The sequence below is a fragment of the Gasterosteus aculeatus genome, chromosome 10, assembly GCF_964276395.1.
Source record: "Gasterosteus aculeatus chromosome 10, fGasAcu3.hap1.1, whole genome shotgun sequence".
Taxonomy (NCBI): Eukaryota; Metazoa; Chordata; class Actinopteri; order Perciformes; family Gasterosteidae; genus Gasterosteus; species Gasterosteus aculeatus.
Genome location: NC_135697.1, coordinates 11,919,072 through 12,199,153, shown reverse-complemented (window position 1 = coordinate 12,199,153; position 280,082 = coordinate 11,919,072). Strand labels below are relative to the sequence as shown.

General features: G+C 45.9%; 20 protein-coding genes and 3 long non-coding RNA genes across 41 annotated transcripts; 9 read left to right on the top strand and 14 right to left on the bottom strand.

Annotated features, from left to right (window-relative positions):
* Positions 1-26,028: 26,028 nt before the first annotated feature.
* On the bottom strand, positions 26,029-30,057 carry snx10a (sorting nexin 10a). 5 transcript variants are annotated; one of them, XM_078081814.1, is made up of 8 exons: positions 29,018-29,077; positions 28,775-28,926; positions 27,709-27,762; positions 27,434-27,520; positions 27,239-27,339; positions 27,025-27,123; positions 26,629-26,820; positions 26,029-26,536 (listed from the first exon to the last, which is right to left on the bottom strand). In XM_078081814.1, the coding sequence occupies exons 2-8, from the start codon at positions 28,799-28,801 to the stop codon at positions 26,461-26,463; spliced, it is 636 nt and encodes a 211-aa protein (XP_077937940.1). In that variant the 5' UTR covers positions 28,802-28,926; positions 29,018-29,077; the 3' UTR covers positions 26,029-26,460. The 5 variants fall into 5 exon arrangements, with proteins under 5 accessions (XP_077937940.1, XP_040045710.2, XP_040045708.2 ...); XM_040189776.2 differs by lacking the exons at positions 28,775-28,926; positions 29,018-29,077 and adding an exon at positions 29,854-30,057; XM_040189774.2 differs by having other exon boundaries at positions 28,775-29,143.
* Positions 30,058-31,144: 1,087 nt separating this feature from the next.
* On the bottom strand, positions 31,145-33,726 carry cbx3a (chromobox homolog 3a (HP1 gamma homolog, Drosophila)). 2 transcript variants are annotated; one of them, XM_040188495.2, is made up of 6 exons: positions 33,358-33,726; positions 33,217-33,282; positions 32,416-32,569; positions 32,075-32,231; positions 31,869-31,963; positions 31,145-31,733 (listed from the first exon to the last, which is right to left on the bottom strand). In XM_040188495.2, coding segments are annotated over exons 2-6 (534 nt in total). In that variant the 5' UTR covers positions 33,218-33,282; positions 33,358-33,726; the 3' UTR covers positions 31,145-31,606. The 2 variants fall into 2 exon arrangements, with proteins under 2 accessions (XP_040044429.1, XP_040044430.1); XM_040188496.2 differs by lacking the exon at positions 33,217-33,282 and having other exon boundaries at positions 33,358-33,595.
* A 1,308-nt stretch (positions 33,727-35,034) lies between these two features.
* Positions 35,035-39,845, bottom strand: nfe2l3 (nfe2 like bZIP transcription factor 3). The gene is made up of 5 exons (XM_040188493.2): positions 38,912-39,845; positions 37,259-37,339; positions 36,678-36,791; positions 36,051-36,495; positions 35,035-35,948 (listed from the first exon to the last, which is right to left on the bottom strand). The coding sequence occupies exons 1-5, from the start codon at positions 39,425-39,427 to the stop codon at positions 35,179-35,181; spliced, it is 1,926 nt and encodes a 641-aa protein (XP_040044427.1). The 5' UTR covers positions 39,428-39,845; the 3' UTR covers positions 35,035-35,178.
* An 18,085-nt stretch (positions 39,846-57,930) lies between these two features.
* On the bottom strand, positions 57,931-62,636 carry LOC144383598 (uncharacterized). Of its 2 annotated transcripts, XR_013451033.1 has the most exons (3): positions 60,978-62,636; positions 60,568-60,664; positions 57,931-59,637 (listed from the first exon to the last, which is right to left on the bottom strand). It is a non-coding gene; the product is annotated as an uncharacterized LOC144383598 (long non-coding RNA). The 2 variants fall into 2 exon arrangements; XR_013451032.1 differs by having other exon boundaries at positions 57,931-60,664.
* Positions 62,637-80,598: 17,962 nt separating this feature from the next.
* On the top strand, positions 80,599-82,437 carry npvf (neuropeptide VF precursor). Its single transcript, XM_040188869.2, has 3 exons — positions 80,599-80,898; positions 81,798-82,168; positions 82,263-82,437. Exons 1-3 carry the CDS (start codon positions 80,737-80,739, stop codon positions 82,330-82,332), a joined length of 603 nt encoding a protein of 200 aa, XP_040044803.2. The 5' UTR covers positions 80,599-80,736; the 3' UTR covers positions 82,333-82,437.
* On the bottom strand, positions 82,141-83,415 carry LOC144383597 (uncharacterized). Its single transcript, XR_013451031.1, has 2 exons — positions 83,312-83,415; positions 82,141-82,319 (listed from the first exon to the last, which is right to left on the bottom strand). It is a non-coding gene; the product is annotated as an uncharacterized LOC144383597 (long non-coding RNA).
* On the top strand, positions 83,348-84,759 carry LOC120826506 (cytochrome c-a). The gene is made up of 3 exons (XM_040188870.2): positions 83,348-83,562; positions 83,897-84,068; positions 84,200-84,759. The coding sequence occupies exons 2-3, from the start codon at positions 83,900-83,902 to the stop codon at positions 84,343-84,345; spliced, it is 315 nt and encodes a 104-aa protein (XP_040044804.1). The 5' UTR covers positions 83,348-83,562; positions 83,897-83,899; the 3' UTR covers positions 84,346-84,759.
* An 869-nt stretch (positions 84,760-85,628) lies between these two features.
* On the top strand, positions 85,629-92,517 carry LOC120826503 (uncharacterized). The gene is made up of 18 exons (XM_040188865.2): positions 85,629-86,061; positions 86,628-86,736; positions 86,817-86,926; positions 87,037-87,156; positions 87,393-87,437; positions 87,560-87,586; positions 88,442-88,513; positions 88,598-88,660; positions 88,747-88,773; positions 88,871-88,915; positions 89,143-89,178; positions 89,251-89,331; positions 89,417-89,513; positions 89,641-89,780; positions 89,906-90,025; positions 90,198-90,327; positions 90,838-90,940; positions 91,625-92,517. The coding sequence occupies exons 2-18, from the start codon at positions 86,637-86,639 to the stop codon at positions 91,692-91,694; spliced, it is 1,386 nt and encodes a 461-aa protein (XP_040044799.2). The 5' UTR covers positions 85,629-86,061; positions 86,628-86,636; the 3' UTR covers positions 91,695-92,517.
* On the top strand, positions 92,511-95,948 carry LOC120826504 (peptidyl-prolyl cis-trans isomerase FKBP14). The gene is made up of 4 exons (XM_040188867.2): positions 92,511-92,915; positions 93,577-93,728; positions 94,222-94,349; positions 94,624-95,948. Exons 1-4 carry the CDS (start codon positions 92,722-92,724, stop codon positions 94,780-94,782), a joined length of 633 nt encoding a protein of 210 aa, XP_040044801.1. The 5' UTR covers positions 92,511-92,721; the 3' UTR covers positions 94,783-95,948.
* On the bottom strand, positions 95,710-101,531 carry wipf3 (WAS/WASL interacting protein family member 3). 7 transcript variants are annotated; one of them, XM_078081807.1, is made up of 7 exons: positions 99,863-100,500; positions 99,110-99,223; positions 98,294-98,455; positions 97,451-98,167; positions 96,911-97,048; positions 96,347-96,451; positions 95,710-96,275 (listed from the first exon to the last, which is right to left on the bottom strand). In XM_078081807.1, exons 1-7 carry the CDS (start codon positions 100,371-100,373, stop codon positions 96,235-96,237), a joined length of 1,788 nt encoding a protein of 595 aa, XP_077937933.1. In that variant the 5' UTR covers positions 100,374-100,500; the 3' UTR covers positions 95,710-96,234. The 7 variants fall into 7 exon arrangements, with proteins under 7 accessions (XP_077937933.1, XP_077937934.1, XP_077937936.1 ...); XM_078081808.1 differs by having other exon boundaries at positions 96,347-96,448; XM_078081810.1 differs by adding an exon at positions 101,291-101,531 and having other exon boundaries at positions 96,155-96,451; positions 99,079-99,223; positions 99,863-99,972.
* Positions 101,532-102,171: 640 nt separating this feature from the next.
* On the bottom strand, positions 102,172-105,189 carry LOC120826318 (uncharacterized). The gene is made up of 3 exons (XM_078081804.1): positions 104,071-105,189; positions 103,904-104,037; positions 102,172-103,459 (listed from the first exon to the last, which is right to left on the bottom strand). The coding sequence occupies exon 3, from the start codon at positions 103,437-103,439 to the stop codon at positions 103,071-103,073; it is 369 nt and encodes a 122-aa protein (XP_077937930.1). The 5' UTR covers positions 103,440-103,459; positions 103,904-104,037; positions 104,071-105,189; the 3' UTR covers positions 102,172-103,070.
* A 2,924-nt stretch (positions 105,190-108,113) lies between these two features.
* On the top strand, positions 108,114-114,337 carry oxnad1 (oxidoreductase NAD-binding domain containing 1). The gene is made up of 8 exons (XM_040188488.2): positions 108,114-108,327; positions 108,854-108,966; positions 109,246-109,312; positions 109,414-109,517; positions 111,175-111,316; positions 112,434-112,679; positions 112,816-112,924; positions 113,091-114,337. Exons 2-8 carry the CDS (start codon positions 108,860-108,862, stop codon positions 113,246-113,248), a joined length of 933 nt encoding a protein of 310 aa, XP_040044422.2. The 5' UTR covers positions 108,114-108,327; positions 108,854-108,859; the 3' UTR covers positions 113,249-114,337.
* rftn1a (raftlin, lipid raft linker 1a) lies at positions 114,326-134,096 on the bottom strand. 2 transcript variants are annotated; one of them, XM_078081803.1, is made up of 11 exons: positions 133,973-134,096; positions 133,539-133,883; positions 128,414-128,565; positions 122,473-122,656; positions 119,682-119,790; positions 117,551-118,142; positions 117,256-117,459; positions 116,734-116,843; positions 116,428-116,531; positions 115,919-115,994; positions 114,326-115,620 (listed from the first exon to the last, which is right to left on the bottom strand). In XM_078081803.1, exons 3-11 carry the CDS (start codon positions 128,559-128,561, stop codon positions 115,228-115,230), a joined length of 1,920 nt encoding a protein of 639 aa, XP_077937929.1. In that variant the 5' UTR covers positions 128,562-128,565; positions 133,539-133,883; positions 133,973-134,096; the 3' UTR covers positions 114,326-115,227. The 2 variants fall into 2 exon arrangements, with proteins under 2 accessions (XP_077937929.1, XP_077937928.1); XM_078081802.1 differs by lacking the exon at positions 133,973-134,096 and having other exon boundaries at positions 128,408-128,565; positions 133,539-133,789.
* A 349-nt stretch (positions 134,097-134,445) lies between these two features.
* On the bottom strand, positions 134,446-139,712 carry dazl (deleted in azoospermia-like). The gene is made up of 9 exons (XM_040189523.2): positions 139,180-139,712; positions 138,460-138,582; positions 138,113-138,204; positions 137,785-137,836; positions 137,634-137,700; positions 137,372-137,511; positions 136,917-136,997; positions 136,183-136,270; positions 134,446-135,828 (listed from the first exon to the last, which is right to left on the bottom strand). Exons 1-8 carry the CDS (start codon positions 139,180-139,182, stop codon positions 136,202-136,204), a joined length of 627 nt encoding a protein of 208 aa, XP_040045457.1. The 5' UTR covers positions 139,183-139,712; the 3' UTR covers positions 134,446-135,828; positions 136,183-136,201.
* Positions 139,713-141,078: 1,366 nt separating this feature from the next.
* On the top strand, positions 141,079-146,876 carry LOC120826922 (dynein axonemal heavy chain 3-like). The gene is made up of 18 exons (XM_040189521.2): positions 141,079-141,331; positions 141,653-141,848; positions 142,149-142,274; positions 142,734-142,929; positions 143,031-143,210; positions 143,315-143,445; positions 143,537-143,642; positions 143,725-143,903; positions 144,017-144,201; positions 144,307-144,430; positions 144,529-144,682; positions 144,763-144,907; positions 144,997-145,208; positions 145,320-145,411; positions 145,770-145,884; positions 146,032-146,148; positions 146,253-146,432; positions 146,512-146,876. The coding sequence occupies exons 1-18, from the start codon at positions 141,205-141,207 to the stop codon at positions 146,638-146,640; spliced, it is 2,694 nt and encodes an 897-aa protein (XP_040045455.2). The 5' UTR covers positions 141,079-141,204; the 3' UTR covers positions 146,641-146,876.
* Positions 146,877-149,924: 3,048 nt separating this feature from the next.
* On the top strand, positions 149,925-167,775 carry LOC120826107 (inactive phospholipase C-like protein 2). 2 transcript variants are annotated; one of them, XM_078081800.1, is made up of 13 exons: positions 149,925-150,068; positions 150,394-150,647; positions 156,918-157,019; positions 157,410-157,559; positions 157,922-158,082; positions 158,617-159,085; positions 159,180-160,403; positions 160,500-160,749; positions 160,854-161,140; positions 161,858-162,061; positions 163,728-163,803; positions 166,506-166,615; positions 166,747-167,775. In XM_078081800.1, the coding sequence occupies exons 2-13, from the start codon at positions 150,402-150,404 to the stop codon at positions 166,894-166,896; spliced, it is 3,429 nt and encodes a 1,142-aa protein (XP_077937926.1). In that variant the 5' UTR covers positions 149,925-150,068; positions 150,394-150,401; the 3' UTR covers positions 166,897-167,775. The 2 variants fall into 2 exon arrangements, with proteins under 2 accessions (XP_077937926.1, XP_040044008.2); XM_040188074.2 differs by lacking the exon at positions 149,925-150,068 and having other exon boundaries at positions 150,194-150,647.
* Positions 167,776-168,022: 247 nt separating this feature from the next.
* Positions 168,023-184,454, bottom strand: tbc1d5 (TBC1 domain family, member 5). The gene is made up of 22 exons (XM_040188076.2): positions 184,198-184,454; positions 179,900-179,946; positions 179,660-179,778; positions 178,906-178,963; positions 178,609-178,717; positions 178,354-178,443; positions 178,040-178,111; positions 177,360-177,427; positions 177,169-177,271; positions 176,666-176,754; positions 176,506-176,556; positions 176,266-176,335; positions 175,299-175,471; positions 175,059-175,201; positions 174,467-174,573; positions 172,536-172,621; positions 171,608-171,927; positions 170,595-170,803; positions 170,398-170,497; positions 170,131-170,210; positions 169,717-170,031; positions 168,023-169,126 (listed from the first exon to the last, which is right to left on the bottom strand). Exons 3-22 carry the CDS (start codon positions 179,757-179,759, stop codon positions 168,878-168,880), a joined length of 2,592 nt encoding a protein of 863 aa, XP_040044010.2. The 5' UTR covers positions 179,760-179,778; positions 179,900-179,946; positions 184,198-184,454; the 3' UTR covers positions 168,023-168,877.
* Positions 184,455-185,910: 1,456 nt separating this feature from the next.
* satb1a (SATB homeobox 1a) lies at positions 185,911-198,283 on the bottom strand. Of its 2 annotated transcripts, none has more exons than XM_040188075.2 (11): positions 197,818-198,283; positions 196,994-197,223; positions 196,731-196,907; positions 196,525-196,651; positions 195,281-195,404; positions 194,015-194,126; positions 193,144-193,685; positions 191,576-191,773; positions 190,282-190,437; positions 188,532-188,735; positions 185,911-187,862 (listed from the first exon to the last, which is right to left on the bottom strand). In XM_040188075.2, the coding sequence occupies exons 2-11, from the start codon at positions 197,208-197,210 to the stop codon at positions 186,999-187,001; spliced, it is 2,721 nt and encodes a 906-aa protein (XP_040044009.2). In that variant the 5' UTR covers positions 197,211-197,223; positions 197,818-198,283; the 3' UTR covers positions 185,911-186,998. The 2 variants fall into 2 exon arrangements, with proteins under 2 accessions (XP_040044009.2, XP_077937925.1); XM_078081799.1 differs by having other exon boundaries at positions 196,994-197,210; positions 197,818-198,222.
* A 5,326-nt stretch (positions 198,284-203,609) lies between these two features.
* Positions 203,610-237,995, top strand: kcnh8 (potassium voltage-gated channel, subfamily H (eag-related), member 8). Its single transcript, XM_040189518.2, has 16 exons — positions 203,610-203,947; positions 213,016-213,249; positions 215,782-215,913; positions 217,930-218,057; positions 218,373-218,610; positions 218,750-218,907; positions 221,155-221,359; positions 223,240-223,449; positions 225,255-225,454; positions 226,600-226,849; positions 229,449-229,663; positions 230,467-230,505; positions 231,228-231,505; positions 231,833-231,948; positions 232,050-232,129; positions 235,118-237,995. The coding sequence occupies exons 1-16, from the start codon at positions 203,872-203,874 to the stop codon at positions 235,706-235,708; spliced, it is 3,150 nt and encodes a 1,049-aa protein (XP_040045452.2). The 5' UTR covers positions 203,610-203,871; the 3' UTR covers positions 235,709-237,995.
* On the bottom strand, positions 232,360-235,264 carry LOC120826921 (uncharacterized). The gene is made up of 2 exons (XR_005713315.2): positions 234,131-235,264; positions 232,360-234,030 (listed from the first exon to the last, which is right to left on the bottom strand). It is a non-coding gene; the product is annotated as an uncharacterized LOC120826921 (long non-coding RNA).
* Positions 237,996-242,633: 4,638 nt separating the features above from the next.
* LOC120826937 (polypeptide N-acetylgalactosaminyltransferase 15) lies at positions 242,634-247,952 on the bottom strand. The gene is made up of 10 exons (XM_040189552.2): positions 247,111-247,952; positions 246,829-246,995; positions 246,538-246,742; positions 245,046-245,207; positions 244,522-244,639; positions 243,879-244,073; positions 243,656-243,787; positions 243,463-243,564; positions 243,237-243,380; positions 242,634-243,135 (listed from the first exon to the last, which is right to left on the bottom strand). The coding sequence occupies exons 1-10, from the start codon at positions 247,845-247,847 to the stop codon at positions 242,944-242,946; spliced, it is 2,154 nt and encodes a 717-aa protein (XP_040045486.2). The 5' UTR covers positions 247,848-247,952; the 3' UTR covers positions 242,634-242,943.
* Positions 247,953-252,511: 4,559 nt separating this feature from the next.
* On the top strand, positions 252,512-258,583 carry gpnmb (glycoprotein (transmembrane) nmb). Of its 2 annotated transcripts, none has more exons than XM_040188821.2 (12): positions 252,512-252,811; positions 253,742-253,891; positions 253,976-254,116; positions 254,602-254,775; positions 254,864-255,025; positions 255,132-255,455; positions 256,225-256,287; positions 256,441-256,653; positions 257,054-257,159; positions 257,538-257,758; positions 257,896-257,983; positions 258,075-258,583. In XM_040188821.2, the coding sequence occupies exons 1-12, from the start codon at positions 252,742-252,744 to the stop codon at positions 258,226-258,228; spliced, it is 1,866 nt and encodes a 621-aa protein (XP_040044755.2). In that variant the 5' UTR covers positions 252,512-252,741; the 3' UTR covers positions 258,229-258,583. The 2 variants fall into 2 exon arrangements, with proteins under 2 accessions (XP_040044755.2, XP_040044754.2); XM_040188820.2 differs by having other exon boundaries at positions 253,976-254,137.
* Positions 258,584-260,663: 2,080 nt separating this feature from the next.
* Positions 260,664-277,546, bottom strand: igf2bp3 (insulin-like growth factor 2 mRNA binding protein 3). Of its 3 annotated transcripts, XM_040188825.2 has the most exons (16): positions 276,419-277,475; positions 275,393-275,453; positions 270,337-270,385; positions 267,004-267,055; positions 266,697-266,760; positions 265,999-266,277; positions 264,903-265,037; positions 264,443-264,565; positions 264,147-264,282; positions 263,641-263,772; positions 263,367-263,435; positions 262,484-262,603; positions 262,255-262,332; positions 261,959-262,090; positions 261,746-261,859; positions 260,664-261,650 (listed from the first exon to the last, which is right to left on the bottom strand). In XM_040188825.2, the coding sequence occupies exons 1-16, from the start codon at positions 276,591-276,593 to the stop codon at positions 261,549-261,551; spliced, it is 1,821 nt and encodes a 606-aa protein (XP_040044759.1). In that variant the 5' UTR covers positions 276,594-277,475; the 3' UTR covers positions 260,664-261,548. The 3 variants fall into 3 exon arrangements, with proteins under 3 accessions (XP_040044759.1, XP_040044758.1, XP_077937907.1); XM_040188824.2 differs by lacking the exon at positions 263,367-263,435 and having other exon boundaries at positions 276,419-277,546; XM_078081781.1 differs by lacking the exons at positions 270,337-270,385; positions 275,393-275,453; positions 276,419-277,475 and adding an exon at positions 267,538-267,559.
* Between the last annotated feature and the right edge of the window lie 2,536 nt (positions 277,547-280,082).

Here is a 280,082-nt window from a genome sequence, read left to right as displayed (position 1 = left end):
CAGAGTGCTGAACAGAACAGACACATTGTCATCACTAAAACGTCCATTTAAAAATCACCACTATGTATTTTCTGTCGCGAGATCAGCAATTCCAAGAGTGTATTTATGTCCATCAGAAACAGATGATGTAGACATATGCTTTTGCAGATAGCTGTGTGTACAACGTTGTGCACCGTAGTGCGAGTGTGTTGTCACTCAATCACCTTGTGTCGCCAATTACTGCCGTTTGTCCACGGCGAGACAACATGAAGGCGTTTGGCCTCTCTAGCTGACAACCACCATGAAAGAACAGATAAAACACACCTCCTTTACACAAGACTGGCACCATCTCCCTCCTTCCATCTTCATCACTTCCTCTCTCACGCACTCTGTTACACTCCTTCACTCTGCCTCTCCATCGCCTTTCGACGCCTTTCCAAAGCTGTCGCTGGCTGCTTACAGAATCTCTATCGCAACCTTTCTTCCAGTCTTTCACTCGCATTTCCGCTTCTGTGGCCTCCAAAGTCTAAATGAAAGCTGTGATCAGTTTACCATATTTGCAGAACAGTTTACTGGGTCTTTTCATTTTTGGCATCAAACTATACACACACACACAGCAACAGCAAATACACACACCCTGTTAATTAGAGCCCGAGGCCCTTATTTCCTGATGAACCTGAGGGTAATTAAAGAGCCCCTGGACTCGTGTGTGTGTGTGTGTGCGTGCGTCTGCAAGCTGCTTCTAATTAAGCCCCAGCGAGCTGATTTAACTAATTAGCTCAGGGCTCGATGTCGGACACCAAAGCATTCCTGCCCCCGCGGAACACAGGAAGTTACAGTGTTTCCACGTCGTCCCTGGCAACACTTTCATTTCCTGGGGCATTAATCACCACAGTTGCAACTGTCGCCACAGTGACTGCCATACGGAATGGGGAAGGGCGGGGAGGAGGGGGGGGTGCAACCCCGAGGGTGAGAGGTGTGGACAATTTTTGTTTAAGCTCTGGGACAACAGGACCAGTGAACTGCTGAGTTCCTTCCCAGCAGGTAAGAGTGGGAGGGCTGTTTGAATTACCCGTCCGTCATCAGTTTGTCACTGTGCAGCAAACTCATCATCAACTCAGCAGTCATATCACCTGCTGGAGGATTTGGTATTATGTAAGTGGTTTGTAAGTCCAGCCGGAAATCACATGAACTTCTAGGAGTGGATACATCACGCAGTAGATTGTCATCTCGTTTCATCCGCCTCCTCCTGTCCAAAGTTTGAGTCACCGATAACTCAGCGTCCAACTTCATAGCCGGAGCGCATCGGATCCCCATTCATTTCGGGGGATTGCGGGGAGCTGGCGTTGGCCACTATGGCCCTGATCAATCATGATCTAGCACGACAGCTTGTGTTAGAGACGGAGGGATGGAGGGATGGAGAGATACAGGGGAAGAGAGAGAGAGGGGAATATAATATATTCAGACATGGATATTTCTCTTTCAGAGATGCGCGTGATCTGCAGACACGACCTGATGTGATCAGAAGACGGTCAAAGCAACAAGAGCGGGAAGGAGGGTGGACAAAAAAAACAAAAAACGTTCCCCAGCCCTGTTGGTTATTAAGAGATTAAATCCCATCTCTGACAGACTTGTCAGTGCGGGGAGACAGAATCGAGCACAGCCGGTAATTTGACTAGTTCCCCATCTCATCGCCGCTCCGTTTGCTGATGACAGCCAGGCGACAGAGCGTTGAATATGCAAGACGTCCCTTCTCTTATCCCTCCCAAAGTCTACCGTCTACCTCAGGGAGACACACATTCACGCAAACGCACACACGGCCCCGTGAAATGGTACGTTTCCAACCATTCACATCCCCACCAAGACGGTTTGACCTTCGAGAATATTGACAGACGAAAGCGCGCAGGTTCAGGCCCTCAGATGTGTGATAGCGATACGAATTTTAACTTTTAAGATGGCGCATAGGCTTTAGCCCCTCTCTCGGTGATTGTGTGCACTTCTCCACTGACACCTCTGGTTAGCCTGCTGTGCAGATCCTTCCAGCACACCCAGTCAGGCCAGGTGTTATTTTAACACTCACTTTCACAAGATGAACGAGGGGCGATTTCCTCCTCCTCTTCCCATCTCGCATATTCTCATCCCCTTGTCCCTCCCCTTCAGTCCCATACCCCCATTCGGAAAAGCCTGACCCAGTATTACGATGACATTATGGGGCCACTTACCGCCCTGCTAAAATAAACCCCATTGAAGGAGGCGGGTGACAGAACGGGGTTATAGCATGCCGTCGCGCAAATTAATCAAACAAATAAACGAGGAATTTAGACTTAAACGGGGAAGATCCCCCCCCCCCCCTCCTCCTATTCTGTTGTCTGTTCTCTTGTCTACCCGCTGCCCCTGTTTGTTCTCGTCTGCACGCTGTGACGCACAGCGGCTCCAGGTCGAAACACACAATCACCACAAAATAAAAATTGTTTAAAATGCCCACAAAACCATTGGACAGGATTGGAATAAGAATTGTGACCTTATTTGACTCCGCTAAAACTGAAAACCTAACGATTGGTTGAGACATCCAAGCTGGTAAAAGAAGGGTCTTCTTTGATAACGATATACCTTTTTTTATGTCTATAATATTATACGAATAATTAGCTTTACATTTTTCAAACTTCAAGGAAAAACTTTCATTTTGATAACTGGATAACAAACCAGCACCTCCTAGTTCACTTTCACTGTCATCTCTCACACTTTCAGATTGCTCCCAGTGTAACATGCTGGTTACCATGGCAACGGCTCCGAGGCCCATTCCGTATGCAGGCAACATCTTGATTAATCTTGACGATGACAGTGTGGCTCTTGATGGGGACGGCTCCACATTGATCCGTAATGAAGCCATTGAGCCGCATGACGAATGGAGGGGAAGAAAATGTGTGAACACATGATTAATTAAATAATTAATTTGGTAATTGGCTTGACTTAATTATTTATCTTGCAATCTTTGAAGCCAGAGAAAAGTTTGATTGCACATTCAAATTAGGGGTTGCTGTGAGGTGAGCTGTGTTCTGCTTTTTATTCCCAGTCACTGTTGCTCAAGTTTACAGATCAAAGGCATCAAGAATGTTTCGTTCATGTCAGCCAAAAAAACAAATCTTTCGTGGACCTTTCTTGGATATTTTCCACTGAGGAAAGCAGATTCCTTCACATGACAGAGTGAAAGTGGCTTCCAAGTTTTGAGATGATTTGTTATTAAGATCATCAGATTAATGAACATCTGGGCAGCCAGTCGCATGACCTCTCCAGTTTGAGCCTAAAAGAAAATTGTTTCAGTTTTTTTATATTGTTAATAATATAGTGGATTAACTAATGACGACTTAAGTCGGTGATCCAATTCCCAGATGTGACTCCCAACACGTCCGGGAATAGATTTTGTGATTCCATGTTGCCATTTCCATCTGCTGCCTGCTGTTACAGTGTGTAATGTGCAATGTGGGAGGTTTCCTGGACCTGCTGCAAGAACTGTAAGCTTTTCCAGAGAAAACTTGCAACAATTTTGGATCTTCTTTTAAAAATCTGGCGTGGTCTCCCCCCATGAGTTTCTACATATGTCATACCTGGCAGCAAAGCTAACGCATGTGGAAAGCCTGTTCAAATTTTCAATAACTCACATTGTAAATAGACGTATATAGTGGTTGTTCAGGCCAGTTTGGTAGCCAGCAAGAATTTATTGGACACCATGGCAACACATTCTTCTAACGATGCGCAGCGCCTGACTGCATGTCTGCAAATCCCAATCCATGCAGCGTATTTTCATCACCTCCCTGTCTTTACTGAAACATTTGCAACTGTAATAATAAAAGACAGAAACACATATTTCATTTTTTTCCCCACAACTTTGCTTTCATCCTGCAAGGACTTTGCTGAGTACGCATGGAGCTGTTCCTTTGCCTCGCAGCTCCAACGTTAGACATACGCACTCCTGGGAGCTGCCCAGTGCTGCCACAGTATTCCACCACCGGCCTCAATCGCTAGCAGAAAAAAATAAAACTATCTGAATGCTATTTCTTGACTTTCTCTGTACGGCACGCTGGAGTCAGAATAATTGTCCCTGCGAGGCTGTTGGGGAAAATCCAGTTCACAGCTGTCTGTCTCGGTAGCTAATATTTAGACCTTTTCAACGTGAAACTTACTCTTCAAACCGCGCTGGATCCAGGAAGGGACGCCGCGGTACAGTGACGTATAGTAACCCCTACTGTCAAACAAGAACACCGCCTCTGCCGGATCATTTTTAACGTCCAAAGCCAACATCAACACATCCACACTAAAGGGCACACTGCATGTTTGTGGTATTGTTGTACGGTTGCACATTCAAGTTTCCTGTGTGACTAAGAGGAGGTCTAACCCACAAGGACACAGAGTGATGACTTACTCCCTTTAAACCAACCATCCGGCTCCCAAAGCGCACAAGATGTAGAAATGTAAACAGAATGAACAAAGAACATAGAGGTCAACCAAAAAGGAGTGCATGTGTAGGTTGAGATTGAATGGTTACATTGCATATTTTAATGCTTGTGTGTAACTGCGAGAGCATGGATCTTTATGTCTCTACGCCTGTGCATGTGTTAGGATATGTGCTTGTGTGTGCATGTGTTTACATGCAGAGTGTGCAGGTCTCAGTCGTATTGGAGATTATTATGCATCCATCAGTATGCCGTTAACTGGTGGCCGGTGCGGATATGAAACGTCTCTCACATTGGGGCTATCGCTGATCAATGCTCATAAACATTTAATGTCATAATCAGCCATCAAGCGGCACAATAACACATCAGCACTAACAACTCTGGGGCGCGGACAGCCGGGCAGCAACGCGCTCGCAATAGCAGACACACGCGCTCGCATACGCACATGCACGCATCTCTGGTACATTGACTATATGTATATTTTACACGGAGGTGGAAAAAAAGACCTCAGCTCTGCACCGCACACAATCACTGGCACAGACACATTAGAAGTCTTGCCTCACACCATTAAACAAACACACGCCATCAATTGAGGCACTCAAATAATGTGGGTGCATGATGTTGTGCTGTGGTCTGTTTGAGAGATGAAAGGGAGAGAGACAGGGAGGAGTGGTAGGGTGAGGAGGAGCGAGGGTATTATCGGGGGAGGGCTTTACAAAGTAAGCCAATTTATACAAGGTATCCCGCCTCGAATTAGCGGCTAATGACTCTATTAGCTTTCATTTTTGCAGCGAGGAGATTTGCCCGCATAAATTAAGGCCCGATCATTGGCAAAGTGTCACGGCCAAAGGACAGTTTATAAATACAACAGTCAGCCGCGCCGGGCACTGATATAGACGTCTCTGCAGACTTTGTCGTTGAGCACAACGGACTTGTGCCAGTCACACGGTGACAGGGGACCGTGGGGGTCCCGAGGGGAGCTCTCACGCCGGCGTCCCTGAAAAGGTCAACTTGACGCGGGCACAGCCCATCGACCTGCCCCGCTGTCGGCCCCGCTGATAAAAATCAGATAAACTTAAGACCACTTATCGACCCTGGCCGCGGAGCTTTAGGCAAATGTTGGCTAAGCCCTCCTCTTCCTCGTGCTCTTCCTCGTCCTCTTCTCCTGTGCATATGATTACACGCAAGCGAATTAGGATGGAGGGAGGGCGGAGGGTGGTATTATAGAGAATAGATGAGAGAGGAAGGCTGGAACTCGTGTTTCTTTGAGCAGAGGGGGAGATGTTATTAAGAGGTGAGGGGATGAGAAGTGGGGAAAAGGGACAGAAAGATTAATCGCAGGAATTTGAGCCGAGACAGGGAAATTTCATTAACCATGAGGGCACTTGTTAGAGCTAAATGGTCAGAGAGAGGCGGGAGGATGAGGAGCTGGGGTGAGAAAGAGGCAGAAAGAAGTGGAAAAAAAGAAAAGCGTATGTGTATATTTGGACAAAACATGCACGTACAAACACAGCCCTCTCCACTCCCACTAAAAAAACGGTTTAAATGATCTATCCACAGATGTCTTGCTTTAACAGTAAATTCCGTGATTTTTCAAAAAAAAAATGAGGATGAGGACACGACAGATGAGCGAGAGCGGCTGTAGGAAAGGACGGAGGCAGAAGGGGCTCTCCGGCAGGAAGGATGCAGAGCCGAACAAAAGGCCATGGAGTCGAAGTTAGTGAGTAAAGACCCAGTACAGACAGACAGACAGAATGAGAGCAGGACGACTGAGGGAGAGATGCAGGGGTGCAAGCACATCTGGCCGGCAACTGAGTCGCCTCACTAATCAGACCACACATCCTCTCCGGTTTCACTCGCCGTCGTCTCTCACAACGTCTCTGTTGCCGGGCTGGGGTGTCTGTCTGCTGCCCTCTGCACCCGGAGCCCCCTTTCCACACATCCTCCCTCCGTCACATACACACACCCACCCCTTTCTCCAAAAGTCACAGTGTATGCACACGCACACTGTCTGTCTCTGTTTCTCTCTCTCAGGAGGATGAGCCATACGGCTCAGGGCAGGGAGGTGCTGATAAGGGGACAGGAGTGTGACGCGAGCAGAGGGTGATGACCACAGATAGTACACTGACTAGTGTGTGTGTGTGTGTGTGTGTGTGTGTGTGTGTGTGTGTGTGTGTGGGTGTGGGTGTGTGTGAGATCCATAGTAGTCAGGTTGTAAGTGGGAATGAAGAGGGCAACGCCGCTATCAGTTCTGTCTATGTCAGCACCTCAATCCGGCGTCAGCTCCATTGTGTTTGTGTGTGTGTGTGTGTGTGTGTGTGTGTGTGGAAGTGTAAGTGTGTGTGCTTGCAAGTGTATCACTACAGGGCAACAGTTGTCTGGCGAGCAGGAAGTGCAGTCTGGGTCGGACTGGTGACAAATTCATCGCAGCCTGTAGTGTCTGTCCCGTTCTCTAGTTTGTGTGTGTTCGTGTGTGTGTGTGTGTGTGTGTGTGTGTGTGTGTGTGTGTGTGTGTGTGTGTGTGTGTGTGTGTGTGTGTGCGTGTGGGGGTGTGTGTGGGGGGGGGGGGGGGGGGTGCATCTGCCTAACTGGTGCAAAATAATTTTTTGATTTTCTTTACTTTGGTCGTCAATGCTTTTCAGTCTTATTCATCCAATAACTACATTCAACATCCTATAGCTTCCTCTTATGTTTATATCTTAACACCGCCACATGACAAGAACTTCTCAGTATGATGTGTGGTACATTCTCTTCAATAACTTGGTTGCATTAACAAAACGTGCATGTAAAACGTGCCAAAAGAGATGGAGAAGATGGAAGCTAGATGTGAACAGGAGGAGGTGAGCGTGAGTGATGGTCAACAGCTTTAGTCTTCTGCTGCCAACTACTGGTGGGAATCTGGATGAGCAGAAAGTCACACTGTATTTGAAGATCCTTCTCCTTCCTGTGTCACTTTACTCCATGTTATGCCTCAAATACTGTAATCATAAAATAAGCATATGAGGCTGAAGCCATCTATAGATATGCCAATGGAGGATTTACAGATTTTTATATATATATATATATATATGAAAGGAATCCTTTGTTTTTACTTGGTCAACTTCTTGTAGAAATCTAAAAGCATGCAAACATGTTTGAGTTTATCATGTAAAGTCATTCTCTGCAAAAACATGCATAATATTTTGGTTGTAATTTGATAAACAAACTATGATCACTTCTTGTTTGAAGCAATGTTGCGTGTTTGCACTGCGCACCAATAACAAAACACCTCTGATGCAACACAAAGACTGGACGTTGTATTTTAAAAGCCTTTGTGATGCAGAAACATGATTTATATGAAAAATAATCCTGGTATAACTCACTGGAGATGGGTCATTAGGATAACACAGAGAGCTGCTGGCCATTATCATTCAAGTGCATCTTTGCATTGAAGGACAAAGCGAACCCTGTTTGGCTCCAACACTATTGTACAATTTGTGACTTTCTGCGTGTGTGTGTGTGTGTGTGTGTGTGTGTGTGTGTGTGTGTGTGTGTGTGTGTGTGTGTGTGTGTGTGTGTGTGTACACAGCTCCTTTACCAGAAACAGGGAACAGGTGAAGCATTGCAGAGTTTTTAAGCAGTCTGATCAACAGTATATTAGTAGTGAAATGACGCAGTGCGTCTCCACGCGTGTGTGTGTTTGTCTCAAACCTATTTCATGATAAGTTGCAGCGGACAGTAAAAGATGCAAATTGGTTCAATAAAATATCTGTTATTTTTTTTAAATCTAATATCGATGATTCAGTATATTGCCTCTCAATAAAACGTTGCAGTAAATGGCGGGTGGATTTATCTACAACCATAACCTGACCATAAGGTTAAGTGTTCCTAATAGTTATAAATGAGAGGCTGCCCATTACTTTTGTTTATTGCCGTGCTTTCTTTAGGTCCCCTCTCTGGATTCCGGTCATATAACATGTCGCTCTCACCGCGTGGAGCGCGCATCACCCGCCGACGAGGCCGCACCGTGAACTCTTCACCCGGGCGAGGCCGCGGGGACGAGTCGAAGAACGGCGGCGGAATATCTTCAGCAGGAGCACGGCGAGGGGAAGGGAGGGGAGGGGAGGGGAGGGGAGGGGGCGAGGAGGGGAGGGGAGGGGGTCCTGGGGGAGTCAGCGGCGCGCTCCTCTACTCCTGCAAGAATTATTTATTCAAGTCTGCCATCTACCGACGGAAAAAGCGCAACGGCACCGTAAGACGGGAGTGAGGGTCTGTTTTAGTAGACCGACTCTAAGAACGCTGTAATGATCATAAAGCATAGCAGATAGATAGATAGATATATAGATATATACGCATAGACAGACATGCGTAAAGAAGAGAAAGGGCTGCAGGATCTGTAGAACCAGAAGGCTGTTTTAGTGGACTGGTTTTATTGCTTTCACTCAGGACTCAAATCCTGACTTTAAAACAGCTGAAGGGGAAAGGATTGCATGTGTTTGGTGTGTGTGTGTGTGTGTGTGTGTGTGTGTGTGTGTGTGTGTGTGTGTGTGTGTGTGTGTGTGTGTGTGTGTGAGCATGCGTGTGGACAGCTCAAAGAGACATTTCAAATTGCGACTGGATAGTTGAACAGTAATGTCGGCCAAAAAATGTGCTGACATATATATATATATATATATATATATATATGACTGGAAGGGAAGTTACAGTGTATTTGTAGTCGCATCCAACTCTTTGTTAATATTGAAAATAAAATCCACTCTTAATGCTGCGTGAAGCAGGTTGAAACTTTAAATGAGAAGACTCAACATTTCAAAGTAACCGAAGAACAAAGAAGGCTGCCAACCCCATCTCAGTCTACTCAGAAAGATGTTTGACATGAGCTTTCCCACCACTTTCAACAGCCACAATATTTACGGATCCTGTTAATAGGGTGAGGAATGGTGTTCCCCAGATGGCCTGCGATACGTCTTTGTGCTGGATCATTTTACAGTCCGTTTATAACGCCAGCAAACAAAAGTATCTTCCCCGTAATTCAATCCATTTGAGAATGAACACAATCATTTGGAAGATAGAGTGACACATAATCATTGCATTGTTTCCCCAGTGATATCACTGTGCAGGAATGAAGGTTATGTAAGCAGGGAATGGTGCGGAGTCCCTTTGGGGAGTGTTGAGTAAACATGCGCTACAGTTTAATGCTCTTTAATGGCCATTTGTTATCATTTACATTCTGTTTTAATGGATTTCAAACTCTATATGACTTTATGAAATGGAGTGTAAGTAAACCCCAGCCTCTATTTTTTATGAATAATGATGCTTCCACAAGGTCAAATTGCTGAACGGCAGAAAGATTCAGTTTGGAGTATTCTTCACATATTGCTATATTGGCAGATACAGACCGACCGGGCTCGTTCATGCAGGCTTATTCTCCTCGGTGCAAAACAAGGACACTTTTTATGAGTAACCTTTGCTGTGTTAAAACCCTCGGCTGCAGTTACATTAATATCAACACACTGCAGGGAGCTTTCGGTTTTGGCGGGTAAATTCAGAGAAGCTAAAATCGAAATACTTGCATGCGTGCATTTATCTCAATCAACTCCCCCTCAGATGCTTACTGACTGAATGAAAGGTCACATACACACATCAGCGTAGGCCATGGATTTTCATCACACATCGACCTGCAAAACAGGGACATGCGTTCAGGGGAGGCAGGTGGGGTAACAGGCAAAGCCTCCAAACAATGATTAGATAAAATAGAAATACTGAACTGTGCTATAAATGTAATTGATAAGCTTTTTAATAATAAAAACTGCTGAGTTTGCACTTTGCAGAGAGGAGACATGCGAGGTGTTATCCATGCGCATACACGCCCAATAAAGCTGATTCGGATTCAGGCACAACCATTGTCAGATGAGTTTAGGCTCCGTCATTCAGTCCTCGATGCTTATACCGACAAACTGAAATAAAATCAAGTAACGCATTAAATCAATTTATAAAATGGATGCGAAGGCAACAGCGAATGCGATGCTGATACCTCATCGTACGACCCGGTGGATGGAGATTCACACGAAGGTGGGAGGAAGCCCCGCGGTTCGACCTGTAGATGGCGGTATGAGACAACCAGCGGCGGACCGGATGGTGGCGTGTTGTGATCATGTTGCCCATTCATGCGAATGGGCCCCCATGTCAGAATTTGGGTTGTCTGAGATACAAAACCCCCCCAAAATCTCAGTTCGAACGGTTCAAAACAAAATTAAAATGAGTGTTTTGAAAGCCGGGATCCAACTTGGATTGGTTCTGTTTTTTATCAGGGAGGCCTTTAGATTATCATCACACGGATAATACTCACAAAAGTGCCCTCGGCAAGCAAAGCAAATTTCTAAAGTGCCAATAAGTTTTTATTTGAAGGAAATGGACTTATTTGCTTGATTATAAAATTACTCAGCCTGCTTGTACATCAATTCATCTCTCACTCCCTCTGTGTTTCAAATTGATTCCATCTAATTCTATTACAAGCTGCTTAACCTGCATCCGTGATCATCAACACATAAAAACTGTAATTGACAATCTTCTTGGCTGTCGTCATACTAAATGCAACGTGGAGGCGAGCTTCGGGCAGCCGATAATTAATATGAACTGTTTACGCCGCCGACGGGGCCACGTTGGTTAATGGTGTTGTTTATTGTGTTCCAGGAGCCCCACGTTTCCGGTGCATCAATCCTCATGTCAGTGCCCGGGCCCCGGTGTCGCCGAGGAGTGATGGCCGTGCGGTGATTATAACAGAATAAAAGGATGTAATGAAGTGCTTTCCGCCCCGTTATTCTCGTGTGCCCGGCCTCTGTCTGCCACCTCCACGCTGCCTTGATGCTCCAGTCCTCCCCCTCTCCGTCTCTTCATGGAGATGGAGAGACGAAGCCGCAGCCGGCTGCTTGTTTTCTCATCTCAACCATCATCAGGTTGATATGTAGTTTAATCATTTAAATGCTAATACTTCGAAAGGGACACAGCTGTATGTGCTTTGTGTGTTTGTTTCTGTTAATGTTAACATGTATTTGCCACATTTCTATATATAGATGTGTGTGTGTGTGTGTGTGTGTGTGTGTGTGTGTGTGTGTGCCCATGAGAGAAAGAGAGAGAGAGAGAGAGAGAAAAAGAGAGCGACTAATGGAACAGGTTGGTGCTGATTAATTGAAGAAATAGAGAGTTGATTGTAGTAATTAAACAAAACAAGGTAAAGCAAACGACTGGGACGCCATCTGGCCCCGCAGGCTTAGAGCACATGCATTTCCCACTGCCGAGCACACCATTTATTTACCCATATAAAGATGCTAGGGGACCGGCTGTGGCTTGCTGCGCTTGTTTGTGTATGTGTGTCAGTGCACGAGTGTGTGTGAGCATTTTTGTCAGCGAGAAAAATAATTTGATTTGTCACACGGCAATATGTGCACGTGCACGTGCAAACTAATGTTTTGTTTTCAAAGCCAGAACGACTACTTTGGTCCCTCAAATGGCATCGCTGGATATCTGTGTGTGTGTGTGTTGTTGGTTTATATTATATATGCATCTGTAATGGAGGAGACATTCATCCGGTGTCACTCTGCTCGTCATCTGCGCTGCTTTGGTGGGTAAACATCCCAATCAAGTGATGCCGCGATGGAGAGTGACTGAGCAGTGGTGCATAACACAGATGTGGATTGCGGCAGATTAGTTAAGAAACACGCAAATGCAATTACGCGCACAAACACAGACAGAGCTGTATGGACTCAAATGTTAATGCTTATACAAACACACACACACACACACAGCCAAGCAGACATTCACCCACACGCACTCACAGACTGTGTGTTGTTTGTGAAATCAGTAGACCATCAGCTAAATCTGGTCTCTTCATTTCGCCGGGCGCTTCAGTGAGAAAGCTGTGAGAGCCGGTGCGCCCGTATGAAATTGCTTACATTATATACTGCAATGTTTTTCCAATGGGCTGGAACATATTAAGCTGAAAATGAATAGCAGGTCTTCTCGACACCATGTTGAGCGGTGGATAAGCCTTCACTTCCCCTTCTCAGAGTGCTCCATCATAACGACAGCTGTCACTTTTATAGCGTGTGTGTGCTCTGCCTGTGTGCATATACTGTGTTTGTAGCATATGTTTGAATTTATGCACGCATGTGTGCGTTTATGTGAGTGTGTGTATTCGCTACTGTCTAGCTGTGTGCAGTGGCCCTCTATGGTAGGTCATGTGTTCAGACAAAGGATCACATCTGCCTGACTCCCGTATGCCCGTCTATTTAATTTAGCGCCGCTTGTACAAAGCAGGAAGATGCTCAAATGATGCGCATGCAGATGATTATCATAAACATGACATTATTGATGTACCTAGCAAGAACAGAGAGCATGCATCGGAGCATATGCATGAGTTTGGGTGTTTGGGTACCCTTTGTGATTAAGGTGCGTTCACACATATGCATATATGCATGCTTTTGTATCTGTGTGTGTGTGTGTGTGTCAGACGGTAGCTCATTGGTATGCTGAGTGTCTCCAGTTCCCCTGTGGTGCTGGGTGGGATAGGAAGCATCTGTCACCTCTGCAGAGATCCAGCATGCTGCCGATTTAACCATTAAAGCACTGCATCACCTGAGGGCTGCTATTTGGGAGAGAGTCAGAGACACAAAGAGAGGGTGAGGAAGAGAGAGAGACAGAGAGAGAGAGAGATTCTTAATGGTAGAGCCCCCCTGATGGGTGGGTCTCTTGTCAGAGTTTGTCCTTGATTGAAAAATTCAAGGGAGGAGCAAATACAGACAGACACGGCCTAAGCTGATAGGAGGAGGGGCCTGGTTGCCACAGCAACCCAACACCTTGACATCCTACTGGAGGAACAGAAATTGCTGACATATTGCTCTTTCTCATCATCCTGTATCACTGTTTCCCTTACTTAGTTTCCCTTTCTGCCGCTCTCCCCCAAATACAAACACCGGGGTCCGATGTGTCCTGCGTGTGTGTGTGTGTGTGTGTGTGTGTGTGCGGCAGAAGGTTGAGACAAAATCACAGCCATTACACAGAGGTCACACTATCGGGCCAACAGGCTGTTTCTGTATCGTGAGCCAGTTACAAAAGACAGTTTTGGATGCTGACATCGTTAACTCCATGGAGCAAAGGAAACATTTTGCATCCTCCCAAAGTATTTGTCTTTATAAGCTTGATGACATCGCACTAGTTTGTGAACTATTAAAGCTAACAAGCTAACAAGGTCAACTCTTCCAGGTCTCTACTGCATCTGTCTCACTTGGACATGAGTAGACAATTATGCCCGAAACACCTCAGGATTCATCCCACTGCCTTTGTCTGCAGTCACATCATCAATAAAAACGAGGAAAACAGTTCCTTTGAGAATCATACACGCCCACGGCATAACACTACCTCCACCATGCTTCGGATCACGAGCATTCACCTCTCCATACTCTTCTCTTTCCATCATCCAGGTTGCTCTTTGTCATCCACAGATGTTTCCGCTTTTTCAGATGTGATAATTTGGTATTACTGTTTTTGAGGCTCACCAACGGTTTACATCTTGTGGGGAAGCCTTGTCTTTTGGTGTCGCCAAGCTCCCCAGTGCTTTATTTATGTCTAAGAAAGTACCAAACAGTTAAATAGGCCACATTTTTTGCTATCTCTCTGATGATGAGGCTTGCTTCACTGTAAGCAACACCTCTTTTGAGCTTGATGTAGAGATTCCAAATGGGAATCCCACACTTTAAATGAACTCTAGACCTTTTATCGGCTCCATGCTAATGAAGTAATGAGGGAATAACACACCATGGCCCTGGCACAGCCGATCAGCCAATTGTTAAATTACTTTCAGTTCCTTCAAAAGTGGGGACCATGTATATCGTTTTTGCTGTAATTGCTGCAGTGTACTTAATTTAGATATTAATACCTTCCAATGAAAAAAATCTAAAATTAAAGCTGAAATTCAGCACTCAAAGCCCATCATGGTTGTCAAATGTCATAAATATAGTGGCTGTGTAAGAGGCCGAAAATGTATGTCCAAATATTTGCGGACCTGATGTATCCCTTTGTGCATCTTCCCTTCCTCGTCAATGTGTGTGTTTGCGTGTATTCATGCGTGTGTGCATGTGTGTGACCGTGTCCTCCGGGTGTCATTGAGCTCCTGTATAAATCAGCTGGGTGTGCCGCGTCGAGCTGCAGTAAATTAGCCAGGTTTTAATTGTGTCTGTAATAGATGACTATAATTAGTCAAGGCTCTCCCCTCAGCCTCGACTGCCCTGACATAATCTTCTTCCAACCAAACTACGCATCCCTCCGTCTCTCCATCCTTCATCTCGCTGTAGCCGGCAGGGACAAGAGGGGATCTTCTCCTCCTTCTCGGATCCCCTCGTGTGACATCTTCTCACAGGAACCCACCCGAGAGAGGCCCCGCTTCTTTTGTCTATTTAAAGACTTCTCTCACTTGGTTATCCCAGACATGTACCTTTTCTCACATTGCGACCTCTGCATTCAAACAGCACACATCGCACCTTCAGCAGCGTGACTCTCCGAAGCGACAAGCATCTGTTTCAAACGATTGTTACTTCCTCGCACCTGATTTCAGATCAGCAGAGACGGTCAAAGCATTTGTTTAAAGCCGTTGCGACCTGTGAGGCAACATGCGCGTCTCTCATTCGTTCATGTCGTATTTTGTGTTCATCCCACCTTCAGTGTATTTCTGACAGCTTCATCGTGGTCCTCTGTTCTGTCGTCCAGGTCCAAGACCTTCGTGACAGACCATCCCCTCTCCCGGCTGATCTAAAAAGAACCTCCCCCTTGAACCTTGACCTGAGCTTCGGGTCGAGGAAGAGGCTCATAGACACTGCATGTTGTGCGGCTGAACTTTGTCGTCCACTGCAGAAATCACACATCACCTGTTTGTTAATCTGTAATGCACCTAATCCCCAGCGAGTGCAAGTGACAGAGCGGTCGGACCGATGGGATTTGACAAAGCTGACGGCCTGCACCTGATAAGGCAGGACAAAACTGAAAAATGTAGCTGCAGGGGGATCCATGCGCTGATTAGGCTTGTGTTCGATTCCTCCGAGTGCCGATTCATCAGTGTCCTCCGTTTACCCGGTTTTCGGGTGTCAGTGCGGTCACATCGCTGCCGGAACCTCGCCAATCTCTGTCGCTCGTAATCAGCGTCCAAAAGGGCGGGAGCTCAACCCTGCCCCATTCAAACACACACACACACACACACACACACCCACACACACACACACAGCAGCGCCCCTGTTCCCTAATCACAGCAACAAACATGATAAACTGTGTACACTAACACTACAGACCACACACACAACTTCAGCTGACACTGACCACACACACACACACACATATTAGTCCACTCTGAGATGTGACCCCCCTCCCCGAAGTGCCTTGGTCACCAATCAGGACCACTTTGTCAAGGCACAGGTAACCGTGACGACTCTAATCCCTCGGCAATCGGCCGGTCATTCATCACCGCAGAGGGAAGGAGAGCGAGAGAGAGTGAGAGAGAGAGAGAGGGAGAAAAAAGGGGGGGAGGAGGGGGCGTGTGTCACAGACAGGGGCAACGGTGCAGACAAATGGCCCCAAAAATTCAGTATTAATCAGCAACTGATTTGCTGCCCCTTTAAAGCCAATACCACTTAACGACTTGAGAGAGGGAGCGAGGCAGCGAGGGAGGGAAGGTGTCGAGGGAGGGAGGCAGCATGAGCGTGAGAAGGGAAATGGAGATGAAACAAGAGAGGAAAAGAAAATGAAGGAATAAAGGAGAAGAAAGCGCGAGGAAGCCACCTTATTTGAGTCTACTGTTGCATTGGGTGTTTGGTTTGTGACTTAGTGAAATGCTGAGTAAGGTGCTCCCCTCAACCCCCCCACACACACACACACACACACACACACACACACACACACACACACACACCAGTAAGCCCCTCTGTTGATTTGCCACTGGACTTGATCAATAGCTGTGATGGAAACAGAATCAGCTCAGATGGATTAAACGTCCCAGTGGCGCTGACGTTATTTTCCCATTAGGAAAAGGCTAATCATTGCACACAGGTACACACATGCACACACACACACACACACACACACACACACACACACACACACACACACTCTGAAGCATATAAATATGCAGAAGTCCAACTGAACTGCCTGGATGGAGTTTAATATCAATTCAAGCAGTTAGCGACATTAACAGGACATTATACAGGTCTATAAAGAAACACAAACACGCAAACACAAGCACACACACACACACACACACACACATACACACACACACACACACACACACACATATGAATGCAGATACATTGGAGGTTAAAGAAGCTGTGACTAAAGTGCAAACAGTGTGACCGTACCAATCAAATCTTGATCCCCCCCAACAACACAAACGTTGGTCTTTAAACGTCTTATTGTCACTTCAATTGATGGGCAATATTTTACAAATGTTTCACTTGTTATTACAAATGTAAGTTATAAATGTAAACTTGAAATTATCTCAACATCTGAACTTTCAAGCAAGAGTCATTCAGAGTTGAATTACATTTTCTATATTTTACTTTTATATTCTCCTAAAACTGCAGGCAACTGTTTACTCAAACATGTAAATCGCACATTTCTTATGCCCTATTTTCGGCTTCGGATCAATACAAATGTGTGAGCATTCACAGTAGTTTTAGAACTGCTTTTAGATACATGGGCCAGAGAAATAAGATCAGGCTTTGTCTACACAGGTTTAGGATAAATTCACTGCTGGATTTGATATTTTTATGCGATTTTTTGACAATAATTAGAAATGTAAAATGTCACCAGTTTTATCCTTTCAAAATAATAATACCACACCAGTGACCGAAATCAGGTTAACCCTACTAAAACGCACATATCAAAACCCTGCCAACAGAAGGTATGCCTTAATTAAGTAGACAATGCATAAGGTAAATATACGATCAAGGACGCTGGCTTGAGGTGATACATTATCCAACTTTTGATGCAGGAGTGAATGTGAGGTGCAGAGAGAGAGAGAGAGAGAGAGAGAGAGAGAGAGAGAGAGAGTGAGAGAGTGATGGCTCTGCAGGGAGCGAGCAGGAGACCATCTGCTCCTGGCTACCTGCTGTCCCCCCCCCCCCCCTCTCTCTCTCCGTGTCTACGCCCCCCCCCCCCATTTCCCTCTCCCCATTTCACTGCAGTCCATGAAGGTACTCAGTCAGTCAGTGTCAGAGAGCCAGCATACCGGGGACTCCACACACACACACACACACACACACACACACACACGTGTGCCCACAAATAAACTGTAAAGCCTTCGGTTACTTTGTGGCTTTGCTTTTCCGTCTGCTGCTTGTTGTTACAGATACTCTTTACCTCTCATGCCCCCTCCCCCTCATCCTCCCCCTCCTCCTCCATCCCCCGCCCTGTCTCTGTCACTGATAAAAACATGCATGCATGACACCCACACATATATACAGACACACAAAGCAAAAGCCACGCGCACACTCAATGAGAAGGTCTCTAATAGATTCTGAAGATTCCAATTTCCCCTCTGCCACCAAAGACAGAAAACCCTCTGAGCTCAATTACCTCTGTCTCACGCAGGCCGGACCACAAAACACACACACACACACACGTTGACGCGTCTTCACATGCAATCATGGACACGTACACACATCCATGCACACCTTAAGCCACTGTGACATGTCGGGAATTGCACAATCAGAGTCGTATGATATGAGGATGAGAGAGGGAAGGAAGGAAACATTGAGGGGTTGCTGAGAGGTGAGGTGTGGGGGAGAGGTCAGGATACACAAAACGTAAGGATGGTATAGATAGAAGATGGGAGGAAGAGAGAAATATGAGCAACCTAACAGACCTCCGGAGGTAAAGGAAGATGTGGAGGAGATGTAAGAGCAGAGTTGAGAGGAGGTGCACGGCTTTCACAGAGCCCACTCTACCAGAAACCTTATTAAATTCTGCAATTAGCCGAACGTCTCGGGCTATAAATAGGCTAACTTTTCCCATTCCGTGATGTCAGTCACCGCGCCGGGCTGCGACTGTGGGGGAAACAAAACAATTTAAATTATAGCGAGGCTCTCTCTTTGTCTGGCCACCCTTTTAACGGGATAATTACTAGTCTATTCATACGCGTTCGGCCAGGGCGATACATCACCTCACGGCGCAGCGGCCCCGCTTTCAGTGATAAACGTCCTTTACTGGGGAGGGGGGGAGGATGGGGGACGGATGGGGGGGGAGGGCTGAGGGGCTAAAGTGCGCCCCGTTGATATCAGCTCACTGTCTGCCGCTGGCTTTCACCGAAAGCCTCTCGTTGGCTAGATTGAATAGCCTCCTGCCAAAATCCGCAGAGCACCAGGAGCTCAGCACCTTGGTTTCCGGAGTGACACCGACAGGCTCCCGTGGGGGCCCGGCGATGAGGAAACGAGCAAAAGAGGGAATAAGGAGGAAAGAGAGGGAGCGAAAAGGCATCTATTATTCAGCACGGCCCCGACCCCTGCATGCGCACGCCATTAAAAATAGGAAATCCATAGCGGAGACAAATGGCTTCTAAATGAAGCGCTACAGGAGGAGAGCGGAGATAGGGACCCCTGTCACATGCGCTTTAATTGTCTCCCGAGGCGATAAGGGGATTTATCAAATTCATCGCGCTAGTAAGGGCTGTTCGGCCCTGCGCCGAAGAGGGGCTGGAGAAGCAACGAAGCACGTGTTTGTTCGGTCGAAGATGGGCGCCGTGAGACGGCGTTGGCAAAGCAATTAGAGCGGTCGTAAATTGTGCGAAGCGAAAACAACTCCAGAGCCAGCTGATTGTTATGGTTAAATAAAGCCCAATGCATCAGCTGGTCCGTTGCAAGTAAAATAACAAAGGCCTTAACGAGCGGGGATTAAAACGCATGCACTCAGCAGGTATAGCTGTTGGGCGCCGGTGCCGCCATGCCCACGCCATGCCAACGCCACGCCCCCAGCAGGAAGAAGATTGCCTTGTCATCAGCCAAGTTGACTTCACCTAAAACACTCTAACGTTATGGTTACGGTTATGGCATTAAAATGAACCCTAACATTATGCAGCTTCATTTTTATGCAAGACAGCATTTAGTCAGCTCATGTCAGTTGTTGGTAAAAGGCACAAACGCAAAACCATGATTACAGTACGTGCCTTGATGATGGCAATGGTGCCAATTGAAAACAAAGACTATTTTTTTAACAAACAAACTCCCGCTGCCACCCTTGTCTCTGATTTCAATTTACATCAAACCAAGTGACGTGAGCCCTGTCGCTGCATTTCAGGAAAAACATCAGTTATCCAAGACCGAGGTTCTAATTTGGTGTCATGCTGTTTCTATTTGGGCTCGTGGAGACGTACATACATCTGTATTTACTTTCTCAAAACACACATACATGCAGCTTGCAGGATTCTGTTGCTGAGACGTTATTAATGACCCCATTAAAATTAATGACAAAAGTAATTACGATTTAATTAGAAAATTAGCACTTTTATGATTGTTGCTATTAACCCCAACTGATGGTACAGCTGACCCTGGTTGCAGAGCGGATTATGCCAACGGGCCTCTGTACTGTTGATAGCAGAGCATTTCTCTTTCTAGATCACACAGGGTATATTGAAACAGACAGATATGAGTCCTCCGTCTCAATTTTGAAGTCTCTGGGCGAAATAAACCACGGATTAATTGGGTAATAAAACAGAGGCATTTCAGCAGCCCCTGTTCTCATTTAAAGGCGAGTTTCGGGGGCAATTCTTTCTCCAAAATACTGTGACAGTTATGGTCATGACTAGAGACGTAAACAGAGTTGGAGAGAAAAACGTATCGACAGAAACCAAAGAAATGCTTTTACCAAAGTTGAAATTGAGATGAAATCCAAAAAGGTGTGTCTAGCTTTGTATCAGGGGAGAATGTGTGTGTGTGTGTGTGTGTGTGTGTGTGTGTGTGTGTGTGTGTGTGTGTGTGTGTGTTGTCCTTTGTGATGGATGAATGACAGTCGGCATGGCAGCTCATCTCCTCTCAGGCGGCTGGGTGACAGAGAGAGATGTTACAGCAAAGAGACAGCGCAACTGCCACACAGGCTGGCAGGTGTCAGACACACAAGCGCACACATACACACCCACAGACACACACACACACACACACACAGGTGTATCCAGAACATGCGGCTGAATGCAAGATCGCAGTCTTTCCTTTCACCAGCCTCCCATTTCCCAACCCTGCAACCTCTGTCTACTCATCTCCTGCACCCGCCTCCACCCCCTCCATGTTCCCTGTAAGTGAGCTGTCTCTTTGTGGGCGGCGGCCTCCTCGTCTTCCTCACAGCCTGAGCTCTGAGCCCGTCAACCCCCCCCCCCCCGCCCCCCCCCCCCCACACCCAACCCGCCCATACCTCCCATCCCAATCAAGGGGAGCGCCATGAAGATTTCACACACCTCAGGCAGCAGCACGAAGCGAGCAGGGAGAGGAGGAGGAGTGTCCCAGTCGCCTGAGGTGGGGGGAGAAATAGAGGAAAAGGGGGGGGGGATGGAGGGGTTGGGGAAGTGGGGGGTGATTTAGGCTGTCAGGGCGCCAGTTTGGTGGAGAGATGGGGCTTCTCTTCCTGAGTCAGACAGGGCCAATAACTCATTAGAGAGATGTAGAGGTGAAGACGTGGGAGAGAGGAAGCGAGGGGAAGGAGATGAGGGGAGAGAGCTCCTGGACACAAAATCAAGGAGATTTTTAGTTTCCTTTCTCTCCTTTCGCCTTTCTCAACCACTCACTTCTTTCTCTCCTCTTTCTCCTCTGACACTCCTCCTCATCTCTCCTTTTTTCTTCATTATCACCGCCCCCAAACCCAACCGCGCACACACACACACACTATTCCCTCCTTTCCATCGGCAACTCCATGGTAACCCCTCTCCTCCCCTCTCCTCCCCCCACCTCCTCCTCTCCTTCCATCTGTCTTTCTTGCTGCAGTGCCCATGCTGCCAGGCAGTATAAATCACATCTCTGGGCTTGGCTGCAATGGGCCTGAAAATAAAAAGGCATAAAAGTGTCGGGATGAGCTACGGGCTGGGGGGGAGAATTCCTTTATGATGGGTCTAAATCCTCCCCCGCCTTGCGTTCTCCCCGACACACACACACAGACACAGACACGCACACACGCAACCCCCCCCCACACACACACACAGATTGCTCATATACACCTGGACGATATACGCCACTACTACTTTGAAATTATCCCCCCAAACTGTGGCAGTTTGTGTGTCTCTCTCTCATAGAAACCTGTGCATTCCTCCAAACGACCACAAAAAACATCCTGTCACACATTATATGAAGCTCTTTTGGTGCCTATGTTATGTTTACTTTGTCCTGTTTTTAAAGGGACAGTTCAGCTAAAATAGTGTTTGTTGACATAAGCGTGTCACTGACATTTACCCCCTGGACACGTTTCTGTCAGTGCTTTCTTTTTTTTTTAAGGAAGATAAAGGTCGGCAGGAACGCCATCATCAAGTTGCAGGAGGAAAGAGTCACTGTACCATTCACAAAATGATGCGGAACCAGAAGTCACAGGTGCTAAACGGATAACGCTTCAGACGGGGGGAGAACACTTTTGGGCATATCAAAAATGATATAGAGGGGCCTCCGCTAAGGTTTATTCTACTATTAATGAGGGGTAAATGCGGTGGATGGGAGAGTTAATGTGCACAAAGTACCTGAAGCCGTTCTTTACTGTCTGAAATGGATTTTACAAACGGTGTTCACTCTGCATTACAGAACAAAGGAGACTCACTTCATTGTATATGGTGGTAATTGTGGACAATTTATGATCCCTCTGGTCTCCATCTATGTATCGTTCTGAGTAAATAAACCAATAAAAAATGACTGAGGAGGCCTATAACATATTGAAATGAAACTGCTGGCAGAGATGCATTGTAAAGGTTGTCTAAATGATCATGGGAATGAAGATGGAGTTGAGCGAAAGCACGGTGGATGGGCAACTCCATCACCTGCTAAAATCAACCTATAGCTCAGAGTTCTCCTTTAATCTACGTCCCGATGTGCACTTTGTCAACTCTATTAGATCACGCTGTGATCACACACACACACACACACACACAGCGATGATGATGACGGTGCGAACCTCCCTAGGTGCAGCCTATTCAGTCACAGTTGGAGCCATCTCAGACCTAATTATGCTTGGTTTTGCGTTTTAACTGTATTGATCAAAACGCTAAACAAACGAGAAATGCTTATCAAGCTGAAAAAAGACGAGCCCTCTGGAGTTTTGTGTGTGTGCGCGTGAGTGTGTGCGTATGTGTGTCTACTCCACAGGGGTGAGCGTGAGTGATGGCGCAGGTCTAAGAGCTTGTGAGATATTGGTGGGTATAAAAATTGCAATTCTGAGCTTATGAGTTATAATTGCAGCCTCCCCCCCTTCACCCCTTTTACCACACACACAACCAGATATTTCTTCACATAAATGGTCACATATGCAGGCCTCGGGACATGCACAAGCACGCACACACACACACGCACATACACATCAAGGATTTTGCACACGCTTGCACGCGCAAATTAGCTGGACCGTAGCAGCACTAAGTGTACAATACCCTGCTCTGATGAGCAAGCTCCCGTCGACCTTGGAACTCTCTCTGGAAAGACAATGCAAGGGGGGCCGTGCCGCTAAAGGGAGGAGCTGGTGGGAGTGAAGATAAGGTAGAGGGGAGGGATGGATGCAAAGAGTGAGACAATAGATGAGAAAAAGAGGGAGAGATGGAGAGAGAGAGAGAGAGAGAGAGAAGGGTAAGTGATGCTGCTCAGTGTAGGGCAGGAGGGCAGTGCTCTCCCTCCCTCCTCTCCATCTCAGCTCATCTTGGATGCAAATGTGGTTTCTATACGGTTCCTTTGTGCCGCTCCTAACTGCTCCAGAGAGAAGCAATTACAACTGCTCCATTCACTCAGAGAGAGAAAGACACGCATGGACAGAGAAGGGTAATTAATAGAAAGAGATGGGAGGAACGAGGGGGAGAGGAGTTGAACACATACCTGTGGAGGAGCTTCAGGTATTGATTGTAGTAGCGGTTTGCTGTTGACACACGCGCGTCATATTTTCCTGAACGACTAATCTGTGTGAGGTCAAAGGTGAGAGGTCCCTAGCAGAAGTGCTATGTAGAGTGCTTCAGATACTGCATTACCCCCGGCCAATATGCCCCATCTGTCTCGGAGTCGTTATTCCCCCAATCATTGCTTCAAAGACCTGAACCCCCACAGAATTTATTGAATCAGAGGATCTCCATCCAGATATGACATCACCCTCCATTCCTCTCCGTCCCTCCGCAGACGGATAGTTGCATCGCCAGTGGCGTATCCTGTTGCAGTCACAGTGGCGGTTCAACGCTGCAAGGTACGGTGGGAGTTTTTATGGCTGTCATTTGAGCCGCTAATATGTCACCTCCATTAGCCGACTTTTAACACTCGCAGATAGATGGCCCTGTGACATTTATCTGCGCACGAGTCGTATTTTAGCCGTTAAATGGCTGCCGATGTGCGTAGTGCGTGCAGAATGAGTGTGTGTTTTAGCTTGTGCAGCAGTGGCTTGGGGAGGGAGATGCATTGACTTTTAATGAAGCTCTATGTAATAGCACTTTAGAGGTAATAATCACAAATACAATGCAAGTCGTCACCTTTGACCCCTGCCGTCGCCCGGCGCTAAAGAGAGTAGATGGGAAAGGGAGGCTGCTGCAAGGTTGAGACCCGGGACTCCAACAGTTAGACAGCCCAGGTAGAGTCCTGCGGCGTCAGCAAAAAATAATACTAAAGAGAACACGTAATTAACTTTGTCTTCAGAGAGATGATGAGGGTGAGGGAGAGAAAGGGAATTAAAGTGTGGAGAGGACGATTGGAAAGACACTACGGGAGCAAAAAATAAGTGCAGGGGTAGGGCGAGAGTCACAGAAAATAATTGCTCGTATAGATTTTGCCATTGTTGACTTTTGTAGGGTCAAGGAGGTGAAGCCATTCCCTGTGGTGGCTTCGGCTGGGAGTCTAAACGAGCTAATAATTTAGACTCATAAACGAAGACCAATATTGACAGCCGCCGCACATATTGAAAAACATTAGGATTCCAACCACTATTAAAGAGTTGTAAATATGATATACAGTCTTGTAATTGAACTTCTTTTTTACGGCGGAACCATTTCCAACTGCTCATAAAAATAACTTCCGCTTCGCTGCATTGAAAAACTGAGATGTTGTGTCACCAATGTGTTGCCGGCGAGCTTGGTCACCTGTCCAGAGGCATTGAAGTTGACTAATGTGACAGAAAATTAACAATTAAAAATATCATACGGGCCCAGAGCCACCACAACGTGAGCCGTTCACAACTCAGTGGACACCCTAATTGCTTTGAAATACATTTGGGTTTGGGCTTTGTTTGGTGTTTTGGAGGTATGAGGCGCATCAATGCACACTGGAAATTGAGTTATAAATTAGCTCTGGAATAGACATGTTCTGTGAATACTCAAATCCAAATGCTTGACTTTTTCTGCTCCAAAAAAGGCTGATGTGTCCATGTACACACACACACCACTTGGCTCTGAAGCAAACAGATAATGCGTGATGCTGTATGGTTGTCACGGGTTACGTTGATAAGGTCAAACATAAACAAACGTTGATGGAAAGCTTCATCCACAAAACCAGTGGGACTCGAGAGAAAATGTTCATTCAGCCACAGGCTTTCCCGCCAGCGTAAACAGAACAGGTTTGTGTGTATTTGTGCTCATGGCTGTCCGTGTTTACAGACACGACCGTGTGTGCATGTGCGCGCACACACGCGCACACACAAACACACACGTGAGGGTGTTGGGCAGATGAATGCAGCTCAGCGGCGTCGTCACTGACAGCTTCATTAAGGCCTGTGCACACAGGGAGACAGAACCATCCAGGGGAAGGAGAGCAGAGGACAGAGACGGGGGACAGGCCAGGTTTCGCTGTTGGGCCGGCCCACGTCAGTCCAGCAGTTGCGTGGAGGGAGAGAGGTGGGCGAGGACAGCTGCCGTCTCCTTTAATGAGCTTTCACTTCTTTCATCAGCTTTCAATTTACACGGCTGTCCTGCACTCTTTCACTCCCCGAATCCCTGTTAAGTCTAGTTTCTTGCGGGTCATTCCCAAGAGGCCGTCAGTTAAAATGAATTTGCCGTCCTCCTTTAATTAGACCAGCTCATCTGGGAGAGGAGTGACACGGATGAAATGTGAACAGCGGCGGGCCTTTTTCCTAAATTTCAACCAAGGTTCATGAAGGTTGTACCATTTGCTTTTGTCAAAAGTAAAAGGTGTTTTAAAGATACAAAATGATCAATGCGCACACAATAAACTAGGTGTGTAAATCAAGCATTCGTGAGTTACATCCCCGTACCGCATCCACCCGATGGTTAGAAGTCCTGTGATGTTTACGCTCCCTCTACTGGGCTCTTACAAAAACACAGCACTGCTGCATTGAATGGTTAAATGTCAAGGTGCAGCTATACAAGAAAGGTAAGTGCTATGCAAATTAAATAGTACGTACAACAAAAGAAAAAACATTGATATAACATTTCAAAAAAAGACAATTTATTTATCCATGTGCAACTCATAAAATAAAATATTTTTCTAAAAATCAAGTCAATAATTCAAGACTCATCCCTTGCTAACCTCAATAGTTTCAGTGGAAATAAAAATATACATAGTAAATACTTAAGAAATCACCATTTGAAATTTAAATGTTTACTACACATTTTCTTAAAACATTTCTTTCAGGCAAGCTAATTTAAATCCTCATGATATTGCCTTGAGAAATTATTAAAACAAATATCCAAAAGGGGGTTAACACAACAAAAAAAAAAACATTAAACATTTTTTACTCTTTGGAAGATGACTAGGGAAAGCAATAGCTCCATGTTGCGGTTGAGGGGGACAAAGGGCTGCGTGTCAGGGCACAACGACGGGAGGAAGGAGTTCTGAAGAACAGCTGTGGGTCTCTGTCAGCACTCTAAGAAGGGGACGGGGCTTCCTCGCGTCTGAGTGTCCACACTGTGTCCCAAACCCGACGAAGAAGAGCTGCGATGGGAGGAATGGCAGCAGATTTGAGGAGTAAATTCAGCATCAGAAGTTGGGGAACTATCGTATGATATTTTCGCCAAAGCCGGTACCTTTCACAGTCGGAGTCACAGGTGGACTTCTCCGATCTGCTGGTGAAACCGCTGCTGGAGCGCTGTATGGCTTCAGCCACCGTGTACTTTGTCTTACCGAGAGCACACCTCGACATCCTGGTGATGCTGAGGTCCGACTGGAGGAACAGATGGAGTCGACTGTCCGACAACAAAAAAGTCGTATGAAGAACACTGGAGAAGGAAGTTGGCACAATTGATCAGTGAAAGTCAGCATTTGAAAATATTTTAAATAGTGTAGCACAGGGTCTCCTTCGGGTTTAAACAGATTAATTGTGTATGGCCTTTTGAAAAGGGGGGTTGGGGGGGGTGTAAAGGGCACTGTTCAATGGCGAGGCGTTAGATTGCCGCCTTTGCTTTTACTGCACAGCAACCCACCTTTCTAAAAACTCCTGGAAGCCCTTCATCCTCTGCACGACCTGCTCCGTGTTCTTCAGGCTGAAAAAGGGATTCCGGGGCGGCAACTTCGGCAGCTCCCTGGTAGAGACGCAGAGAGAAAATGACTTCCACGCTAATCAGAGTCACAACTCAAAAGTAAGCCAATGTGTAAATAAACTATTTGAATCTGGGAGGTACAAACTTGTGAACCTACATGACCAGAGCATTCTGTTCCAGACAATGACGCAGCCAAACAAATTCACTGTAACGCCGCCTTACACAGGAGGTCTTCTTTCGAAAGCACATGCTGTTGGTCTGCAAGGAGACCGAAATTAAATAAACTTAGCACAGGAAATGAAACTGACCGTCCAAAAAAAAAGTCCAAATAAAACTTCCGAGTGACACTCACTTGTAAACAAATCTCGTAGTCGACGTGCGAGTGCCAGAGGTCATCTTTACAGAGCCTTGGATTCCGAACACAAATGCTGATCGTCTCCTGCAGATTTTCAAAGCAAACGATCACATCAACTGACACGGCGCGGGCAAGATGTAGGGCTTTACAATTTAAACCAAAAGGAGCCTCAGCACCCAGTTTCTACATTGCTTGTTAATTTTCAGACAAGAATGTAAACTGTGTTGCGGCTGCATAAGTGTAGACGAGAGAGAAGGAGCTTGTCCACTTACTTTTTGACAGACGGACAGATTATGCAGCACACTGTCCATTGTTGGTATAAAGACCTGCCAGAGATAGAGGGGGGACAAAAGTCTATTGAAAATGACTATTTACTTATGGTCTGTCATGAGCCATGTTAGAACAGGGTACATTTAAAAAAAAAAAAAGTTCCAGGATAACATTGTTAACAGTCAAACATTGAACGCTGTGTATTGAGGTCAATAATCCCTCGTTTCTAATGAGATCTGCTGTGGCCTGCAATTAATACTTTAAGCACTCAAAGTGCAAACATTTCAAGCAAATAGGTTAAATGGGAACAAGGAGCAAGGAGGGTTTAGCTTGACCCCCAAACCCCTTAATATGGAAACAGCAAGAGTTAAACAAAAATATTTTTTCGGTGTCACAATAAGCAGAAGGGAGTAGTCACCCAATAACTGCAGCACTTATGCAAAGACAGTTAAGTGACTGCATGGAACACGACAAGCCGCTTTTCTTTTGGATTCCATCACAGTGACCCCTCACATGACAGCAGGCTGGTCTAAAGGCTCAGATCATCTCTCCCCCCCGGACACCTCGATGAGACGCAGGCCTCTCAGAAGTACCAAGTCCAAGCAGCGCAAATCAATACAGCCTCCAAAAGCCTCCAAAGACCTGAGGTGACCTCAAAGAGTTCCTTTGCCTGCAAACTCCATTATAGTCAAACAAATTGGACCCGCTTGTAACAAGAGACGCTGCATTTTCATGTCGACAATTGTCTCTGCTGTGAAATGAGTCTCCAGATGCGGGACTTGGAAAAAATAAATAAGATGCGGCAGCAATGGCCTCTTCCCTCTTACTGCCATATTTTGTGATCTCACCTGTTGTGTTAACAGGTAAGTTGTGTTACTCGGTTGCTTGGCTGTCCACAAACCAAAAGGATAACAAGGCTGTTACATTAAATACAAACTAAAAAGTGAGCGAACGTTAATATAGATTTATAAAAAAAGTTAACTAAATAGTTAACGTTTTAATTTCCTTCACAATAGCAGCTTTTGCAAAACTACAACAAACAGCACAGACATTCTGAGTGCATCCTACCTCTCCCGTGTTTGCCTGCACGTGCATTAATCCGGTGTTTTAGAGCGGCACCCTGAGGGGTATTTACTGAGGCTCAGCACGGCCTCGAAAAGAACCACCGAACCTGCTCACTGCCGACACGACGCGCGTCCTCACCGACGAGTTTTAGAAAACTGACACCAAATAAAACGGTATTAAAACAAACAAAACGGAGGCCGAATTAAGCTACTAATGAAACGTGTTGCCTGCGGCCTCTCTGCGCACCTGTCCCTGATCCGTCGGTGATCGATCCTCAGCGGATCACCTGGTCGGAGGAGGGGCCCTTATGACGTAGTCGTGAGTAGCACGAGCTTAAAACGTCAGATAACTGCAATTAAAAAAAATCCCAATCATATTGATGAACCATAACGGATTCACAAAAATAAGCCTTGAACTCTGTCCGTTTCTTATTTATTGTATTTATTAAGTGTAGAAGAAAACGTTTTTTCCCCGTTTCTCTGTTGCTTTTTGTCTGTGAAATAAGGAGTTATAGCAAGCGTTTTAACAGCACATCTGCCACCACGTTGTGTTCTTTAACACGCATGAGAGAAGGAACCACACATCCCCCAATACCGGCCCAGCCCCCCTCCCCGGGTCCCAAGTCCTCACCAGTAAAGCTTCCCAGCATGAACATAAACATAAAGTATTTTTTTAACAAATACCACACTAAATATACATTCATACTGTACACACTGTACGATTCCAGTACAGTTCTTGGACTATATTGGCTACGTTTATGGGCAGTAGGTACAAATCTAGCGGAGTAAGGAAAATATGACAAATTCAAGAACCTAAATAAGAATTTATTTCTGGTTTCTAAGAGTCAGAAGAATCCCTCGTTACATTTAATATCGCCATATCGTTTGATATTTCAAGAAGAATCCAAAAGGGGGATTTTATAACTTAAACAATATACAACCCAACAACAACTGGTACAAACAACAACAAAGACTGTAGCTCCAGTCGTCCGCTTTAAGACAGCCATGTGGATTCAGTCTGACTTTTACAATACAATACAGACAATACAGGTTAGATTCAACAACATCATAAAAAGGTCTTACCAAAGTCTCCAGCGTCCTTTTCCAAATTCCGATGCAGCCCAAGAATGAAGCTAAACACAACTTTTGAGAAGTGGCCTGGACTTCTTCCACCTCTGGTAATAGTTTAAAAAAAAGGAAAGTAAGTGTGTGTGTGTGTGTGTGTGTGTGTGTGTGTGTGAGGGGTGGGGGGTTACTGAGTGAGTGAACTGCTTTGTAATCCGGACTATAGACAACCATCATGTGCTGAACACACAAAGCTCACAGATAAGATCCTGGTAATCCAGTCAGGGCCGTAAACACAAAGTCCCTTTCTTCACTCATTATGAGATAAATACGTTGACATTTTACATAACACAGACATCCAGTAGCGTAACTATTCAGTTGACGGTCAATAAATAACACACAGCAACATGAAGCACCAACAGCTTTCACAATTAGAAGTGCTTGATGATGACTGGAGACGTCATGTGTGCAGTTGTGTGATCATCTGAGAATTAGCATGTAAGTAGCTGAGCTGAACCGATAACTCAATCAAGGTTTTGCATTTAAAATGTCACCATTTTTTTTAAGCTTGTTTTCAAAATATTGTACAAAACTTGCGGTTTGCTACTTCCAATCCGCTTTAATGTGGGGGATTAACAATTGTTTCCTAAAAGGATTTGTTTATGGAGGGGTCAGTATTGCAGGACAAAAGGTATTCGCAAACCCTTAATCAACAGTTTGGGATGATGTCTGTTTCCTTTTGTCTTGTTCAAGGAAGTGTCATGAGAGATTTTCACAGAAACTTCATCCGCCCTAAAGCACAACGGTCCAAAGTCCATCTCCCATGTCCTAATGCCAATCATGGGACTGGCGTCCACGCTGCTGCAGAGGTGGTTCAGGCCACCTGGCGAATTGGCACTCAGCTCCATGGAGGAACTGCTGAGCGTTCGTGATTCCAGCGTCGCCACGGATTGGCAGGAGTTGAAATCAACTCAGTTAACGGGAGCAATGCCCCAGTAAAAAGATATTCTGAAAGAAAATCCTATAATTCGGATTTACTTTGCAAGCAAGGTTGCATTCAGTAGAATAACTGGATGTTTGTAAAATCAAAACGTGTCACCATGCTGAGGTACCTTAGGGGCAGATGTGCCCTTAAATCCAGGAGAGTTAAAGGACATACCAAAGGTCGTCTGTCCACATGGGCCGTATGAACCGTCAGAAGCGGTAAGAGAACGGGATGGTTTGAAATTCTGTCCTGATTGGGTTTATGCCAACTGTACATTTGCATTTACAAAATATTTCACTGGCAGCATAAAAAGACGACGAGGAATTTGGTCACAAAACCTTTATTATAACTTCAAATTATATTTACAGACAGACGGAGTATACAAAATGACCTTTAGGAACAAAAACATTAGAACTAGTGTAGAAAACAAAACAAAACTTACAGATTGATACACAGGAGGTGGCTGATGAAGTTCCATTTAGAATTTACAGAATTTTAAACCAGGTTTGAATACGGTTGGTTCATTCAAAGAATATGCTTTCTAAACTGGAATTACATCAATCATTATATGATACCGGAAGACTTTATCATACACCAACTGCTGCACCCTAACAAATCAGTTCAGCTAATATGTACAACGTGGCCCTCCTTAAAAAGAAAAACAATACAAGGGCTGAAACATCTTCAAAAATAACTAGGACGGCTAAAGCTAAAAGGCAAGCCAGAGGAGAAAACTCAGTCCTGAGGAAAAGGGTGTGATGGGACTGCTAGGACCAAAGGACAGTTCTACTGAGCCTCGTCCTCTGGACAGGAATGCCATGTCAGTCTCTCCTCGTAGAAGGAAATTACCACCTGAGGGCAGCGAGTGTTGGCCTCACGCGCGGGGACCAGATCGGCTTCATCTGAGTCTTTCCTAAAGAAGAGGACAACAGGGGAGGACATTCCTTTAAAACAGTGAATAGCCAAATGTATATTGAGAGAATGTAACGTCAAGAGTACATCCCTAGTGACAACAATTACTTTCAGGAGAGATTTCTTTACTACTCACCATTTCATCAAGAACATCAACTCCCCGCTGCTGTCCGTCGCTCCGATAATCCGTTCTGGGTCGAGATTCCTAGCGAAGCCACGTGGTTTCTCAGCCTTCAAGGGATGACAACAGGTACTATGAGAATCTTTGTGTGGTCTAACTCAAGTTAATGTAAAGCCGTAGTCCCAAGCAAACACTCGTGTGAAAAACATTAGTGAACCCACCACATCTTTCTTCTTGGCTTCCGTCTCTGGCTCGTCTGTGGATGCCTTCCGCTTCACGGGAGCGGGCTTCTCCTTTACGTTTTTCTGTGCTTCTAAAAACGCTGAGATAAGCTCTGGACAGTCCAGGTTGTCTTCTGGCTCCCAGGTGTTGTCAGCCCTAAATAAAGCAGGGGGGGGGGGGTTACCAATTGCACCTCTTTCACATAAGACTCCATTCAGATGCCACTAAAAGGCTTCGAATCAGCACGGCAGAAAATAGAAGCGTAACTATGGACAGGAGGCATAGAACGACCCCGTACTGGTGAGATCATTTACAGCTCAGTTGGGGGGAGGGAACTTACTCTGTGAAGCCTTTCCACTTCAGGAAGAATTCGACTTTTCCATTTACAATACGTTGGTCGAGAACTTTCTCGACAACAAATTCCTCCGGCTCCTCCGGAGTGTCGTGAGCATCCTTCTTTCCTTTTGTATTCGGCTTCTTGCCCATGTTGTGCACTAAAACCAAGAAGTAGGAGAACAAGTTGTTTAAAACTGATGCCATTCAAACGCTTCGCACGGACATGCATTAAGTTGAAAGGAAGAATGTAGACGAGCACCAAATCATCCATAGTTCAAGGATCGTAAACCATATAATAGTTGTAAAAACTTTGGATATAACTGAGAAGCATCTAGAAACGTATATGAAAATAAAGTACGAATGAATATTAGCAATGCAGAGTTACAAAGTCCTCCGCGCGTTGTTCAAAACAATATGCTAAGCTAGCAATAGCACAACATAGCGGTATGTAGGTTAGCCTAATTGCTAACGGTAACGTTAGCTTGTTATTTTACCTGGGTAGATTTTTTTTAACTTTCATTTGTCAGGTGCAAATCAAACGTCGATAACAAAGCTTGTTCAAAATAGAGTTAACACTTTCAAAAGAGCAAATCACGATAGCAGCCAAGCTCGACGGGATAATAAAAAAATGCTAAAGGCCCTTGACTCCAGCGTAGCCCTGAAACACAAATGTCTACTTTCCGCTAGCTTAGCGGTTAGCTAATATTACCGTAACTTAGCCATAACATTGCAGTGCACTTGCAATGCACTCGTGTAGCCAATCTAAATAGTATAGTTTTTAAGGTAACGTAATATTATGGCTTACTTTCTGCTCAAACTGCGTTTCCTGCCACAAGGTCCAAGTTGCAAAAGAAAGCTATCGTTTGCTTGCCTGAATCAAACAATTAAAAATTACGCCACATGTTGTATTATCATTGAATGAAATGAATTATCACTGCATACGCACCTTTAAAACCCCAATAAGCTGCCTCGGAGATGTCTTCTAACCACGAGGTGGGCTTTCCCTTTATCTCGAATGCAGTGGTGAAGCAGGCGGCAAAAGTTAACGCAGGCGTAGGTCTCCTACGGAAGCCTACGAGGGGAAACGCGCTTCATACGTTTGCGACTGGTCGCTAGTGTTACTGTCATTTTAGCCTTTCAAAGTTTGCGTGTCTACAAGTAACAGAATCAAAACTACAACGTCTGAGGTTACTGATGTTGTATCTGCATGGTCCTACAAACACTTGTGGGCTTCTGTGCGTTCTCTTTTTTTAATAGAAGGCGAATATGCCATCAAAAAGTTTGTGGATACCCTGCCAACAATTTCCTTTTGAAAGGGACTCAAGGGGGAAAAAAGTGACAAAGAATGAGATGGCCCGTTTTTTTCTTTTTACATTTTTTTTTAAATCAGAAAGAACAATGTCTGCAAGAGCATTTCAAATTCTCTAAGCAAAATCATACTATCAACAGTCAACAATCACCATGCAATCAAAAACATTTGCCCCCAAAACACTCAAATTGCAAACAAACAGAAAAGTAAACTCTTGGTCAAACCACAAAATGAAAAACAAGTTTGTGAGGGACGATAAAAAATATTTCCATGAGTTACACCATTACTTTATGCTCCGTTTCCAAATTAACTAATCCGACTGTAAAATTAGGCCAATGACTAACATGGCAAACTATCCTACAACCTTATTTCAGCAGTCAGATAATCTCAAGTATACAAAAGGCAACGGCCAAACACCAATCTCATTGAATAGAGTTTGATTGTATTTTTTACTTTTTTTTTCCTTCAGAAATGGGACTGTTTATTAATTCTGAAAATTAGTCAGAGTGCATTAAAGTTCCCAGAAAAAAGGGATTTTTTTTTGTTGGCCAAAATCCACAACACAAACCAAGATGTGAGGTAGAAAATAAGCTTATCTAAACTAATAAAAATGAAAGGGTTAAGAAAAATTGTGCTTGAAACAAATGAATCAATAGCAATGCAAAACATGACATGGTAACCTTTTTGTTATGCTAATGAGCATCCACAACCAAAACACCTATCTGATGCAACTTAAGGCCTTGTCAATTTAATCATTGGTATATTGTATGTCATGAAGACATAAGGAAAACATTTCAGTACAAATTTCTACTGAACAGTACAGGCCCTGAAATATCTGAAACAAAGCCGTAAACTTTAGATAATCTCCCAATAGTCTCACCACTTTCAGACAAACTTACTATTTTGAAAATCAGTTACTGCCATTGACAGTCTCATAATGCATTTCAGGAACCTCAGAAACTTTAATAAATACAATCTTAAACCTCGTTATAATGAATAGGGATACATTGAGAGGCAAGACGACATGGAGACAAACGAACAAACGAAAAGGTTCCAACCCTCTGAGATCCCGATCCAGTGAGCGTTACACTGCTGGCCGCGTCGACTTCAGGCATGTCTGGTTATCTCAAGCCTCAGCGACTTGAACGTTAACAGGCACAACACTGGTAGCATCGCCGGCAGCTCGGCCGATCCCTTAAACTGCTCAGGTGTCCGTCTTCAATAAGCCTCAACATGTCCAGTGTGTAAGCTACATTTTCCCCCATTAGAACATTTATTTACAGATATTTTTGTATTATTTATGTTCTGAGTGTCTTTTCTTTTTGCAGATTCAGGCTCCCAACAGCGTTGAATCCAAAAACACACAAGGCAAAAGAGGAGAGACCGAAACCAGAGTCGGGCCAGTCCCAAAAAATATCCACAAACCTAAAAGCTCAAGTCTCAGGTGGCAATACTACATCACGGCTTTTTGTCCTTCTTTCTCTTGTCCGTTTTGTTGCCCGTTGATGTGGAGACAGCAGGCCGTCTTACGGGCTGAACAACAACCCTCCCATTAGCCCCGCACTGCAGGGTGAATCTTTCTGGGTTCAGGGGCCGCCCTGAACTATCTCTCAGCCGGGCCAGGACGTCTCTGGTCAGCTGCTTTATCTGCTGTCCCACAGCACCCATTGTCTTGGCTGTGAGCTGTTTCTCCTTCAGCAGCCTGCCTCTCTGGGCCTGCAACCTTTCCACCTCCTCCTGCAGCCCCGTGATGGCATCTAGTTTGCGCTTCCGGCAGTTCTGCGCTGCCAGTTTGTTCTTCCCCCGTCTGCGGATATCCCTCAGGAGGGTCACCTGATCAGTGGAGAAGCCATGGCCTTCAAGAACCTCCAGGAACTCCTCCACGGGCATGTTGACGATCTGCATGACAGAGAAGGGGATGCACATGGCGCGGGCGCGCAGCTCGTCGCGACTCAGGTCCCGGTCTTCAAGCGTTTGCCCGTCGTCGTCGCTGAGAGGCTCCTCTTTGATACCTTTGTGAGGCAGTGCTACTGATGGCTGGTGAAATAAAGCCGGAGAGGAGTAGCTGTGGTCATGCCACACACACTCACTCAGATCAATGGGAGACCACGTTGTGTTGTAGTCCATGATTCCCTTTGAGGGGACTGAATCCACCTCACTGCTGTAGCCCGTAGCTCCACACTCGTCCTCACAGAACGAACTGGATGAGGACGACATCTCAGAGGAGCCTGGACAAGCGAGGAGTTAATTCATGCATTAGTATTTTAGGAGAAACGGTTTGTTGACGTAACAAGCCGTGGCAATAAAGAAACGTCATGACTGGAACCCACCTGGGGAGACCGGACCTCCAGAGCTGCTCTCCAGGGAGAGACCCGAGTCGGAGTCCAAGTCCTCGAGGACCTGTGGGTTTATACCCTCGAGAGAACTCATCAGCTGGGTGTCCAGGCCTTCCAGACCTAGTTGATTGATCTGGTCAAACACTGCCTCATCCAGACAGCCACTCAGCGCACTATGCGATGACACATTTCCAGTTAAATTACATACTGAGGCAAACGGGAGCGCAGCGAGGCCCACTGCCATGTCCGGCGACGGGTCTGAGTGGGAGGAGCCTGTGGATTCTAGTCGAAAGAGGCTCCTCTGCTGCTGGGCGGCTGGCCGGGACTCAACTCTTTCAGACGCCACACCGAACGCTCTGGTTACCATGGCGTCGTGCAAACTGACATCCTGGCTTATGGCACTGGGGATGTCTGTGTCGGTAACGAGGGAGTCCAAGTCCTGCACACGGGACACACATTTTAGCGGATTTTCAAGTCTTTGCCATTTTGAAGGGGAAAAAAACAAACCACAACATAAATCATTACAAGATACACACATAGATGTTTTTATCAATCTGAATTACTGTTTGTAAACCAATATTGGGGTCAAGTAAAATACATTTTCAAGGTGCCAAATCTTACGTCAAGGTCAGTAACAGACAGAAAGAGTAAATTGCTCCAGTGCTGGTCAATATCAATTGTAGGAGGCTGGTGGCGAGATGGATCAGACAGTGCAGTGATGCCTTCAAGGAGACTCTGACGTATGCAAAAAGAAAATACACAAAATAAAGCACTGACACAGTAAGTGGGATGGTTATGCCACGTCTCCAATGAGAAATAAAGTAGCTCTGCCAAAGTTGAAAATCATTCCACAGTATTACTTAACCCAGTTTAGATTATTAGGATTGTGAACATCCTCTGGGACATTCAGTAATTAAGAGTGTTATAAATCTTGAGACAGTGTATAAGACAGTGTAACCACAACAGCAATGTTATCAGAAAAGTGATATTTGAATCATGTGAGGACATGAAATTATGGTTAAAAATGGATTTCTTTTTCAACACGGTCACCTGACTGCAAGTCTTATGCAAGTGTGACGTGCGTATTGTCACGGACTGACAAACATTATAGAGTACACTATGACAAAAACAATAGAGCTAGGATTCAATGAACTCAAGCTTTAAAATGAAATGAAGGAAACTGCGACAAACCGGCGTCATACCTCTTGTTCCAGGGTGGAACTGTGAGCCAGCTGAGTGAGTGGGGCAGGTTCTTCCTCAGCTTTAACTTTAACATCATCCTCCTGGTGTGGAAGAGAAAGACGGGGGGAGAGAAAGGGAGGACATAATTGGGGTCCAGGAGAGTCAAAATGCAAGAGAAAAAGAGGATTTATTAACTTGAATCACAAGAGCTGGCAGAATAAGCTGGTTTTCAACGACGACTGCATTTAACACAACACAAATGTTGCCTTCCTGCCAACTGATGTCAGACCCTTTAACTGATAGAAATGCATTAGCAGGTGTACTTGTGTATTGAAGTGGGGTTTAGGATTATTTTTATTTAACTACTCTCAGAGATGACGCGACCCTGTTACTTGTTTAATGCCGGGCAGCAGCTGTCAGCCGCAGACACAACATGCCAGATAAATCAGACAAACATTATTTTTTAGGTGGCTATGTGAGAAGAGGAGATAGATTCTCACCTCTTCTGCTCAATGCTAGGGGCAAAATTTGACAAGACTAAACATTATACCAGATGAGTGGAGTGGCCTTTTCTGCTGTAAATGGAATACTGAATGTAGATAGGTATTGATATCATCCCTGCTGCAAACTTGTCCTTCGAAGTGTATTTCCCAGGAGAAAAACCTTATCCTAGAAGCAGTTGAGCAATTACTTCTTCCACGAATGATCGGATAAGGAATAACGTGTTAACATCATCCAAGTAGACGAGAACCCTGCGAGGGGGCAGTGTTCAAGTATGGACCCCTTGCTTTGGTGTAAGCAAACAGGGAGTGGGTCTAAGCCTCACCACTAGACCTACACCTCTCAGGGCGCACAGCTGGTGGTGGAGTCTGAGGGAAAGGGGATATAGTTACACAACTAGCGACATCAACTGCTTTCAGGACATAACATTCACCCAGCAGATGGTTCTTCCCTGAGCTCACTGGGAGGAATTTCGAAGGAAGTCACAGATCACAGTTGGCAGTTGACAATGCACAAAGTGAAACCACACGTTTTAAAGTTGGTGACTTTTTTGTGGGTGAATATTTTGGCAAATAGTTGTACTGGTCTTATGAGGGTCTCATCTTTGGGGGTTAATTCTACTGCCTTCATGTAACAGGTGCAGTAGACTCTTTTGCAAATACTGCAACACTGTCTGAATGACGTTTTAATGGGTTATACGTTACTTGCTTAACCGGATCAGTTACTTGAATACCACGACTTAAATCGAAATAGGATAGAGCAAAATTACTGAATTGCAATGTGTGGCCCAGGACAGGTGGAGACATCCAAAAGTGAAAAATGGGTGCACATTTCATTGCCAACAGGTCATTTCCACGTATGTCTCATTTCCTGGTGCTGCATAGAATGTCACATAACAGCACGTTGCTGGTTGAACGCACAGCCACCGTGCGGATTGTTGGTCGGCGGCTAGCATTAGCCTGCCAGCTAACCACCGGTGAAGTTTTAACGCCAGTCCAACCACCTTTTGTCTACACACCCGCCGCGCTTCGGCCTCGGTTCCTACCCCGCTATCTTAGATAACAGCGACGCCAGTTTCACTTTCCGTTACACAAACACAAATACACGCAAACAGACACACACACACACACACACACACACACACACACACACACACACACACACACACTTGCCTCTTTAAGAAACCCGCAGGCTCCGGTGCTACAAGGCCTTCGTCCAAGCTCAGCGGTTGTTTGGCACCCGTCTTGGCCATTGTGAGGCGGGCGTTCGCTGTCATCCCCGGCTTCTACCGCGGGGCTTTCTACGCCCGGCTCGGCGTCGGTGTCGTTGCTGGTCGAAGGGCCGCACTCCGCCTTGTCAGTGGCGGACACTTGGTGCACCAGCCACGCGTTCAACTGTGTGGGGAAGCGCCGCGAGCCGAGCGTCCTCACCTCGTCCAGTAGCCGGCGGCTCGCGAAGAAGTAGTCCAACTCGGGACATTTTGGGTGGACGCTGTATCCGTCGAGGGTCTCTCTCAAGTTGTGGAAGGGTGTCTGGGTGTAGGCTGAGCTAGGACCCAAGCTAATCTCTATCAGAGGCGTGTAATAGCCGCTTAAGTAGCTGTCGATATCCACACGGACTCCAATCAAACTGAGTAAGATCGTCAACTGAATCAGGCCTTCTGAGAAGTACTTTTTCGCGATTTGCATTTTCTAAAAGGCTTTTAGGCTTGTGGATAACTTTGAAATGCAAACCCGACAGTTCCTCTTTCCCGGATGGACAAAGGGAAAAGCCTAACAAAAGAGCACGCCTTCCCCTGTCAGACAAAGAGGTCCGCCCGTACCGGCGAAATCGTTGGACGGTGGTGCTAGTTAGCTGTTAGCAGTTAGCCATCAGCTTCGATCACCGGTTAATCGGAGCCCGTTGGCGCAAACATAGCGAAAACGTGGCTCGTCGGCAATTCGTCGGCGAAACCCAGCAATCAAATCATCCAAGGCGCTGCTAATTAAATATAAGACTAAACATGAGAAAAGCAAACCGCTGTCACTGTCGCGTGCTGCTACTGGGGAAATTTCGTTTAAGGATTTGCATAGTTGCTGTACATTGGACCACAGCGGCCTTCACAACACATTGTGATTGGACAACAAACATGTCAGTTGTAATTTAGACCAATGAGCGTAGGAGATGTTCACCTCCGCCATCCCCCACCCTACATACAACAACACACATTATTACGGAGATATTAGTGTAAACAAGCTGGTTTTCTTTCAAAACTAAATCTCATATTGCCCTAAGTTGTAGTCATTTCATATTTCCGACAGGTAATTGATCCCGGAGGAGTAATATTTGATAAATATTTGTTAGTTCTAGTTCCGGGACGTTTGTCCCACTGACCTGCATTTGTTATATGTTCAGCCTACTGGTGAGGGGCTGAAACACAATTTGAACTTGTTCAACTCTGGTGAACATAACTGCCCCCCAAACAAGGGGGAAGGCCAGCTGTAGGGTTTTTTTTAATTACGAAATAACACTTTACCCTCTGGACTTAATAAAACAAATCAGTTCATACAGATCAGGTAGAAAATATGAAGCTAGTTAAGGAAGTGTTACTTTCCAGATTACATTTTCACAAACAATATTTTATTAATGGAAAACAATACATTTTTATGGATTAAGATACCCAACACTATATACAATAGTTAAATAGCTCCAGCTTTACTAATTTTAACATTAAACTACTCCTGACACTGCATAATTACATACTTTCAGTCCATTTAGTGTCGCTGCTTGTAGGTTAAATATGGGATACTGGATTTTATTTTATATTATGTTGTTGCTTTTTTATTAGATAGAAGCGCAAATACTTCAATAACTCCAGTACTATTATTTTTAAATCAATTGTTACATAAGGGAGATAAATGGAATTTTGACCCTCAAATGATAAATTGTACACTCTTAACGTGGTTCTAAAAGATAACACCAAGATAACACAAAAATGCACGTTATTTATCAACATGGTACTGTGTTGATGAATTACATGTTTTTTTCAGAATGATGATGTTGTTAGTAATGTAATCTTATCTATGAACTTCTATCAACAAATTCAATACTTCAGGGTCTGTTAGTGGTTTTAGGATGTTGTCTATTCAATCTGAATCATATATTCTCTAATAAGAACTTTGATTTGAAATCTGCCTATGCTTGTTCATTTGTAATAACTCCTCATTGTTCACATTGCACACTGTCTATACTAATTTTTCCATGTTCTTAAAATGGTGAGTTAGTCCACTCTAGTAAATTTAGCCTATATGTAATGGAAAATGTACAACTGTAACTCATACAAGAACCTGCATGCCCAAAATACATGATAATGATTATTTAACATCATTGTGTTGGAGGAGCTCAGTCTGTCCTCTGAGATTAGATATACTATTTGCCCTTTTCAAGGTAATATCAAAACAAACTCAAAAAATTGTAGTCTGTCCATCCAGAAAACATCCATCCACTCATTACTGACAAATAGTTATCTATGCCCTAAAGCTTAGGTGATGAGATTGAGACAATTCTGTGTTAAATCCAAAAAACGGGAACAGAAGAGGGACATAATTAACATCAAACACTGAAATGAATATTACAAAACATTTATTGTGAAATTAACGCAGGTTACATCGGGAGAATATGCATACAATTCCTATTTTTTTACATAAAACTACAACATTAAAAGTCTTGCACCAATGTTTTAGTCATGCATAAAAATAATCTTAGATAAAACGAGTAGAAATACTCAGAATTCCAAAAACTTTCCACACACACTTCCTGGTTGACACCCTGGACCCGGACCCCCACACATTCTCTGCTTCACACTGACTTACATAATACAATAACACCAGCAGGCCTTCTATTTATAGTTCAAAATACAATTGAGTGTGTGTACTTCTGTACTTACATCTAACCTACAGTGTATTCAGGCTGTTTGTAGTGTATAAATGCTGGCTAACTATTAGAAATACTTGTACCTTAAACCTGTACTGTACATTTTACCTTCTGTGCCTGCTCTACATCTCCATACTTTATATATCTCAACATATTCATGTATCCTATTGTCTCGTGTTTGGTGTGAGTTTTATTTGACCAAATCTAATAATAGTTTAAAATCTAAAAGTAATACAAAGGTGAAGCGTATTTCTACATACCTTCCTTGACACTGTAAAGTTTGCTTTGAGCTGAGATTAAAAATAATTCATTTTCAACTTTCGTTTTCCGTGTTTTCATGGTCGTCTAAATGTTGAAATACATTGTCAGTGGAAAGAGGCCTGATCTTCAGCCTCCAAATCACTTGGCTGGATTTTGCAGTGCGTGTCAATGGACCTTTTGCGACCCCTGCTGTCGAAGAGTGGTAACATCCACGAAAATCAGATATGTTTAGGTCACTTATTTCAAAAACGATGCAATGATTACCCAATGGAAACTTGTATTGTGTGTGTGTCTGCATGTTTGTTAGTGAGGCTAGTGGTTTGGTTACTATTAATCACCGGATGACTTCATTGATTACATAACTATACTATGACTAAGACTGGCTGCGTTTAGCAGAATAACGTTTGAATTTACGTCCTTTTATTGACCCGTCCTTTATTATTACTGTAATTATTTCACACAGTACACGCAATGAAAAGGCTGTTGAAGTTGAAGTGACGCACTTCCTCCAGGTCGCTACTGCAGTGATCTAGTTACCTCAGACTGGCTGCTGTAGTTTTCCTGAGCAACGAAAATCCGCAATAATCCTTTTGGAAATAGCCTGCGCAGACTTTTACGTGCCATGACATCATCAGAGAAGCATCGAAAGTCGTATTAAATTACGAGAGCAATGATGACGCGTCTAGTTTAACACAACAAGTTCAACAAACACTGTCTATGTCGCCCCCGGAGTTCCGAGGCAGCACCAGTCCAGCGCAGAAAAGGCAATCGTGCTTTAGAGCTCTGCTACTATTTAGGATGCAGCATGTGCAATGTGCAACAACAAACAACAACAAACTGCAGCGCGATGACGCTCTTTGAAACACCCTCGTCCATCGCTGACAGACATGTTGGCTATTAGCATCATAAAGATATTCATGTGCTGCAGCGGAGTTTTGCAAAGCTGTCGAAAACCTCGTTGAAAAAAAAAAATTACAAGTGACATTTGAGGACCACCTGGTGTGAGCTACAGAATTGACTTGGTGGCACGTTAAATCCGTAGTGTAAACGCTCCAAATCGCGTCGATTTAAAAACGTTTTGAAGACGAATCTACTCCAATTGATCTGAGCCAACGCGCAGTCATCGATTCATAACGATAACTTTGTGAAGTTCTGACAGATTTATTAGGGGAGAGCTCTTAAATCACCCACTACGCACTCCTCCGAGGACAAAGCGGATTGGTGGAATTATTTGTGACGTGGATGGATAGCGCGCATGCGCACGTGTTTTGGGTCCCGCAAAGACTCATGGGAAACTTGCGCGAAATCGAGGGGCTTCCATGGGACTATTTTGTCGACAGTATTATCATGTCTACCCTCGGAAGGACAATTTAAACTTGCATTGACAGTTGTCTTAATACACTCGTCTTGAGTCAGATTTAAGGCCACGATGAATGCAAACTTAAATGTTTATATTTTCTCTACATATATATATATTTTTTTTTATAAAATATTGCTGAAACAGTACATGCTTGCAAGCATGACTATATAGATTACTAAACTACTATATTTAATATTCTACAGATGTATTGGTTGCAGGTTAGATGATTAAACTAGCAAAGAAAAATATAAGTGTCACATGCAGTGCTGCATATGCATTGATTGTGCGGGACTGATTGAAATAATGTTCAGGATTATTAGAAATGTATACTTACATATTTTTTATATTTCTTTAAAAATGAATAAGCCATAGAAAAACGTTCATCTAATTTTTCGTCAATAGTTTATAACTGGTTTTAATTTAATAATTTATCAGGCTGACCTTGAAAGCACATTTGAAATCACATTTGATTTTCTAATTTCCTACCCCAATTACTACAACAAACATTCCTAATATAATCATTTTAAATAGTAGAATGTTTTTTCTTCCAATTGTGTGCTTAATAATGGAGCTTTTTGTAAGTAGGATCCATATATAATAAAATGGTTTGTGTCAAATTTTATTTATATCTAAATATATACTATATTTTGAGAAAAAAAATCTGATTATATTTTCTTAATAAATTTGATTAAGTTGTAAATGTACCAGTGAGTGAGTATATATGATAAGCAGTGTGTAATTATGTGTGTGTGTGTAAGTGTGTGTGTGTCTGGCCGGCTCGACCGGCGGAGCTCCGTCCTCCAGAGAGCAAAACAACGGACTAGCCGCTCTCCGGCTTCAGACCCCTCGGCTGCTTGATTGACATCCTCGTTCAGCCAATGAGAGGAACCGTTGAAAACTCTTTCTTTCTATTGGTTCAACGCTCCAGCTCCAGCGCGCTGCATCAGCCAATTACAGTGCGCGAAACGCCGTAAAACACATGACAGCCGCTCTGGCAGACCCTGTGGCGCCCCGCAGCGGAGGCATATGGAAATCATTTCATATCGCGCTGGCTCGCCACAAATTGGGTTATAATAATGAAAATACATTGCTATTTTCATGTTTTTTTATTCTTTTTACTTTTCAATGTGGTTTTTGTTTTGACGCTGATGGACTGGGCAGACAAACCTCTTCTACGTTAAGTGTCCCCCTGGTCTTCAAGAAACGGACCGCTTGGTGTTATTGTAGTTAGCAGGGTTTCCTCTTTATTCCTGCAGCAGTAATACATCTCATTCTGACACTGATATGTGAAAGCTGCTCTTATTGCCACACTGACCCATTTAAGACGCAAAAAAATCCCAACTTTTCCAGTATCTTGTGTGATAATATTTAGCAACGCAATTGTTTCGCACCTTAAAGTGGCCACTAGGGGGCGTCATCCCCATAGCTTTGTGCCTGTGGGGGCTTCACTCGGACGTAGCTCGAGCCTTAAAAGTGGACCTGTTCACTAATTGAAATGTAGCAGCTCCACAATGCCCTTTTGTGTTCCACGGAATAGACACAGAATAATGATCAGTAATATATCACTCAAAATAAGACGCTGAAAAAGATGAATAAAGAAAATCAAAGCCGCTTCAACCACGCATATATTCACTGAGCTCTTCCCCACTTTCTCCAGCCTGCTTCCCTTTCTCCAACCGTCTCTCAAGACTCCAGAGGCCGAGGGGCCGGCAGCAGGGTAAAGCGCTGACAGATTTTCTTTTCAAACCTTTTTTTTTCCAGCATGTGAAAAGAAGCAGTCGTGGACTTCATGTCAGACTGAGATGGACGCCGTGATAAAGGTCGTCTGGCTCGCAGCGATTGGCAGCCTTCTACTTGGAAAAGAAAACAGAACGGCCCAACGTAAATAGAGGAAAACGGCTCTGGCCGAGCAGAAAAACATATCCTGTGTAAGGTGACTTGGTAGCTTTGGAACGATATCAGCTCCGATGTGCAGTGCTGCATATGAGTTAAAAACGGTCCAGCTTTGAGAATAAAAGTGGAATGTTTAAGTATAATATGCTTGTGAGGCACACAGGATGGGCTTGTTCTCGGGCCTTTCAAGCCTTTTCCTCCACGCTCCGTTTCTGCATCTATTGTGTCTGCTTCACTTATGGACTCCTCTCACCCTATCTCCTTCTCCTCCGTCCCGCTTCCCCTCCTTTTTCCTCCCATATCATATCCATGTATTCCCCCGGGGGCTGATTAAAAGGCTTTCTAGCAGGGTGGGGGGAGCAGAGGAGGCGTAGGCGGAGGGGTGGGGTGGGGGGGGGGTAGAGAAGAGTGGTCCTTATTACCCCATATGTCTGGACAGGAGAGGGTGGAGGGTAGGTCCTCTTCCAGTTAATCAATAGAGATACCGTCGCTCTTCATGTCTCTCTGTCTCTCTGTCTCTCTTTCCAATGGCTCCTCTTCCCTCCACCGTCCGACTCCCCCATTAGAGATAATGTGTCTGGTATTGACACTGCACGGCCCAGGTACTATGGCAGAAGTACGGTTTCGCTCGCTGAGGCCGAGTCACACGTCAAAACTCTGTGGTCAACGAAACAACCTCATCGACTGTTTTGTTAACCAGGACAATTTTGTGTTACGTCCTCGTTGCTGTTGGCTTTTCACTGTGAGATTTACAACTAAATCGGTGGAATTGATTTCAAAAGCAATTCTCCTTCTTGGTGTTTTTTCTTGGTGTCAATTTCTGTAGACTAAATCTACAGAGATTGTCCACAAAGGCCGTACGTTTAGAATTGATTATTTCACTTTCTCAGCAAGGTAATCATAATGTTCCGTTATCTTCCAGGAAACGGATGTGTGAGTAAACTGTTTTATCCCATGAGCAATAGATTTTCATGGCCAAAAGCCCACTTTTCCCATATTTATACGGTTAAAACATGGTTGGTTGAGAAAGTTTGGATTCTTTTGTCGGAAAGTAAAACTTTGTTCTCGTTAAATTCAAATCATTTATTGATTTACTAAACACAATGCATGTGAGCGAGTAAGAACACATATTTTCAAGCAAGAATCGTAAAACAAAAACTAATGCCAGTAGCATTGAAGTAGGGATTTTCTTTTGGGTAACCAAGTGCCAGAATACTGCGAGTTAAGTAGTAACGTAATTACCAAATGCAAAACTGTCTATGAAAATGATATTTCGGGGTATCATTTGGACCAGACCATTGTGGACTAGAACAGGGGGATCCCTGTCTGCCCTGGATCAGCGAAGGTCGTGCAGGGCCGCGGGCTTTCAGATGCACAGACTTCTGAGAGATGCCTGGGGTAGGAGTGGGGAGAACGACCTCTGACCTTACTGACTCGGTAACCCCCCCGGGGTCACAAAGGGAGGGGCCCGGCACCGCGGGGGATGGGCTGTAATTGCTGTGGGGAGGGAGGCCTGCGGGGGGCCCGCTGGAAGTGGCGACGGCGGGCGAGAGGGATGCCGGGGAAACGTGAGGCCCCAGAGAGAGGCAGGAGGTGGGGAGCTGATGGGGGCTCTGGTCTGTGTCCAGGGGTCTGCGGTGCTGGTGTGGATCACGTGAGATGCAGAGCGGGTGAAGTGACGGACGATCAGAGCCTCGACCGTCCAAACCGCAGACAAAACGTATTAGTCGAGGTGACTGGTTGGCTAAACAGGGAAGAAAATCTTTCATTATTTAAAAACATAGTCGGGTTTCTTAAATAAAACATCTTGGATTCCCTTGCTGCGATACACGATTAAAAGTTATTAACCGGTGTATTGTTTCAGATGAATATATCCCTTACGTTTAACTTGGATTATTTAAGTACCAGAACATTTTAAAGACTAAACAGCTCGAGGGGTTTCCACTTTGCCACATTCCCTGGTAATCACTAACGTGCAGCTGTACTCTCTGAAGTCCTCTTTCCTGGACTGTGAACCCTGAGCCAAACAAGTATTCTCTGTTATGATAAGACTGATTTACCATGATCAGACACAGTTAAATCTCCCTCCCCTCTCGAGGTAGTTGTCAAAAGATTGAACTCTTTGCTAGTTTTTGGCAGAAAATCACAGTTGCTCTTTCTTTAGTCGAAGGTCAAAGGGCACGCTGAATTCCCGGGGTCTGGGGAGGAGGGGAGGCAATGGCTGACAGATGTTTACAGAGGCCTGACTGCACTTCTGTGACCGTACGACGGTTGAAGGATGTCTGGTGTGTGCTCGTGTACTCGCGCTACACGTTACCACCAACAATATCGCCAAAGACCCCGGCCCACTCTATCGCCGCCGTGATGGTGAATGCTCACCTTTTCCGTGGTGAAAACACTGGGCTCCCCTGTTGGCCGCTACCCTTTTCCAGTCCCGCTGGGTCCTGTGTAGGCCCCCTATACCCTCCATCCCATCGATTTCTGCCCGCCTCAGTGTGGATCGGTCCTTTGACTGCCCCTCTTTCACAGCAACAGGATTCCTGAGCGCCCCGCGTTCGACCAGGCTGCTCTCGAGTTACCGGCGACCGGGTGCAGGTCGTGTGAAAGTTGTTGTTTTAAAGCAGCGGGTGAGTGGAGGGAAAACGAGTGCGATGTTTGTGAGGGAGAGAGAGAGAGTCAAGAGTTTCCCGTCGGTCACGCCGCTCTTGAGGAGTCGCGGCGTCAAACGTAAACGTGTCCTGCCGAAGCCGTGAACACAAGGTCGAAAACAGTATTTTGTGGTGTCTTTAGATGCCGCTCATCAGAAATTGTGAGGGAATTCAAACGTTCCCCCACGGCTCTGGGAATTCAGATCTTAAAAGTCTTATTTGGGCCTACTTTTAACTTTCAATCCACCCTTATTCACTTTTGACACTTATTCAAGAAGGAAGGTCGAAACGCAGCAAGTTTGAATTTAAGTGTTGATAAATCCACATAACCTAACGACTGGGTTTTACAGGTTGTGGAGCGGGATTTAGCAAACGCGCATATTAATGATGATAATTCTGAGTTGCCATGGTTGACTAGGACAAAACAGATGTTGTTTGGAGGGGAAAATCATTTGGCTTGCAGAGCATGTTTCCTGCTCCGAGACCACTGGTTCACTGAGACACTATAGTTTGCACGCAGCCAATCGCCATGTTTCAGGGTGGAAAAATACCCCAAAAACACAAACAAACAAAACCTCCTCGGAAAATATAACCAGTCAGCCAACTCTATCAGCTTGGTACAGGGCAATCATTGTGCATTTACAAAATTGATATAATTTCTTCGACCAAAGACGGTAAAAGTATCCCGCAGAATGTGTAATAAAATGAAATAAAGTGGAAAGAACGCAGCCCTCCAAAAGTGGAAAGTGCTGCGATGAAAATCAAACTAAACGACAATAAATAACTGGAAATGATTTAAACGCATATAAATAGTAATGGTGTTTTCCCACGCAGGCAAGTGTCTGTCCTGTTTGTGATGCTTCCTTTTGCTTTTTACAAACAGATTATAATGGGAAATACGTCTAATAAATAGAGACACAACTTCAAAGGTATTCATCTGCAGTTGTTAAACGATAGGCTGTAAAAGCCTCCCTCCCCCTTCCTTTCTTGTTTAAATCAACTGATCCCCATAGCTAACACCCATGATGGAGCGCTCCCCGTGTCTCTTCGCCCTCCAAGAGTGACAGCATTGTCGAAGTGAGGGGAGGCGTGTGTGTGTGTGTGTGTGTGTGTGTGTGTGTGTGCAGCGGACACGGTGCTGGTTTCACGGGACTGTGACTGGTAGGGTGTAACGCCGATGAAGACTTCATCCAATCTGCTGTGTTCATGAGGGGAGAGCGGAGAGTGACCCCTATCCTCCCCCAAATTCTCTGACCCCACAGCGCTATCACTTTCCTACCATGTTCTTCATCTCTTTCACTTCCCTCCCCGCCTTCGCTGCCGTCCGCTCTCACAACTGCAAGTCGATTTTATTTAGCCCCATATGACAAATCCGAAATGTGCCCAGCTCCAAAGAAAATTGATGAAGCAACCGCTCTGTGAAAAGGTTTTCCCTCTGCTGAGGCTCACCCCGACATGAAAACACTATATTGCATATAGACTATTGCACACAAAGGAAAACATCCACACGAGCAAACACACGGTGCTGTCTATTCCCTCAAGACCATACATGCTTAACACCATTTAGGCCGGCGCGTAAGCCTGAGCCTCCACGCCGTGTATTTCAGCCCGCCTTTGTTTGTCAATGGTAATGGAGGCTCCTAAAGGGAGGGGGAATAAGTGGAGGATTTTCAGCTTGTTAAACGGGGCATTAGAAGGCTTGTGACTTGGAGTTGTAGGCTATAAAACCCAACAGTTCGGCCGCACTCATGTTTTAGTGTATTGGCTCACGGGCTGACAGCTTAGCTGTTAGGGTGTCGTTTTGGGGCACGCTTTGGGGCATGCTTTACGCTGCTCATTTAGCCGAGGGGCACCTTCGGGACCCACCAGAGGCCGGTTTAGGGAGGGTCCGGCCCCTAAAAGGGCCGGCTCCCATACCTGAGTGATACAGAACAGCGAGCATCCAGGAGGAATCTTTGACTCTTGCTCTTCTTTTAGCCTTACAGGCTTACAGGCTGCGCGTGCCAGGTTGCCTTGCGTTTTTCTTTTCTTCCTTTCTTTTATTTCTGCGTTGTCGCAGGTTTTTCGGCCTCTAAGCCAGATGTAAAGCTAATTGGGTTAGTGCTAGATATGATTTGCTATCAAGGTTTCTGAGAAACCGGCAGACATGTGTTTGAAATCTGCACATCAGAGTTTCGTACTAATGCAGAGGCATACAATTTAGGCTTTCATGCTTGCACCCGCACACACTTATCCTTTTTCTCTATGAGGCAGGGAGGTAATTTCAGGGCCCCTTGAATGACACAGGCTGCCATAATGCTATCCGCATGCTGACGTATTTTCATTTTTTTTAATAAAGTATTCCTCTTGTCTGTCCTGTAGGCAGCGAGACATCTGGAATAACAACATTGCTTTAAGCTGCAGAACCCGGGATGAGAAACAGATGAGGGAAAGAGAAGAAGCGACAAGAAGAAAGGAACAGAGAAAGCTGCAGAAAAGGCTTGCTGCTCTCTGCGTGAATCGTTGACGGAACGTCCCCACTCCGCAGTTACTACAAGAAATCGCCGGTTTTGTTCATGCTGTAGATCATTTTTATTACTCCAAAAGGTCAGTGCCATAAGAGTACAGATTTACAGCCACGTGTTTGATGTCATTCAGCTGATACATCAAGACACACTATTCAGAGATAACATGACGACGACGCAACCTCAAATGAGAAGCACGGTGTTTGCACGATTTTGAGAGGAGCAACTCCACGTGATCCGAATGAGATTTAACCGTTAGCAGCAGCGTCCTGGCAACCATGTCTGAACCCCTCGGAGCGTCCATGCGAGGCATTCCAAGAATCTGTGGACTGTCATGCTTTCTGAACAGCCTCCTGGTTGCTTTTGCCAAAGCACAAAACTGTCAGCAGGCAACACATCACAGACAAGAGGCGAGAGCATTGAGCAGAGCGGCCCGCTCACTACAAAGGATGTCTGCATGCCTGTGTTTGACTGGGGTAAACTGGAGACTAATGGGGTTGTGCAAAGACAATAAACATTTCTCCTCTGTAATTACCAGCGTGAATAAATTTGATAAAATATGTGTAAAGAGATATGTCTTAAGGAAAGGAAGAGAAACGTCACTTTTACAACAGTGGAAGTAACAGAAAAAATGTTTTCTCTAATCAAATTGAGAGAAAAAAAGTGACTTAAAAGACAGATAAACCGAGCGCACATCCTGCTGGCAATTTCCCAGACAATCTATTTTCATCTTTGTTGCTTAACGTGTGTTCCTAATGTTTTTTTTCTCCCTTCTGCAACCTTTGAAATGTTGCCTTTTGACCCCAATACAGAAAAGCAGAGACAGGCTGGGGAGTAATCGGACCTCAGAAGAAGAAGTGAGGAGAGAGAGACAGGGATTTCCTCTCTTAGATGATACAGTCATCTGTCATAATAGCTGTCAAAGTGATATGGTTCAATAGTTCCCATTTCCCCCATCTGCTGTGGATGTTTGTGTGTTTAGTGTTTGTCTGCAGGGAGACACATGTGAGACTGTCTGCATGTACAGGTCCGATCTCACGGCACAACGCAGTAATAACAGAACTGTTACCTTTATCGAGCGGCGGAGAATGTCCATTATTGTCCTCCTTTGCAGAAGGGAAATAACCAATACATCAATATGAAATACTCCACTGTAAGTACGCCACAAAAAATTACCATGAAGATTTATTATCAGTAAATGTGTGTATAGAATCAACAGCTAAAATGGTCGAATTCAAAATGTTATTGTCTATGATATATGTCTATATATATGAAGTGTGTACATTATAAGATAAATTCTACCACTGTTTCTGAAAAATGAACTCATTTGACTGAACAACCCACCAGTGCTTAATCAATATAATCAATAGGTGAGAGTTGGATGTCATTAGTACTAATACAATAAATAGCAATAGCATCTCATAAAAAGACATGACAAGTAAAATCACAAAACAAATCTAACATATCCAGAGTCATAGTGCTCATTATGCAGCATGGTCCCAGTCAGTGCTATATTGTTATTTACCACTGTTATTAATCCAATTATGATTTAATGTAAGTAGAATACATTTTTTATTAGGTAGTTGGTTGAGGTCTGTCTCGTTTTAAAGGCAATTTTGGAAAGGTCTACATAACAAATGCAAGGTATAAATCTCATAAAGTATATTTCATGATAATAGTTAGCTTTGACAGTTCATTACTTGAAAAATGTTTCGGTCAAAACCTTGACTGAAACAACTTTTAATATGACACCATTCGTATCGTCAACTTGTTGACAGTAAACCTAACTACACATTTGTTGTGCCACTTCTCAGGCAACCGCTGATTCTTCCTCCCGGCGCAGTGAAAGTGAACAGCAGGAGCTTTCAGACTTAAACGCAAAGACGTCTCAACCAAAACGCTGCATTGTGCTGCTCGGACCAATGAGCAGTCAATCCAACACAACCAGAAGTGTTTTTCAGTTGACAGTCACTTCATCATTATTCACAGGAAGGGCCTTTGTCCTCTTTGTTTTAGTGACCATGTTAAATTAGCTCAAAACAGATGGGTGCTGTCTCTAGCTTTTGCTCGTGTGTGTGTGTGTTTGTGTGTGTAGGAAAAGCGAGACAGGGTTTATCCCTCACAACGTTTGTGTGTGTTGCTAACTTCAACTACGACGTACGCAGAAATCTGCCTTTCCTCCGAGGCCGTCGAACTGTCCAGCTGTCGCATGAGCAGATTTGCGTGTTTTTTTTTGTTTTTTATTTTGCACGTGATCGTGCGCGTGGTCTGCAGATGTCGCGGCGTTGTTGTCCTGCCAGTAACAAGGGCCTTTTTGCAAAGAGGATGACAGGCAGGGGGGCTGGCGAGGCCGTGACGTGCACTCCGCAGGGGGTCGAGCTGAAACACCTTGATGTACACGCGCGTGTTGGCGGCCTGCTAAGAGTGTACACGGTTCCCTCATTCCCATACTTCAACATGCACGTTCTTTTGTCACACACACACACACACACACACAGTTTGTGTACGTATACTCCAAACCTGAGCTCGGATGATGTCACGAAGCAGCTGCTGCCGGGCTGACGGACAGTTTCCGCACCACAACACGGGGGCCCTATGGTCGGCCTGTCAGGCCGATTGACAGGTGAAAGACACCAATGAGAGCCAGCCGTCCCTCCCCTCAGGAGCCAGGCGCTGAGTGACAGCCAGTAAGCAGCCAGAAAGCGCCGCTCTGAACCTGAAAGTAATCGCTTTAACTCTCTCTTTCTTTCTCTTTCTCGGCACCGCTTCTGGCTCTCGCCCTTCATCTTTCTCGCTTTGGCTTTCCTCGCATCTTCTCAGTCCACTTTCAAAAAAGGTTTCTCTTTCTTTCTCTTATGGGGTATTTCCACTAAAGGCCTCCGTCTTTTTTCCGCTGCCCTCTTTTCCCGGCTTTCACTCGGTCTGTCACGGCTCTGTGCTGTTTTCTATCACTCTGTCACTGAGTCTCAAGCAGCAGCTTCACTGCCTCCCACTTCTCTGGAAAGCGCTTTACATTTGGGTCAGAATAGGCACGGAGTTGAAGGGCTTCATTTTGTAGGTCTGAAGGTGTGTGTGTGTGTGTGTTTAAGAGGAGAGAGTCAGACAGTTTGGTGGTGATGTTCCTCACGTCGATCAAAGGAAACCTCCTGGGCGAGTTTCTCCAGCCTTACCCTTTGGGCCTTCACTCTCCACTGAGTGGCCCGCTCAGGCACCGGGCCCACAGTAAGCCCACCCAAGCTCTTTTCAGCCTGGCACTCTGCCCACACACCCATGTGACCCCGCAGCCACAGGCCCATTGCACCGGCCCCCATCGACCCCTCACCTCTTGACCCACTGTCCCACGCTCCCTCTGGCTTCTTTGGCCACCTCAGCCAAGAATCACAACCCGCACCGACCCTCCGGCCCTGAGAAGCACAGAAGAAGCTTGGAAACATTTGCTTTGTGGGTCTAAGTGTTTTGTAGTCCCTATGTATTAAAGTGTGTGCGTGTGTGTTAGTGGAAGGGTTTCCAGCCGTGTTTAGTGAGGTTGAAAATGCAAGAAAATCTGCGTCCTCTCTCTCTCTCTCTCTCTCTTCAGCTTTTTCTCAACTTCAATTCTTTCTCCCAAGTTTTTCATCTCAATATGTTTCTGTCTCATTTGTCCATCGAGTACTTTCAATCCATCTTCGTCAGCGCAGCATCTCACTCGCTCAGTCAGTCAATATCTGCGCCTCGCGAGCGTCGACGTGTCTCCCGTTGAGCCTCTCGTTGTCTGTTTCTGTCGTCTTCTTTGTTGTTTTGCTCTGTGTGCCTCCTCTTTGCCATGTGAGAAACTCTTAAGGGCCTTTGTGACGAGCTTGAGTCACTTCCATGGTGACCGGCATTGACTGACAGCTCTTACAGAGATCTCTTCATGGCAGGGCCCGGGGAGGGCATGAAGGAATGTGTGTGTAAAATGAAAAGAGAGTGTGTGTGTGTGTGTGTGTGTTTTGTGGCGCATTTTTACATCCCAGCATGTACACACATACATGTGTGCTTTCTGCTCACCAGTGTGACCATTCATCCTCTGGCAAGTTCATTTTTCCTTGTCGGAGGGTTGCTGTGATGTTTATCTCGGTGACATAGACAAATAAACCAAGGCAGAGTCAATCTAAACCGGGCGGTCACTGCAGAGCCTTCTACGGTTCTGCGAGTCTGCTTGTTTATCCTCCGTGTTTCCTTTGAACTCCGGTCCCCAAACACACGTTGATATACTTACATAACACAAAGGAGGGACGAGTAGAGAAGGTCTGATCAGTCGAAAAACTAAAAAGATACCCGAAACAGCTGCAATTTTTTCTGATGGACAATTTGGAGGCTTATCAAAAGTCGGGTCTTCGATTAGCTATGTGGCTAAAGTGGCTCAGACCCGCTGAGCTCCCATGCAAGGAGAAAAGCCTGCAGGCGATATCTCGGAAATCTGACAAAATGAAACAGAAGGAAGCTTTTACGTGAGTATTTTGTAGTAATTATTTCTATCTTCAAAATGCTCAAAACAGCAAAAGACTACGCTTTGCACTTTATCTTGGCTCAAATTTTTACTGGAACAGTCTTCATTATTCTCTGTCAGCCATTAGAGCCAAATATCTGAGGAGTGATTTTAATCAAAATGATAACATCAATTGCTCTGTGCAATGGAAAACAGAATTGTTGAAATGAAAGGGTGTGCTGTAACTACCTTAAGTGGGCCGAACGATAACAAGGAGCGGGACAGGACGTGGTCAGAGGTTGACCTTTTGACTGACAAGAGCCCCGCGGTTTGATTGACCAAATCAAGAATGTCAGCTTGACTTCAGGCTGCAGATCTGTTTCATTTTCCGCATTTCTTCATGTCTGTGCAACGTCTGAGAGTTGGAAATTTGTATCCGTGTATCTTGCATCAATCCAAGTCAAACATCAACACCCTGGCAGTCCGAAACTCAAAGCCATAAAACAACACGTTCCGTGGCAGCCATTGAGAAAGCTTGAAGTACTGTGAAAACATTGAACATGTAGGGGAACTACAGCGGTATTTTCGAGTATGAAACGGTCTGGAAGCGGGAATAAAGCAGGTCTTTTCCCCCTCTCACGTGAAGCTTGCTAACCACATTTACAAAAAATAACCAACTGTCGAAAGAGAGGATTGTTTTGTGGTAAATGGCTGACAATCAAAGTGGTCGAACATCTGAAAAGCAGCGAGAAAAAACCATCTTGAACTGGCAGCACTAAAGGCGCGCGGCAGACTGTTGGTCATTCGTTTCTGCGTTCTTCAGAATTCCCAATTTACAGCCCAAGATGGGCGAACGTGTCAGAATGAGACGCAGTCCTGTTCATTCGTAGATTAGTTTCTTGATTGTGGCATCTTTTTGAAGTTGACGGGCATTCATTGGAAACCTCCACCCCTTCTCCTCGGACAGAGACGGAGTGAAAAGCCCAAGCAAAATGAAGGTAGAGAAAGACGATGGCTGTCACGGTTTCATGGAAGTGACAGCCTGCTGCCCCATCTCTGTGAGCTATCAATCTCCGGGGCATCCTAATTACCCATAATTGGTCATAATTGGATTTAATTGGCTTTGATTGGCTGTAATTGGGCCGACGGGCTAATCTGATTGGAGATGAGAGGACTAGAGGTCCTGTGTGGTTTGTGAGTGAGTATTCCCTCGCCCCTCCGCTGACCCAAGATGTGCACATCAAAGGCCTGTTTGTAACACAGCTGATTGCGTCCGGTCATCGGCGCGTTATTTGGGATTTTTTGGGGGGGAGTTTTTATGTCACTGGCTACAACTTCCCGGACGATACTGAATAAAATCCAAATGGCAAACTGAATCCCTGTGTAAATAAATGTCTGCTGGGTTTGTGAGTGCACCCTACATGTAAGTGCATTCATGCGTGCGAACGCGCACACGTGCACGGTCAGAAGGACCTCAAAGACTGAGAGGGTGTTAGATGGCAGGAGAGATCATAAGTAAACAGTAATGTAATACAGCACTAATTTGAATCACATTTTCTTGCCCAGAGCCGCTGAATTCCTAATTGTGCATGAAGCTGTCCAGAAGTCATGCTGAATTATAATATCCCGGAGAGAAAAAGTAAAGTGACTCGCAGCATTTTGATTTGGTCCGAAGAGAGACTTTGAGCGGAGGAGAACCCCCCTAGTCCCCCCCTCCCTCCCCACATGTGTTTGTATTGGAGAGAAAACTCCTTCTTTCTGTCTTTCTGTCTTTTGTTCTACTACTCGGTGGCTTGACAGGCAGATGGAAGCTATTATACTGTAATAATAAACCATGGGAGGAAAACCACGGGAGAGACGAGATGACAGAGATGGAGAAGGGGAAATCTTCGGAGGGATCACGGGCCAGCACACGTGTCGATCGGGCCCGCGGATCAGCGCCTGTGCTCATTTCCATCACCTTGACGGCTGAGACCTACATCGCACCACCGGGGACGAAATGCAGAACGTGGCCTCCTCTCCAAAATGTATGCAATCCCTTTTCCCAGAGATGTGGGATCTTTGATTCTTTGATTCGTCGTGCAGATGTTTCACGCCTCCAGGCCCGATGTTGAAGGATGAACACATCATCTTTAACACAACAAAATCTCTTCTCCCACTATTTCGCTCCCCGATGGCGTGTGCAATTTTGTTTTGGTTCTTCTCGGTTCAGCGCTGCGGTCAGGCTCTGACAGTAGCCCCGTCCCTCGCCCCGTGTGCCCTCAGTCACAGTGTGTTTAACATCTGCCCCGTGGGCCTGTACCTCTCACGGCCTTTCAGCACCCGTCGCTGCTCGCTCAAAGTCCCAGCGCCGCGGTGCTCTGCAGTCGCGCCTAAAAACCGCCCTTATTAGCCGCGGCTCGAGCGCCGTCATCGTCGGTGTCACGATCAAACAGAGGCCAGTGCCTCGACGCTGGAATCTGTCAACGATCAAGGGGAGCGACGGACGAAATGTCACACTGTGGCTGCGGGACATATCTCGAAAAGACATCCAGCACCTGCAGGAAAGAAAAGAGGTGAATAATGCAGGCATCAAAAGGGGAAAAAGTGTTTGTTCGAAACAGAGAGAAGTGATTGGAGCTTAGGGTGGGGGGGCGGGGGGGGGCAGAGGTTGAGTGGGTTAATGTGTAGGGTGTGCTTCTGCATGAATGTCAGCATATGTGTGCGTGTGCGTGTTAGGGGCAGCTGGTCCTCGGAAAGAGGAGTGAGCCATCATCCGGAGGCAAGCCCCTCCCTCGCAGCACCGCACCCTCCCCCTCGCCTCTCACCTCTAACCTCTCACCCCTCACCCTCAACAGCAGCATGATACGGCTTTGAGAGCATTGGGGTGAGCTAGGCCGCGTTCTGCTTGCATCAGCATCCTCTGTGTCCTCCAAATTGCCTTCGAAAGCACTTAGTTCAATAGGAGGGGATGGGGGGGGGCGGCTAAGGACTGTTTCTGTCGTGTTTGCCATGTTTGCAGCATTTGCATGGCATCGGCACCGACACTGAGGGACAACAGGAATTGTAGAAGTTGATGTAAATGCGCAGCTCGCACTGAGGTCCTCGGGGTTGGGTGAACAGAAGGGCTGTTTTTGGGGTTCACACAGTATCGAAGGGGAAACTGAATTGACTCAAAGAGACACAATTTGTTGAAGATGGCCACAAACTAAATCCTTTTTATTCCATTTTATTTTATGCACTACACAATATCAATATATGGAGACAAGTGAACGATGGAAAGGTGGCAAGGAAAAAGGCATCAGAGAGGTCAGTCAGAGAGAGACTCCCCGCATACACAAGTTTGTTGTTAGCTAGTTTAAGTTAATCTTACAATCAGGACATTCGCTGTGACGGGAAAATAAACAACACAAGTAATAGGTGGCTAAATTCATGCAGAAATTGTCACACCTGTATGTCAAGTTGGATTTTTCCTGTTTTATTTTGGAAATGAACTCTCCTCTCATTTCAGGTTCCTTGCCCTTCCTCATGTGTCACCAGTCTGATTGTCTTCCCAGATTCCTGGTTGTGTCCACCTATTCCCACACTTCCCTCGTGTGTACTTATAGTCTGCGTCTCCCCTTGTCCTGCGCCAGTGGGTCATGTCCTTTCGTCTTGGCACACATCATTTTGTATTGCCCAGCTCTATTAGTTTAGCCAGAGCATTTCCCCGTCCATCCCTCTCCGGAGGGGTTTTTGGTTTCCCGGGATTTCCCTGTGTATTTTTGTTGGGAAATAAAATCTTGTCAGCTGAACCTCTACTCTGTGTACGAGTCCTCCTCAAGAGCTCCCTTCGTGACAAAAATATTTCACTTTTTCGTTCCGAGCAAACTTCAGCCACCTTTTCAACGATTCAGCAATGATCTTCAAGGGTCACTAAAGGCCAGGTAACGCTCCGAGGTAGTTGGTTTGTATGATGTGTTGGCTGTAAGAGGTCAGACAACACATCATACAAACTAATACGGCTGTTGTGTACATTCAACCTCAAAAGCGTCAAACATTTGTTTAATTTTGCGGTGTTGCACTACAAACAAATACTGTTGGTCAGAATCTGAAGGGTTTTTCTTACTCAGAAGGGAACACGACAGTTCGTCAAAATGCATCACAATCAAATGCATCAGAACTGGCAGTCATTTAACTGACATTTGCATTTCACCGTGCCCCCCCTGTCTGCTTTGTGTCCCGCTGGATCCCGCTGCAGTCATCACAGTAAAACAACCATGATTTCACCCAATATTCCTGTCATGTTTCAGAAGGCTGTTTATTAAAACCCCTCAGCCTGCCAGCAGCCACACTCTACGCTCTCAGCCAATGCGCTCTCCTTCACATCACAACCGTCGCCTCCAATCTCTGTCTGTTCCCCTCGCTTCAAGCTACAGCCCTTTATTTTCCTTCCCGCTGTCCCAAGGGTGGTTTCCTAAGCGTGACATCATCACTCAGCGCCTGAGTGAGGGCTTGATGACCCTTGGTGCACCTCAGATGCAACTCAAGTTTGACTTTTGTGAAAGGAAAAAAAAAAAAAAGAACATTCCTCAGAAGATGTTATGCAGGGGTGTTGAGTCATGGACTGTAACCGGTGTGTATTTTTGTGACACCCATCAACAAGGTGCCAATCAGCTCAAAACCACACCTCCTATTCAGAGCAGAATTCGGCAATAAGTGGATTTTGGGGAAAAAGGTTAAGACGGGAACAGCGGGTTTTCCTCTTCCTCAGATGAATAGATGTCTGATTGGCAGCAAGGGCACAGCAAAGGCCAGCTGCACAGCGTCCGGCAGGCATTTCCTGGAACAAGGTTTCCTTCCGGCTACGACGGGGGCCTCAGCTCTGATTAAAGAACAGGAGGACGCGGGACACCTGAAAGAAACCGCATGCTAATCAGACAGGAGACACGCATGTCCATACGTGCTTACAACAACACAAGGAAAGAAACTTGTCATCAGCCGAAGCATGTATTACACAAGCCTGCAGCCTTTAATCAAGACCGGTTCTTCTCTTGCCAAATGTTTGTCAAATAACAGCCTGTGTGTTGCACTGCTCAGCTGAACTTGATTTCCCAACGCTAGCTGCTCCGGATACAACAGAAACACCCCGCTGGCTCCATTGTCCGCCCCCTAAGGAATTCCCACCCTCTCCCATTGCTTGATTAGCACCGATTGCGTGATCCTCGCTCCACTGTCGGACTTTCCCCGTGGCAAGAAAAACACAAGATCTGAATTACAGATCCCTTGAATCACACATCCTCCCATATTCCCTCTGAGGTGAGCAGATGTGGATGGGAAAATGGAAGAACACGTAGAGGTGTGTTTGAACGCACAGCTGTTTTGCCTTTCAAGTGACGCATGAACAGATGCTCTGGACGCCAGGCATTGACACTGCGTCGGTTTAGGAATCTGCCATTTATTGATTTCCTACCCGGATTGTTTTTTTGGGACACTGCTGGATTAAGACGAAAAAAGTTCAGCCACGGACCGTCCGTGCTGCGCTCTGCAATTCCTCCACATCTCGCCTGTTTCCGAAGGCTTTTCTCTGTCTTTCCTCGTAGCGATTTACACCTCTTTCCTTCAACTTTCGGTCGTTTCATCCCACCATATGGTGCCCCTTTCCCACTGAGCGGAGTTTGCTGCTAACAACCCACAGCTGGGCTCACACACATCCATTTATTCCAAAGTTAATAGAAATAGCCGGCAGCAAGTGATCCCCAAGTCTATCTCTCAAATGCCTAGCTTAGCAGACAGCGTGACCCGAGGGTCGCGGTGGCGCTGGGTAATGTTGTCCCAGTGTTACTTAGGGCTTGTCGGAGGCTGATCGCTGGCAGATGCTGTTTGTGTAATGGCAGAAGGTCACAGCAGGGTAAACCAGCGGCGACAGGAGAGCTGCAGATCTGCAGAAAATAGAACAGACGTCGTTGTTGCCATGTCCGAGATGAATGGAGTACATAGAGCAGATCACGCCGGGTCCGGACCTGAGATCCAAACCCGGGTTCCTTCTCCTGTCGGGACCGTGGGCCTGGACACTGTCAGCCACCGGAGGCAAACACACACACACATGTTTTAGCTGACTGAGTCCTTGTTGAAGCCCACATTTTAGAGCTGTTTTCCCAGATCCAAATCCAACATGTCATGAGTCCAGAGGATTAATTGTTAATCTTAACAGCCGTCATTATCTGGGATAATTCTAAATTCCGCCATTCTCACCTTGCCAGCACATGTGGCCTGTCCGTTTGAGTGCTGAGGAGGTCCAGAACCCTTTTTTCCCTTTTTTTTAAATTCACCCTTTTTCTTTCATTCTCATTTCTTTCCCTTCTTTTCTCTCCCTTTAGGACTACGTCTCCCTCCTGCTGCTTCCTGGAGCTAATTTTCAGAATGATTTCATGGCCGCAGAATGTCCTAATTGCGGAGAGCTAGTCTCCTTCGCTGCGGGGCTACTTTCAAGGCCTGCAATTTCACTGTGTGTGTGTATGTGTGTGTTTAAAAAAAAGGGGGGGGGCAAGGGGGTGAACAGGTCTTCGGGTGGGTGGGGGAATTTTAAGGCCGGGGATACCTGTCATTTTGATGGACGTCTGAGGGACCTGACCGCCCTTGCGCCCCTGACCTCCTTCTCCAGCCCTCCACTGCGCCAACATCTCACTCTGTCAGACAGTTAAACCCAGGTGGGGGAACAAGATGTGTGTGTGTGTGTGTGTGCCAAAGAGGGGCACTGAACACCGACCTCTACACAAAGAGACCCCAAATAGATGGAATAACACAATTAAACTGGGCTCATAACGTCTCAGGCAGTGGCAAGAAGAAACACAGGGGGTCTGCGTGTTGTGCACAATATTCAGAATCCTCTCTTGAAAAAGTCAAAGAACAAGAAATTCCATTATCATATATTGTGTGTAATTATGTCATTTGAAGTCGAGTCTTTGGAGGCATTGGCTCACTTTTTCCCATCGCTCACTTTGACGGTAATGAGTTTGGTCTCATGGCTTATGCAACAATGTGCGTTCATACGCATTTCCTCACGTGTGTGTTTGTCTGCGTTACACGCCATTATTTACACACGCTCTTTCTAATTTCACACTTCACACGCTTTCTGTCATCGGCTGGAAATAGAAAAATGGAAAAAAGGCGGCAGCGGTTGATGAAAGTGAAATTGAAAAATGAAAAGTAGTCGCTGGGAAGGAGGGAGTGCTGTCGATGGTTTGGCCCTGGGACGGGTGATGGGAACCAATCGCCGTGGAAACAGCACGAATCAGCAGACCGCATTGTAACCCTCGCAAACACACCCACACACAGTAGATGCACACGCCTGGAAGAGCAGACACACACACACATGCAGGAACGATAACCTCAGTATTTCATTTTTCCCGAAACCTGTGCTGTTACATCAACACGACGGGTTTCCCCAGCCGCTCAGAGGTACCATTAAACACACAAAGTCAATCTCATACACAAGCACGCACTAACACAAACCGATAAACCGCTGCAACCACTCAACTCTACATATTCCTTCCATGTATCTCAGTGTGCAATATTCTTTGGCTGCTTTTTCTCTTTCTCGGCCTCAAATCTGCTTGAATTATTGTCTCATTTTGGCCTTCCTCCCTCTCTCCGTCCCTCCCCTCCTCCTTCCTGCCCAACGTCTCTGTCAGAGACTCACGGCCTAGTGGTGGGGGTCCTGTGGTGAAGGGAAAGCCGGAGTGGGGGGGTGCTGGGGGCCTGTCCATGTCTGTGCCTGACAGGAGTGGGACTGCCTTTACACTGTCCAAACGGGCCGAGCCGTCACTCCTGATTAGCCCTTGTGATGCACAGAGCCGGCGAGTCGGGCTCTCTGGAAGCCATTACTCAGGCAGTGAGTGAGTACCCTGTCCCCTCCTCTCGCCCTTCCAACCTTCCCGCCACCCGCCCCTCTGGCTCAACTTAATCACTCACAGCTGAGGAGAGCTGGAGGAGAAGGAGGAGAGCCGGGGAGGCAGAAGCGGGCGGGGAGCAAAGGGGGCGGAGCCTCATCGCAATCAGCAACAAGTGCGATTGATTCCTTTCGGAAGACGTGACTTTTCATTCCAATCAATAGCAGCTGAAGGTGCCTGAGCAAGTGGGGCCATTATTCAACTAGAGATGGGGAAGCCTTAAAAAAGAAAAAAGTCCCTTGCCGTAAGCAGCGTCAATGACAATTGTATTATTTTCAGCAACAGAATGTAATGAAAAGATCCCACGTTTTTAGACTCCCTTTGATGCAGCATTGTTTGGCTGTAGATTAGTCCGTCTAACGTCTCACAAATGTAAGGGACGTTTAGCTTATACAAAATATATTTAAATAATTTAAATTAAGCTGATTTGCAAGTCAACGTTAGTCAACATCGCCGGGCAGCGCGTCGGCCCAGCGATCCGACCGGGATCGGTCTGTGAAGAGGGGAAGTTCGCAGAGAAGATAAATAAAAGTAACATGGATATATTTTGCATTGTGGCGTTTATTATTTTGGTAGTGGAGGGATTGGCTGGTGTAGAAATGGAGCAAAACCTGCGGATCCCCTGCCAGTTATACATCTTTCCGACTTCACTCCCAACGAAACATAACCAGGCGGCCATGAGAGCACACACACATTGACACACACTCACAACAGGCCCATTTGCCCCCCCGCCCCCCGACGGTGAGCTGCCATGTTCTGTGAGAGGAAAGTCTGCCTCACAGGAACAGGAAATGAAGAAGTAGACACATACACAGGCTGCCTTGTGTCACCACGGGTAACAGCCGACACACACACACACACACACACACACACACACACACAACCACAGTGGCCTGTGTCCACCCTCAGCTGGAGCTTGTTAAAATCGAGACCGCTGGGCCGGCTTGTCTTTGTCAGAACTCTGATGCCACATGCAAGCTGATGGCTGGGACACTTTCATATGTGTGTGTGTGTGTGTGTGTGTGTGTGTTCACACTGGAAACAATGGCAAAGGATGCTGAGCGATGGTGACACGTCAGCCACAGGCCTCCGTGTTTTCCCACAATCCCTCTCTTCCGTTAGCAGCTGTATTCCCATGACGGCCACTGGGTGGGCACCAGTCAGCGCAAGAAACCCGAACCTTCATCAAACGCCCGCTAATCAGCCACATGGGCACAAACAAATCCACCGTCAGTTTGGATCAACGCAGAGATCAAACGCCCAACAGCGGTCTGCAGGCCGATATTCAGACAACGTTTGAGCTTCTTTTACTTTTCCCCTGTTATCAACTGTGAAAGTACACAGTAGTCTTAAGAAAATTGACAGGATCGGTTGCCCAAGTGTCAGAGCGCTTTGGCAGACGTAGTAATTATGGCTATTCGTAGTGTCTGCAGGAGAACGCTCAGGGTGGATGAATGGGACGGCAACACATTGAAGTAAAACATGGCTGTTCCTTCTCCGTTTCCCTTCCGCGCTTAACGTTGGTTTCTATTAACTGTCCTTTCCTAACTTCGGCCAAGTAGTTGTTATCATGACAGCAAAAGGTCTGCTAGACATAGAAAACGATGTCTAGCAGACCAAGAACTTTCCCTGAACCAAGCCAAGCTGCTCTTGAACCCTAACCAAACTTTAACCACTGTGATTTTTCCAACAGCAATTTAACAAATACTACTTGTTGGTCATTTGTAGGACTTGTAGGGTAAAAAGCTGGACCGGGCCTCGCATATGCTTTGATTCAGGAATGTGAGGCTCGGGATTTGAAAAGGAAGACACTTCTGATGATGGATGACATTTCCCGCTCGCCTCCACCTCTCGTCTTCTGCGGCCCCGTCCCTTTCAACTTTAAAGTGCTGCGTCCAGGTGTAGAGGAGAGGATGCGTTTAACTGTGTGTGTGAGGGAGAGGCAGAGGGGTGAGTGAATACATTCCTCACCTGTCGGTGGAGGAGCACGGTTCAGCTGACAGCTTATAAAGTGTGACCGCAGTTCAGTTCGTTGGTCTTTGGTTCAGCAGTCAAAGAACTGAGAGCCATAAACCCCCGAAAGGAAGGCACGGGGGGGGGGGGGGGGGGGGGATTAAAAGAGGAGGGATGGAAGAGATAGAAGCGCAAAGTAAGGAAGATTGTTTATCTTACAATTCCGATTCCGTTGAAAAAAAAAAAACCACAGTCGCATCATCCACTTTTATATTATCTTAATATCTGCACACAGTCCATCTAAATATCTCCATGAAAACACACACTAACACACAGCACCGTGAACGTGGGATGCAGGTGAGGCCCTGAGTCACTTATACGCTCAAACCACAATAAATAGAAGTCTACTGCTGCTTCCACAGCGAAGTTTCAGCCCGTGCAGAAAATCTACTTAAAGGTTATATATTGTTACAAATTTAAAATAATTCAACTCCTTTCCTCTGGTCTTTCTCTGGGGGTTACCGGGCAGACAGCGTCCCCGGCTCGCCAGCCAATTAGTGCAGAATTTGAGCATTGTAACGAGCCTGGAGGGAATAAGGGGAGTTTGATTACAACACCTAAACCTTCCTGTTGCCCCCCAGCCGTCACCCCGAATGTCTCACTGACAGCCGAGTCACAGCTGGAGACAGCGGCGAAAAAAAACCTTTAGCTCACACTGCCCTTTTTGTTCAGCACAATTTGTGAATGAGCGGCCAGTGCTATGGAAACAGGGGTTGGAGTTTTTCAATCATTGTTTTCATTTATTACATGTATATTAAATCAAAGAATTTATCTTTCAGAACAAGGACTTATTGAGGGAGCTGCAGACAGGGAGTGGAAAAGGAATATACAAAGCATAAGTGCCTGGTTTTTCCGACATGCCTGTTCGTGCTCGGGGCTTCATTTGGAATGCATGGCGTAAAAAGCATAATAAACGCAAGGATTGAATCATTCAGCAGCACTGATTTGCTCGGCCAAACACAGTCTTGCGGGTTTATTTGCCTCTGTTGCAGAGAATCAGAGGCTCGCAGAGGACTGGATTCACTTACCAATGTTCGAAAAATGAATCGAACGCACGGTTCTCACGATTTGGGGAATTTGTAAAGAACATTGCAAGAATCGAGTGGATTGGCACTTGATCTGTTTGAGTGACATGTTTCATGAGGTCTGGATTTGTTCCAGCACAAATCATTGATCAGACCAGAGAGAAACAATAGAAAGGAATAAACGTCTTGTTAAATGTAGTTCTGGGCTGAAAGTAGACTGTCCCAGCTTCTCAAAGTTGATCCATTAATAGCTCTCCTGAACCGCGTGCTTTTGTCCCCTGGACTCGGGCCCAAACTCCAGGAAAAGATCTGTCAGATCATCTGGGAACGCCGTGCCCTCGAAACGACTCAACCCGGCCACCTCGGATGTCATCGTGTTCCACCGTAACCCCCCGATGTGATACCGGCACCAAAGGATTCTGTTGATGCCAATATTATCCTCAATGTCAGCTCGGATCTGCCGTCAGCCTTTTCCTAATGCACAGTGACAGGGGCCCCGCTGTGAGGACCGCGCTCTGTCTTCAGATCGGGTCGGCCAGATGGACAGCTCAGCAGCAGGAGGGGACCTGATATCAGTGTCAGCAATCAGATCTCAGCCTCTGAGAGCTTTTCTGTCTGCGTGTGTGTCTGTGTGTGTGTCTGTGTGTGTGTGTGTGTGTGTGTGTGTGTGTGTGTGTGTGTGTGTGTGGGAGTGTGGGAGAAAGAGAGAGTGCACAGCGCCATGTGATTGTTGGGAGCATATGTGCTGACGGCGGCCAGAGTGTGTTGAAATGAAGATTAATGAATGAGGGACCTGAATGCGCGTGGACGAGACTGAAGGGTCAGCGGACGCACGTCAGGGAGTGCACAAACTCGAGCTAGTGTTTACCTACAGTGTGCATGTGTGTGTGTGTGTGTGTGTGTGTGTATGTGCCTGTGTGTGTGTGCGGCAAATTATACTGTATCTTTAACTTTTCAACACATGCTTGTTCCACAGCTGTGAGGTGCAGAGTGACATGAGAGAAACTCACAAAGCTTCGCTATCAACGCGCAATTCAACAAGTCCAAAGCCAATACTGTGTGTGTGTTTGTCTGTTTTGTGTGTGAAAAGAAAAGAAAAAGGAGGATGATGATGATTCGCATGTGTACATTTGTAACAATTTCAACAAACTTGTCAACAACATCAAAATGATTGGCTGTGAAAAGTCCTTTCTGAGCCACTTCCATCAACGGGCAGAGAAATCACAGATAGAAAAATGTAACTTTAACAGTGATGCACACTTTGCAAAGAATGAACCAGTCTCTGCATCAAGATGAAATTATTTTGGCAGATGTAAATGTTTAATGATGCTGCAAAACCCTGAATGAAGAAAATTGATCACTCAAAAGTTTTTTTGGCCTTAAAAACAAACTTACGATATTATTATATTATTGAATTTTGAAAACCTGCCGGTTTTGGTGGTGTCCTGGCAACCTCGCGGCCACGATGACGTAGTCTCCGATCTGGTATTTTTTGTTACCTTTGGACAGAGCCGGACAGACTCTTGGCAAGAAAAAGAACAAGCTTATGTCCTAATGTGTGAAACTACCTACTCCCTGAAAGAAAAATACAGCCTCGAGATTATTACATGTCCAATTTCACGGTGTTCTACATCAGCTGTTGCTGCTGCAGCTTCGCGTGCAGGCTTCAACCTGCTCCCTGTAAATCCCAGTGGACCTAAGGTAAGCTACGCTAAAAGTCATGATGTCAGTCCACAAAGAACATGTAGCACGTCAAGATCAATGACCTTTGTCTTCTTTGTTGTTAAATCCTATCTTTGAAAAACTGCTTACACAGGGAAGGACTTGCACTGGAAGATTCCACTCACACTGAATGTGTTTTCATTACATCAATCAGTAGAAGAGTTGACAGTTACAAGCCCTAAATACCTAATGCCCGTGTTGTGCGCTGGATCCACGATAAATATGCCATACGACTGATTAATATCACAGCCACTACGAGACAATTTGTCTCGAATGACAAAAGACGGTAAACCGAGACAACGGCAAAAACAAATGGGCGACGCCGGGGACATAAATAGCAAGACGTCGGCACTCCCAGCAAGACACTGACAGAAGCCTTATGAGGGTTGGAGGCATGCAACATAATTATAAAGTACAGATGTATTAGTCAAACCTTCCCACCTTTCAACCCGTGTGTTTGTCTGCGTGTGCGTGCGTTTGATGGGAAGTGTGCATGTGTTTCTCCTGACAGCTCTCCGTTTGCTCTCCCCTCCCGCCTTCCACCCAAAGCGTTGATGGATGTGACGGAGCGAGGCAGGGAGTGAGAGGATTTACCCTTTTCAGTATCAGATGGCTCTATTGAGAAGAAGCAGGGGAATGTCAGCCCCCCCCCCACCCTCGTCACTACATCCTTTCTGCTCCGCCAGCCAAGCGGACGAAATCGGAAGTCCGTCCTCTCCAACGGAGTTTAGAGGCCGGTCCTCACTTCGGGCCTCATGTTTGGCCCCGTCAAACGGGTACGAACACATATGGCAGCAGGAGTCCGATTCGGTGGTCCTCCTCTTCATCGCTGGCTGGCTAAACAGAGCGCCTCGTCCCTGCTGTTGCCTGCGAGCTCCATCTATATCGGCCGCGCTCATCTTTTCTGTCTTCCTGTCTGCGTCTCTATTCATCTGCCTGCCCTTCCATCCGTCTGTCAATCCGTCCATTCATCCGGCGGCATCTGTCATTTCTGTTGTCACTTAAATCATCCATCCGTCAGGCCGCCCGTCTTTCAAGCTACCCACTCATGTGCTTTTCAGGGCGCCCCTCATTCATTCATCCGCCCACCCTGCCCATTGTCCCCGTTGGGTCGCCTCGGCCGCCGCTGTGATCTCGACTTCTTTCTGTCAAGTTGTGGTGAGGGATTCGAAAGTAGAAAATGGCTCCGCCCGCCACGTGCTCCTACGCAGATAAGGCCGAGCGCACCTTTGCGCCTCAACCACGAGCAAACGCACACAGGAACCGCGATGCCTCCCGTGTTTTTTAAGAAGGGCGAGCTGCTCCTCACAAACTAGAACTAACTTACTACCCATGACGTGAATCGGGCGCCGGGTGAGCGAAACGAATAGGGAGGATGAATTTGCTGTGTGTGTGTGTGTGGGAGAAGGGTGGTGTGCGGGGGAGGGGGTGGACGGAGTTGGGGGTCGTTTGCGTGCGGGTGTATACGCGGGGTTGACAGGGGGGTTAGAAGCCAGGGGGCCCTCTGTAGGTCTCTCTCTTTAGCGAGCGAGTGAAATACAGGCCTGGTTGTCAAGGTGACTGGCCCTGACAGCACACTCCAACTAAACCGTCAACAGCCTTTCACCAAGGAAATGCACACACACACACACACACACACACACACACACACATCCCTCTCTAGGTCTTTTTGTCCTCCTTTCCTGCTGTTCTCGACCCTTCTGTTCCATGTATACTTTCTTCTGACTGCAAGTTCGTACTCGCCAGCGGCGAGGCCGCCTCCCTGCGCGCCCGGGCAGGTTCGCACCACTCAGAGCACTTCATGTGTATTTAGATTTGTCTGTGCCGTGTGAATAAGCGCCGCCGCTGCCGCTGCTGTTTTGCAATCTGCCCAAGCGATGGCCGGGCGTTGACAGATGGGAGAGCAAAGTAGGACATCACACAGCAAAGGGAGGTAAAAAAAAAGTGGATGGAGGAGAAAAGGAAAACGGGGAGTGACTCTGGGTTTATTATTTATAATCATAACGTTTCTTCCTTTCAGTCATTTGCATGTGCCCATCTCGGTCTGCTCGGCTACGTCAGTCACTCTCTCCATAGTGATGCTCTTTATCTCGTGTTTCTTTGGTGTGTCTGTTTGTTTGACAGCTGAGAGGTCTCCCACCATGAGGTACCCGTCAAAGCCTGTTCTGCCCCCCGGGTACTCACACACACAAGCATGCAACTACCTCTATACTAGTAACGTTGGAAAGTTTCTCCTCAAATGCTTCCATGTAAACCAGCCTTCACCTTCACAAGCAGGAATGAAATTCCAGACCCTTTGGCAATAATGACGTTCAATGTAAATCACCTGGACATGATTTGGAACACAGATGTTGAGTTTTCCGACGGGACAAGACTTCAGATCAGATAACCACAGAGTAAATTAGCAACATATTTGGCTCAACTGACAACAAACCTGTCAGTTGCCACTAATTAATTTGGCTACTGAAGCGGTTGTAGATCACTTGCTGAAACCATGAGAGGTTCCCGGGCACAAAGTCATAAATTAGCGAACGGAATATCAGGCTGATGGGTCCAGCAGTCTTCAAGATCAGCCGTGGAGAGACAGGCGGTCAAATATACACACACCAGAGAACACACACACACAAGGCGTTACGAGTCCATTTAGCTTTAAATACTCTTTCTTTTCCCTTAATCATTCACATGCAGACATTTGTTTCCACAGCATAGCCGCATCCATCGTTTCTAGACTCCAAGTCCATTCGTAGAACAATAACTGGCACATGGAAGAAGGAGCATTGTGCTTAATTGGCAATAGTCCTGAGAGTGCTTGCTGGTGAACTAAGAAATTCAGTCTATCATCTGACATCAACCATCAGACCCTTAATCATTGTCATTGTAATGTAAGTAGTATTGTACTTCACTTTCATTTATCGAAACAGGCCAGTTCACACAGATGTGAGGCCTGGAGTGAACCAGATCAATGCTGAAACTTTTGTATTCAAATACATTTATTGGATTCGTTTTCATCTACCCCTCTAACTGCTCAAAGGTCACCTGAGCCCCGGGGGTGAGCTGTGTCGGCCTTTAAGAATCGGCTGACTGAGAGACTCCTTCATTAATCTGAGCCCTCCGACAACTGTCTGTCAGCAGCTGAGGGGGAATCCCACACTTTCTGCGTGTGGTTTTGTCTGAGAACAAAACCGTTCGTTAGTGCGAGGCAGCGCTTGGACGGGGGATCTCTCATCGGTTTGCTGGCTCGGCATCGAGCATCTGTGAGCTAATTCAGGTGCTTTCCTCTTTTTTTAGCTGCACGCTCGTAAGTTGAAGGCGGAGGACACAGTTGCAGGCGTTCACACTTGCACAGAAACGCTCTTTTAAATGTAGGCCTAAAAAAATAGCTCAATTGCCCAAACCGCTCAGTGACGGTGATATCGGTTGCATGCAAGAGTTGATATATAAAAGGGTTAGGTTAATGATGTTGACTTTTGGTCACCTGATGAGTGTAAGTTCGAAATTCCCGCCGTTTTTTTGCTTTGTTTTGGTCTCTACCATCTCCCAAGAGAAACATCTGGCTCTTAAGCTGCTAAATGCTCCACGATGTTCACCAGCCCGTTCCTGACCTGTTCCCCCTGTTTGATGTCGAACCCAGCTGCTTAGTGCTGCTGAGAGGACGATGATGATTAAAGTGGCCGGACTGAACTAATAAACATCAAGTAAAGGTATAAAACTAAACTAAAGTACAGGCTTAAAGACCCCAAAGAAGCGCTGTTCAGTTGAGAGGAACAGCATCAGGTAAGCATCAGGACTGACCCCTGTCACAATACCTATCATAATTGTATCCATTGCAAATACAGAGAACATTAATAGAGCCATTTTAATTATAGAAAACAACAGCAAGGTATGAAATATTCTTCTTCCGGCTGGTCGCCTCTGCACAGAGAAAGACGAGACCCTTCAGCCACTCAGCCCTTCACCACCAATTACCAACAGCAATTCACCAAATTACAGTTTTAGAAGACACTTTGTGAGAAACACATCTACAAAGAAATGATGCCATGTCTGGTGGTTGTGTGCAACACATAAGAGAGCGGCCCAATGAGAGTGATCGATTGGATGGCGATGATAGAAACATGGACAATGCTTTCTCTTAAAAACTAGCCGCACACAAGTTCAATATCTGTGTTCAAAATGATAGAAAACTCAGAGGCTCAATGAGTAATAAGTGGGAAATGTGATATGTAAATGGCAAATTCCCAGGTTTGATGCTAGGAGATGGGTGGTGCGTGTGTTCATGGATTGCATTGTTGCATGTGTGTAATGTGCCCGTGTGGCACGTGGTCTAAATATATAACCACTTGCGTGTGCAATGGGGGTTTTGCTTGCTTCCACGTTTGTTCAATGCCACATTTGCAAGTCCCAAAATTCTTGAGATGCTCCCTCCCTCATGCTGCTTGCCGGTCTTGTTATGGCGTGACACGACTCTGTGGCATGAGGGCCAAAATACAGACCGGAGAGAGATCGGTACCTCCTTCCTGAGCTTAACCAGCAATGCAAATTAGGTTTTTCTGAGCAGGTGAAACCAAAGCCGAAGGCTTCGGTCCTCCGTATCTTTCTTTCTTTCTTTTCTTTCCATTTTCCACCGTTTGATGAATAGCCGCCGCCACGCTACACCGTCTGCACATCTGTTCTTAAACGGTGCATGTATAGATGTTAGCATGCATGCGCTCTCCCTTACGAACCGTTGTCTCCCCCCGCTGTCGCGACAGTTGCTCTCTCCTAACAACCATTGTGGGTGAGAAAACCCCGACACGTGTTCTCATTCCCAGTGTCGCCTCATCGTCTTCATTCATATTTTCATTCCCTGATTCTAATATTATGCTGATTCCCGTCTAGCGTCCCGCTGTATTCCAGGACGCTGTGGGGGTCCTGGAGGTACAGGGAGGGGGTTGGGGGGGGGGGCGCCCTCTCCCACTCACTCTCACCAGGAGCAGATGGCCCTGGCTGGGCTAGGCAGCGTGACCGAGCCCCTATTGTCTCTGGATGTAGCGTAGCCTCCTAGCCCAGATGGCATTTGTACCTTTTGTGTCCGTGCCGACTTTCTGCATGGTGAGACAGTGAATGCTGTCTGCTGCAGTGGGTGGTGGCCCTCCGCCCGCTTTCATTAGCCTCCCTCTGTCTCCCCGTCTCTTTGTCTCTCACTCTCTTGTTTCTCTACGTGTCAATTCAGTTTCACTTCTAAAGGACTTTATTGGCACAAAGATTTAGAAACATATAACTGTTGACTTAGGAGTCCAGTTTTTACTTATATTGACCAAGACTATGTGCACATTAAAAGTATAAATGAGGACGGGGCCTTGGTAGCCTTCCACAACATGTTGGAGGCTGGTTGGAGAGATTTGTTGCATTTCAGCCTCGAGAACGTTAGTGAGGTCTAATTTACGGCATGGCTCCGTGCAGGCAGTATCTTAGGTTTAAGAAAACAACCACATCTACCTTTATTATACCGTTATCTGCTATGATTTCTAATATTTGTTTTGATTTTTAAAGTTAAAGTTTAGTGTTTAAAATCTAGGCTCATCTTTTGTTTTTTGACAAGCTTGAACTCTAATAACCCCAAACTAAGATTGTTATAGTTTTTATATTGAAATACATCATTAAACTCCATCAAAGCGCACACTTCAAAAAGGCCCACTGATTAAGGCCATGATTGAAAGCTCACGGAAATCCGTTAAGTGCACTTTGAGTTGAGGTTGTTTGGCAAAATAATTACATAGTTTGCGGCAAGAGGGAAAAACATTCAATGTTGGCAAATCAAAACCTGTAGTTAATGATCATCATGGCACAGAGACACATTGTTACGTGACTTCATTATTCCACGGGTTATGTTGCTGCTCTCCTTTGTCTGGAGGGTTGAGTTCAGTCTGCTCATGTTATTTATTAGTTACTTTAATAAGAGACTTACAACTAATCCTCCTTCTGTGTGTGAGTTTGTGCATTTGTCTCCGTAGCGCCCAAAAACATGTTGTTTAGTTTAAGTGGTTGTGTGGAATTTGGTATTTGTGGTGTCGGTTGGTTATTTTTCTGTTTAAAGCTGCACTTTTTCCCATGCTCAGGCTAAATGTCTCAAACCACACACACGGACACACACACGCACACGCATGTCTGTATGTCTCCTTATTGCTGGTTTGGCTGTTATTTCACATATTCTGAGAGCGGTAGAGGATTTAGGTGGTGAAGGCACTGGGAGTGTGGTTGTGTGTGGTTCTGTGTGTGTGTGTGTGTGTGTGTGTATACCCCTTGTATCATCTTCACCGAAGCGCAAAAAGTCACATCAGTGCTCCACCTCGCTGCTCCACCCGTTTCCATGTAACAGCTAATTTACTGCTCAGATCAAGTCAGACGTCTAATGAACATACACATCTTTGCTAACACAGAACCCGGATGACCCCTCTTACACTCTCTCTCTCTCTCTCTCTCACACGCACAAATCACGGTTATCATTTGTGCCTTTAAAGCACAAAGCCAGGCTTTCGGAGCGTTGGCTAAATCCCCATCAGAGACAGTCGGCCGGGCGGCCTGGTCGACTGTCACTTCAGCAGACTGTATTTACGGAAACCTCTGGAAGAAACGGATCCGATTACCCCGAAGAGTATATACAAGGCATCAATCAGCAGGGAGAGAGACAGAAGGAGAGAGGGAGGGAGTGGAGAAAGGTCCAACGCTGTGGGTTTATTGGTGCTCGTAAACCTACACACACACACACACACACACACACACACACACACACACAGACAGGGTTTTCCTGGCGAAGGATTTGGGTCCAGAGAGCGGTGCAGTGTTTTGGTTTCAATCTTCCCCTCAGCCCAGATCAAGTACACCAGCCGGCAAAACTAAAGATGATGTCACTATCCCACAGCTGTGCCCGTCGCTCAGTGCCGCAGCACATTGCGTCCGTGTGTGTTTGGGGGGGTCGGGGGACGGGGGGGGGGGGGGTTACATGTGAAAAGCTCTGCCGAGGTCAAATAGGACTCTCTCCCCGTCTCCCTGTCTTTAATTCCGTCTCCTTTCATAACGCTGGGGAACTACAGGCTGTGCTGAAAGCTCTGGTCCAGATCAAGTTTCCTGTGTGTGTGTGTGTGTGTGTGTGTGTGTGTGTGTGTGTGTGTGTGTGTGTCAGTATCAGACAGACACACACACACTTTGTACACTCCATTTCTGGCTGCCGGGAATGGCACAGGGCGAGTGGGAAAGGGAGGGGGAACGAGGGGAACGTAGGGATGCTTTTAAAGGAGAACTATCACAAACCATCAGAGCAACACATAAAGGGCCTCACACACACCGAGCGCTCACACAGCGCGTGCTTATTATAGCAGTATTTTATCTTTAAAAGGGACTGAAGTGGCTGAATGGCTTTCAATATTATCGTAGCGATGAATTCAGTAAATAAAATAATTCATAAATTGATCACAATTCAAACTAAAAAACAATGGAACTTTTCTAGCTTCTGAATACCATACAAAAAAACAACTGTAATGGAGAAGTCAAAAAAAGTTGTATTGCTGTTTTAGACTCATAAATAAGAAGGTGAGTATTCATACAGTTTACAAACACCTAAATGAAGAATCAGTAAATCTGAACCTATTATTGAACGTAATATGTAATATATTGAATGTAAATAGGCTCTATTGAATATGTTATTTCTATGAGCCAAGGTTTTGAGTGGTGCACAACAGAACTGATGAGCTTTTGTCATGCAGACACTTTTTGAATTTGAAATTTCAAAATTTACAAACATCCAAAACCATTTATAAAAGTACTTTCTAATATGGAGATTACATATGAACACACACTAACAGCACAGCAAAACAGCACACTTAAGGAAGTAGAACTACTTTTCAATGTTATTTTGTGTTATTTAATGCATCGGAGGTCGAAAGCTTTCTGGAAATGAAACACGAGTGTTTGTACTGTAACTGAAAGCATCTAAGTGCAGGCACTTCAATACTTCAGGCCGTTTTTTGAATGGAACACTTTTAGCGGGCTGTTATATTATATCTGATTTAATTAAGGGTTTTGTGTGACTTTCCCAGCACTACAACATGGAAATAACTAGTTTAACGTAATTATAATGTCTAGTATAAAGTCTACACACATTGTGCATTACTTAACATCTCAATTTTCCAGCTTAGTCTGCGAACTAACGAAGCTTATTCTGTTCAAATTAAGTGAACTAAGTTTATATAGATTTCCCTTCACCTTATTTATGCAATAACACAATTTTACTATAATAAAATCAATCAATGGCTGTGATTAGGCCATTGAAAAATGTTTCCCTGCGCTCTATGAAGTTCTTTATATTTATTTAAAACCGAGCGCTTTTTAATTTGGTCTGCCACGTCTGACTCCAAATCAGTGTTTCGCCAGATAAACACATTCAGAAATGATCAAAACAGCAATGATTGATCAAAGTCTGGTATATTTTCCTCTCCCCATGTAGCATGCAATAGAAAGTGAGCAGCGCATGCTTCCTGTTTGTTACTCAGTGTATGAAAGTCTCATGTTATCAATTAGCGATAATGTCGAACAGTCCCACCTCAATCATCGTGGTTACAGCGGACAAAAACCTTTTTGAATTCTTCAGTCCTACATTTAAATGACTCAGATTTATTCCATGTGTCGAATTTTGTGACTTGAGACAAAATATGTTTTTAGGGAATCAGATAGAGGCGCATTTTTCCTCCATTTCTCTTCCTCCCTGCACAGGGTTCAGCTGCCCGGTGGAGAGAGGTCAGAGGTCAGAGTGTAGCTCTCCGTGTGGGTGTCTAAGATGACTTCTGACCTCCAAACTGCCAACTGGGAGCAGAGAGCAGGCCCGAAGGTCAGGAGCAACACTTTCTTTAATCACGACGCCATTTTCTGCTTCTTTTTCTCTTCCTGCCTTCACTGATATGTGTGCTTTCATCTACACAACCTAAGCTTTTGCTTATTTCTCACATTGTCATTGTGATTCATGGATCAGTGTTTTAAGATGATTTTTAAAGCCCATGGACCATGAAACTCACTCATCAGATATATTGCTGAGTAAACATTCAAATGAGGTAACAGAAAGGAAAACAGCAAAATGACAGAGACCGAAACAACAGAAATGTGGTATATTCAGAAAACACGGCTCTTTTTCCCCGAATCTAAAGAGGTTTGATTAGACTTTGTACACATCTTGCATCTATATTTCTCTAATAACAGTATTTTGCAGCTTCAGTTGAATCGCTCATTATCTGTCTGCACGTTTTCTTATCTCTTTACACTTGAACGGACCGTGAGCATTTATAGTTTTGGGAAAAGGAATATATCTTATAAGAAAAATATAAGAAAAACATGTGCTGTGGCAGATTTTTCAACTTAGCGTCTCTCGCACACACACACACACACACACACGCACACACACACACACACACACACACACACACACACACACACACACACACACACACACACACACACACTCCTCTCGCAGGGCCCCTTTTCCTCCCCTCATCCATCCCATCCTCCACCTCCCCCCTCTCATCAAGGGTCATTTTACTCGTTTCCTGCCTGCCTCTCCCTCTCAATCTGATTGGTGAATTTCAACAAGGATCTGATTGGCCGCTGCTTTAAAGGCCTCCTCTTCTCAACAGCGCCTCCCCTTTTTAAAGGGACACTCCTTCTTCCATTAGTTCAGCCTCCTCCTCTGAGTCCATACCTCCTTTTCTCGGGTGCTCCTCCTCCTCGTCAGAAGGAAAAAAGGGTGTTAGAGCGCCTCCTTGTGGACGACACGTCTCACAGAGAACACCATTCGGCACTAAACACAACAAATACTAATTTCCTTGACAAAAGACCTAAAACTGATAGAAAAATAAAAGGTTGAAGAAATAAAATAGAAAAGCGGCTCTTACAAACAAATCTATGAATTCTCAAAACCGAATTTGATCATCCAGACCGATAGCGCCATCTAGTGTATGTGTAAAATTGAAAAGAACACAGAGGTAAAACCTTTTTAGCAAACTATGGGCAAAAAGGAGGCAAAACAAAAAGCTTCTAAACTATTTCATGTTGAACAAAAGTAGCACAAATAAAGAAACTAGAGAAATAAATGAGAATTAGTATTGTCTCAGATCCACTTGACTTACAGGACTGCTGAAAGCTCCCTTTCTTCATTACAAAACACTTTTTTTCAAGCCAAAACGGTCTTTCCAAATCCAGATCCAGTTTGGCTTGCAAACATATTTAAATAAATAGAAAACATTCAACAGAAGAACAGACCGTAATTACTTTTGATTTGACTCAGCACCTGAATGCAACATGTGTCTGATACTGATTCGCTGAATGAAGCCATAATTGATAACCAATTAAATCATGTGAAAACATATTGAGCTAGGCAAGGGTCTGGGATTATTTGCACATTTAAATTGTCTGCACACAAAGAGCATTGTGCCATGTAGGGGGCACCCCCACCCCCTCCCCGTTCCCCCACAAATTACAGATGACAATGTATAAAATAACTTCAAGAACGTAGAGAAATGTCTGTGTTTTAGTCTGATTATTATTCAAGACATTTGGAGAGGGGTTAGTAAAAATGGCCTAGTGTGAAGCCTATCATTGATTTATTTTATGATCTTATGATTAACTTATGATCTATCATTTTTTCCTAGTCAATCATATGAAGAGCCATCAGAAACCAATCAGTTCCCAGCTGTTTAATCCAATTATTCGGCCTTTTGGGTTCATGAATTCAGAACTAACCAACCAAGTCGAGCTCAGAGCCCCTAACAGAGAGGGTGGAAACCGCTCTTTTCTTGGGACTTGTTGACAATAACAAAAATGGAGAACATTGCCAGCCTTGTCTTTGCAGTAATATTAGGTCTTTTCAGGTCTTGCACAGTTTTACAAGCTTTCTGAAAATGAAAATTACAGTTCAGGGTCTTTTCCTGAGACGCTTTCATCGAGGGGCTCAGGCCTCGGCAGCTGTGGCAGGTTACAGACTGGAACATAAAACTGCCCAACATTCAAAGGAAAGAAAGCTGCTCTAGTTCCTGCCTTTCTCCATTTCCGTGACAGACACAAATCCATGACCCCCCCCCCACTCCATAGCCACACAACACACAATTACAGCGGCCACACAATCGGCGGTTTGCGGCTGTGTGTCTGTCTGACCGCTGTCCCATACATCACAAAGCAGTGATCCCGCAGAAATGGATTTGATCATTGATGAAACTATAACCCGTCACATGGGCTTGATGAATGCGTCTCCTTGCTGAGTGTTCGGGCATGTAAAGTGTTGTGATGATGACCCTGCTGATGTCTAAGTGAGCGGGTAGATAACACCACATAAATCAGCTCAACAGGGGGATAACGGCACATTCCCACAAATCATCCCGGGGATATCCGGACAGGAATGCCGGCAAAGCTGCCAGATTTAAAAAAAACGGAGAGGCAGACAGGTAAGGATCAATTGTGTCACTGTGGCCGCTTTCAATCTGCTTCCTGGTTCTGTCTCTTCTTCCGTCTGCTTTTATTCTGTTTCTCTATCAGTCTTTCTCTTCCTTTTGATCGGGCATCCAAGACTTCACGAAGGAAAACTGATAAGACCGACGTTCCACGAAATTCTTCTTCTTGCACAAACAAGCCGAACCGTGGGTGCACCACGAGTCAAAAGTCAAAAGCACGTTGCACTGTAAGAGGGAGGTTCAGCGTGTATTAAATCCGGCCTGCGAGGCAGTAATTCTCCCGACGAAGCTGCGTCTGTTTTCAAGCCCGACAGCTATGCAGGAGCAGAGAAGAGGGGAGGGAGAGGAGGCCCCGAGCGCAAGAAAATGGAAAGATGAAAAGGCCGCCGGGGTGGCGAGGGATGCACATTATGAACATTAAACAGAGAGAATTACAGTGGCGGAGAACGGGGTCTTTGAGGGAGTGCCCGGGGAGCTCGGGGAAAGAACAAAGGGAGAGCTTGAGGTATAAGAAGCCCTGCGCGGATAAGACTCTGGAGAAGTGACAGCATCGTAAATCCAGAACCCCTTGGTCTGCAAGCTGGGGCCTGGGTCAAGGGATGGAGGGGGACGGGGGGGTAAAGACAAGGGCTGGGGGTAGGAGGGAGGTAAATGATAATACTGAAAGAGGTACTGAAACCCTGGCCCTAAAAAACATCTTGCGGTTGATATTGAATCAGTGAAACCAGATGCTTCTCCCCGCGACGAGTAGCGGAGGCGCTCCAAACCACGGCGTCGAGGGCGGGACTCGACGTGGCAACATGGCAAATGGAAACAATGTCAGCGTCGTGACGCAGGGGTCAAATTAAAGTTCCGTGCCGGTTGTCATTCTAAGCCTTTTCGTCTCGCGCCGGAAATACCTCAAATACTGTGTGAGTCATTTGTGGTTCTCTGCAACGAGTTGGGAAACAGGAATGGTGAGTGACGTCGTCCCCGCTCCCGTGTCGCTAAAAAAAAATGCCTGTCGGAGCCCAACGGTTGCTAGATGCAGTGTTTTCAGTCGATGAATCACAGCTATGGCAAAGAAAGCAAATATCTCCTGGTTGTTAGGTTTCTCTCAGTGTCGCTTCGAAATAGGACCAACGGCGCAAAACCACAACGCAGTGATACGAGCCAATTTAGAAACCTTGTGAAGAAACCTTAATGGCTTGGCCTTCAAATATGCAATAGAAAGAACCCAAGTCTACGGAGTTCGCGGCCAGTATGTGCTCGTCTTCCCGTTCTCCTCTTCATCCACCGGGTCCAAAACAAGCAGTGACGTCAACCATGGGGATAACGTACCAATTCATACATTTCAAATGACATTTTGGATACACAACAACAGCATTATACACATTTGAAGGCCTCAAACAATAGAAGTGAGTAAGAAAAAGAAAGAAAGCTGTAAAAATCAACAACCAAATGGCATCAGCGTGTCAACTCAAACTGATCTTTCAAAGCTTCCCAGATGTAATACACGGTGGATACACTTGTCAAAAGGCAGCCTTTATGTAATTGAACAATACTAGTTATAGCACATGAGCTCGGTGCTCCCATTCAGTATTTCCCGGCTCCAAAAAATACCAACTGGCTCATTAATCACCCCAATTAGGGAATACGTGCCTTTTCAAATGCATCCCTCAGAGCTTGATATTGAGACGGGAATGTGTTGAATTGGTGTTTGGAGGTACACGTGCATGCGTCATTTTGTGCACTTAAATGTGGGAGTTTGGATCACATGCGACAGGTGACGTATGTGTTCAGGGGTCTTTAATAACAGTGGTCCACGCGTCCCGATGGAACGTGTCTCCGGGCTAACATGTCGACCACAACGTTTCTGTCGGCGCTCCTGATGCTGGGGGGGCTGGGAGGAGAAGCGGCGTCCGACTCGCAGGTCTATCGGAAATCTATGAACAGTGACCGGACTTTGCTGAGCAGCAATGGTGGAGGACACACTGTGAGGAAGCAGCCACACCAGCAGGTAAGAACGATCCAACTGGAGAAGGGAAGCGGGACTTGCCGTGTTCAGGTTTCCATCACCGATGAAAAGTTGGTCAACTAATTGATTTCATCAAATGATAATTGGATTTTTTTCAAGCAAAAATGCTAAAATTGCTGTGTGAGCTTTATTGAAGTGAGGATTTCATACTTGTCTTTGTCATTCCTGATCTCGAATTGAGTATTTCGTGAGTTGGGTCTTCTGGATAGAAAGAGAAAGAGCAAATTAAGGACAGAATTTGTAACGATTTGTTGACATTTTATCGGCAAATCCAGTTGGCTTCAGCACTACTTCCCTTGTGTTGTGCATCTGTCAACGTCATATACAACCAATAATAACAAATGAGCCCATTTATCATAATGCCATAGATCTTTTAGAAGTATATACAGAAAATGACCAGTTATCTTTACATACAGCATAGTTGTTTTTATTTCATCATTGGCAAATCAAATTATAATAAAATAAATATAAATATAATATATAAATAAATGGTCATTAAATATAAATTAAAAAACTAGGATAGTGTGTCAAATTATTTCTACATTCATCTTTTGAAAATTCTGTGAATTGTTTTTTAGGTTTTTAGGACAATGTAAAAAAAAAAAAAGATATCTAAGCTGAGCCGTATAAGACCAAAAAAAACAAGATTTTAAAAAAGCTAAAACTTTACTGTCACATATGACAAAAGAAAAAAACTCCAAGTCCTCATGTTTGAGAAGATGGAGCCTGCAATCAATTGGCATTTTGTTGCTGAAAGAACTGACAAACGAAAGGTGAACTGATTCTGTTGACTAATTGACTGATGGATTAATAAGTAAAGAACGCACCAAAATATTATTTTGTCGTTCAGACCCGTAACTTCAACATATTTCTGTTTCCAGACAACGAGTGAAATCCGCAGGAGTGTGGACCTCGAGAGCTTCCGCATACTCTCGACCCCCAGAACCTACAAAATCAGCCTCCCAAACGTCATCAAGCTGTACCCGCCCACCGCCACGCCGATCCACCTGCACGCCAACATGCCCATGCGCTTCGGCCGGGAGAGCGATCCCGCCGACGACACCAGTTCGACCCACAACATGCCCCAGAGGTTCGGCCGGTCCTGGGGGGGGATTCAAAGGTGCGCCGAGGGCCCTAAAATCAGAGAAGCACCGGGCCCAGTGCTGCCTCAGAGATTTGGGAGAAGCAGTCCATACAGGAGTCTTCTGAGGACTCTGGTCAATAAAAAGTTGTTCAACACTGGCTTGTACTGGTAGGCGACTCTTCACCGTTCATTTCCAGTTCAATTTAACATCCGTGAGCTCTGCTTTGGTATGAACATCAACGACTGTGTTCTCTTCCCACAGGGATGAAGACTTTGACTTCACAGCCAGCTCAGATGAGGTGGAGACAGACGATAAGTCCTTGAGAGGATGAAAGATCAGAAAGGAAACACAGACGTCCATCGCGTGTAAATATCAGTGTTTTTACTGTGAAGACAAAGCATTACAATGTGCAATAAAACACGTTCAAATATTTAAATGTATGCGTCTCTTTTAATAAATTATTATTATTATTTAGACAGTAGTTGGGCTTTTACTTGTTGCTTTTACCACTTGTTATGCTTTGCTTGATACGCAAATGAAGACACAATTAAGACCATTCACAAGCACATAACTGCAAGATGCGAGAAGTGCACGTACGACGGTAGCGTTCAAACGTAACACATCCCCACAACCAAGAGAGGGGGACAAACACCAACTCAAAACCTCCACAGTGAACTCGCACACAGGTCACAGGCTCTTTATAGAAAAAATGTCAAAATATTGCAAAAGTGGGATTGATGAAGGTAACGACTCCACTGTCCTGAGCAGTGACGCTGGTATGTGTCATGTGTCGAACTACAACATGACACATTTTCAATTCCTGCTCTTTGATAAAAAATAACAGAATTTGCTCCCCTCCTTCTTTGCGGCAGAGCAAAGCACATATAATCATTCACAGTGGCTGTATTGACGTGTGTTCATTCGAGGCCCTGGCGTCATGCTGGCTCTCCGATAATGCTCACTAAAACACTAAAATACCTAAATGGAACAGAGGCTTTGAAACTTAACACTAAAATCATTAAATATGGGCCACTTTTTTCATTTCATTTTTTTCTGTTGCCATATTTCTTAATTAATACAGTAAATGACAGGAAGTAGACCTTGTGAAGAAGAAGCACTTTCAGAGCTCTTACGGCGTAATAAAGCTGTATTCAAGACACACTCTTATTTTGTTTGAATTGCCAACAATTTATAAGCATAAAATATTCAAACAGGACAATTTAAATGTAAGTTATGTAGGCTAATTCCCTATTAAGTAAAAGTGAACCATTCTAACTCTACTTTGCTACTACTTGAGTAAATGTACTCACCTGCGTTGTTAACATGCCTCACCTGCCTGCGGGGCCGATGTGGGTGTGACGAGCATTCTGGAGCTGTGGCGTCTTCACTGAGTTGCTCTGTTTATTGAACCGCTCCCCTAAATCTGACAGTTTGAGCTTCCCGTTCAGTCGTGCTTTTGAAACCGCAAACCTTTTTTACCTTCACCGGAAGATCTGAGGCTTTGGGACGTGGAGGAGGGTTTTTTTTTTTTTTTATCTGGAGGATCTACACACCCTGTCGGGTAAATTGGACCACAGTAATATTTTTTATCTAACTTAAGTTTTGTAACTTACCGTCAATGTCAGTGAAACGTTGGTTCAGTTTTCTGATTCGGGCCAACGTTACGTAACCTCACACAAGTCAATCTGTAGCTTCATAATAACAAAGCGTCCCATGACTTCTTCAACGCGGAAGTGCGGTGTTACTTAACCACTCATCTCACCTCTGGAATCCTGTCAAACCCTTTTCGATTATTTCCCTCTCCCGTTCTCCCCTTGTTCCTGCTGATTAAACAGCAGGGGACCGTGGCTGTGAGCATCCTCTCACTGCCATCGTTTCTCTCCTCGCTGCCGCAGGTCATGGCGGACATCAACAAAGGCAAGAAGGTGTTTACCCAGAAATGTTCCCAGTGCCACACCGTGACGCAGGAGGGACGCCACAAGGTGGGACCCAACCTGTGGGGTCTGTTTGGAAGGAAGACGGGACAGGCGCCTGGCTTCTCCTACACACAGGCCAACATCAATAAAGGTACGGATCCCTGTAAGAGCTGCTCTCTGACATGATACAATACAAGCGAAACAGCTCATCAGAGGAGTGAGGATGCATGTTGGTCATCTCTTTACAGTAAAACATACGTGTCTTTAATGTGTGTCTTTCAGGCATCACGTGGGATGAGGAAACGCTGGATGTCTACCTTCAAAATCCTAAGAAGTACATTCCTGGTACCAAGATGGTCTTCAACGGCCTCAAAAAGAAAAAGGAAAGACTGGATATTATAGCTTATTTAAAGGACGCCACCTCCTAATGTACTGAAAACACAAAACACTCAAAGGTATTGCACTGTACATTCAGGGGGAAAACAATGTGTTCTTTGATTTCATTTTGCATTCACAACAGTTATAAAATAGGCTACTAGATTGCTGCCACACTGTTTCTGTGTGTAGGAGAATGTTTTTAATTATCTTCAAGGGTTTTACAGATATGTCTCAGCTGAGTCTTCTTAAAGAGGCAGCTCTCGATTTACAGTTTATTTCACCGATTCTACAGAAACTATTTTATTATGTTATCCACTTCTGATGTGTAGTGTTACAGTCTGTAGTGGTGCTGGACTGTCCATTGAATGGTCTCAAGCAGGTGGGGGGAAATGCGTTTAGTTGCACTTTAAATTGAGTTTTAAAATTATGATTTCTCCACATGAATAAATAATAACAATGTCAAACCTTTTTGTATTTTCTTAAAAACCAGGGGTGTTGTTTTGGGGTGAAGTAGAGCATACTAACACATAGTTTACCTTGGTCTAATAATGCTTTTGGGCCCATGCTTTTTGAATAAGTGCTTATTTACATGATGCTCTAGTTACTGTTTTATACTTTGAGTAAATAGATAAACCTTTCTTCTCCATCCACCCATCCATTGTCAAACCGCTTATCCTGCACACAGGGTCGCGGGGGGGCTGGAGTCCATCCCAGCCAACTTCGGGCGATAGACAGGGTACATCCTGGATTGGTCGCCAGCCAATCGCAGGGCCACACAGAGACACACAACCATTCACACTCACATTCACACATCTACGGGCAATTTAAAGTCCCCAATTAACCTGATCCCCAGAGCATGTCTTTGGACTGTGGGAGGAAGCCGGAGAACCCGGAGAGAACCCACGCAGACACGGGGAGAACATGCAGACTCCACACAGAAAGGCCACTGGGCGGAATCGAACCCAGGACCTTCTTGCTGTGAGGCAACAGTGCTGACCACCACGCCACCGTGCCGCCCCTAAACATTTCTTCTGCTTCAGAAAATTATTTCAGTGGCTCATTTGTTTCCACATCCATTGATTCATTCCACATTGAAAGGGACTTATATTTGTATTCATTTCAGTTACTCGTTGTGTGTATCTTATTGCCACACAATTGTACGACAATTAGTTACACCACACCTCACTATATATTTGCAGCAGATGTCTTTGACCCTAGTGGTCGCCCGACATAAACATGTCAAACCGGGATGGGGATCGGAGTTATGTAAGAATAGTGCAAACAGATTTTGTCTGATTCCTGCGATGACGTAAAAGTTCCAGCAGGTGGCGTTGTTTCACTGCCGAGAAGACATCACACGTGCCAAGCGAGCGTTGCATGCCGACTGTTGCATGACTTACACTGTCAGTGCCATCGGCCCTTCAGCCATCTGCACTGAAGTCGATCCAGGAGACACAACCTTCAATGCGCATCTGATCCAAACCCGCCGGGACTCGAGCCGCTGCCGCTCCGATCGCCTCGTCTGCAGTGGCCTCTGCTGGCCGTTTGGCGAGAAAGAAAAAAGAAAAGAGCTCCTCTCTCCTCAACTGTGTGCTGTGATTGAGCAGTGACGGGAAAGAAGCGGGTCGATAAGTGGATCAGATTTATTAGCGGTCCAGATTGGCCACGGCGCGGCGGGTCCTCGGGTCCGCGCGCCGCGCGTTTCATTTAGCGCAGTGGATCGACAGACGGCGCGTCCACAAGTGCGGCACAATTTCAAGTGAAAGGTAAGGTGGGTCTTGTGTTTCAAAAGCCGTGGGCGCAGATCGGCATCGCTTCCGTTTAACGCCCGTTGGCCGTCGGGGCTTTGAGGCGTTGAGTCCGTTTGATAAGAAAAGAAAAAGAAGGATCAGCTGCCGTACTTTCATCGATGTGGCTGAAAACATGATGATTTCGTAGGGCTTTCTACCTGCATCCAACACAGAAGAAATACGAGCCTATAGTAAATGTTTGTGTGCATGAACCTGTTCTAGCAGCTTGTAACACCTTCTCTCATAAAGTGCATGGCAGAGGTCATAATAATCCTACAGACATCCATCCCCTCCATGCAGGTTTAATTCTGGCACAAGGCTGCAGGGTGTTGGTGCACGGCTGGTGGCTGCATCTGCTGCAGTGTGGAGCTTTCAACAAGTGTATTATAATGCTCTGAGGAGAGAGGGAGACAGAGAGATGGGGGTCTGAAGTTAAGGGGTTGATCAAATACTGGCGCAGAGGTATAAGGAAAACTGACAGCTGGGAACTGCATTAAGCTCAGCAAAAAAAAAAGCGTGTGTGTGTTTTTATGTGCTTCCAGCAAACCGCCATGATGGACTTTGTCCCACTTGCCGCGTCTTTCCACATTCTTCTGTGTGCCGCGTGGGCCCGTCACTCCTACATGGACAGCATCCCCCCGGCCCGCTCAGGTAAGGCGCGTGAGTGAACCGTAACAACGGCCGCGTTGCCTTTCGACAAGTTGTCACGGCAGACATGTCTTCCCCCTCAGCTCTCAGGTTTCTGGCCGAGCCGTTGACATTTGACCCCTGCTGCCTCGCGTCTCCGCCTCCGCCGCCGTTCTTCCCTCCACCACCTCAGCTGTGGAAGCGCGGCAGCCCCGTAGGCATTCTCAAACACGCTTACACACAAACACACACACACACGCATGCTTGCATGGATAGACCTTTTCTTACACACGTCTCTTGGACTTTGTGTATCTTTGATTGAAGGACGGTATTGGCGTGCTAGAGCCGAGTGTTTTTGGAGGAGGGGTGCAGGAAAAACTGAAACCTGTGATGCCTGGATGTTCACCCGGACCTCCAGGACAACCAGGACCCCGAGGTCCAGAGGTGAGGGACTTTTATCAAAGTACTAAACGGTGCTTGAAACCTCACAGGAGATGCACCACTCCATTAGTCGGATTACATCATAGCCATCCATCACGCCGTGTAATCGGCCGTATTGTTAAAGGCAAACGTAACAAAATGAACTTTATTGCATTGATTATTCTACATTATTATGTATATTATGTATTGTGCTCTTTCATAATCTGTGAGCTGGATGTCAATTTGGTGTCATCTTACAGGGTCGGGGTGGATTCCCGGGCATAAGAGGACCAAAAGGGGAGAAGGTGTGTTTTTGTGTGCCTTTATCTTGACATATATCCCTAATGTTCTTTTGCTATAAGCGTATTTGTGCCTCGTGCTCCAACGAGCTCCGCATCTCCTCTCCCCTCAATTGTCCTTCCTCCAGGGAGAAATTGGACGTCCGGGGTCAAAGGTGAGCCGCTCCACCTCTCCGGCATGTCTCGTTCTCTCGCTCATCCCTCTCTGGGCCATCTCTCATGTCCTTGGAATAATGTGATCTCGATTACACTCTCTCTCTCTCTTTCTCTATCTCGTCCCCCTCCGTGATGCGATTTTATCTATTGATGCGCTCAGAATATCCTCTGCAGCCGCTAAATGCGTCGTGCCGCATTAGTCAGTCTCCGCTGGAACCGCACAGCAAAGCTTCGCCCACATCCCTGGATGTCACCGGTCGTCCTCCCGGCTCCTCACCCCTCCGTCACCCCCCTCTTCGTTCCTTCGCCTCTGCTTCTCTCTCTCTTCTCCTTCCCTTGGCCTGACTCCATTACCCCATGCGCTGGACTCCAGTCCTGCTGATCCAGGCTCTCCAGCACTCCACTCCTGCACTTTAATCTCCCAAAGTGCTTTTGCTCTCTTGTGATAAATCACTCGGCACAGTGGCAGGTACTCGGTGTCCCTACAGGCTGCAGCTTTAATGACGGGCAGCTAGACGAGAGCATGCGGCTAGCGCGGCAGCTTGCTCTGGGATGCTCCTTCGGGTGTCACCGAGATGCAGGGCTAAAAAACATTTGGTTCTCCTGCTTGAAGGTAACTGGCTAGATTAGCTTTTGGCCAACGTTTAATCTCACGGTTGAATAAATCATTTCAGTATTAAATATAAAATTCAAATGAGAGTTTACTTAAGATGATCAAGGTTAAAATGTCCTGCTTTCAACACTCAAAAGGAAATTGAGTCCTCCATGGAGTATAAAGGAAGAGACTCCTTCAGTTTAAACTTCACCAATATCTTCACTAAGTGCCGGGATTGATTGCGGTTGTGTTGCGTCAGGGCCGTACGGGGGCTCCAGGCCTCCCAGGGAAACCAGGACTACCCGGATGGTCTGGACCAGAGGGACCCGAGGTGAGTCCCGCCGCTCCAGCGGACACCGTCCTGAGGCCTCACACGATGTGAACGCTCGTGTATGCGTGGCTTTTTTTTTGTTAGGGTGAGAAAGGGGATCCAGGTCTGATGGGATTACCAGGACTGAGGGGTCCACCAGGGACAAAGGTTAGTCACATCTTAACAACATCATTCACACAATTTATGTATGTGTTTGGAAAGTATATATGTTATATTCCTGTGTATCATTTCAGGGTTTGCCCGGTTACAAAGGAGAGAAGGTTAGTTCTAAATTCTTTGTCATGATGCACCCATTTGTCAAAGCAAAAATACCGAACCCTTTCATCACTTATTTTTAACTGTGTACTTTTGTAAAAGGGCGGTTACGGTGATGCTGGAGCAGCAGGACCGAAAGGCGATAAGGTTGGTGGAGAAGTCTTTAAAATAATATATTTTGTTGTAGAATTGTTAAGAATCTACTCGTGCGCAGCCTCGATTCTGAGCGCTTCACATCGTGTTGATTTATGAGTAAAACGGTTTGCTGAATTATCGGTTGGAAGTGATGATAATTGCTTTTCTCAGAGGCGGATTGAGATCAAACAATCCATGAGTGCTCTTTCTGCCGAGATTTTCATTTCATCTCTCTTTAGGGATCCGTTGGTTTGCCTGGGATGCTTGGACAGAAGGTAAGAATAAATCCGTAGCCATGAAATTAAAGAATCTGATTCAGACGGTCAATCCCTCAACTCCTTTCCCAGGGGGAACAGGGGCCGAAGGGAGAGCCGGGACTCACAGGAAAGAGAGGACCGACTGGACGGCCGGGGAAGAGAGGCAAACAGGTGAGGAAAGACCACGGAGAATGATGTGCACGCTGACAGGGACACCGTTGTTTTATAGCATTGGGATGTTACCTGGTTTGCACAGGGCACAAAGGGCCACGGTGGAGGCCCCGGAGTCATGGGCCCCCAAGGACCCCCAGGCCCAAACGGCCATCCGGGGCCACCAGGTCCACCTGCTCCGGGTACAGTAACTCACACACTCCTGCACATTCAGTCTCAAACACGGTGTGCAGCAAAATAACTAAAAGGGTGGTGAAAGAGTGTCAAGGAAGCGTAGTCAGATGTGTGTTTTTTTGTTTTTTTTTGCAGGCCTCTATCTAGTTGGGGAAAAGGGGGAGAAGGGTCCCGTTGGTCCACCGGGTCGCTGTGACTGTGATTCCACTCTGGGAGCAAATAATGCTCCTTTTGGAAGCTACACGCAGCGAGGTGGCCTCGATAAAGTCCCGGCGGTAAGACGGCGCTGACGGAAAACAGCTTACTTTCCAGTGTTTCCATCCCAACTGAATCCATGTCCTTTCCACAGATTTGATAATTACCGATCAGCATTGGCTTTCTTCTGTATGCATCTGTGCAGATATTTGTGGTGAACAGTGAGGAGGAGATGGAGCGTCTACGTCTGGACAACGCAATCGCTTTCAGGAAGGATCAGAGGGTGCTCTACTTCAAAGATAAAGATGGATGGAGGCCCATACAGGTAGTGACTACTGGTGTCGTCTGGTTGCTATGCTGAGCTGTAAAACACTTTTAACAAATGACCAGTGCTGTGATTTTTTTTTTTTAAAGCTAAATGGCTCCATGATCTCAAACTCACATCTATGCATCTGGTGCTTAGCTGTCGACGCTAAACGTCAAGTTTGCTCTTCCAGCCCTTCCAGCCGTTCCAGTCCACAGAGAAAGTCCCGGACAGAGTTGGTGTGTGTGGCGACGGAACGGTGCAGGCCCAACACGGAGAGGAGTGTGATGACGGAAACCAGATCGTCACTGACACTTGTCTCGGTGAGTCACAAGCAACTCTTGCTGGGCTGAATTCATAACTTTACAGGCACCAATTCTAATCCCTCTTCTTGTAGGCTACAATAATTGAGATTTCTCTATTACTATTAAAGTCCCCGATGAAACAGAAATCGTTATATATACAGTATATTCCTCAAATAGGTTACGGTTAGGTGCTCAAAAGCCACCATGCTGTCCGTGGGCCTGAGATCCACCACAGGCTCTAAACAAACTTGACAAGAGGAGAAAAGCAGCAAGGCGCTGTGAAACCTTCCCTTTGTCTTTCATTCATCTTGCCGACTCTTTTCCTGCCGTCATGCAAAACCTCTCACTTCTCTTCCTCTTCTTCTCCTCTGTTCAATTAAATTAGCAGCAAAATGCTGTATTGGCACCGCTGAAACACACAGGAGTGCCAAAACAATCAGCAAAACGTCTCCTCCCGGCTTTCCCTGGCTTGCCCTCACCTTCTTTCCCCCAGCGTGTTCTAACCTCCTCTCCCTCTCTCCACCTCAGACTGCAAGTGGGCCTACTGTGGAGACGGCTACCGACACGATGGCATTGAGGAGTGTGATGGAAAGGACTTTGGTTATCAGACGTGCAGGTCCTATCTCCCCGGGTAAATGCGGCGTTCTGCCCGCGCGCACAAAACACACACGCCGAGCGGCCATTTCCTCGAGGGCGCGTTGCCAAGACCGTACAATGCGGTTCCTTTTTCATCAGCGGCTGCTTTGAATTGCACCCATCCAAGGATTGTAGAGGTCATTTGAATCAACTACTGTACATTTACCGCGGTGCGCCTGAAGGCATCCAGAGATGATGGAGCGTGATCTTGGCACCACTTGCTGAACATCGCTTTAATTAATCACACAGCTCTGCGTGCTTTATACTTGCAGGATTAGCTAAATATATTGGGACAAAGTACACACTTGCTGTCTTGCTGGGAAGATTGATACCACCGTTAGCTTAGCTACCTGGTAGTAACCAGAGGTTTAAAAGGCCTACTTATATGTATTTCTCCTGTGACTCCTGCTTCAATTCAATGCTCCCTGCCAGGGAAATGTTTATGAATGCAACTCATTGTATAACCACAGCTCATTTAAAATTGTTTTGTGTTCAAATTAATCAAACTAAGCACGTCGATTAGTGAGCTTGACAGGTGTGTTCTAAGCCAGACGAGCAACTTCCTGTTAATGCTAAATGATTATTTGTTCCTTTATTAGGGACAATTAAAGAAACTTGGAGTGGATACACTTGGCATAATCATTTACCTGTTAAATTAATTGTCCGTGTCTTTCTGCAGGTCCTTTGGGCAGCTCAGATGCACCGACTCTTGCCTCATCGATTCCACTGGTTGCAAGTATTTCACCTGAACTGGAAAAATGAAGAAAAAAAAAAAAGATTCCGTCAGATTGCAACTTTGCAAATTCTCTCTCTGATCCTGGGTGTATACTTTGGATCTGTACTGAAGTCTCAACTCTTAAAAAATAACTAAAAAGAGCAGAGGCAGCGCTTTTGTACCCGCTCTGAGCCATGTGGAGTCATGGGAGCGGTCCTTGAATTATTTTACTGGCCTCGCTGAGCGGCTCCCCGTTGATGTCACTCCATCCACGGCAGCACTGTTATGGACACTGGAGTTGGTGGGGAACGTTTGAATGATTGCATCATAGGAAATAGTTGCAATGTGTATGACTTACTGACTGTTAATGCAGAAACACGGTGTATTCCGTACCTCTTGTAGTGAGAGAGACAAAAAAACAACCCATTGCAAAAGAGGGCAAATATATAATTGTTACTATATTTATGTACATATATATATATATATATACTGTAGTATGTAAATCAGGGATGTATTTATGTTTTTGATCCTGTGTATGTAGTATACAGTATGTATTTATAAGGTGCCATGCTGTGATATCGCATGTAAACGTGTACTCGTGCACAGTGAACTGCTTTAACCAGTATTGTAGAAGTGTGCCACCTCTGGGGTGAATGTTCAAATACCCGACAGTCACACAGCAAAAACAGCAAGAACAATACCTCCGAGAGTCGCCGCAGCATGAAGACAAAAACTGCTCGGATGCACCAGAATGACGTCACAGCGGATTCAGTAGAGCGATTCGTGTACAATCTGCCTGCATGACTGTAAAGTTCATAAATCCCTGAGCGCTAATAAAGATTGGGCCGTTCAAAGTGGATCTGTGAGCGCGGCTTTTTTTTAAAGGGGAATAAAGGGAACCAACCAGAAAATCTGACTTCCTGCAACAAACTGCACGATGAAACGTCACTGCCACGTAGAGGACCGACCGCCGCCGCCGCTGCTGCCGCTGCTGCTTCCCCAGAACTTGCAGAAGCCTTTTCAGTGCGGGTTGATCCGGCCGTTTCTTGGCGTTCGGCGCGATGCTGCTGACCGTGCTGAGCTGCATGTGCGCCTCTCTGCTGGTGTCCGTCGGCGGGGGGAAAGTGCCCGAAGCTGAGGTGCAAATAGAAGTCCTGCACAGACCTTTTCTCTGTCACCGAAAGTCCAAGTACGGAGACATCCTGCTGGTGCATCACGACGGGTACTTTGAGAACGGGACCATGTTTCACTCCAGGTATGACTTTTAAAATCACTTATGTGAGAAAAAACTCCTAATGATCCACTTTCTTTCCTCAGACTGAGATTTATCTTTGTAATGATTATAATTCTCACATTCAACCAGAATAGAATAGAAGTACTTTATTGATCTTTGTGATTTAAAACACACATTAAGAGTTCAGGCTGGGGGTGGAGAGAGAGGGGGAGGGGGGGTTGTGCAAAGGGCCAACATAGCCAGTAAACATGGCTCACTAGAAAACTGAGTTTTTCTAGTGAAGTACCTTTGGTTGGCGGGTTGTGTTGTTGTACAGTTGTATGGCTCTGGGGATGAATGATTTATACAGTCTATCAGTCCTACATGGCAGCGAGCGCCGTCTCCTGCTGATCACACTCTTCTGTCGACTGACAGTGCTGTGGAGGGGATGGTTTTCATTGTCCATGATGGTGAGCGGTTTGGTGAGGGTCCTTTTGTCGGCGACTGAAGTGATGCACTCCAGGTCAGCACCAACCACAGAGCCAGCCTTCTTCAACCAGGAAATAACGAATAAAATTATAATTAAAATCCACTTTCCCTTATTGTTCCCTGGTATCTGCTCTGAGGGGGTCAGCCAGACCTTCACACTCTTCCTGCCCTTTGCAGCCCTTTAACTCCCCCCTCCCCTGTGTTTGCCCACCAGTCGAGCTGAAGGAGACAAGCAGGCGATGTGGTTCACCCTGGGCATCAGAGAAGCGATCAAAGGCTGGGATAAAGGCCTGCAGGACATGTGCTCCGGAGAGAAGAGGAAACTCGTTGTACCTCCCGCTTTGGCCTATGGGAAGGAAGGCAGAGGTACTGTGGCTCGGTTCATATTCATGCAAACGCCCCTGCATGCCGCCGTATAGCTACACAGCACTGCATGTGTAAGAAACATGCTTGACTGCTTAGAATAAAGTTTCCTGTGTATCATGCATGCGTGCATATCTCTTGTCTGTCTTCTTTTATGTCTCTAGGACTCAGCACACTGAATGGTTTCATTCAGCGATATTAGTCCACTTGTTCCCAACATGGAGCATGTGAACCATGCTATGCTTTGACCTGGTGAGCATACGTTACCCTAACAATTACATCCATCTCTTCTCTGCCCATGACAACGACTAAAATGGCAACCTAAGTTTGCGTCACATTAACATTTTCGACTTAACCTCAGAATGTGGTGCTGGATTTGCTCACGAGGGATGTAACTTCTGCAGTTCTTCTTCTCTCCTAAGTACTCTCGCGGAAGTCTCAGGTGAAAGCCAGTCTCAGTGTCAGCTGACCTCTTGTCCCGTGTCTGCTCGGTCAGGTAAAATCCCACCTGAGAGCACGCTGACCTTCGTCGTCGAGGTGCTTGAGATCAGAAATGGGCCGAGGTCACACGAGTCCTTCCAGGAGATGGACCTCAACGATGACTGGAGGCTCTCCAGGGACGAGGTACACACACACCGATGGGTTCAGAAAAACCCAATTTATTTCATGAGCCTGTAGAACTACACAGTCCCAGGAGCAGCTCCCATATCATAGCATTTTGGTATTTTTCATCTGTAAAATATTAAGACTCATTACCTACCGAACCCTGAGAATGTTAACTGTTACAAACAAACTTGGCACAAGTTGAATGTATTTAACAGACTCCTTTTTTTTTTTTTTCCATCTCAACCTGTCTCGATTGTGGTCAATCGGCCGTCTCTCGCTCTCGACCCACCAGGTGAAAGTGTATCTGAGGAAAGAGTTTGAGCGTCACGGCTACCCTCCAAACGACACCCTGCATGACAACATGGTGAAGGACATCTTCGACAAAGAGGATGACAACAAAGACGGCTTTATATCCTCCAGAGAGTTTACTTACAAGCACGATGAACTTTAAATCCCCATCGTCTTCCATGGACGACTCCCTCGCCCGGCGTCTTCCACTTTGGCAGAGTATCATTCTCTGCTAAACAGTCCACTTTTATCGAGGCGGCGTTTAGATCTGCTGTGTGACGTGTAAAAAAAAGCTTTGAACCTAAAAGTCAGTTTCAGGGATGTTTTACTTTGTATTTTTCTGTGGTTACTTCTACAAGAGCACATTATTGTCTTTCATACAATCATTTCGGTTAAAGTACTTTTAAATGGAGTTAGTTACTGAATACAAATCATATTACAATTTATGTTATTAGTAGCGTAAACCTCTGGATTACATCAAAGTCCAGCAATGGAAATATTGCATTTCGCACAACCAAAGGTGACTAATTTGTATTTTAGGTCTCTTATGTACCTCTACTTGTTTCTATCAAGCTGTTGAATGGGTATTTTTCATAAGGCCGCAGTGACTTGTCGAAGCAAGTGAAACCCATCTTACACAGTACTCGGGCCCGGCGCCGGTGAACCTAAATGCAATGCTGCCAATGTCATTATTGTTATTAGCAAGCTGTGAGACACTGCAGTGTCAAAGCTGAACGCTTATATTGTTCAGCCCTGCTGGTAAGCAACAAACATCCTCGCATTCCGTCACACATTTACGCTGCGCACACTAGAATCTACAGCGATCAGTTCCTATGGCGCAACAGTTTTTTAATACAAACACATTTCGGTGTAGCTGGATCATTTTATGTATTTTACGACCAATGTGATCAACAAAAATACTGTGGTTTATTTTGTCACACCTTGTAATACTGTACACTTTAAACCAGCAGGGGGCGCCGTCTTCACCGGTGTTAGTACAGAGGGAACGGAAACCTTCATTCATTATTTGAAACACCTCCGTGTAACTTAAAACTCATGCATACTCCCAAGTGTCAGTATTCTCTCTCAACACTTTTAAAAATTGATTTATTTCTCATAAAAGTAATTACACAAACACAGGGCAGCACCACTGTACGAACACTTTGAAGTATTCACATAAGGATCGGCTCTGTTGCTGCTGGACCACAATCTTTACAATCTGTGGGTTCTACAATGTTTCTGAGTTACATGCAGACTTTGACTATGAAAGTGCTAAAACATAAAGGGAAATATCATAAAATCAAATAAAAAAATGTTCTTTGAAATGCTTATCAACTGTGTCAAGAGCCGTGTTAAATATAACCGTGTGTGACTGAGAATGGAGCGCCCTCCTCCTCACACATTCAAAACATTCCACACTGGAAAAGGTCAGAGGTCACACTGTCAGTATGAGGCGGGACTTTGTTTGACGCTCAAATACACAAACACCCACTGAACACAAACAGCGCACGCGCACACACACACACACACACACATACACACAGAGACTGCCACCAAAAAGCACGTGACAGTGATGTTGTTGTCGGAGGAAGAGGAGGGTTGAGTCTAACTTGACTCATCTGAGGTGTGTCCTATTCCCAGCTGGTTGGAGGTTCCCTGTAGGAGAGGAGGACCAGCTCAGTAGATGGTGAAGAAGGGGTGTGGCGAGCGTGCTGTGGTGCTGCTACCTCTGTTTTCCTTGCTGGGGTAGATCCGAGGAAAAGGCTTGAACTCATCAGGGGGGGGGAAGTCCTCTACAGGGTGGAACTGGAACTTGGATTCAAAATTGTCTGCTGAATACAGAGCAGATTTAGAATCAAATACTGCCAATCCGGCCTCATCTTCAAAGCTCTACCTCCCCTATCTGCCTCTTCAAGAATGAACTCCTACATTTTTCTGGTCTCCTCCCATCCACAGTACTTTGACCCTGAGAGTTTCACTTGGCATAAAAACAACAAGATATAAATCCCATAAAAAAATAGATTAAAGAACATTACTGCGTCTCATAAATTGTTATGAGACACTAAAACAATAGTGCAAAGACTTTATTTCATATTTATTCTAAGTCAGTTGCACTTTCTACTGTTTGTTGCATGTGGGAATTTGATTAAATATATATATATATATTTAATTGAATATATATATTTAATTGAATGAACTAAACAAATTATAACAGCATTGTAATCTGGGGAAGAACATCCACTAAAAGGCCTCTAACATGTAAGATACATTCTGCCAGATTAATATCCCACCTAGGCTGTGGAGGTGTCCATTCCTGAGACTTAACGGAAGCAGCGGCGGTGGGGGTGGAGGGGGGGGAGTGCGGCAGGACAGCTCCGTAGAGGGCGAACGTGCAGGGGGAGCTGGAGGAGGAGGCAGCCGACCCACACCTGTTGCCATGGGCGACGACATCACAGGAGTCAGAGGGGTGTCAGACATCAACGAAATGCAACACATGAAAAACCAATGTGGTCTTTAATGATAAATGAGACAGAAATACCAGGTTCACACGTCGTCCCTCTGAATTTGAAAATGCTTCTAAGACAGCAGAAACCCTGATGGCTTCAATAACTGCTGCTGCCGTTTACAAACTATACATTATGTATTATATTATTATTATATATTACAAAGTCTACATCTGTTCTGCAAACTGGAATTCCAGATTTAAACCCTTTCAATCTTGTATTATTACTATTTTATAGTGCGAACCCTATAAAACAGTTATGTCTATGTCTTCTGTTCTCATCCGCCTTTCACCGGCTCTCCATTCATTCAGGGGTGAGGTGACATACCTGCGCTTCTGGGCACAGCAGGCGGACGTCGGGTCGGGGCGTTACAGGGGTACGAGGGAGGCAGGGAGCGCATGGCTGGGGAGGGAACTGCTGCCAACTTGGGCGGGGGAGGCGGGAGGGTGGACGGACAGCTGGGGCCGAAAGAGGCTGGTAGAGGTGGAGCGGGAGGTGGGGGAGGAGGTCCCAGGGGGCTGTCTCGCAGGATGGAGAACCTGGAAGGTTCGGAGTGGACCGGGGAGGGGGGCAGAGGGTAGAAACAGCCGGATTTGCGGTCGCCTGCCTCGGCCTTGGGGGGCTGGAAAGGTGGCGGAGGCGGAGGAGGGGGTGTAGAGGGCTGGGAGATGATGGTGTGGTAGGAGTGCTGGATGGGGAGCCAGGTGGGCTTGGTGACCTGGTACGGGGGCGGGGGAGGAGGGCAGGAGGGGAGAGGCGGGGGCCTGCCGGCCGCTCGTTCCTGGAAGGCCTGGGGTGGGGGAGGCGGGGGAGGAGCGGAGGGGGGCGCGGGCGGAGGCGGTGGGGGAGAGTAAGCGGGGAAAGGGGGCGGGTCCCTGCCGCCGTGGGAGGGGGAGGCCGGTGCAGACGAGGAGGGAGGCAGCGGGCGGTGCACAGAGCCTCGGAGCTCCGCCGCCCTGAGAGGCTCAGAGGGGCTGCTGGTGTCTGCAGGTGTGGGGGGGTTCCACAGAGGCCTCACGGAGGCCGAGGAGCTCGATCGGGACACTTCGCACACACGCACACACACACACACACACACACACACACACACACACACACACACACACACACACACAGAGATCAGGATTCAGTGGACAATATAGTATAAACGTTCTAACCTTTCGCACCCACCTGTGGTCTTGCCTGCTAGGTCCCTTTGTCCTGTGGGCCTGAGTGTAGGGAACCCTGCGGCAAACAGCCCCCCCAGGGAGGGTCCCATGGGTGCCGGCCCTCCTGATGAGCCCTGAGAAGCAGCGCCGCTGCTGGGTACGTCTCCAGTGTTAGCCTTTACCGCTGGAGAACAACGCACAGTACACACAAATTACTAATGACTATTGACAAGAAGTGTCCTTTGTGGAGTCTTACATAATTACTGCATTATAATGTAACTTTACGTGATCTGCAGGTTCTAGCAGTAGTAGCAGTAGCATCAGGGGAAACTACACTTCTTTCACAAAAAAGTCTGTTTCCACCGGCCAGGTTCCATGTAACTGACAATCTACAGGAGGCTACTGTTTAAATGTGAATACAACTAATGCAACCGAACAAATTAAAATATTCTGCGTTACACCAGAATTTGCATTTGAATGCACACAGAATTGAAAATACTGAAGGTATCCAAATTTCTGCTAACATCGTTATCTGCAGTGAGACATTCTTTATGCAAGAGTCCACTTGGTGTGTGTGTCTATTCTTAAATGTACGTATAGGTCAAAGAGAAACTACAAACTCCCAACAAACTACACCACTCTGGTTCTCCCTTCACCCGGATACACTATATCCTTCCACGGCGTCTCACGACAACACATCAAATTCCCTCCTCTGAGCTCCACATTAATAATTACTAGAAGTCGGTGACACCGGCTGCATGTGAGTATCGTTTGGGGTTCTACCCGCGTGCACCATGTCGCTCTTACTATTGACGGAGGGGGCACTACGGTCGTTGACCTGTGTGACTTTCTTCAGCCTGGCTCCTTTCTGGATGTCGGCCAACAGGGCATTCCTTCCTCCTCCTCCTCCTCCTCCTCCTCCAGACTTGAGCTTGAGAGGCTCTGACGGACACTGTCAGGAAACAAAAAAATGATATCTTTTATTCAACAGGGATCAAAAATGTGTGTTGTGTCGTACTGTGAGGGTCCACTTCAGGATACGGATTGCAGTATTTGGATAATAAATTAATAGTATATGGCAAATATGGAGAATGCAAACACGTGTAGGCTCCATGTGTGGCTTTACAATCATATATAATGTGTGTAATTAGGATATTTTAGACATGTGACAAAACAAAAATATTTGAAAACTCTGTATTTTTAAGATTTCCAAGTTGTATTTTAGTAATTTTTACAAGAAGAAGAGGGGGAGAACAACTGTACGACATCAACACCGTCCTCTAACAAAGCGAAAGAAGGCGCGGCGAAGGCTTCGGGTGCATCCATGAGTTCTGCAGCGGGGCCTTGTTTGGTGTCGGCGGTGACTCATTTAACATGCGGACACTGAGTGCCTGCTGTGGAAACATTACACCCTTGTGCCAAGGACAGTCTCCTGTCTGCCCTACTGTGTGTGTGTCTGTGTGTGTGTCTGTGTGTATTACCTTAATCAATAATGTAAATAACCAACAGGTGACGGTTGAAGGTCGGTGAGAAGCACACGAGTGACTGTTTTCAGTCCCACGAGAAGTTACTTCGAGAGCGACGGTCTTACCGGTGGCAGGGCGGCGCTGGGCGGCAGAGGAGGAGGAGGGCCCAGGGGAGGCGGAGGGAGAGGTGGAGGTGGAGGTGGAGGTGGGGCTGGCATGCTCTGGCTTCAGGTACCTGCAGGACACAATGTGCACCGTATGACCGGGAACGAGACGGCATCCTGTACGGCAGCGCCGTTTGTTCCTCTGGGTGACCTCCTGCTCCCGAACAGGAAGAGCTTCCACCAGCGGAGAGCGCAAAACAGGAAACAGCGAACGCTCCATCCTCTCTGGAGAAATCGGACACCCCCCCTCCCGCACGCCCCCCTGCCCTGTTCTTTCCACAATGCCCTGTGGTAGGACTTGCGAGAGGAACAATGGAGAGTTTTGTGTGAAAAGTAATGGACCCCCAGCCTTCGGTCGCTCTGCAGCCAAAGGCCTTCCCTGCACTGAAGTGAATGTAATAAACACATCAAGGGGACTGCAGAGGAAAAGGGCGCGCACATGCATCATACCCAAAGCTTTTTTACTGCTCATGCAACAGGGTGTCTGGTCGTTAATGTCATCAAGAGCAAACTGGCGCAGTTATCAGCGGGAAGCTCTGGTGTCCAAACAGCAGCTATCCGGGATGAGCTTATGCTCACCATCCACATGTTGTTTGCCATTCGGCCTGTAAATGATCCACGGCGACTGTCCCTGGGAGCTGCACACTTTCCTGACATCATACATTCTTGCGTTGCTGCGAGAGAGACTGAAAACACAGCGAGGTTTGTGCTCAATTGGTTCTCTGTGGAATACGCGCGTGCTTTTTGTTAACCGTCTGTCCCGCTCGCCTTCTGCTGTGTGTGCTCGCATGGGCCTGTGCAACTGGCAGACTGTCCCCCCCGTTGCTATTTCTATCTCCATATCTGTGTCAAGCAGCCTCAGTGACTCTAATAGCGTTGGTCTTTGAGTGGGGGGTGGGCAAGCTGGACACTGGTCCGCTGAGCCCCACATGCAACCGGGGAAAATCTTCCTCTCCTCCTTCAAGACGTCTTGTTCCGCCTGCTGTCTTCCTGGAAACAAGAGGATGATGGCACACACACAAGCATCTGGAGGTGGCAACAAGAAACCTGTGTGCTTCTTCATGTGAAGGACATGTAAAGGAGGTTGAGACCATGGACCACCGGCTATGGACGTGCTGACCGACTTTAGGATGACACAGTTTTGAAACTTTATGTAGGAATGAATGTAGATGTAAGTCTGTGATTGATGGATTGTCTCTTTTTTAAGGCTGCATTAACCAAATTGGAAGTAAATAAATTATATTTCCATTGGAGACAGTAAAAAACTTTGCACTTGAGACCCATTATTTTCCTTTACAATTTTTACAACTCTTCCAACTTTACAGAAATAGTAGTTGCCAGCTGTCACAGGAAAAAGTACACTACAAACAAACAGCAGCAAAGTCTTACCTTAATGAAATATATCTCAAATCCACCTGTCGGGGCTTCAGCCCACTGACCTCATCGCGCGCTCTCCACGTTATTCCACGCGTTATTCACAGTGGACAACACGCATCCACAGTGAGGGCCAAAGGTCCACCAAACTTTGGTAATTTGGTGGGGGGGAAAAAAGAAGAAAGAAAGGCACGTGACGAAGCCGTCTCTATCTAGATGCGGCTGCTTATTCCCTGTTGAGCGCGCGCAGGAGAGCAGCGCCCCGCCCCGCGCTCCACACAGGACCAATGAGAGACGAGGGGGGCGGTCCAGGAGGATCCGTGTGTTCCCGTCCACTCATGCTTGAATAAAGCCGGTGCGGAAAAGAATGAACATAATGAAATAACTCTTTTGCACTGAGAGGTGAGGAGTTCTGCAACCATGACTTTTCTGCACTCTGCACAAGAATATTTGAGTTTTACTCAACTCCATTCTTTCACTATTGCAAATGTCTGCCCCCTTGTGTTGAACGCGTGACAATACACGTCATCGAAATTTTAAAGGTGTGAATTTGACTGTTCAGCTGAGAATCAGACCGAGGATTTGCATCTGACAATCGAATCAATTCATTTTAAATGACTCAGCAGTCTTCTTCTCTTCTCTACTCTTCTACATAAACACACACACACACACACACACCCAAAACAGTGACCAAGGAATGCAGGGATACAGGCATGCTCTTCCATTTAAGTGGCCTTTTCTTCTGCGCTCACACAACTCTCTTGTGATGTAACCGCAAAATGTAAAAAAAAGTGTTTATTTTAAGACAGTGAGGGAGTGTCTCAATGGGGAAACCTGGCACTGTCCAACGCCATCGGATTGTGATTGACTACGACAATAAAGCACATAGACACGTATTCACGCAGTTATCAGATTTATTTCTTATATTTTCCCTTCATTTAAGTATTCACAGGCAGTCCATAGTCATACATCTGGACCATACTTCTTTGGCTGCTTGACCAAATGTCATTCAGCTGGATATCACAACGTAAGAGCTTCTTAAGCTGGACCGTCACAAAACAGGCCGGATTCCATCCTTCATTTAAAATATTTGATGTATTGCGAAGTGCATCTGAGTAAAAGTTGCTAACAAGCATCATTTAATTTCGTCCACTAAGTAATTTCTTTTCAAACACAATTATAAAATAATTTTACGCCTTCATAAAAAACATCCTTCTAACCCTTTACAATCAACTTGTTTTTAGTATAAGCAGCCTTATACTTTATCCTTCATTATCCAACATATAACATTCTTATCATAGAAATAATGTAAACAACTTATGGACGATATTTTCGAGGAGCATATTATACAGAACATTGGATTTAAGCTTTGCGTTTTCTTAAAAAGTTGTGGATAATTTTAGAAGTTGTCCATTGACAACTGATATTTGGCTATTTGTTTACCACAACAATTGTGCATTTCTTCTTTTTGATTACCGCACATTGTCGGCAAAATGGTTCGGTAACCACCCTGAAGAACAAATATAACCAACTTCATGTCATTCAGCATTGTTTTTGTGGTCAAGTCCATCAACAAAAAAGTCAAAATGTCCAACATGTCAAGCACCACAAAACACCATTCCTGCAGTATTGGGCTAAAAGTTGAAAGCTCCTCATCTTCAACATCACAACCCCAACCAACAAACAGCAGACCTTTTCGGCATGCCTCAAGAGCACGAAGGCTCTTCACGTTCTAAAACCCCTCAAAGCAGCTTTTGAGACAAAGCAGTCTTTGAACATCTACTCCCGCTCACCGTCAGCGCATGTCCTCACTCCCCGGTGCCAAGTTCTCAGACTCATTGTCCTCTATAGGGAGGCTCGAGCGCACCCTCCGCTTCTCCTTGAACCGACCCGAGCGGGACACCTTCATGTTCCTGCGACACGTCTGCTCGTTGAAGACGGACTCCAGGCGGGAGTCGTCGTAGGTGTCATCGCTGACGATGCTGGAGCTCTTGTTGGACTCTTGTTGAGACAGGCCCTGGTCGCCGCTGGCCTTGGAGGCCGCAGACTTTGAGCCAAAAGGGTCGAAGTCCGCGTCGAAGGCGTTGGACGAAGTGGTGTCTTTGGAGCCTCCGCTCTTCTTCTTTGGCAGGAAAGCCTTCCACCACGGGGCCCTCTCTGTCATCTTGGACTGGAAGTAGGGCACTGAAACAGGAAACACAAAACATCAGGAATCTACAAGAGATCTTATCATCTGGATCATTATTATTTCCAGTCATATCATCTGTGAGGTCTCCGTGTTCTGAATCCTCTCATTTCCACAACATGTTATTGTCCCTTTAAAAATGGTGTCTCTGATTGAATGATATATTGCGCTGACAGTGTTGTTGACTTTTGAAATGCTCCCCGTCTTTATCTTCATCACAAATGTTATGCTTTCTGTTTTAATACCAGGATGTCATTTCATTTCTCCTCTAGTGGCAACTTTCCACTGGTGAGACAAGACAAGTTTTTACCAGCTACTACTGAGAATAACCCGTGCTACTTTCTCTGTAAAACTGGTTTAATGAGTCGTGCGAACAGAGGAAAAACCCCGTGCACAGATTCGCAGGTGAACAATGCGCAAAACAAAGCTTTTTTTCCGCTTACCTGAGGGCAGCGTGCGGTTATGCAAAACACAGCCAAGTGTAAATGTTACACTTTTTGATTGTTCTGAGATGTCAATCCAAAGAGCGGGGCCGGGTCTTCTTCTTCGGCGGTGGAGCAGTGGTGGGACAGCAGTCCTTTAACAGACCTTTTACAGTCCTTTAACAGACCTTTTACAGTCCTTTAACAGACCTTGGCAGCGGTATTCACATTACGCACGCGCCGTGTGTCGGGCTTCGTCGCGTCTCAAAACTCATCAAATTGTTCTCCGGCGGCTCTCGTCGAATGTCTCAACTCCGCTTATTGCAATTCATATGAATTTGACGGATGGATTGTCGCTGTTATAAGGAGCGGCTTTCTCCCACAGAACCCGCAGGTTTCCGCCTCCGAAACTGTCCTCGCTGAACACCTGTTGTCACTCCCGATTGGATGAACTCTCAGGGTACGTCGCCTACCTTTGAGTGGTAGGGCGGGACTTGTGGTTGCGTGGCAACCAGCCACAGGGAAGCTTGCGCCTCTTCAGTGGCAGATGAAAAAAAGGGCCCTTTGTGTCACTAGAACCCAACCCATGCAATGGAGCCAAATTTCGTTCCAATTTTAGACGCCCAATTATTTAGGCCCACAATAAGATTTACGTTGTTATGCAAAGGAATGCAGTGTAGTAGTTGACTCAATCACATGGTATTAATAGCCACAGAACAAAGCAGGCCGCAGGCTATAACTCACCAACCTGTTCGGGCCACACGGTTGAATTGAGGCAAGGACATTACATGTGGCAACACTTGAAATACATTTGCTGCACTGAACATGCAATTGTTGCTGCTGTAAATTCACATTAAGTGAGGGGAAGCAGTTTGGTGACTTTATACCGGATATGGTTCTGGCTTTCAAGTGCAAACATCCGCTGCATCCTTTTTTTTGTCTGTCTGGTCCGTCTGAAAGGCACATTACCTGGACATTGTTCAGGTATCATGACTTCAACACGCGCTGCATCGTGTATGCTAACATCCACTCAGACATACCGTACTGATATAAAAGACAACTCTCGGTTGTGGGTGGATGTAACTTTTGAGACACCAGGTTGAGAAAAAACACATTTAATTACCTTTTTTAGGAAAAATGTTGTATAGGACACACACACAGGACGCTCAAGTCTCTCACTTTCTATTACGTTGATAATTGGTCATAATCCATAATAATGGAGGTGGTTGACAGCGCTATTAAGCTCCAGCTGGAGCAGCTGTAAGAATAAAGCACCATGTTCACATAAATGCATCAATATCAATAATAGAGTTCCATAAAGGATTCGGATACATTGTGCATCCATCCATTGTCAAACCGCTTATCCTGCACACAGGGTCGCGGGGGGGGCTGGAGTCCATCCCAGCCAACTTGTGGGGCATGGTGGCGTGGTGGTTAGCACTGTCGCCTCACAGCAAGAAGGTCCTGGGTTCGATTCCGCCCAGTGGCCTTTCTGTGTCTGCGTGGGTTCTCTCCGGGTTCTCCGGCTTCCTCCCACAGTCCAAAGACATGCTCTGGGGATCAGGTTAATTGGGGACTTTAAATTGCCCGTAGATGTGTGAATGTGAGTGTGAATGGTTGTATGTCTCTGTGTAGCCCTGCGATTGGCTGGCGACCAATCCAGGGTGTACCCTGTCTATCGCCCGAAGTTGGCTGGGATACATTGTGCATTATTCTAATTAGGTTTCAAATGCATCACAAATTAATCTCAACGTAATGTTGTGTAAAAGCCACAGGTCAGCTGTTTTGTCTTTTGGTGTGCCTTTGGATTATCAAATGATTTCTGTGAAACCACGGCCTCAGTCTGAAAGCGAAACAGAAAAAGACAGAAGAGAGGGGGGAGAATCGCCCCTTCATGCACACCTGGGGGACTCCCTCTCCTCACGCCTCCCATCCCGGTCAAAACTCTGAGGAGTCATTCCCTCTCACACATCGAATGCTGTCCTTCATTGTGCCTTATAGGCCAGCGTGCCTGCATTGGATGTGTGAGCGCATACACGCTGTAGATGATGCAGATCAGGTGAACCTTCATTCTACTGCTGCGACTAATGTTTATTCTTATTGTGACGGAATCGGCTGTCCTCCTCACCCACACATGGAGATAACGTCCTCTGATCTAAACTACATCATAATCACAGGACTTTATCTTTTCATTCCGCCTCTCAATTTCACTCTGTCCTAAATCTGCAATCTACTTTCCTCCCTACAAACCAGAGATAGTCTCTCTGAAGGTTTCGACCACGCCAGCCGAGGAAAACCCTCGTACTGAGACATACTTACATTGAACATGGAGGGATTTCCTCATGGTGAAATCTGAACATTTGCCCATTGATACCGAGAGGCATGTGCAGAATGTGTGCAGAAAGCGACACCCGGGAAGAGTCTCCACCTTGTTTCAGTGATGATTTTCTTTACTCCAAACTTTAAATAACAATAAATGCTTGGAGTCAATAACAAAGGCCTTTGTGCTCCCGATTCTAAACATAATTATTTTTCTATTCATTTCAGTGACTCACACAACCTTGCATTACTTATGTACGTTGACATCAAATCAAACACGTCAAACTACGTGCGCCCATCCGGGCATGCGTTTTTGTGTATGTATGTGTGTGATGACGGTAGCGTGCTGGCATCACGCATGTAGCCCGTACCAATGACGCCGGCAAGTCATTGGGACGCGACAAACCTGAAAATGTCCGTCACTGTGCAGCACTGAACAACAGGTTGAGCCGTGGCGCGCTGACCGTGGGAAGAAGGCAGCCAGTCGGACTGGTAGAGTCGGCTCACCGACGGCCCATCAAATGAAGTGAGCAGCTACTGTATCTAACGAAAGCAACAAGCAGTTTCGACGCGTTTCATTGTGCGCCCGATCTGAGGGTTGCATCGCTTGGCCTGTTTTTCCCGCAGTGCCTTTTGGGGTTCATTACATTACATTACAGGTCATTTAGCAGACGCTTTTATCCAAAGCGACTTGCATTACACTTTAAACCCATGGCTTTTACATTTTTGAGCAATTAGGGGTTAGGTGTCTTGCTCAGGGACACTTCGACTTGAGACATGGGGCAGCCAGAACTCGAACCACCAACCTAGCGGTTCCCAGCGCACCTCTCTACCCCCCGCCACGACGACCCCCTTCAAACAGCGAGTGGGTTCAAACAGCGAGTAGACCATAGGATACTCACCTGAGCTTCACCCCTGACACTGAAAATGAAACTGGCTGAATGATAAAGGAATCTTACTTACTTACTTTTTTTTGTCTCTCATAAGTACAGTTTTTAACAATCAGCTATGCACACACATGTATTTGGGTAAATAACGCTCTGTCAAGGACACTGATAACAAAACCAATAACTTTTCTTGTTGCTTCCCTTCGATGTGTGACTGCAGGTTGTGAGTGCTGTTGTTAAGCAGCCATAGTCACTTATGTTCCAAGAATTAGAGACTCACAACATTTCCCCCTAACACAAAGCTGCTCCTCACAAAACAATCTCTGGTATTTGACCACCAGCAGGCTCCAAACTAGAATATTGACCATCTGTTTTGAAATTGGTGTCATCACACTGACTTATTGACTTGACTTATTGACCGTTCATGCCAGTGCTGCCAGTGGCACAGACCGCTTTTTTGGCGTTTTTAATGCTTTAGTCTAAAGTTTACTTTGACCAAGAGCTGAGAGTTGAGTGAGCTTGAAATTGCTTCAAGTGATTACATAGATAATCATATCATATTTGGGTGTAATTGGTGTACGAGCTAGCTTTAAAGAGAGCATTGAGTGTGAACCAAAGAGTCAACCCTTAGGCTGTAAAACTAAACAACTAATGGTAATGGCTAATGGTAATCACCGGAATGACCCAATTATTAATAATATTGTATATATTATTCTTTATGTTGATTTGTACACATATAAATATCGTAACATAATTCGAAGGCCTATTTAGAATTCTGAAACTGGATCTCCTATTTCTGCTCCATTTTTTGATTACCTGTTCAATTAAACCATGCATGAGTTGTTGTGCATACCACATTATGTAACGCTTTTACAACTGTATAATGTAAAGATTCTTACAACAATGTTGTTTGTGATTTTCATCTCTAATTATTTTCCTGTTAAACTGATCCAAATCCAAGCAGCAGTCTCCACGTTTCTCAAAGTCTCCACGTGTGTGTGTGTGTGCGTGCATGTAACAGCCCACCAGAGGAGGGCGCTGCTTCGATACATTGAATACAAACCGCCCCACTTCGTAGAAGAAGACGTTAGCCGCAGGACAGAGCCAAGAAGACGACGAAGAAGAAAACAGCATCCGTCGAGTTATGTCACGTCAAACATGATGACCGAGGTTACTCCGAAGACCCCTGGCAGACATACGAATATCAGCTGACAAAAACACACGTTCATTTTTATCTCGGTAAGAAAAGGAGCTCGCCGTAAGCGTTAAATAACGAACTAAGCGGTGATTAGCCGTTAGCTTTAGCTAACGCTACTTGATGTTACCTAACAACCGCCATGGTGACAAAGGAGGTCACGCCGAACTCCCTTTAAAACGACCACGCTATTAACTCCACCGTGCCGCTTTACTAACTGGATATACCTCCTCCCTTTCCCGGTCAATCTCGTCCATAGGATGATACAATGCGAGCGTTACTAAAAACGGACGTCTTGAGTCACGTTGATGACGTAAACGTTGTATACCCTACGTCATTGTACTTTGGCATGTGACCTATAACCGATTTGGACGATGCTCACCTCCCCAGGAGGGGTCACGTTTCAGCCCAACGCGCATTGTTGTTGAGGGGCCCAGCTGTTGATTCGTCAGCTGTGGCGCGATCGATCAATCGTCAAGCAAAATACCGCCCCCCCCTGTGAGGGGTCTCCGTGACACGTGACAGTTGTCTTTCTTAACGTCTCTGCTCTCCTGTCTCATGTTGGCCCAGGTCGCGATGAGCGTCCGCTGTCTCTTCTCCCCCGCTGCCCGGAGCGTCGTCCAGCTGAGCCCCGCCGCGGGCCTCCTCTGCGGGCGGCTTCCGGCTCGCAGCTCCGCGACGAGGTGGGTTTCTAATCTGATCCGTGGAGCCCGACAGCACGGGGCACTGTGGTTTGACATCGTCCCACGTCTGTGTAGATGTTTAGATGTGTGTGTACTTGTGTTGTTCTCCATGGCTGGACCGACGTACTTCTGTTTTTTTTTACGTGAACGGGCCCTTTAAGGTCGTGTTGATGCTTGCTGACAATGAGAGCAAAGTCCACTCGTAGTTTTTGAATATTTTCAGCACTGTAGTGTTCAACACACAAAGCACCTCACAGAAACCACCTCCTTGTATTTCAGCAGAAGCATGTCCTCCGTAAGGCAAATGGACCATCTAGAGAGAACATTGAGCAACTTCCGACAAAATGTAAGTGGGTGATCTCTAGTTCAACATCGTTGATCTCGTCTGAATAATATGGAAACGTCCTTAACCTGGCTATGTTCTTGTGTGTGTGTTGCCTAACACAGGCTCTGTATCCGGCTCAAGTTTGCGGCATTGTGGATGAGTCCGAGACGGTGAAGCGTTTGAGGATTGCCGTCCACCCAGATTTCAGCTTCAAAGCAGGACAGTGGTGGGTATTTAACTTTTCACCAACTCGTGAAACACACTTTTTATGTATCTGTTTATTAAGGGACACTGCCTTGTTATGTTTTCGATAAAACCTGTTGTTGAGGGGCTCAGCGGTTGAACAGATTATTTATCAATCCCAAAGAAATGGCAGATCTATTTACTTCCAATATTCCCATGTCTGTTCTCTGCTCCTGTGTGATATGCGCCCAGATCACAATGGCTAATGATCCTTAATCTAGTCTCTCACCAGTTGGGCTCAAAGCAGACGTTACCATGGTAGCACTGTAATCACGAAACCGAAATAAGCCCGACCGGACAAACAAGGTCTAGACTACTGTCTGAGTGTTTATGAAACAGCCCTCTGGTGGCCTCTGCATTGCCGTAATACTAATAGTAACCACATGGCGGTGCTATCGAGTCGTCTCTCTGCGCCCAATGGCTTGTTCGCTTTTTTTATTTTTTCATCAGAAAAATAAGTTACAAATCCTACGCAGTCAACATGTACAAACGGCTCAAGATTAATGTTGATATAAAGAACACACGGGTTGTTCAGGAATATATCACATCAGACTATCTTCAGCCTTTTTCTATGTATGTAGTATGGAAGAGCCAAAGAGTCGAGGCCTTGATAGGTTTTCTTGTATATTTGTGAAGGTGACGGCCATTCTGCTCTGCTCTGGAATGCACGCACTCTTGCAGCGTTTTCTTGCAGCGCATTTCATACTATAGCTTGTTTTTGAATGGGTGCAGGACATGGGGAAATACGTTGACCTTCAGTGGCTCCCTTCTAGTCCTAATAGCAAGTTAATTACTCCAACCATGCACGCTGAGCTTTCTTCCCTCTCTGTGAAAGTTAATTAGTAGCCTGCACATGCAGTTTATGTACATGAGCCCATACTGTGGGTGGGCGGCAGCGTTGAGACATGAAACCCAGCAGCCAGTTGCCCCGCAGCAACCGATAATGAATGGAAATAGATGGAAATCCTTGACTTTCGGTGTTTCAGAGAAACAAGACGGTTTAGTTGTTCGTCTCCAGGTGGGAGAAGAGGAGGAGGAGGAGGTGGGTGGAACATATGTGTGCATCCTCACAGCAGATCTATATTTATGATGCCTCCCCGGGTGGAGAAGTCTGTTTGTCTCTGGTGCAACAGTGGGTCATGGTGTGTTTGGAACATCAGCCCGACTGTTGAGTATTGCTGTTTGTTCCTCTGGCTCTTCTCTGCGTGTCCATCCCAGCTACACTTTGTCCAAAAAAAAAGAACCAGCTAGCAAGCGGCTTTGCATCTGGTTTTGGTTTGTTCTGCTCTGTTTCTGGAACAAGCTGCCACCTCAAATGAGGTCAAAGGTCGTGACTCTTAGGCCCTCAGTTCAGCATGGTTTTTGCGCTTGAATGAACTGTTTAGGAATCTGATGAGTGAGCTACATTTTCAATCAGACTTGGAGGACTTTTGTATGAAGACACAAACATTAATGGTTATTGTGTTTTAAATGAGATCCATGTCGACCAATACAAGCATGAATAGGAATATAATAATAAAGTAAAAACAACCCTTGATCGTCAAAGTATATTCATGTTAGAGCGACGTACAGGAGTCGATTTTAACCACTGTTGAATAGTTGAGTTGAGCTCTTCATCAGATGGTGGACTGTGTGTGCAGGGTGGATTTCTTCATCCCTGGTGTGGAGACGGTGGGAGGTTTCTCCATGTGCTCCAGCCCCGGCTTGCTGCAGAGGGAGGGCGTCGTAGAATTGGCCGTCAAATACACCAAACACCCTCCGGCCCACTGGATCCACTCAGCGGTGAGTCGACCACGGTGGACTGAGAATGCTCGGGGGGGCCAGGGGGGGGTCCTCTCACTGGGAAAAGTATTGAACCTGCGTTATTAAAGACTTCTGCTATTGAGTTGGGATTCTAGAACAGTGTCATCGGATATCAGGTGATCCACCAGGCCGTCTAATGGAGGCGGGCGAAGGAGAAGCGTGCAGCTGAGGGCAACAGAAGGGATCGTGGGTTTTTAGGATATGCAGAAGCGTTGAGCACTTACCTCACCACACTCCCAGTTGAACATTTGGTTCGTTGCCATGTGACCACCTAATGTTTTTCAATAGTGTGTAATCGCTGTCGAGGGGTTAGTTAGTGTGACTCAGTAAATTTGAAATTTGCCGGCTCAGTAGTAAAAAAAAAACAGATGTTAGTGTTTTATCTGTGTGCAGAGCGAGCCAGGGTTTGTAATGGTTGTGTAAATGCCAAAATAAAGGTAATATAAACTGTAATAACAGCATAAAGTTGTTTTTTGTCTGCAAGTATTTGCTCCAGAAGGTTAACCTTTCAAATCCAGCAGCGGTGGTGCAACGTGATTTTGTAAATATGAACAGTGTGTACTTACTGCCTTTCTTTCCCTTCCTTGTGTCTCTACTCGGCGTGTTTGTTTGAAGCTCATGCGCTTGATGATGGGCCCTAATAAACAGCTTTGAGCTCCCAAGCTTTGTGTAAATACCAATCAGAAAGCGGTGTGATGTGTTTGAGCATCCTGAGACTTACAGCTCGCTGCTCTGCCACCGTTTGATGATCCATTTGTTTGATATTGCGCTCTGACTCCTCCAGTGTAGGGACCACAACGGCAGATTAAGGACGCCAGCATCACTTCGTGTGTTTGTGTGTGTACTCGCGTGCCTACAAAAGCAGACAGGGGTGTATTTATCTGCATTTTTTTCTTTTTCTTTTTAACTTCAAAAGACTCTCTTTGCAACTTGAAATTGCTTTCACCCTAAAAACAGCTGAGATTGCTTGTGTGTTTGCATCGTTATTCCAAAGTCTTTGTTGCATGAGACTCGTCGTCGATGTATATGGAGCGTTACTGGGAGTGTTTTTCTTGGTGTATAATTGTCGAAGGTGTGTTGCCTTCTCCCCTCTCAGTGCACGGTGGGCTCTCGAGTGGCCATGCGTGTGGGCGGCGACTTCTTCTTCAACCCGGCGCCCTCCGACCCCTCCGTGGACCTGCTGCTGGTGGCTGGCGGCGTGGGGATCAACCCCTTGTACTCCATCCTGTTGCACACGAGCGGCCTGCTGCATCTCAACCACGCCTCTGGCGGGCGGGACTACAAGATAGGCTCCGCCCACCTCTTCTACAGTGCCAAGAACACCCAGGAACTGCTCTTTAAGGTGTTTTTTTTTTTACTCCTTCTGACCAGAAACTTTAGGGCACTGATTTTTGACAAGTGTCCACATGTATGTTTAGAATATTTGGGGGGGGGTGTGAGGGGATTGACCCTAACCTACCCGCCGTCTGCTTTCACAGAGCTCCATCATCGAGGCGTGTCGAGAGTTCCCCGACAAACTCTCCTGCGACCTCCACGTCACGCAGCAGAGCGCAGATGTCGAATCGCACCTCCAGCCATTCGTCAGCCGTAAGTGATCCTCATGGAGCCGCCTGGGATTCAGTAACCGTCCCATTCTGTCGCCGCTCGTCTCTGTTGATTGATCGGCGTCAGAGCGGGTTCTACCAAAAGCTCTGCGTGGGACTCAAAGAAGCGAGTGTCGATTAATCAGTTGACTTTTCTTGTGTCTCCGCAGGCGGGAGGATCACAGAAGAGGAGTTGCGGTCTCACGTGGACCCGCAGAGGACTTTGTGTTACCTGTGTGGACCCCGGCCCATGATCGAAGCCATTTCAAGCTCCCTCTTGGACTTCGGCCTCCCGAAAACACGAATCCTCTTTGAGAAGTGGTGGTAGAAGGGGAGGGGGGTGAAATATTCCAGCGATGAGGACATTTAAGTGAAGTTCTCCCTCCGATCACTGCAGCCCGTGGTTGACCTGCGATGGAGCGCCCGCTCCAACGCAAGCAGCTGACTCTCAGCAGACGACTTTAATTCCTTATCATTGGAAAAAGGAGGAGCGTAAAATCTCAATTTAAGCAACACAGCCGCCGGCTCTGCTGAATATTACAATAATGAAACTATGCGTGTGTGACACATCATTTCACATGTGTTTCACATCTTCATGTCTAATCTCATTTGCTTGACTGAGGTTTTGCACAAACAAATAGACTAGAAAAACTTCCACTAAATACACCTAAGAAAGCAAGTCGCTTAGTGTGGAGTCCGGTCGACGGGTTGTGGATTATGTGCTAAACAATGTTCAGGGAGTCTGTCAGAATACTCCTTTTGTTTGGGGGTTTTTAATAGTGAGCTGTAGGCGGATTTTGTACTCAGTCAGCTTGAGCTTCCCATTTAGCGACAGATGAGTGGTATTGATCTGCTCATCAATTCCCTGAAATACTAAATCACCAGTAAACAGATCAGTGGTATTATTTTTACACAACTGGTTAATTTACCTCCGCTGACTTCATGTGATGTGTATATTTATTAGCTGAACTGAAGATTTTAGAGTTGGTCACCCGATGATTGACTCGTTACATTGGAGCGATTTATTTCTCACACTTTACGCTCATGCAGACTTCACACCCAGTGTATTTTCAGAGTCCAAAACCGAACAATCTCCCACATCTTGGCGTGCGTCCTGGCCTCTTTCTCCCACTTCCACGCGCAGCGCTTATCTCCCGTACGCTCACTCACGCGTCTCATACCGGGGGCGGGGCGAGCGTCCCATGGTGCGCTGTAATGGAACCTCCAGGTGGTCTCTGATTGGCTTGGATCACCTAACATCCCTCGGAGATGGTTACGAACTCGTCGTCGTCTCCCAGTGGGGGGGACGCGGTTAAGACTCATTTGAGTTGTTTTTGCGTTTCTCCCTTGAATGAGGAAAACAGTTTGTACTGATGATGTGAGGAAGGAAATAAAAGAAATTTAATCTGTTTTGAAACACTTTATTGACCTGTGCTTTTATATAAAGACTGACATGTTACACGACACAGGCGGTCCAGGAAATAAGTAATGAAGAGTTGATTCTTATTATACAGTGTTTTTTTTCCCCTAAAAGAAACCTTTTTAAGGTCCGTTTTTCATGTGACATTCTGGGTTTACAGTATAATTCTGCTACTCTGGATAAAAGGCTTTTACACATCACAGGAATTTAGCTTTTAATGCTCAGGGCCAATAAATTGTAGCATGTATTGTCTCCATGTGGTTTAGAACCCAGCTAATAAAAAAAATAAAAAAACTTCCAAATGTAAGGAATCTTTTTTGAAAAGGCGTTTCGAATGTGATGAAGATTTATTCAAATACGATATTTGACAAAGGACATATGCAATGTCTTAGTTCATGATTCGAGCTAAAGTCGGAGCTATATTTGGTGGATGCACGTGTCCGTCAGGCTCTAATACAGCGCACAACACCGTCTCTTGTCTAAAAAAGAATACAGTGAGTCCCTTGAAATCAGTGCTCCCTTTTTAACCGTCCTACTCTGAGAAAAGTCAAATACAACCATCGGCCAGAAAGATCGCATCAAATGCTCAAACCTGCAGACTTTAGGTTTTCCTCTATCGGCCTTGAACCGCTTCATTTCATAGAAGGGACACATCGAAAAGCAACACCGACCCAGAGCAGAGAACTTCCCCCACTGAGAGCTACGACCTGAAGACTTGCAGCGGACACCCTGGACGAAGCACACTGAAGCCGAGGCAACGGTACGTGAATACTAGCAACGTCGTGTCTGACCACATCTGGGTTGGAACTAAAACAAACTAAAACGCTATTTCAAAAGGCTTTTTTTTTTCTTTTTGTTGTAAACTCCTCAGCTCTGTGCCCGATGTGTCAACAGACGCCGGAAAACAGCTGCTGCTTGACGCGCTCCTCCGTCTTCAGCTCCTCCCTCGCCCCTCCGTCGACTCTCTGACACACATCTGTCCACCTCTGCGGCTTCCCTCGCTGCGGGATGTTATCGATGTCCGTCTCCTCTTCCTCGTCTTCAAAAGAAGCCCCGCTCCCAGAAAGGTGCGAGAAGCCCCTTTGAAGGCTCGCTCCTTCGCTCCTTCCGCCGTCCCTGCTCTTCCTCCCCTCAGCCTCTTTTCCTTCCTCTTCCTCGTCGTCGTCGTCTTTTGAGTTTCTTCTCAGCTTGTCCATCAGCGGGTACATGTTCTCTCGGTCTTCTTGAGTTTCTCCAGTAGATCCTTTCTTTGCCTTGCCACAACCCCTGAGGTTCCGCATCTGGAAACAAACAGATGTGCAGTGAGAGGCAGGTTTGCACTCGTCTCTCCTCCTCTCTCCATCTCTCCAGACAGCTGCCAAACCACAACAAAGCGCCGCTCGTTGATGCCTCGTTCCTGTACAGCGCACGGACGAGTCTTCGCCTATTCTTAGACTTTTCCTGAGCGGTTTCAAAATTTGCTGTACGTCCCATATTTAGTAACACAACTTTTACAACGACACCTTCTGTGACATAAAGCACGTATCCTAAAGGCACAACAGACACAAAGTGACAGATCGAAGACGAAGGGGAGCGAACCTTGAAGTCTTTTCTCTTGCGCTGCAAAACAGGCCTCTGAAGGAAGAGGATCTGCTTGGTCGACAAACTCCCGTCGCTGTGGAAGGAAGAGAGCAGCACTTTTACTAATGTTCCAATCTGAGGCGCTCGCACGCGTCGAAAATCCAGTGTCGGTTCTCCGCAGGCCGGTGAAGTGACAGGCGACAAGACAAAAGCCCGCCGGCGACCGTGTTTGTTCGCGGCGCCGTCGGAATTCAAAAGCGGTTTTGTGTAGAGAGGAGCATATGACGGTGATTTGTCAGATCTCCCAAACCATCTGTCCTGTTTTTTGTTTTTTTTAAAGCCCCGCCGTCAGCCCTAATCCCAAAAAGAATAAAAGCGTTTGAGACAAGAGAACAATGTCTCTGAAATCAATAAAGCAGCGCGTTAAGTTATTCAAAGTGATGGAATATGAAGAGAAAGCAGAGGACAGGTGAGTTTAAGCTGTAACAGCGGTGCCTTGGGGGGGGGGGGGGGGGGTTCTTCTGTACCTGTTTGTCTTGACGATGGGTGTGGGTAACACGCACATCAGCCTCCATCCATACGGAGCCAGAGACTGGAGCAGGGGGATGTAGTCCGTCTTCACCACGACGCCCTGGACATGAGACGGAGAAGCGCTCAGACAAAGACACACAAGGGGATCACAAAGGGAAAGCAGAGTACCTGTGCAGGTGGACACATTTAAGCTCAGGCCCCAGCAATGGAACGTTGGACAGAAAAGAGCTTAAGACTTCAGTCAAAAAGAGGATTTCACATCTTCACCAGAGTATTAAAAAAAAAAAAACCAAAAGACCCACATCAACAACGGTCCACTGCTCAACCACGATGGCGTCGTAGGAGGCGCTTGTGGTCTCCTCTGCGGTGCTCTGGAAGATGAACACACCGTCCACGGAGGAAACGCCGTTGTCTGGAGGAGGAGGACAGATTAGAGTCAGATAAACAGAGGAGGATGTCTGTGAGAAAGAGTCAGACAGGAGTTACGAGCTCTTCTCCACCCTCCAATCTCTCGCTATCGACCCTGTTCCGTCCATCGGCTCGAGCAGAGTTACAGCCCGGGCGACTGAACGGTGACTTCTAGAATAAGCCGTGGATTTACGGCCCGTCGGTCGACGCAGAGCACCAGTTATCCAGCAGCAGAGCTCTGCAGCCTGAGTAACAGTTTCCTCTTGCTAACAAACTGGTGGAACCGGTGAAAGATGAGGAGGATTCTTTAAAGGGGCGATAATCCATACATCCGTAAGAGATGATATATGTGAATAAACGGATAATCTGCGCATCCTTTTCAGTCAGTTTACAGAATGTTTTATTTTCCGATTTACCGATTTCATCCCGGAGGTGGAAGAACCCGTCGACGAGGTGCGCGCCGCTGGTGAAATGCTGAGTCATGTGGTCCAGCCAGTGCGTGTCGACGTCCGTGATCAGCCCGGCTTCCCTCTGCACCAGCAGCGGCACCCTGAGGGAGTAGAACCTCGGAGAGGCGTCCATCTCTCCCGTGTGGTTGTACAAGGCGAAGAGCTGCATCCCTGCAGGCGCACAAACGGGCAAAAAATCCACAACTATAAAAAAGACACCAAGTAGAACTTTGCGTGAAAGCGGATTTGTACGACTGCTCACCTCCCTGCGCTGGTGGCAAAGTGGCGTTCTGATCTTTCTCAGAACTCTTGAGCCGGACGTGGTGGTTGTTGTTGTTGTGCGCGGTCAGTCGGCTCTGCCGGTTTCCATCCAGTTCAGGAGAGCTGGGCCAGCTGCCGGAGCTCGAACTGTGTCCGTCTCCCTGGTTGGAGAGGTTCAAATGGTTCTCTGTGGACTCTTTGAGGTCCGGTAGATGGCTCTTCTTCTGCCGGCCCCCCCGGGGGTCTGCCGGGTCTACGCTGGACTCCTCGAGGCCCATCTGTAGCGTCCGGATCGGCTCAGCGGACTCTTCCCGGTTAAGGGGGCGGATGCTCTGCTCCCGACTCTCCGCACCTACGTCAGCGATCTCCCGAGGGTCCGGGCGCCGGTGGTCAGGTTCTGCGGCATTACGCTGCGGTTCTGCGGGGTCCGTTGGGCTGTTGTTGGCGCTGAAGGGGTGTCGGCGTATGGGCGAGGGGCTCGAGTGCAAGGAGGACAGCTCTTCAGGATCCCAGTGACCCACGTAGCAGGGTCCTCCACCCGGCTGCTGCAGAAACCCCACGAACATCACTCCCTGCTCCGCTACATCCTGGATCTGTAGGCGTAGCCACGCATCACACACACACACATTACACTCTATTCAAGAGATTTGATTGACACATAAATACAAAAGGACGTCATTCACAGCACCACAAATACATTCGCACAGTCAGACAAACGGCCTCATTTACACACAAACAAAGGCTGCAAACGCAGAGTAGATATTCTGCAGAATAACAACCTGCCTAATCATCCGCAAAGATCAAATATTCAAATGACAAAAGGACCTCATTATCCCGACGCAGCCGCGTGTGCGCGCCCGGCGCCGCTCCCTCCCGCGGAGCCGTGGCAGTTAATTGTCAGTTGATATTTGGGATGACAGTTGTAGACGGGCTCAGCGGGAGAGAAATCAGATCGCAAACTACCACCAAACAATAACGAGACGCATCTTCCCCCCCATTACCCCGCGACTTTTGACACTTCACTCGTCCACCCACACATCACGTGTATTAACGGTCTCTCTATTACCGCCCGACACACTCACAATCACACGACGCCTTATCTGATGAGTGTGTCCGGAGACAGATTGAGAGTGGGTGAGATAGCAGGAGCTGGCGAAATTGAAGTAGAGAATTTAAACACACACACACACACACACACACACACACACACACACACACACACACACACACACACACACACACACACACACACACACACACACACACACACACACACACACACACACACACACACACACACAGCTCCTGGGTTCTTATCTGGAACTCTCTCTGGCAGCTTGCGATCTGATTGGTTATTCATCTCACGGCGCAGAGGCCTATCACATTATATTCTGTGATGTGCATTTCCATCCAATCAGGTTTCCCTTTGTGCTCCATGTGTGTTCAGATGCAAATCTATTCAATAGAGCACATTTTCATTTCCCATTGTGGGACTGTTGCAGAATTCATGAGCGCAGAGACTAAAAGTGAGTTTTACAGCCGATAAATGCCAGTAATGACGCCGTGGTTGGCAGGGCATCTTCGGGTCAAGTCTCATTATAGTTCGCCGTGACTTCCGTGACCGCCCATCCGTCACATGGCTCCTCCTTTGGTTTCGTAGTGGCAGGACAGCGCGCAGGGGCCCAGGAGCCGCAACTAGTGGGAATCCAGGGTGTTTTTCGGAGTTCCTTTCCTCCTCTATTTTTTAGAGGCAGGGTTACCATATGGCAAAGACAGGCAATTAAAGGCTGTTGCCTGTAGCCATTTAGGCCCCATTATGTTCCCTTAATAAGGGAACGTTGTTTAATTTTTTTCCAAAGAGTCCACTGACTTAGCGTCACACTATTTTAACAGACAACCCTTTTTTAATATATATATTTTTTTCAATCGCACGCTCTGCAGATCCGGCTCATTCTATTACTTCAGCAGGGGGCTACTAAAGATATTTTTATTGCCAACACTACATCTTTTAATAAAAAAAACAACATCAACACCAGCTTTGTTGTCAGTATACGCAGCGATCCAATGCTTTCTACCTTAGAAAACCCGAAACATAATGTGCAGTTTGAATGGTTGCAAAACACTGAACTCACCCTCTTGACGTAGCTCTGGATCAACTCCGGGTCGGCCGCCTGATGACCTGCGACGCACACGTCCGTCTCCAGGCGACGTCTCCCCCACCTCAGTTGGCTTTTCTCAGAACTGCGGGGCGAGAAATAAAAACGTCTCCTCAAACACTCCTCATTAAGCATCCATCATACGCCATTCAGTTCAGTTCTGCTCTTGTGAACCATGACGTGTCAGATGTGATGGTACAGTTTCAACATTACATTTCCTTTAGGCTGGTTTCTTTCCCATTATCACCTGTGCGGTTCCATTACCCAGAAACATTACAGTCCAAACGAGATCGTTGCAGACAGCGCTCACTGACTCACGGCAGAAACATAATGTCGATTCTGGTGCAGGCTGAATTTTCCCATTTAAAGGAAGCACATATCCACCACCACCACAAAAGACTTATTAGAGAGAGAGAGTGAGGGACTGAATTTCCTTTGGCTCCCACTGTGAGACACCATCATAAAAGCAGTATTCAGATACGCCTCTTCAGATTTGGATTGAGGTCAGTGGGAAGGCCGTGGTAATATCTTGTGTACTGAGGCGTGAGTGACATTCTCCGCTAGATTTGAAACAGTACATCTGTCAGATTTGGTTTCTTTCTTTTTTTTTAGGGTTTTTGATGAAAGGGGATGGCAGTGATGGGGAGATAAAAGGCGGAGTTAAAGGGGGCGGAGGGGGTGAGAAGGACAAAAGAAAAAGGGGGGGGGGGGCATCACTGAGGAAAGCAGATGAAAGGATGGAGAGATGGATTTTCCTCTTTCAGCGCGCCGTTCCCCTCTGGCGAGTGCTGATGATGCAATCAGTCGTCTCCACGGTGACAGGTGCCAGGAAGCAGCAGGGCCGCTTGGCAGCAGGGGCATCAAAGGGGCCGCCCGGGACCTGCCGGTGCACTAGGGTGAGGGTGTCGGTGCTGGTGTGTAAGGTACTGTGAGCATAACAAGCCAATTCTTGAATTCACATTACAGCGGCGACACTGAACACAGGAGAACGCCCCAAAACTGCAGACTAAGCGAAGTACAGTAATCCCTCGTTTATCGCGGGGGTTACGTTCCGAAAATGACCCGCGATAAGTGAAATCCGCGAAATAGAAAACTTTTTTTTTTTTTACAATTAGCAACTATTACATGTATACAAATACAGTGACTCGCGTGTAGGCCGTTTCACTGCTCTTCAGACTGGGCCGCTGCATCCTGACTGCGCTCTGCAGTGTTCTCTTCTTCTGAAGCCCGCGGTGCAGGTGTGTTTGTTCGGGAGAAGAACATAGTGATAGGCAGCTGTTGTCGCTCTTTTTTCTTCTTTGCAAAAAGATCCTTGTACACCGACATGCCACCATCGATTACGTTGGAGAACTGTAATGAACGGCTCGGGAGTGAGTTTTTAGCGAATCAGAATGCAGAGCACAATGCACCAAAAAAAAAAAAAATGCATTATGAAAATCCGCGAAATAGCGAATCCGCGATAAGTGAACCGCGAAGTGGCGAGGGATCACTGTAATACCTTAAATTGAAAGGAGTAAGCGTATGTGACTATGGTTGTCCTAGTAAAAAAAAAACAAAACACTGACCGGGTTCCCATCTCACACAATAGATTTATTTATTTCGATGATTTTCAGATATGCGAGTGTGCGGATGAGTTTATGTGCTGTAGCTCACTCATGTAAAGTGGTGCAATAAATGCTACGTTATACAAATATACATTTCTAAAAAAAGGTTATAAGCAAGTTTAAATACCACGAATAGCAAATCAAGGAGGCTTACGAGTCGACAACCATGCTTACAGCTCCTTGAGTCTGGATTTGAACAGTGTTTCATTGAGCTAAATGCTACGCTAACACGCTCGCAACGATAACGTTAATGTTTAGAACGTTTAACACGTCCTCAATGTTAGTTTACTGTGCAAACGTTTACTAGCGATGAAAACATAAGTAAGTATTAAGTCAAATTATTGAAATAATATACCAAAATATGGAGTAAAATGAAAAGTTAATGATCAACTTAACTGAACGTCTGTACTAAATGTGTTCATGAGGATTTATTTCACTGGATTAGTCACTGACCTGCTGGTGGTGTGAGATGAAAAGTCCGGGGATTAATAAAGTCATCAGGATGTATCCTCTGGATAGTCTCCAGTTAAAGACATTTGGCATTAGGTAAATACTATGAGGAATTGGGGAAAAATAAGTATGAATGACTTTCAATAAAGCCTTCTTGTTTCTGGCCAGTGGGGGAGAATCAGTTAAGACCCAATGGAATTACAAATGAACCAACCAACCGGACATGGGAGGTCTCTGGTTCCTGTTTTGAGCAAATATGTCAGTAACTGCCGCTGTGAGATGCTGCGATAAAGCTCAGCTTGCTTCACCAGACTCAGTGGTGAAAAGAAAAAAGAAAAGAAAAAGCAAAACATGCTTTTCACCAGAGAATAACTGGGTTACAGAAGAGATGCACTGTGCGCCTTGTAGTCAGACGGTATAGTATAAAGTCAAGTACAGTCAAAAGGGAAAGAATTGGGACGGTGAGCTAAAATTAGATGTTTTTTGTGGCCGACTCATCTGCAATTAAATTGACATCAAGAGGAGGAGGTGAGGTGCAGGATTCTGCTCGTGGTAATGGGTCTCAGTTGGCTTCCACGTCACAACAACGAAGTTGCAAAAGGCGGCCACTAAATTCTAAATCCGGATGCGAATGAATCGTCTCATTAATTTCAATCAATCTGCTACACAAATCCTTGGGAGTGAAAAACGTTTTTCGTTTTGAGTTTGTTCACCTTGGCGTCTCTCGGACCAGCACGGCCCGGTGCAGCTGGCGCTGGATGTGCGCGTGACTCGGGCCGCAGGGGTGGACGAACGGGTGGACGGCGACCAGGACGAAACCCTGCGCGTAGAGCTCCCGGACCTGGACCGGTAGCTCCCTGACCGAGGAGAGACAGAGCACCGACGACACGGGCACCTCTGCAGGAAGGAGAACAGGTGAGAGCGGAGGGGGACACACACACACACACACACACACTGGAAATGTTCAAGACATGGACGTGACAGGTTGTAAAAAAAGGGGCCGGAGGGAAAATAGTAGAGAGGAGTTTTAGAAGGGGAGGAAAAAACTGGAACAAGGAGGGGGAAGAGGAAACAAAGACGGAGCATGTTCCATTATGGTAATTCCCCCCGAACAACAACACATGGCACCGTCACGCTAAATCTGAAACTAATTACACCAGAACTATTAACCACAATGTCACCAGCGGTCTGGCTGTTTGGGAAACACGTGCAAAGAGATGGATGCATATGCATGCTGCGCAGGGCGCTTTCAAACACACACACTCATCCAGAACACAGACAGACCAACACCTTTTCTCTTGCACTAACAGGCAGTCAAAAATGTGCACACACACACACACATCAAAGGAATGCAAAGACAATGCTATCACATTGCCTGCTTGGCTGTGTGGTATTACCAGGAATCGCTAACACAGAGCCGCTTCTCCTTATTACCAAACACAAAAAACCCTTTACTTTAGTGGAAAATGGCTTGAGGAGCTTATCGTCCGTGAGCACCGTCTGGGACCCGCGGAGGGACGGCGCAGTGAAGCGCCCTCTCGGGGGGGGCGGTGCATTGTGGTAAAGCTCCCGCTCGTTTTCACGAGCTTTAAAAAGGGAACACGTGTGTTTCTGAATCACTGAGTGGAGCCAGGTGTGTGTGTGTGTGTGTGTGTGTGTGTGTGTGTGTGTGTGTGTGTGTGAGAGAGTGACCGAGGAAAATGAGATGAGAAAAGTAGAGACACAGAAAGAGAGCGAGAGATGAGGCAGTCGGTTTGTGCCTGAGTGCTTGTCATCCTCTCCCATTCAATCTCATTTGCATCGGTCTGGAGAAGAGAAAATAACCTGAATAAATTAACTAGACCCACACAAACAAGAGGGGGGGGGGGGGGGTGAAAGCGATCTCATTTTCAATTTGTTCTCCATCATCTGGCGTATTGACACACACACACACACACACACACACACACACACACACACACACACACACACACACACACACACACACACACACACACACACACACACACACACACACACACACACACACACACACACACACACACACACACACACACACACACACGATGCTGGCCATCGCAGGAGGAATACAAGCACATGAACAGTCAAGCCGACCATCACACCAGGTTTGGCGGAACCAGGAGAGCCTTTCATCAAGCACTGTCTGGTGACTCGTCAAAAGCAGTACACTGATTAAAATAATAATAAATAATAATAATAGAAACAGCTGGGGACCGGGGTGGGGGGGTGGGTAACAACGATCCCGCCACCCTAAACAGTCATTAGCCGCCATTAGCTGTGCTCGGCTGGCACTCAGCCACCGCCAAGAAGCTTCAGCTGATTCGTGCGAGGCGTACAGAAGTTATTCGGGGTGCTGCGTTGCGCTTTGGGCCAAGAAGGGCCCACTCCATTTACACCGCCTGCCCACCGCGGGCCGCAAGGGGAGGCTGCGGTTACGAAAACGGCCCGAGTGGCAGCGGCTGGAGGGTGGAGTCTTTACGGTGCAGCGAGGGCACAATGCCTGCATGTCTAAAGGACTGGAGGTGCGTGATGAGCGAGTTTGGTTGACTTCGCCCTGCAAATGGACGGACTGCGGGTTGCGCGAGAGAGAGTCACCCCCCCCCCCCTTTGGCTCGAACGGATTCATTAGTTCCATGTACTTTAATCCCAGAATTTCTCACTTTAAAGTGTATTCTGGGGCGTCCGCGCGTCACCGTATCTCAGCGAGCGTGTGTGGGCCATCGCTCTTCTCGCCTGTGAGCGAGAGAGAAAGAGGGGTTTCTTTGCACTAAGCCTGCTAGGTGATGCATGGGGATTACTCACAGCCGCCCCGGAGGCTTATCCCTGCGCTTGCTGGAGGTTCACGTTTATTTTAAATAGCCTTCTAATGACTACCAGAGTTTTCTAGGTGAGGACGTGTGCCAAAACAGCGACTATAAAACAAAATCGAGCTTCCTGGAGCCAGGAGCTCCTCGCTGCTTTTGGGAATGCAGCCGCGGGCTCGTGAGGGTCTGTTGGTCAGCATCGGGCGGGTTCTGTTCAGAAGGCTCGGTACAGCGAGGCCCTTCAGGCCCCTGCAGTGCCGGGGGGGGGGGGGTGGGGGGTGAGAGGCTGCGAATCTCTCTGCCACCTTTGGCTTCTTCTCTCTCTGGAGACAATAAGACGGAAACCGCGCTGGGGAATCATTTAGAAAAGGCGGTTTCAAGTGGCACCGACAGTCTCAACAATCTGTGAGCGTTGCCTGGAAAAGTGTGTCAGGCAGAAAAGATCTCTCAAACTGATGGATCTGCGCCTCGCCACGCCAAATACTTCAGACGGAGTGCGACGGCAAAAGATTAACCAGGCGAAGCGGAGGGGGAATGTACATCGGTCTCCGTCAACAGAAGGAGCCATTTATCAGAGCGCTCAGGCGTTGATACACACGGGCGCAGACCTTCTGCACACCTTCAGTCGCGATAGCTTCTGTACACCGGTGGGTGAGGTGAAGAGTCACACGCGCACACGCACGCTGCTGAGCATCAGGCGCATGTTGTAAGTTCTAATGAGCCGAGTGGGCCTCCGACTCTGCGGGGGGGCAGAAAGTCATCAGCGGCGTTCAGCTCCTCTCGCTGTCTGCCGCGGAGGCCGGCGTTCGTCACGCAGTATCACACCTGACTTACTTCCTCACACGTCCTCGAGCCTCCTGACTCCCGTTCGTTCTCACACCCTCCACGCCGCTCCGCCTCCCCCTTCCAGAGCTGCCTGACTCCCGCCGGCGCCGCCGGTTCTTCTGCTCGGGCGCCTTCTGTTCCGCGTTTCAACTCCTTGACTTTCTTCCCTCCCGTCCACGTTGCTCCAGCTCTTTTCTGCTCACGCTACGCTACGCTAGCTCGTTATCCGAGCACAACTTCGGCATGAAAGGAGTGTGTGTGTGTGTGTGTGTGTGTGTGGGGGGGGGGGTTCAAATGTCACACCTGGCTGTTTCCTTGCGTTCGTGTCAAGGTAACCAATTAGTTTGAAAATGGGAATGATGAAGATTGTGGCATTTGCTGTAAAAGGTGTGACGGCACGCAGTAGGTGATTAGAGAATAATCACACAAATCCGTAGAATAAGATGTTGGTTTGGAGCCGAATATCAAAGAAAGTCTCCGTTCGGGAAGCAAAGGCCGAGTGACTGACTCCACCTCGCAGTAAGTCGGGCTTACTCACGTGGAAATATTTCTCAGCTGCAGCCCTCCTGCAGTCAGAGAACAGCTTATAAAACACAGCTTTATCATTATCAGCAACACGGTTTCTGGGAAATGTCATCACTGGCCAAGTTCACATGGTGACACACCACCCAGCACTCCTCTGCACGCTCACAATTGAGTTTATGAAGCAGCCACCTAGTCTCACATCTCAGAGGGGAAAGATATTTGCTTTTGATTGCCGTGTAGGAGTCGTCAAGTCACGCTGGCAGGGAAATAATATCGCTAATGGGAGCCAAATTGAATTAAAGCGTGAATTTGACCGTGGGTTTCTTCAATGTCATGGACTGACATACAGATTCCTCTATCTGCCTCCTACATACACACGCGCACGGACACACAAACACAAATAAATCCCTTTGCTGGGAATGAGGTCTCTCCCAATCGCCACGAACAATCAGATAATCCTCCAGGAATCCTTCACTTCTCTTGGTCTCTCAATCACAAATGGAGAGAAGGGGGGAGAGAGACGTGCATACACCCCCACCCCATTCATAGGTGCCGTGTTTAGAGTAAACCCGTCTTAAGCAGCTCAGGTGGCGTCAGTGAGTTTTACCATATAAATGACCTGCCTGTCGGTTGAAAGATAACACCAACTCTATTGACTAAGAGCTATAAAGTGTTTCATGCGATTGTGAATGAACCACCAACATCGCTCCTCACGTGTGTGTGTGTGTGTGTGTGTGTGTGTGACGCTGCTGCCCATGCCAGACAATTGATCGGCTGCTGCCTTCAGCAAAGGGAAAGACGAGCGATCCTCATGTCTATTGTCCGTTTTGGTCACCGGCACCGCTTTGGGGTGCCAGATCTCTTGACAGCCAACGCTACGGCCTCACCCATTTGCCAAACACAACACGGCCGGCGGAAAATGAAGCCGACTGGCAAACCGTCCGCCGCCACTTGGCTGTGGCAGCGTGCCTGCTGCTACAGTGTCGCGTTCGGAAAGTCCTCCGTGAAAAAAGGCCTTCAATGGAGCTGCTTGCACCTGCTTCAGCTCGCCGGGTGATGGAGAGCGCGGCGCCGGCTCGAGGAAACATTAAGCCGGGAGGGAAAAGGGGATTTTTTTTATTTTTTTTATCTGCGCTTTTGACACCATCAGTTTCTCTTCCTCGCTCGCTTCCCTCCCTTCTATCTCTTCACAGTGCACACCAACACAATGGCAGAATTAGTATTTATAGGCACCAGATGCCTCTGGAGGATTCTCAAGACGTCACGAGACACACACGCACACGGTATAAGGAGGACTACTTTTTATAATCACAAAAACACACACTTAGACGAGTCAAAGTAACAGAAATCAGCTTTAGTGTGTTGCCATTGTGCGAGCGGGGGGGGGGGGGGGGGGGGGGGGTTGGAGGGCACGGCTTTAGCGCGCACAATATAGCTGAATCTGAGATTTTGTGAACTCATTCTACTCCGCAACAGGAGCCACGCACACAACTTCAGCTTATGAGACACTTTGGCCCTCGAGACACTTACGGTAGGACACACACACACACACACACACGCAGTTGCTGACCAAAACATTTCATTCTAACTGGTTATTGTTGGAACGAGGATGGAGGCCATTTCATGAGTGGAAGAGGATAAACACTCAAGTTCACTAACACAGAGCCGGGTTCCACAGACAGACTGAAGGGGAAAAGCTCCCTTCAAGGTGCTCAGTAAAAACAATTCCTTTGAATTACGGCCAAACGTGAAGACTCGGTCCTCGGAGCCCCTTCCCCCCCCTCCCACACACACACACACACACACACACACACACACACACACACACACACACACACACACACACACACACACACACACACACAGGAACTGGGGGGAAAAAGTGGATCAGATCTGCTGCATCTAATGAGATCTTTTCTTTTCATTTCAGCCATCTCTGAAATCGCTTCCTCCATCTCTCCCTCGTTCGCTCACTGTGAGTAAAACCTCAGAGTGGTAGTGAGGTACTTCTGAGCCTAATGAATCGTGATCATGCTGTTGTCCTCAGCACTGCTCGGTGGGATTCTTTTACATAAAATGCCATATAAGATGTGGATGCTACAAGGTTTGTTTGATCGTTGGAATTTGTCGGGGCAGCTTTGGTTTCGACAAGATCTTCTTTGTTATCTTCAAACAACTTAGACATGGAGGGAATATGATAGTAGGCCACAAAACGACCACGAGTAAAACACGGCGCTGTCCCGCTTAAAAAGGTATAAAACTAATTGGTTCAAGTACAAGATCGCTAACCGTATAATCATCATTGACTATGAAGTTACCAAAAAGTTCAAATGCATACGTTTGGGAGAAGCAACAGCACATTAAGTCCACGTCTCCGTGGAGCCCAGAAAAGGACAAACTTCACACATAACTGGGGAAATGTAAGATTTTAGCGGTTAAGCAGCAGTGGTTGACGCCACGCGGTTAAACGTACCCATACCTTCTTTCCCCAGAAGGAAATCCAGGAAGTGGTAGGTGTATGCCACGCCCACTTTAGTCTCCACCTGTGGCCGTCGGAGGGTGGAGTAGATGTTACCCGGGCTTCGCCTCTCTTCCGCCTTCCGCAACTTAGGAAGCCTGCACCCCATGTCTCTGTGAGAAACAAGTGTTAATTAAAATAAAACACGTAGATGAAAAGACGGAAACAGGGTGGCGCTAACAAAGACTTGAGTGGGAGACACGAAATGGGTCGTTTCTAAATATAAAATGCACATTAGCACTCGAGTCTGTGCCTGATAATCACACACACACGAGTCGGAATTCTATTGCTTATGTCTGAGAAATAATATGTGAATCTCTCGCACACGTTGCAATTAAAGTGAAAATACGAAAGTGTCAGCCGTTACCTGCTTGGCGGGCTACGATGTGGGCATCTCCTAATCAAACGTGGCTGATTGGGAGCGACATGTTTGATCAGAATGAATTAAAGCAGAAATGAGACTGATTCTCTGCCCTCTCGAGCAAAGCAAAGACCAGATAGACGGGGGGGGGAAGGAGAGGAGGGACACTAAACATGGTCTACCGCTAACCCATTTATATGTTGATCCGAGCCCGGAAGCCCAAATAAATCGATGTTATTGTAAGAGTTCCCCCCCCCCCTGCTGCGTAAGGACCGCTAGACACCCTCAAGGGTAGCTGATTGGAAACACAATTTGGGAGGGAGCTTTGACGTTTCCTTTTAGGCAGGGGTGGTGGTTTTGGGGACAAACGAGTTGGGTTGGATCGACACACAAAAGGGGCCGCGGGGTAGAACGGAGAGGAGGGGGGAGGGGGGGGAAACAGGGCGTGCCCAAACATTGTCACTTCTGATCGGAGGTGACAGCGCCGGTACCCTCAAACCGTCTCAAACACCCGCGCCTGACATCCGTCTGCCACGGCGTGTGAGGTGCGTGTCCTCCCCCGAGGCCGGTCTTCATCTGCGTCGCTGTATATCGTTGTGCGGAGCATGCAGGCGGTCCTGGGACTCCCATTGGGCCGAGTGCACAGACATTAACTCGGCTAACGATCCTATCAGACAGACATTGAGCCGGATGTGTGTGTGTGTGTGTGTGAGTGAGAGAGAGAGAGAGTGCACGTTTGGTGACTTACAGCCCTGATTGTATGGGACGTGCCTTCCTGAAAAGGTTATGGGGGGGGCTTCCACTGTACATGTTCGGCCCTCATACGTCTTGAGCCAGTACATTTCCGTCTATTTACATTTAGCCGAGAACAAGCAATTAAGAGTCATTATTCCTTCAATCCTGTGTTCATAACGGGGACAAACGAGGAGGGCGACGGCGCTTGGGGAGCAGGAGGAGGAGAAAGTGGCCACCGGCACCCTCTTTCCTCTTGACCCCCCCCGATGAACTCTCACACCATTAGCTCTTCCATGTGTCATCGCTCGATTCTCTGCTCTTGTACGACTCGTGCCTTAATCACCTCTTTGTCTTCGGGCCTCTGCTCTGCTTCTGGCCGCCGTCCTTGATTGGGACAGCGTCCTTCTTTATGCCGTCACAATGGCCTTGATTAGACAGGCCTCTTCTTTTTTTTTTTTCCTCCTCCATCCACCAGATCAGAACTCTCAAACTTTTCTATTCCGTTGTAAATTGGTCCTGACTTTTTATTGTATTTCTCAACATCTGGCCCCTTCGATCGCCTCCTCAAACCGTGCCCTCTTGATTGAATCATTTAATTCATCACATCAATGTCCGTCTCTACCTTCCTCGAGCCTCCCCGTCTTTGCGTTGCATTGCTCCGCCCTCCCCATTCTTCCCGCTGTGCATCCAGTCCTTTGGTCCTGTGTGCGCGCTCCCCTGCCGAGCCTTTAAGTCCCTTAAAAATATTAGAATGTCTGCAGACAGACAGCCGGCCAGTCCTGTGGGCTTTTGGGGGTTATGACTTGGTAGATCCACTCCCAAACGTTCTCCCTGCAGGGCTTTAATATGCTCTGTCTGTACGAGGACAAGGGGCCTTGATGAGGGGATGTTTAGCAGGCTGAATCTCAGGCTGGTTTGCAGGGGGGGCTGATAATGATGGCTTTTTGACAACAGGGATGTGAAGAGTAGCATGTAGGGAAAGAGTCATGTGCCTCCTTCCATCAGTGAGTCTGTACTTTCTCAGCTTTTAGCGCTCATAGTTTAACACACTTTCTACCAGATTCCATTGCAAATTATCTCAATTTTCAAAAATGTCTTTATGCATAATGCAGTGAAAAAAAAATGAAAAAAATCATAACAATTTGGAGTAACTGGCTTGCAATTTTGCTAGTGGCAGTTGGTTTTATTGCGCTCAAATGAACCCGGATTGGTTCTGGTCTTACAGCTTAACTGTGTTACACAGCAGCTCATCATCCTTTTCAATGTGCGCTGACGGTTCCGTTTCCAAAAACAAAAGGCCTCGCTTAAACCGCTGAACTGTCTGCTCGGTTTAGAAGCAGATCTACATAGAATATAAAACAAAAATGTGGTTGTAGCACCGGGGAGGGACTGAATTCGAGACTCGAGGCCTTCTTCTCTGCATGTGACTTCAAGCAGCATCTCATCTCACTTCGACACGAACACACGGAGAGAAAAAGGGCCTTGACAGCAAAAACATCAATTTAACGGGGAGAGACTGCAGGGAGAGAGACGGATAAAAGAAGCGACGGAGGGAGGAGTGAAGAGGAGGATAGACGGGGAGAAGCAGAGGGCTTCTCATTAGAGAATCTCTTGTAACCGAGCGTTTTGAAATGACAGCGGATTTACGCAAGAGCGTAATCCGTCTGCTGCGTGCCACTGCTCTGCTACCTCCCGTGCCACTCGGGGGGAGGGGGTGGGTGGGGGGGGGGCAGCTGCAGGGGCAGCGTTCATCTGCTGCACAGGGAGATCTACAGACAAGCTTGGGGAAATCAAAAGTAATTACTGGAGGCTAAAATTCCCATTTTTTAGTCTCTTGTCTGAAGACATTGTTTTCGATGCACTGTATAAATATTTGAAAAAGCACTTATAATCCACTATGCTGACTAGCTTACAGGAAGCAACAGCTGCTTTGAGGATTAAGTGAGCACATGGTTTCTAAATGACCCAAAACATCGCAATGTTTCTGTACTGAACTGTCTCGTTATTTATAAGCCCGTATTGAAAATCTGCATTAAGCCTGTAATAGGCCAATATTGTGGCCGATTTAAGAGCGTAGCTAGTCACAATGGAATACGTGAATACTGGTTTAGCTGCCAGCCAATAAGTATTTTCTGTGGCCACGGTACAAGTGTGGTAATGCACTTTGAAGCATCCCAATAATGGGAAAATGCTACCCTGCTCTTACATTTAAAAAAAAAAAAAAAAGTCTCCAAACCGCTGCCTCCAAATGACGTTCTTAACAAATCTGCATTAGCATTACCGAAAGGGGGCAGTGCATTTCACCAGCAAAATGTTACACGAGTGGAGGTCGGAATAAATATGCTGGAGCACTTGCCTTTCTGATTTCCTCACACAAAACCACAATATATAAATTTGACTATTTCATGGGGTCGTGAGAGAGCGGTTAGACTCATTGTTAACTAAAACCACCGTGTGCCCCCCCGCGGAGGTAGTGTAATGTTTACCATGCTGCATAGAACATCGTGGTTGCTGCTTGTGTTCCATTTCTCACCTGATGCACAGAATGGGTTTATAGCATCAGCAAATAAAACTTCACAGGCTTCCAGTCTCCTTCCTTATGGGACTTCATGGGTCTGCTTGGAAGCCGCAATGCCTGCTGCTGCCTACGTCGACTATGCAAAAAGACATTTTTTAGGGCCTTCCAGCCATTGGACTGAATTATATCACTTTTTAGAGCTGCGTGATTGTTTGACAGCAAAGACGCGTCGCTCTGTCAACGACACCGTTGCATTATTAATTCATCATTGCTGCGTTGTATTGGAAGAGCTTCACTGCGTTTGGAAATCAGAGGTGACAGACTGAGTCCTGGGGAGTGGGCTTCCCCCCCCGCTGGGTCGCAGCGCCTCTCAGCTTCTATCCAAGGATGCGATTTAAGGGGGGGGGGGGGGAAGGGAAGGACACCGAGAAATGGCATGGAGGAGAGGGAGCGAAGGGGGCGTCAGGGACATAAAGAGGAATGCAGACTGAGAGCCGACTGGGAGCATGTCAAAAAGCCTGCAGGGAGGTGTGATTCTCGCAAGCAACAAAGTAGTCACCTCAAACAGTGTTTTAATGAGGCGGCGTGGGGAGGATAAAAACAAATGATGACATTGATGTATTGGTCTGTGGCGCTGCTCCTCGCACGTCCTATTTTACACCAAACACAACTGCTCATCAACAAAGGAAGACTGTTTGGACTACAGGGCGTCAATTTACTCGACCCCCCGAGGTGCGCTCTTAAAGGTACTCGAATCCATAATTTATCATCTTAGACACTTAGTCTGAGGAGCAACAACTTATGGAAAATGCCCTGCACAATAAACTGGGTGTCGCTCAACGCTAATGAGCAGTTTCTTTTTTTTCTTCCTCCAAGTGCTTCCAAATACATAACCATGTAACTAATTGATGCCCATTGCATTTTGTGGATGCAGCGTAGCTTGAAATTACATGTTTCTGCCCCCTCCCCACCTCTCTCCTCCCTCCTCATGACAACACGGCGGTAGTTTGGTGAACTGGATATGATACACGGCGGGTCGCTTGCGCACCAAACCGTTCTCGTACCGACGCACGCGCGCATCCACTCCCTCCTCCATCTGCGCGCGACACGTTGACTCCGTCACGCACACATCTTGAGCTCGCTGCTCAAGTTGTGACAGCGAGCGGAGGACTTACTCGTTTCGTTCCGCCGGGGATAAACAAACGGCACACAAAGTCACACAAATCAAACGAGGAGATCGCTCCCCGGCACAGGTGTTTTATTGTGAAAGGTTGAGACGTGACGGGGGGGCGCGCATGTAGGCTAAAGGACACTATTAAATTGTTTTTAGGTTGTTTTGTTTCGAAGCTGTGCTATCAAGTGGGGAGATTTAATGCATATGGGAATATTACAAGTCTAGTTCTAATAAATCAACAAGTTATTTCTGTAAGTATACATTTTTCGATGTTTTCTTTTGTCAAATAGTTACTCACCAATCAAGTCGCTCCCAGTTTGTGCGAAGTGTGTACCGGAACGAAGGCTCACACCCGGAGAGATGTGCGCGTGCCTCCTCGCCTTAAAGTCTCCTTTATCACCGTCGCTGCTGCTCACGAGGCGCACATCAGGCCAGCTGCCGCGATCCGGAGGGAACGAGACGCGGATCCTCCATTTAGAAAGTACCGCCGATTGTCACGGTGCAGCTCATGATGAACACTCCGTCCTGCCTCTCCGTCACCGGAGGTGTGAGGAAGAGGGAGAGGAGGGGAGGAGGAGGAGGGAGGGCGCGTTACACTCCTTCTCTCTCCTCCCAGTGGCGCCTCACCCGCTGCTCTCAATCACTTTGGGGAAACAAATGTTATTGTGGAGTTTAAAATGAGGAAAAAACTGATGGTAAATGGAAAGGAGGAAAAAAAAAAACGCAAGGTACCTTTTAAAGATACGCTGCTTGTTAGTCCCACGAGGACACTGGTCTCCCATCGAGGTCGGATGTTTTTCCAAAAGGTTTCCTTTAGGAAAATTCATATTTCATAGCGATCCAGACGTATTCATAATTCAGAAACGTCTGACTGGGTGGAGGAGCGAGGGGGGGGGGGGGGGGGGGGGGGGGTAGGTGGGTGGAGCTGATGGGTGGTCACAGGCTGGACAGGACACCCCAGGGAGCTCAGTCACACCACCAGACTGTGACAAAAACAAAACGCTCCTGTGGCCAAGAGATGATGGGCTTGTTGCCAGGGAAGACAGGATATGCAACCCTGACTGCACACCAGCAGCCGCTGACAGGCTTATGGAGGCTGGGTGGAGGTGTGTGTGTGTGTGGGGGGGGGGCACTGAAAGCGCATCACCTCTAAACCAGTCTTCAAATTAATACCCCTAAAATATACATAGAAAACCAAACGATGGCACACTTCAACTTTTATTTGTTTTGTCAAACAACACACACACACCCGAACCCTGCAAACATAAAACCAAAACAGTGCGGCGCCCAAGTTCTCTGAACAGAAACGAGTCTAAAGGACAATCAAGACGTCGGGTGAGGAGACCCGCCGGGTCAATGCCACAAGGAAACAAGGCAGAACTGGGTCAAGAAAAACAAAGCGTGTGACATGCATCAAATGCACACCTTCAACCATACAAGTTTCACAGAAAACAAATGCAGTGCACTTACCAAAAATACATATATACTTTTATAAAAGCCTCATTGTTCCCTCTTACAATGACAGCAAAATACTTTGTGCAAATTCCTCTGCGAGTAGATTAAAACCCAACTAGAGAAACAACAAAAAGTATAAAGTGAACCATGTACAGTAAACGATTCCCCCCAAAGAGGCAGAGAGCACCTTTCAATCCGGTCCTTCGTTTTTCAAAGCGGATTAAAACAGCCCTCGTCTGTATTTCCCTCCAAATGGGAGTTGATTGACTAGTAAATGGGTGGAAAATAAAATAAAGGAACGATGGCGGACTGTACTTGTAGTGGGACCCGTTTGGGAGAACCACCCGGTCACAGGACGGGCCGGGCCGGTTTAGAGACGCAACGCGCGGACGGTGGGCGTCCTGCTATGTGCAAAGTCTGCACGCCGCCGTAATGAGACTAAACTGACGCTCATTTAAAGCCTCAATCGACAACCAATTAAATAGAACAGGGAACTAAATGAATGAGTGCTTGGCATTAATGGAATGACCAAGTGCCCTTAGACTGTAATAGACAAGTTAATTAGATTTCGTAATCAAAAAGGGCAGCATTAGAAACTGAATTGGAATTAGTCACATTTTGCACCAACTTCTCAAACTACAAGATTGCTGTCAAGACATTGTTGCAATATACATATAGATTTATAAATGTGCCTTTGACGTACACAGAGCCTTTGCAGAAGCTAAAAAAGGCCCCAACTAACCAAACGTATAATATAATTCCAAAAAATAAATATAACATAAATAGGCACAAAAGAGTGAGCTTAAAAGTCTTTTTTTTCTCTTTTGTATGTAAAAAACAAAAATCCAGCTGGTATGGCGAGGTTTTTTTTTCTTCCTCTTCCTGTGTGACTGTCACTGTGATCCGTGTGGGTTAAAAGCGGTCTGACCACTCGACAGTGGTCCACACTAGTCAAAGTGTTAGAGTGGAGAGCTCCTGCAGCCTGGTGTTAAAATTGGTATCAAAAATTGAGGGAGGGGGAAAAAGAGGGAAGAGTATCATTCAGGAAACAGTGAGAGAAGCTAGTTTGCTTCCAGCCACCCGGAACATGAAGAGGTCATCGGATCTGCATTGTGACTCACTGTAGCGTGCATCTAAAAAAAACAAAAAAAAGGGACGGGAGGACAGAACACACACACACTTAAATAACAGTTCCCTCATTCAGTTACATACCCCATAAATATATTCTATTTTGAAAATAGGCGTGTTGGCACTGATTTTCTAAGCAGTGTGTTATGTTTTCTTTTGGGGGGCTCTTTGTTTCGCTCCAACATCGTTTGAGACTAAGTGGCAAATACGGAAAAATAAACTATAATAACACCCCCAACCCCCTTTTAAATCACTCCGTTTTTTCACCCCGATTCAAACACATACACATTCATTTTGGTGGAAAGAGGATACTTCGGTCTCCCTGGATGAGGGCACTTTGTGTGTAAAGTAATGATTACCTGGCAGGGGGCTCAGTGGCTACAATACAGTCATCATAGTCTGGACTCCACAGTCAACAAAGTTCTGGACTCCACAGTCAACAAAGCTCTGGAAGAACCCATCAACATAACAAAAAGATTAGTGAAAACACATTTTTCCAAGATGTTAAAAGCTTCCATAAAAACAGGGTCGCTTGTAAGAACTCTTTGTTGGTGCACTGTCCATTCTTCGGGGTGTGAATCGTGGCCGTCCGACACCCCCCAGTGGCCTGCATGGACATTGCAGTCTGAGGACATTTCTCCAACAGTAATCGAAAGCAGATACATGAAATATACAGTTGTAACATCCGACTTAATCCCGTGGATTTGTTAAGTCTACATCAGCATTTTCACCCCACTGGCCTCACATTTCAAATTAGTGATTTGCTCTGTGAATAAGTTACACTTCCATCTACTCCCATTCCTATTAAATGTAGTCACTTGATTGACAGGCCGTGTACTGTGGTCTGATCTAGTGAGCGGGAGTGAGCTCAATATGTGTGCGCGCGTGTGTGTGTGGGTGGGGGGGGGGAAGAGGGGAGTCAACAGTAAAACAGATGGCAACAGACAAAGCAAGATTTGCCTATATGGGAGCTTGGGGGTGAAGTGTGGGGCAAGCAGGAACAGGTGGATCTCACATGCAGCAGAATATATGCTATGCCTCGGAGACCTCGCGCAGGATGCTGTTCACTAATTAGCATACTGTGAGAGTGTACCTGGTAGGCGTAAGCGTTCTGTGCGTAGTTTAACGGCATATGTGGGATCATGACCCCTCCAAAGTTTGAGTAAGAGTACGGCTGCAAAAGAGAGACAGAAGGAACACATTAAACCTCAGTGCAAAGAAGTACCTCTATGAAGGAAACAGTGCTTGGCAGAGGTTGAAACATGTACATATAGATTTTATATCATGCAGTTGATTTGAGAGCCGGCAGCAATAAGCGTTTCTCATGCAAGTATTACAATTTCCCTGCTAATAGTTCTGACAGACGGTATTGTCTAAATAATTGGGATATTATTAGCACTTACATTGATCATGCCGGAGCCAACTATATGTTGTGATATATTTTCTATTAATTGAATGTAAATTGATAGATTGTCCTCGACCTTTAAATGAAATCTTCCTGCATGCGAAAATGACATTCTCGATAGCGTGGCGATGTGCGAGCGTTACGTGATTGTAGGGGGTGCCGCCATTGAGGACGGGCGAAGGTTGTGCCATACTCCCTCCCATGGGTGCACTGCAGCCGCAGTAGAAGTACGGAGTGGGGCTTATCCAGGGAGCAGGGCCAACCAGACGGGACGGCATGGACCCTGGATGAGGAACAGCATGAACAACACTCGACATTACGGTTGGAAAATACATTTAGTGCCGAGAGCTTGTATTGTCGCCGTCAGCCAATTGAGTTCTTTCTTGAGGGCATTAGAATACATACGGGAGCTCCTTTCCTTCATGATGGCAGGACCCAGCTTGAGCTTCCGACCCTTAAAACTGATCTGTTGCTATGGTATTAGATGAGAACAGAAAACATTACTCCCAGTTGGAGAAAAGAAAAGCAATAGATCAGCAATCACGCATCCACTCACCTCAATGATTGACTGAATGTTGACTTCTTCGTTGAAGTACACGAACCCGTACCTACAAAAGACACAAAGAAAAAGGCTGAATACAGATACCCAAAAGAAAAATATCAGGAAAAAGAAAGAGCTCCAGCAAAGTTGTGAAAAAAAGCTTATGAATATTCATAAAACTGATGTGGAAATAAACAGCCGCCACAGTTCACACCCACACACTGTCACACAAGCTAAAAACAAGTTTTGCACAAGTTAACAGAAATATTTATGGTTTAGCCATGACACAAATTGTACAAGGCAGTACAATAATACACATATACATTGTTTATAATTTTCTCACCCTTTGCAGATCCCTCCACGATATGTGATAATTTTCACTTCCTTAACAACTCCATATCTTGCAAAGAAGTCCCGCATTTCATTTTCATCCACCTGAAAATTGGATGAAAAAACATTTCAAAGTGAAAATCCTAATTTGGGTTGCTTTACTGGAACTATTCCCCTTAAAATGAAAAGCACTTGTTCACAACAAGCAGCACAACTAAGAACGAAGACTGCGGATCAGGTTGAAACATTGTGCTCGTGCATTGCAATTCAAATGCATAATGAAAGGGTTTCACTCCTGTAAAAGTGAGCTTTTTAGGATTCAGATATATTTTATACGAGCTAAATTGCACCCGATCTTACCTTCATGTCGATCCCACCAACAAAGAGGGCGTTGGGGGTCAGTTTGCCTTCGGGCAGAATGAAGCCATTCGACAGCTTCAGGGACGGGGACGTCTGGTTGCTGCTGCGGGGCTTTTGGGCGTCCTAACAACATGACGTCTTGATTAATGAGGTACGAAAACGCCAAAACAAAATGTTCAAACGGTTCCAGGGATCGCGCTGGAAATAATACACACGCTAAAGTACAAATACCTACAATGTCATAAGATTTGGGGAGGAAGGGGGTCGTCAATGGGATCGAATTTTAAATTCTAGACTAATTCCCACTGAATGATGTCGTTACGCGGTGGGACGCAACATGTGCGTTGTGGGGGGGCAATAGCATGACTGCTAGGTGATCATGCTAACGTTAGTTAACCGAACTTCAACGATCAAACCTGTTATGTATGACAGTGGAGCAAAAACAGTTGAAGAAACAGCAAGTCGTCGTCAGACCGCCGATATTAGTTAATGCTAGCTAATATTAAATGTAGCTTGCCCAACCGAGTTTAGCTACTAGCAGCTAGTGCGCCATTTTCGAATCTCAAGGCGAAGGTTGCTAATTAGCTAACGTAGCTAACGTAGCTACTTAGCTAGTACAGATTTATACGTCAACAAATGGCTTCAATTAAACAAAGCAATACACGGCTTTTATTTAAACGGTGTATTCTAGTCTGCATTTAAAGTTTCGCTGAAACTTACCATTTCTAAAATAGTTAAAAAATAATAAGCTAGCCGGATACACTTCAGTGCAAGTTATGGCGCTTCTTCTGCACAACAGCCACCTCTGAGCGGCCGGAACCACGCCTACTGCACATGACTACGCTTACTTCCTATCAAACGCTAGAAGTGGGATTTATATCAAGTTAAAATGTTATTTCTGTCCTTACTATCTTTTTATCAGTTACATTAATATGCATCCCTAAGGATGTAACACAAAGTTGTCCCGAACAATGCATGCATAATTTCCATTGCCCCCTTCCTCAAATGAAGCATTATACCGGACCCTACAGATTACTAAAGTACCTCCAATCCAACTATATCTTTTCTCCTTAACTATGATATATTGTTCTTGATAAATTGTCATCCAAAACACCGTAATGTTAGCTGAAGATGAACCACGAAAAAGGGTAACTCGTCATGAGATAGTTTACTGCAAAAACTAGCTCAAAATGTGACATTCTTTAGGCCAAATTAATAAGCTAGTATTGTACATATTTGAAATTTGATTTGATGTTTTATTGTACATTGTACTCAACTGTATTTTGTAGTGCGGCGGAGGCCCCGCCCACCGTTTCTCTGATGGCAACGAGGTGGTTGGGTTACCATGGAGACCCTGCTGGGCGAGATCCACCATCTTTAGGTTTTCAGCAACGTGAGACATTTTCAAAACATTCAGTCTGACGGACAAAACCTGATCCAAAATATCTAGCGGACACTTCAAACATTTGAGCTGTTACGAAACAACATGGACGGGTTTAACGCTGAGCAGGTGACGGTAACGTAACGGTAGCTCATTGGTTCTACCCGACGGAAGAGACGTTTAATAAACAGCATGTTTCAACAAACAAGGCTTGTAAAAAACTGTAATTTAAATGTAACTTGTAAATTAAAGTCAGTGGCTACACTGGTGACAATGTTAGAAGGTTTGTTTATTGTCATTGTTCAACACAGGCTTTGTTTGTTGTTGTTGTTGTTGCAACGCTCACTATACTTTTGTCCGAACTACAGATGGATGATGACTCTATCTTCAATATGAGTCAGAGCAGAGCACGTGCCTTTCCCCCAACATTGCCCTTGGAATGTAGTGCAGAATCATTCAAAGTGTATCAAGTAAGAATATCTGTGTCAACATTGACCTGCATGCTGCCGTACATCACCTTAACATTCAAGTTGTTATTTTCCTGCAGACACTCCTGAACCAGAGGCATTACCCGCCCATTCTTCAGGCCAATTCTCAGACACTGGCAGCTCCCTTTAAGGAGCTAAGTTACCACCGTACTCCCAGTGAATCTATCGGAAATAACTACAGTCCCCGGGCGCAGGGACTCAAGATTAACAAAGTCCAGCACAGCCCTTTAAGTAAATCCCTGGCAAAACCAGTAGGGGCTTGTATCCTTTCAGGTCTGTGTGAGATTGTTAACATTTGCAATGTTCTTTCTTTAAAAAAATGTATTGCTATTATCTTTCTTTTTAATCAAAAATCTGCCCTGCAAACTTCTCAGAATGTATTTGGATCTTAATCAGGCTTTTAGCATCAAACCCATCTGGAAGGAGCCAATCAATAACATCAAATACAAGGTTATTCACATATACACATTTTGAGCAATAGCTTGTCTTTCACGTGCTTTTTCTTGAAGCACTTTATCTCATTTGTTTACGCTTTCACGCGGATGCATCTTCTCTTGCTTAACTCTCTCGAAGGCAAAAGTCTAAATCAAGGAACATTTTTACTCCCAGTCGCCGACCCATGAGTCCTCAGGAGCAGTTGGCCATCTTACACAGGCAAGAGGAGATGATGAGGGCCATGCAGACAGAACCTACGGAGAGAGACCTCGAAGCAAGTATCAATTCATTCTGTAATGAACTAGTTAGTTGCTGATTAGAAACGTCTGATTCACCTTGTTTGACACATCGTTAATCTTAACTTCTCTCCCATAGAGGTATACATACTATATCACCAATGGTGTCCCCAGCTCTTTGCTGGCAGCCCAGCCACTTCAGCAGATGATGAACATCATGCGCCAACTGCCTCCCGAAACTGAGGATAGTAATATACACGACAAGATTATGAGGGAAAACATACAGGAAGAGGTCAAAAGAGAGTATTGCTTCACTCTCACGAAGAGCATAGGTAGGAAACAATAGAGTGTTAGTGAATATTCAATGACAACTTTGGACATTTTGAACACAAGCAAGTACCATCGTCTGAGCAAAATATACTCAGAACTCGGCTTCAGCTGTTCTTTATTTCTGTTGCTATTTATGTATTTGTTAACACATCAAACACAATCAATTATTATTCCAATCCTTTAATTCTTTCATTCATATCATGTGGGTTTGAAAAATCAGTCCGTCAAGTTGGTGCTTGTGTTGATTATCATTGTACTTGCCTTGAAAATTACACTTGATCATTCTGTTCAATCTATCCGTCTTTGATGTGGCTCCTTTATAGTGGACTACATTCTAATGGACCCATCTGAGTGCCAGAGACTGTCCATATCCAGCATCCCCAAGTCCTTTCCCAGGAGGGTGATCCGCGGGCCAGTGCCTTGGCACACTAGTTACAAGAAGGTCCACACGTGGCAAGGCCAACATCTGTATGCTCTCGGTCACATAATGATCCTATTACAGGATGTCTGGCTGAGCAGGTAATACAAGTTCCTTACACATTCAGTGAGCTAGATTATGCTTAACATATTCTTTCAAATCCTGCTAAATAATCTGAAAATCAGCTTCCTTAATGGCCTGGTAATTTGGTAATATTATAACACAATGAGGATTAACAATATGTGAATTAGAATATCACAAAAAACAGCCTCCAAACTTATTTTTAGAAGGGCTCTTTGTATGTATTTATGTGTCTTTTTGCATGCATCAAATCTTCTTTATTACATTTTTGCAAATAGAATATATACAAGCTAAAATCAACAGATACAATCTTTTTTCAGCTTCTCCTCTTTGAGATTTGTTGGACTGGGAGACCTTTTCTCCACCAGCCTCCCCCTCCTGCCATCTGAGTTTGAAGAGTTTGTCCAGAGACAGTGCCAAACCACAAGGGATGAACTGGTCCAAAAGTGAGTACTGCCAACATGCCAGATTGTCTCAAACCAGTGAGACCACACTGTGGTGTCCAGACTTAATTATGTAGCATGTCCTTTCTGCAGTATACACAACTAAGAGAGCTAATCCTGTCGTAGATGCAGTCTCACGTTACCGACATGTCCACTTTGTCTGACCGCCTCTAAGGGGATTGCTTTACACACCGCCTCACTTCATTATTCTATTGCATCCTTTTCTGTGTGATTGTCCTATAGCCTGTGTGACCACGTAGCGGCCCTGTAGGACGACTGGCTGCATGACAGAAATATGAGCCGCTGTAACTTGTAGAAGCTAGCTTCTTTCACCTACGTGCATACCATCACTCTGTATGTCAGTCTCCCCTGGCATGTCTCTTTTTATCTATGAGGTTGTGTAAACAAAACAAAAACAATAGAAAATAGCTCAAACTGAACGGAACAATCCTCTTCTTTCAGTTGGCTGCCTCGCTGTGCTTCACTCATCGACACTTCCAAGAACCTGTGGTCGCCCCTCGTACACGAGGGCGAGCAGGACGCTCTAGTTAGTGTCAAGGAGTTCTTTAGCTGTGTGGCTGCTCTCATGTCAATGCAGCTCCGAAGCTTGGTGGTAGAATCACTACAGGACCTGTTGTTTGTCTTCACTAAACATGAGGTTTGGTAAAAAAAATACGTCCACTTCCGAACTCGTTACGATGGTCTCAATGAAATTGTGCGAAAGCAAAATCTACTCGTACTTTGCTCTTTGTTCTTCAGGAGGGCAATGACTTTGGCGAGGTGTTCGATGAGATGAAGTATATTCACTCTCAGGTGCTGCTGGTTGAGCTGCAGGTGAACGAGCCTCACATCGACTTTAGTCCGAGCCTTCAGGAATGTTGGGAGTTCATCCGCAGAGGCTTCATGCAAATCATCAACAGTGCCGAGAAGATCCCGCGGGTACAGTATTCCCTAAGCATATGACAAACAATACACAACACACGTTGCTGTTTCAGTTTTTGAGCAACAACCAATATAATCTGTGACTAAAACGCTTTGGGCAGGTGGAATTTCACCTCTTTGACGATGTAAAGAACTTTTACCTACGAACTGTCAGTGTTGATGAGTCGCTGGTTACAAACATAATCAACAAAGCCGAAGACGTTTTCCACAAGAACATCGTGGGACCTAAGAAGTAATGTCACAATGTCGTATTCATACCTTTCATGCGTTCAGATGTCCTAGCAGCTGTCGAGGCGCTGCTAACACCACATCTCTTTCTTCAGGTATTTGAGCGTTTATCAGAAATACAGCAGTCTACTGGACCAGACAGCAAAGCAGGAAATCTCATCTTTTCTCAAAGACAGACAGTCGTTAGAAGGATTTGGAGATGTAATTGAACCTTTCCATCTCAAATCTTTCATTTTCGATTGGTCTTTGCTGTCTAAGTCCTCGCTCCCTTTTCAATCCTCAGGAAATTGAGAGCTTTAATCACTTACGGGAGGAGATTGCCTCCCTGCATGTCACGGTGCCCTTGTCCATGTTCTGCCTGCATGCTGGCAAGCTGAATGATGACCTGTGTGAGCGTGTTGAGAGACTGAAAGACATGATCATCATGTTTGAAATGAAGGAACACCGAGAGCTTAATGAGGGGTGAGGTTAAACTTTTCATAAATTCAACATCTGTATTTTTGGGGTTTTTACAGCAAATCAGCTAAACGTTTACTAAACGTTTAAGAAAGAGAATATTAACCATTATTTCCCAGGATATGTAGGAAGTATGAGGAGATCACCGAGACCATCAGAAGCACTCCAGAAACCACAGAGGAGCTAGCGTTTCTCAACGAGTATATCAAAATAACCAGTGATGTGACCACTCGCAAGCTGATAGATGAGATTGATGATGCGAGATACCACCTGAGCTTCCTCCTGGACCATGCCACTCTACCCTGTACGAGAAACCTCTCATGTTATTCACAATTACAGTTCAAATAAAACAAACAAATGTAATTTACACCAATTCAGGACATCGTGTACAATGTATCATCTTTTCTAGCTGACGACTTGAGGCTGAATGCCAGTGTTTATCATTGGCCCAAAAACATCCTGACTGAGCTGGAAGACGGCAGGACTCATCTGGCCACGATGAAAGAACAGGCTCAGGACTTTCTGCAAAACAGGTTTATGAACACTTTTCACGCTCTCACACGTTGCTCTCACACGACTGTGAAACTAATAATTTGAATTGGGAACTGTTACATCCATTTGATTATCTCAGGGTATTAGAATTTCACCTCAGGCTGAAGAATTTGAACAAGGAGATACGGGCCTTTGAGAAGAAGCATGTGATGAACATGGAGGAGATAAAGAACAACGTGAGAAATCTCACTCGAATCACTGCCAGCCTGGAGGCCGCTGTCACTGAACAAGAGGTAAAAGATGTTTTCGATAGAATAAATATGCGCATGGTGATTGCATGCCGTATGATCGTTATACCCCTGATGTTCTACAGGGTATCAACCATGAGCAGTATTTGTTGGAGATGGAACAGAGACAGAACCCTTTGCTCCAAACTCTGATAGCTGGCAAACTGCCATATGATCAGCTCTGGACCACAGCTCTAAACTTTCAGAGCATGTCAAAAGTGTGGATGAATGGTAAGGCGATCACTTGCGAACCGCAAGCGCAAGGCAGGATGCCCAGCTGTTTTCATATTGTTGTCCTTGTTTGTGTCATTAACTCCTAGGTCCTTTCCTTCACCTGGATGCTGAGAGAATCTCTGATGACCTTGACGTGATGTGGAGAACCATGCTTGAACTCACCGAGTCTTTCCTGGATCGTTTTGGGCCTTATCGGGTGGCCAAAAGCTTCAAAATAAAAATCGAGGAGTTCAAACGGCACCTGCCCGTCCTGGCGACCATCTGTAACCCCGCCATCAAAGACCGCCACTGGGAGGCGGTCAGCTGAATTTACGTTTTTGTCTCATTCCATCATCTGATTGAAATCCTGTGTCAGATTCACATCGGGTGGACCGGTTAATATTGCACGACACGTTTTGTCCGTGTGCAGATCAGCAGCGCCGTGGGCTTTGCGGTCAAACCGGATGCGAGCCGCTCGCTGCTGGACATGTTGGACCTGGGGCTTTCCAAATTCTCCGATAAGTAAGACGCTGACGTTACACTGTGTAGGTGTACATGCAAGATGTAAAATGAATGTACCGCTTTAAGAGGAACGCCGTGGCTCGTGATGAAAAGTGACCTTGGACATGTTCACCGATATCAGTTATGCCTCCAGAGGCCTCAAGGTTGTTCAGAATCAATTCGAATTTGATTTTTTTCATGGTCAAGCTGACAAGATCACAAAATAATGAATTTATCAACTAGGAAAATATCACACAAATGTCTAACAGGATAAAATTATTGATATCTCGTCCAGTTGTGGACGTAGACTACAACGTGACTGGAAGGGGCGGAGGCAAACGACCTCGAGGCAGTCATTCTAGTTTGACCTCTGTCCTAGGTTGGAAGAGATTGGAGCGTCCGCTAGTAACGAGTACTCTCTGGAAAAATCCATGGAGGAGATGATGAGTGAATGGGCCGAGCTCCGTCTCTCTTTCACTCCTCACAGAGATACAGTGCGTGAACCACTTATACAATCACACACTTTCACAGTAGACCTCCCACCAAGTGGACTGTCATTGTAACTTCTTGCAAAGACTACATCTTCACTATTGCAGTGTTGAGGTCAACTTGTTTTAAATACATTTTATATCTCATCACAGGGTACTCATATTGTGTCGGCACTGGATGACATCCAAGTGCTTCTTGATGACCACATCATTAAGGTACAGACTATGAGACGGTCACCTTTCATTAAGCCAATAGAGACCGAATGTAAGGTAAGACATGGCAACGCAAGTCACCGACGTTGGCTTTTGTTGGATTATTGTCGCATTTTATAAACTATACTTACTCATATTCTCACCATTACGTCCTTACCCAGCATTGGGAAGAAAGGCTGCTGAGTCTACAGGACATTCTAGACTCCATGTTGAAGTGTCAAGCTGCTTGGCTCCACCTTGAGCCCATCTTCAGCTCTGAGGACATCGTTGCCCAAATGCCTGAGGAGGGACGCAAGTTTGCCATTGTGGACAGCTACTGGAGGGACATCATCGCCACAGCGGTACGATTCACTTGAAACAGAACTTCTTGTTGAGTCCCACACAAAATGCTTCACTAGGTGCCTTTTTCCACTGCTCCAGGTGAAGGATACACATGTGCTGGTGGCTACAGCTCAACCTAACATGCTGGAACGACTACAGGAGTCCAACGTGTTTCTAGACGACATCCAAAAAGGCCTCAATACCTACCTGGAGAAGGAGAAGCTCTAATTCCAGGGTCCATCAAAATCTGGAGGTCATAACAAAAGAATATAGATATGTGATATGTGATCATTATCATATAGCAATTATTGCAAATGAATATATGTTGGAACAGAAACACATATATATCTGTTTATCTTCTCTTTGCTATGAAAAAAACATTTAACATCTTTATGGCTCTTTTATTTCAGAATGGGTGATTGGTTCATTTTTCATTCAATAATACGGTCAAAATAAGATCAAAACAACTGTGTCATTGTTTGCAGTGTTCTCTTAACCAGCAGTGTGTTCTGATGGCAAACACTAGGTGGCAGCCAAGGCAAACCAGTATTCCACTGGTCTCAGCCCAAATGGTTGTAATAATTGTATCTCTTCATTCCTGATTGCTGGGCGTGTGATTTAATGCCTTTAATCTCCATAGAGGCCGGAGCCTTTTCACGACAGACAGAAGTACACGAAGCTTAAGTAAAGGGGAATGTGTTTACTTTAAAACCCCCAGCAGTTGAGTTTCACATTCTCAAGCCCACCACTTTGGGTCTGAGGGGAGTGTTGCTTCCATCTGATTCTGTCTTAATGTCAGCGCTGCTTGAAGCACTCTGCGGTCGACCCCTGTGGGTTCAAACATAATTCGTCAGATGTCTGAATTCAGCTGCTGCATGAACGGCCACCCTAGACTATAGGCCAGGAAATAGTGCAACATTAAATCTATAGTATTTAATGCAGCTGATGGAAGCGCATGTGACAGATGCTACTATATGTTCAATGGTGTGTTGAAGTTGCACAAATTGAGAATCTCGAGCGGCTCACCAGTAAGTAAAGGACCCTCCAAAGTCTCTTTCAGCTATAGTGTTCTCAAAACAACGTGTCCTTCTCTGCCTAGTCCCTGCAGGATTCCTCAAGTCAAAGTGTAAACGCCCCCAGAGAGAGCTAGATGATCATTTCCATATAAAGACAATGAGAAAACGGAACTAGCAGAAGCAGAACCCTGACATGTTCTCCAACACTCTGTGCGAGTGTGACGGCTCTGTTTACTCTCTACGACAAATAATCTACTTCAGTTCTCTGAGCAAGGACGCCCGGGCTGCAGCTTTTATTGGAGTCACTCAATTTATGTTAGGGTTGAGCTGATAATGAAACGGAGGAACCTTCTGTTTTTTCAGATAAGGCTCCTCTAAATCAGTGTCTCTCAAGCTGTGGGGCGCGACCCTCTAGCGGGTCGCAGTACTTTTACAGAGTCGCAGGGAACTATATTGAGAACCTCCCATATTACCAGAGTGAATAGTACACGGACTGATGTTGCCTCTCTCAAAACTAAATACCAATCCAAGCTCAACATTGAGCATGAAGTGGGAGTATCAAGTGTGCAACGATGTTTAAATATTTGTAGTGGAAAGTAGCTCATTGCAGAAACTAATACACGTTAAACGTGTTTTGTGGACATCAGATGGCTCGTACTGATCTGCACTCATTTGGGGATTTTTTCACAGGTTGCACAGAGAAATCTGGTTAACTCAAAAGTGATTGACATTTTTTATTGCATTATTGGAAAAAATGCACAGCCACAAAATGTGTAATAAAAATTAAACATCTACATTTTGGTTGGTCCGGTGGGGCGTGAACATTTGTCTTCCTCCATAGCGGGTCGTGCCAGAAAAGTTCCAGAACCATTACTTCAAATGATTGACTTTGTTTTATTATTTTATTATTCTTTTTTATTATGGGGCAAAATGGTGGTAACCTTTGCCACATAAATCAAACAACACAACTGTTTTGCATCAGTAAATGTTTCTCTAACCTCAAGTTGTGTAAGTATTGGTTTAACTGTGTGTCATCAAGCAAAATCATTTCAGCTATTTAGAGCGTGATGTTTGTCTTGCAGAGTCACAGAAACCCTCCAGTTCAGGGAATATGGAGGCCCGGGATGCACTGCCTCTCTGTGTAAACTTACACAGTGAAATTGTGTTCTGGTAATCACATCTCAGGCAACAACAACAAAAAAAGAGGTGAACTGATTTATTTTATTCGGCTCTTATCCTTGAGAAAAGCATCTATCCTTGAACACTGAATCATAATGCCCCCCTGAGTCCTTGAGGAAGATCCATGACCTGGATTTCAATTGGATTTTAAAGGTGCAGTTCACGGTGCATATTCTACTCCGTGTTCATGTATGCATTTTAAAAGAATATCCATTTGAAGTCTAAACTGTTTACTTTCTCAATATGTACAATGAATGATGACACAATCATGATGAAATGCCAATAATCATTAGAGGGTTTTGTTATTAAGTCCACCGTTGTCAATGTGTCAGTCTGTCAATGTGCCATTAATGAACGGTTTGGGTTAGGTTAGTATTGGTGCTACTAATAAATGTTTATTAGGCATTAATGACTGGTTTTAATTGTCACAAATACTTAGTGGGATTAAATGGATACTGGCAGGGGCGTGGCCACGTGGTGGCCAGGGGGGGCCACGGCTTTAAAGATGACACGATGAAAATGATAAATGCCTCAGGGGGAGACAGGAAAATCCACGTGTTTTTTGCCAGCACGCAGAGACCCGCAAGCATCAACTAGCATGACAGAGAATGCAGAAACATATGTAAGGGAAACAGAAGGAGCTAGTGGAGAAAGCAGAACAGGTGTAGAAAGGGAAGAAGTAGCTGAAGAATGGGACAGGGTCGGTCAGGTTATGGCAAACAAAAATTATTTTAGGGCTGGCCATATAATAAACATATATTTATTCAATCTGTAAAATGTTAATGATTGCATGTTTAGTCTTACAAATTAACAAAATAACAACATGTAATTGGAAGTGGATAGCACTTATGTTAAAAGCTGATACTAATGGGATTCTTTGGTGTTTTACAGACATTTTCAATCAAGTGCCACCCCAAATAAAAGACTGGCCAGAGCTGCCCCCCCCCCCAGAAATAATGTCCTGCCTACGCCCCTGGATACTGGTCAAAAAAAAGCTTTAACCTTTTTCTAGAAATAAAACTATCAAACCAATAACAGAGGGATTTCACAACCTGCCAACTCAACAGTAGTCCCTTTTAATGAAACTGACCTATAAAGCCGAACAAGTTCACGAGGCAACGAAAGCACCAAAAGACGCGTCTTCGCTGGAGGGATGCGAGTGCGCAGACTACTACCCCCCCCCCCCCCCCCTCTCATACCCCCAGCGGCAGCTGACGGACAGCAGGGGCCGACTCCAACGCGAGCTCTGAAAGGGGATCGCGGTGCGCGCCGTCCTCGCGCTCCCCGGTGCGCGGAGGACTCGCACGTAGCCGCGGGCGGAGGAGGAGCAGAAAGCCTGCGCGGTGCGAGCATTTCCTGAACGCAAGCGCACACCCGAGCCGTCGCGGAGATGTGTGGAGCGCAGGCGGTGGACGTCTAGGAGGGTGTCGGTCCCCGCTGCCTCCCCTACGGCCCCCCCCCCCCCCCCGGTGAGTGAGTGTGTGTGTGTGTGTGTGTGTGTGTGTGTGTGTTTGTCTATTTGTTGGAGGAAGACACTACGAGAGAGAGAGAGAGAGAGAGAGAGAGAGAGAGAGAGAGAGAGAGAGAGAGAGAGAGAGAGAGAGAGAGAGAGAGAGAGAGAGAGAGAGAGAGAGAGAGAGAAGTTTTCCTCTCAGCACGATGGCACGCGTGAATCCGCGTGCAGCGTTGTTGATGCTTTCGGAGCCGCGTCGCTTTCAAGAGATCTGAGAACCCCCCCCCCCCCGACACCCACCCGACCTCCCCATTTTTTTTGTTTTATAATAAAGTGTCACCATGGCTGAATCTGGAGATAACAAGAGTAGCGTCGGCCCACCGGTTGCCGGCCGGAAAGCTGCGTCAGGAGGGGCCGGAGCGAGCCCGGAGACGCGCCGAGGGGAGCCGGTGTCCAACGGAAGCTGCGGCGTGTCGGACACCGTGAGGAGAGTCCAAAACGAATCCGGCTGCGAGTCCCCGACGTGGGAGAGCGCGGGATCCGACGCGGCACCCAAAGCAATCCCTCGACGCAGCAGTTTGATCAAGGTAGGCCATCGTTTCCACCGAGGTGGGAAAACGGCTCATCTTGCTTGGATGTATATGAGTGGACACTTTCAAATCAAATGTGCATGCACAGACCAGAATTAATGAGCACTGACAATAAAGTCAAAGCGAATGAACACACTCATAGATGAGTAAATACTACACCTCCAACTTAAACAGTTAATACTGTGACTGCTTGCTGTCAGCTTCCTCTCCATCTGTTGAGAAGCTGTCACTCTCCTTCGTCTCCCTCACGGTCTTGTGTGCATAAAAGATGGACATCATCATGACACGTTTCAGATGGTAGTGAGTGTTTTAGGCGCAGCGTGCCGAACATATACACTTTGCAGCTTCGGGTACGACCTCGCGGGAAAAACACTCAATGTGAGAGCTTTTCACTCGTATATGTCGTGGAAGGTTGATTTAAGAAGGGTCTGCTTTGTTTCACACACCGACTGCAGCAGAGGAAATGCCACTTATTAGCCCCCCGTGAGCCAGAGAGGAGGAGGAACTGAAATCACCTCCTGCAGTCTTTGATTAAATGAGAAACTGCCCCCCTCTCTGTGTGGCTCACAGTTGAATGCCCCTGTCCAATTAACCCTGCTGCCGACACTGATCTGAGCTCTCATGTCGAGTTTGTTTATATTAAGCCCTTGACATGAATATTACACATACACATTTTTTTGTACAACAAAAACATTTCAATATTGTCATATTGTTGTATCTATGACGTGGTGCTTTCATGGTTTCGGCCTTCTAGGCATGTGAGGGTTATTGTATATATCCGCGTAAACACATGGGCATTCAAACATGACATCGTCTGCGTCTCATTGGCTCATTCTCTGCAAGCCGGAAGTTGGCCGGTTGCCCAATTTCCTCACACGGTTTATGTTGCAATATTGTTATTAAGTCATGAGCAGTTGGTGATGACACATAACTATTCTACCGCTCTGTAACACACACACACACACACACACACACGCACACACACACGCAGAACAAATGTTCCTTCACCTCCCTGCACACAAACAGGCCTGGTTTTATCCGTCCTCTGTGTGTTACGACACTGCGGCCGGTCCGACACAGAGGAAATTAAAAAAACCAAAGTCCTGGCGTCTCATTCTGGGTCAGAAATGGTGTTAATTGAGTCCAACTCTCCTGATCCAGAACATCGAAGAGTTGCATATAAAACCCGTGTATTGAAGCATGCGGTTGTGGTTTCGTGATGTTTTCTGATTGTCCATATATTCAGTTGGGATTTTGAATCCCAGACACCTGACGCACTTCTCGACGCAACGGTCCGTGCAACTGTTTCCCCCAAACGACCCTCATGCCTCCACTCTGGATTCCACGCAGAAGGAGTGTTTGGTGGTATGTAGGCAGACGAACAGGAAACTTTACATTCCAGAACTGCTTTTCTCAAGAGTCATGTGATTTATGTCCAGCGTGTGTGTGTGTGTGTTTTCAAGTTCAGCTTGATGTGTAGATAACCATCAGACACTCTTTGTTTGCTTTTGAAAGCACACGCCCTTGCACAGACTTGACATCTCGTAAAACACATCTAGGCAAAATAGATGTTTGCTTTCTAACTCCCATATTACTCACCCCACAAGTGAAAGAAGAACAATAACTCAACTCATCCACAAACTTAATAGTCTTAATAGTCTTAAATTAGATTTCTTGCTCAAGTTTAGAAGACCAAACCCTCTTGGAAAAGGTTAGCTTAGCTTATCATAAATACGAAAAGGAAAGAGAAAGAGACAACCATGGCAAGGTAACAAATCTGCACAACAGCACCCGTAAAACTCCCTTGTTAACATTTGATTTCTTCTTTGTTTGATTTGCACAAACAAGTGTACAAAGAGCCAAGCTATTCCGCTGCCCTGTTTCCAAATCTTATGCTAAGCTAAGCATATCCTCTCTTGACTGCAGCATTATTTTGGCACATTTTAGTGTTTGCACCTTCATCTGTATTCATTGTGGTTGGTTGTGTGCGTCAAGTTTTTTCCGCGTGTATTTTTCAGAACGAAGAAGCAGCAAAAGGCGTCGTTGGTACACATCTGGGGTTGTGTGAGACACAGCTGGGGTTGTGTGAGTCAGAGCGGCCCTGAGCACCTGCAGGGTCAGAACAACACGTTTAGCTCCCTTTAAAGTACGTTTGCCTTTAGCATGAGCTTGACCCCTGCACAGCACAGGCAGCGGACAAAACCTTTCCCTGATTGCGATGGAGCCGATGAAGGATTCATAGTCTACATCCAGTCATGCTTGTGTGTGTGTGTGTGTGTGTGTGTGTGTGTGTGTGTGTGCCCGTTTGTGAGCCTCGCCTCGAGTCATCACTGAGGCGTGTGGAAAGCACGCCCGGTGCTTTGATCTCCGACGCCTGACTCGAAGCTCCAACCGCCTTTCCATGGTCTTAGTGGTCCTCTTTATCTCCGGTAAATGCACCTGTGACGTTTGCTCGGCTGAAACCGTGGTTAACGCTCGACGACGAGACGGCCCCTTCGGGTCGACGTTTAACTTGTTTCATTTTGTTTCCAACTTCCGACAAAGGTCTGAGGCGCAAAAGAGCATCTGCAGCTCTGCTTACCACAAGGGCCGGGGTTTATAATCAGGCTGAGCAGTGGAGTTACTGCGAACGCTCACCGCGTTTCTTTTCATTACCAGCAGCCCCACACGTTAAGCCGCCGTTTGCCGCTAATGTCCTTTCCTCTACTGCGGTCACACGCATGTGCAGTTGTGCGTAGGTTCTCATCCATTTGAACCCACATTTAGTCAGTAAGAGATAGCTGGCGCACGTGATGAAGCCTTATCGTTGTTGCTATGGTTACCTGCACTTTATTGGCCTTGTGCAGTGGTTCCGAGCAGTGTGGTTGATTGGAACTATACACTTCTAATGGCCAGCCAATCAGGAGAAATGACTCCTTAGCCATGGTAGAAGGGTGATGAATAGAACAGCATGCACACAGACACACACACACTGCTGTCTGCTGGCTCTCTGAAGTGAGTGCTCAGATGAACTAATGCTTCGGTTGCATACATAAACCTCAAAACAAATGTACCCGCATCTCCAAATGAAATATTAGATCTTGATAGTCCCTAACTTTGTGCCATGCATCTCACGTGTCCCCCTAAATCACCCCTAAACTCCCCCCATCCCCCCCGCCACTAGAGTGAGAGACACTGGAAGCCACTTTGTCATTAATCATCCTTCATCTGCCGTTAAACGCACCAGGCTGGAGGGACGACAGTCCGGCCTCCCCACCAATTCTTACTGCTCTATCTGTTATCTAACAAACATTTCTCAGATTTTCTTGATTAATGGATTAAAGCCATTTTTTTCTCTTGACTGATATGCTTTAATTAGGGATGCAGGCGTGTTGGAACAAACAAACAATGTAAAAAATACCAGGGGCTCTGTACACATAGAGACATAGACAGTAATCCACCAAAGAGCTACTAGCTCGTCCTCTTTTCTTTTGGTTTCTGTTCAGTATGTGTCCTGTTCTCAAGTTTTTTGATCTTCTGCAATGCGACTCTGTCATCTTGTGGGTCCTTCTCTGTTAACTGCATCTAATATGCTTCGTCTCACTCATTTCTCTCACAGCTTATCTATCCATCTGTCCCGACAGTTCAATCAGTCAACATGTTCTCGGGGACAGCAGCAATTTTCCAAATGTATTAACAGTACTCTCAAGTAATGAATAAATCCCTCACCTGAAAATAATAATCAAAAATTAGAATTAGGAGTAATGAGGCCTTCAGTGACATCTGCCGTCGCCGAATAAAGAATTCTTTATTCGCTGTTTCTTTGTCTTTTGTGTTCTCGCTTCACTCGGCCCTCGGCGACGCCACAGGACGCTTTGTGACGAGCTGACAGGCGGCTTCCTGTTTTGAAGCACAGTTGTGGTTTCGGAGACTCATCTTTCTCTCAGTCGAAAAAAAAAAAACAAATGGGCGGAAGCGGACATGCTTACAACATTCTATCATTATCAGAGTGGTTTGGTTACGTGTGTGTCTGCGTTTGTGCTCCAATCTGTTAAGGCCGCGCTCGCCTCCTTTGCATTGACGAAATCAATACATTCACCTTCTGTGTTTAGTCATGTGTTGCAGGTTAATCCGTGGCCTCCAGTTTAATCCTGTGTGGGTAACGCATTCAGAGCCCACAGTGACGTCACGTCTTTGGTTACGTCCCTCTTTGTCGGTCAATTTAGCACTTGCAGGACAGCCTCCACACATGATAATTGAATCTCAGCTATTGAACCGGCCCCCTGGGACAAATCCTGGTGCAAACACGGCGGGCGCGCACACGCACCCGGTGAGGTTCATTACATTTTTAGGGGAAGGCACATTAGTCCCTTGCTTGTCTAATAATCCATAGTGACACGTCTGTTACTTTTAACATGGTGCAAGATTTGAGTCTCCTAAATAGGTATCGTGTGCACTGCGACTAGTGCTGGTGAAAAGATGAAAGGACCATTGTCTCTCACACACACACACACAGGAAGAGATATAGATATAGACGGAGACCACCAGCACACAGTATGAGACGGTGCTGTACGCTGCTGTGGGAAGGTGCATGCGTCTGTATTTGTGTGTTGATAAGTGTTGGCTCTGCGCCACATTCTACTTTCCCATGAGCTTTAAAATTTAAATTTGCTTCTGAGTCTTGTTATTTTAGAGGTGCTGCTGATGCTGTCTAAAGGGTGAAGCGTTATGAAAACACAGAATTGTTTTATTTTGTTCCCTTTAATGGGCTGAAACTGAATGGTTTTCCTTTCTCTTCCTGCCGTGGATTAAAAGGTGGCTCTTGAAGGAAACACTTATTGTGTCTCTATCCAGACCCCTATCACACCCCAAGGCACCGTGTGTATTTTTAGAGCACCACCCCCCTCAACACGCCGGCTCCAAAAAAAACAAAAAACATGTCGCCATTGGTAACACTTCCCATTCTAATGAGGTAATTCTATGAGGATTTGCGATGCTTAGCCGCCTACCGAGGGGAACCTTTTCATCCTCTGTGAGTTATGCTTCCCCTCTCTCACATGTTCATTCATATTCTTTAGATGCAACAAAAGATCTTTTCTTTCTCTTATCTCTTTTTGGCTTTCACATGAAGGGTTCCCTCCTCTCATCTCGCATAAAAGATAAAAGTGCTCTCATGTGAATGCTTATTGGAATGAAATCAGAGTAATAGTGATGGGTGGATATTTATCTGCCGCTGTTCACAAATACTATAAATGTGAACGTGTGGATTGGCCTACAGGGATCTAGTTGGACTTCATAAAACCTACAAACTCTCTTAGCTTTATCTATTTCAATCACAAGAGACACCTTAACAAAGAAAATATACTTGTTGTTGTTTTTATCCCAGATGTCATGTGATAAAAAAGACAGAAAGTCGTTGGAGCAGCAGCATGAATCCCACCGTGGAGTCCGGTGGGTGGTGCTGTGGGTGGTGCTGTGGGTGGGGCTGTGGGTGGTGGGCGGCTGTTGATCCTGCTGATCCTACCTGATGAGGCGGAAGAAATGATGAAACAATGAAGCTGATGACTCTGTGAAAGGCAGTGATGGGAAGATGGAGAAGTTCGTATAACTCCTACATGATTGTGTTGTAGAAATACATCTTGAATTGATGTAAGTAAGACACTAGTGAACTGAGAGTGTAGGTGTCGTCCGTCCCTCTTAGGATCTAATCTACAGTTAAGTCATCTTTCTTAGACCTTAAATTAGCTCCAATTAAGTCTTTGATTGGATTTTATCAGGGCTCCGATACATCCATAATTGAATAATTTCGCCCACACATATGGTCTTATCTGTTCTCTGTGATCAATCAGATCAATCGGTCAATAAATCATACGGTGAGCTCAGATAAACTGATTGGGTCTGCCGGCCTCATTACGGTGGGGCACAATTGGAATACTGCTGTCTCTGTCTGGTCAGGTGTGATTAATGGATTCACGGTGACAGCCAAGGGCAAAAGCTTTTAGCATCAGTAAAAGATTGGGAGGAGGAGGAGGCGCTATGTAGTAGACCAAATAATCTGTGTTTGAATATTGTTATATAAAACTGACATGCCTTTTAATCCTCTGAGATCCAGTTTGGATTAAAAAAAAAAAATGTTCATGCCCAAGCAAATAATAACGTTCAAAGAGATGACCGTCTGTCTCTTTCTACTCAACTGCCTTCTTCTCATTGACCCCCCCCCCCTCTCTCCTCGCTCCTCCTCTTTTTATCCGCGACGTCCTTTCATGTCATTTCCTCCCTCCTCACCAGGATGGGTCACGTGCTGGTCGGGTGAGGAAGAAGACGGTGTCCTTCAGCAGCAGCTTGTCAGAAAAGAAGATCAGCAGTGCTGCAGACTGCATCCACTCCATGGTGGGTCCGTCGCATTGAAAACCGCCACATGGAAAATAGGATAAAATAAGAGAATCCTCTATTAGTCCCACAGCAGGGAAATGTGCATGATTACAGAGTATATAGTATAGTGGTTAATACACAAGACAGACGTAGAAAAACAAGGTCAAAACAAGTATACAGTAAAGATATAATGAGAAAACATTAAAAACCCCAATATATGATAAAAGGGAACTGAATTATTTATGAATTATTATTAATCTGTACATGGAATATTTAATGTCCCCTGTGTTCATCGAGGGTTGCTGTTGACTTTTGAGCATGTCAGGACACTAAAGCTGGTCCAGAAAGCAAATGGAACGAGCTCCACACCGAAAGTCAGCGGGTGAAAACCTCATCCGTTCATTTCAGGTTGAAGGGATTGAGCTGAAGAAAGTCCGAACCAACTCCCGCGTTTACCAGCGTTACTACTTGCTGGACGCAGGCCTGCAAGCTCTGTGCTGGGAGCCTTCCAAGAAGGAGTCGGACAAAGCCCGCATCTCTCTGGCCTCCATACGAGAGGTCAGTGTCCAGAGGAAACAATCGCTAAACCGAAATAAGTCCGACACCGTGGGCGTCCTCTCGGACCGAGCTGGGAAACTGGCGCCCTGTCGACCCGCCGTGTAGCTCTTCTGATCATGTTATTTGAGCCCAGAGACGCTTCACACATTCACATAATTATGCCACGAGTGAAGGTAATATTGCTGTTTGACATTACTTCAGAATACCTCAATCAAATAAAAAGAGAGATCCCTCCAAATTCTCCCATCTTAAAATGATTTGTTTAACCAATTGCCACACAGCAGGTTATCCTTTTATAACCATGCTTTGTCCTTTCTATGTCTTGTGTTTGTTGCTGCATCGCCCGTGGTCTCACCCTCTAGGTGAGGACGGGTCGCAACACAGAAACCTTCCGCACCAGTGGAGTTTACGAGCAGATTTCCGAGGACTGTGCGTTCTCCATCATCTACGGAGAGATGTATGAAAGCCTGGACCTGGTGGCCAACTCCGCTGAGGTGGCTAACATTTGGGTAACGGGCCTGAGGTATGACACAGCAAGATCTGGGAGCGGTCTGCATGGCTCCCAGATCTTTTTTGCTGAACTAATCAAATCCAATGTATGAAAAAGCTGTTTTTGTCACATGAGCATAGTCAGTTTTATGTTCAAATCGTAGGATCAGTGCTTCTTCTCTGTTTTATTGGTTCTGTTTTGTGGACACACATTCTGCACTGCGGTTCTGACTGACATTAAAATGAGAGCATGATTTGATCAAAAGATTTAATTTGTGGTTTGACTAAAGTTGATTCATGTGCAGCAGGAGCGAATCTAGCTAATTTAATTAGGAGCTTGATGTCATTCCAGCATGATAATCTCCTTGTGAGTTAAGCTTTGGTTTTCCTCCCTTATTGATTACATTGTGGGGAATAGAGATATCGAAGTGAGCTGATATTCTTCCCGTGGTCCTTTTACATTTGCAATAGCGGAGGGCTATTCTACTACTCCAGAAATTTTGTGTCTGTAAAATACCTGAAAATATGGTGTTATTAATCTCATCTGCCTTGTCTGTTGTCCCTGCAGGTATCTGATGCAGTATGGGAAACATGCCCTGGACATGCTCGCCAGCAGTCAGGACAGCCTTCGCCTCGGCTGGCTGGAGCAGATGTTCTTGTCTGCCGCTGACTCGGACGGACAGGAAGACGTCGAGGAAGGGATCCGCTTGCAGTTGGCTGTTAAGCTGGTACAGAGCGTGAACCCCGGGGTCGGTGCCCGCAAAGTGGAGCACAGGTTCAAAGAGCTTCAGAGAGTTAGGGAGAAGATGTGCGGGCTCACTCTAGATAATGGATCTGGAGTTAAAGACCACGTCGAGAGCAAAAGGTTTATAGGAAGAAATGAGCGGGTCACCAGGCAGCAGTTCATCGAGGTCTTCCATGACTTCTGCACACGTCCCGAGATCTACTTTCTGCTGGTGCAGTTCTCTAGCAACAAGGAGTTCCTGGACACCAAAGACCTGATGAGGTTCCTCGAAGCTGAGCAAGGCATGACTCAAGTGGGTAACATTAATTAATCGTGCATACATCATTGCATCTCTTTCAGAATTTTTTCTTAATCTGTCAATTCCCATCTCTCACTGTGACATCAAGGTGAGTGAGGAGGCCAGCTTGAAGCTCATCCGGTCCCAGGAGCCATCGGAGGAGGGCCAGCAGGAGGGATACCTGTCACTGGACGGATTCACCAGCTACCTCACCTCGGCAGAGTGCCACCTCTTCGACAAGGAGCACCACGGCGTGTGCCAGGACATGTCCCAGCCTTTGTCCCACTACTACATCAGCTCCTCCCACAACACCTACCTCATCGAGGACCAGGTCCGAGGTCCGTCCGACATCTCCGGCTACATCCGTGCGCTAAAGATGGGTTGCCGTTGTGTGGAGGTGGACGTTTGGGACGGCCCCGACGGGGAGCCGGTGGTGTGTACTGGATACTCTCTCTCGCCACCGCTGGCCCTGCGTTGCGTGTTGGAAGCTATCGGAAAATTTGCGTTTGTCGCCTCGCAGTACCCGTTAATTATATGTCTCGAGAACCACTGTTCCCTTCAACAGCAGAAAGTGATGTGTCAGCATCTCGTGAGGATACTCGGGGAGAAGTTATACAACGGTCCGCCATGCGAAGGGGAGTCGTACTTGCCATCGCCGCATGCTCTAAGGCATCGAATCCTACTGAAGGGTAAAACGTTGGGGCCGGGCCCGGATGGGGACGAAGGGGAGGTGAGTGAGGAGGATGAAGGGGCAGAGATGGGTCAACGGTTAAAAGCAGTTAACATTGGAGTGGCGACGCCTGAAGCAAACGAGAAGGACATGGTGCAGAAAAGTGGCTCTTTCACAGCGGCCGCTCCATCTGATCCTCTTCACGTCCTTCCTAAGCGGTTCCAACTCCTGAAGGAGCTCTCTGACCTCGTTACTCTTTGCCGCTCAGTCCGCTTCATTGATTTCCCCACGTCATCTAAAAGCCAAAACCCCTGCGAACTGTGTTCCTTTCACGAGTCTCTGGCTGTGCGTCTCGCTGGCGAGAGCCCCGGAGACTTTGTCAACCACAACAAGCACTTCCTGTCACGGGTCTACCCCAGCCCCGCGCGCATGGACTCCAGCAACATGAACCCTCAGGACTTGTGGAAGTGCGGTTGCCAGATTGTGTCCATGAATTTCCAGACGGCAGGACTGATGATGGACCTGAACACTGCCTGGTTCCGGCAGAACGGGAACTGTGGTTACGTCCTGCGGCCGGCCATCATGCGGCAGGAGGTGTCCTACTTCAGCGCGGACACCCGGGACACGGTGCCCGGTGTGTCTCCACAGCTGCTCCACGTGAAGGTGTGCCAGAATAGTGCTTCGACCACAAAAGATGTCGAGTCCTAACGAACTGGAATAATCCTCTAAACTCATGATTGTTCTCTCCGGGCCTCCCAGGTGATAAGCGGCCAGAACCTGCCCAAGCCCCGCGGTTCAGGGACCAAAGGAGACGTCGTGGACCCCTACGTGTACGTAGAGATCCACGGTATCCCCGCCGACTGCACGGAGCGCCGCACCAGGACGGTGACGCACAATGGCGACAACCCCGTCTTCGACGAGAGCTTCGAGTTCCAGATCAACCTGCCGGAGCTCGTCATGGTCCGCTTTGTGGTGCTGGATGACGATTTCATAGGCGATGAGTTCATAGGTTGGTCTCAGGGTCTCAAACACAACAATGTCATGGTTTACTTTTGGAAGATGGTTTTACCGTTAATGTTTCATGTTTGATTTGGGATATCGCCTCTACCACAGGCCAGTACACCATCCCCCTGGAGTGTCTTCAACCGGGCTACCGACACGTACCCCTCCAGTCTCTGACGGGGGAGGAACTCCCCCACGCCAAGCTGTTTGTGCACGTGGCCCTCACCAATCGGAGGGGAGGTGGAAAGCCTCACAAAAGGGGGCTGTCTGTGCGGAAGGCCCGAAAGGGGAGGGACTACACAGCTCTGAGGGACTCGGGGGTCCGGGCTGTGGATGAGGTTTTCAAGATGGCCGCTCCTCCGCTGAGGGAAGCCACTGACCTGAGGGAAAATATGCAGGCGAGTACGAGTGAATAAATAACGCGTGATCACTTCACCAGAACATTAATCAACGAGAATTCCAAAAAATCTTTGTACTCAAGTCACTTATGAGGAAAAACAAATACCGACTATTTGCTGCATTGATTGTGGGCTAAATCTCAGACAACACAAACCATAAGAATGTTTTACATCTTATAGACTACATGTTCTTTTGACAATTGAAATAGCTGTTTCTTGCAGCCCGAGGTAAACGCCATTCATCATCGAATCTACCTTGTTCATTGTCAGTAGTATTGGAATTTAATAGCAATTATTTTATACACAACAAAAAACAAAAAAATGAATGATTTCCACAGGTGTCAAATTTGATTAAATAGTAAATACTGTGTATTTTTTTATCTTATTTTTATATTTTCTGTTGTCGTTCACTGCTCAATGAGGGTTGCCACACATACTGTATATTCAGTCAGTGTGGTAAGACTGTTGGGATCTATTGATTTATTATGTCTCAACCTGAGCGACTACATCAGCACAGCTGCAGGAGAGAACAACAGGGGAGCAAATTAATAGTCAAAGGAAAAGACAAATAGCTCTGTTGCAGAAGGGACTTTTAGAGTGAAAGACAATAAACAAATAAAGTGGGAGACTTGGTGCAGGTTTTGTTTTTTCATCAAGGTCAGAAAACAACGTGCAGGTTATTTGATCTGTCGGCCCTCATCCTTTTTCTCCCACCAGAACTCGGTAGCCGTGTTCAAGGAGCTCTGCGGGGTGTCAGCGGTGGCCAACCTCATGCAGTGCGTCCTAGCTCTGGGCTCCAGGGTGTCAGGACCAGACGGGGCGCCCTTACTGCTGTTCAACCTCCACGACCACTACCCCGCACTGGAGCCCCAGGGACCCCTGCCGGACGTCCTTCGCCGCGTGGTCTCCAACTACGAAATGGTGAGGAAGGAAGAGACAGTTCCGTCCCCGCGCTCGCTCCCCAGATGGAGTTTCTCATTTCTGAAATACATGAAAAAAAAATTGAAGGAACGCACAAACAAAAGCAACAAAGATCACAGGCTTGTGAACCCCCCCTGTCTCCTGTGTGCTTGACCTTACAATGACCCCCCCACCCCCCATCCTTACACACAAAAGCTTCCTTTTTAACTAATATATTCTCATGCACAAAGTGGGCTCTCATTGTTTTGCAGCACACAACGACGCCATTTGTTCTGAGGAACAAGGCCCGGGAAACACATTGGCAACATCCTCCTCTTGGCCGCTGCGTGTTTCCACCCAAATAAACCTTCATTGAACGAGCGGAGTGAAGTTATTCAACGGCCCCAATTTATTTAATGATGTCTTTAAATAATACTTACAAAGATAGAGGTCAGAGTGGTCAATTGGTCTGTTTGCCAACTCATCAAATGGTGAATACCGCGTGATGAATCTGTTATTTTGCTCGATAGAATCACTTTCTTTCTGTCGTCTCTTACATAACTCACATTTAAACATACTTCCCTTTGGTCTCTACCGCCGTCTTTCCGCCTCCCACTCATCTCTTCTTTCGTTCATCGATCTCTCTCAGTCACGGTCTTCTCTTGTTCCCTCTGGGTCACGTTAGACTCTGACGCGCCACCTATATGTGGTCTGGTACTCCAGCTTGTTGTGTCATTTCAAAGTGTTGCTTTTAAAATGTGCAGTAATTGAAAGAGCAATTCCCCAAGTGACACTTGGGTGGTATGAATTGTCAATATAGAAATACCGTCAAGAGGGCCCAAAGTGTCTATAGTGTGCATGTTTGTGCATTGTGGGAGAGGGGGGCTTTGCAGCCTGGAACAGACAAATAGATCTGTCACTAGTTGTATCAGGTTATGATTAAAGCGATGGTGAATAAACCGTGACACTTTAATTGAGCTGGGGTTATTTCTCACCGGCAACAGCGTAGACCTGTACTGCCCATTTGCATTATGGTGTTAAAACGTGTATTTGTGTGTGTTCTGGTTTACTTCCAACCAAGAGGATCTGCGTTACAAAAGCTTCCTGAAGCCATTAGCATAGATTTGAATGTCGTTCAGCTAAACAAATTGTCCACCTCCACCCGAAAGTCGAGAGAGAGAGAACAAAGACAGGAAATCAGGAAGACCATGTGTGTGTGTGTGTGTGTGTGTGTCCCTTGGATTTGGTCAAATTGATGTACTGCAGTTAATCCCTTATTTGTCGAACAGTGTTCTTTTTTTCCCCACCAGGGATCACGTCCCAGCAGGGTGAGAGGAAGTGCAGAATTAATCAGGCAGAAACTACTCACGCCCTTCTCATGTGTGCGTGTGTGTGTGTGTGTGTGTGTGTGTGTGTGTGTGTGAGCGGGGTTGGCGGCCGTTCATCAATTTGAGAGAGATGTCCCTCCTTTAGGTGCCTTCACATTCTTGCGTGTGTATTTGTGTCCATTGGCCAATTTGTGGTAAAACAACAACAAGCGTGAACAACTGTTCATTGCTAATGCTAATTCAGTAATCGTACACATTGTGCTTCAGTGGGAGAAAACAAGGTGGCTGATAGGAAGTGCGTTCGTGTCGCATTACAGCGCTGTGGGTTTCATGCTGACAAGATGTCTCTGTGTCCGCAGATGGTCCAAGCGAGCAGAGCAGTGATGGAGCTCTCCGATGGAATCCACGACAGGATCCTACAGATACAGACCAGAGGTGTGTAGCTGTGTGTGTTTTGTTATGATGTGTGTGTGGAGCCTCTTTAGCGCTGCGGTTGTCCACACTGCAGCCACTAGTCATTAACTCAACTCCCTTCATTCAAATTCCTCCCGTCTCATGCTGCTTCTCTCGTTCCCTCTCCTCCTTTCTAGTATCCTCTTTCCTTGTAAACGTATCACATCATTGGGTAAATTCCCAGTGCAGAGCCCTTAAAGGGCCTTTTAAAATAACATAGACAATGTTCCCAGACTACAAAGTAAAAGTATGGCCTTAAAGGAACCCAATGCACGCAAGCTCGTAAGCTTTCAATACAAATAGAAAAGACAAGATGAAATGAGGTAGACCTGAGGGGGGGGATTCATATTTTGAGAAGAAGATCATGGTTTAATTTTGGCAATTGTGGAGACAGAGATTAATGTTGTTTACAACTCTCCCTCCACTTTGCTGCCAGACAACTCATTACATCCTCAGAACGGAGCTTTATTTGAGGTTCTGTGGGACTTCAGCGTCTCAGGTGTATGTGTGTGTGTGTGTGTGTGGATATATTTCTATATCTACATAGATATATATAAAGCGGCAGTAGGTTTATCTGATAAAGAGCTGCTGCACAGATGGGAGGTTTGATCCTGTGAACAAAGCTCTTCCAGTGTTGTACAGAGTGAAGATGCCGATCCAGTGATCTCACAACTTCAGGGGGATAAACAGGTCACGGGACGGCTGGTGGCAGAGACGGATGTCTGCACTGTTACGTCGCAGCAGAGCGAGTTGGAACGGAGAGAGGGATATGGAAGCCGGGGGAAGATGGAGGGCGTAGGCGGAGCAGGCAGGACGACGAGAACACACGGGGAGAAGAGAGTATAGAGCACAGGGACGTGTTGCTGCGTCAAAGGGCCGCTTCATCCAAACAAGGAAGTCTCTTACGTCAAGTGATGGATGATGTTTTGAGACGTCGGTCTCTTCATCACTTTATAAAAAGTAACTTAAAGCAGAAATATTTGGCCTACTATTGTTGTTGCTACAGCTCACGCGTTGGAGGCAAGTCATCAGACCAGTGAGAAGTCAAAGCACTGGAGTTCTAATAGAAAACTATCAATAGAAAAAATGAATTCTTCAAAACAAAACAATGTACGCTTTGCTCTGGGTAATGGACACAATACACTATTTTTCTTCTATTTAATTCTCAAATTTAATTTAATATGTTCTACTCTATTTATTTATAAACAAACAAAGACATAGTTGGTGCTACCTGTTGGACAAACCATGCAAGGGTTATGTCATTTTGATAATCCATTAACATGCATTAGCTTTAGCTTAATTTCAGGACTCAGTGAATGGTCTGATGAGTAAGAATTGAACCATACAACCACCAAATGAGCGGTCAAGGCGATGTCCTTTGAAAGAACATGTTATTTGGGGAACTGACCCTTTAACAAGTCAGTTGAGAAGCTGCTTCCCAGTTTTCCTCCAGGGAGCTGTGGCCTGTTTAACTGTGGGACTAACAGGTGGATTTATAGTTTTTAACACCACTTTATCACAAAATGCTCACAGTTCAGATGGAGGACAGGAAGTGAAGGTGATGCACTCTTCCTGCTACGTCCGCTTGGCTCTCCGTCTGTGCTCACTGTCCAAGTATTGGCTTGGAAATAATGCTCCCTCCATCGGCTTCACTTGGTTTCACAGGGAAATAGACGCACACACACACATCACATTGGCACGTAGGCTCCGAGTTGCCTAGCAACCGCACAATAAAGGTTATTTTTCATGTAACTTCTAAGTGTGTGTGTGAACACAGCGCAGCAACAAACGTGTGTGTGTGTGCAGACGTTTAGTGACAGGGGATTTTGTGTGAGGAATGTTTAAATTCCACATCCAATCTATTTACTCTTTTCTCAGTGTGTGTGTGTGTGTGTGTGTGTGTGTGTGTGTGTGTGTGTGTGTGTGTGTGTGTGTGTGTGTGTGTGTGTGTGTGTGTGTGTGTGTGTGTGTGGTCCCCAGCTTGGCATGTTTAACGTCTGGGCTCTCGTCAATGGCTCGCAGTGATGTGTGCCCTGTGTTAACCCACTTCCGGGTTTCCATGGTAACAGTGGGACAGTGGCCCCGGGCGGTCATAGGAAGGAAGGAAGGAACACACACACACACACACACACACACACACACACACATACATACACAAAAACTCATTGCACAAACTCTTTACTAGCTTAACTTGGTGCTCTCCCTCTCGCCGTATCTCCGATTTTCCATCTGCTTTGCATCATTCTTTTGGATCCGTCGACGCTCTTCCCGTTTCTCCTTCTCGGATTCCCTGACGTCAGAGCTTTGATAAGTAGAAAGTATTGAATATCGACTGGTCTATTTCTTGTGGACGCAGACAGAGCAAGACAACAGAAGAAAAAAAAATAGCAAAGTATATAGAACCATCCGGTTTTCACCACCAAGGCTCAGTGTTACGGATCCGTCCTCTGCTTCTCACGTCCACCCGGCTGAATATACTTAGTTTAGCAAAAAGTGGATGGCTGAAACGGAAAATAATTTGTACTATAAATATATGTAACATTCTTGACTTTCACCTTTTTACCCTAATTGGACAGCTATCTAAGGTACATGTCCTCACTGGTTGATCTGTGAATTTCCCTTCAACAAAGTTGCCTAAAAAGCTACGTTGCTGTAACCTGTTGGGGTTTTGTTTTCGGCTCCAGCCATGGAGTTTCACGAAAAGCTGCCGAGCCTGGCGGCGAAAGAGGGGCTGAGGGGTCGCAAGGTCAGTCGGGCTCTGGAGAGTTTCAGCTGGAACATCACCATCCTTAAGGTCAGAGACACACACACACACACACACACACACACACACACACACACACACACGGCCCGAAGGGTTATACCACCACCACGTGTTTTTTGGCCTCCGGCAGGTTACTCATCGGTTTGCTCCCTCTCTCTCAGGGTCAGGCTGACCTGCTGAAGCACGCCAAAGCTGAAGTCCAGGAGAACACGAAGCAGGTCCACGATGCCGCTTTAACCGGAAACCTCACCAAGGCGAGCGTGGGAGTGAAACGAGTCCGCTCCCAAACCCGACGAACCCAGGAGGACTGACCCGCCGCGGCAAGCAAAGCGAAAGAGGAAATGACCAAATCGCCATCTAAAGCTGCTCCTACAAAACACTTTGAGTAATTACAATGTTCTGTGGTCCTGCTTTGCCTTAGTGTCAGACTTTCCTTTTAAAACCGCTTTAAAATGCAGCCGCCCGGTCTCAGAGGACACTGGACAGCAGTCAGATCGCCGCAGACAAGGACTCAGGGGATAAGTGACGCCGGGAAGCTGAATGCAGTCAGACAGTCAGCCAAGGTTCATCTTTCAGCATTCGACTGCAAATACAAAACCCGTACGTCGACCTCTTCTGCTGTGCAAGGTGTCTCGAAGTGAGAACCCGAAGCTCGGCATGAAAAGTAATGAAAATGTTTGTCGCCTTCACACGCTAGCAGCAACCATTATAAGCCATGACTAGGATTCCAGTCATAACTGTGACAGGGTGTGTTTAAATGGGACATTCTTTGATTATAGGATGTTTGTTACTTTAAACTTGTCACTTTATCTCGCCACGAAAGCCCTCCAGCCTCTAAATATTATGACATACAATTCTATATTTTTATATTTTCCTTCATTCCTCGTGCTAATCAAACCAGTTACCCGCCAGAATGATCAACTCCGGATCTGTAGACGTCTGCCTCCAAGGAACAAATACTGTTGTGTTGGAAGTCCTTACGGTGTGTGCGCAAAACACTGTACAGTATTTTACTATGTAGTATCGATCCCTTTGCTGTGAAGATTATTTAAGATAAGTTATTGATCCTGAATGAAATCATTTCAGGCAGTAGATGAGGCTCGACCCGGTCAGCTCCGCGAAAGGTTGCAGTTCACCATTAGCTTCCTTCAACGTCGGGATGGAAATAAACTCGTTTTTTTTTTTTTAAATGAGCGTCGGATTGTTTTTTTTACTGCGATGCGTTCAGGGTGCAGTGGCAAGTTGACAGCTGGGTTACGGATCTGCGGGTGCGCAACAACTGCTCCCGCGCACACTTCCTCTGTCGGCGTTTGTCATTCGACGCCTTCCATTCGCTCTGACAGAGCGTACTGAAGTCATGGAACACCGTGCAAACTGATATTCACACAAGACGAGTTAACACATTAACAAAGTTCAGAGCAGAACTCCCAAAACAGGTTTGTAGTAAGAGCAATTGAGTTTTATTGGTCTCGAGTAAATTATGCACGGTGAGCAGCTGGAGGGACATTCTTTGCGTGAGCCGCTTTACATGGTTTCCACAGGACACGAAAACAACTCAGTTATAACATTAAAATGTCCACATGGGGAGTCAATTAAAAAAAACAAAAAAAAGACACCATTTAATCATTTATATCAAGGAAATTAAACTAAAGGGTTAAAAAGATTTCTTAAAAATTAAAAAAGGGAACCTAACAAAAAGAATAAGATCACAGACTTAGCTTTTGTTTGGTTGGGAGACAAATAACGGTCAGAGGCACTGGTTGGGGGGGCGAGGGGGGGGCGCTGCCCTCCACAAGGACATCATTCTTTCCTTTGAGTACCAGAGGAGAGAGCTTCCTCTGCAAGGACAGAGACGTACACAGACACAGGCAGAGGTGTGCCCATCACACTCCCAATGATTACAGTAATGCCCCCCCCACGTACAGAAATTGCAGGTTTGAGGTCCAACGGAGCGCTCATTTGCCAGGCTAAGCAGCTCACTGGCACCCTCTCTGGTAGTGCAGGGTGCTACAATTACATATCATGAGACGGTTCGCGAGATGAGAGGCGGCATACGGCGTCAGCTGGGACGGGGCCGGAGTGGCACAGAACACGGGTAAAGGGACGGAGTACGGAAGGTGTTCACGGCTGGAAGCGCCACGGTTCAAATGTGCAATTAAAAAAAAAAAAAAAAAAAAAACTTTCAGCCCAAAACGGCAGATCCCGCCCTTTAGCCCCATGTCCCCTCAGTTGAAGTCACGTCCCGGGGATGGGATACGATGGGAGGGGTGGGGTTGAGCGGAGGGGGCGCATTCACAGGTCATTCGGGTTTACGATGGTGAAGTCTGAGTCCTTGCTGTGGGTGGAGCCCTCGTCCGGGCTGGAAGAGCCCGAGGAGGCGGCGCCGGCCATCAGGGGGTCGTGGAAGGTCCCGGCCGCGCCCTCGGGCTCCGTCCGCGCCGGGCCGAGCCCCCGTCGGATTAGAGCGGTGCGCTCGGCCGCGGGCTGTACGAGGATGTAGTCGTCCCAGTTCTTTCCCTCGGAGCCGAGGCGAGGCGCCACCTGCACATGAGACATGGTAAGGGTCCTCGGTGTCTTTTTCTGGTCTTTTGCAGAAACTCTCCCCCCTCTCACTTGAAATTATTGCCGATGCGTTTAGCACCCCCGGGTTCTGTTGCCTAAACATAACCAAACATGTCAGTCAAGTCTAAGAATCGACGTCTCACATGAAACAACCACCGGTCTGCAGTGTCACTTTTCCATCCATCACTATCAGAACGGCTGCTGCGTGACTGTTGTCACCTGGGTGCACAAAGACACCGTTTAATTATTTACAGAACAAGACAGAACTTGATCTCGGGCAGTAAGTAGATGAAGTTGAACCGTGGCGGCATGACCGGTCTGCTGAGTCCTCGGCCCTAAAGCGCAATGTGTTGAAATGCAACAATGTGGTTGCTGTATGAAGAATAACTCTGGGCGCTTCACTCTGGGCACGATTTTTTGGCACGAAAAAAAGGGCTGGCAATAAAGATGCTGAACACAGGATCAAAAGGTCAAATAATTAGGGGCAAACAACAGAAAGGGGATCCTGTCTGAGCCGAGTGATTGATGCATCACCAGCAGCCCGAAAAGATGAATTATTGTAAATCAACCTGTTGCTCAGGTGGAGCCATCTCCTGCTGCTCTTCCACCTCCTCCTCCTGCTGCTGCTGCTCCTCCCCCTGCGGATCCTCCCCCTTCTCATCTGTGCTCACAATCCTCCCGTCCAGATCAGAGTCCCGGCTCCGCCTGCTGTTTGCTTGCTGCAGGTGGTGCCGGTGGTCACGGCGGAGGTTGTTGGCGCTCCGAGCCGATTCAGCGGCTGCTGTGGAGGTGTAGTGATCGTCAGCGATGGCGATCTCCTCGTTCTCCTCGGCCTCCAGCTGGCTTTGGTTGAAGCGAAGCGATCCCTTAAGGATGTCTTTGATCTGACAGGATCCAAGGGGAGGAGAGACAGGAGACGTGTGAAGATGGTACAAGTACACAAAAAACACGTGACAAAACATCGAACACTTTCTGAGACCCACCTGTTTGAGTCCAGCCAGGGACACTAGGACCTCGTCCTCTTTCTGCAGGTGTTCCTGGAGTATCACCTCTTGGATATTACCTGTGGACGTGTAATAAGCAGTCACTCACTGAGCTTTACAAGCAGTGATGAAATGTTTGGTAATACAACAACCCTACAATAGAATCAATATGTCTGTTCAAACAAAATGCTGCATTCATGCATTTCAGACACTAACACGCTTTTTTAATAGAAGACAAATCTCCACATGTCTAGTCGCTGAACTCACAGATGTGAGCGTTCATCATCCGGGCACAGTACTTGCTCATTGCCTCCAGATCGTTGATCTGGCCCTGCAGGAACGACACCTGGCCTTCCAGGTCCTCCTCCTGTCGCAGAAGCAGAGGGTGAAGAAACCAAGAGAGGCGTTAGGATTGACAAAGAAGTGAGACAAAGAGAAGACAGGAGACACGCTGGACTGCTCACCGACTCCTTCTTGCCCATGCTCTTGCTGTGGGAGCGAGAGCGAGTGATGTTGAAGAACGACTCTTTCTTGGTGGCGGAGAGGGGCGGAGATGAAGTGCTGACATCGCCCCCTCTGAAGGGGGGGAGAGGCGGAGAAGCGGCGGATGGAGGCCGCCCGCCAGGGAGGCTTTCTATGCTGGGAGAGGAGCTAACCGTCATGGAGCTTTGACCTGAGAGAGATGGACAAGATATGAATACAGTACAATGGGTGTACGGTTTGTATTAAAGAAGGCAGATAGCTCATCAGATGAAAGGCTACAGTACTGCTTGAGCATGGATGTTTATTCGTGACCATTAATGTGTCAGAAATAGGGGGATTTTAAATTCATTAGATTATAATTAACAATGTGAAGCGTCAATTTGGAAATAGTTGGAATAATCAAAGGAATTCTAACAAAGCAAGAATAAGTGGATTTATTTATTACCTCAATGACGTTTGTCCCTGCTTTCAGTGCTTCTGCTGTCGTTCTGTTAGTGTTTGTTAACTAATCTTTTAAATTAACAAGATATATAAATAATTTATTTGTATTAATTGTGTAAAAAAGCCTCTATAGCAGACGGATAATAGGAAACCATCTAAAAAGGCATAATGTTCTCAGTGTAATGTCCATGTGGCGCGCGTTGACCGCCCTCTGCTGGTCAAAATGTACCATTACATTCTGTGGACACTTATTTATCGGAACACGGACCGAACCAGCCGCTTTAAAGCAGCAGGATGCGTGAACGACAGACTGTGTGTCGGGGACACGCTATAACGGACGAGGGTGTTTGTCACACAAGCCGTTGCCGTGGTAGCAGTTGCCTTGTGTGTCAGAGTGAGTTCGGGCTGAGAGAGTAGAGCCTCCACCTGAAAACTACATCTAACAGATCGCCGTCAAAGCTGATGCTGCCACACAGATGCAGGTGTTCAGATATGCTGCGCCGGTGTCAATCTGCGGGCGCGCTGCAAACACGAGCTTGTCCCGCCCACTGACCTTTGCTGAGGTGGACGGGCATGCTCTCGGACTTGAGCAGGCGGTAGTGCTGAGTCTGGGCGTGGCTCTGGGTCTGCGGGGGGGCCTGGCCCGACGGGGCCTCGGCCAGCGGGTGGGACAGGGCGGGCGCCGGCGGCGCCGATGCGGGGGACGTCGACGAGGAGGAGGAAGAGGAGGAGTGCACCTCGCTGCTGTTGATCGGCGAGATGCCGGCAGACCCGCCCGATATGGCCGGAGCGATGAGCTTCCTGCCGAAGTTCAGCAGGCTGCTGGAGACCTTGTTGATGTTGAGCGGGGCCGGTTTTGTACTGGAACCAGAGCTGGAAAGACAAGTACGTTGAGAAGAAGGAAGATAAAGATCAATACTGTAGGAGGAATGTACGTGGTGTGTACTCGTTACTGCTGAGCTTATTCAAGGGATGAAAAGGGAACATCGTTTGATAAAAACAAATCAGATGAACGATCCCTTATTGTCGTCAGCTTCTCCAGCTTTGTGCTGTACGCAAGTTGACCAAAGGACCGCATGGTGGTCACTGCCATGACAGAAAATGTCATGGCAGTGACCACCATGCAGATGTTAAGCTTCTGCAGGAAGGATTTTCATACTGTCATTAAACATCTTTGTCCCTTTTAAAAAACAAACAAAAAAAAACAAAAAACTGAGTGACATGAGTGGAAAAGTATGAGCAGTTCATTAAGAAATGCTTGGAATAAAGACCTTTTTAAAAATGTTTTCTTTAGAAATGGAATACTTATTCCAATGTAAAAAGTGATGATTGATTATGAACCAGTATGATGAAAGGATGAAAACTCCAAACCCTTTTTTTTAAAGTCAACAAGAGGATTAATCTTTCATTACCAAATTTACTACTAGTATGATCAGATAGTGACTTTTTTTCCCCATCCAGCAGCTGTGCGCGTGTTTTACCGTGTCTTGTTCATCAAGTCGGCTCCCCTCGTTTTGTAGTAATCCAGGTTCTGCTGGAACTGGTAGTTGACCGGTCGTGGATAGTTCTACAGGAAGGGAACAGAATAAACACGTTGGAAACGTTTCCTGCCTGCGTGATAAACGGAGCAAACACAATCAATCAACCCGACCCGTTCACACGCATGAAAACATAAACAAGCAGACGCGAGCGCCTTGACGTTTCTGAGTCACTGCGTATGAGCAACGAGCGCCTCTCCTGCTCCCCCCTTCGCCCCGTTGTCATCAGCCATGAGGCCCTCTAGCCTAGGTGTAAGGTGACGTGGACGTGCTGTGACACGGTCTTTAACCTGGGGGGGGTGGGGGGGGAGATCTGTCGCGTTGGATCAGCACCTGGCTGGATTCCTCCTCCCAGGGAGGTAGTGAGTGGGGTTTGCATGCGGTACGGGTCAGTGGGTTCACGTAGATACGCACATAAAAAGGGTAATGGGAAGAATGTGATGCTCGCGTGTGATTTAGATGTGACAGAAATACCCTTTTTAATCCGCTACATCCTGATTACAGATGTTTGCAGCTCGCAGTGTTGTCACGTTAACCGAGGTAGCACAAGTTCTTGTTTTCGCCCTCAATCTCTTGCGTCCCCACCGTGTTACATCAGACATAATTACATGATTGTAATAGGAAGCGGTCACTATGAAGAGGGTCATTTTGTGTTCAGTCACGCCTTTTTGGGAGACATTTGTGCACAAAACTGTTAAGCAAATTTTTTTTTAAAGAAGCTACAAAATGGTACATACACTTTGTGGCAATAAGTGATCCTTTTAGTCAACCTTGAGTTAAAAGAAATATTATTCACTCAAATGTATCTGTTGAAAGCACCTTTAGGCTTCTATTGGGTCCAAGTCATGGTTGGCATTAAATAAACTAGCAGATATTGCATATTCCAGGAGTCTAGACATTGTTGATTGTGTCTACGAGACACTGCGACAGAAGCGACCTTTTCAGCGCTCACAGCGGCGCATACCAATAAGGGCTGGACTGAATGTCCTGTTAACATTCAATGATTGAGGGCTTTGGAATCCAGCATTAAAGGTCTGGCGTCATATTTAATCACGCCACCACCCTAAATAAAAAAATTACTTTGTTTTACTTCTAAAAATGGAATTTACGGTGCGGTTAGAATGCTGCTAGACTGGCTTTTTAGTGCCGGCCTCCCTTTGTGTCAGCGCTCAATGTTCCTGCAAGATACTAATAACCCTTCAAATGTAAACATGAGTGAAGGGGGGAGGTTTATGTACAGCCGTAATATCAATGTTTACAGACAATCCCTTCAACAAGAGGGAATTTATATAACACACACACACACACACTAAGTATGACCGTCTCGACCGTGACCTAGGAGATTTAAATATTGCAGGTTTGTAATAGAATTTAGAAAGCTTTATTTGCGTTCACAAAGTATAAAGACAATCAACATTTACATGTCTGTGCAACTTCCCTTTCTTGACCATATTAACCGGTTCATTGACTGCACCTGTGCTTCATGTGTTTGCAGTAGCCGCCTTAAAATATCTAACCGACGTGTGTGGCGGTAATGCACTTTTCCCCCCACAGTGCGATAACACTGACTGGTCTACACTATAGACTTGTTTGTTTTGTTCTGTGGGTGAGCAAGTGTAGAACCTCCGCAGAGAACCATATTAAGCCTCTCAACAACACCGCCTCCTGTGAAAGAACGGAATAATCCTCACTTTCTCTTCTCCATTTAAACTTGTGAGCACCCGGCATAATGAAAGCGCTCCGTATCCCACAATGTGACTGGTGTGAAGAGGAACAGACACTAAAGCCGACAGCTACGGTTCTTGGGAAACAAAAATCAGCATGTACATCGAAAACAGCACAAGAGGTTCCCACTACTGCTGCGGTTTGCTTACTTTGGGATCTCGAAGAAAAAGAGCCTTTTGAAGCAGAGAGTTGATGTCTCCTAACGGAGGGTAGTGCATTAACAGGCCCAGGCAGGTCTGGAAGTTACTAGCAATGACTGAAACACACAACAAACGCAGTATTAGTGATGCCGTACACAGACCATGAATATCAGAACATATTTAAATCTTGCATATTCTTGCCTTTGCACTGTGGCAAAATTTTAAATTAGTTATAAATACAAATCTGAGAGCAGTCTGAAAACGCACAAAATGGACTTTATTTTTTGGACCGTAATATTGATTGCGTACGTTTTCATCAATGGGAATACTATCCTTTAGCCCAACGTTTGCTGCACATTGAAAACACTGATTAACTGGAAATGATTTTCTTCTCGCGTTCCCATCTATTTCCAGCATTTCTTCTACCTTCTGTGTACAGAAAGCACACATATTGATTGGAAACGTCTGCTGGAGGCATGTAGTTCCTTGGCACGGGATCTATAGCATCAGGGATTCAATGGCTTCCAGTGACGCGTTCCTTATGAAAACACACGCTACAAAGACAACACCTGGATTATTTTGGAAATAAACGGGAGCGTACGGGCGTCTCGGATGTAGAGCAGCATGGCCACAAAGCAGTAGTCCACCAGGTCCAGGGTGATGCTGTCGGCAAAGAGGGCGTCCCACACCACCAGCAGGTCCTGGAGCGGGAACTCGCGGCCGAACAACAGCCGCACCCACCGGCTGCAGGACATACGGACGGAAACAGGGTAGCGGGGTTTGTGTACAGCTCAAGAGGTCAAAGGGTCACACGCACCGAGATACAGGAGTGGGTACTGACATGCCATAGATTTGTGGGGCGATCTCCAGTCGGTTGAGGTGCATGTGGAGTTCGACGTCGTTCTTCTTCAGCAGCAGGTCCTGGATACGGTTGACTTTGGTTACTATGGCAACAGAGGGCCCCGAGTCCTGGGGCCGTGCGAACGGGATGCTGGTCAGCATCTCGTCCTTCCCCTGGAGCAGTAGATCATTGTTTGAAATGGCATATAAAAATAAAAAAATCACCACATCTGAATAGGTTTAGAAACAAAGCCCATTTCTATCAGCAACGGCCCCTAACTTTATTTCCAGTCTGTAATTGCCTCACTGAATAGATGTTTGGTGTCAGCACGTTCCCCTTCTGCGTTTAAATTGCCTTCCCGAGTTTGAATGATTGACGGTAAATCGCCGTTAACTATTCAATTCTCGTCTGCTGGCACATCTGAGCGTTTACGGCTAATGTAAACCCAACATCTCCCACTGCTGCCAGTTAAAACGAACCAACTGGGAAAACATGGCAAATCATGTGAAACATTCAAAGTGAAATTACTAACAGTGGACAGTGAACCAGTTTTAAATATCGCAGGGAGTAACGGCACAAGGAGCTCAGGTCCCGATGAGCCATTAGAAGAGCTGCTGGCAACAAACACGTCACTGTGACGTGCTGTTGTGTGAAGAACTACTTGCATTGTGTGTGTGCAGCACACACAATGAAAGTAGTTAAATTATTATTGGCTGCTTTCTCTATAAAGATATCACAAGTTAGTTTGTCATCCTGACGTATTGGTGACGAAGTAGCGGCTGTGGCGTTACGTCACACCTGTTGTTTCCATGGTTACCACGGGTGTCTTAAGATCGACAAGGACTGAAATCCTCTGGATTTTAACCAAGTTTGATGGCCATTCGGCAGCATTCCAAGTTTAATGTCATGTGTTCCGCGCGGCCATTATAGCAGCGTGAAAAGCGGTTCTGGATCGGATCACACTGACCTTCCTCACTTCCCTCTCGTAGCTGGAGAACCACGGCTCTGCTGTCTCCATCAGGTGAGAGAACAAGGCGCTACAGACGTGTGTGTGTGTGTGTGTGTGTGTGTGTGTGTGTGTGTGTGTGTGTGTGTGTGTAGGGCAGACGGAGAGAAAGAAAACATGAGTAACTTAAATGGACAACAAGTATTTGACAAGCAATAAAACTTCTGAACACGATTTGTCCGATATGAGGAGAGCACTCACTAGGCGTCGTGCTCAAGATACTCCGGGTTCAATAGACACTTCATCTCCTCACTGTGGAACGAAAAAAAAAAAGAAAAAAGATCACAACTCTGAATAGATGGGTGGGTGGGGGGGGGGGGCGCGGTGAGGGTGAGCGGCGTCGTGGTCATGGGGAAGTGACCTGGGGCTCGCCGTCTCGCTGGCATGCTGGAAGGCTTGATGGTCACAGTGCAGCACAAACACTATGGGAGCTAGTAACTCGTGCATCCCCTGCAGACAGACAGAGAAGAGCGTGTAAGACGTAAAAAGAAAGGGCAGGGGAGAGAGAACCGACGGTTCATTCGTGGTCAGTCCTTCTGTAATAGTGATGCACGAGCTTTCTAATCTGTGGTGACAGGTTTAATTTGGATATTGTTAGCCACTGCCCGGCCATGTGTCACTTCCAGTTTGCAGAAAAGATGCTTTGCTGAGCATCTATTTATGCGCTGGCACCTGTTAGACACCGATAATGAGTAGATTACAAAAGACACACACACAGCTTAGAACGGAAGCCCAATGAAAAAGGACTGATTTTTCAAGGACCTTTGAATGAAAACGAAAGTGTCCGACTGCTACATTTAAAAAGGAATACTTCACCCACAAAATGAATCAATTACTCACAACGCGTTACCTCAGATCTCGTACCTGCTTATAGAGCAACTGTTCATTTTCTCTGGCGTAACAGAAGAGAATGTCCGTCAGCTTGGTCCTCACATCGTCGTCCTGGAAGTAACGGATCTCTGGGAACCTTAAATGAGATGGAAGTAGAATCAGAAAAGACAGAAATGAGGGTTCACTTCATGTTGATGTCACAAACCTGTTGGGGTGTTACTTACGTTCTCAACACGTCCTGCTTGATCATCCCCTTCAGCTCTTTATCTTGAAAAAACCTGTTCCACAGGCTCTGGACAGGAGAGGAAAAAACATTCAGAACCAAAGGAGCTACATTCGGTTATTTCCTTTGAAGTTTCCTCAAAAATAACTTCTTCATATAACGAGTAGCTAGTACTACTACTGGTTGTTATTTGCATTTAGACACTTGCGCTGAGATAATAAATATGAAGACTTTTATTATTGGAAATGTTATTCCTGTCTGTGTTGCTAACCTGCTGTGTTCTTCTGAATGAAACAACAGGAAGTCTACAAATTGAACACTCTCCATAATTAGTACTAAATCCCATTTTCCTTCTTAGGAAATGTCTGAAGGCCGAGGACAGCTCTTTGGTCTGTCATCAACAGTTTAAATTAATTATGAGATGAAATTAAAAGAAAACTACTATAAACACTATTAATTGCACATTCCAAAATAACTTCAGTGGCTCGCGCGCATTATATATATATATATATATATATATATATATATATATATAAATAAAAGAACATTAATTAATGTTGCAACTAAAGTCTGGAGGGAATGCATTAGTGTCACATTTTGCATGCAAATACAAAGCAACCGACTGACAACGAGAAGGAGACCGACTCACTGTCGCACACAGACACAAACACACTCACTCACCCCCTCATCCTGTGACAGCGGGTTGTTGACAACTAGGTCCTGCTGGCCTGCTTTGCGAGGGTTAGTGATGTGCTGTAACAAAAAGAAAAGAAAAATGTTAATACCAGATGGCCACTGTCAGAAAGGTAAACATTTTGTAAAGCAGCCTAAACTGTGAGCAGCTCCACGCCGTTTTAAATGTTGGTGGTAGTTGAAACTGAAGAGTAATTCCTCACAATAATACAACACAGAATTATTCATGCACACGTGCAGCCAACTGCAGAGAGCATGTTCTCATGGCGCCGAGAGAAACGGCCACACGGAGGCACTCTCACCGTCTCTTTGATCTTCTCATAATGGGCCCGGTGCTCTTTGGTCTTGTTGATCCACTGGCTCCTTTCTTCTGGAAGAGCCTCGAGGTACAACTGCGGGGAGCCAGAGCACGGGTCAGTGTGTACGCTCTTAGGAGTCGAGTGACACCAAAGGAGCAACAAAGGAGCTCTGCAATCGGCGAAAAAAAGGGGCCCGCTGCCGAAGGCCCCATGTGATCCCACCCGATAGGACCGGGGATGCCGGCGGCGGGTTTTTACCTTCCAGCACACGCTCCGGAAGCGGCTGCTCCGCAGTCGACCGTTGATGCCCGCCTGCCGGATCCTGGCCAGGTAATTACTGTTGAGGAACAGGTCGTCCCATTCTTTCCTGCGCGGAGGAGGGGAGGCAGAGGACGGGGACATTTGTGAACTCATCAAACCCACGTTGGGCACAGTGTTCCATCTGGTGTGTCACCCAGCCAGTAAACCAGGAGGCGGGAGCGGCGAGCCGGGCCAAGAGTTTATGGTTCACCCACACGGGGGGAAAAGGGGGGGGGACACACTGCAAACACTCACCTGTACGAGAGGAAGGTTGACTGAGACTGTGAGAAAGTGCTGCTGTCAAGAGAGCCTCCTGTTAAAAGCAGACAGACACAACCACAAGGGGGCGATGTAAACAACCAGTGATAGAGAAAGTCATTTTCTAAAGCTAGTTTGATAAAGAAAAAAATATAAAACATTTGACAACTTTGCCATGACAAGGTACTGGCCTCTTAGCTGCTATCAAAAGGACCAAATGGTTATTTGAAATGGGCCAGAAGCAGGTGAAGGAACGACGGAGGGAAGCACCATGCTCCTCTTCCTCTTCATTGGCAGTAATAAGTCTAATTTGGCCTGCAGGTGAACATGCATTCAAGTCGGAGGGCTGTCTATCAACATTAGTTACAGGAGCAGATCATTCCACGGGGACACTCAGCATGAATATTCATCAGTTCCGCAACACGCCAGTCCCCCCCCGACATCTTTTACTCGCACGTAAACATAAAAACACAAAAACAGCCTCAGCACCGGGGGCGTCCATGTCCGTGACTCACACTTCGCAATGAGCTCCAAATTCTTTTCTTTTTTTTTTTTCCTTTCTTCACATGTCTCAAGTTATACTGAGTCTGTCGTCTACTCTGTGACTCATCAACGCCTTGGCATCCATCAGTAGTCTGATGTTAAAGAACAGACGCGACAGAAGCACGTTTTAAGGTTCTGGAATCTCGTTTCCAAGGCTTGTGATCTAGAGGTCAGGTCCTAGTCTGCTGTGCTGTGCGAGTTGACCTACTGCTGCGGTTCTTGTTGAAGTTGTTGAGCGGGTCGAAGCCCGTCTCCTGGTGCTCGTCCGTCTGGAGCGGGTGGCAGGTCTCGAAATTGGGATGCTGCATTTCCGCGACCCAGCCGGATCTGGAGCGAGTAACGGGAAATGTTATTCTGACCTCGTCACAAAGGTTTGCTTACAAAATCCATTTAGTGGAATCAATACAGTTTGGCCGCACTGCCAAAGTTGTTAAATGTCTCAACTTACTGTCACAGCCGCTTCTTCTCCGCCAAGACTCAGAAAAAAGTAGAACTCTGCAGGAAGAGGAATAAACATTAAGGAAATTAAACAGTCAGTCCCACAGGGGAATGAAGACAATGATATTTTAAAAGAAATTGACAAATTCTGTGATATAAGAAAGGGAAAATGTTTGTTAGTTAAGAGTAAAGTTAATATTAATAATACTTTGGCCTGGTGAGCAGATGAAAACATCGCCAGACTCTTGAAAGTTAATACGAGGACCTCAATACAATTATAACAAAGAAATAAATGAAAATAAATAAAAATGATCAACTCATTACTATGAATTAAATTGTTATTTCGTCCTAATATCCATATTAAAGAAAGGGTTGTTAATCATCTTACATTTGTTTAAATTCTCATTAAATACCAACAGCATTCCATGAATCAAATGCTGTGAGAAGAGAATACCAATAAAATTCTGTGATCTGTTGCTAGATTGCAACAATCCAATTATTTAATTTGGGCCAGAAAGTAAAACCTGGACAAATTACAGCTGAATCATTTATAAATCTCGCTAGTTAATCAAGATTATCTTTAAACAAACAGGACAAACACTCGAGCGGTTCACCATCAGCGGCAAGAAACTTGTGTGCTAGTGAAGTCTGAAGCTCGGCCACCAGGGATGGAACAACGAGTCCAGTAACCACTTCATCATCTCCAACACTTCTAATCACAATTAATTGTTTGAGTCATTCATCAAGCACATTTTTCAAATCAAACGTGTGGCTCGTTGGTCTGAAAGTATTTTCTGCAAATCTATCTGGACAAAGCAAAACAGACGAGTGTGCCACCAATGTCTCCAGGAAACCAACATGGGAATTTATCAATTGTATTCTGACATTTTAGATTGATGAAACTATTCATATTCACTCCATAAAATCAAGACAATTGGCAGTTTATTCATCATGAGGTAAAGTTTTAAATGTATTTATAATGATTTTAGCTCAAATTGTCCAGCAGACAAAGCAGTGTGATCCACATTGTACGAGGTTCTAGCAGGTGAACCCTGATCCAATTTGTGACGGAGTAGTAGAACTTCCTCTGAGCGGCATCACTATCTAGGTTAAACAATTCTTCCTCCGCTCTTTATCCGGTTTGGGATTATTCCACGTTCATGAATATGGTTCGCCTGATACACAGGCCGCTTCCACCGAGCGTTACGTTTGCGTTCACTTTATTAATTGTGGAAATAACACAACAAAAGGCATCTCATAAACCTATTAACCATGTGAATGGGACCCCGCTCGATAAATCAGCTACACAGTAAAATAGAAATAATTGTATATGCATAATGTATGCGGCTGTTTTCTTAGGAAACATCTGTTCTCCTCAAAGACTAATGCTCACTTTAAATCTGAGGGACTTTTTCTCCCTTTCGCTCATGAAAAGGATATCAAATTAAATAATCGTAACTAATCCACATATACAGGGAGAGGAAGAAAGGTATCTCCAATAATAGCCTGTCGTCTCCATTTTACTTTAAAAGAGTGCCATGAAAGATTTGTCAAACTCTCCTGAGGATCTACAGATATAACTGCACTCCACTCACACGGAACATCAATTCACATCCGCACGGTCAAGTGTCAAAAGATATTTGAGGAACGTTTTTCCCCGAAGGCCCAAAAAGACCAAATCTACGAGTCGTCCCTTCATTCCAGAAATAAAATGCAATTCCAAACTTTCTCAGATCTCTCCCTGTCTGAGGAGTGTGTGTGTGTGTGTGTGTGTGTGTGTGTGTGTGTGTGTGTGTGTGTGTGTGTGTGTGTGTGTGTGTGTGTGTGTGTGTGTGTGTGTGTGTGTGTGTGTGTGTGTGTGTGTGTGTGTGTGTGTGTGTGTGTGTGTGTGTGTGTGTGTGTGTGTGTGTGTGTGTGTGTGTGTGTGTGTGTGTGTGTGTGTGTGTGTGTGTGTGTGTGTGTGTGTGTGTGTGTGTGTGTGTGTGTGTGTGTGTGTGTGTGTGTGTGTGTGTGTGTGTGTGTGTGTGTGTGTGTGTGTGTGTGTGTGTGTGTGTGTGTGTGTGTGTCACGATGCGGCCAAAGCAGACGAGGCCTTCGTTACTGCTTCCCAGAGCCGAACGAAATCCGAACTTTACTACATAATAATCCAGCCAAATTAGCCTCTGCATAATTTAATGCGCAGCACCTGCAGACACACCTCAATAATTCAAAACACGTATCCTTCATGAAATAATCAAATCAATACATAATGAAATGCATAAATAAATCAAGAGACAAATAACACTGCGTCCATCTGTTCTGAGGTGGAAGATGTGTTCCGGGATTTGCAACAGCAGCACGTGAGGCTCAACACAAACTGCTGCACTGCGTTCTCATGTTACCAGCACTCAAGCATCAAACAGGATCTGAAAAGGAGTAAAAGCAAAGTTTTGGGCAGTCTAGTCAAGTCAAACAACCTCGAACCGAACCCCTTCCTCCGACAAACCTCAATGTGCGATCTAGAAAATGTTTCACTTCCCTTTACTTCAACGCGCACTCAATCGGAAAGCAACCACACATTCCTCCCCCACCTCCCCCGGTGTTCACGCTTCAGCCGAGCCAGGCAAGCAGCGCATTCTTTTGGGCCCTGAGAATATTTCAGTGCCTCGGATCAGCCGATCGGCAGGGAGGGTTCACCTCCACACCGCCGGCCAAGACACCGTTATTATAACAAGCTTCTGTAGAATGCAGAGGCGGGGACAATCTGGAGAGCGTTCATGCTAAGCCCAAAAGAAAGCTTCAACGTTTTACCAAAGTGCCTGAAGAATATTCATTCTGGGACATCCGCATAAGTTACTGTACAAAAATCCACGGAATGAACCGGGACTCTCGTCTTCGTTTCCACGAGCTATTGTCAGAGCAGTCTTATGTAAAATAGATTGGGAGGAATAAACCAGTACACGGGGGGCTCTTAAAGGGATGAATATTCAAACAGGATCCTGCAGGCGGCCGATGAGAGGAGCCGCCGTCACTGGCAGTCGATGCTGCAGCTTGTGGCTCAGTCGACGTGAAAACGACTCGGCTGAACAAACTCACATGCCTCGGCTTGAGCCCGGCAGGCCCCCGGGGTCACATGCTCCTCAACGGGCTGGGAACAAGCGCGGGCCTTAACCTCGGCGAAATACTGTGACCTCGCTGGGTCGCGACTGATTCGATTACCAAATACACGAGCAAAGATTAAACCTGACAAATACACGTCTGTGTGCAAAAAGCAGAGGAATGTTTTCTAACCTGAGGGGCTTCAAGTACTTCTGTTTTTAGTGAACAATTCTATTTGTGTAACTTGTTGCGTTTGGGTGTGTTTCTGTGCTGCAATCTGTCCCCGTTTGAACCTTTTTATGATTCTTTTTAATAGGAGACCCATATGACCTGCAATCAGAAGACAAATTATCCCTCAATGGGACCCAGCTGATTATAAAAGCAAAACAGACTAACAGGAGGAGTAAAAAGATGAAAACTACATATATATTTAAACACTTTAATCAGCTTTTTGTTGTGAATTGCTGGATGCGGTCACCTCTTACAACCTCTAAAGAAGCGTCATATGCATTCACACACACACGCGCACATGCACATTCCTTACTCTGGAGGGGATGAATCGCGCCACTGATTTAATGCCTAGTTCCTCACCCTGCACATGCACACTTGGGTTAAAGGTCCCATCTCGCTCTTTTCACTGACTGGACATCCAGTGCAGGACGTTACCAAACCTCTGCACTGCGAGCTCATTAGACGCGGTCGGCCAGCCAGAGGAAACGCTTTTTTATGGTGGTTATTTTTAACCGTATAGCAAATATAATTGACAACAAAGGACTAAAAATACCGATAATTGGACCCGGGACTCGGGACATGCACACGGTGTCAGTCTTCCGGAAGGGGGGGGAAGCAGGAGGATTATCGAACGAACGCCAAGCTAGCTCGTGTCCTGCGGACAGCTAGCCGTGCTAGCGGAGGGTTAAGCTAGGCTCGGTGCGCGCAACGGCTGTGACGACGCGCCGTCGGTCGCCGGCGTGAGTGAGACTCGTCACGGTGACGGGAAGCGGGTAAATTATCGCGGCGACGGACTGGCTGTCGGCGAGTTTGTAAGCGACCCGACGAACGGGGCCCGCGGCTTCCCTTCCGACACACGGATGCTGCTGTGAGCCACGAGAAGAATCTCTCCCCCCCCCCGAAAAGAGAGAGAGAGAGAGAGGCGGATACAAGTCCTAGTAACGCGACACGGTCACCGTAAACCCGGGGGGGAAGGGGGTCCTAGTGTGGTTCAGATACCTGTGCAGGTCACGCAGGACTCCTCATTCTGCTGTGCAGTGTGTGGGGGGGGGGGAGGTGTCCGCTGATTTGTAAACAGCAGCTGGGTCAGGCGGATGTGCTGAAGATCAGCTGACTGATCACGTGACCTCTCCGGCTGCTCGCTCGCGAGGCTTCGGGCGGAGTCTCAAAAGGCTCGACATCAACAGCAAAGCGTTTTATAGAATGCAGCCATCGCGTCGCGTGATTAGTTGGTGTTTAAATGGAGTGAGTTGTCCATTGGGTCAAAGGTCAAACACCTACTGGTGGAGTTTACCTGATGAGTCAATAAAAGTCCTGATCCAGGGGGGTTGAAAAACAAATCAATATGACTTACCTAAAAAACTTCTAATCAACCCAATTGTTAATATTAATGTGTATGATGAAATAGTGGCAGCAAAGCTACATTTTAAGAAACATACAGGGTATGAAGCTGTGCATGATGCATTTACAATATCCTCAACCTAAAGGAGAATTAAAAGATGAGGTTGAGGGCAACATGATGGTTTGATGGGGACCTAATTGCAGAAACCTCTGTGGTCAGGCAAGTCAAATGTATCTGAAGAGTGTTTTTTTATCTGTATCACAAAGTGCTTTCCACAGACAAAACAGGGATAAACAAAAGCAGCAGGACGGGCGTCGTACAAACGACAGTATCCATGTGAAAATATAGAAGTGACATTAAATGGCATTAATGGGCTTTGTGCATTGTTGTGTGTGTGTTTGTGTGTTTATGTTGTGGAGGGAGTGAACACAAAGCAATCATAATGACCATCATTGCCACCATCATCATCACAACAGGCACGGATGGCATTTCGAGAGCACCATTATCATCATTACTATAGCTAATATTGCTGACAATGAGGTTTTCATGGCCTCTTGCTGGCCCTGACTTAGGTATCGTCATGGAAACAGCTGACAGAAAAAGAGCATAGGTTTATTGAATTACTCTTTGAAGCTATTCTGACCAAATGGGGCTTGAACGTTGCACTGTGTGAGTCTAGTGTGGGAGACTCGGATGAGAGTCTGGGGAAGAGGGGGAGAAGAAAACTACGATCGAAATAGCAGTTGGAATAAATGAAATAAAATAAGAATGAAAAGCGACTTAGGATATGAGGGGGGGGGCATGTGCTTGAGGAGACACAGCTCCGCTTGTACAGAGAGCCCTGGTGATCGGCACAGAATAATACTGTCCGAACAATGACATCAGCTCACCAACAGAGACACAGTTATAAGAGGAGATTTAATCCTCTAACATGAGTGCAGGCAGTGGACATCAGAACCATTGGTTTAATCCTTAATGGGTCCTTAACTTCAGTCCTCTGCTTGTCTTAAAATAGCATTCTGATAAATGAGCTTCATCTCTTATTTAATTGTTTCAAGAAGTCTTTATAGCATGTTATATCTCATCCACTGTCCCAAATCCAATTCCCTTTGTTGCCGACCCATCCCAATATTTCTAAAGTTTAAATGTTGTCCGCTGATATTTTGCTACTTAAACAACCATGGTCATGAAGTAGAAAGCAAAAATAGCACTATACCTCCGAGCTATCTCAGCCTGTGTTCTTGCAGATTCTATCACATGAGGTTTTAAAAGTACATTTAAAAAAAAAAAAAAAATCATAACGAATTGATTTCACGTGTGACAAAAGTTTCCACTTTTTTTTGGATTAAACGTGATCGTCCAAGCTTCTGGACATTTCCAAACATTTTAATATATTTCGCACAGATTGTATGTGAAATAAACATTTGTAACTCTAACATATTTAAGTCATGAACATACAGTACAATTATGAAATGCCTTTTTCTTTTTTTTTTTACAAATGAAATACCTGTCGTTTAACATTTCACGTACACACTGCACGGCTTCCGTCATTTTCCTCCAGTCCACAATCCGTCTTCAACAAGGAACAATAAACATTGTGCACTCCTGAAAGCACGCTTTGTGCTTCTGCAACATCATATAAATCAGTAGCATATAAATGAGTAGCATGTAAATCAGTAGCTTTTAAATCAGTACAATATGAAAACCACAAGATGTGTCAACATAACACTCCCTGAAATAGCAAAGCTACTCAAGGGATTTATAGATTCATGCATCAATAGAAACACTGTATGTAAACTATAATGTGTTTTGGAGCAAATTCGATCTTTGCGATTAAAGTTGAGAAATAGGAATAAAGGTGGACTCATTTGTAGAAGAAACTCTATGGATGTTTGGTAACTCAATGCTTCACCGATTGATTGATTGCGCGCTGCAGTAAAAGATGCAGAGGAGGCCCTTTATACGGTTCATTCCAAACACTGTATATGTATGATCTTAAAATCCAACGATCATTCCTTTTCAAACAGAATCAGGGTACTTGATATTTAATACAATGTTATAAATACAAAAAAACAACGTGCGGTACAGTAACAGTGAGATTCCTGAAGGTAACGATTCAAAATGAGGAACGATGAAAAACACAACGAAAAAAACATAAACAATGGAAAATTTACAAACAGGAAAACCGATCGGCGGTGCGCCTTTCCACAAGGCATTTCTGGCGTGAACATTTCTCAAACTTTAGATCAGTCAACCAACTGTAATTACTCTTCTGAGACTGTTTGTTCATATTTATGTACATGGAAACAATGTGTTACAACATCATCATGGACATACCATCACAGTGATGTTCACCAGCGTCCTACGAAGCCGTCGCATAAACATATACAAGTACGGCTTTTAGTCTTTCTGCAGCGGTTGAGTCAGTGCTCGCGTGCCCCTGCATGGACTGGGGGGGTCACATGAAGCTCTCCTGCTCTTCCTTCATCGGGCAGACGGTTTGTGTCCCAATGTCAGATTCTTTCAAAACGGTAATGTTGCTAGTCTCATCTCTCACTGTTTGTTCCGCCTCTCGTTCTGTTTCTCCCTCCTTCTGTTCCTCTGCACTTGTGTCCGTCTGCGAGAGGTTCGGGTCCGTGCCGGCGGGCCGCCTGTCCCCACCCAGTTTTGGGCTCCGGCTGCGGTGTCGATGCCGGTTGTGATCCTGGCTGTTGAAGAACCTCCGGATGGTGTGTTTGGGCAGGCCGAGCTGAGCCGACAAGGTGTGCACGGCTTCCTCGTCTGGGTCGAGGCCCACGTCCTGAACGAAGCTCTGCAAGATCCCCAGTGCCTCGCGGGAGACTTTTAACCCCTCGTCTTGGACCTCGTCGGCACCTTTGACCTCGTCATCTGCATCTGAACGATCCCTGAGCCTGCCTCGGTCCTCGTCCTTCACACCGCACCACTTCATGATGGACTTCTCCTTCTCCTCTTCTCCCATCATCTCGGTAATCTCTTCTTTGCCCGGCCGTCCGTCCCTCACGTGCGCCTTGCTGTCTGAACCTTTGTCCCTCACGCTGCCAGTAGAACCCCATTCCCCTCCCAAACTGCTCCTCTCTCCCTGTCCCCCCTCGACCCAGTCCTTACTGTCCACTCTCTGGCCGTTATCGCAGGCCCGGCCTTGCAGACGTACTCTCACTTGGCCCCGGTTGCTCCCCGCTTCAGACTCGGCGGGTGACGCAGCACACGGTTGCCGTGGAGACAGGTGAGGTCCTGCCTCCGGGTGCAGGGGTTGATGCGGTTGAAAATGGTGTTGCTGTGGCAGCGGAGAGCTGCGTTGGTACTGGCGAGACATGAAATAGATGTTAGATGTAATTAGAGTAAAAGCTGTCCCGGCATTTGTTTTTGGGGATTTTATATTTTCAACTATTTTCCATTGTGTTGATGTTGATTGTGTGTTATTGTTTTTCACTTTAATGGTAGAGAACGTAAATTTAAGTCAGCATAGACGGAAATATTTTTCTGATATGAAGATAAACAAATATAAGCTATTTAATCATTCTTTCTGAATAATAATAATTGCTGTGAGCAAGCACACATGAAGCCTTTCTGTCTCGCTATTAATATAATGCAATTCCTCATAAAATACTGTACATTCCCAAACATTTTTTAATATTAACTGTGAGTCTGTGCTTCAATCAATACTCAAGCTATGGAAGGTAAAGAAAACAAATGAGCCTCACGGATCATCGCTTAACGTGGTAATCATCTGTTTTGCCTGACATTTTTGGCATTTAGCGTGCCGCTTTTCCATCTGACACCCCAGAGATCTTTTGATCGGTTCCCTTAAATTGATTTCTTAGGGAGCTTTACAAAGACACGAGGACAGCCTCCCTTCTGAAATACGATGATGGGAAAATTAGGTGTAGTTTTCTGCTTTTACTGCCGTTTCTATTGGTGATGAGCAATATCTACCAGCTCACAACGGTTGTTGTTAATCTTTCAGCCTCACCAGTGTGTTGTCATTGCTCAGCAGTGTAAGCCTGTCAGCGCACTGCTGCTGTGCTGTCGTGTTGCTGCTCTCCTGTTCGTAAATGGCGTCTCGTTCAGCCTGGGACAAGCTGAGGAACCGACGGATCATGCACAGATTCTCCCACAGGGTCCGGTTCTCCGGGTTGGGATCCTCCCTCCAACGCAGCAGCTCACACAGCCAGCCCTGCAGGAGGAAGGTTGACACTCTATTTAAATGAATGGTTTATAACACACTATAACGCAGATGAAAAGACACATCAGGCCTCCTGAGACGTTTATGGGTGCAAATGGGGCAGTTGGTTGATTGTAAAGATTGTCCACTTATTACGCTGAGCTAAACTTACTATGAATACACAACCAAAATACTTTCTTTGGCACCAAAAATAAACTCATTTTATCTTATCTATAAGGACCTCGAGTAAAAGGCTAAAATAGTGACCCTGACCGCAACATAATCTACATTTATGAGCTTTGATCCATGTCGCCCCCATAATCCCACTACCATTACCTAGTGACTAATTTGAATTTAAGGTTCTCTATACAGGAAAAATGATTTATACAAAATTAGTTAATGTTGTAAAGCCAAGCAAGGTTTCTTTTATTGGCTAGAATATTTTCACATTTTGTGCCTCACAAGGGAAGAAACTTGTGGAAGATTCAGGAGCGTAAAGCCGAGCTAGTTTCAGATTTATGATCTGGATTATAACTCAGTTAGCAAGCAGGCTAATATGCACACAAAAATATGCACACAAACACACTAACACATAAGCAAGCGCACGCACACACACACACACACACACACACACACACCTGGCTGGAGACCAAGTCTAGCACACAATGCCATCCAGATGCACAGAGGAGATAGAACAGAGAGATCCAGCATGGCTCTGCCTGCCAAGCAGCCGGCTAATACAGCGAGAACGAGAGAGAGCGAGAGAGAGAGAGAGAGAGAGAGAGAGAGAGAGAGAGAGAGAGAGAGAGAGAGAGAGAGAGAGAGAGAGAGAGGTAAAGAGAACATAAGCAAAGTAAAGTAAAGAAGGGTGGCCAACGTAGAGATAGAGAAAAAAAAAAACCTCAGGGGTTTTGGACCACCTGTCTATGCTGGCATGACCACTGCATGACCTCCAAACATCTTATGACGAGTGGATATGAAGGAGGGGAAAAAAGGGAAGAAGGAACAACGAAGGAACAAAAGATACAAAGAAAAAAAGAAACAAATTAAAAAACGAAAGGGAGAATTGGAGATAAACGCAAGAAGAAGAAAATATGACAGCTGAAATCCCCCCATTCCATGAAGCGAAATTATCCTCAAAACAAAAGGCAATAACACGATTATGAGGCCGCCATAAAAATGAGAACAATAAACACTCAAACCATGCATGTGTGTATGTGTATTAGCGTATTTGTTTGCCTGTGTGTGTGTGTGTGTGGTTTTGTGTGTGCGTACATGTGCTCGTGCAGTACGTCTGTGTGCATAAGTGGTGTGTATTGGTTCACGTGTTTTTGTGATAATTTGGGACACAATAGTGGGCTGATGCGCCGATGATAGTCCTCTGCAGAGTACAGCAGCTGGGTTGATTATCTGGGTTTCCTCCACGCATTCATCCCTCGGTGAGAGATCGATGCATCAAAGCTACATTCAAACAATGAACAACAAATTGGGTGCAATACGTGTGTTTAAGACTAAACGTGTTCATCAGACTCACACCAGCAAGCCAGCAAGCAGGTACCTGACTCTTGGAGGCGGCCACCTTTGCAAACAGCGCCTGAGACACCTTGGCTCTCTTCATCTCGTGCTGGATGTCCTCGTAGATGGAAGCGCTGACATTGAGAACGCAGCTGTCCGCCCGCACCCCCATGTCTCCGGTCACTGGGGACAGTCTCGACTGAAAAGGAGCATACAAGGGGACAGAAAGACGAGTGAGCCCCGGTGAGTGTGTTGGTACTGGGCATCTGCAGCAAAGGGAAATGAATCCAATGCGGATTGCGGACGATGGCGGCTGGGCCGGGCACTTTGCCCAACGATGTACTGTGAACAGGGGAAGCCGGGTGAGCAATGGTGGCTTTAATGCTGCTCTAGGGGTGCTTATGCAAAGGGGTGTTTGATCTGGTGAGGCAGCATGATACTTTTGCAATATAATGCTCCTCCTCGCAGGAGAAGCAGCCGGCGACTGTGTGTAAGTTAAAGGAAACATGTGGCAGTCAGCATCTCCAGGTTAACAGAGGGAGTCAGCAGTGCAGGGCACAGGGAGGCAGATTGAAGGCAGGGCACGGCAAGAGAACACGCTGATACAGTTCATGTCATCTTTGCTGCACTGCATTTTTGGAAAAATAAGGGGTAGAATAACTGAGAAATGCAACACTTTTCTGCGTGAAAAGACAACATAGAAGCTGCTCTGTGAAGCTGTACTTTAAAGGTCTTTCATGATAAGTTAACGTGCACACAGTGGAAATCTTCCCATGCTGATATTAATCAGGCTGATAAAAAATGCATTAGTTTTGGACAACTTGGATTAAAAAGCAAAGCAAGCTCTGGCCTGCTGATGGTATTATTAGCTAGGGGAGGGAGCAAGAAATGTATTTACCAAGTTTCTTGGCAAAATATAATTTGTTGTTGAAGCATATCTTTGCTTTCTACCTCATGCTGCTGTGAATTTCTTCACAATGACTCCATAATATGATGCTGTATAATCAGTTTCCTTTACTTGTCTGTTACATTCAGTGAGTTTCATCCCTTTCTTTGCTATATTAGTACAATATTTATCCCACTACCATTAACCTAGTGACTAATTTGAATTTACGGTTCTCTATACAGGTAAAATGATTTATACAAAATTAGTTATTAGAAGATTCAGGAGCGTAAAGCCGAGCTAGTTTCAGATTTATGATCTGGATTATAACTCAGTTAACTCTGCTTTCTTTCATAGCAGTCCATGTTTTTCACAAAACAGGTCTCTCCTCTTCCAAATTTCAGCGACAGTTAAAACATTTGCCCGTGGCACAGTGGCTCTTTGGCTGGCTGACCTGTGTGGATCTCGGTGGGGTGTTATTGCAGCTTGGAGTGAATCCAGTCAGGCTTCTGTCTTTCTCCTCCAGGTAAATGCGCTCCCTCTCCCCCTCGGGCAGCTGCAGGAAGCTGTACATGGCCCGCAGGTTGACCAGCAGCGACTGGGAGGCGTGTTTAGGGTCCTCCTCCTTTCGCAGAATCTCTGACAGCAATCCCTGGCAAAGTCACATACAAACACACAAGATATTTCCTTATCAGTATCTTACGAAAAAGGATTGGGAAAATCACAAAACAGCTATCGTTTATTCCTTTGCTGTTCTTCCAAATAAAAACAATTCTTGCTGTGAGATTTGGATCTTCCCATCATTTACAGGCAAAGATGGCAATTACAAAGTTTCCCATGTGCCTGAAGGAATTTTGCTAAAGCTCCTCATATCCAACTCTGGATCTCATTCAAATAACAGCGCTATCAAGTTCCCGCGGTTTAGTGTTCCACAGATGACGCAGAGCCAGTCACCCGCCCGTAGAGCTGGCGTTATTCTGGGTGTATCTGTGCATAGACAAAAGCCCCTCAAACATCACACGCGGATTGTGGGACTTCCTTTCTGGAAATAAATCAGATTTCACGCTCGCAGCGAAATGAAAAGGGGAGAAACTGCCTTCTTATTCAAATCATGGATCATCTTTGGATCCATCCAGCAAACCCGCCCTTCCAAAATGGATGGTGGCTTTACTCGAAATGACAAATGATAAATGCTCCCCTCACTTCTATACGGCGTCTTGGCATCACGCCCAACTTGTACGGCTGGCACCGAAGCACCTTGGACTTGGCAATGGGGAAATATGGGGGTGGATAATAACTAGCTGCGCCCCATTGTGATGAAAATGATAATGACGGTAATAATAATAATAACAATGGGCCTGTCCTCTGAGCGCGGGTGTGGTGGTGAATGTAAGATGATGGACACAGATAATGTGGTGTTTTAGTGTTCGGGGCGATGGCAGAGGGAGATGTGGATGCAAAAGGAAGGGAGACCAATGGAGGGAAAACAGGAACGACTCAAAAAAGTGAGATGGATCTACAACCAGAGGTAGATATTAAATAGATGAGAGGGGCTGCCGGAGCGAAAGGTGTCAAGATGGAGGAACAGTAAGACGAAGAAAGAAAAGGGAGAGAGCGAGACAGCTTCTCTCCAAGGGCTTGTGATTAGTTGGCCCAGCAGCTGCTTCAGTGCTGGCACCAGCTTTGTGCTGCAGAGGGCTGGCACAAACACACACACACACACACACACACACACACACACACACACACACACACACACACACACACACACACACACACACACACACAGACACACACATGCACGGGGGGAGGGGGAACTGCGGCAAAGGCCATGCCAATGTGCCAACCATCAAACACGCATATTCACACACACACACACACACACACACACACAGCCACAAAACTCATCACCAGGAAACGCTTCCAAAAGATAATCACCAGCAAACAGTTGCAACCTTTTCTGACTTTCAACACATCTCACACGGATTACAGACCCCCTCCCACCCCTCTTTCCTCACATACCTGGGTCCTGTTAAACGCCACCCGGGCAAAGATGGCTTGGGAGATGCCAGCCCTCTTCAGTTCCTCCCTCACACAGTGGTAGATGTCGCTTGGCACGTCCGTCGGCCCCGCAGAAGACCCAGCCAACGTCTGGGTCTGCGGCCCGGCCGCAGCGCCTCCCCCCGGGCCGCACTGCGCCTGCTGCGGGGCTTGGGAATCAGGGGCCTTGGAGAAGACCATGGCGGTGGGGGGTGCCCTTCCTACAGGCGGGTGGTTGAGATACTGCTGCGTGGAGGCCGAGAGACCCTGGCCAGCTAGCATGCGGCTAACAGCGTACTGCTGGTTGAGGAACTGGGCCATCGCCAGCTGCTGGTTGACCATTTGGGGGCTGAGAGGCTGCGTTACCAACCCGGGAGGGCGCAGGCCGAGGGGGGAACGGCCGCATATGTTGGACACTTCGCCGTGAGTAAAAAAGAGGGTTGAGCTTTGATCGGCCGGGCTGCTCGGGATGAACTGCTGGGTGAGCGTGATGTGTGTGGACTGGTCAGAGGCGCTGTCAATCTCTGGTGCAGGAAAAGGAAAGCAAGGACAGATGCTGAATTATTAACACGCCACACGCACTAGATGCTTATTGTCAGTGGCGTTGGACAAGTGCGACAAAGAAGTACACTCAAATCGCCACCAGGAAATCCTCAAATTAAACTCCACAGCTGGAATTCTTTTAAATACATTGTAGGTGGTGGTGAGACAACCCTGGAAACATCTTGTCTGCTAACAGCTAAAACAGGTCACCATCAGGATTACACTGCATAATTAGTGTGTGGCTTTGGGACGTGCTGTAAGACTTATTAGACACACTTCGTGTTTGCAGACTGGATTTGAAAGCACTCACCCTTGTAGCATTTGGTCTTCTTGAAGTGCTTGTACCACCGACCAAACTCGTGACACTTGGCAGCTGAGACGTTTGCATAGTAAGTGCTATTTACAATAGATGATATCATACTCTGAAACAGAGGGGAAAAAAAACAATAGAAATTCATTACATTTTCCGAGCTCCTGCTACGGGCGGCCCGGGTGTCTCAGCTGTTCACACATCTGATATTAATGAACTCAGATCAGTGTTATTAAAAAGACCCCCAGGTAAATAGGATAATAAAGACAGATGAGTGCGTCGGTTTGTGAGCTCTGTTGTGCGCACATGTGTGTGAGCATGCATGCATTCCTCTGTGTGTGTGTGTGTGTGTGTGTGTGTGTGTGTGTGCAAACAAACAAAACACTAGAGGTCATCAGACGCTGTTCTGTGTCTGCCTCTGTCACACACACACACACACACACACACACACACACACACACACACACACACACACACACACACACACACACACACACACACACACACACACACATAGTTTTTCCTCCAAGACTGTCCCGTGCAATCTCTACATCCGATAAGTGCTTTCATCTTCTCGCAAACAAGGCAGGGGGTCAAAAGGAGTGATAGGACAGAGGGGAAAGAGGGAGAGATGGGAGGGAGGGAGGATTGGCTAGTATCAGATCTGCAGAGAAGGAAGGAATCTAAAGACAAGAGAGTTGGTTAGAAATTTGTAGATGTCCCTCCGGCAAAATAACCGATAGATTAAGTTGAGAATTATGAATATTCATACAATGGCCATCGCCAAATACTGCATGATTAATGTGAAATTATTTCTGCGGGTGTGTCCGTGTTTGCTTGACTAAACGATTGAGATCTTGAAAAGATGTTATTGCTGAATCAGTCAAGAATGCAGAAAAAGCTAAAGACCAAAGAGGGGTAGATAAATAAAGTAAGAGAGAGAAAGACGGCAGGTAAGGCTGGCAGACCAATAGAGTGAAAGGTTGGCGGTTGAAAATAATCTAGATTGACAGTTACCCATGCGGGAAGGCTCTTTAATAGATAGCCATCTCTTTTTTATCTGTTTCTTTCGCTGGCTCTGCTCGCGCACCTTATCTTCCTCTGCATCTGGACATCCCGTCTAACTCATGGACCACACACAGGCTCTGCATCGTGCGCCAAACGCTACGTCCACACTTTTAACTTCATTCCAATTTCTCTTCATGTTGCTCCTTGTATACGTGCTCTAAGTGTGTGTCTGTGCGTGTGTGTGTGAGTGTATTGTACCTGAGAAAGGGGGCACTCCTTGGCCAGGGAGCTCTGGTTCATGTCCTTGAGGAGCTCCTTCAGGGCGTTTCTCACTGTGGAGTGACTCCACTGCTCAGGAGGCAAGTCCTCCAATTTGGGACAGCTAGACAAAGAGCAAATTAAAAACACTTGAATTGCATAAGTTTAATATATTAAAGGAGGCAGTGCCGTAACTCCATCTTAAACCTCCATAGAGTTGGAGGAAGTCACAATTGACAATACCATGTTATTACCAGCAATGGTCTGAGCTTTAAAAACACTAAATTACATTTTGAATCAGACGAGTGAGGAACGATATGGTAGGACGGACATGTTCCTCCCTGTGGAAGTCTGATTTAAAAGAGAGTCTATGGCTATAACTTATCACAATATCATCTCGGACGCGCTGAGAACTTTTAATAAATTGATCACAACACAATATAATAATAAAACTGGTTACCAGGCACGGAACCCTGCAGAAAACGTTTTTCAAAGGCTCACTATAATACTTGTGACAGATAAACAGAACTTCCCGCGCACGTCTTTCCTTGCTCATAACTATGTTTGCAGTAAAGTTTGGGGCTGTGGAGGGAACCTGGAGCACTTAATACATTCTATAAATAAACTCACACGAGCGTAAGGAAAACATTCATGATGCCACATTCCCCTTTAAAAAAGCCTGTTTTAATGTTTTAATGGAAGACACGTAGAAATGTCACAGTAGGAAAAGCACAGTCTCAGGTGTCAATAATAAAATTAATGATGTCCGAATTCAATTTAGCAGCTTCCATCGTAAATGTTATTAGTGACACCTGTGGGCTTTTATCACAGTATCTTTTGTATCTTACAATAAATATGATGCACTGCCCTATTTCTTAAAGATATATGACACAAGACACAATAACATTTGCACAACTATATATTATGTCAGTCTATGTTCTAGGGAAACTGATTATTTTGAAAAGTAGCGCAAGGAAATCCTTTTTGATGTCACACACCAACAAAATCCTCATGCATATTCATTGCAATAAGCAAATGAAATCACTCATTAAACTAATGGCATTAAGAAAGAATATAAGCTTAATTATTCCCTGCTGGGTCTGATTTGGTCCATTCCCTTTGGTGGTTTTCGTTTATTGATAAAAAAATCAGAGATGGTGAGTCTTCCCAGCATGCACCTCACATTCGGACACACATAGAGTGAACATAGAGACATATTTATGGATGTGATGTCGGTCTCCTACCTGCGCAGCTGTATTTTAAGGGTGATGACGTGGTGAACATCCTGCAGCATGTCAGCCACCGTGGCATCTGGAGCGTCGGTTACGCAGGACAGAGGCACGGGGTTCCACTTGCCCACCTGGATGAGACCTGAACACAAACGTGAAAGCTGCGAACAAAAACAGGCGACTCCATATCGACCCTCCGTGCCCCGATGTGTGTCGCGTACCTTTGGCCTGTGCAGCAGAGCTGTGTGAGTAGCCCAGTGTCAGCAGGGCCATCTCTATCAGCTGGTTAAACAGCAGGTCTCTCTTGACCAACACGAACTCTGCGTGTTCTTCTCTCCTCTCTCTCTCCGGGGGACTTTCCTTGTGCTCCACCACACAGAACACGGGCAGCAGGCTCGCTGAGGTGACAGTAAGGACATGCTATCGGACGTGTGGGAGCCACAATGACAACAGTGTGACATAACAACGTTTCAGCCCATCGTACCTTTGCTGTGCAAGCTCTTGCTCTGTGGCCTCGCTGCGGGGGGCTTCTGGGCCAGACTGGGGTTTTTGGCCACAGGACTCCCCTGACTGCTCCTCTCCTGGGTCGAGGGTCCCGCTCCGTTTTGTTCCAGTCGAGCCAGCTTGGCAGGAGGCGGCCGGGGGTCTACAAGGGGATCGCAGCCCTCGGGTTTCTTGGCTCCATTACACAGGGCGTCCATCTGGGGTATTACACTAACAGAGAGCAGATTGCTTCAAATCAAATAGTGTATGAGATACCTAGAAATGAAGGAAAATCCCTCATCATCCTGATAGTATCTCCATGGAAGTCAGCAGTGAGTTTGCGGTGTCCTCCTATTATGTTACAAGATAAATATATATTATCTAAAGTAGATTTTGGTTTTCTTCAGGAAATAAATGCATACAGAAGGAAGCATCTCAGAAAACCCCATTGAGCGTCTAGAGTGCGAAGCAGAGCCGCTCCAGTTATTCACAGTTCGTTTGGCGAACAAGAAAACTAGAAAGCACAATTTTTACACACGCGTACACACACACACACACACACACACACACACACACACACAGATCTGAAGGATATCCGGATCCGTAATAGTGGACGACCTTCCACCAGATGCAGCGATAAGGACGACCCTCGAAATCCAGTAAAAGTCCGGTGAATGGTGGAGCGCGGATTCCCATAATAAACCAGCTGGCACCTCCAGGCGCGCCGCTGTTAAGCGACGGTGACTCGGTTGATCTTCAGCCCCTAAACGCGCGCTAATCGTCCAACGTCTGATCCCGCTGAAGTTTAAACGAGGCCATACCAACCTGTTTTAGCGTGCATGTCCGACCCGCCATCACGCATCGACCGCCCGGCCCGGTGGACATCGGCCGTGTCCATACGTTGCCCCCGCTTCCATTGATCCGCAGATGAGGAGCAGAGATTTTCCCGTTTCTCTCGCTCGGCTGTCGGTATGCGACCTCCCCCCCGTCTCCCCCCCTCCTCTCCCCTCCTCTCCTTCCCTCCTCACACTAATCGCCTCGTTCCCATCGACGCCGCGCCGTGTTTGCTGTCCAAAGTAGTTTTGCCCGCGAACCCTCGTTGTCCTCCGACCGCGCGTCGCTTCCCGGTGCACCGACAGATGTCCTCAGCGCCAAGTTCAGAGCGACCTGCCGCGCGGAGCCCCGGAGAGAACGACACGCGGCTCGGACCTGCCGGAGTTCGGCCCCATCTCTCACATATTCTGCCACCGCGCTGACTCCGAGACAGCAGTTGTTGGTTACACTTCAAAGCCCAATGCGCACGCGAGGAGGAGAGGAGAGGGGGAGAGGAGGGGGAGGAGAGCGAGAGACTCACACACCCACACACAGACTCATAAATACAGGGACCCAGCTGCATTAGCATATGGTGTAATAATGAATTCACTAGCGCGCTCCGTAAATGTATTAAATGTGACAATTGCGCATAAATCTATTTATTATTTTCTGCCGCATGCTGTGCACGCACTTACTATTGTCTTTAGGGTATTGGAGCTCTCCATGGTAACAAAGTGGAGCAGGGCAACGAGGAACTGGCTGATATTAACTTTTGAACGTTGATGGTTCACTGCTACACGATTATCTATGGCTTATGATTGATACGATAGATGGAAAATAATTACTGTTTTATTTCATGCAAAGCTCTATATCCCATTGCAATTACAGCTTGCATTGTATTCAGCAAATAGTAATATTGTACGATACCGTAGTCTACAATATCAGCATATATAACAATACATATAGTGTAGTACAAAATAAATGCTGTATATTGTGAAGGTACAGCCCACTATACTATGTTGTATCAAATTGTCATAGCAAAGTATAGTTTCCTATACAATAAAAGGGAAGAATATTGTAGTAGTACATGCACATATATATGTGTGCATATATTCACATATATACTGTATATATATACATATATAGTACCAGTCGAAGGTTTGAACACACTTTCTCATAGAATTGAATGAGACTTTGACTGGTACTGTAGTTATACATACAAACAAGTACAGGATAGTATATTATAGTGTAGCATATGTGCAATATATTGTAGCAAATTCTATTATTTAACAATATAGTTGTCCTTACTCTATCTATTACACAGCATGATAGTTCTTCACATACAACTTACTAGGAGTACTATTTCTAACAACGAGCATTTGACTTTAATCATGAACAAATTCAAACCACACTGTAAATCATCTCAGAACAGGTCCATCAGAAAGCAGCCGGACCTCATAAAAAAGCCATGAAAGGAAAATTGTTCATCACTGTACCTCAAAGTTTTGTTACTCAGCCAACAGCCTCCTGATCGCACAAACTTTCAGCCGAGTACCAGCCGGTGTTCCCCTGCGCACGAGATGCGGCTCTGGAGCTGTGATCCCCAAATTGTTGTCTGAAATCTCTGTCAAGGTACAACCAGGCAAAGGGCAGCAGGAAGAGTCACAGATCCCTCAGTGTGGCAGATAAGATTCAGAGCCTTGCCCCGTGAAATGTTACACCGGTGTGATCACTGTCTCTCTGAGATCACACAGCCGTGTGGACGCTGCACAACCAGAGTGTATGTTTGGGGGGGTAGAGCATGCTCTACTACTTTTGACTAATTAAACAAAGTGAATTATCTATCTCCCCAGCCAGAACGAGTCACGGCTGGTTACACATCATTCATCGTGACTAATTCAGAGAGAGAGATGTCACTCAGCTGGATGGAAACGTGTGTGTGTATCACTCAAATTGCACCTCTGGGTATGATGCTGTATAACTTTGCTGTTCTGTCTGTGAGTGAGTGTGTATGTGTGTGTGTGTCTGTGCGTTTAAGGATGAGTACCACTGTTTAGTGAGTGCCTGTGCCTTTAAGTGTTGATATGTTCATATCTCTCTCTCTCTCTCTCTCTTTGCGCTCTACTATTTTATCACTGGCTTGATACATCATCAATGAGGCTGGCATGCTAAATGATAATTAAGACCATTACACGCTCACAGAGCATGCTACCAGTGCAGCATACGGCTCCTTCAATCGGAGCCTCATCTCAGGGGACACCCTACTACTCACACAGTCGTGTATCTCTCCAAATTGGGTTAGATTTTCATTCCACCTCATTCGCCATGGATGTGATGTGGTTATTATAAACTCATGATGTGGTTAGTGAGCCTACTGCCATTAGATGGGCGGCGGCATCATATCGGCGTGTTAAAAGGGGAAAATAGATTGGCAACACTCAGTATTGCACATCTCTGTTTCTCGTGCTCTTGGAGTTTGTCTGAAGATGCACACAGAAAACCTCCACGAAGACACGGATGTGTTTGTGCTGACTGACAGACTGAAACACCGTCTGTCTCCTTTTGCAGTGGCAGAAAGTGAATTAAGTACTTCAATACAATTTTGGAGGTACTTGTACTATACCTGTATGCTTTTTTTTTACAATGCATTGCATTTTTGAGAAAATAATGAACTTTTAAAAACTCTTTTCAAAATTAATTTAAGAAAAGTTAATTGTGTCACACCCCCCTTCAGATATATTTTGTGACATTTCCAGGTTGGGAACCGCTGGATTAACTGTAACTATCAAGTAATAAAACTTGTTCAATTTCAATCTACTGTGAGAGTTACATGTCCAGTGAGAAGGCCTATCTTCTTTAAGTGCATTTTGTCTTTGATTTAATGGGAGTAAATGCCTCTAATCAGACACAAGCAAGTCTAGAAACCTCGAATATGTCCACACATTACATATCCATATAATAATCTTATTTGGCATTGTGGCAGAAGCAGGGCTGACAGCGGTCTCTCCTTGAAATAAGGATGAGAAGACAGGACAAAGGTCAAAAGGGTTAGAAGACAGCATTATAAGTTATGTGCCATTTTCACATTTGCTTGGTTATCTTGTGCAGAGAGTGGATGTGTACATGCTGCAAATGGGCGATCAGCTCCGTCAAATTGCGTCACATGGACTTATAGCTGTATCTTTAAACAGCCGTGCCCACTTCCTGTACAGCACCCGAGAGCATCGTAAAAAAAACGGTAAGTTAAAATGCCCGCACACTGTTGCCTCTGCAACGCGGCGAGGGAGTCTTAAACGCCCGGCTGTATGGAGGCACATGGGCAGATCTGATTAGAGTTCAGATTAACCAAGACCGCTAATAGTGAAAGCAATAAACACAGAGACACAGAGGAATGCAGTTCAGATCACAGCAGAGCAGCACATCACTCACAAAACAAGCGCACAAGTCAAAATAAAACATTACAGTACTTTTAATTATGCACTACTGTTTTGTCTTTTTAAAAATGTAATCTATCAGGTGTGAATGATGCTAATAAACGTGGTTTATGTCTACTTCTTTTGTAGTTGAATGCTCTTAGTGTATGTTAAAGCTCCGAGTGTTTTTGCTTTGCATAAAAAGACAATAGCTGGCTTTCAGTGTGCAGCCCTGTGCGGCACCATAACAAGGCATTTAACGTGAACATATGTGCACAATAAAGAAACATGGAGATGTTGTTTAATGAAGCTTCTGGTGAGGTAACACTGTGAAAAACATTGAATCACTTGGACTCAACTGTCACTTCAGTACCAACATAACTTTGAAACACATGCACACACACGCACGCACGCACGCACACACACACACACACACACACTTTTGAGTGGTGATCAGGATTAAATGATGCATTAAGCACTTAATTACTCAGGTGAAGCATCGCTGTGCGTTGGCTGTCTGTTCTAATTTGAATCAGTAGACACGTTTATGGAAGTATATCTCTGCTCGGCTCACCTCAGGGACATGACTGACATGTTTCCTTTCCCCTGTCATGCATGTCCTTTGAATGGGCACACATAGGCACATAGAACGTGTGTGGCTGTTTAGAACCACGGAGGTGATATATATGACTCACAGCAGTCAGCCTTAGAGCACCCGATGACCTCACTTTGTCTATAATGACATAACAGCTGTAACAGTTGCTTCACAGTTGTGGAGGATTTGAGTAGGAGGCACAACTCTTGACTTTTGGTGTTTGGCGCAGTGGCACTGGGTGTAATGCGATTGGCCTAGATTTGAGTTTGGTTCTGTCTGACATGTTTTGCCTGGATACGTGTGTGTGTGTGTGTGTGTGTGTGTGTGTGTGTGGACGTTCTCCAGGTTTGTTCCTTGCTGGAGGTGTCTTTCGCTTGCAACGTGATGCGTGTAATTGAAAAACTTTGGGTGCAATCCCATTTTTGGATTTACAGAGTAGAGTTTGCAAACTGATATTTGAAAAGTACTTGAGTTCATTTCATTATGGTTGTTATTATTTGATCAAAATTGCCCGCACGTCATTCATTAAGATTTGCACAAGAACCAATTTGGCCTCTTGGCCTTTGTCAACATATCAGCTGGTGGTCCATCTGATCAAAATGAGCTCTAAGGCGATGGGGCATCGGCTTGTTTTGGGGATCCAACTAACCTGTGAATGTCAAAATATTGTGGTTTTCCACTCTCTTAGAGGAAGGAGGGTTTTTGTCACGAGGTAGTTAAATCGGTTTAGTAGGATAACTTTTCGATTTGAAACCTCAAACACCATATATGCATATCCATATATTCTGGAGTTTAAAAAAATTCTACCAAAATTCTACTAACTAATTTCAACATTTTTATAAATCTTATTATGGACATTGATGTATAAACAAATCTGCATTTTCAGGTTGCATTGGGATTAATACAGTAATTTGGTGTGGTGAAACATGCATGGCCCTTTACTCTCCACATGAGGGCGCCATGGGGCCGAAGATCGATCTGATGAACAGTTGTATGTTAATCATGATCTAGAGTCTCCAAAGTGTTTAGGTTTATGTCGTTTTAGTGTTTAGATTTTACCTCTAGACGGCAATGAAGCCGAGGTGTGCGCCTGCTGACGTGTAGCACGGTTACACTTGGTGAGAGCAGTGCAGGTTGACTCTGCAGCTGTGCAACTGGTTTCACATCAATGCAACGGCTGCACAACTCAGGTCCTGTGGAGGAGGGATGGAAGGTAGAAATGCTGTTGACCTTTCTCTGCCTCTCCCTCCCCTTTGGTTGGATTGTTCTTTTTGCATAATGCCTGGACATACCTTTATTTCTATTTACATGTTTTCTCCTGCAAAACCCCCACTGTTACCCGAAATGTTCTTTAAATGAATGTGTCCATATATATATACATATTGACATGGGAAAATGATCTTCATTATATACACTTTCACGTAGAATTGAATATTTACGATTTAGTGAGTTGGTCTTTAATTGGACACATTTAAAGAACATTTCGGGTAACAGTGGAGCTTTTTGCAGGTGAAAACATGTAAATAGAAATAAAAGTATAAGTAAAAGCAATGTGCATTGTTTTTGATGGGATTTCCATTGATTAAGCTATTAGCTGGCTTGTGAAAACTGATATCTGCAAAAGCTATAAGATAACAACAAATAAATGTCAATAAAAGCAGTGCCTCTGCACCCATTGTCGTCGTCGTTGTTGTTGTTGTTGAGCAGAGATTGATGTCTCCCTCCATTGCCCGCTGTGGAAAACACCATCATCGAATCCAGCCTCATAATAATGGCATCGCTGACAGAGAGCCGCGCTCTCTGTCACGGTCGGCCCCGCTTCCACCTGAACTGCACCTGTGGGCTTCATCTCTTCTTGTCACACGCAATGAGAAGCCCCGGACGCGCGCGGGCGCGCGAATCGCGCGTGCACTCTCCGCCGACTGGGGATCGCGTTGTACCGGAGGGCTCCTTATTCAAATAGGTTCCGCGGCTTAGATGGGATCGACACACACATTAGGACGACTTGCGCCATCTCTACAGTAACTTTGATGAGGACTTCGATATCAAGCAGGGAACATGCCTGTGATGAAAGGATTATTAGCGCCGCAGAACACGTTTCTGGACACTATAGCCACTCGGTTTGATGGAACTCGTAAGTTTGCTTTTATTTTTTATTTCAAACACTTGCATCCTTTGGTTTTTCTTTTGCAGGTAGCGCGTTTGTTAGAAGTTTCCAGCCGCCTTCTATCCTCTGGTGTCCTTCCTTCATTAAAAGCCTTGCAATCATCTCAGGATCTCGATTTGTTGTACCTGTTGTAAACGGTCCAGACAGCAGGACACCAGATGTATTTTTTTGCTAAGACAGACTTTAACTTGTCAAATGTCAAATACGGTTTCCTTGGAATTGTTTCCCGCGACAAAGAGCAGGTTGAGTCCGTCGCTGTCCGCGGTGCTGGAGGCTGAACGCTCAGCACCGCGGACAGCGACGCCCGGTTCGCTGCCGCCTCACGAGTTGCAGCCCGGTCATTTATTTGATGGTAAATGGCTGAGGACACAACTGAATGAATTCAACTTTTTGACCACACGTGATTTTTCTTTTTATTTACCTTTTCCTCCGTGAGGTTGAGCTTTATTATCTGCTATTTGGCCCCACGTGCCCTGCAGCCTCCCTCCCGACGGTCTGAAATCACATTTATCAAAATTAATTGGTCGGCGGCATTGCAGCAAGTATTTCCCCAGGCTGAAGGAGAGAAGCTACAGTGAGCCATCTCTAAACGACAACTTTTGTCTGAACTTTGACCTTTTGAAAAAAAAATCTTACTAGACTTTTTTCTTCATAATGATCTTTTTCCTCTTGGAGGATTCAGGTTTAGTTAAGATGAGCCGCCCTGCTGTCATTGTCCAGGCCCAACCCTCTCTCCCCCTTCGGTTTGAATTCATGTTCAGACTTTTAAGGGTTACATCCCTGCATGGTCATGCATTTATTCCAAAGGTTTGCTTGGTTTTGCTTTTCATTCCAATTCTGTTAGTTACGATGATGCACTAGTGCATTAATATAAAGCCTTCCACACTTCTCTTTGTTCCACTTATTTTTAAAATCCTAGTCATAGACATCAGGGATAATAATGTATCTTGCAACATAAACTCACCTCATGACCCCACTCATGCTCTTCTATTTGGGACTTCTTTCCATTTTGTCTGGTATGTTCATACCGCGCAGCGAGCCATTATATTATCCACAGACATCTCCTATTTCGGTACCCATATTTTGCTGGTTGAGCACCACTGCATGAGTAAGAGGAGGCCATATGTCGAGTGGCAACAAACATTCACCTGAGCAGCAGCTCTAACACAAGGAAATAGGAGAGGTACTGTACAGCACAAATGGGTTGTCCTTGAGCTGGCAGAGGAAATGGATGTTGGATTTCAGCTGTAAGACAGTGCAGACTGGAGGCAGTGGAGCCCGACTGGACAAATTGGCTCTGATGGCCTGGCCAGGAGCAAATATAAGGGGTACGCCGGGTTCATCCAAAAGCCCGGGGAGGCAGGTCAAACCTGGAAACGCTGTGTGATAAATGGATGAAGGGGAAAGTCAGCAAGTCTTTGTCTTGATTTGCACTCATTGAAAAGTCCTAAAGGTGGCCTTTGAAATTGATTACACTTTTACTGGTAACAAAAAGAGAGGGGTCCGTGTTCACAATGAGGTTTATTTAAATAAATCAATAATAGCAATAATACATCTCATTTGTATGGTGCTTTAAACAGAAATCAAAGGTACTCTATATGATGAAAACAGAAACTTACAATATAAAGAAACGTTATGATATAACTGTAAGCAACAAAAACATAGCATCACAAGTTAAAGGCAGTTGAGTTTTAAGTTCAATTAAAATAATGGTGTTCAAAGAATAACCTTGTGGTTACAGAGACAAGTGGAAACTTACGGAATAAATCCAATTTAATAAGCTCACGTGTTGGACATAGAGCGTCTCTCAGTTATGGTACCTCATATTCTAACAGCATTCTACTGCTGACTTTGACGGCATTGCTGTATATTTTGAACAAAGTCCACAAAATTGATTTCATAACCTTTTCAAACGACCAACAGCGTTTGTGTTTTGTCAACTCGTCGGTTTGACGGACGCAAACACCTCTGGTCAGTGTGACGATCGGTGTGTCCCTGTTTGCTCGTAGTGTGACAGAAGTAACAGAATGTGTGTGTGGCTCTGCACCGGGACGACTGTGAGGGTGCTGGGACACCTTCTGTCATAACTACCACAGTGTGCCATCCAGGTGATGAACCCCCGCACCTGTCCCTCAGTGGTGAGGCTGCTGGTTACAGTCACTTAGTCTTTTGAAGCGATTGTACATGTTTCAGTGTGGAATATAAATGTAGAGTAAGCATCTTACCTTTCTACTTGGCCTTCTGTATAAGTGGCCGTATCCCCAGAGGTGGAAGTACTGAAATATCTTACTTAAAAATAGAAATAGCATACATTTATAAGCATTGTGATGTGGAGCCAATTTGGGATACTTTGTATACAACTGGAAAGATAAGTAGTAAATTATCACATCACACTCCCCTCTGTGTTGTGAGGCAAAAAATAAATAGAATGGTGTTGCTCAGTACTTAAGTACAAGACTTGCATACATGTACGTGTGTACATTCCACCACTGCTTGTCACTCAACTGCACTTCAAAATGAATCATTACATCCGTGCGGACCGCAAACTGTCATTTAATACCTCGAAACTGCAGCCATGCTGTCTCGTCACCAGTTCAGGAAAACTTGCTGACTTGCCTTTGTGTCAACCGATGGCGGGCTGCGTTGGAGTGATGAAGACGGCCTCGGGCTGTCCTTCTGCCAAACTAGGCAGACGGCTTGGAGGTGGAGCCGCAGCAGAGGGCTGTGTAAAGTCTCCCGGCGCTCCCCATCCCCCACTACTCCTCTAGATTGCTACTTTCTAGCTCTCGGCACAGACTAGTTCCACCTCCACTGGGCAGGTAATTACTGTCACAATCAGTGATGCCAACGCTGCGCGTTGAGTCGGTACTTTAAAGTGTGTATGTGAATGAAAAAGAGAGAGAGAGATCGAGAGAGATGCATATGTGTGTGTAAAGAAGGACTGAGAGAAGAAAAAGCAAAAACCGAAATGGAAAGTGTGCAATTTTCAGCACTTGTTGCAGAACTTTATGGTTAACTCTTTGAATAGATGTGTGTGTTTTTTTTAGCTCCACTGACTAAATATCTTTGCACGCAGCACATCTAATTGAGGTGTTAAAAGGTTTCTGCGGTATCCCCCCCACCATGATCACTACTTTGCTGCTAGGCGAGTGTGTAAAAACTCCCCCCGTCACGGCCTTTTTGCATACAATAGAAGAAACAGTGACTCACAATCAGAAATCAGAGGATGTATTGTTGTTGTCACCATGGATCAGTCTCACCACTTGACTTTGTGACCTGTAGGAACCCAGGGAGCTGATCGCTGAGGTTTGTTAAAGAAGAGATCAACTGGATTCTTTGTTAGGAATCCATCTCTCGCAGCATCAACAACATCTGAAACTTCTTAATTCCTCTAATAGAAGCTGAGCACTTTGTTATCTAACAATCTAATCACACCAACTTGTGAAAAAGCAGGTCTAATGCTGTCCTTGGCTGGAGAATTACTGTAAAAGATGCAGTTATGAGACTGTGAGGGGGTAATCAATCATCATCACTGCAGCGCTGCAGGGTGCAGAGGGGTCTCGCTTGTCGGCAGTGGATTGGCACCGCTGTTCCCATTTTCTCCAAAGCCCACTTATCTGGGCCGTTTCATCTCAGGTAGGAATGTAGCAGAGAGTCTAAACCTGTGCTGTATCCTGGTGAATGTATTATACAGAGGAACCCATTTTCTATTAAACTAAGTCAAAGTACTGACCTCGTGCCCCGTTACACCCAAAAGTAGCAGAGGGAAATTTATTCACGCCCCCTCTTGAAATGAGTGGTGCTGGAAGCTTGGTGACGTAGAGATGAGCTACTTGTACTGTGACAATATATATTTAAGTCATATTAATCAGCACCAGGTTTCCTGCAATAATTCTTATCCATAATTTAATAATATATATTTATAATTATAATTTACCCACATGGTTAACATTGCATTGGTTTAGTTTGGAAAGTGTATACTTATTTTCACCCAGCAGTGGCCACTGGCTTTGTCTTCACAAAGTATGTTGTGAAGAGAATAAAGCCATTATCATCAAAACTTGATGATTGCTGTGCACTTGAAAGGTACACAGTCTTTTCCACCAAACTGGGACGCCTGAATGAATTTCTCCTCGTTCCCGTTGACGTTTTGACTTGTTAAATCGCCTAATGAGAGGGATTCCGCTCCTAATCAGCGTCTCTAAATGGTCTATATATGACTCCACACGATTGACGAACAGAGTTTTAGCAGTGGAAGTCTGATGTCTTAGAGATATCTCTAGAATGAATTATTATTATATCATTTTTAATGACCGGATTTGTTAGCAAGAGATGAAGCTATGACAGAAATTGTAAAAGATACCTATGCGGACAGGTAGATTTAAAACAAAAGAAAGCTGAAGGGCACACATAGAAAATGGAAAGAAATGTGTGAAATGTTTCAATTGGTGAGAGCCTGGGGGACTGTGTGATGAAATACCACACAAGTGATTGAGTTGTGTGCTTTGTCTATTGATTCTGTCTTTTCAGTTGTGCGGCTTGAGAGAATTACCACTGAACGGCTCCGTATTTGTGCGCCAATTAATACATCTGTTTATTCTCCGACATCAACCCAGATAAGTTGATACCTGCAATTTCCTGACGACGCGCAGCAACTTTTACCTGCAGCATTGATCAAATTACAGTGTTGACTAGATTCAGCATACAAGACACTGTTCGATTGTAACCTTGGTTGCTATGGTGTGTGTCAGTTGTTACTATGGCAACTCTAGAGTGACTTCTTTTGTGGTTATGTGACTGCTCTGGAGAGGTTTCTGAGAGGCCGCCACGAATTCTGGCAAAGAGGTGAGGAGGTCGCTCCATCCACTGCTCCACTTCGCTGCCAATTTTGACTACACTCCATCTCCATCTTTCATCATTACGCTGCCCGTGGCTCCATCACGCTTACTCTCAACTTTTCACATCTCCCCGTGTCCCCTTTCCACTGAGATCTGTCCCCCTCGCTTCCCCTTGCCTGCCCAGCCATCATTGTTCATTTTCTCCCACACAAAAATCAAACCCCCACACCCACCCACGCTCTTTATTTCTTTCAATGACTCTGTTGGTTTGTTATGCTTGCTCACCCGTCATATGAACTGTTGTGCTGTAAATAGCTCAGTGGTTACTTTGGGCGTTGTCACAGTGCTGTCTGGCAGCTGGTGGATGTGCATGTGGAGCATCTGTGAATGTGTTTAAAACCACAAATCTGGGACAAAGCAATGTTACCTGACGGTGCAGTTTTTTCCCCTGACCCACCTAGAAAGACCTGAGAAAGTAAACTCCAACACGTCCTCCGATCCAAACCCACTGTGATTCCTCTTTGAGTGTTTTCTCATTGCGATAGAGACCAACTCAGGCCCAGTGTTGGTTTGAGTAAACGTGTAATACCTGTTCACACAAAAGTAATTCAGTTTTTCTGAGCTTTTGAATCACAAATGTGTTCCCTTGAACGCTTTTCTGCTCGCTCCTCTGATCACAAGTTGCCCCGGCTGACCCCAAAACGAGGTATTGCCCCCAACAACACGGCTCCCAGGAGCACGAGGGAACGGAAACCCTTCCACCACGCCGCCAAAAGCCTGCTCGACATTTGAGTGCTGATTTAGAATTTGAGTTTGAGTTCACGTTATAAATGAAGCTTGAAACCATTTGGTTACAGCTAAAATCATTTCAGTTTTGAGGGTATTTTAAATGAACTGTTTCCGAGCCTTGCAGCTGGCTTGGCTAAAGGCTACTTGTGTTTATCTTCTATCTGGTGTACTTTCTTACTGGTGTTTTTATTATATAATTACACTTGAAATGATCTTTGACGAGTAGCATGCATTAAAAACCTGTGCTGTGCTCTTGTAGAGGCCGGCTGCAAGGGGGAAAGGTGAACATGTGCAAAGAGAGAAGGAAATTAATGGATCGGGGAAAAAAGGGATAGTCTGGTGGATTTTCAAGGGTACAGAGGAGGTGAAGACTAATTAGGTGAAGAGATCCAAAACGCTAGGAGTGACATAAAGAACAGCTGGGAGGGAACCCTGGGAGTGATTGAGAGAAAGGAGGATCATGAAGGGAAGGAAAGAAGGAAGCAAAGGTAGGAATATTGGAGGGTCGTAGGAGGTAAAAATGGGGGGGCGTAATGCTGGTGTGTTAGCAAAGGAAGGAAGGAAAGGAGCCAGGGATAGAAGAAGAAGAAAACCAGATAAAGAAAAAGGAAGGATGCGGCTACTTGGTGTAAAGTACAAAGCGTAAAAAGAGGTTAAGAAAATGGGAATCCAAGTGTGAGAGTAGCTGAGAATACACAGAATGACATAATTTAAGCCTTTTTTTAAAGGCGAATCACAAGATGAACATCAGTTGAGTTGTAGCTGCACAATTTGAGGAGAAAACACCCCCCAAAAAAAGCTTTGTAAGGACCTTGTATGCCAACATTTCTCTAATAAAATAATTGTAATGGTTCCAACTTTGATTAAACATTTATGTACATCAACCCTTACCCAAGTCCTCAACTCTTTTTCATATTGTTGTTTTTATTGATCATTTCCAAAAAAAAACTTGCATTGCTGCATTAAAGAAGAATTGAAATTATCCACTCAGACCACAGTCACCTCTTTGCAATGTTTATTGAGTTGTGAATATAATGAGTAGGTTCATTTTCTTAAAGACTTCTATACAGAGGAGTCCCCTCCTGCTTTGCTTTGGAGGGTTTTTCAAATAATAACCAAAATTCCAAGCACATCTCCTTGTTGTTCCAAGATATTTATGCCAATTTCAATACATGGAACTGTGTCAAATAGCTATTAAACAATAATCTGCCAAATATAGATGCATTTACACAGTATGTCTGGCACTTGAATGAGTCTGTCCTCCAAACACATATTGATTAAATGTCAATTTTATCCAACTCTACGGCATTTACGCGAAAAAATAATTAATTGGAACAAAAGCGATGCTTTGCTCGTTGTTCCGAGCAAATACTTTACATAGTGTTGGTAAAAAATAAAATCACAGAGACGATCCAAGCTTCAATAAAACCAGTTTTAAAACTAGACCAAAACTAGTTTTGATCACTAAATGTTAAATGAAACATGGAGATTTCACGCTTTCTTCTTGAGCACAAGGGTTTTGTTCTCCGCTGAAGGAAGGCCGACACACAAGAGAAAACATTTAAACATTTGGGTTTGGAAAGAGCATTTATTCAGGCAGAAAATAGATTTTTGTAATGAAATGTTATTTAAAAACAAGTCGCTTTGCAAAATGTCTCAACCAATGGTTGTAAACAAGCTCATGTTGCTTTTGTTTTTTTCAGTATGTGAGTGTGCGGCTTAATGGGTGCAATGCAATTATTCACTGTGATTATACTAATGTCTCCAAATGTGTCGGGTATAATTTGTCTGCAAGTAGCTTTTAAATATGTTCGTGAGTGTGTGCTGTGGTTTGAGGGGCTGCTTTTAGCAGGTACACACACACACACACACACACAAATTCACACACACTTCACGTGCATTATAGAATCTGCAAAACCATAATGATCCACTGTCTTGTTTAATAGGCATTGTAGTCTAAACATTAGCTGTCTATCAGCACAGCATCGCTCTGCGCTTTGTTGGGTGTCTGTTTTTGTTCTTGTGTGTCTATATGGATGAATTCAGGTACAAACAGCTGGTCCACTTCAACCGCGTATTTGCTAGACACTAATAGTCCAATTAATTGTGATCGACTTCAGCGCTAACGTGATTTTTGTTTTCACTGTCAGCACTCCAGCACATTCCCCCGCAGATTCACCACTCGTGCTTTATCATCGCACTCTTTCCTACAGCCATACGTCTCCGTAACACGTAACCTCCCCTGAGCGCAACTCTCAATAAAAGTGTTACCAGTTCAAGGTCAGTTTCTCTACTGGAAGGAATGAGTTTCAAGAGCACGATTCGAACTGCTCTTCAACTTGCAGATGAATCCGTCCTTTATTGAGGTAAAAGACCTTTGTGTTGCAGCCCACGCAGACCTTCATCTACGAGCTCAGGATCTCATGGGCTTGTGAATCGTGAGGTTAAAAAGCCACATTTTAGCCAGAATGGCAATTGAGAGCAATTCAGCTGAGCTACCTCCGTAAATATGACCGGTGGAAATTTGCTTCCACTAGGATTATCGGAAGTTTAAAAAGGTGGGTGGTGGGAGCCTGTCTGTGGTACAACATCCTAAATGAACTGACTGTGGTTAATCTGAAAACAGAAGTCCCAATGTTACCCTTCAGTCATGCCGCTCTGATCAAACAAAGTGTCTTAATTCCTTTCAGCTTCTTTCCGCTCACTGTTTTCAGGTTTACAGCTTGCAGATGTATTGTTTGGTTCCCTCTCACTCTCTTCATTACCTTCCTTGATATTCATATCGTGGCAGGCAGCTGTTTTTAGCCAGACGTTCTCTGATAAACTCACTGCACCCCGCTTGCTGAACACTAACAAAGACGAGAAAACTAAGTGAGCATTTAGCATTTAGCAAAATAAACATTTTTCTCTGGAGTTGGTGAACAACACCTGTTTTTGCTAGTTGGTGATTTGAGGATCATAAAAAAATGTGATTGCAACACATCATAACCTCTAAATAAATACAATTATTTATATAGCTGCTTTTACTCCTCAAACAGAAGTACAGCGGTTTTTATGCTTAGTCAATGGGAGTTTAAAAACATTTTTCAACAAATTTTTCCAATTTCTCCTCATTACTTAAAGTCAGGAAAACACTTTGGATGTTACCTTTTGATGCCGCTGCATTCAATGGGAAGATAAGTTAAATGTTGTTTAACAATGTACTTCATTTATTTTAAAAAAACTGTAAATCGATGCATGCAACTCAAGCATTATTCTTTTAAAATCAGTAACATCCATGAGCTCCAAGTCTCGGACGAGCGCGAGCGATAAAACTGTGTCACCTTACTCCCATTCGCCCACAGCCTGACTGGCGTAATTACCTCAACACTCTGTGGTCCTCTCACCTCGCCTGTTTCTCTCCTGCAGACAGCAACTTCATCCTGGCTAATGCGCAGGTGTTGAAGGGCTTTCCCATCGTCTACTGCTCTGATGGCTTCTGCGAGCTCACGGGCTGCTCGCGGGCCGAGGTCATGCAGAAGAGCTGCGCCTGCAAGTTCCTGTACGGGCCGGAGACCAGCGAAAGCATCATCCTGAGTATTGGCAACGCCCTGGAGGAGCGAAAGGAGTTTAAAGACGAGATCATGTTCTACAAAAAAACAGGTAAACAGTAAAAAAAAAAAAAAAAAAAAAAGAAAGAAAACAACAACACAGTTTTGCTTTTGGTTGCTGGTTTAATTGCTGCTCTCTAGTGCGTGCAGTCACTTTACCACTTTACCTGTGCACGCTAGCGGTGGGGGCCACCGCGTTGGACTTTGCCTAGTTATTCCCATAAAATGGACGGCAGTTATCTGCGTCTATTTCTGGAGATGCCACGTTTAAATAGGCCGAGATCATGGATCACGGACGGGCGAAAGCAGGGGCTGGATTAATGGGCGTATAAAACTTTTCCATTGGCTCGTTCTCATTAAAAGCTGATTACGCCGAGCAATCAGTCACACAAGTCCTCCGGTTATCATTTAACGTTGACACACATTAAACTTTCATAGTCATCAGCTCGTGACTCTTCAGCCCCGCCGTCCGTCCTCTGATTACACTGAGGCCGGGCGGCGAGCCGGGGTGCGGTTGGGGTCGGCGTGCGCCTCCCTGATTAGCCAGCTGGCCAGCGAGCACGATGGAGCCGGAAATAATGAGCACATGTCGCCATCGGTGTATCCATGCTTTCTGTGACGGGGCCTTCTCTCGTAACTACTGTATCTATTCAGAGTCACTGTTTGAGTTTATGTTTGGGAGAGGGTTTATTTCTAAAATAAAGACACAGATTAGTGTTTCAATGCAATTTAATTTGTGATCAAAGAAATATGACAATTTAGGAGTGTTTTTTTACACTGTAAAAAAGATCCTAATTTTACGGAAAATAACTTTTACAGTAGTTTGCGTTTTTTAAAATTATGTACAAAACTCTGTAAAAATAAAGATATTATCTATAAATTAACAGTCCAATTGTAAATTTAAGTATTATGCTAATAATGACAAATATTTCTCTTATTGTTTTCTTAAAATACATTCAAATCATTTAAAATAATGGTCAATTGACTGCCCGCAGCGGCTGTCAAACAAAAACTCTAAAATTAAGGTAAAATAACTTGTGCGAGAACCATACATTTACAGAAATTTTTCTTAACAATTTTACAGAGAAACACATTTATAGATTTTTCCTAGTATTACCATTTGAATTAAGGTATTTTACCTTCATTTTACGGTTTTTATTTGGCAGCATCTGCTGCCAGTCATTTCACCTTCTTTTCATGTTTTTTTTTTACAGTGTATTTGGCCGATGACTGCTACTAGTGTAGTTTGCAGAGACAAAACTCTGCTAATGCCATGTGACTGTCTACGCCACTCTGTCTGGCTTTGGTGTCTTTTCTTTCTTCCCCCTCAAAATATCTGTATCCCTTCTGTTCGTTTGACCTTCATACAGGAGCACAGACTGTCTGTCTGTCTGTGCGTCTGTCTTCCGTGCTCATTTCCTTTCCCTGCCTCTTCACGCCGTCTCATCCCGCTCTCTGCTTCCATCACAGCGCCGTCCTGAGAGTAAACGTATAGCTGACACCACTTGTCCCCCATTTGTCTGCCTGAGCAATCAGGAACGCTCCGTCTCTCGCTGCGTGCTCGATAGTACGGCCTAGTCTCGCAGGGGCGCAGACGTTCGCACGCACGCACACGCACACGCACACACACACACACACACACACACACACACACACACACACACACACATGTAAAGACAAAAACGCTGTGATGAGTCATCACCAGGCAAGAGCGATTCAGTGAGTGGGAGTGATGGGGAGGGGGGGGGGGGGGGGGGGGGGACTGTGGGGGAATCCCTATTTGTAATTTATTTCCACTGAATAGATAAGAATGAAAGGTTGACCATGACCCGTTTTGAAGACATCCGGGCTGACAAAATCAACGTGAACTTGAGGGTGAAGGTGAACGGTGACAAAAATATTAGCTGACCTGAAAGATCCTCCACAGCTGATGAAAGTACCTGTAAAAAACACTGCGGTGTAAATGACACAGAAGGATCTTTTAGAGATCCTTTTTTTTTTGGTTTAGCAGCTGGCATAAAAGACTCCTGACCACCGTTTGTAAACCATCAAAAATATCATTTGTTACTTTGCTATAGTCATCTGGTGTTATTATTCTGGATAAAAACATACAAATCAAATCATAAGATATTTTATTGTTACTGATAAATAGAACTTGTTAGTAGTAGTCTGCATCGTCATAGAACTGTATTTCCTCAGGGATCTTACCAAAAACTACTGAACATCCACCCAATATATCGTATTGATTGTAGAAGTTTAGTATTAAAGGCTGACTGAATGATAATCAGTTTCCTTACACATCTTTCTGATGAATGAAACTAAATAAGTGATACACCGAAGACCACGAGCCCTCTCGCGCTGACCCTCCGAACAGCATCCGTTTAGCAGCAGACGGGGCCTCAGAGATTGGTTGATCTTTCGCTGCGCCCGGGGAACCGCGACGTGGTCTATTTAAAGATCGGCTCCTCCACATGGACCTCCAACTGCAGATAGGCGTACTGATCCGTCTGCTCCACGCACACAAGTGCTACATCAGAGGTGGCGTGTAAAGACGTTAATAAGTGTGTTCCTCTCTTTCTTTCAGCTGTGCTGTTCTGGTGCCTGCTGGACATCGTGCCAATTAAGAATGAGAAGGGAGACGTGGTGCTCTTTCTAGCTTCGTTTAAGGACATCACAGACACTAAAGCCAAAGCTATCCAAGAGGACAAGAAGGAAGGTCAGTGTGTGCGTGCATCCATGTCGCATGAACGATGGGTCGTTCTTCTTGTCCGATGGATTCTAATGTTTCACAGACGAGAGAAGGGGGAACGTCTGTGTGTTTTGAAACGTAATCCCTTTTGTTAGCAGGTAGCGTGGAATGACCACACGTGGTTGCTACGCAAACACAGCTCGGTCAGAGAGGCCCTGGGCAACGCAACTCTCCAACATATAGAACTGCACATCCATTGTGCCGGGTAGGAAGGATAAATAATAGAACTGCAGAAACTAATACGTGTCTGAGCACTTTGCAACCTTAGAGGGCCTCGTTTAGCAGCGAGATACAAAGAGAAGGAGATCGTCCACAAAAGTTAGTTATTAAAACAAAAATACTCAGTGAGAATTTATTGAAATTTTCTTTATTTAAGTAAGACCTCAAATATCCCCGTAACATAACGTATTAGAGGTGGGATTTGTGTTGAAAGAGCTGATATTGTAGAGAAACGTGACACAGTGAACAGTAACCGAAACGCTCAGTTGTAATATTGTCTGAGTGGATGTTAAATAAGTTGTTCAGTGGTTTTCCTCATAGGTTTGGCTCAAGGGCAACACTGAAGCTGAAGCCAAACGCCTCGCAAAGAGCCAAGCAGAAGGTCCATGTGTTTGCACGTACGGGTGCAAACAAATTGTGGAGCCAGCAAACCCAACTTTTCCCTTTTGCCTGCCCTTGATTTGCCTAATTACTCCCATTTCTGTGAACACAGGAGAAGAGCAAGCGGAAAGCAAAGTTATTCTTGCCCCCTGTAATGAGGTGCTTTTCACAGGAAAGAAGCTGATACAGAATGTCCTCAGACAGAGAACCACCCTCACTATAACGGGCTTGAGTCTGACAAGCCAGCAGATAAAAACGTGCCAACAAATCTAACGAAAACATTTACATGTTCATTTGTAAAAAAAGAAGAGCGCTTCAAGCGCTGAGGAGACAGTGAGCAAAATCACTGACGGTGTTTAAAAAGAGAAAGGTAAAGAACCTGGAGACATGAGGGCACTTTGACATCGACCCCAGTCATCCTCTCTCTCTCTCTCTCTCTCTGTGAGGGGAAACCCCCGCCCCCCCCCCCCTCTCTGCTTTACAGTCCATTACCACCCCCACCCCCCCCCCCCCCGTTTGCCCTACATGCCTATATGCCCCCCACCCCCCTCCCACCTTCCCACCTGTACTCCCCATCTCTATCCCTACACGAAGGGCCATAAAAGTGGAGGGAAATTCATTATATCTAAAAATAAGTGAGTTTCTGTCCCTGTGTGCTGCTGCCGTGTCGCGTCCCCCCGGGCGGCGCCGCGTTATGGATGGGCCCTGTCTGTTCGCCTAGTACGGAGTCCACACACACACACACACACCTTCCAAAGCACATACAAAACGCAGTTATCGTATTCTTTTCTCCGGCTTTGTTATTGCCGTTATCCCCCTCAAGCAAATCTGGCCGCGCTGCTTTCTTGGGGAGGGGGTTTCAGAAAGAGGCCCGGAACCCCCGCAGCAATGAAGTGCCTTCTCCCATTACCCATCTGAACACTTCACTCTTACACCACCCACTTTAACCACTACAATGCACTTGCAGGAAACACACACGTAAGCAAGCGCACACACACAAAAACAGGAGCAATCATCTACAGAGAATGTAGCACGCTACACTTAAGTGCCTCCCTGCCCCAGTAGCGACTTATCAAAGCTGTGAATTGCACTGTTTATCTGGAAATGCTGCTTTTACACAATAACCAATATTGATGGTGGAATAATGTTTATCACAAAAGGTGAGTTTGACATTTTGTAAAGGTAAATTCACTGAGAAATTGTGCAATTTGCTCAGAAATGACACATTCTGCCTGCTCCATATGCATGTTTGCTCATTCAGGGCGGATATTATGCATTATACTGTGATGACTGATTCAGTCATCAGAAGCTAACGTTGGGGGTTAAAGTATTTGTCGGGGGGTAGATGTGCGCTAAGCTTTGTGTATCTGTGTGTGTTTACAGAGCGGCGGCGCGGCAGGGTGAAAACGGGCTCTCAATTCAGCTCAGCTCGTCTGCGGAGAAGCACGGTGCTCTACCACATCTCCGGTCACCTGCACAGCAGAGAGAAGAGCAAGATCAAACTCAACAAGGTATCGCCCGGCACGACGGGTGCCTGAGGGGAAATATTGGGTCTATCGATGGAGTTGGTGTCTTTGGTAGAACAAGACATTTCACTGACTGATGCTCTTCATCACAGATTAGGTTAAATGGGACAGAACAGCAGCCACTTGTAGCTTTCACTTTTAACCAAACCAAAAGAAAATAGGATACAGTACAAACGCCTTAAACAAAAGTCCTGCATAACGGTTTTAGCTAGCTAGCATCACTAAACATGACACAAACTACCTTTAGCGTTCATTTAGAGTCAAGTGGAGGTAACCCTGTGGTTTTCTCACCCTGTCCAGAATGTGTTCGGGGATCCGCCCGCTCTGCCAGAGTACAAGGTGGCAGATGCCAAGAAATCTAAATTCATCCTGCTTCACTACAGCACGTTCAAAGCTGGCTGGGATTGGTTGATACTGCTCGCCACCTTCTACGTTGCCGTGACGGTGCCCTACAACGTCTGCTTCATCGGCGACGACGACGACCTGACGCGCAGCACAACCGTCAGCGACATCGCAGTGGAGATACTCTTCATCATAGGTCAGTGTCACGGTCAGACAGCCGAGAAACGTGAAGCAGATGTTTAATGTGACACTGAGTGGCACAAAATATACAGAGAAATACAAATCACAATGTACAATAACCAAAAACCTGCGCTTCCATTTGTCTTTCTTGCCAGACATTGTTTTTAATTTCCGCACAAGTTACGTCAGCAAGTCAGGACAGGTGATCTTTGACGCTCGGCAGATCTGCATCCATTACCTGACCACGTGGTTCGTCATCGACCTCGTTGCCGCTTTGCCCTTTGACCTTCTCTATGCCTTCAAAGTCAGCGTGGTGAGTAACGATTGGCTTGGTGCTTAACCCCCCAATGATTAGTATTGAGCACAATCGGTCAGTTACTGTACATTCACAGTATTGTTTTGATAGTTCTTTGGATATTTTTGGACTGGAATGAAAAGAGATCGAGAAAAACGTTGTACATTTCCTGAGAATTGATTGCATGCACCGTTTCCAGCGCTGCTCGAGCTCAACAAACTGTCCAGGAGCTGAGTGAACAATCAAACCTCTATCATTAAAATCTTTGTCTTTTCTGGATGAAGCCCTTAAGAGGACTCGGAGGAAGAAACAGCGATCTGTTGCAATTAGGTAGACCTGCTTTTATCTCTCCGTGGTCCAATGATTTCACGCGGCACAATCAGGGCTTTTCATGGGTTGCGCATTAGAGCTTTTTCTCTCCAGCCTCTAAGTTGAGAAAATAGATGTTTTGTTCATCTACCGATAGTAGAAATAAGGCGCGCTGAGGGCGGGGGGGCGGGTGTTGGGCAACCGGTCCATAAGCTCCCTCGCCGCCGCCAGGAAGAGCGTTCAGCGGGACGTCCTCTCTGAGGACGGAGCATTCAGACGGACGTCCCCTGTGAGGACAGAATCCATCTTGCCCCCACCCACCCTAAATAAGCCAAGAGCCCTCAGCGCTGTCCCTCCCCAGGGTTTGTCTTTCTGTTATTCTGGTCGTGTCTCTCATCTTTTTTTTTCCACACTTCTCTATTCTTGTCCTTTATATTTTAAATAATACCCTCACCTGAATGTCAGGTTTCCTTTTTTGTGTCAGCAGTCGCGCTTTTCAAGTGTCCCACATAGAAATAGGGGAAAGGCTCATTTGAATAACCAAAACCTTAATTATCCAATATCCAATGAATACATGTACATATTTGATGTTTTGAATCAAATTGATATGTAATTGGTATTTGCAGGCTTGTTTTGGGTTGAGATAGAGTTTAATGTAGTACTTTGCTATTAAACAAAACAAAGGAGAAAAATGCGGGTGTCCTGTGTCTATTAACCCAATACCACTGCGTCAATAAATACATTCAAAACACACATGATCAGTAACATTGCTCTGATTGGATTGCACCAAGGCTGCAGGGCAAGAAATAATGAGAATTTCTGTTAGGTCACGTGCAAGATACTTCCAAAATAAAGAAAAGACTACAAAACAGAAGGAAACTAAGTTATTCAGGTAGCTAAGTGTAAACTCCAGACCTAATGAGAGGAGGAGATGTTAATGCGAGTGGCATGAGAGGGAGGTGGGGGTTTGAATGGAGAGAGTTGCAGGAGGTGTGTATACGTATTGCTGGGACGATTGCTTTGCTCAGTGCTCCTGCTGTTGGAGGAGAATGGGATGTTGCGCAGCCTGCTCTCTCCATAGGTGTTGATAGATGGCCAGGAGGAGAAGGAGCTCCTCCCCAGGGCTCAGCGGGAGGCTTCATTACCCCTTGTGCTGCACCCGAGCTCGATTTCTCACAGCCAGAGTGTGAAAAACCCGCCGTAAAGCATCCGGCGTACACGGACACGACCTCTGATAAGCACCGTCCTCACGTCTCCTCCTCTTTGCTTTGTTTAAATGCGAAAATTGTGTAATTCTCTCCCTCTCACACACACACACACACACACACACACACACACATAATCCTTCTTTTGTCGGTCATGTCTACCTTCTAAATCTATTTCTTTTAGTTATTATATTATATATTCCTAAATGTTACTGTACATCCAACTTTTTCTGCCTGCACCTGTCCTTAGTGCACCATGTGCACCACCACAAGTACATGACTGCAGCATGCATCCGTGCGAGTGTGTGTGCGTGTGAGTGTGTCTCCGTCAGCAATACTTGGTGGCCCTAGATGATAGATTGATTGTCAGTGGCGATTGCCTGAGGAGCAGGTGGAAAATATCCAACATTCGCATCACATCTCCAGGTAAAAAAGGCAAACTTTGAGGAAACGGTGTCTGGCGTCAGTTGAGGTTGAAGTGTGGCAAAAGTCTTTCCACTTGTTTGAGAGAATGAGTGAGCAAAGATGGAAAAGGAAGGAAGGAGGAGTAGAGAAGCGCCGGTGCTGGTGAACATTGGAAATGAAAAACAAAAAAGCATCGCCTGATGAAGAAATTCCTGGTTAGGAAATCTTCATATAGATGGAAGGAGGTGAAGAACGAAGCTGGTCAACGTAGGCCTCACAAAGGATAACTGTGTGCATGATGAGAAAAACCTGAATAAATTCACCTCGGGTGCTTCTTCATCCTCAGGTGTCAGTGGTCCACCTGTTAAAAACAGTGCGTCTGCTCCGCTTGCTGCGGCTCCTCCAGAAGATGGACCGCTACTCGCAGCACAGCACGGTGGTCCTGACGCTTCTGATGTCCATGTTCGCCCTGCTGGCCCACTGGATGGCCTGCATTTGGTATATTATCGGCAAGATGGAGATAGAGGCCAACGCCTACAACTGGGACATCGGTGAGTGAAGCCAAAATAATGCCATGAAAACACCTGCAAGTTCAACCACCACACAGGAACCAGGAAGTGCATCTCCTGGGGCTTAGGTCAGGGATTGGTGATCCGGTCACAAGGGGGCAGTTCGAGGGGGCCGCTTGTAATCGGATCTCACTTCCCCGCTGCAAATACACTGTTCTGTCTGCAAAGACCAAAAGGCAAACAAAACAACACCATTTCTTATTATGTTGCAGGCGAAGCAAGTCGCTCAGGTTTATTTGACACGCTCCATGGGCTCCATAAAAACGTCTTGCACAATTTGATATGCACGTGTGAGTAAGCACTTCCTCTTACAGAAAAGGACAACGGTTCTCAAGAATCTTTATGATCACGTCTCCAAATGTGGTGTGAGTCATCGGATCTCAATGCGTCCTCTGTGCGTTGCGGGTTGATTCCCATTTGGACGGTGTTCAAATAAGATTCATGTTAATTGTTGAGAAAAGGTCTTTTGTTGGCGTGACACTGAATTTGCTGAATCACATAACACGACACATCATGAAATAAATGAATAACGTCCTAAGAGACACTTTTTTTTCAGGTCAAAAAGTAATTTAGTTGCAGTGATTATTAAAGTCTGAATCTTAATGACTCTACCTGCTGCTGTAGCAAGAGTTTTACAGCATGTATGGTGAATTATTGCCTGACGGATTTGTGCTCTGCATAGTTTTGTTTTACTTGATTTGTGCAGTAATGCAGCCAGGCAGTGAAAGGGTTTTCCTTTCTTCTTTGCTTTGTGTGAGGGAATCTAATATTCAGCATTGTTGCGCTCTGTATCGAATCAATTCACAGGAAAGTAGTGATGCTTTATGAGCAAAAGATCTCTAGAATAAAGGCTGTAAAGAGGAAGTGGTTTTTAACTGATCTTCCAGCGTTAATAATGTGTGTCCCGATTTCATTTTTGCTTTACGCGTTGGGCTGGTTGACTTATTGTATTGTTGAGAGGTGGTAACTGTGCCGTGGAATCATCCTGGCCACCTGCTAAATGAAGCTCATGATTTCCTCATTGATTTCATCGATTCCTTAAGTTGGTTGTCAAATCTGTATTGAATGAGTAATATGACTGCAACAACAACATCAGCTGTGTGTGTGTGTGTGTGTGTGTGCGCTTCCACGCAGCTGCCTGTGTGTGTGTGTGTGTGTGTGTGTGTGTGTGTGTGTCGTGAAATCCACTTAGCGGACGGCATGATTCCTCTCGTAATTTCCTGGTGTAATGAGGCACCCCGGGATGCTCTCTGGCTGGTATCGATAAGCTGCACTGCTTTGCAATAACTTCGCCCTGGTGAAGAAGGAACTGGTCTCGGGTCAGCAGTTACTGCATCATGAGAACAATGCAGATTTCTCTCCACCAATTACTGCATTTCTGTGTCATGAAGGCAGGATTAATGTGTTGTATTCTAATTCTGCACGTCTGATGCTGAACTGAGCGTTGAAGTCACGCAGTTATAAAGGGGTTTGCATCCATTTACCATTCATCGGTGTCTGCACTGAGACTCTTCAGGGATCAGCTGCACGTCTGCACAGTGCGCTGACCAGGGATTAGTTTTGGTTCTCAATCATCTGATCTGCTTCCAAAACCCGTTGTTTTAAACAAAGCAGCACGAAGGAAAGCACGACTTCCATAGCAAACAATGCTGTTAGCTTTGTCAGCATCGGCAGCTTTGCTTTGCAAGAAGCTTTGAGATGGACACTGCATCACATGGTGCACCTTTAGTCAGGTGCATTGTGACCTTCAGGAGTGCTAGATTGGGACCTCGTAAAGACTTTTTAAAGAAAGCTCCCTCTCGACATTAGATACCACCATCCCTTTTATGTCCATCCATCATTATCCCAATTCACGTCCACAGGATGGCTCCACGAGCTGGGGAAGCGCCTGGAGTCGCCGTACTTCGCCGAAGGGGAGGTGAACGGGACCAGCAACGGCCCCCCTATCCGCAGCGTCTACATCGCCTCCCTCTACTTCACCCTGAGCAGTCTGACCAGCGTGGGCTTCGGCAACGTGTCGGCCAACACTGACATTGAGAAGATCTTCTCTATTTGCGTCATGCTTATAGGAGGTACACTGAACGCACGCATCAGCATCTAGTTTTCTAAAAATCTCACTTTTGGCCCAAAGCCATCTTCTTTGTCTCTTAAAGAATAATCATTTAATTCCACTGCTAATGCGTGCTGTAAGATTCAAAAATAATTTGGAAAATGTATTTTCTTCCATTAATAACTATATTAAACCTTTGCAAGATGGTCTCAGCCAGTTGAAACTGGATCGTTACTCTAAGTTTGGATTCTGGGGAAGAATAGACTGCAGGGGGGTTTTCCCAGTGGACGCTCCCAACACTGGTTTGGATAAAAAAGTCAAATGTCTCTGGCTGCCTGGAGGCAACTCGCAGATACAGACCACACACACACACACAATCTCCATCGTGCGTTAACGCACAAATGAAAACTAACACAAAACACCTGTATATTAATATAATATTTACAGGAGAGCGTAGGGCAAATTCCACGGATTTGTGGAAGGAATTTAGTAAGTGGATGTCTGAAGGGGATCAATGGCGTGTTCGGATGTGTGTAACGTACCTGTGGTACAGCTGGGAGCTGAATGGGATTAGGAGAATACATTATCCATGGGCGTTTAAACGGCATGTATCTGTCATCCCAATTAAATCATCTCCGCTCGATGCTGACGCCGACGTTCCCTTCTGGGAGGCTGAATGCAAATACAACGTGTAGCTGGCTGACTGCTTTGTTGTATTTGTGTGATGATGCATAAATTCACTGCTTACAATTGGAATTATTTGTAGGAATATTTACATGGCAAAAGTATTCATTTTGATTATCCAAAGAGGGTTTTAAAAGCTTTATTTTGTCAAGATAGAATTCAGTCACCTACTAAATGTAAATCAGAATGTAAAATTGTCTTATTGTCTTATTTATGTTTAACTAGTTTGCTCGATATGGCTGCAAACATACATACATACATGGGTCTGTGTGGTTTTAGAAAGGTCTGATTGTGAAGACATTAAAATAATAACACTAATAGTAATAATGATACTGGTGATAATAGTACAACAATAGACTGTATTTATTGAGAACCTTTCACAAATGGGGGATAGTTTTGACAGCAGCTCCTTATTGTGTCTGTCACTGCTCCTCTCACCTCAGGCCTCAGGTCTCTCAAAGTGAGTTACCGAAGGCATCTTAAGTTTACCTCAATTCAAAGGGCCATGCGGTTTGCAGCATACGAGCAACAATGGACACGGAGAAGGCTGCTGCAGCAGAGCGGTGCGTTTTTACAAATTAAGACAAAACAATAACAGTGGAATTGTCAAATGAACAGTCACACAGGGCATGCAGGGCAAGATGTTATTCTAAATGACACAGTGATGATATAAATCTCCTTTTAACACATTGGCACAGTTCGCGATTCATCACCAGCTCAAACTGCGTTGATTTTAGTCTAGTTACGACCTTAACTTCTTCCTATTTGTGAAATATATCTATTTTTTTTATTTTATTCTTTGACTGACAGCAAGCAGTGTTTTTTTTATTGATTCAAATCCAGAGTTAGACCTGATTTATCCTAAATCCTGTTTGGTGAAACAGGCCTCTGGTTTGAGCCCAGTCATCCCATTAATGTTGCACTGCTCTCTTTACTGTTACCGAAACAACCCCTGCTGTTCCACTTCCCCACCTTTGCCACTGTCAAGTTTACTGAAAACCCCAAAATGTTTCCCTGCTGGATCCAAGCTTCTACAGCAAAAACATGTTTCCCCTTTTGGGTCGTTTCATTCATGCTTATTCTCCATTATCCCTCCCCCTGTCTAACCCTCCCTTATCACTTCTCCTTCCTCTGCACCTGCAGCCCTGATGCACGCGTTGGTCTTTGGTAACGTGACGGCCATTATCCAGAGGATGTACTCCCGCTGGTCACAGTACCACACCAGGACCAAAGACCTCAAGGACTTCATACGCGTCCATCATCTGCCGCAGAGCGTCAAGCAGCGGATGTTGGAGTATTTTCAGACCACCTGGTCGGTCAACAACGGCATCGACTGCAACGAGGTACCACACTTGCATTAATATAAACCCTCACACTCCCTTTTTGCGGTTAACTGCAGTTTTTTGCGGGCACACGTGGGATGAATAATTCATTTAAAAGATCACATACTTCTCAAGCCTCATCATCCACACTCAAGCCCATCGTGCGAGTCATAATGTCACCGATATTACGTGTAGGAGCGTGATGCGAGGGACAGGTCTGGCGTGGCGGTTTGAGGATGATGATGATGATGATGATGACGATGGGATAACCTGGGATATCTTAAATATGCACAATGCATGTTGTGAAATGTGAGACGCGGGGGATGCAGGTGGCACGATTCCAGCACCGTGTCAATACAGTGAACTGGGACAACCGGACATCACGCTGAACAACATAAACGGCATGATGGCATGAGGACAGCTTACGGAAAATATGAACAAGAATAAGGGGTGGAGGGGTGGAGGGGTGGGGGGCGACATCTTTTTGCCAACCGACCCGGGGGAAGCAGGGCACCAGTTAGATGTCAAACAGCGGCTCGTCCCTCCAGGCTGTGAATCCCTGCGAGACAGCTGTCAGAGTCCAGACCGGTGCTGAGATGGAGTGATGATCTTGAATCCCAGACGGATAAATTATTGATGGGCCTGTTGATTAAAGTCAGCCTGCCTGTGATGACTCATTGATCGACTTCATGTGGCGGTGAGCTTCAGGTTTTAGTCCCAAAGAAGGAGACGGACCGATGGATGATATTCCATGTTTAGGGACTTTAAGGATTTACGGGTTTTGTGAGAAGCAACTTGGTATCGGTGTTGATTTGGGCTTCATAGTATTTTAAAAACAATTAGACAACCAATCATAGTGATTTTGTGCGGGGAGAGGAAGCTTTTTTTTTTTTCTTACAATCTCAGGGTCTAAGAAAATATATGTTCTTGCGTGTTGTGTAGACTGTGAAAAACGCTCTGAGGCAAACAATTGGCGTTGGGCTGAGTGAATAAACCTGACACTAATGTTTCCTGCGGTACAGTAGCTCAGGAATCAAATCAACGGCGACCAAGGCTGGAAGCGTAATCACTGGGTTGCAGCATGCCGGTGTATTTCACAGCTGTCGCGCTCTCCTCCTTTCAGACTCACTCGCTCTCTCTCTCCCTCCCTCCCATCGCCTTTACAGCTGCTCAAGGACTTCCCGGACGAGCTGCGATCCGACATCACCATGCACCTGAACAAGGAGATCCTGGAGCTGTCGCTGTTCGCCTCCGCCAGTCGCGGCTGCCTGCGCTCCCTCTCGCTGCACATCAAGACCTCCTTCTGCGCTCCTGGAGAGTACCTCCTGCGACAGGGCGACGCTCTGCAGGCCATCTTCTTTGTCTGCTCCGGGTCCATGGAAGTGCTGAAAGACGGCATGGTGCTGGCCATCCTGGGTACGATAAGGGGATGGGAGGGAAAGAGGGATTGTGGTTTTACAAAGAAATCCTCGCGCAGCAAGCGTCACCAAAAGAAGCTCAGCGCGGCCTTCTGGGCTTCACTGCATCCTTAAAGGCTGAAGCTCAATGTCAGAGTGCGTCGTTATTACACTCCAGGAAAAGCTCAGGTCATTTTGGGTCATTACAGTTTCATCTAGTCAGTTCAGCGCTCTCCTGGAAAGTCCATGGCAGGAGAAACCAGTTCTGATGTGCCACCCAAAGGCACATTTCTATGCATTTTATGTTGCAGTGTTAAATGAATGCCTGGATATAATGAGGCTGCAGCTAAATACTATTTCACCAGCCCGTAATGACTTGTTTGCATTCTACAGAAACAGAAATAAATAAAACTTAAAAAGTGTATTTCGGTAGTGGTAACCCTGGAATCAGCAGTTCCAAAACGCTGCATTGCTAATATATAAATGTGCTTCTCATTAATGGGGAAACAAGGTTATGAAAAACATTTTCGAAAACTGCAATTCAGCTCAAACAAAGAAATATTTGTGTGGTTCTTCGTTAAGAAATAACAATCGCAATAATAATTGCGAGTTGTGCTATTAATACAGAAGGGTTCATTGTGTGAAGTTCTAATGCAAATTAAATTAGATTATATGAAAGGAAATACTTTTGGGAGAAAAATCTGAAATACTCTTAGACCTCAGCAGACGGACCGGAGGGAACAAGACGTGAGCGCTCCTCGCTCTGCTTGTATTTCCAACCACCCTCATCTGCTGTGTGACCCGACCTCTTGTACAGAGTGACCTTAACGGCTTTTGCTGTCTGACCTTTGTGACATAAAGTTACGGAGCAATCTGGCGCGAGCATGTGTGACGGGAAAGTGTGTGTGTGTTTGTCGGTAAAAGAAAGCAAGAAGTATCTGAAACAAACGCCATTCATCACTTTGTCTCAATTGATTGAAATAAAAATGTCTTTCCGTCTTTGTCCTCTTAGCAGGAAAGTAAGACAGAAAAAAACAAAAACAAAGGAGGCAAGAAAGTATGAGATTGAAGGGCAGCGAGGAAGGAAAGAGGGAGGAAAGAGGACTGATACAACATGAGGAGTCACAAAGAGGAGGAGGAAGTCATGTTTGACTGAGACAGACGCTAACGAGAAGGAGGGAGAAGTCACGACTGCTCCATCAGCATCGGTGTAATAGAGCAGCGTTCACACTTCTGAACGACCATAATAAATATTTTAGCACTGCTTAAGGGGCGTTAACGCTAACGTGCTTCTTCGCACAACTTTGTCCGCTGAGAACAGGAAACAGCTGTCAGCCCGTCATTCATTTACTGAAAACCGTGAGAGTAAATGTGTTTCAGAACTAGACCGTAAATACTCTCCACATTTACAGTATTCTTAAGTCGTTTTATTTGGCTTTTACGGCGGTGTGTAAAAATTCAGGTGACCAAAGTTGATCTGCAACAGACAGTAGAACTGTAGCGAAAAAGGTTGTGCTGTGTTTATTTACTGGCAGGATTCAATTAGGAGCTGCAACAAGTTACCGTTCCCTCGGCCACAACCGAACCAAACGAAAGCATAGAGAAACGTAACCGTGGACGATTAAATTACCTCAATTATGACTCCATGGACTTAGTTCAAGGAAGTAGGACTTTCCCCGGGGAAGCCCACGCAGCCGACAAACGCATGCTGACAGGTGCAAGTAAATGATTTGATAAACAAAAGGCTTCCAGAGTCGAAGATGCAGGCAGGTAGCAAACAAACAAAGCCCCATGCAGCACCAACAGAAGCCAAAGCTACAAAGGACGTGGGATAAATAGTGACCGGCTAATGGGGAGGCGGGCCTCGGCGAGCCCCAGGTCAGGTGACCGCGGCGCTAACGGGGGACAGGGGGATCATGGCAGGATTATTGAAACAGAAAACGCAAAGGATTGAATTAAAACGAACCAAACAGAACCCAAAGGCACGGAGGATTACGTTAACTCAGCAGGAAGAACGTGGAAAATTTTCCAAAAATGTTTTAGTGACAGTGCCAAGAGGATAACTTTATTGTAGAATTTATTGCTTAATAAATCCTTTCAATAGCGCTTTGTGGGTCTGTGTTAAGCGATTCATAAGAACTTGTTCTGGATGACCAGCTGGTATTTATACTCTTCTCACATGACACTTGATTTGTCTTTGCAGCGCTTTAATTCATCAATGAATCATTTGACCAATTAATTAAACCAAAATCCATCAATTCCATTTATTTGAAAATTTACAACCGCAACCTTAAAAATCTTATATTAAAATAATTCATGATAGCAAAGGACTTTATTTCTCATTCGAAAGTGACAAACCTGTGGACTTAATATAGCTATTAGTTATGCATGCAGACATGAGGGCAGGGGGACATGTGCTCATCCTCATGCTGGTCCAGACCCCCTCAGACCCTCCAACCTGCCCTCTGCCAGAGAAGCTCTTTAATAAATGGGAGATCGGACACACGATGCAGAGTCGACATTACGGGAACCGCATCCTCGTCCCCTTTTACCAGAGGAAAACCGCACCATGTGACGCCCTTCAGTCTGACCCGTGTGCACGTCTCTCCCCTGGGCAGGTAAAGGCGACCTGATCGGGGCGAACCTGTCCTTAGACGACCGAGTGATAAAAACCAACGCGGACGTGAAAGCCCTGACGTACTGTGACCTGCAGTGCGTTAACCTCCGGGGGCTGTACGAGGTGTTGGACCTCTACCCTGAATACTCGCAGAACTTTGTCCAGGACATCCAGCAGGACCTCACGTACAACCTGAGGGAGGGACACGAGACCCACGTAAGTCCAGAGTATTGTCCAAGTGGGTCGGAAATTACACTTGGTAGATAGAAATGCGGTGATGATTACGCACCAGACTCAGTTTTTTGTATTCTAAACTACTTTATGAATCTTTAAATTTTTATAAATGCATGTTTTTGTGTATTTGCATTGAAATGAATGAGATACTTCATACACTTGCTCATTTATTATGAATGGAGGTACTGAAATGTGTGAGTGACAGATGGGTCAGGGCTAGAGTTGGGATGGACTTTGACTAAACAAGAAGGGAAGTGTATATCTGTGTGAGTGTCTGTGTGTGTGAAAGAGAAACAGTGAAGCAGAGAAAATAGCCGGGGCGCTTGGAGGAGCTCTGCTGCCGTAATTATCGTCAGGTATTTCAGTCTCCCCAGTCCAAACACAACCGGACCGCTTGCAGCAATACACACACACACACACAATCTGCCGAGGGACTTTCAGGGGAAACTAATGTGCAGAGCGGCAAACCAAATCTCAGGACTGAGGAAGGTCGAAAGTGAAGAAGGGAGGAAGGAGGCAGAGGATGTGTTTGCGGGTGCGATCGGTGGAACGTTATTGTATGAGCACAAGCCAGCAGCTTCCGTGTGAGGTGAATTATTTCCCATCATTGGATCACCTCGAGCAATATAACTTTAGTATATATAGTGTATTGTCAACTTTACCGCTGAGTGTTGCGAAATAACTCCTTCGCAAATTTAACACTGAGAGAGGAAAAAAAGGCCACATCTTGATTGCTTTTTCTTGCAGTTCACCGACTGTGTATTTCCTCTCTGCCTCTCTTCCAGATTATGGCCCGACTCTCCAGCGCCGCACTAGATGCTCAGGTAAAGCACCTCAACCCCCGAACGACGCTCAAACACAACCAACTGAATGTAACACCATCAACTCAAAAGGCTTGTGCGACCTCGTTTACCTTCACCCCTTCTTTGGAAACTCTGCAGGGCAACGCTACAGTTTACCCGCTGACAATGGACTCAATGACTCCTTTCAAAGCTCTGATGAATGTTTTTTTTCCGAGTATGTAACCATCTGGGCAGCGGTTCAATCATTCTTCCTCCGAATATTGGTTGATTTAGATCTACATGCCGTCAAGCTGCTCTTTGATTGCGGGGCCCTTAACCTCACGCGGGTGTTGCTTCCTCCGGGAGAGTCGGGTCATCGGCTGCACATCTGTAGGTCACGGTTTTCCGCTACTTAGATTTTTCCCGTCGTTACCAAATTGGATCCTCATCTTATGGTTAATCAGCCACCTTTGCATTTTCGCTCAACTTGCTGACTGATAAAAGAGGGCGCAGGACTGATGTCAGAGTTCACTTTGGACGCCTTCATTACAGTTTCAGCCTTAAATGTTGGTCTGGGGACTTTTCTTCAACCACGTCATGAAGCTCTGCTCCTTGCACTTGCACATTTGAGTGTATTGATACCTTCAGTGATACCACAGAAATTAGCCGTTTTTTTTCATAAAGACACATTTAACATAATCAAGGCTCATGCTTCAGTTAACCGAACACGGCGTGAAGAGATTTTCCTTTCATTCTATCTGCAGCCTGGAGGGAGGAGGAATGGAGGAGTGGTTCAGGGCTATCCGCGCATCGTAGAGGCACTGGAGGAACTTGAGGAAGATGAAGAGAAGGAGGAAGAGGAGGCCGCGCCTGCGTCTCTGTCGCCCGAGAGGAATCGCGGGGTGAACCTCGGCAACGCGGATGGGAAGTCTCAGCCGAGCCGATCCGGCAAGAAGACCCCGGGACAGAGTTCCACGAGGTCTCGGAGGAAGAACCAGGAAATTACTCTGACCACTTTAGACTCCTCCAACCTCAGCCCCAGGTCAGATTGATCGCCATTGATTGGTCCGTCCGCCCGTCAAGGTCTTTCTCCCCGGGACACGGTGTCGGCTCAATTCTTTTTGTCGTTCCTTTTCACAGTATTTGGTACAAACTGTGACAGTTTTAGACCATGAAACAATACGACTCACAATACGAAAGTTACAACGACCATATTAACGTGAATGCTGTTTCTCAATTATCCAACAATCAGTAACAACCTTCCTCCCATCACACACACACACACACACACACACACACACACACACACACACACACACACACACACACACACACACACACACACACACACATTTCTGCCTCTTTGCAGCATAGTGGACGGCACCAAGAACAACAGGGAGGCAGAAGGTTCCTTAGCTTTCCCCTTCTCTACCAGCCGAGGATGCCCTGTCAACGAACAAACCGGTGCCTCGGCGTCCTCCACAGGTCCTCCCATGCTACTCACTAGTACTACAAAACATGACCTGATACTATGCACATTCTAGAAAGTGATGCAATACATCTTATCTGAGTGATTTGTGTTACAGATACATTGCAGATCAGCACGGCAGAATTAGCAGCTAAAGCAGAAGAGACCAGAGGACAACTGCAACACCTCGACCAGCAGGTGTGTGTGTGAGAGAGAGAGAGAGAGAGAGAGAGAGAGAGAGAGAGAGAGAGAGAGAGAGAGAGAGAGAGAGAGAGAGAGAGAGAGAGAGAGACGGACCATGTATGTCTGAATCAGCACGTCAGGCATAAGATGGGTAAAAACATTAAGAGAAGTAATGGTGACACAAGAAAGTCTGCCCGAGGAGGTGGTCTTATAATGAGGCTTCATAGAATGACATCACATTTACATTTTTCAATATTTAAAATTTAATCAGTCTGGTGAATCTCAACCCCAGGGTCTCATATGTGGCTTTTTCTTTTTACACCGGACCGACTGGGACTGGTCGGTTGCATTTTAGAATGTAATATTTGGGAGTGTTGGAAAGAAGTTTCAATGTCCAGCTTGAAATAATCCGTTCACACAGACACGCCGGCTCTCGTGCCGAATCCCATGGTTTTGATTGGCGGGTGGCTAAATTGACATTAGACTTTTGGCAGGTGAGAAGGAGTGTTTGCTTCCCCCCGCTGAGCCTCTGTCTGCGTCTGGGATGAGCAGATTCAGTCAGAGAGAGAAAGAGACACATGATGAAAAGGAAATGGATGGAAAAAGGGGGAGAGGGGAGGTAGTTTTATGAGAAGAAAACAAAAAGCCAATCAGTGTGGGAGGGAAAAAAAGACAGGCACAGACAATGGCACAGCATCTGTACAGTTAAGCACATTGGCTCTGTTGTCCTGTCTGTGTCTCTGCGGGTTACCGGCGTCTGACAGGAAGTGTCTCAGCGTGGTCTTGGAGGTTGTTAATCCTCTCTTGGATCCATCCACACAGATCACGTCTGAGATGAAAAAGGGTTGTTTGAACCATGTCTGCTTTCTACATGAACTCAAATATGAATGACAAATGCAGCCGTTTGCCATTTGGCACACGGGGGAGAGTTTCATTAAACACAGCATTTGAAAAGAAAAACTTTTTTGTTTGACACTGTGGTGAACTCTTGCACTCAAGTGGATTGAATATCAGCTAATGTTCCACTCCAGTTTTCGCTCGTTCGTTCTTAACTGTGGATACAAATCCATTAGACCCACTTGACTTCACAAAAGAACGCATGCAATTTGGTGGTTTGTGGTGTTATTTTTTTCTTAATCAACAAATACAACAGTACCAATTCTTTCAAAGAAAAGCATGTAGCAAGGCTCTTGAGACCTGAATCCATACTCGTTAATAAAATAAATTGCAATTTTAAACTTGAGTTATTGCCATCTTAGAAAACAACTGCAAAGGTCAATGTCTTTTTCTGATTGCCGCCCGAAACGCACAAAAGTTGCAGCGTTTTAATGAGCTACAAGAAGTGTGAACGTAGCAATAAATGCTTCAATGCTCTGTGACCTCTCATCTTTGACCTTTAACCTCGTGTCACAATCTATGCCGCTGGAGGGTTTATTCTGGCGGTACCTTTGTACCGCGTCGTGGAAATGTGCGGCGACGCAGGAGAGCTGGAGGAATGAGAGCTTTCCCTGCACAAACTAAGTGATTGCACTTGTGATTGCGAGAAGAGGCTCGACAGTGAGAGATAGGTGCAGACCCGTATGCACAGCAGCAGTGACCTCCTTTACTAAATGAACAGCGGGGAAGAAAATCAAACACCAAAAAGCAACGTGTGCGTGTTATCGCTGCACGCGTCTTGCAGACACTGGGAGACATTTGCAGTTATTGAGAGGGGTGTTTCCGGTTGGTGAATGTGCTCGGCCAGACGTTCTCCAGGAGAGTCTTAACTTTTCTGCCCCCCCCCCCGAGCTGGAATTCTTGCACGTTTGGAGCAGCGAGCGGAAGGAAGTCGAGGTGACTTCATCAGGAGCCTCCTCTTGTGGTAGCGTCGTGGTTTTGTCTGAGGCAGCTTTCTTATTCTCCTACTTCAGGTTCCACTTGGAAATTATCAGGTTTACAAAAGAGAAAACAGCTAATTCCTTATTGTTGGTAATTTTTACGTAATTCTCAAGCATGTTATACAAGCATGACGGGTACCTGCGGCTGCGGTGGGTTCTCGTTAACCATGGCTGCTGTTTTGTCTGACGTCCTCCACAGACGGTCGTCCCTGAGGTGGGAGGACTGGAATCATGTTGACAGCGTGTCAGATTGGACTTTCCTGTCGCTCTCTCAGCTCTTCTATTTTTATCAGAGCCGGAGTTTAGACCCCAGCTTTCATCAGCTACCACAAGAGGAAGAGGAGAGGGAAATTAATGAGAGAGAATATTTATCTGTATGTGTCTGTATACAGTATTGTGTGGGGGTCCTGCAGGTATCTGTGTATTCAGTATATATGCCAAACATTGTGTGTCCATGTCACCCTGTGACATGAAGAGAGAAGCCACCTTTTTCGCTGCCGTGATCACAACGTACTGGATCACCTCTCGCCGTATTCCCACAGCGACCGGAGCGGTTCCCACCTGGAGTCGTGCGTCCTGCTGAGGGCTGATGTGCATCCGGTAGCACTGATGTGCACGATTGTTCCAATGATTGGACATGAGTGATTTCACGTTGGCGAGGCTTGCCGGCCGCGCCCTCTGTGGACACGCCACATGCAGAGAGCGGCTAATCACGCCGACCGCCATCATCAGCGTAATGACCGATTGCAGCGGCACGGCGATAACGTGCCTGACTGCAGGCTGGAGAGCCAAATATGACCTGAAAATACAAACTTCATGATGACGTCCTGTACACTCTGCAGAGTGTATATAATGTATGTCGCACTGAAGTCTGCCTGGACTCAGTTGGGTATTTGGTCAGCTACTTGGTGGAAAGTGAGCGAACACTGAGGTAGTTTTCAATGAGATAAAACTAAATCAGTGCAGGAATGGTGGACCTGATTACACTTAAATCTAAAGAATTGAAGTTACATTTTTTAATACCAACCGTCCACAGCCATGAATCAATTTTCTTTTTTTAATGCCACACACCCATGTTCAGTCTTTTTTTTTCTTCTTTAAAGATGAGAATTGTTTGTGTCTGCAGGTGAGTATCCTCGGGAGGGAAGTAGCTGACCTTGGACAAGTCATGAGGAGAATGGCCCAGCTGATGGAGACCGTGATGTCATCAACGCCACAGCCTACAGCAGTGCGCCCGACTCACTGCTCCCCAGCACACCTCACGTACCTGCCCCATCCCACCCCTCCTAAGTCGTTCCCCCCACCAGCCTCCTCTCAGACTGCCTCCGTACGGACGGACGTGCCCGTGCCACTGCCTTCCCCTCCCTTCACCATCCCCCAGCAACATGGTGGAATGTGCCACAAGGACCTCCTCGCACATATGTCCCAGGACCTCCAGCCGGGTTTCTCCGCTTTCCCCGCCTCCGCTCCCAATCCATCTCGCAGCCCGTCTGCACTCCGACCGCAGCCCGTCGCCTCGGACCCTCACCTGCCTCCCTACCCCCTTAGCTCGCCAGTAATGTCCCACCACGACGACGGGGTCTCCGTCTCCATTAGGCAAAGGGAACACAATCCACCACCAGAGGACGGGGGAGACGAGGGCCTCCATCGGAGCTCCGGGTGCTTTCTGCAAGCGGGACTTGGGGCCGTCTACCACAACCCACCTAAGGGTTTGTAGCGGCCCTCCGATTGAACATTCCGGGACCATGCAGGACTTAATCCGGAACATTTTCGGGGGGACATCTTCCCCGAACTTCAGCTCCGGCTTGACCGTGTCATACCATTGGAGGAAGGACTTCGATTCCTTTTGTTTGGAAGGCACGTGTTAACAAATCTCGCTGCATGAAATCAAGCACAGAAGGTTTAGGTGCGTTAGCTTTACCTTATAGAATGTAGTGCTGTTAGACAAGCTGTAGAGGTTTGGGTCTCTCCCCCCCCCCCCGCCCCCTCCTCCAGGCTGTTAATGGTTTCTGGTCAGCTGGTCTGGCTGCAGGAGCAAAAAGCATTATGAGCGGAGGTGGGGTTTGTAGACAAGAAGGGGGTGTCTACGCGTCCATCCCCCAAGCCCCTGTCTCGTTTTAAACCTTTCCTCGCGCACTCAACCCACACAGGGTGTCCTGGATCGCGTGCACCAGTGCCTGGCCTGTTGGGGCTGGTGGACTGGGAGCACAGAATATTGTGAGATGGGACAACCGTGCTCTTTACCGCTGCCCCTCAGGGGGAAGAGGGTGGAGGAAGCTGGTTATGGAGGTGTGTGTGTGGGGGGGGGGGGGGGGGGGGGGGGAGTGTTTTGCCTCGGGCCGCCCGATCCCTGCTGTCGTCCGTCACACTGAGCCGAGGGACTCCTGCTTCTTTTTCCCAGCACACACCGACGCTCTCTCTCTCCCTCTGTGTTTATCTGTCTCTTGCTCTCCGCATGCCTTTCCGGGCCTTTTGAGTGGTGCCTGTGGACACACATTAACATGCCGCACGTCACCCTGTGGAAATCCAGCTTGCCATTTATCTATCTATTTAAAGGAAACATGGTTCAATCTTTTATTAGCCGAACCTGGCATTTACTGATGCATATTTATTGTACGTTGGCTCAGTCTAATAACTGGGTAGGTTTAGGACAATGTAGTGGTCCCCTGTTGTTAATCGGCCTGGAGCATCAGTGCCGATAATAGATCGGTCCGTGATCCATGATGGGGCCTTATTCCCGATCGTCAGCCGGGGGTTTTACATCTTTTGAGATCCATTTCCTCAGCTGTTCAGAGCAAAGGCAATACTCCCATATAAAAGCATTAACAAAAAATTAAAGAAGCTTTTATATTTCTATGAATGTATCAATACTAAAGATGTATTTTTTTACCTCAAGTAATGCAAGAGCGTGGGAGGGCAGTTGATGATGCCACTGTATATGAAGTTAGTGCTGTTTGCTGGTACCAGCCGATGCAATCTTAAACCAGGGAAAAGATCCAAACTCTCGTCCTGGCAGATCCGTTGTACTCTTTTGACTTGATGTTTGTTTGCGGCTGCTTCTCTGCAAATGGAATGTACTGTAATAAATCATACTTTTTTTCCCATAACATTTTGATATTATTAGATACAAAACAACTGTTATGCTAATAAATGACAAATAAGAATGTTAGGCCCGTATGTCCTTGTTTTCGTTTAGTTTTCAAAGAAACATTCATTGAAGCATGAAAGACGTTATGAGATATTCTCATCCAGGTATAATCTTTTTACAGTTTTACAAAATAAATCAATAAAAAAACAAAAAACAGAATAGTTAAAAACTATATTCCTTAAAACCTGCATGCAACATGATGACAATTATTTTGTTTTGAAATTCCATGTTTAAACCTTTGCTCATGAAGGAAGTGTAATTCCTGATCAGTTCCATCAATATGATTAAAATAATATAAAACGTATTTTTTGATTAGATAGCTCAAAGCCTATTCGTCCAGCAGATCTATTGATTTGCTTTGTAGGTTTTTACAATAATCTGCTGATATCCAGATACATGTATGAAGTCATTGGATTACAGCTAAACCAGGTAAAAACTATGCTATGCCGCTTCAAAATCTATAGTCTACATGTCAGTAACCCGACGAGAATCTGCTTTGGGCCAAACTCTAACATATGCACGCTAACAACCTCACAAGAGCAACTGTAACATGCGGGTGGTAACCATGTTCACATTATTAGTTTAGCATATTAGCATGCTAATATTTGCTCATCAACATAAGGAGTTACGTGTGAGGCCGATGGGAATGTCGTTTATGGAGGATTCTGGTCGTGTTATTAGTTCAATTGCAACTTTGAACCAATGATGGCGGCAGTGGAGACATCGGGAGCCCAAACGTTTCACGATTCACCATGACTGAGACTCACACATGTGTGAGCACCGTCTTATGGAAATCCAACAGCTGTCGCTGAATTGTTGTTTTATTCCATTCACCAATAAAAAGCTACATAACAAAGTTATTGTTGCTGAATCTCTGTCCTACAAGGCTGTTGCTTGTCCACGTTGTTTATAATAGCGGTGTGTATTTGTTTAGTGCACGCGTGAGTGTGTGTGTGTGTGTGTGTGTGTCCGTCTTTTGTTGGCTGCTGCGGCGGTTCATCCGAGGTGAGAGCGCGGCAATCGTCATGTCCCGTTGGTGGATTACATTTACAAGTCCAGCTGCTCTCACCTGGCATGCTGCTGCTCCACTGTGTGTGTGTGTGTGTGTGTGTGTGTGTGTGTGTGTGTGTGTGTGTGTGTGTGTGTGTGTGTGTGTGTGTGTGTGTGTGTGTGTGTGTGTGTGTGTGTGTGTGTGTGTGTGTGTGTGTTTGCAGGAAGTGGACTGAGGGGAATGCTAGATCTGTCTGGATAAGAAACATACATCTGTGGAGATCCAGTTGAAACATACGTGACACTTTTAGGGACAGTGAAGACATGTGCGGCCAGATGATCCCGGGCTGATCATTTTTCACCGGTTCCGTGTGTCTTTTTTAATGAAAAGAAACTTGCAGGTGGGTTTACACTGAGGATGATTATTTGTGGGTTTAGCAGCGCCTCCCTGGGAATGCTCTTATTTAGCCCGGGGTCTTGAGGACCCATCCATATTTAATGGCCTACAGACAATCCCATCCTGGACGTTTATGCATCATTTTATCCACCTGCTAGCAAACTCATCTTTTATTCACCACTTCCCCACAATCTGTCATTAGCCAGCTGAAGCCCAGCCGCCTTTCTCTTTCCCACCACTTGTGGTTTCAGATAAAAGTTGGGTCTTAAAGGGATCAAGAGGAGAGGGGAACAGAGAGGGAAAACAATGTGGTTGAAACATGTAAAGGAAATGCTGAAAGCAACAATTAAAAGAGAAACCAATACAGTAAAAGAGGTGGGATGTGGACTTGTGATGTATGAGTATTCATTTTTATAATATCTTAAAAACGTCTAATTGCGTTTCATAGTGTTTCTATTGCTGTCGGTTCAATCCTCTCTTCACATTATTTAACGATGGCCCTGACCCAAATACAGCAACTATTCATCCCCGTCCAGCCTTTTCATCTGTGTGCACACAGAGAACCGCTGCGCACACACACACACACACATTCAATCTTCCATTCAAATGAGCACTTTATCCCATTGAAAAGAGCCTCTTCACTCGACCCCCATCCCAGAATTACAGAACTGAAAAACACCATCGCGGTGCTGGAGGTGTAAACCTCTCCTTGGGCATAATGGAGGTATGCTGAGATCTGCCTGCCGTGGTGAGGTGTCTCCGTTAACTGGGACCCGATAGGCTGCCTGAAAACAAAAAGAAAAGCCCAACTGTGCGCTGGACCAAGGACACAATATGTTTGTGTTTGAACTAGTGTGCGCTTTGTACATATATCAAGGGGCTGTTTGCACATGATAGAGCGCACACATACGTGTGAGACAAGCAGAAACGTTCCCCACGGGGGGGGGGGGGGGGCTTTACATTCACCTGTGCCACTCAAGGTGAAACAGCGGCTACTGCTGCACATCCAAATAGTCCCGTTTGCGCTGAAGAAGGAAAAGAGGGGGAAGCTTGCAGGACATGTTGTGTGTTTGATAAATGAGTCGAGGGGGCTCCCCTGGGTGCTGCGGTACAAGCGGTGTTGGGAGGGAGGGAGGGCGGGGGTGAGGAACAGCACGCGTGTCAGAGATTAATGGCGGTTTCTCCTCCCGGAAGCGCGTGTAGGACTCGCATGGCCCATCGGAGCGAGCATGCCTGGAAAGCGGCTACATCGTCTCCACTGTTTTCAGAGCAGCGGACAGAGGGATCATCAGCATTTGGAGCGTTGTGAGGCAAAAAAGTCTGGACCAAAACACCCAATCGTGTGTAGCAGAAGATAAAAACAGGGGGTTTTATGTATTTGAACACCTGGCAGGATTTTACTCTTTAAACACAGACAGCTGCAGATGAAGTACATTTCCACTCTGTTGCACAGCTGTGTGTCTTTGGAGGAGGACCAAAGCAAAATTGACACTGCAAAACGAGCCAAAGTCCTGCAGCTTTTCTGTATAGCCGTACAACCCCAGATTGGGCATTTAATGATCCATCAAGATGATAGCAGAAGAGGGCCCGCTGTCTCTGCTTTGTCTTACGTTTTCTACAGCTACTAGACTGAGAGAAAAGGGAGATAGTTAGTAGACTGTTGTTTGCATCATAATCAGGCGCGACTGTAGATGGAACTCTCAGAATCTGATGATTCAAATACTTAAATAACATTCTCGCCACCTGTTAAGCACCCTTTATATTTGAGCCGCGCCACTGCTTTTATATTCTCCTCACAGCAATTCCAAAGTTTTGGAGGCATTGCGCAGATACAAGTATCCTTGAAACACTTGAATCCGAATTCAAAGGCCCTTGCGAAGGGTTTGTGTCACCAGACACTGTTTAAACGAGACATTCGGAAGCCTCTGTGGTCTCTGACCTTAATTGCTGCTGCAAGCCAGGGTTTTGTCACATTTTAATGCACTTAATCTTTACTCAGTGTCAGTCGCGGCTCCTGAGGCCCGTCCACATCCACCTAATTGCACAACAAGCACATGACAAACGGCTGAAAACAACCGCGTCCGTGTAAAGAACACCCGAGGCTCCGGAAGCCTCACACAGTAAGTACAGCCAGCCGCGTCCTGAGTGAAATAGACCCATGGATCTTCATAAGGGGGCCGCGGCTCCGCGCACCGCGGCAGCCGACATCCATCCCCGTCTCAGCGTGTGTGTGTTTGTGAGCATGCGGCATGTTTAAGGTCCTTCTTCACTTTCAGTCCTCTTATGTTTTCACAGGTCGATTCTGTCGGGGCCGAATCAGGACACTGATGCATGAATCCTGAGCTAGTTTACATCTGACAATACTTGTCTGTCTTACTGTGATTACTGTATTAAAAAACCCCACAGTGCAGAAATGCCTTTGACAGAAACTGAGCTTGCATATGAAAATACGGACAGGACAACAAAGCACAGGTATCGAATAAAATAAAGGAACTCATTTTCGGTTTGAAATGCAAAGGGCATGAACCAGTATTACTTTCATTTGATAAAATGTCATTCACAAGCAAAATAAGTATAAACGTAACTTCATTGGGAAGTTACTTATGGTCAGTTTGCATAACAGAAATCCCAAAACACACACGGAAAAGTAAGCCGGTGTAATTTTCCGTCACAAATTTGGAGCATTATTAAAATCCATTGTATTGTGTCATGATTTAAAGGTGTGGGCGACTATGTCCTGCAGTCTGTTGGGCTAACATCCATTTTCTCTTCACAGTGAAACGAACCCACAATGACTCCGCGTCCTTCTCGACAACCTCTGAAGTTGTAAAACAGAGAGACGCTGCGCCCCTTGTCCACCAGCTCAGTGGCCTGTGGTCGTGTAACCGAGTGAAAGGACGTATCAATCAACAGCATGTTTTTTTTTACCTGTGCCTCCGAGCTGCAGACATACCACATGACTGTTTTGGGGTTTTTTTTCATTCTGAAGGTGCTTGTGTACTTGACTGGTCTAAGTGCACCACGGGTTAAGAGGAGCATTACTGGGACAGAGGACAGGCGGTTATTAGCACTCGGCGCCTGGGGACAAGGGGAGCGTCCTCCTGCCTGCCAGCTGACCTCTGAACCTCAGTGGCTTGAATAAAGGCCACACTAGTGATTGGGAAATGACTTACAGTAGACACGAGGAACCAAAAACACCTGAGTACCAGGTCAATATATTCAGTCACGTGTGCGTCTGGATATTACTGTCACATGGTTGTGTTTGCTATGAGGACATCTTTAAGGATGCTCTCATGTGTAAATCATACTGTTTACGTAGCATTAACAAAGTGATCAGACGAGGGTTTAAAAAGGCTTTTTAGGGTAAATGGCTCCCTCTGCTTTCTGTAGCTGATAATGCATGAGTATTGGTCAAGGTTGAATGTGAAACACAATCCCGAACACGGGGAAAACCAGTAGGACATTTTGTCTCAAGCATTTTGTTGAATTTGATCACTTACACAGGTGTTTTCAGACCACTTCTCTGACTCTCCTGTTTTGCCATTTCGACCAATGCGCAGGTATAAATGATTGAATGAATGCTGGTTATATTCCATTAGCTGCTTTGGTGTCTGGTATTTCTCGTGATAGCTTATACTGGAACACTTAAATAGAGGAGCGTCATTATCGTGAGAGTCATTAGTAGCAGTGAATAATTACCTTAATTGCCGGAACAGAACGACATCAAGACGGCAAAAGTATCTACAGACCTGAATATTATGTGATTTTCAATAATAAGTCTACCTTTATGTTTTAGATGTTACTAACTTGTCTAATTGTGTTCCATGTTTTATCTGATCCCTACTGGTAATTAAAAAAATAACTCATTTTTCTTATAGCTTCATCAGTTTGTGTATTTTTTTTTCAAGCTCTACTTTTTGATTCAGAGAGAAGAAGGGTGTAATGATGGTGTTGGGCTACAAGTTTTATCTAATATTTAAGTATACCGTGGACTTATTTGTACCTCTGTAGTATTTGGTTTATAGAGATGAGATGAATCTGTGTTTAATGGGATTCTGTTTTTCAGCAGTGTGCTCAAGAACACATGACGTATGACACACATGGATTCATGAAGACATTTATCCTACTAAAGTAGATAATAAAGAAGATCATTTAAGAATATGCTTCCACACTGAATATGAATCAATTTACAATACAATGCGTATTACTAAATAAACAGTTTTGTATCTTGTATTTTACCACTTTAGACGCCCTGTTGTTTGTTAGCTCACAATAAATTGTATTTGCGATCCTTAAAACAGGATCAAAAAGAAGCAAAAGAAGGGCATCTGTTTTTGTATTTTTCTGCACCATTCCACTCCTGCATGGATCTCTACAAAGCACATAGTTCATCACCTCCCTCCCTGATGTCTCTGTATCAAGCACCTTTAGGAGCTACCAGCTGCTCAAAGTGCCACTGCTGTCTGGGGTGATGGGTGCAGGGGCGCAGGAACAGACCTCCCGTCTTTGCGTTGGTGTTGACGTCCCTCGGGCTGCTTGGCGTGAGACCTCCTTCCATCACGGCCTCCAGGCACAACTGGGACTGCTGGTGAACCAGTTGACCGCTCAGCTGAAGCAGAAAAACAGACACGGTCGGAGTGAGCCAAGTACCTCGTGACCGCGTACGTCGAACGGGATAGACACTGAGGAACCTCGTCCCTCCGCTCTTGCCTTTATGAACTTCCACTTGAGTCTGCTGGCGGTGGGCCTGTGCGTGGGGCACGGAGATAAGACCGCCCTCTTTCCGCTGGCGTCCAAGCACAGAGCCCCCGAGGGACCCCAACGCACTTCAAACTCAGAGTTCAGATCGCAGTGCTGCAACGGGAAGAGGGATCGTCTTTGCCGCTCTGTGTGTTACCTGTTTCTGATTATTTTCACCATTGTTGTCAACGGTTACCTGGCTGCCTGTTCCGCTGCACGGCGCCGCGATCATGGCGCCGCCCTGCGGCCCCGGCCCCCGGGGGTAGTCTGCACAGCTGCCGGTGCCGACATTGTACAGCTTCAGACAGGCACAAATGGGACACATCAGCCATCGGCCATCAATGAGTGGAATAAATGCTGTGTGTGTGAGGTGGGGGGGGGGGTGGTACCTCGCCGGACAGCGTAGGTCTGTCCTGGGGGATGTAAAGTTGTGGATAAACTGTAGTCAGGTACCAGTGAAAGTTACGACAGCCCAGATTCCTCTTGAGCCGCAGACGCTCTGTGATGTCGGGGCTCTCGGACTGCACAGAAGAAACCACTTGTAGTATTTTCCATATTTAGTAAAGTCACCAAACAAGTTCCTGACCAGGGCCCCTCAACAAACATACACACCTGCCTGATGAAATGAGCGAGTGTGTCTCTCCTATAGAAGATCTTCCTGTACGCGTCCATCCAGGTGTCGGCTGTCCGGATCTTGTTCCTCTGAAGCAGATCCTGGTCTGGGAAGCGGTACGGCGGGTGGTGATGGTCAAGATGGGCCACACGAGAGCAAGGAACCACCTCCATGGTGCCACCGCATGACCACACCTGGGATAACGGGCACATTAAAAACAGGTTTTGTGTCCCTGTAGTTTTTGTGAGAGGAGTGTTATATATTGCATGTTATGTTTTGCAAGCTGCATTTTGCATTATTTTAATGCATGAGTTCCAATAAGTCCCAGAGCATGCTACATTCCCAAAATATGAATTTGAATGGTCATCGCGGGAAAACAATTCTTCTCCTATTTGTGCATTTGTCACCCGGCCCAGACATTCCCAGACCACTATTGAACCTGAGATTTCCATTTGCAAAAGGAGGCATCAGGTCCCAGAAAAACGTTCCTGAGGCTCTGACACAAAGCAGCCAAATCGCTTAAAAGCGCTTACGTTTATGTTTATTATGTGGCTTGAGATGCAAAAACAAAAGCAATCTGTCATCGCTCTCTAATGTATGAGCAGGTGAATTGCAGATTATGTTTTTTTATTAATGCTTTACCCTGATTGACAGCTCAATTTGTTCCACTCCCCACAGCAGCATCCCAGGGTCGTAGGCTCCCACACTGTGGAAGAAATGTCTGTCCACGGCCACGACTCCGCCTCCTAACGCCGGGCTCCTGTCAAGACAGATTCAGCATCACTGTGCTGGCCAAGAAAAATCGCAGGAGCAGAGTCACATTACTTCAGTATTACAGCCTTAATTCACAAGGCCCACGGGACATAGTGGAGAACTTGTGACTCCTTATTGTGTTATTTCTATGAGCTAGGAGCAATTACACAGGAGGACCTTACTTTACCTTACATGTTATGATTTTTTAATTATTCAGAATTTATAATCCTGCAGCCGCTTTAGGGCTCCCCGCTCTTCCGACGGGAAAAAAAAACAAATAGCGGTGTGTGTTTGCATTTCACACACAAAAAAGATTGATCGTTGCTTCCTCTTGGGCCTCCTTCGATATTACTTAAATAAGTACGTGCTGGTGCCATCAAAGCACAAATGACACCATTTTGCTGGGAACTCACAGCAGAGGTCGAGCAGCTGAGTCTTTATCTTGCAGCCGAGAGTTCGATTCCCAGTGGAAGTCAAGTCTCCAGTCAAACACTCCTATGACTGGCCACTGGGTGGCGTTGTACTCAAATGTCTGCCAGTCGATCACATCCATGATGGGGGACACCACTCTGGTCCTGCGAGGAGACACACACATGCATTTTCTTTTTAAATAAAAAATTGCCCTTTTTCAAGCATTCATCACGTGGTGGGATTCAAAACGAGGTGGATTCTTGGGGCGCAATTCTTAACCGTCCTCCCTTTGTCCTCCTTATCATTGTGCGTTTGTGTGAGTGTGAACGTGTGCGTGCGCGCCTGCCTAATGTTGTGTTCAAAAATGAAGAAACGCCGGACGGACAGAGGTCATCGCTGATCAAAAGGTTAAAATCAAATGTATTTAATAAAAGAGATGGCGTTGCGGTAAAAAGAACATCTCAGCTGAGGAGCCGCTGGTCTCAGCAACCAACAGGCCTCAGGTCAGTCCTTTGACCATCGCTAGTGCCCGTCTGTTCCTCCACCAGCGAACTCCAGAACAATGGTTCCTACAGGTATTTATTACAATGCTTAAAGGTGTGGAAGTCAGTGTCCACACCTCTGGGAGTGGTCTTCTGGTGAGTTCAATGTAACTCGGATTTCGAATGATCCTTAGTCAATATCAGTTGTTGTTCAAGTATTACATGCATTCCAGTTGATTACATTACATCAAATACAATCATAACTGCACATTGGTATTATTCTATTACAGTTGCAGAATTACAGTGGTTTTACAATATTGACATTACTTTATTGATTACAGTTTCAGAATCATGGCTGTATTCTGGTGCACACTATATGCATTTTAATTAATTTTATGAACCGGATCGTCAATGTGTTTCTAATATCCTACACTAACTATAACTGCAAATACATGTGCAATAGAATATATTCATTTATGTCAGAGAAGTGAGTCATGAGTTCCTTTGACGGGGCTTGTTCTTCTTCTTGTTTCTACCAAGAGGCCAAGTCTGGTGTGATACTCAGAAGAAGTGGAGTGAAGAGATTAAAGAGGGGAGGGGGGGGGGGGGTCAAACATGTGGCAGACTGCAGGTCTGAGAGTTCAGCCTAATTACCTTGGTGTAACAAGAGTTGCCCTGCGGGCAGCCTGAGACACGAGAACCAAATGATGAGCGCCACAGCCTCGTTCACAGCACGCACCCCGTGGTTTGCTAATGACGGCTGACATCTCTGAACGCTTCTCATTTCAAACAGCAGAAGTGGAGCAACGAGCTGACCGACTTTTATCCCAAATGTTTAGACATTACAAATATTGATTGTTCCAAAACTCTGGCAATTTAACATTTTATATATTTGGGAGTTCAGCCAAAACAAATCATTTGTATCATTAGTATTGTTGGAATAGAAACAGTTTTTGAAAGAGTTTTTCACTCTCGGTTGCTTTTGTATACATCATTAGAATAGTGGGCCTACCTGTCCTGGGCCACTCTCTCCAGCAGTGGTTCCAGCCAACCCTTCTGGCATTCACAGTGGGAGTCCATAAACACCAGGACCTCTCCTGCAGCTCTGGCAGCACCCAGAGAACGACACCCCGCGACCCCCAGGCGCTTGGTGCTGCGGATCAATCGCACCCCATCCAGATGAGACACGTACTCACTCAGCACGCTCTTCAGGTGACCTGCGAGGTCAACGGGGACGAATACATTGGCATGAGGTCAACACTGGTCAAGGCTGGATGGATGTTGACAGCTGGAGGCAACTCACCGTGGTGGCTGAGGTCGTCCACCAACAGAACCTCCTGCAGATACTGCCCGGGCGCAGTGTCCAGCACACTCTGCACTGTGCGCAGGAGCGTGGACCAAGCCTCGTCGTGGAAGCAGATAACGACACTGGCCGACGGCAGCGACTCGCTGTACTGCTCCCCCAAACACCTGAAACAAATTCACACTGACAAAGCGCAAAAACTTTTCCAACTTGGAACGCGTTTCAATAACCCCAAGTGAGGTCATTTCGGTGCAAAAAAAAAAAAACTCGACGCGCACTCACTCGGGATGGCGCGTGTCGGGCAGCCTGCGATGCAGTGAAATCCTCCCGCTGACCACCTCGTTGAAGCCGTATTTCTGCACCGCAGAAGACTGCGCATCCCCCTCCACAGCCTCCGGACGTGGCCGCGCTGCCTTCCCCGTCGCGCCGTGCGTCGGAGGCGCGGCCGCCCGGGAGTCCTTGTTCGCTGCGGGGAGAAGAACCCTGTAACTCCCCTTCTTCTGCGACGGGTTGTTGGTTCCCTGCGCCGACGGCACGAACAGGAGCTGGTCTTCTTGCAGAGACTTTAGCGGGGCGAGATCGACACCGAGCTCTAACGCGGGGTCCCAGGAGTCCACTATCACCTCCAGGCCGGGCGCATTGGGAATGCCCTGCAAGGGGCGGCGGGGAGGACCGGGTTTCTGGTGACCGCGGACCCGGTGCCGGTTGTTAAGGAGGTCCGAGAGCACCAGAGTAACCAGGGCGAACCCAATGAGCAGCAGCCAGAGGTAGAGCATCTTCCTCCGGACAGCTCTGCTCCACAGCAGCCTCATGGCGATGAGGAGTACAGATGAGAGGGCGATGCGAAGTTGGCCAGGTGCCCTCTGGACTTTCCCATGATTAAGCTTTAACGCCCCCCCCCCCCCCCACACACACACACACACACACTGTGAATTCGATAAGCCTTCAAGAAAAGTGATGAGCTTATCCAAAAGAGTTAAAAAGAGACCACCTCGGTCTCCTCGAGGACAGCTCCGCATCCATGGAGCAGCAGAAGTGACAGACGAAGCAGGTCCAAGGAGACCTCAACTTCTTCTTCTCCTTCTTCTTCTTCAGGCTCACTTTAGCTCTCATCCCGCGGTCCTAATGCCCGCGCGTGGGTGGGAGCTCATAACGGCTCGAAGATGCACCTGATGCGTCCACCTGCTCCAACACCTGCTGAGTTTGATCCCCAAAACCGTCTCGGTAATTCAACTGGATGATCAGAGCACCGTTTGGTGAATCGAATTATAATAAATAGTCAAATCTGGCAATACAGCTGCCACACATGAATATAATTCAAACAGTTTTATGGAGTTTTTTCCAATGTTGCATACGTCTATTTAGGCATTTGTATATATGTGGGACAGAGTAGTTAAGACAATTTAACTGTCATGACTTTTACAGTGTCCTTGAACTCGGTATGTTCAATGAGGCCACATTGCAGAGGAACAATAAAGTGTTTTTCTGTTTCCTCCCGTGTGTGTGTGTGAGAGAGTGGACTTGGTCGAGGCGTCTCCAACAGTGCGTCATCAAAGATTGTTCTCTCCGGCCAGCTGGCGGCGGGCCTCGCGGTCCCATGACCGTCTGTCGGTGCTGGAAAACAGGGCGGCCGCAGCTTCCTTCGCCACGGTTCTCCAAGGAGATCTTGGCAGCATGAGCATCTGTTTTCAACCGAGCGGAGACAAAGACCTCAGTTTGAGCATTTCTGTTTTTCCTTTTCTGTTTATTTTGACACGTGGAAAATGGTCTCACGGTGAAATCAACCCAACTCATGCTCGAACTCAAATCAATTATGATTTTAAGGTAAAAAGCCCCAACATTCATGTGAGGATTTCAATGGAAACAGTCTGAGCGTTTCCATTCGGCACCTCAGGGGGGGATGTTTTCTTAACGGAGACGGCCAAGCAGAACTGAGACTTCACCACATCAGTAGAGATGAAGACCAGCTGTGTGCTTCTCAAGCTCCGTTTCTATTCTGTCTTGCGGCTGAGCTGAGAGAGCACAACACGGCGGTGTAACGGTGGATGCTTTTAAGCTGTTTGGCTTCAGTCGAGGACCAGTCAGCCTGGTGGTGGTGGTGGTGGTGGTGTTGAATGTCTGGTTGTGTCTGAGTAAGAAGGTGGGATTAGCAGCTCACTGCTTTCCTCCCATCAAACACACAGACACTCAGATCTGCGCAGGATGACAGGGCAGGAGGCCTTCTGATGATTAGGATTACCGTCCACAGACAGAGAAGGAGGGGGGGGGGGGGGGGGGGGGCACCTGGGGGCACCTGAGTCCGAGGGGCAAGTTGAAAGAGCAACAAGAGGAGGGCGTTGCAAAGAGGGCGGAAATTAGAGAACGATGGGAGATCGCAGAGATGAGAGACGGCGTAGCTCGGGTTCTTGTGATTATGTCTACATGGACCTCAAGACTGAAGTCAAAGAAACCTTTTTTGTGTATTTTCACTGCTGCACAGCGAAGACTCCCTGTTCCCTCCTGCTGCCAAAACTCACACCGAATCAAAGTTTCCACTGCCAGCACACTCGCAGACACACACCAGGAAGAACATTGACACACACGTTCATGAACACGCACGAGCATAAACACACACACAGAACACAGATTGAAGGTCCAGTCGGTCCACATGCTGAGGAATGTGACCACATTCCACCACTGGACTAGAAGCCAGAGCTGTAAACGAGAAGAGAAGGCCGGACAAGTACTCGCATGCATCCTAGCGCGCGCGCGCACACACACGCACACGCACACACACACACACACACACACACACAGGACAGAGAACAGAGAGAGAGAGATCATAACAGGGATTTTTGGCAGCACAATGCATTTCTAGTTTGTGGTTCATTCATAGTTCTGCAAGCAGTGACGTCTGGAGCCTTCTGCGCCGTTGGAGCAAAACAGTCTCTCTGGTGCTTTGCTCTGTTGAGGGTGTACGGATGCATGAGGTTGGATTTGTTCTATCTGCGCAGGCCAAAGGAATAAGCCTACCTGCTAAGACGCTCGTTAAAAACACTGGTGCCGTGTTCGCGAGAACCATCACCGACCTCACAATCAACACGCAAGTTGGGGCTGAAGTCAGCGTAAAACCACGCTGATCCACAGGAAAAACCTCCTGGGGCTCAGCTCACTGTTAAGGCAAGGCAATGGTACTTGTATAACACATTTCAACAACAAGGCAATTCAAAAGGCTTCACATGAAATCATTAAAAACATCCAAACATAAAGCAAGCAGATTGACAAACAGTTAAGAACAATGACTCGTATAAGCAAAATGGGCCAGTCTTTGATTTGCCATCTTCTTCTGAAAGGGGTAAAACTATGATTCCCAGTTAGCGATGGGGTGGAAAGTGAAGCGGCACATAGTTTTCTTGGAGGACTCAAAACACACCCTCCAGCTCTGAAGTGCACAGACACACACAGAGTTCACCGTAGCTTATTAATTATCCATATTAATCCATTCTGGCGTATTAGTGGCATCCTTTGACCTAACCGCCGCGGTGTGGCTATATATAGATATATATAATTAGCCGTACAGCTGGGAGACACATCTTACAAACGTGGGAAACACACCCGGGGCGGCAGCTTGCACACCGTCACGCCGGGTAAATGGGCCACATTCTGGTTCCAGTTGGCTGTCTGCTCCCGTGGACTCCAGGAAGATGAGGACATGACAGCTAGAGTGAACGCGGGCAGCGGGCGAAAGACGAAGGACCAGAAAGACACGGTGTCCTCGCTGTATCAAGTAAAAGTTAGGAGTTGATTCATCTGACATCAGTTGTGATTATCAACCAATAAGATGGAGTTTTGCTATCTCTGATGTAGTCAAGTATCTGCTAGGCAATAAATGCAAGACAATTATTATTTTCTACTAGCACTTCTTTTATCACTTTGTAGTCTGGCTTTCTTGGAGAAATTGTACTTTCTTCATTCTCATTGTTCTGGTTGGATGCACTTTTTGCAAGTTGCTTTAGATAAAAAAGTTCGGCTAAATGATTAATCCTTGAAACTGAATTGACATTTATTGGGAAGTATTATTTTCAGTTTTGAAACACTTTCTAAGAAGATTAATCAATTCATCTTGGAAATAAGCGTAAAGTTAATCCATTCTTAAACGAATACTTAGTTGCAGCTGTATATTGTGTTCCAAAGGAACTGACTGCTGAATTATGTGTTGTCTTAAAGGTCATTTGTAAATATTGTTTTATTTTATTTGGGGGAAAAGTATATTACAATGATCCATTCATTAGCTTTAGGTGTAGCGTGTGACTGTATTTGAGGGAGTGTGGGAGGAGCCTCACCAACCTCCACCTTCCCAACCTGTCATTAGAAGCTGCGGAGAGGTGCTGCCCCCTACTGATGTACAAACAGTACTGATGTCAGCCAACAGACTTTATATTAAAAATAATCCTATTTCAGAGAGAAGTTACTGGCTTTCTTGCTGAGCGTCACATCTCGCGGCCTTTATCGGGGGATGATCTTAGTTGTCGTGTCATTTTATTTTTGATATTCATTAATGTTTACAAATATTGCGGATAAAAGCACGTGATGATCACTCATGGAAACTGTTTTTGTTTCTTGACTTACTTCAGCCGCACGCCATTGAAGAAAAAATCGCAAATTAGGATTTTGCCGCTGGATTTAATTTCTACACAGCTGGAATTTAAGGAATCATTTAAGGTATACTTTAGAATATTGAATGCACACTGTAGCTTTCTCTCACTTCAAGCAGTGCACATACATTTTGAAATTGATTTCGTTTAAATTCAAGAATAACAAACTATCCTTTGCTTTATATTCAGTTGACGTTTCAATCTCACTGGAATTACGCGTCACAGATACTTTCTTTTATCTCCCCGATATTAAGGGAATTCTACTTTGTGTCTGTGACCTTTAGATGAGTAAGGTGTCAGCGGGCTGTTTGTGGCCCTTCGTTGCAGTTTCAAAACTCTCCTTGTGACAGCAGACGAGCCGCTGCAGTATAACGACGCGTCCATCACATGTGTCGAGTTGAAAAAACGAAAAAGGCAACATCACACGGAGCGTTTCTTCCGCTTTTGGGGGGCGGGGGTGAGTTGTGGCGCAATAACTCGCATCTCACGCACATCCATGTGCGGCTCATCGTGACTAAGCGCGATGAAACAAATGAATCGAATAAAGAAGTCATGCGCTCAGTTGTCCCACGCGGAATTTAAAGTTGATCAGGTTTTCAGAAGAAAAGAAAAATCACAACAAAAAATAAATCCCTATAATGCAATTAATATCAGTCAGTCTTTACCAGTGACGATTAATAAAATTAAGCTCACGTGGCGTCCGATATTTGACTCTTAGATATTTCTCCATTCAGGTAAAGGTCAAATTATGGGGCATTTTCTTGAAACGTTTCCAAAATGTATTTTTATATGCAGTGACATAATTATTATATATGTTTGTACCGAAAGTTTCACAATCAAGACAAAGATACGTCATATTAAATGCGTCGTCGGCACCACCAAGACATATTATCAGTTTATCCAAACAAGCAAACAATAAATCACTAATATTGATCTTGATCTTGAAGAAACAGCCTTGAGTTGAATTAAAAGCTTTGCCAATGTTTTTGAGGCCAGAGGGAGAGGGGCGTGCGCAGACACATCTGGTCGCTCATGAGTTTCCTGCGTCCAGACTAATAAGGGATGAGATGCGTCCTGTTAGGAAACGTCACATGTTTTTGCACACAGCATCCTCCAGATTAAATTATTTAAGATCAGCAATGGGAAAGTACTGAGACAGCGGACGGGGACAGAGAGGGAAGTGCTTTCACTGTCCGCGAACACACCGTTATATTGGATTTTATTTATTTAGACGGATAGACTACCAATTTTGGATATCGACTTCGCCTGCTGAACAGCGATGAAAGGCTTGCGGTTCGTTTTTCTCCTGGTTTGTGCCGTCTTCGTTGGTCGAGCTGATGGACTCAAAAGTAAGTTGTGAACAGTATTTTCAACAGTAAGTCGGTGTAGAGACCTGATATAAAATACTCACCGCAGACTCATCACACATTTACTGCATGTCCTTTTCAAATATTCCAAAAGTCCAAGCTCTGATTTAATTGTTTGGGGAAAGTCTTATAAGTATTATTTATTATTTCGCAGTAGTGAAGAAGTCTTTCTGATATATTAGTCTCACAGTTTCCCTTGTTAGTTATTCGCTGAGCTGCTGCGCACTCACAGTCCCATGAGCTTAATTAAGGCGTCAGCAGCAGCAGTCAGGGAACTCTAATTATCTGTATAAAATAATGCTTTTTATAATAAAGGCTTAATTCACAATGATTCCAACATGGGAAATCAAACAATTGAAAAAACAAATGAAACATTATCAATAAAAAAAGAGTTTGTTCATCCAATTTAATATTACATGTTAATGTTTCAAATGTCAATATTTGGCATGTGTGAGTTAACACAAACAGCTGGATGGTTTTCCCAAAATCAATTTTATAGTTTGGAATTTATAGTTTCCAACTGCCATTTGTTTTAACTCTTAAATCTAAATTATGACAGAAGTCATGAAACAAAGGTATGGACTGGATCAAATGCGTCCACACATAATAATCTTTCAAGGACTCCGATGATTTCATTTTAGATGGGTTTCGATAGAGGTTTTAAAATCTCCACTGTCTGAAGGAAAAGGCAATACATTGCGGTCGTGGAACAAAAAATCAGTTTGGAGCTGTTCTTTTGCAGGATGAACTTCCCAGAAATGACCATGGATTATAATAAGAAAGCCATTTTCTGCAACTTTCAAAGAAGAAATATAAAGACTCCAAAACAAGTCTTTGTGCATTATTGAGGAAACGTCGAGGATTCTTAGAATGATCTGTGTGTTCTCTCTCTCTCTCTCTCTCTCTCTCCAGCATACGGTGACATGTTTCCCCACAAGCACGTAGGGAAGTCCCCGTTTCCAATTCCACCAATCCCTGGCTGGGATCCAGACACCAACCCATGGGACGACTACCTCTACCCTCCACTAAACCCCAAGCCAAAACAACTCATGCACCACAAAGGTAAGTAAAGTCCTCTTTACTCTCTGGATTCTTCCTGTTATATTTTGGAATTTTTTTTACATGAAAGTCAACTTTTTTCTGCAGGTAAACCAAAGGTTCATCTGACCAGCGACAGTCCGGCTCTCAATGGCTCCTGCATCTCCTTCACCGCGAAGTTGGAGTACCCTCCGTGCCAGAGGGAGGATGCCAACGGGGACGTTGTTTGGGATGAGCACTGCCAGGACGGTACGGAGCTCGAGGCGTCAGGTGCTGCCAAAAAGCAAGGCCAGGCCACGCCCTCTGACACATTGCATCATCGTCCACCACAAAACAACTCGGCATCATATGAGACAGCATTGAATAATTGTTCTGGGTTGTTGAGAACAGACGTATAATTTAAAATATGCATTTGCCATTTTTAACACGTCACTTGGAGGTGTGCTTCTGTCCACCTGGAGAATGGAAGTCAAACATTCACATTCTGTTTGGCTCCGTTTCTGCTCCTGGGAGAAACACCCTACATTTCAACAGATAATTGCTCTAAAGCTGGCTTGCTCCGGCACGAACTGTGTGTTGCTACAAGGATGGTGAGACCGAAGCAAAACGGCTGAAATGTTCCATAGCTAAGAGGAGCTGCAAAGCCATTGTTGATATACACATGTAAATAGGTGCAGATGAAAAACAATTGTTTTTAAATAACACTATACCTCGCTCTCTTCTGCCCCGAGAAGCCAATGGACAAGTGCGGAGCGGCTACGTGTACAACTGGACCTCCTGGTTGGACGACTATGGCTTTGGAAAGTGTACAGACTTGAAAAAATGCAACGTGTTCCCCGATGGGAAGCCCTTTCCTCAGCGCAACGACTGGAGCCGAAAGAGCTACGTTTACGTGTGGCACGCGATGGGTGAGACGAGACCAGTTTTCAGACTTCTACATATAGCAACGAATGAGCAACTGATTAACGCTCAATCCATCTTCTCGGTTTGTCCCAGGCCAGTACTTTGAGGCGTGCGGCGGTTCCTCCTCCAGTTTGACCGTCAACACCACCAACATCCCACTGGGCGCAGAGGTCATGGAGGTCATGGTCTACAGGAAACGTGAGCGCAGAAAGTACAGCCCCCTCAGCACCGACAACAGCGTCTTCTATGTCACAGGTGGAGAAAAACTCAAACGTGCAAATTCATACAGCGTTTAAGATGTTTCAGCCAAACGGACAGAATTCATTCCTCCCCTGACGCACTCTCTCTCTCTCTCTCTTAGATAAGATCCCAGTTGCAGTTGAAATCTCCCAGAAGGCCGCAGCCAACCAGTCCGAGAACGTTTTCGTTCGCGGCGAGGACGTGCTCTTCAAAGTCCAGCTCCACGACCCCAGCGGGTACCTCAGAACGGCGGCCGCCATCGACTACATCTGGGACTTCAGAGACGGCAACCAGCTGGTGACCCACCGCGACGTGACCACACACGCCTACAGCGCGCTGGGGAGTATGAGTGTGAAGCTGGTGGTAGAGGCGGCGTTCCCTGCAGAGTGTCCACCCACCTCCGCCACCCCGACACACGGGAGCTCCAAGTCCTCACCGGCCACAGGTACCTGCATAAGACCCAGGGTGACACACCTCAATGAGGCTTGCAGGTGGCCGTTGGAGACGTTCATGTAGGCTCTACTCGGCCTACATGAATCATCCTGTGGGCGCGCTAGTCCTTCATTAAGTTAAAGGACGCAGTTAATGAGGGGTTTTTTTGTATTATTTGGAACAAACATATATTGTGCTGTATAGCACACACTCAAAACGTCTTTTCAGGCGGACAAAATTCCTAATTTCTGGTGTACAGAGTGCCCATCAGATTGGGCAGAGAATGAACTTGCTCACCTCCGTGCGTGTTGTCATTCGAGTTTGTCCTTGCTTTGTTGAGAAAAAGAGTTCGGCTGTGTGAGGTTTGGGTTCATGTTCCTGCATGTGAGCGCGCTCCACTGGGCAACTAACGGCCACCGCTCTGCACTGCGCTCATGAGATGGTTTCAGCTGATAAACCGTCCAGACCCACGGCGCCGGACAGTTTTAGCTGTGGCGGCACTTTGGCCATAGTTTGCACTTTTAGCCCCGTTAGCTTTGAATGGCCTGCTCAGAACCATCAGCAAGCGATAAACGAGAAGAAGATTGTTTGTCATTTGAAGGGTTTATGCTGTTAATTTCAAGCAGGACACCAGATCCCCCTTCGTCCCACAATTGGTCCTGAAGTCTGACGTTGATGGACAGGATAAAGCAAGAAGCCACTCCCCCCACCCCAACCCCATTGAAGTGTTACCTCACATAACTAGATGTGTCCTGAATGTTTTCCTGCGTCTCTTACCCCAGATGCTCCCACCCCTCCACGTCCTGGTACTCATGCTGGGACTGTCAAGATGGAGACAACCCCAGGTGAGCCCCGGAGCCAACAGTGTGTTTGTTTACGTGTGTATAAGGCAGAAACAGAGAGACGCAGGAAGTGTGTGTATCCGTGCACGGGCTCATTAAATATGAACGAAGGCCCAATAACTTGACTACTTAAAACAGTCAAGTTTTCTGTTTCAGTGCCACTCAGCACCAGGCAGGCCCTTCCCTCCTCCTCTCCTGCTGCCATGACAACCAAACTGCCAACCACAGAGAGCCTCTTCCCGACCGTTGACAACACGACCCCAGAGTGGAACCCCACCACCCCGGCCTGGCTCCGCACAGGGAACCTCAACAGCAACGAGTGCTACCGCTACGCCTACGGCACCTTCAGTGCAAACATCACCATTGTTGGTAGGTGGCGGACGTGATTTTCAAAGCGGTGCCAGTTGCTGTGTGTGTCGCAGCGTGTTTTATGGCAACGCCAAAGTCAGAACATTTTGAGGTAAACACATAGTGGCTTTAAAATTGAATTGGAAAATATGGTGGATTATATAATTTACATTGTGGCCCTGCCATTGACAGTGAAATATCCACTAAATATTAGACTACAACTACTTTATGTATTTTCATGAAATCTTGACTGACTTTTAATGAATAATATGATCCTCTAGTGCCACCCATTGCTCAAAAATATTATTTGTTCATTGTCTGATTGGTTTATGTGAAACTGGCCTTTTGATACGAGTTCAATTATGTTGGGATTTAGGCATCAATCTAATCAATAAAAAAAGAAAAAATCTGTTGTCCACAGAGCCCAAGCAGGCATTGAGCAGCAAGTCAAAGAGCCGCATTGTGAGTGTGCTGGCTGCCCGAATGACCGACACGGACGTCGGCTTCCTGGTGAAATGTCTGGGAAAGTAAGTAGGGATGGATTTATTCAATTGGAGTTTAAATTTATTTAAAGGTTTCTCTTCACTGCTTTTGGGAAAAATCCCCAAAAAGTGTTGAGAAAGATTTTCAAGTGTCAAAAAGTGACCCTTTTATTTAAAATATCTAAATTGAAATTACTTACATTGGATCTAAAGGTTTAGAGGTTTATCATATATCGGAGTGATAGGAAATACGTATGATTAGTATATGGACAAAGATTAATCAGACTACTAACACAATTCAGTTTTATTTTGAAGGGTTTAAAACCTTTTGAATGTTAAAAATTCAATAAAACTGCAGTCATGTAGTGCTACCAAATATGTATTTAAAAATTTTTCGTTCAACCCTTCATCGCTCATCCTCAGCATCCCCACTTCAGCCTGCACCATCGTGTCGGACCCCGCCTGCACTCAGGTGCACAGTATCATGTGCGATGACGTGGCGCCATCATCGCAGTGTGAAGTGCATCTCAGACGGACGTTTCCGGCGCCCGGCACCTACTGTGTCAACATCACCCTGGAGGACGCCGGGAGCCTGACGCTGACCAGCACCACCGTCACCATCAACAAGTCCCAGGACGCGCCCGGTGGGTCACACACACACACACACACACACACACACACACACACATTCATTTCCAACACACCTGCGTGAGCTTCACCGTGCCGCTTTGCAGGAAGGATTGAGGTTTCTCCGTCTCACTGCCGTTCTGTCCCCCCGCAGCGTCCAGGACTTCACACACTGCAGTGCTGCTGTCTTCGACCGCCGTGCTGGTGGCCGTTTTGGCATTTGCGGCCTATCTGGTCTGCAAGTATGTCATCTTGCACATGCGATGAGTCTCAAGCGTCCCAACAAAACACTTCCACTCCCTCTCACTTCACTCCTCCGTCCGTCTCTCCCAGGCGTCAAAAGGTGTACCGTCCCAGCCAGTGGTCACTGTTCGAGGACGCCAGCGGCCATTCTGGGGTCGGAGGACGTGTGAGCCGCTTCAAGGAGGCACTCTTCCCCTCCAGCGAGGAGAGCCATCACCTTCTGACCGAGAGACGTCCTGTGTGAGCTCCGTAAAGCTGCACCAACGCTCTGATCTTTTCCTGCGTGGCAGTGGACGAGGTGGCTGCTAGATGAAGTCTGCTCGAGCCACGGTTGTTTTCAGATCAAAAGAATTGTTTTATTGCAAATAAAATTGCAAATAAGTGCTGCTTCACAGTACAGATAATCGTGATACTAATCAAGAGTTTAGAATGACATCCGTGAGTTAGTTCCAGGATGAAAAGGTCGTGGCATTGCATGCCCTTCCTAAGTGGAATTAATTGAACGGGAAATTTTAAAAGATGAAAAAACTAATTCAATAAATTTAGTGAGAACCTGACGACTTTAATAAAGGTTGTAAACTAACCGCTAATTGAAGACAGTGATTTCTCTCCATATCTAGTCGTTCTTTTACCAACATTACTTCACTACAAATTATGCACATATCATTTTTAACCATTCAATTATTTTAGGTTGAGAAAGTATAAAATAAGACAAATTTAATTATGTTTTTTTATTTTTATTCAGAGGCATTTGACAAGTGGAGCTGTGTGTGAAGGGGAGGTGAAGGGGCATAACAATGGTTGCAGAGAGATGGTGAAGAGAATATCATGCTGAAATTAGATCACTTTTCCAAAAAACTCAGAACCAGTCCCTCATCTGTCTCATACCAAGATTTTCCACGTTACACAGCCAAGAAATGCTAACAGAAGAAAATGGCTACTGAATCAGCGGGTGAGTAGCATCTGTGAAACACAAAGGGGAAAAAAAGACAGGACTTTATCTATTTTGAAGTCTTTCAAATAAACAAAAAAAAGGACAGGCCCTTTTTTTTCTTCTTTTTTTTTTTTTTAAACTGTATTTTTTCATTTTAACTATTGAATGCAAAATCAAACTGGTGATTTGACTTTCCACAAAAAACCCAAGCAAAAGTCCAAATACATGTAAGCCACACCACCAAAAATAGAAAGAAAGACGATTGGTTGAGGATTTCAGTTGAGCCAAAAAGAGTACATATAAACACTGGTAAAAGAAAATATTTTGATCACTTTCGATTATTCTCTCAATTCTAAACAGTACATGATTTTAGTTTAAGTTTTCATATCATAGGGGGAGCCATAAAGGAGGGGGGGGGGGGGGGGGTTAAATTCTAACAAATAGAAGAATGCCTCTACTTCAAATACTTGTCTAAAGAGGTAGATCAAAACAAAACTGCGGTGGAGGGAGAGGGGGGGGGGGGTTGCAGGAAGGAAGCGGGGAATCTGGGATTTTTAAGCATCACTTGTGCCCCCCCCTGGTTGAGCGCGGTGTAATGATTGCGCTCACATTAACGGGGGGGGGGGGGTCTGAGGCATCAATGCGCGCTGGCGCTCAAGTGGGGGCAGGGTGGGATGCCTCGCACCACAACCCCCCCTCTCCCCTAAGCTGAGGTAGACGGCGTTCTAACGTGGAACCATAGACACACTCGCGTTTTACCACAATCAACATATTTACATTCGGCATGAAGAGACAAATGAAATAAATTGTGTTTTAGGTTTTGGATTCCTTTCCTCTTGCACCCCCCCCCCCCAATCAGGGTTAATGTACTAATCTGTGTGCCTTTTCTGGCAATTCTTTCCCTATTTGAACAACTGGAACATCAAGTTACATTTGTGGTCTAGCGTCAATGTCTTGGTTTAAATCATTTTCTTATAACGCGAAAAAAGAAAGAAAATGCGTCTATCAGTGTGACTCCCCCTCACCATGCAGTGAACGACGTTACCATTGACTTAATGGCCAGGCTTCAAGCGCCACTCGGAAATGACAACTTGTATCTATGAAAAAAAACAACATAGGCTTGGACCTCACTAAGACACCGTGGTGAAGAAGGCGGCAGGAGGCCTGGGAACAGAACGGAGAAAAAGAAAAAGACGACGCTCTGCTGACTGAGGGGCAGCTGGAGAGGAGACCTGTGCGGCCCACGCTGCACTCATCACGGCCCTCATGGGAAGGCGAAAAGGATTTTTTTTTTTTTTTTTTTTGACAAATTAAAGTTCCATTACCAATGTCAATCCCAAAATGGCATTGCTGTAATGATGTTCGGTTGGCATTATTTGCGTTTCTTAGATGTTTTGTACTTATTTTCAGAAGATGGTGGACCCTCAGGGGAAAAACTGAGGCGATTTTCTCTCGCTACTCTTGTCAGCCGCCAGCTGAGGGGCGCCAACTCTTGCTCCGGGGCGTCAATGTACAAACAGACTAATAGACTTTATGTACAGGGTCATCTTAAGTCACACATACACATGAACAACGCCACCTAAAGCACCAGAGTTGAAGGCAAGGTCAGTTGGCAGCTGACCAAATTTTAAATTTTTTCTTAAAAAAATAAAAATGTTCAAAGACTATCAGCTTTATAAAGTATACAAAATACCACAAAAGCAAAATAAAAAAAGAACGGAACATTTTTTTCATATATATAATCATTTTCTTTTCTCTTCTGAGGTACTAGATCCTGAGGTAGTTAAGTAAAATGCATATTAAATTGGTTTTCCTGGGCAGCAGCAGTTCGGCACAGTTTCCCGAAGTGTCATGACTCTGCCCTCACCTCTAAATATATATTCATCTATGTATATAGGTCTATCTATAAAATGCATCCAAATTTATAAAATGCCACTATCATTACAGGGGCAGGACGCCCAATACAGTCCACCCCTTCAGGGGTCCTGTCCTGAAACAAGAATCTTTCCCCTAAACACAGCCCACCCAATCTGAGCCAACCCTCCCCCAAAATAAACCTCTTGGTCCAAACCAGGACCTTGATAGCAATGCCTTTTCCTCTCCACAGAAAACTCATGATAACGTTTAAACCAATTAAACACTAAGAAAAAAAAAAAAAAAAGAAATCTGAAGTCAACCAAAACATCTGATCGGGTTTGAAGTACCACACCAATGAGGCGATAGGAGGGGAATCCTTATTTCTCCTTTGTGATTCTAGTGTAAAAAGAGGACCAAAAAAACAAAACAAAAAACAAACATTGACACACCCGTGGGGTGAGAACGGTCGAGGGGTGCGTACATGTGAGGGCAGGTGACGTTGGTGGGAGCCCTCAGAAGTACTTTCTTGGAGATGCAGAGAGGTGAGGTTAGGGTGCAGAGGCATAGGGTCTCTTTCTAGCCACACCTGAAAGTTCATCAAGGAGGACAAGGCGGGGTGGATGTTTGGTTGCATTCTGATAACCTTTGACCCCCTGAGATGACCGCTACGACCTTTCGTCTTCCTCTTCTACCCCCCTGGACTCTGCTGCATCTGTCCACCTGTTGCGTCTTCTGGCAGATTCAGTCACCATTCCTCCAGATCCGCTGGAGCTCTACTTCCTGCGAGGCTGTGGAGGTTGGGCTCCGGATGTGGGTTTAGGCTGCTGCTGCCTCTTCACCTGGGCCAGGATCTCCTGGATCTTTCTCTGGGCCAGCTGGAGGGTATGAGGACATGTTAAGATCAGACCAGAGTGAGGAAAGAAGGAAAGACCGGAGACTTTACATCTTCAATTCCTTTCAAAAAACCCACCTGGCATGCAAAGAAGTGTCCACTGATCTTGACTATGACCTGGTCGTTCTCATCGGGCGTCTGGTCCCTGGGCACCACCACCTCTGCGCAGGTCAGGTTCTGCAGCTCGTTTACCTGCAGCCACAATCAAAACATAAGGACAACTTAAGAGTAAATAATTGGATTTTGATTTGTTCAAATGAACTTCGTTAGGATGGGGGGGGGGCTTTTTACCGTTTTTCCTCCTTTCCCGATGACTCGTCCAGCAGCAAAGGAAGGAACCTTGATGTGAGCCTCCAGCTTCACCTCTTCCTTGGGTCCAAAGAAGTTCTCTTCCTTCAGTTTCCCAAAGATGCGACACTGAGCCTGCAGGCAAACAAGATCAAATGTACATTACTTATGGTGCACTTGGGAAAGGAGACATTTCTTGGGGGGGGGGGGGGCGCGCTCCTGAAAGTGAGTGAATAACCTACATAAGAGCGTTTCAACGGTATTTGGTGTGTTTATATAACGGCCGTGAGGTAAAGCACCTTAAACTGAGCCTCTGGCGGTCCAGCGATGGTGACCCTCCTCTGTGGTGTGGCACCCACTTCTTCCGCGGGGGCAATCTGAGAGAGGGCAGACAGCCAGTATTCAACGGGCGCCAAGAAGGTGGTCAAGGCCGGAAAACAACACGAAGACACACACACACACACACACACACACACACACACACAGACATCATTGAGATTCCGAAACGTCACTCAGACTGTCACTCACCTTGATCGAGGCGCCGGCAAAGTGCGACAGCTGTTTGATGTGCTGACCCTGTTTGCCTATAATGGCGCCAACCGCGAGCGCAGGGATGAACAGGTGAACCGTCTCCGACTCCGGGTGTCCCTGCGGGGGGGGGCACACTTTAGTGCTACTGCAACCGGGAGCTCTCAGCCAGTGACTGGAGACTACTTGCTTCAGCGGGAAGTCAGGACAGTGGAGCAAGCAGAAGCGGTTACATTTTATTTATTTTTTTAAAGCTCATACTACGGGTCATTTACGTTCAGTGGGAACTTCTTAACGTTGTGTTCTAATTAGTGAAAGTGAGCCCATTGCATGTTCTATTTTAATCCACTCAACAAGGAAACAGAATCCATCCGCCAAACGTTTTCATACGTAGAACAGTCTGAACCAGGTTCAAAGCGGCCTTTTAAAACGCAGCCCATGTTTTAATTAGACTGGACTGCATTTACAGATACTTTTGGCAACAAATGCAAGCACATCACTCGTGTTTTTGGGTGCGTGTGATTGACTTGAGCTCTCAGAGAGGGAGTGATTTGATCGTCCCAAAGGGACAACAAGTGGCTCTGATGATTTGGGATCAAGCCCCATAGTCCACTCAATAGGTCACCTAGGGGTAAAACATGATCAAATCTGGAGAAGTGCTTTTAATCACCCCCCCTCCCCCAAACCCAATGTAAACCATCTGGTGATTTAAATTATGACTACTGGCCACACTACTGCTGCCCTCCAGGTCTCCACATACAAACCCTTCCTTAAAAAAGAAAAGAAAAAAGGTTTAAAGTTTTGGGGGCATCTGGAGGACCTCCACTAATCCCACAGCGAGCAGCCACAAGCCGTGCAAAGCACTTTGGGACGGGCGACTCACAGAAAGGGGCTGGCTGCTCGCCGACAGCGTAGTGGCCCAAAATGGCCCCTCGCCCCCATAAGGACTGCACTAAACGGAAAAAACAAACATGAAGCCGAGTTGCTAAAGACTACATGTGTTGTTTTTTTTAGTTTTTATTAATTGTAGTTCTCACTATCCTGATTAAAGCGCTGTATAATAATAGATTAATAAAAAAAAAAATAAAACACTGACAGTCCCGGGTTTGAAAGGGTAGCATGTGGGGGCAAAACTCCTGTACGAGACCGCCACTTACCCCGAAGGAGGAACATCCCCCGTGGGCTCCCGGGGGTGGGATGCTGGACATGGAGGGACCCATGCCCGGCGCCCCACTGGGGAACAGACCCAAAGCGTTCAGATTCAAGCCTGGAATCAGGTTGGACTGGAGCTGGATGGGAAACGAGAACATTTCCATTAACACGTCACAGGTTGCGTCAACAAAACTAATCCTTTAGATTTGTGTTCTCTAAAAACACAATTAGTGAGGATTTAAGATTAAAACTAAAGAAAGCCCTGCGGATAAACATGGTTTTGAGGTTATAAGAAATTGAATCAGGACAGCAAAGAGCGTTAAAGCAGCAATATTTACAGATCACTGTATTTTAATAACCACTTAGGGTTTGTGATCTGGCTTCTATTTGTATGTACTACACAGTCTTTACTTTGTGGCAGTAATCACTTTTAAAGCAATGTCAGTTTTCCACAATAAAACAGAAAATCTATTTGAATTATAATTGTCCAATCTCCATTGAAGAGGCTTACATTCATAGCAGCCATGTCACTCTCGTACGACTCCCTGATCTTCTTCATCAGCTCCTCCTCGGCTCTTGCGCAGGCCTCGATGGTGCCCTTCACAGTTATGGTCCGCTCAGGGTTGTACACGGTCAGGTCCTGCAGACTGAACCAAACAATGAGGGAACAAGAACAGGCGTCTTCAATGTCGGAGTGTACGCTTTGGACGGCGGCTCATTGATAGAGACCGCAGAGACCAAACACAGCCAGTAAAAAGGAAGAAGAAAGTTCCATCATTGAACTGCGAGCGCAGGTGTCAGTCTTACGCTGAGATTGTGATCTTGGTCTCCGTGTCCTGCTCGATTTTCTTCAAGTTGCGCCCTTCCTTCCCAATTAACCTTCCGACAAAGTTATTGTGTGCGAGTATCTTGAGCGGGATCTCCTCAGTGCTGCACAAGACAAATTAGGTTTAGTTAAATGCTCCTAGAACATTCAGATCTCTGCCATTTCATTTTACAGTATCTTATGCACACATTTACAGTCCATACACCGGCTGTGCAACCTGCAATCCTTCCAAACACACACTTATGTCAAAAAAAACATACATAACATTATTTCTTTACGCAATTGGAACAGAAAAATGTATGATAGCCTTTTAAGAAACCACACTGGATATTTTAATAGAGAATTACGTAACTGTAGAAGGGGGTAAACTGGTAAAACACAAAATACCAAGCGTTAAATTGAAAGGAAATATTCGCATATTTAGTTTGGGAACAAACTCACAACTTTGTGTCGAGGGCTTCCTTCTGCATGATCTCCATGATTGTTGTACAAGCATTCGAACAACCTTCGGGGGTGGAGTGAATCGTTATGGGCTTCTCTGCTGCACCTGCATTTTCCTTCCTATGGATGTCGATCCTGGAGTAAAGGCAGGTAGATTTATTCATACAGCACTTTCCAATAACTCAAGACAAGGAGGTAAAAGATATTTAAGGCAGGTAATTAAAAGCAAATCTTTATATCTAAAAACAACTACTTCGGTTTCAAGAGGCCCAAGGACGGAACCTGGTGGAAACTCATTTTAATGATTGACAGAAAGCAGTAGCTCAACTTCAACTAGGCAGAGAACTAAACTGGTTTGAATCCTTAAGACTCCTGCACGGTTTTCCAGCCTTTCTACCATTGCATGTTGTGGTTGAGTGTTTTTATTGCAGCAATTATGTTAAATACAAATAATCCAACTTTTCCACTATATGTGGATGTATTTGTACAAGTGGATGTTAGCAAAAGAAAGTTTTGAGCCAAGAGTGTGTCCATTCTGTTATTTTACTGAAAATGGGAGGTATATGGGCCTCTTGTTCATTGGCAAATAGGCTAGATTTCTCTTTTAGAGTAGCTTAATGAAGGCAGTTGCATGGCCGGTGGGAAAAAGCCGGTTAGAGGCAGAGGATCTGATGCCATGCAGTGAAAAACAATTAGACAAGGCGGCTCAGAGCAGGATTTCCAATATTGCAATTGCATTTTATCAGTAACATGGTAGACAGGATGAAATGGGGTCACGCTTCTTGAATCGGTCACAAGGACCTACAGAACCTGTACCCCGATAAAGCGCAGAGAGCTTGTCTGTTTATCCCAAATAACACTATGCAGGACAAAGGTTTACGGGCCATTACAGAAAATGTGCCATTTCTGGCAATAACTTTAGACAACCGCCTTACATTTCAGTTCTTTATCATAACTACATGTCATTCCAAACCTGGAACTGTAGTTTCCAACACCTGCGTTTAGCTTTCGGAAATGCATTTTCTATACCTTTATCCGAGTAGAATGATAGGAACGACCAATACAGAAAGAAAAACGCTCTCATCTGTGTACGTACTTTGAGTGGGTCTGTTTGGTGATGTTGCGGATGGTGGCACCTTCCTTGCCAATAATCGCCCCTACAAACTGCGTGGGAACCAGTATTCGCAGGGGGATGTCGGACTGCATTTTGGGCCGGGTGCCCAGACTTGGCGAGCCGGAACGAGAGCTTCCACGGGCGACATAGCCTCTCCGGCCCCCCGCCGAAGGACCCTCCGCCGCAGCAGTCTCATCCGGGATGTACGACACTTTCAAGGCGTAGTTCTCCATCATAGATCCGTTCAGCTTCTCCATTGCCCTGGGGGAAGAAAAAAAAAATAATAATAAATCATACAGAGCATGGATACAAATAAATCAACGAACTGCTAAACCGCTGCTTTGAATGATTGAAAGTAGAAGCAGGAATCAAGGACTTCTATTGAAACAATCAGCCGTGTCGGAGAATTCTACAACCACTCGTGCAGGGAAGAATATTGTAGTGTGGTTCATGTACACCGGGGGGCACCAGACGGCTAGTTTAACCCCTCCCCAACCTAGCGCACTCACCCGTCCCAGTCATCACTGCATGTCAAATTAAACTGGTTTTGGGAAGGGTAAAATCTGGTGCACTTTAGGAACAATAGACAGAGGAGGTGGTTTCTGGCATCAACAGATCAGGTCAAAAGCATCAAGACGGGTGAGCTGCAGGTTAACGTCGCAGTGTGTGCGTGTACTCACAGCCGGGCCTGGTCCTTGGCTGCATATCGAACGTTGACTACTGCCGTCTCTGTGTCAGTGTTTACTGTGGGAGAACACGTCAGACTCAAAATCGACTCATTCAAATGGCGCCGACACAAATCACCAACATGGGCTACTTTCATTTCCTGGCACCACATAAATTCATTCAGAAGTTGTAATTATGCCTTTAAAAGCATTAAATGAATGCTTATATTTGCAGTTCTAACAAAGCATGTTTGACGCATTCTAAATGCAGTATAAAATAGCTGGATTTAGTATAAAGAAAATCCAAAAGAAGTCTTTCTACCTTGTTCACAGCTCTCTACGCCACCATACTGAGCAAGCATACCATCCAAAACCTGTGAGAAGAAAAGCCACGATTAGTTTAGTCCTCGAAGGCCTTTGACCAGAACCTGTTGGTGAGCAAAGCTCATTTGTGCCGTGCTCCTTAGGGCCTCAGCGTTCAATGTTGAGTTACATGGATACATTTGTTGTAAAATGGTCAGAATATGTCGCTCTTCTAGGATGCAGCAGCAGAGGGAGTTTTAAAATCTCCCTTTAGCAGATTATTCATCGTAAAAAAACAACCCTTTCCAAAAATAAAACGTGCAACAAATAACACGTTCAATGTTGATTCAATATGCAGCCCGCTAAGCAAAGAGGTTTAACCACGTCTGAATTTTTTTTTTTTTAAAGTGCCTTTACCTGCTATTTCAGATATTGGCAAATGTATAAAATATATGCATTTTTTATGCTTTAAAAAAGTCAAATTGGAAAAAAAAAAAAATGAAAAAAAAGTGCCTTATTGAAGAAGAAAAAAGGTATACAAAAAGAAACACACCAAGCTGGTCACCAGCCCAAATCTTAAGACCACGTGACTTTTCTGAAGTGCTCAAATATGGGCGAGAGGGGGAGCGAGGGCTCTAAGCTAAGACATCCGACCAGGGTCACTCAAATACAAGTCCACACCCCAAAGAGCTCAACCCTACTTTCTAGCCAACAAGACTGCGTCCCTGGCCTGCACGCCCCCCCCACCACCAACGCGACATCCCACCCCCCTGCCACCCCTGCTCCCCGCCATTGCCTGCGCTTGCGTCGATACGAGTTCCCCCGGAGCCAAAGAGTGGCTGGCTGCTGGCTGGGTGCCGTGCCTGACCGTCCGCCGAGCACAGCCAATGCGAATCCAGGCCATTCAGGAAAGGGTGGGGTGCATTCCAGCAGGAAGCAGTGGCTGGGGGAGGGGTGCGAGCTCATGCTACACATTCTGTGAATCTGTGCACATGGAAGGGAAGAGGAAGCAGTCCGGGCCCACCCACCCACTACGGCTTGTGAACACGCTGCTGTGCTCTACACATTTTGCACGCTGTAGGGCTACATATATGCGCACACACACACACACACACGCACGCACACACGCACGCCATGGCCCATTGTCTTATCAGCCTGATAAGACTGATACAAGGCCGTAGCAGCAAATTATCCCATTCTACTCTGTTCGGCCATTCTTCGAACCCTTCCCCCCTCCTCCATCCGGGGGAGGGAAACCGCCATGTCACCTTTTCGCTGCACGCAGGGAACACGGGGTGGATCCGGAGTTTCAGTTGAGGGACATGCGTAGGCAAAGCAATAGCACCGTTACAAAAACCACCGGGCCTGTCAGCGAGCCGTTTGGTCACACGGGGAATCCGGCTGAGATCTGATGACTTGAACATTTGGAGTGTTGAAACATTCAAGCGTGGTTCTCATTAGCATTTATGGAGCGGAGAATTAAAACTGTACAAAGCTACAGGCACACGCCAATCAGACATGAATGATTTTTTTTTTTTAAGTCACGTATGGCTGAGTTACTGCCACATGAGATCTTGAGCGGGACACATAATTATAACAAATAAAGCCAGAGTGAAATTCAACATTCAAATTTTTAAATGCTGAAATCAAAGAAGAGATAAATTTGCAGGTGCGCGGCCGGTTAATGCGGAATCAGTAGAATTTGTAGGAGACACTGAACAAACAATTTTTTATTAAACGCTTAAGAGAAAAATAGACTCGCACCGACACACACACACACACACTCGATCTCCCCCTCCGCCCCCCCTCTCAGGCAGTGGCACTGAAATCTGACTGAATTACAGCTCATTATTTCTCTTGATATTTTCAGATGGCCTCTTTTTCACCCATCAAACCCTAATGTGACAGATGGATTGCATTTACGATTTGAAGTGCAAATCATCTAAACAAATGTTGAGTCACCCTCTCAGGAAGTAACAATAGTGATCATATGGCCCACTGATTAAAAATGATTGCATTACGTATTTGTGTGTGGCAGTGGTGACAATCATGACAGAAAAATGCTGTATTACAACTTTTCTATTTTATGCATGCACGCCCAAAAAGGGAACCAGGCCGACGTTTATGTAAGCTTGAATCTCATATTTCACCAAAAAGACTCAACTGCTGAAGAAAATTCCATTTTAACTCAAATGTAAAACTGACCATGCTCTGAATTCTTATTTAACCTAATTTCTTAAATGTATAACCTGATACATAAATATTTTTTAAAACACTTATTTCAGACTTATTGTACGGCATCTGACAAGTTAGTCAAGTCAGGAGTTCACAGTAATTTGAGGTGATGGATTGTTAGTTTTACCACAATATAGTCGGACACCATAAACAACGTCCTTATATTAGAACACCACCGAATCTTCACAGATGCAATACATTTAATGAGTCACTTTGGTCTTTGTACCCTCAGATTTCTGAAGTCAATTAGAAACGCTTTTCTTTTTGGGTTATTTCTCATGGGCTCATGGACACATTGCGGGTAAGCACAGGTTTTAAAGTGGCTCTCGTGATTTCCTGTTGAGAAACTCCGTTGACAAAGAATCTTTTTGGCAACCCTAATTTTGTGCCTGTTGCAAGATCTGTGACTAAATGAATTCCACTTAATTGTACAGGTGCTTTTTCTATTTTCTTCACCCTGCACAACATTAACGAAACATTTATGTGGCCCTTTAAGCAAAAGTGTGTGGTTGTGATACACACAGACCTAATTTAGCAAATGAAAAACAGAAAACTTAAAATTAGTGGATCTTCCTAATACCCCATAATCTATAAAGGATTATCAGGCGTGGTTAGATAGGGCCACAAACTGATTTAAGAATGTTTCACAATAAAAAAAGCTACTTTTTTTAGAAAACCCCCATGGTGTGTGTGTGTGTGCGTGCGTGCGTGCGTGCCAAGGCATCCTTTAAACTAGCACGTGTGATCAGTTTGAAAACAATCATTAAACAATGAATTACAGTTCACCATATTAACCACATCTTGAGCAGTCCAAGAATCAAACAGCAAGCTACTTCACAATTGTTTTCAAAACATGCAATATGGAGCTCATGTTGCTGCTTAAAGGCGCCTTGCAGGACACAACCAGCCAAACCACATGACGAGATCTCGCTCTTCAAACCTGTGACCACCTATCCCGGCTTTGAATACGTTCCCGTGCCTTTTAGCCCCGTTCAAATGGACCATGAAGCGCATTCTTAATTGAAACCCAAAAAAAACGGAGGCCCGGTGAGTCCAGAGGCTTAACAGAAAGCCCGTACGGGCTTCCTGATGGGACCCAGAAGCAGTTAGCACTCACCTCCCACTGCATGTGAGGCGGGATGTTCCTGATCTGCAGCTTACAGCTCCTGAAGAGAGGGAGAGAGAGAACAAAGCAGAAAAGGGGTAAAGGAAGCGAAAGTAATTGATGGAGGAAGATGGGGAAGCGAGGAGAGAGACACTTAGTTGCTGACAATACTAAGAGTACAATGACACAAAAAGTTCATTTAACAAAAACACAGTTGGTCTTCATTCCCTCCACCGTCAGGCAAGAGAGAGCGAGAGGGCTGAAAGCTGCAGATACAACTTCCAATTTAATTCCATTCACAGCCCAGCAGGTGCACAGAGAGAACCAGAGGAACACGTGGGAGAAAGTGATGGAGATGGAGCGGGCAAAAGAGTGATTTGGAATCAACACTGGGTGGCCTAAATTGAGTTGGAGGGGCGCAAGATTAAAAAATTACCCTAAAACGCACCACGCCCCCATCCCAAAACACCAGAGTGCAAAGAACGAGAATTGGGAGAGGGGCCAGATTGTGAAGTGGTCGAAAGAAGCATCAACAGGAGGAGCGCAGAGGAGGGGTGTGTGTGTGGGGGGGGGGGGGGGGGTGCGATTGGAAAGGTGAAGATGCACTCGAACGTCTTGTGTACACAGCTCGAGGCCACGCAGCGTAGCATAATGACGATTTAACCACTGCAAGTCTCCCGCCCTAAAACAGCCACTTCCAACACGCCCATGAGCATGGGGAGGAAGGGTGGGGGGGGGCGGGAGTGGTGCCGCAGGTAGTGAAACAGGAACCAAGAAGGAGCCTCCGAACCGCGTTCTGGTTCGCGCATGCAGCAGAAGCAGGCGGGAGACCAGCAGTCACAATGGCGCCGCTGTGGGCCGCCGCCCGGGAACAAAAACCAGCGACGCCAAGACCCCCAAGGTGGCCTTTTAGCTTTGAAGGTGCCCCAAACGGCGTGTACAGCGGGGAGGGGGCCCTGGGCCACGAGTGGCAGTTTAACGCAGACGACGAGGCACGTGGATCGATGAGTCAAAGAGTTTCGCAAGAGTCCGCACGCATGTGGCACACAGAAAATGGCCACTCCAAAGTTCACAGCCTGTTGATACGCAGCGACCTAAAGGAACACTACGTACACACGGCCGGGAGCTGAAGCGCAAACACGCTCACACAATGTGGAATCACAAACCCTGACCCCACCCCACCCCCAAGCCATTTCCACACCGGCCCCACGCTCAAACCCGATGCATGTGCTGCTGGTCGGTTATAACTGGACGTGTTTGCAGACCACTTCCTGTCTTCTGTGTAGAAATGGCGCACACACAAACACACATCTCTCTATAAGAGCCAATGAGCTGGTTAAAGGAGGCCTGAACGCTGCTCATCCACTTGTACAAACAGCTTTGTTGCATGTGGTTGTTTTCTGTGTAGAGAACACGTTTACCACATGCATCATTTTAAAAATCACACTTTTTATATGAAGCCACAAAGAGGGCGGAGGGGGGGGGGGGGTGTTGTGTGCTCGGACACACCTCATCTACGCCGTGAAACCTACTGCACGGCCGCAGTGGCCGAAACGCTTCTGCTTAGCCGCTGAGACCACAAATCAAGCTAATCAAGCTGAAGGTGAAATTTTAGTGAAAATTCACTAATAACGTTGAAGAGGGATTCCAGCCCACGGGGCCATTCCTGGCTGATCTGCCCCCCCCACACACACACACACACACACACACACACACACACACACACACACACACACACACACACATTCTGTATGCTCTGCATTGCGGCGGGAACGCCGTGCAAAATGTGCAAATGCACCGAGCACTTCCAGTCGGATTAACCTATAGCCACACACACAAGAAGGGAGCCTGGGTATTGGGTGGGGGGTGGTATACATTCCCCAGTCCGAGCCTTTGATTTGGGGAGGGGAGGTGAGAGTGGTGCTTTGGTGGGGGAGGGGGGGGGGGGGTTCAGGCAAGGGTAACAAGGGCCCTCTCTGCCCTGTGGGGGTGGGGCCCCGTCGCCATGGACACTGACAAGTCCACTGACGGGAACATGTAGAGCAGGGTTAAAAGTGGGAGGGGGAGGGAAGGAGTGACTGGCGTTGGCTCGTCATGTGATGGCCTGAAGGAGGCAAATATTCACTTTTTATCTTTAATTTAAAAAGACAATTTTCCAGGTTTTGCCCATTGAGTCGCCGCCCAACAGAGTACACCTCCGCCTGTATTCACCTCCACCTCTTAATCACATACAGGCACCGAGAACGTCAACGTGAGACGGTGTGGGACACACAGGGCCTGTATTCAATGCCCGTCCACAGCCATCGACTTCCCAGCTGTAGAGATTCTAAATGACCGAACTCCAAGCAGACTGGTTTCTGGCTGCCCTACGACACACACACACACACACGATTCTCAAACTGATTTCTAATGGAGGTGGATATCAGTAAGAAATCACTCAACTTCTGAAAACACTCACTCAAGCGTCTTCCTCCCAGCTATATAATTTATATACGTTTATGGACTAGAAAAATTGCAGCGTCACTCTGTTTGGAGCCTTGCAGGATGGAGAGTTAAGGATCCTTTGCTCGCAGTCTGGTAAAACAAGGGGCCACATTCATTATTCTCTGGCACCCCGAGTTTCCGTCCCGAATCCCAGTTTTTTTGCAGGTGGGGGGCCCCCCGAAATGACCCCATGACCCAGAATTCTTGTAATGAGACTGGGGATATTTCTGCAAACAGCCCTTATACGATCTACACCAATGTCCCAAATTACTTAGTTTGTTTTTTTGTTTTTAATGATTGGTTCAAAAGAAGAAAAAAAAAAGAGCCCAAAAAAGGATACACCACCTAAAGTACAAAGTTACACCACTAACTGAGGATAAATGCTACGCTATGTGTATTATCCACCATGTTCCTTCCGTCTGTTCACATGGAGATGGGCAAGCGACATCTAATTTAATGTACAATTTACCCAATAAGATCTAACCAAGGATTTCAAGCTGGTGAAAACAATAACCCAGTTGGGCTTACAATTAAGAGTTACTTCAAATAGTTGGAGTGAAGCGTATTTAAACCAAAAAAAAACCCCATTAAATTAGCAGCCGTTGGCAGAAAATAAAAATGGCTCCGTGGCACCAACCAGCAATTCATAAGAATCAAAAGTAAAAATAGAATTGTCAATTGTGAACAATATAGCCATTTTCCCCAAAATGCAAGTACACCTGTACGATTCTAAAAGTCAAAATGTTAAGAACGGGTGGGTGGACCAGAAAAAAATGAAACACATTTCAAAAGCTGGGAAGTGAATTGTCCAAAATATTTAATAACTAAATGACCCTGGATAGAATACTATGGCAGATGTATATATTCTTGTTATTGATAAGATGTTTTATAGTAACATTTTATCTAACCGCTTTTGGCTAAACCAATTTTGGATTCTCGTTTGCACAATGTTTTACCCAACAGGGAATCTCCACTATGCATGGCACCCTTTACATTTTTATCTCATGACCACCAAACCGTTGCCGCCGCCCCCCACCCCCCCTCTTGATCTCTGGCTGCTGCAGCACTTCCCCTTTGCTGGTGGGTTCAAAGGTTAAGCCACAGTGATTGGCCCATCCCCCAGTTGATATTTGCAGGTTAGGAATGCAAAGAGAGGGAGGGGGGAGAAATGTCCCAAGTGTGAGCAGCCTATAGCCAGAATACTGTTCCCTTTGACTGCGGCCATGTCCCATGCTGTAAAGGGAAGGCACGTTTTACTTTGTGGCTGAAACGCGACTCCGTTGCTGCCATCACGGGCTGCACTCAAACACAGAAAAGTAGTCGCTTTTTTTTGTGATCAGGAAAATGTGGACGACTGAAAAGCTGAGGGACACAGCAACACCCCCCTTTTGCCTCCCCCTCCCATGCAGCTCACCTGGCTAATCAAAAATACAATTTACACTTACAGCCAGGGGAGGGGAAAAAAAATACAGTTCATGTATATTTTAAAAGTTGTTTTTTAAAGCCCTGCGTGATGCTTTTTCAACCTCCACGCCCTTTTCCCCAAAATGTATTTTGCGTATAATTATTGAAACGCCTTCACGTTTCATCTCGTAATTTCTGCTTGCAAATGTATTTTGAACTCAACACCGCAGATCTCTCAAGGAAACTTTAAAAAAGGGGGGGGCTAAACCATGCACGTGACGTGGAACGGTTATTCTAAATCGCAACAATTAGCAATCGAGGGCAATTTAAAAAAAAACGATTAATTACGACGGAATTGCGTCAAACGCTAACAACCCCCCTCCCCCCTGGAATCGCCCCACAATTGCGGTTGAAAATATTTACGCATGTGGGTGTCGTTCACAGGCTAAACGAGTGTGTGTGTGTGTGTGTGTGTGTGTGTGTGTGTGTGTGTGTGTGTGTGTGTGTGTGTGTGAAAACTATGGTTTCGGTGATTTTGAGCGCGCACTAGCGCGTTTTGGGAGTCCATCTCATGCAACAGCAGCACAATGCGGAGCGCGGAAGCGCGCACAGAGAGCGAATGACGGGCAGATCCTTCTCAAATGGACGACTCCACAAGGCCCGCGCGCCTCGCAGCGCAGCCGGCAAAGCACGGTCTAAGCAGCCAATCGGGCTTTGACTAATCGCCCTGAAGCTGCAACCTCAAAATAAAAAACAAAAAACCACACAGCGTGTAGGTGTGTGTATTCAAACTAAATGCACATCGCGAGAAACTAAAGCATTTGCAGGGAAGAACAAACAACACAACAAGGGCACAAATCCACTGGGGTTGTATGTGCAGCGCCCTACTGCTAGTGTCATGGCGAAAGGAGGGAGTGGGCTCCACCACCATACGCCCCCTTCACATGACCCCCAGAGCATTCAGAACGAGAAGAAGAAGGACACTTCAATCACCCAACACGGAAATCGCCGTATCAACATTCAACGTTTACATTTACAGCAGATATTTCTTGGTACACATGAAGAGCATTTGGAATAAAATTAGTCTGGAGTAAAAAATAAAAACAAACTAGTTGAATCAAGGGGCAATAACCCACAAACATATATATACACAGAAACGTATTTAAAAAACGGAACTTACCGTTGACGTTTAGGGACCGAGTGCTCCACTTCGAGAAGTTTCCCATGAAGTTCAACTTTACCTAAAAAAAACAAAAAACAGAACCACGAGTGTCATTTAATAACTTGACCTCTCCAACCGTTTAGACTCAGTGTTTACGACTCATTTCGTGCACAGGCCCAACACCTCCACCAGGCATACGTGCACGACACGGTCCCCCCAATATTTACATCGTGTTGTGATAATGGCGACATGCACGAGCACACGGGCACCAGCTCAATACGTGAGATGATACGAGCTGGAAGAAGAAGAACGACGTGTCCCATTTTGAGAGCAGGCCTAGCTTTGATTCAACAACAAGCCACTGGACGAGGTGGAGAACACATGGACGTGTGGCGTCAGGGACTTGGCCTACATTTGACCAGCGCAATTAAAACCACCTGGTGTGTCAGCATGGGCGAGAGAGAAAAAAAAATGGCCTCACAACGCCGGGAGGAGTTGTGGCCACTGGAGAAGGCCTACAGGTTTAAAAGAAGCCGGCCCGATAGTGGAACTTTAAATTATTATTATTTTTTTTTTAAAGCACCACGAATACTGCTCCTAAAATGTTGCCAAAGTGGCCTTGTGTGATGAAGCACCGCGATAAACACGGTTCACTTCACGGCGTCCACAGCTCGCAACGGGCACGTAGCGGCAGCAGCTTTGGCATTTCTCCTCCTCGTGACCGTGTTCACGCCACCTTTAATTTATTTATTTTATTAAATGTGTAAATGGATCAAAAGCTACTTCTCTGGGAAATTACATTCAAACCCGTGGATTTGTGTGAGCACACCGTGTCAAAAGGCCAAGTTAAGGTTGTGAGAGAGAAAAACGCTTGGTTACCCCCCCCCCATACACACACACACACACACACACACACACACACACACACACTCTCTACAGGAGTCAAGTAAAGGCAAATCTTCACACAATTACAGCAGTTTCTTTGAGCGTTCCCAACATGTACCCCCCCTCACTCACTCACTCAAAAAAAAGAAGAATGCTCACCTGAAAGAACATCAATGGCCTTCATCGCAGCTTTCTCGTCGGGGCAATCCACAAACGCATAGCCAGTTTTGACAAGAAACGGACCACTGTGCGGGATCTTCCACTGCTCAAAGATAGTTTCGAAGTCCTCTTCGCTCGCCTCGGCGCTCACGTTGCCAATGTACAGCTTATTCATGTTCTGCGCCGTGGTTCAGGGAGGGGAAGGGAGGGGGAGACGATCTTCACGCCGAGGGAGTGGGAGCGATAGTTACTTGCCCTCTCGCAGGATGTGCAGTCTTTGGAGTAGACTAACCCCCCCTCCCAAAAAAAAAAAAAAAAATCTTCTTTACTACTACTACTACTACTCCGGAGCGACCGTGTCGTGCTTCCCGTGGATTGAAACTGGCAGTGCGCGTTCGCTGGCTCGCTCGCGCTCCCTCGCCCCGTCCGTCCGTCTTTATCGCGCAATAAATAAACGCTCAATTATTAATCTCGTGTCTCCAAACGATGGCGCGCTGGGTGAGGAGGAGAAGGAAGAAGAAAAAAGGAGGAGAAACTACTTTGCGTCTTCCTCCGAACCCCCCCCCCCCCCGTTGGCAAAGAGACAGAGAATGTCACACACGGTGAGGTTGGCGCCCGCCTCTGAGTCTACAACCTAGAATGAGAAGAGGAAGAAGAGGGGGGGTGAAAAAAAAATCCTCCGTTATTCCGGCTTTTTTTTTTTTTTGAATGAGCCACGTGTTCAAACTACAAATCAGCCCACACGTGAGGAATCCCAAATTGCTCAATTAAGTGTTTGGGATTGGGGGGGAATTGCACGGGAATCTAGGGTGGGGACAGCGTAAGGGGAGTGGATTTAAAATAAAAAAAAGGAGGGGAAGAGTGGATCGGTGTGAAGAAAAACCTGGCGAGCTCTGTGCGTAAAGGGATTCCGCGAGAACCCGATGCGTCCTTTTACTAGAATCACGTTCGTGTGCCTTTCTCTTGTCAAGCCTCCGCTCTCATTGGTCGGTGAGGAATAGTAAAACGACAGTGCGCCAACGCACGCCCACAGCACGAACGACGCTGATATTGCGGCGGTTCTTGTGCGCACGGCTGTGTTAAGTGCGCTGCACTAATGGCACGGGGAGGGGCCACCACGTATGAATGATGTTGCACTTTTATTGTTAAATCGCCCTCCGGACACATTTGATATTTAGAAACCAGCGAAGTGCCCAGCGCCGCTCATCTGGGCCCTCGTGCAAAGTGAAGGGAGTGACACGTACTACAAACACCCCCCCACACACGGGACGGCATCCATCTTTTCTCCTGCGAGAGTGGAGCCGTGCCCTCCCTGATCCGCGCCTCGAGGTCCAACAGCGGGCCCGATCCGGCCGTGGCCACACAACATTACATTGGGACGTGGGACGTATTTTGGGTGAGATGGGGGGCTCTTCCCACTTTCAGACCGTTTGGCACTATGCGTGGAGGCGTTGGCCGTGTGCACATGGCGAGTTCCTCTCTGCTGTCGCTCGGATCTGCATTCACCGAGAGAGGGAGGGGTCTCCTACATAAAGTGCCCCCAGCGTCCCAGCTAGCTGAATTTACAGGACAATTGCATAGCTGAGAGCAACGTTACCTGTTGATGGGACTGTGTGATACCAGATCTGCACCTTGTTCTAGTCTGGCATTCCAAAGGAAAATGTCTGTCGAATGCAGTAATCCAACATGTCCTGTATTGCACCTGCAAAACCTTTTGTAGATGTCACGGTGTTCAGTTATTGTTTAGTTAGGAGAGATTTTTATTACAATTCGTGGACCTTTTAGAAGCAGCAGTTAGCAGTGTGATTGACCTGCATTGTGTGATTCTGTGTGGTATTTCTAACATTTAGTCTTAGGCGGAGGAAATATTAGAAATGTGGAGAATACTGTATCAGGATATAATTCAAGGGCAACGTAACTACTTGACCAGCGAGCGCCACAGTTGAATCAGCGTCTAAATCAAAACCAAACTCAACTTTTAAAACTTGATGAGGGTGAATTTATGCATTAGATTGCAACAGTTTAAAATGTGTGTACCCCCATTATCTGTCTATAATAAGCACTTTCATAAGCCTTAAAGGTAAAGTTGAATCCCAAAAGCAGCAGACCAGAGATCTGAGGATACAGTACAAGTAAACGTACATTTAAAAACTGGCCAATATGCGTTGCCTAAGAGTAACAATGTAAACTGTTCCAGTGAATCGATCATATTTAGCATTTCCCATGACAACCTACATGTATGTGTTGTGTTCAAAAATGAAGAAACGCCGGACGGACAGAGGTCATCGCTGATCAAAAGGTTAAAATCAAATGTATTTAATAAAAGAGATGGCGTTGCGGTAAAAAGAACATCTCAGCTGAGGAGCCGCTGGTCTCAGCAACCAACAGGCCTCAGGTCAGTCCTTTGACCATCCCTAGTGCCCGTCTGTCGCCTCCACCAGCGAACTCCAGAACAATGGTTCCTACAGGTATTTATTACAATGCTTAAAGGTGTGAAAGTCAGTGTCCACACCTCTGGGAGTGGCCTTCTGGTGAGTTCAATGTAACTCGGATTTCGAATGATCCTTAGTCAATATCAGTTGTTGTTCAAGTATTACATGCATGCATTCCAGTTGATTACATTACATCAAATACAATCATAACTGTAAATTGGTATTATTCTATTATAGTTGCAGAATTACGGTGGTTTGACAATATTGTCATTACTTTATTGATTACAGTTTTCAGAATCATGGCTGTATTCTGGTGTACACTATATGCATTTTTATTAATTTTATGAACCGGGTCGTATTTTTGTTTCTAATATCCTACATATGCTATTATTCACTGAGTTCTTTACCCTGTGAACAGCTGTATTTTGAACAAAAACAAACTCTGGGAAAACTAAATCCTGGAGGCTGCACCCTGCAGTGCCTCCCGGGTCTGAGGAGCCATGCGTTGAGCTGCACCGATAGGTGCCCGCACTGTTTGCCGCCGAACGGGCCGCCGTGGGCGTGCGGGCTCGTGGAGAGCAGGTCACAAGGGGACTGTTGGTTTAGTGGGCCCCTCAGCCTCTGTGCTCGGGCCGGGGCCATGGATCGTCTTCGGCGGGTTTGCTCCCGTGCTGTTGAGCAAACACACCGAGCTCCGTGATTGGTCAGGACGGCCGTCCAATCGGGGAGCCGCAGCCCCCGCTGCCGTAGTACTGCTGCTGGCACGGCCTCAACGCGCTCATTCATTGGCTCCCCGGCTCCACTATTCTATATGAATCAGCGCGCCAGTTATGCTTTTTCTCCCCGTGTTTCCTCTGCTGGGTTTCGTCACGAGCCGTAAAGATTTGAGCGAAACGCAAACAAGCGGCCATTTATTTTTTAGAAGTCTTTTAACAACTTTTCACGTAGTTCAGTTTGTGTTTACGTTCGTGGGCCACTCATATAAACAAGTTGCATTTAAAGGGAATAAAATATAGCGTTTAAATGTCCACTTTAGGGCACCGTATGCGGAATTTAAATCGTTTTTTAAATTGTTTCAGCCTCCCGAAGGGTGGTTTGCTTCACAAAGGCCTGTGTCTTTTTTTTTTTTTTTGCATGGATAAATGTAAGGAACGTATTAACCAAGGAGGCTTTCCGTTGGCCTGGTCAGGCGCGTACAATTTTGTCTAACCTAGTTTATCATTCTTAACCAT

Bases quoted from the DNA above. Each gene is read 5' to 3' on its own strand.
- LOC120826503 (XM_040188865.2), top strand. From the start codon at position 86,637: ATGATGGACTTTGTCCCACTTGCCGCGTCTTTCCACATTCTTCTGTGT. The intron at 87,157-87,392 runs GTGAGGGACTTT...GTCATCTTACAG, and splicing joins CAGGACCCCGAGGTCCAGAG to GGTCGGGGTGGATTCCCGGG. The intron at 87,587-88,441 runs GTGAGCCGCTCC...GTGTTGCGTCAG, and splicing joins TTGGACGTCCGGGGTCAAAG to GGCCGTACGGGGGCTCCAGG.
- satb1a (XM_078081799.1), bottom strand. From the start codon at position 197,877: ATGTCCACCGGGCCGGGCGGTCGATGCGTGATGGCGGGTCGGACATGC. The intron at 193,686-194,014 runs GTGAGTGCTTTC...TTCCTGCACCAG, and splicing joins GAAGACCAAATGCTACAAGG to AGATTGACAGCGCCTCTGAC. The intron at 190,438-191,575 runs GTCAGCCAGCCA...GCTCCTTTTCAG, and splicing joins CCCCACCGAGATCCACACAG to TCGAGACTGTCCCCAGTGAC.
- dazl (XM_040189523.2), bottom strand. The intron at 138,205-138,459 runs GTAAGATCGGGT...TCCAATTTTCAG, and splicing joins TTGGTGGGATCGACATGAAG to GTGGATGAAAATGAAATGCG. The intron at 136,998-137,371 runs GTAACGCTCGCA...TCTCTTTTGCAG, and splicing joins GCGGCACCCCCTACAATCAC to CCGTACTCTTACTCAAACTT.
- nfe2l3 (XM_040188493.2), bottom strand. From the start codon at position 39,427: ATGCAAATCGCGAAAAAGTACTTCTCAGAAGGCCTGATTCAGTTGACG. The intron at 37,340-38,911 runs GCAAGTGTGTGT...CTTCCACACCAG, and splicing joins CCTGCGGGTTTCTTAAAGAG to GAGGATGATGTTAAAGTTAA. The intron at 36,496-36,677 runs GTAAGATTTGGC...TCCCGTGTGCAG, and splicing joins TGTCTGTTACTGACCTTGAC to GACTTGGACTCCCTCGTTAC.
- igf2bp3 (XM_040188825.2), bottom strand. From the start codon at position 276,593: ATGAATAAGCTGTACATTGGCAACGTGAGCGCCGAGGCGAGCGAAGAG. The intron at 266,278-266,696 runs GTGAGTACACGC...TTCTTCCCCCAG, and splicing joins GCCAAGGACCAGGCCCGGCT to GGCAATGGAGAAGCTGAACG. The intron at 262,091-262,254 runs GTGCTTTACCTC...GTTTGCCTGCAG, and splicing joins CGCCAGAGGCTCAGTTTAAG to GCTCAGTGTCGCATCTTTGG.
- oxnad1 (XM_040188488.2), top strand. From the start codon at position 108,860: ATGAGCGTCCGCTGTCTCTTCTCCCCCGCTGCCCGGAGCGTCGTCCAG. The intron at 108,967-109,245 runs GTGGGTTTCTAA...CTTGTATTTCAG, and splicing joins GCTCGCAGCTCCGCGACGAG to CAGAAGCATGTCCTCCGTAA. The intron at 109,313-109,413 runs GTAAGTGGGTGA...TGCCTAACACAG, and splicing joins TGAGCAACTTCCGACAAAAT to GCTCTGTATCCGGCTCAAGT.
- LOC120826318 (XM_078081804.1), bottom strand. From the start codon at position 103,439: ATGACAGAGAGGGCCCCGTGGTGGAAGGCTTTCCTGCCAAAGAAGAAG.
- LOC120826107 (XM_078081800.1), top strand. From the start codon at position 150,402: ATGGCTGAATCTGGAGATAACAAGAGTAGCGTCGGCCCACCGGTTGCC. The intron at 159,086-159,179 runs GTGGGTAACATT...TGTGACATCAAG, and splicing joins CTGAGCAAGGCATGACTCAA to GTGAGTGAGGAGGCCAGCTT. The intron at 166,616-166,746 runs GTCAGAGACACA...CCTCTCTCTCAG, and splicing joins GGAACATCACCATCCTTAAG to GGTCAGGCTGACCTGCTGAA.
- snx10a (XM_040189774.2), bottom strand. From the start codon at position 28,801: ATGCACGTGCAGGCAAACACGGGAGAG. The intron at 27,124-27,238 runs GTAGGTTCACAA...CGTCTCTACCAG, and splicing joins GAACAGAATGCTCTGGTCAT to GGAGCTGCCGAAGTTGCCGC. The intron at 26,537-26,628 runs GTACCGGCTTTG...CTCCCATCGCAG, and splicing joins TGTGACTCCGACTGTGAAAG to CTCTTCTTCGTCGGGTTTGG.
- LOC120826922 (XM_040189521.2), top strand. From the start codon at position 141,205: ATGATGAACATCATGCGCCAACTGCCTCCCGAAACTGAGGATAGTAAT. The intron at 143,211-143,314 runs GTACAGTATTCC...CGCTTTGGGCAG, and splicing joins GTGCCGAGAAGATCCCGCGG to GTGGAATTTCACCTCTTTGA. The intron at 146,149-146,252 runs GTAAGACATGGC...GTCCTTACCCAG, and splicing joins CAATAGAGACCGAATGTAAG to CATTGGGAAGAAAGGCTGCT.
- LOC120826937 (XM_040189552.2), bottom strand. From the start codon at position 247,847: ATGCGGAGCTGTCCTCGAGGAGACCGAGGTGGTCTCTTTTTAACTCTT. The intron at 244,074-244,521 runs GTAAAGCATTAA...CCGTTATCCCAG, and splicing joins AAATTGAGCTGTCAATCAGG to GTGTGGTCATGCGGTGGCAC. The intron at 243,565-243,655 runs GTACCACCCCCC...GCCTGTCTGAAG, and splicing joins GACCTACGCTGTCCGGCGAG to CTGTACAATGTCGGCACCGG.
- LOC120826504 (XM_040188867.2), top strand. From the start codon at position 92,722: ATGCTGCTGACCGTGCTGAGCTGCATGTGCGCCTCTCTGCTGGTGTCC. The intron at 92,916-93,576 runs GTATGACTTTTA...TTTGCCCACCAG, and splicing joins GGGACCATGTTTCACTCCAG to TCGAGCTGAAGGAGACAAGC. The intron at 93,729-94,221 runs GTACTGTGGCTC...CTGCTCGGTCAG, and splicing joins CTATGGGAAGGAAGGCAGAG to GTAAAATCCCACCTGAGAGC.
- cbx3a (XM_040188495.2), bottom strand. The intron at 32,232-32,415 runs GTAAGTTCCCTC...TGCTTTATTTAG, and splicing joins AAGTGGAAAGGCTTCACAGA to GGCTGACAACACCTGGGAGC. The intron at 31,734-31,868 runs GTGAGTAGTAAA...CCTCTTCTTTAG, and splicing joins TTGATGTTCTTGATGAAATG to GAAAGACTCAGATGAAGCCG.
- gpnmb (XM_040188820.2), top strand. From the start codon at position 252,742: ATGAAAGGCTTGCGGTTCGTTTTTCTCCTGGTTTGTGCCGTCTTCGTT. The intron at 253,892-253,975 runs GTAAGTAAAGTC...TTTTTTCTGCAG, and splicing joins ACAACTCATGCACCACAAAG to GTAAACCAAAGGTTCATCTG. The intron at 256,654-257,053 runs GTAGGTGGCGGA...TGTTGTCCACAG, and splicing joins TGCAAACATCACCATTGTTG to AGCCCAAGCAGGCATTGAGC.
- kcnh8 (XM_040189518.2), top strand. From the start codon at position 203,872: ATGCCTGTGATGAAAGGATTATTAGCGCCGCAGAACACGTTTCTGGAC. The intron at 213,250-215,781 runs GTAAACAGTAAA...TCTTTCTTTCAG, and splicing joins CATGTTCTACAAAAAAACAG to CTGTGCTGTTCTGGTGCCTG. The intron at 215,914-217,929 runs GTCAGTGTGTGC...GTGTGTTTACAG, and splicing joins CCAAGAGGACAAGAAGGAAG to AGCGGCGGCGCGGCAGGGTG.
- tbc1d5 (XM_040188076.2), bottom strand. From the start codon at position 179,759: ATGCAGCATCCCAATTTCGAGACCTGCCACCCGCTCCAGACGGACGAG. The intron at 177,272-177,359 runs GTAAGTAACACC...ATCTCATTTAAG, and splicing joins AAGCAGGACGTGTTGAGAAC to GTTCCCAGAGATCCGTTACT. The intron at 175,202-175,298 runs GTCAGTACCCAC...TATGTCCTGCAG, and splicing joins GCCCCACAAATCTATGGCAT to CCGGTGGGTGCGGCTGTTGT.
- LOC120826506 (XM_040188870.2), top strand. From the start codon at position 83,900: ATGGCGGACATCAACAAAGGCAAGAAGGTGTTTACCCAGAAATGTTCC. The intron at 84,069-84,199 runs GTACGGATCCCT...TGTGTCTTTCAG, and splicing joins ACAGGCCAACATCAATAAAG to GCATCACGTGGGATGAGGAA.
- rftn1a (XM_078081802.1), bottom strand. From the start codon at position 128,561: ATGGGGTGCAGGCTTCCTAAGTTGCGGAAGGCGGAAGAGAGGCGAAGC. The intron at 122,657-128,407 runs GTACGTTTAACC...TCCTTCCTGCAG, and splicing joins TCTGGGGAAAGAAGGTATGG to AGGTGCCCGTGTCGTCGGTG. The intron at 116,844-117,255 runs GTAAATCGGAAA...CTCCTCCTCCAG, and splicing joins CCACCTCCGGGATGAAATCG to ACAACGGCGTTTCCTCCGTG.
- wipf3 (XM_078081805.1), bottom strand. From the start codon at position 100,373: ATGAGCAGTAAAAAAGCTTTGGGTATGATGCATGTGCGCGCCCTTTTC. The intron at 98,456-99,109 runs GTCAACGACCGT...GTTGTTCTCCAG, and splicing joins GGCTGAAGAAAGTCACACAG to CGGTAAAGGCTAACACTGGA. The intron at 98,168-98,293 runs GTGGGTGCGAAA...GTGTGTGCGAAG, and splicing joins CCTAGCAGGCAAGACCACAG to TGTCCCGATCGAGCTCCTCG.
- npvf (XM_040188869.2), top strand. From the start codon at position 80,737: ATGTCGACCACAACGTTTCTGTCGGCGCTCCTGATGCTGGGGGGGCTG. The intron at 80,899-81,797 runs GTAAGAACGATC...TTCTGTTTCCAG, and splicing joins GGAAGCAGCCACACCAGCAG to ACAACGAGTGAAATCCGCAG. The intron at 82,169-82,262 runs GTAGGCGACTCT...CTCTTCCCACAG, and splicing joins TTCAACACTGGCTTGTACTG to GGATGAAGACTTTGACTTCA.